The sequence below is a fragment of the Phalacrocorax aristotelis genome, chromosome 6 (assembly GCF_949628215.1).
Source record: "Phalacrocorax aristotelis chromosome 6, bGulAri2.1, whole genome shotgun sequence".
NCBI classification, from domain to species: domain Eukaryota; kingdom Metazoa; phylum Chordata; class Aves; order Suliformes; family Phalacrocoracidae; genus Phalacrocorax; species Phalacrocorax aristotelis.
The window spans coordinates 45,405,258-45,657,264 of record NC_134281.1 but is presented as its reverse complement, the minus strand read 5'-3'; the positions used below and the strand labels follow the sequence as shown (position 1 = coordinate 45,657,264).

Below are 252,007 nucleotides of genomic sequence, written 5' to 3'. Positions count from 1 at the left end.
ATATTCCCTTCTGAAATAATTTAGAAATGGGGACCTTTTGTGCTGATCACTAGGACACTTTTTATTGAGGATGCTGAATGGGGGGACATTTTGTACTGCGGAGTAGGCTGAAAATGGATTTTACGCTGATGAACTTGATTTCATGTAGGTGGTGCTGGGTCACATCCCAGGTGTAGGCTGTTAGTGCAGGGCTGATGAAGCTCACTCTGCTTACTTTACAGTTACAGCAAGGTTAAATTTGGCAATATTTACTATTATGAACTGAGTAGAAATAGCGGAACTGCTTCCAGATCTAACCTCTTCTTGGAAATAACATGCCCTTTGGTATGGTATTGTGTAAATAATCAAATAAACCTTTTGATCTCAGATAACTCTGGGTGGAGGAAAGCCCTAGGTGTCCACATCTGGACCTAATTCATATGTAAACTGATTAAACCCTCCTCGGATTGGTCAGATTCGGCTTCAGTTTGTTTTTCAGGAGCCCTGTATGTTTTGTGATCTAGCTTCCTCTTCTGACTCTGTAGGAGCTCTAAGCCTTCACTAGTACAGGCAAAGCCAAAAAATGTTGGGATTAGTGGTTGATTTTTTTTAACAGAAATTATTGCAGTGAGAGGCAATACAGTAATTTTCTAGAAAACTATGAATGTTTAATTCTAGGCACTGATAAATTAGGGTTAAATAGCTACTTTGGATATATTTTAGGACTCATTGGATTAAAATAATGAGGCAAAGAAATTGCATCTTTGTCTCATTTAACTTAAATTACTCTTTGCTTGGACCTAAAGGCACTATTCACTGGACACACACAAAATAAAGAACAGTTTATTATAGACTCACCAAGAGTGAGAGAAGAAAATAAAAAGATAGGTAGAGGGAGGTGAAATATTTAAGGCTCACTCTTGAACAGATAATGGACTCCTAATGTCATTCACTGTGTGGTAATAGGTCAAGCCCCTTCTCCTCTGCCTAAGTTAGACAGCTTTTCTTATGTTCTTTTCCCAAGGGAATTGGAGGATATTGAGGAACACAGATTAATAGTCTGGAAAAATCTAGTTTTGAATAAAGATTAAAAACTAAATATGTACAACTCAGCTAAATGATGAAGTAGAGCACTTTTTCTTAAGTCTAATATGGCAGTACTCATTGCATTTGTGTTGTGGTTTGATTGTTCTGTATGATGTGGCATGTGACGTGCTGTGTTGTACTGTGTTTGCTCGGAGTAAATTTAATCCTTACCTGTAGTTAGAAGTTAATAGAATGACATCTTCAGAGTTCTGCCAGATGTCCTTACAAAAGTGAAGACATCTTTTGCAGTTAGAGTTTTTTCTATTAGAAAATCAGAATTATGGTTCATTTTGAAGGAAACTCCACAGAAGCACCTCAGAAGGTGTTAATGAAACAAGGCAGAAGTTTGACGAACTGAAATAACGTTAGGTTAAAGATGTTCACTAAAGAAACTGTAAAGGGTTTTTTTTTTTTTGAAGTATCACTATATGAAGAGAGGTTTAAGAATGTAAATTTTAAAATAAATGTTAAATCACTTTTATTCCTGCATTTACATTATGGTTAGGAATACTGGAAATATTAAATCTGTGCAGGCTTGACTGGAAGATATATTTGACTTCAGAACATACATGAGTGTTTTCTGTTCACAGCTGAGATGGTAGGAGGCAATGTCAGAACGGTAATGGAAAGCTGGCCTGCATGAGGAAGTTAGCATATGTGCTTTGCCAGGATTTATGTCTACTTTACTTCAGTTTAGCTTCTCATGGTTAAGTGACTGGCACATGTGAAAGATATTCACATACTACGCTCATGCCTGTTTAACGAAGACTGATGTTACACTAATCCCATTGAATGACTTTCTGTAAGCCTCAGACTCCTCTGGTTTGCAGCTTCCTACCATTCAGTCTCTTTGGATGCCATATTCCTGCTCCACTAGAGCGGTCATGGTAAGAAAGACCTTGGTTTCTGTGAATTAAGAAAAGTTAGTGGCTAGCCTGTTCTGCATAATAGTCCTAAGTGTATGCATAAGAAGAGGCTTAGTGTTTTGCAGGAAATGTCAGGAGTCCTTTTCTCCTGTTAAAAGTAAAATTGGAGTTGCAGTCTCTCACAGCATTTAAGGATGAAACACTTACATGTCTTTTTATTCCATTCCTTCTTCATGAATTCTTCCATACAAAAAAGATCTGGTGTGGTAATACTGCCTTATTCTGTTACTGTCTGTCCACTTCTAGCACTTAGAGGAGCTGACATGGTTCATTGCTGTTCTGTCTATCCAGTAAGACGTGCTTTCAATGCCACTCCATGTACGGTGTGAATCTTTGTTTAAATAGTATTGTCCTTTTCTAGGAATGTTATCTTGAAACCGATCAGTTAATACAGTTCTAATTCTTTAAAACTAGCAAAGCACCAGCTGATGTAAACAGATGGGAGCTACCACTCGGAAGCCTTGCAAGACCTGGGCATCTGACGAGAAAGTTTTTCTAGGGTGAGTTTCTCTAAATGACTGGGACAAAATCATGCCTGTCCTGCTGGGCTTAGCAGCTTGGGCTGTTGAATCAAAGGTCCCCATATCTTTCCCATCACAATAAACCTACCTGTCTATCATCCTGTCACTATGGCACCTTTCTGGTAAAATGTCTGAGTTTTTCTCCAGTCCTCTCACAATTTAACTGGCTATAGATAGTATCCCAAGTGTATTAATTCAAAAAAAGTGTGTTATTTTGGAACCTCAAAGGGCTGTTCATAATTAAAATAGGTGGTTAAAAATTACTGATTTCTTGGCCATAGTTTCCTGGGTTTAGACAGACTTTTGGCAGTAGCTATATAAATGTGAAAAAGGATTCATTATTTTTCATATCTTTGGGTTTGAATAGTCACAGTTGCATTCTGCATTCTTTATGAATTTCCTTTCTATAAAATATCTAAAAGTTGACCCTTCAGTAGAAGAGTCCTGCTGATACAGAATAGCTAACCAATTGCTTTTTTAACATTTACAGGTAGTGCTAAGAAATTAAAACATTAGCCTGAAAAACCATAACATTCGTATTTATACCAGGTGGAAGGATTTTTGGCAGAACTGTTACCCTGCTTATTATACGAACACGATTGTCCAATCTGAAGGTAATACCAAGCATAAACTTTTTATGTTCCCCTTAAGTACTGTCTGGTTTCACTTCAGGTTCAGAGTTTGTTTTGTGGGGAACAACTCTACTGTAATTGTCTAAATTGTTTTATAAGCCTTTGCAGGAATATCAGTGCTTAATGCATTGTTGTTTAAATTACAGTGTTGGAAGGAAGAGCAAACTGGAATATGAGTTATCCTGAGAACCTGCATTTAAATTCATCTGGGAGGTGTCAGCTCTCTTTGAGCTCTGTACACTAATTCTAATAAATTTTACGATGAATGCATATTATGGGTGAGTTTAAAATGTTTTTTTTAGCTCTGTGTGTACTAGTTTTTGTTTCTTCTTAAAATAAATGCCATGTTCGATGGCATTACAATAGATAGCATATTGCTACCACAGTGTTGTTTGGGTTATCTTGACACATTTATAATCAAAAGGCATGCTACGCTTGAATGCATTGGCTTAAGGTTGTATTTGTGAGACAGAAATGTGTGGATTGTAGTTCTTTTCATTCTGCTTAAAAGCATATACAAATAGTAATTGTTCTGCCTCTGAAGAAATTATCTCTATAAATTCACATTTTTAGCATTATTATATTAGTGTAATAGAAGGATTTTAATATAACAATCTGTACATCGTATCTTGATACTGATACTGGTTTATAAGGTTTTTGTGGTTTTATTTGTTGTTGTTTTAAGATGAGCAAGATTTACATGATTTTAACTTCTGACCTATTGGGAGCAGGTATCTATGGGACTTGGTGAAATGGGAGAAATCAGATAAACATGCTCTGAATATTTCTATTTGTTTGGGTTTTTTCTCATGTCGGTAAAAGCTTGCAGAAAGCTCTAATAAGTCAACCTACTTTGGATCCTTAATTTAACTTAGTTTTAAGGTTGCAAGATTTATAAATTGTTTGTATTTTTTCTAAAAAACCTGCTTATGCCATTGAAATAGTTGTATTTCTGCTATTTTTTTCTCTTCACTTGGAATGTTGAACACTTTGGAGAATGGGGCGACAGAATTTTTTTCATAGATTCCAAATATGTCAGGCTCTTTTCTGATATTTTCCATGTCTGTAAGTTGTCAAACTGTGTTCTAAACATGCAGAATTTTATGCAATTGCTTTTCCTTGTATCTACAGAGGCTTTAATTCTTATTGATTCCCTTAGGAAAGAAACTATTTTTACTGACTAAATTAAGACAATATAACCTTTGGAAGTTAATATAGTCATAAAATGTTTCTTTAAAATGTATTTGATAGCATTTAATGTGTTCCATGGTGTGGATCCTGACTTTGCACGTAGATCCCTTTTATACCTCTGTTACTTCTTTAGTTGCTGGGAAGAGAATTATATTCTTGTTTTGAAGAATGTTCATTTCTATGCCTCTGCATTGTGTGAAAGGTAATTAGTATCACAATATAGCTGAGTTGGCAGTCTGTTGTGGCCGTTAGAGACAAACTCACTGTAGGTTTCTATGTTAATTCTAAGCTGTGCATCGTAATACGCTATTTAGAAAAGACATCCTGGTTTGTATCTTGAAATTGCAATATGGATAACTTTTATCTACTCGGTTAAAAATATAGCTCTGTAAGAAGTAACATCCTCTGTTTTGGTGCCAAGTAAAATGACCGTATTACTCTCTGAGGTAAGGTTTTTCCTGCTGTGCTCCACCACTGTTGCCAGCTATTGACTGAAGGACATTCTTTGCAAGCGCACATCCTTGCTTACAAGACAATATTCGCTGAAGATGACTAAGTTAACAAAAACACGGAGTGTTGGCATCCGTATTAGAAGAAAGAAATACTAAGCCTAGCATAGACTCAGATGTGTAAATGCGTGTCTGAAAATGGGAAAGATTAATGGGAATTAATAGAAAACAGGCCTGGAAGGGACTGTCATATTTGTCATGTTCGTCCCCCTGTCCTCAGACAAGGTCAGCCCTCCCTCCTATGAATATTTTTGTGAATTTTAATGAAGCTTTCTGATTTTGATCGACTGATTCTCTGGTTTTTCTGCAGATTGTTTTTGTGGCAAGTACAAGTTTATAATGTAATTTACTTTCTCATTTGAAAAGTGAGTTCTCATATGAATCTGTTTGGTTCTAACCTGTTTGGTCTGGCAATGCTAGAAGTTGGTGTGTAGTCTGGTGTATTAGAACTGCTGGCCTTCAAGAGTAACAGCAGTGTGTTACAGATGAATCCACCTTATTATAGTTTATTTCCACAAATAATTTAAGAAAATAAATATTCCTTATTCAAATTGGGGTCTTTTCATGGTAGAACCGCATCTTCAACTTATAGAAAATATTATTTGCTCTTATTTAAAAATAGATGTGTGTTAATTCTCACTTCAGAATCTTACAGAGATATTTATGAGGGCTGACATGGGGAAGCTTGTCTCCAGTGGTTTCTTCTGAGATGGAGCAAGAATCTGGCACATCTTGACTTTGTGCATTGTCCTCTAAGTGGTTCCCCCAAAATGTTGGTCTTACATAAGAAAGAGTTATCTTACGTCACTGCATGTTTCAAGCTCTTCATTTAGAAATTAGCCAAGTGCTGTATTCTATTCATGTATTTCTGTGGAAGCTGATTTTTTTTAAAACAAATCTGCCAAACGCCTTGAAGGTTCCCCAAGTGGCAGAGAGTAAAGGTATTTATTTAACTTATAGCCCATGACCTTCTTATAGGCGTGGGTTATGTCTACAGAAGAGCTGTATGTCAGTGGAAATGATCAAAGGTTTGTCGAACATTTTACCTCTTTAATTGGAATGGCCAGGTTCTGGTCCATGTCACCTGAAATGACATCTTAGTTGTGTTGAGCTGCTCAAGATGATACTTCAGACCTGGGCTACCAAGCAACCTTTGCTTACTTCCATGTGGCCTTCCTTTGTCTTCAATAAACATTGTGCTATTTTTTTTCTTTTATTTGAAGTGGTTTACCAAATCCAAGTTTTGATAATCTGACAGACCCTGTTGACACAGCAGAATTTCATAAACTTTACAGAGGTGAGAGACCTGGGGCAGTGCATATGTAACACAAACTTTTGAATTTTACCTTTAGAGACATGCCTATGCTGCTCTAAGTGGACCTCTCATTCTTTGTTATGATTTGACGAGAAGCTAAATTGAATTTTATTTCTTCCTAACATTTTAACCTGTTTCCGCATACTTTTAAATTGGTTTTGCATTTCATTTTTTCTCATGCTTGTCATGTCCTCTAGAGAACTCGTGTTCTTTCAACATCTTTGATTCTGATATTTAGTTCTTTGCTTTTCCCTTATTCTATAAAGAAGGAAACTAGCCTAGTAGATCAGGACATCCAAACATAGGCCTCATTAGCAAAAAGATGGAGACCTCTGGCATGTCCTGTCTCCTCACAGAAAATTGCCAGGCCTTACTAGTCCCCTGCATGCATCAGATTTTCCAACCTCTACAGCCATTTGAAAACTTATCTCAAGAAAAATACATTGCTTTCCTTTTCATAGAAAATTGGTACCTTCAAGCAGTCTTTGATCTCGTGGATACAAACATACCATCTACTTCCTGTGCAATCCTTATTTGTAAAACCTTTGTATAATTTTCACGGATCCCTAGCAAGAAGAAGGCAAACCCTCAACTATCAAGACAGCCCTTGCAGATAGACTTTTTGTGCAGGTGATGTGCTGAATTCATTCAGGGTTGCCATGGCAACCTTATTCTTCTTTATCCAGAAGACTGCTTTATCAGTAAACATACCCTTTCACAGTACCCTGTGACTTTTGTTCAGGTGTTTTATAGCTATTAGAAGCAATAGGTGGGTGGGTCCTGAAATTAGCAGTGTTGTGGGCCCTCTTGTGCATCTTTGCTCACTAATGCTCTTTATCCTTCATCTGTAAGTATGCCAGTATTTATTTTCTCCACTGTCTCTACAGTTTCTTTGGCAAAAGACTGTCCCTTCCATACTGCATGGGGGCATATAATTTCAGATTCTGGGTTTTGAGAACTATTATTTTATAGCTAGGAGATACAGTTCTCAGTCCTGCTGTTCCCCTTGTCCACTTTCTGATCTCAAAGAGTTCTTGGTCATCATCTCCAAGAGTCTATTTTGTTGTGCATAACTTCTCTCCTGCCCCTGTTTCATGTCACTGGCAATTTTTCGGTTATAAAAAAGAAAATAGGAGGATGGAAACATCAGAGTACTGAGGGAGCTGGCAGAGGAGCTCGCCAAGACACTCTCCATCATTTACCAGCAGTCCTGGTTAGCAGGGGAGGTCCCAGACGACTGGAAGCTTGCCGATGTGACGCACATCTGCAAGAAGGGCCAGAAGGAGGATCCAGGGAACTATAGGCCTGTCAGCCTGCCCACAGTACCAGGGAAGGTTATGGAGTGATACATCTTGAGTGAGCTCAAGATGTGCAGGACAACCAGGGGATCAGGCCCAGCCAGCATGGCTTCATGAAGGGCACGTCCTGCCTGACCAACCTGATCTCCTTCTATGACCAGGTGACCCACGTAGTGGACAAGGGAAAGGCTGTGGATGTTTCTACCTGGACTTTACCAAAGCCTTTGACACTGTCTTCCACAGCATCCTCCCAGAGAAGCTGGCGGCTCATGGCTTGGATGGGTGTACTCTTTGCTGGGTAAAAAACCGGCTGGATGGCCGAGCCCAGAGAGTTGTGGTGAACGGAGCTAAACCCAGCTGGTGGCCGGTCACGAGTGGGGTTCCCCAGGGCTCAGTGTTGGGGCCAGTCTTGTTTAATATCTTTATCAATGATCTGGATGAGGGGATCGAGTGCACCCTCCGTAAGTTTGCAGATGACACCGAGTTGGGTGTGAGTGGTGATCTGCTCGAGGGTAGGAAGGCTCTACAGAGGGACCTAGACAGGCTGGATTGATGGGCCGAGGTCAGTTCTATGACGTTTAACAAGGCCAAGTGCCGGGTCCTGCACTTGGGTCACAACAACCCCATGCAACGCCACAGGCTTGGGGAAGAGAGGCTGGAAAGCTGCCCAGTAGAAGAGGACCTGTGGGTGTTGGCTGACAGCTGCCTGAACATGAGCCAGCAGTGTGCCCAGGTGGCCAAGGAGGCCAACAGCAACCTGGCTTGTATCAGGAATAGTGTGGCCAGCAGGAGCAGGGCAGTGATGGTGCCCCTGTACTTGGCACTGGTGAAGCCACACCTTGAATATTGTGTTCAGTTTTGGGCACCTCACTACATGAAGGACATTGAGTTGCTGGAGCATGTCCAAAGAAGGGCAATGAAACTGGTGAAGGGTCTGGAGAGCAGGTCTTATGAGGAGAGGTTGAGGGAACTGGGGTTGTTTAGCCTGGAGAAGAGGAGGCTGAGGGGAGACCTTATTGCCCTCTACAACTACCTGAAAGGAGGCTGCAGCAAGGTGGGTGTTGGTCTCTTCTCCCAAGTCACTAGCGATAGAATGAGAGGAAACGGCTTCAAGCTGCATCAGGGGAGGTTTAGATTGGATATGAGGAAAAATGTCTTTACTGAGAGAGTGGTCAGACTTTGGAGCAGGCTGCCCAGAGAGGTGGTAGAGTCACCATCCCTGGAGGTATTTAGAAGATGCGTAGACGTGGCACTTCAGGGCATGGTTTAGGAGACATGGTAGTGTTGGGTTGACGGTTGGACTTGATGATCCGAGAGGTCTTTTCCAATCTTAATGATTCTATGATTCTGAACCCAAACCGAGATATAAATGATGATACTGACTGTAATAAACCAATCCCCTCCCAGAAGTAAGAGAGTTATTTCTCTGCATATAGATCTCATAATAAAGTGATTTTACTGTCTCAGAAAATTATTCTTGATTTCTAGCTGGTCAGGATTACTGTGACTGTAAGTCTATCCCCTTAAACCATGGGGAAGGTGCATAAGCTGTACCTTATTGACAGCGGTTTAACAGAGTGATGGATGGCAGCTTAATAAATTAATGTGTGTATTTTTATATATTTCCACATACGCAAATGCATATGCATATGTATTTTTCTACAGCAAATAAACCATCTTGCCCACAGATGGCTCTTGGGATTAAAAGGATTGGAAATAACAACACATCTCTATTTTCAGTGAATAAACCTATTTTGCAGTTATCCAAGTCAGCAACAACAATCTGTTGAATGTTACTTGGGCACTGCCCCACCAAGAGGAAAATTACAGGTAAAATGTAGTCTAGACTATCATTACATTAATTATGTAATTATCATTAATTTACATTATATTTTGATTTCATGCTGTTTATAAAACAGTTTGTGTAGTAAATCCAATAAACGATCAAGACCTCGTCTCGTGGTAATACCACAGAAGAAGATAATTTCAGGAAATATATATTGTGCTTCTGATTTTTTGAGAATAGTGTACAAAATGGTATCAGTATTAGGTATAATATCTCAATGTTGACATAATACATATAATATCCCATAAAGATATCTCATTTTTAATCATCTTCATTGTACAGGCCATGAATTGATACTTGTGTGTTGTAGGGTCTTGAGGAGATGAAGGGCAGGTTTGGATGGCCAGTCACATCCCAGCCTTCACTGCTTTTGGCCTCTGGGCCCCTAACCCAAATATCCGCTCCTATTTCAGCACCAGCCTTTGTGGCTTGCTAGCCTATGCAGTCTTTGACCCAACTTTGGGGGAGATGTTACAGATCTCTGATGGTACCTACAGAAGCTCCTGTGTTGAGGTTAGGAAAGGTGTGAACATTTTCTCCTCTACAACAACACAAAACTCTGATTTAGGAAGAACAAAAGAACTTAAATGCTTGTCCAATCACTTTGCATCCTGCAATGGAATAAGAAAGGTCAGACGATAACTTACGTTAAAAAAAAAAAGACTTCAGTAGAATGGATTTGGTTTATTTAATAGCAAAGGTCACATTTTTGTTCTTTTATTCTCATGTAAATTGATTTTGTAAAGTTGAAATTGTTTTATCACCATTTGTGTTTTATGGCTTTGTTATTTCAGTAATGGAGAAAGGTCCTCTTCTTAGTGGCTACCTGATATTCCATGGTTCATTAAAACTGCATTATTTTATTCTGTTGAAGCTGAAGTTCTTTTTATTTCTTGCATTTTTTTCCCCTTTTCTTTTTTTCCCCCTAATGTCACCTGTCCCAAGTCAACCCAGCTCCAGCTGAGTGCTTTTGTGTGCAGTCTGGTATATCAGAGGTGCCTGCATATGATTATATCTTTGTTTTATTTGGGTTATAGAAACATGAATGTCTTGTCTGTGCTAGCCTGATATGCCATTTAGATTCACATAGATTTTTTCCATGTTTTGTTCACTGTGCAAGAGCTCAAAGAGATTCCCACTCTAGTATCTTTCCTTAGGGGAGCGAATTGCATTATCTGTCTCAAAATAGCCAGTAGAAGACAGTGACTGGGTATTTGCATTCTTATTGTTTCATTGACATCTAACTTCTCAACATGAAGCTGCTCCAAGAACTGAAAGCCTTTGTAACAACTCAGTCTATTTCCTCTTTTTTCCTTTTTTTTTTCAAACTAACAAACACACACAGACACAGACACACACACCCCACCACCCCCGATTTCTAGTGGAGATCTAGCTAAGAAAATATGAGGGCATCTCAGGAGTGAGTGAAAGCATCTGGGAAGAAAGAACCAGTTTGGGACTTGCAAGACTGGTAGTAGTTAAACAAAACCAAACCAAAAAAGTCGGAAACCCCAACCCAAAACCTTGCGACCCTTCTGTCTTCTCTAGCCTTCATATTTTCTCTGTATACTCAGAAAATACTGCCTGGAATCACAGAGACACAACACAAAATAAAACTATATTACCATTATTAGTATAATGATATTCTGTAGGATGACACTTCAGTCCTTATTGAGAAGCTTTTTGATGTAGCATTTATATACTGTAAGAGGATTTTTTTTGTTATTGTTGAGAGGCCTTTTTATTACTTTTGACATAGAGGTGTAATACTAGCATCTATAAAGATAATGGAAACAGATAAAGACATTATGCCAGTCTTGAGCAATTTACAACTGAATAAGCATTAAATATTTTTTCACCAGAAGGGTGGCTTTTTCTCTTCTTAATGCAAAGTGTCTACAATTCCAAGTTCTCTTTAGTTCTAAATGTAGTTCAAAGTATGCAGGTTGGTGAAAAAACCAGGACAGTCTAGAGGAAAAGTATTTGCATACTGGAATTCAAGCTGACAGTTTCTCCCTCTCCCCTTTCATTTCCTTTTCCATTTCTTTTCTTCTTTCTTTCTCATTTCTCCCTCTGTCTCTCTCCCCCACCCCCGTGCTTATGTACCTTTCCACCTGATTTCTTCACAGGTCTGCAGGGAGGTAGGAATATCTCTCTGTAATGTGCCTTGTGGACTAAGACAGAAAATTAAGTCTTTAATAAAGTAATACCAAAGAAAATGTCCAGTGCAGGTTAAAATAAGACTTCATTTCTTTAATTTAATTTTCTTTGTGTCTCAGTAGTTATCTTTTGAGTAGGTAGGATATGGCATATTTTTGCAGGAGAAAGGAAATGCATACTAGGTGTTGGTTTTTGGTGCAGCTGGCTCAGTATGAAGGTGACTTATAACCCTTATGGTAATCAGAATAATCTGCTAGAACAGAAACCTATCAAAGCCTCTGCTGGAATATGCCATCAACTGTGGGCAGCACATCCAACAAACAGAGAGATCTGTAGTGTGTAGCCATGGGAGAAACTGATACAGCTCAGCAGCAAAGTGTGTGCGTATCACATAGTCTTCTGCTTGTAACTCTATGAATCTGTTACATCCCCCCCATGTAGCATGCCCACTAACCTTTGATCAAGACTGTCTGCTGTAAAAAATTGGATAGTATTGCTATTGTAAGGTCACTGAAGAGCTTCATGAAAGGGAGAATAATTTATTTGATGTATCTTTAAAAGCCTGTATTTCACCAGGCCTTAACAATACAGCTTTTGAATTTTTAATAGAAATGCTTGATTTTAATACTCTGGGGCATTTCACAATTTTTTAACCATCATGAATGATTCCTTAAAGTGATAAAATGCATTTGTACCTATTTTGACTTTATCACAGCTGCTTCCATTTCAGATGAAGTTATGAATTTTCCAAATGTCTTCTCTGCAGCTCCCTCTAACACTTTTTTTTTAGCATTGTTAGTATACAGCAAACATTTTACTGAAACTTAATGTAGTCCTTGAAAATGAATTCTCTGTTCAAGGTAGGCGTTATCCTTGTATACTCTCGAGAATGCTGCCAGTAATCATACACTGATACCTTTTTAAAATTTTTCTCTGGCATACAAAATTTCTAAGTCTTGTGCCAGAAAAAACTATCAGACATCCTTGTGTATCCTCTGAATGAAAAAAGTAATACCTAACTAGGTGTTTCAAGGTCTTAGCCCGAACAACTTCTTGTTCTTAGAACTATTGACCCAAATGTTTTTTTATTTTCTATGCTGATTCCCACTATAGTGTGGTGCCTCTAGACACTTTTGTAAGCATCCTTTCTCTGAATCTGGCAGAACCAGCATATGGAGCTGATATTGCTAAACTGGAGAATGAACTGGTGGCTGGAGATCATGGTTTGGTCATTAGAGTAAAAGAAATAAATCATAAGCTACCTGTAAGTACTAATAGCACATCATCCTTAACAGAGCTCAAAAAGTCATCTGTTGAACATTATTTTCTACATTAGCCAGAAACATGAAATGCTTAGGTTTACATTGCAACTCATAATTCATGATTTTGCATGGTTTTGAAGACTACAGAGGGGTAATAGTTTTGCATATAATAAAGAAAAAATTATGTGTATTTTTTGCTGAGTACCTTAAAACTGAAAAGTTAGTGAGGGGAAGACTTACAGTTTTGGGTGGATACTTTGCGACATGAATTACAAAAAGAATGAGTGTGGAGTAAAGAAAGCTAAATACAAAGCAATTGGTCTTTGACTAAGGCAATATTTTTTACACAGAGTAAGAAAGAAAATAAAATGTTTAAAAATAATTGAGGTCTGATGTGAAATTTATAATGTGACTCTTCTACAAAGGAAATAGCATTTTCTTGACAGCCAGCTTATCACTGACTATTTGTTTGACTTCAGTTTTACTCAAGTGGTCTTTGAGATGGTTAAAGAGGAACTAAAAAAGACTTACTTCAATATGCTCATCAAATCAGAGGTGTTAGCCAAATGAGTGTCAGTGGGGAAAGGCTTAATTTTAGGGTAGTGGCAGAAAAGAAAGCGATCATCTTTGTTCTTCCTGGGTTGTCATAGTAGCATAAAGTAGTGGCTTGAGAAGTTGCCTGTCTTTTTATCAGAAATCACCATGCAGGTCTTTGCATACTCTTGTTGAATATAGTGAATGCCAGCACAATAATTATATGTGAGCACAATTTTCAAACTGCCAAATGTTTTTGCTTTATACTAAGTACTAGTACTAATGATCAGGTGCCAAAGGCTGACATGAATTCACATATGAAAAGTTATCCTGTGTATTTTTCTCTTATAGTTTCATTTCTTCTGTGAGCAGCACCTGTTTGTAGGTACTTGGAAGTTAAAATTCCTCCTACAGAAGATGATCCAATAATCTGAATAAGTGTTAGCTGGGGTCATTCCCCCTCCCAGAGTTCCAGCCCAGCTGCCCTTTGCTTCTTTCTAATTGCCATTGGTTTCAGATCACTCACATTTCATGCTCTTTCCTTACAGTCCCCCTCATCTTCTGTGGAAGCAAACTTTGTTTATACTTTGATTAGAATTTAGACTGTTTTCATTTATTTTCTTTCTTTTTAAAAAAATTTTGTTAGAGAAGAGGAGATACTTGAGGCTTGCTGCTGCAGGGGTAGGGGTAAGTAGACAAAACTGAGATGGTATAAGAGCAGTATCAGCCAACAAAATTTCTGCTTGATTCAGAAAGGATAGCTTGCTGGGGTCAGAGCTTCCCTGTAGCCCAAAACAGCAAGAGATACCTAGAATCTTCTTCAACAGACTGAGGGAAACCACATTGCTGAGTCTTTCGAGTAAAGACTTGGATGAAGGTAGAGTGCGCTTTAAAAGGGAGATATTAAACCAAAGATCAGTGTATTCTGTAGCCTTCATAGCACTAATAACTATTGATGCTACAAATTACCTTGCCTTCATTAGGATTTTGTCTTGAATCAATTCACTGAAATTAAAAGGTTTCTGTATACTTGCAGATTAGAAGGTGCTGCTCTGGTATTTAGGATTAAATTGAGCCTTTTGTAGCCTGCTGTATAGGTAGCACAGACAGTGCAGAGGTCCCTCAGGAAGGAGGGATATAACTGTGCATCAGATAACTATATAAATATATATCTGTGCTTTGGCTAAGATGTGAGTGGGTGTTTGATACTTTGCTGTCTGTGCTCCCTTCAGAAAGCTCCAGTTCACTCCTCTGGCCCATCCCTGCCCCGTTCGCTTCTGGGTGGTGGATTTGCCAAACACGCATCTGCTCTGAAAGGTGAAAACTCTTAATATAACACCAACTCTGAGGCGACAGCCTATTATCAGGTAAGGTACTAGATTTGCACGTAGTCATTCATACCTGTAGGAGTTTGCTATGGAGTCACAATTTAAAGCACAATCAATGCAGAACAAGCCTGCGCGGTCACTGTGCGGGGAAAGTGAACTGGGTGATAGTGGTTTTGTAAGCAGTTTCTGTGTGCTTACTAAAAGCTTTAATGAAATTGCAGCTTGCAGTATGTGGTGCATTATTTTGGATATGTATTTATTGCTTTTCCGTACGGCAGCCACTGCAGTCTTGGTTTTGTTACCTTACCTTTCTTGCCAGTTGATGCTTCTTTTCCCCTTCAGTTAATTCAAGTCTTCCCACCTGTGCAGTGGATCCCAAATGAAACCATTTGCTTCCTGCCTTGAAAGCACAATGGGAAAACAGAAATTGTCAGCTAGTTGTTTTGAATGATAACTTGCTGAGCATTTAAAGCTGAAGTCTGTCCAGGCTGGGTTGGTTTGTTTGTTTGTTTGAGGCTGGGCTGAAGAGTTTAAGAGAAAGTGTTCTTATGGGATTGCTTGTGGTAAGCTTTGACTGTTCCTAGCAAATCTTAAAATGCTTATTAGTGTGTATAGGCTGCATTTATATTCTGTGCAATGCTTGGTACTTGGAAAAATAATGGTTGATATTAAGATAGGTCATAACTGATGGCACCTACCATTGTTACAGACTACTAGCGCTTTTATGGTGTAAGTACCTGGGACTGTCCTGGTATGGTTCTTCAAACAATGCATTGTTTCACTTAAGAATTAATAAATATTTATATTATAAAATATAGGTGTTTGTGAAGGCTAATCTCTTCTCTTATCCTGTTGCAGAGACATAGATTTACTTGTGTTCATATCTTCCTAAATCAGTGAGGACGGGGGAATCTGGGGAGAAGTTCAGTCCGTTCTTCCTTGATTTGACAAGGCTTGTCTGCAGGGTCTGAATCAGCGTGGGTATGGTAAAATACCTGCTGCTGTGAACAGGAGTACGTTTTGACTAAATTCTAGTGGTATTTCAGATGCACATGGAGGATCCTTGTTTCAGTATCCTGCAAACCAAGGAAACACTTGGATAAACTCGCTTTAGGGAGGTATAGCTCCCATTAAGCTGTTTTTCCTGAACAATTAGTCCCATATACCTTGTTGCTATGGGAAACCGTAACTGTAGCTAGTTCCTGGAATAGTGTAGCTCAGAGTCCAGAGTAATGTACTACAAACAAATGCAGCATCATCACTAGATGCTGGTGTCACAGCTTCTCAATTTATCTTGGTCTACAGATGGGCCCATGTCTTACCTTAGGTTGCCTATAAATCGGGCTTGGGGTGCACCCCTATCCGTGCGTATTTGTATCACTTAGAGTCTGAATCTAGGCCAGTGATCATACTTTGAATATCATACCTTTTCTAATTTGATAGTTTTGGTGCCTTATATGTTGAAGCTATAAGAGCTTCTGTAAACTTGGTAACATGACTGAAGAACTCCCGCAAATGTTGTGTATTTGGTGGTTGTCCATGTGAGTTGTAACACTTAAGACGTCATTGTTCGTTTGTAGTTATCTCCTGGTCAAAGAGTGATAGCTAAGGCAAAGGAGTAACCTTAACTGTCATCTGGGGTTGTGTGCCAAAGTCCTACGTTTTTGTCCTAGTCTGCAAGAAACAAAGTAGGTAATCATGATCAGAGTCTGTATTGATAGTTCTTAAATAGCCAAAATGGGGAGGAAAAAAAAAAGTAAGAAACAAAGGGAGATGTAGTTTGGAGAGTTCGTGCCTCACTACACTGGGATGGAGCTCACATCTACTTAACCCCAAAAGGGTGATGGGATTTGAAATTTGGCCTTTCCTGCAAAAAGACCAGTGCTCATAAATGATGGTCTCTCAAGGCATCGTACATGCTGAGAGAACAAACTTACTCAGCTAGCTGAACTATTTAAAATGTCTTGTTTTTACAATGCTTGTATCTATGGTACAGTGATGCAGATCTTGGAAGCTTGTGTTTATCCGTTAGTTTTGGAAACGAAAATAATTTTACACAGTTGTTTAAAATCTCTGCTGTGTACCCTCAACCATGTTTTTTAATGTTGAGATTGCTCACACTGTGTCATTTTTAAAATTCCTTTTAGTAAATAGATGCTTTTTTTTTCTCAAGTCCATTGCCCTTAAATTTTTGCTGTTCCCCTTTGCTCTGTAAAGATTCTAATATTGATAATCAAAAGCCCTGCGTGAACAACAAAACCTCCTAAAATACCTATTTTGAAATCATTAACATTGATTAAAAAAAAAAAAAGTAAAAATTTGTTCGTTAAGCACCATAAGTTTTAGTGCCTGAGCAACTCTGCATGCATCTCTTTGGGGGATGATGCATCTGTTTTGAAGGCTGGTACTATTTCAGAAATGGGTTTGCAGTTTCACAGGGCTGTCTTAAAGGAAGAGCGGAAGTTATTGTGTCTTTTGGTAGAGTTACTGTATGCACTGTACTAGAGTTTCTAATTTGGCTCATAGGGGTATGATTAACAATATTATGTGATCAAAGTGACTCTATTGAGTATTGCCTTTTAAATAAGGGCTATTGGGTATTTTCTGGAGAAGGGTGCTCCAAAAGAACCACAGGAGGCAATTGAGAGGAGCAGGAAGGCAGGCACCGGTGTAGAAGTGCTACTGTGACCTTAAAGGCAGCCTAGAGAGAAAGGATTTGGTCAGGTGTTGCCTGAAAGAGGTAAACTGTGAAGGTTTTCCTTCTTCTGTAGATATGAAGGAATAAAGGAAGGAAAAGTGTGTAATTGTCTGGTGTGGCTAAGCACGGAACCAGAGCTGCCCTTGCGGTCCATGAACTACTTTGTTCATACGGACAATAAGTCTGTTAAGCTTCAGTTATTGTATTTACTAAAAGAATTTCCATGTTCTACAGTAAATAAGGCAATGATTAAAAAAGAAGGAAAAGCAAATATGAGAAATTACTCATCTGATCATCGTGACTGTCATATTGGATTAGACTAATTCCATTTACCCCACCTCCTGTGTCACAGTAGCCAATAATGGCTACTTAGAGAAATAATTATGCCCTGGTGCTTTCTCTGCACTGTTAATGATTTTATATATAGGTGTTGTACATCCTCTCAGTTGAGTCTTTCTGAGTCGAAACTTTGCAAAATGTAATATATTCCACCATTATCCTTGTTGACCTTCTCAGTGTCTTTTCTAGCTGCGTTCAGCCTTTTTAAGGCGGGAAGATCAAGGTTGTATGCAAAATTAAAAATACATATTCACCATGAGTTTCCTCTACTGCAACAGATTCTGTTAACCTCACCTGCTCTTTTGCAGGCTTCCAGTCTCTGATGTGTTTAAAAAAAGTTATTAACTTCCTCACGACCTTTATTGCTGCTGATGACTTTAGCATCGAAGTAATATGAAGTCATTTTATGAGGTCAGGCTTTTAAATATGGCACACATTTCCAATATGGCTAATAACAATTTAATGTAGATTTCCAATAATTTTGTGTCAGTTTTTATTGGTACAAGAAGTCTAAATGTCAACTTAGCCTTTGTAAGAAAATTCCTGTCATCAAACCTTAGACCTAAACATTACTTTCCAAGTATTGTTTATCTTCTAAGCTTTACTGCAAGGGGTTCTCTTTGCTTAGATCGTATTAAGGTCTATGCCTTATTAGCCAAATGTGTAGATTCAGGGCTTTTTCTTGTACATTTGGTCATAAGTCTTTCCATTATCCTATACGTATAACGGCTTGAATTAAATGAACTAAATCCCAGTGGGGGAATATATCCATGAAAATAAATTACTATAGTTGGAAGTAATTAATTCCTTAATTGGCAGACTCAGCAGATAAAATCCTGGATAGGGTAATGTGAACATCTTTGTTATTTGGCCTTAGTTGTACCTGGCCAAGAACTGTAGTTACAACCTCTACTCATCCACCTGTGTATCCTGTAGGCAAGGAGTGAAGAACTGAGCTGATGTGAAGACAAGAAAAAAAGTGTCAGTTCAGCCTCCTCTTTGCTGTAATCCTGTGCCAGCCATCCGTGTAACCAGGCTAGCACCTACCAAAGCATCAGGGAGATTTGCTTGTTACGCTACCATAACTTTTAGCTCCCTGCTGAGATGGCTGCCCCATCACGACTGACGAGATTACAGTGGTGTCCTTAATAGTGTGGAGCATTTAGCAGGAAGCTGCAGCTAATCCGTTAAGAAAATGTTCTCCCACTGAGGTACATAGTGAAATTTGAATGCTGCAAATAATTTGAAAAAAGATTATTTTTTTTTTTAGAGCATGTTAATTCTCATTTTGCTTGTTGATCCCTAGGTACAGCTACAAGTTAGCATTACCTGCGGTCCATAAGAGCCAAGAGCATAGCCTTAACTATGCTTGTTGGTTTGTTCTGGTAGGTGCTACCACTGTTGGAATGAGAAATCTCTGAGGCAGATGGCCTCACTTCTGGGGACACTGTTGTGAGGTCATCTTCTGCGACCTTAATATTTTGTGTTACTGTGTCTGCTGCTGTGATATCAAAAGCCACAAGTTAATATTTAGCTGTGTAAAATTTGATCCTGTGAGACTTGTGTCTTGGCTGGCGAGTCTGCGCTTGTAGCCATACAGGTAAGATGAGGTGTGCTAACTCAGGTGGTTTTCTGCTGATCAAGGTGCAACAAGCTCGGTAAACTGCTTGCCAGGTGTGTGTAATCCTGCTGAGAATAGCCAGTTCAGTCTCTGGCACGACCCTGAAAGAAGCCAACCGCCCCTCCCCCATTTTTCTCTTACAGGGCCATCACATTGTTTACTTAAATGTGTGGCTCTGCGTATTTTCATCCTGTGCCAAGGATGACAGTGTATGCCTTGCCTCTAGCCCACTGTAGCAGATTAGGGGGCAGTCCTACGCTTCATGTGCAAAAGCTCAGCCAAGCCTGTCCCTGGCACAGCCTTTGAGCACTCCTGTTCATCCCAGATTTACCACATTTCACCTCATCATGAAGTGACAGTCATGGCTAGGACATGCTTGCTGCTGCGCTGTGGGAATGATTGTTTGCAACTTGTTGCAAAAACACACAGCTGCAAAGCTGCAGCCTCTATGGGGTTTTGTTTTTGGTGGTTTTTTTTGGTCATCACGACAAGCCACAACAACCCTCAAACAATGACTGAAACCAACTCTGTCAAGCCATCACCTGGGCCTGTACCGATACCGGCATCAGCCAGCGTGCTGTTTGTGGGGCAGCCTCGGTCAGTGCAGACCGCGCCCAGCCCAGCAGCGCTCCTGTTACAGCTGTTAGAGGGCACGGGACCCACAAAGTGACCGTGGGTGCTCTGAGCTGGCACTGAGCACCCAGCGTGTTAATGTGTGCATGGGCTGCAGCTGGAGTCTGAGAGGGGTTATGTAGCCCACAGCTGGCATTACTGTCTCTGTTGCTGTCCTTCTCCCTTTGAGTCCTTCCAACGCTGAGGCTGTGCATTTAGGTGTGAAGGCGGCACTGGACTCCGGCACTGAAGCAGTGAAAAAGCTGACAATAGACCATGGCTAAAGCTCCCTTTTTGAAGGCAAGGGTGTAAATTAGAAAGACAGATTTAAAACCGTTTCACCAAGTTAAAGGACTGATTTGCAAGAGAACAAGCCCAGTGTGAGGCACCGAAGCATACGTACTCCTGCAGCAGGCAGAAAGGTAACCGAGTTACAGGCATTACCTACGCTACAAGGATTTATATGTGTGCATGTGGTCATGCAGCATCTTGTGGGATGTAGGCAGCACAGTCTTGCGATGGGTTAGCTCATACTGTACCGTTACTATGTGTACAAAGCAAAACAAAAAAATAATAGAATTTTATTGCTAATACAGCATGGAGTCAAAAAAAGTGTTGTTTTTTTTTTTTTTTAAAAAAGGATTGTTTTTGCAGGCACACCTCGTCCCTCAGTGCCCCAGATAGGTTTGGGACTCTCGTATGAGGCTCTTCTTTTCATTTGTATGTCCCTCTGTTTAGATCTGGAGAGTTTTTGTTTTGTTTTGTTTTGTTGTCAGCTTTCCTATTTGCTACCATATTACTCTGCTAAAATATTTAACTGAAATGGAGAAATATTTTAAAGGAAGACAAACCTATTCAGTTAAATAGAAACTTGACCCTTGTATTTGCCAATATGTATGTCCATATTAGTTTGGTAATAACTACTTGTGTCTGAAAGGAATGCTGCGAAGCAGCCGACACTTTTAAGAGGAAAAAAATTGACCGAACATTACTTTCATAAAGCCTTTTAAGTGGTGTCTCTGCTAACAACTCAACAGGTTCTAGTATCTTCAGTGCACTGGGTTCTAATGCTTCTTTGAGTATATTCTGCAAATTACCTGGGGTAGGGAGATGACCAGCCATTTGGTGCCGTTTGTTTGTCTTTATTCCCCTGGCTGATGACTTGAATTTTAAGTGACGTTACACAGTAGATTTCCCACACAGACAGACCAAAGGGAACATCCAGCACTACCTAAAGTGTGAGGAGTCTTTTAAGCATTTGAGCACCTGCTCAGGCCTCTCTCTGCACAGGGAAGTGTCGTATGTAGGTTTGCATGGGGCCCAAACTGCCCATCCGGTTCAGAAAAATGCCTCCAGTTGTCCCTCCTTGTTTGCAACATCCTTGTTTCTTATCTAGGATTTCATTTTCAGCAGTCTGGGAAGAGAGAGCAAGCTAACTGCACGTTTAGTTCTGACGCACTTGTCTCCACCTAAAGCCATTGTTGAACTTCTAGTACAGCAGATTTAATTTCAGCTTTATTTCCATAGAAGAGATTGTATGGTTTTTTGGGGGGTGGGGAGCGAAGGCTGCCTGTTGTGATTCCAAGACTGGCAGTATTTCTGGCTTTTTTTTTTTTTTTTTTTTTCCAGGATGGCAAAAGTACATATTTGGCTGTAACAAGTTTTTCAGCTTCTGTAGATCTGCTTTGCTAAAAGCCATACGAAGAAATGGAGTAGTTTGCAACTTGCCCTTGAATAGTCTAACACGTAACAGTTTGGGTTACACACCAGTAACCCACCAGTTACTGTACACACCAGTGAGTACACCCACTTTTGACACAACGTTCTCTCACACTGGGTAAGGACTAGTGTACTTGTACCACTGCAAGTTTTACTCACTTATTTTGGTCACAGCACCCATCTAATTTTTCAGCTCAAGGACATTATGAACCCGGTCCTGTTTTCCATGTGATTTGAAGATGACCAAAACCAAAGTGGCAGAGAAAGATAATTCATAACAAAAGGGTCTGTTCATTTGCACGTAGCACGTGAACTGATTTCAGTGTTGCTATTGTGGAGCTGCAGCTACTGCAGCTACAGAGCGGAACTGTACAGAGCAGAGCTGAACTGCACAATAGGGTTCCCAACTCCCACTTTCGGTTTGGACAATTAAGAGTTAAGGAAAACTCAGACCAAAATATGAACCAGCCCCAGGTCTAGGACAGCATTTTAAGCACTACAACGTAATTAGCTCAGTACTCCCAGGTAAAAAAATTTAATCTTTCTATAGAAACAGTGCACTGTTTTACAAATGCGTTCATTTGGTTTTCAGTAATCCGCGTGGATGTACGTACAGCAAGTGCTACGCAGAGCAGATCCTGCCCCTCCCTGGTCCTTTTGTCCGTAACGTAAAAACTGAAACACAAAAGGCACCAAGCAAGAACGTACTCTAACAGAACTTCAGTATGATGAGACAGAGATCAGAAATGAATACAATGGTAAATATCATCCTAACAATCTGAGCCATTATTTAAAATAATTAATTTCTTAAAAAACAAATTTGGTGTTTGACTTTTCAGTAGTTACAAATCTGTAAAGGTTGAAATCAACACTGCACATTGAGTTCATTTACAGTGGTTTGAAAAAAACTGCAGCCTTCTATACATGGTTTATACAGGTTTGTGTGTACGTGTGCTTAAAAAAGTATCAAAACTGTAGAGCTTTCAAATATATTTACATTCGTCTGTTAGTTACAGTGTTATCACATACAGCCTTGTCTCAGTTTTTTTTCTTTGTGTACATAGTGCATGGATTTGTAGAAACAGCTTCATACCTTAAAACAACAATTGGATACCTCAATTGTTTTTTCACTGCCTTAAAATCTATAATTTGAATGGAAGGATGCTTCATTGTTTATGTATTGTCTATGCATGAAGTACTTTGAGAGCGTGTATTACGTTTGTAATGCGTGCTAGGTCTGTAGACACTTTCTTCCTTTCCTTAGTCAAGAATCAACTTCCAGCTCACATTAGACTGTGAATTTATTCTAAAAGACCATCCCCCCCAAAAGAAGGAAAAAAGGAAAAAAACCCCTGAGTTTCTTCTACTCATTTGAATACTGGAAAAAAGCTTGAACTGACGTAAGTATGGCAGGAAGATTTCTCTAGGTTCAGGGAGGTATTAGTCCATTATGCCGTGGTCGCTGAGTGTGTTTGCTTCCCGTAGAATTCCCTGGGAATCTTATAGGATGAGATGAGAAAAAACGTTTTTTCTGCAAGGTGCGGGATGACCCAGCACAGACACTGACGTGAGGCTGTGACCTCTTACCCTCCTTCAGCCTCCTCACCCAGCGCTCTGCGGTTTGTGAGATCTGCTGTGGCGCAGGTTGTTCCATGGGCAGTAGTTTGGAAGGCAAGTGCTGCGCCGCAGAGAATTCTACATATGGTGAATTATGACACGGCCCCATAGCATCTCCTGAATTTGGACTCTTAATGAGTATGAGCAGGGGAAAAGGGCAAGGAGGGAAGGAATTAACTTTTCTTATTGTGGGTTTTTTTCCCTGATGAGTTGGTGAAGAGTGCTGCTCACTTCAGGTGCATGGAAGTATGTGGCTAAATCTTTGTTTCTGCTAATTCTAAGCTGACTTGAGAGATGCAAGATTCCCAGTAGGGAAAAGCATTTAGATTTACATTTAGAAACAAACAAAGCAAGCTACATCAAATCTGTACCAAGCTGTAAAGAGCAGCACTACAACACAAAAAAAACCTGGGTGCCATAGGAGTTTCTCCTGACAGAAATGCTGTAAGCAGTAGCTCGTCAGTTAGAAGCGCTGGAGCTGAGTCTGTCTGGATAGACTGGGAACGAAAAAGCAACCCTGGCGAGCCCGCCTGGGCAACAGGAGCTCTGTGTTATGGGAGTGCTTCATGGGTCCGCTGGCTGACAGGACAGCTCGCTCTTACTTCGTGTCTTTAGATTTCAAAGCAAACTTCTCAAACATCCTGTAAAAATTCAATTATCCCTAATTTTCATAAACATAGGCTAGTAGTTTTAAAATAGATGTATATATTTTTATATATATGTATATATTTATATGCCTATATATCTATCTAGCCTAGATAGATATATACACAGATAATCTATGCACAGCAAGCCAAACATACAAAAAATAAATACTCTCACCCCTCTACTATATTTACAGAACAGATTTTATAATCCAGATTTTGTTAATAAATATTTCTAAACTGCCTGTACAGAATTTGTTTTACTTATGTTGATGGATAGCCACAAAGCATATTCAACATATTTACAAAATAGCTATAAATATAGTCTTAAAATAAAGCAATAGCTACTGAACCTTCAGCCTGGCTGGTTATGTACACCGAGTTAGTAGCTCAGCTGTTGCTTATTCACTATCACAAATGGGTAGTGCAACAAGTTAAAATGTGTATAAAAGATTATACATACAAAACTCTCACATCCTTTGGATGTTTGCAGTTCATTATAACTTTGTGGTTACCCTTCTGCAACATAAATAACGATTAAAATTAAGAAGCAGGTTCTGTGATCCAAAGCAAATTTGTTGAGTGTGGTGTTTGGAGCAGCAGCTTCATCCTCATGGCAACCCGTCATCTTCTAAGCTTAGTGCTACACGCTGTGAAGGAAGGAAAACACCCTTGAGGAGGAGGTTTGAGACTCGTGAATTTTGATGCAGAAGCACATTCTGATACTGTTGCTAGCGTGTATTTCCTGTTAACAATCTCATTGTTGTCCCCAGTGTAATGGTGACGGAAGTCTATTTTTGATTGGATTCTTTTCCCCAAATGGGGTTGCTCACTCAAGTGTTTCTAAAGAGGTGTTGGAAAGTTTAACTGACTTCTGAATTACATGGATAAAGTTCCTTGTAAGGGATAACACCTTCTTCTAGTGTGATCTTTAGATAACATAGGGCATTACCTATATGCCTGCCTGCCTGCCTACAGAAGCTATATTGCCTTCACTCATTACTTATGGATCTTTACACTTTCTTCTAAAAAGACAATGCAGTTATAACTGCCCACGCTTTATCTCACCAGGGCGGCTGCTTTGGAGGAGGCTCCTTTACAGGAAAACAGGTTCTCTTTCTTCTGCATACATAGGACTTGCTGTCAGAATGAGTGTTTGCTTTTGGAAAGCTTAATCTTGCCAAGGCAAATTTCCTTAACTTCTAACAGAACCTCATTCCTCATTCAGAGGAATCTGGCTCCTCTTTATACTGCTACATTATACAGAAAATGCTCTCCCTGGTTTGTAGAGAAACTCAAGTTATCCTTAAGATAGTTCAGACACTTGGTAGCAGTCTAAGCACAGACACAATGGAATCCAGTAGAGGATAAGTAATCAGCTGTTGAGCTCTTGAGATAGCTAGCTTTACACTAGCTAGCTTATTACATTTATCGATTAGGACAATTATTCTCCATTTGAACAGAGTATCTTATTATGTAGACCACTGTATTCTAAGACAACTGCATGAGCTGCCCAGAAGTTTAGGCTTCTGCCTATTCAGGTCATTATATGCCAAAAACCAACACCGTAATCGGCTGGAGATAATTCTGTATCTAAACTCTCAATAAAATTAATCTTCTCCATCAGCAGTTTCTGCAGGTACTTACTGCTGGGTAGACATGTCCAATTTGGGCCGTCCGCCCAATGTGGATTTCGTCTTCATCTTCCTCTTCTGTTGTCTTCCTATACACTGGATTATCAAAATTCATGCTTTTAGTATTCTTCCGTTTCCAGTTTCTCCAGATGAGGTATCCCCCCATGCACAGCAAGCCAATGACCACTGAGGAAAGGGGAAAGAGAGGGCTGTTAGCCAGGCATGAAGCTGCTGGGGTGTTCCCATGTAGATATCCATCCTTGAACAATGTTCTTGAAGCCAGGCTGCTTCTCCCCATTTCAGCAGTTCCTGTATTCTTTCCCACCCCAACCTTGAGAGTCAGAAGAGCGTATTTACACTAGCATTTTGGTATGCTCTCCTTCAGAGGTTAAATGAAATGAGCTTACCAACAGGAATGACAATTCCAATAACAGCTGCTGTCACCGTTGAATCAAAGCCTTGGTCGTTATTTGCATCTGTAATTACAGAAGTAGTTCTGATCATTTAACTCATTTGCTGGTTCTAAAGCCATGACTAAAGAATGTTTTATGTTAGTAACCATGTTGTTCTGCCCATCAGAAAGCTTTTGTAATCCAAGAGTTTATGAAAAGTTCTGCAATTAAGTTGTTATGAAGAAGATAAAAAGCATATAAACACAGGTCTGGGATAAGCTGAGCTGTTTTTCCTTAGGGACAATAAACAGCCTGGCCATAAAGTGCTACAGCCCTCACAGGACTGCAAACTACATGCCAGGAGAGCGTGGCCCGTTAAGGGAAGCACTCAGTACAGTGTTAGCACATAGAGAATCTCTAACCAGAAATGAGTAAGTGACTGTACTTGTGCTTCTAAGTTTTCAAGCACAAAAAAGGAGGTCGGTTTTAAAAAATGTGACATTTAATGGAAATCCCATGCATGGATCAGGGGATGCTGAACAGTGCTCTTAAAAATCCAAAGTAGAACACTTCCTAGTACAACACAATTAATGATTTATTGAGCTGTCAGAAGAAGAACGGAGTTCAAAGCCATCTGCACAACTTGTCTTTTTAAGTTTTTTTTCTTTATTTACAACTAAGGAGTTAGTCAACACATATACCACTCATTGCTGCACCCTGCCTCAGCTTTTCTGCTTTGCCTTGGCAGCACGATCCAGAAGGGTTACCTGTTAGCACAGAGACGGGAGGTTGGTGTTTCACTACATACTCATTTCGTAGGGTGAACTTTAAGAGAGCCTATTAGTGCTCTCCATTGGGGTACTTTTCTAATATTGTAATGAAAAACTTCAAATGTCTGTCCTGGGTCAGGCCACGTTATCATGCAAAGCACAGCCATGCAAAACAGATGCGGCTTGTCTTGGGCTGTAGTAATTCCAAACATCCTGCAGGGCTGAAGCTGGATGGGGCATTTTTCACTCACAACTTGTACTGGATCACATTAATAATTAAATAATTAAAATAATCGAAGTGCCTGTAGAATCATCCATATTACAGTATGCAGCACGACAGCAGCACAGAAGCTGGGATGACCTAGCATTAGGCATGAGGCAAGGACCAGTCTCGGGGCCTCATCTCTAGAGTCAGCTTTACATGCGCTGGATGAAAACCTGACATAAGTTCCTGAACATCCCGAGTGACTAGAATCACGTCAGCCATCATAACAGAGGCACCTGCAGAAAGAATACCTGATTTCTCCCGCTATGCCTCAGGATGTGCCTGCATCTGACTTGTTTATTACGCACACGTTAGGTCAGGTCTCCCACCAGCGCATGGGGTTTTGTGATACAGTATATATAGAAAAAGAAAAGAGGAATCTCATTCTCTTACAGTGCTGTGATAAATTGCTGTTTCCAGTGGTCATCTCAGGATCTAGAAGGATGGATGTGGTCGAAGGTAAATGAAAACTTGGGGTGGTAATCGTAGCTTCTGATACAGCTTTGGGGACGACTTCAGGGGTGTTATTGGCAGTGCCAATAACAGTTGCGATGGTCGTGGTACTGGCAGTATGGGATGCTGTGGTTGTAGAAGCCAGTACAGTCGTCGAAGTAGTTGGAAGATCTGAAAAGTGAGCAAACGGGAAATTTGCTGAAAGTAAGTACACAAAGCAAATCACAAATGGTGATAGAAATCTGGGGAGGATTGTTATGTTTACTGATTAGAAGCAGAAACCAATTTCCAATTCAATTTACCAGGTAAGTGGTCTATTGATAGTTCTCCGCCTAAAGACACAGAAATGATTTCCTGAAGTCAGGCTTTATTTATTCACAGTAATAAAGCATTCTGGATGGGTGGCAGTTAGAAGTTCAAAAACTTAGGGTTTTTTCAGTACCTCAGAAGATACTGAATTTGTACCAGGAACTACTTGCATGTTAGGGAAAACTACATTGAAACCACCTGTCTCTTCAAGATATTATCAGCAATGACTGTGGCCTCTCCAGATCCAGAAACTATGGGGTAATACTGTGGCAAATTTTTATGATATGGCCCATTCACACTTGTAGTGCTGGGCTTTATCACTTTTTCCTCTTCCTGCTGTATCTTCTTCTGGTTATGCTTTAAAAAATAAGAAAGTTTTCAGTAAAGGACACCACATTGCTATGTTCAGAAGGCAGCAAGTATGTGGAATACAAAAGCTAATGTTTGTGTTCCACAATCAGGAAATATATTCATTCCAAGTATGATTTGGTTGGAATAGCAAAACAATGACGTGATTGTCTTTACCTTTGTAGCATTTTTTCATGTCGGGACCCAGCCACATGTTATCAGGACAGGCACATGTATACTTGGGAGAATGGGGAGAGATCTGAGGTGCGGGAAGACATAAATACTCGCAGCCTCCATTTGGCTGGGGGCTGAGCTCACAGGAATCTGGAGCTGTTCAAGGACGGAAGAAAAGACACGTTATTTTTCTGATTATTTCTTGTTCTTGGCAAAGAAATAGCAGGTCCTCTAAGAAGACTCTCTTTCACTCCCTACCTCAATTAACCAGGCTGCTTAATTGTCTTTACAGTTTGGAGTAGAATGAAACCTTAGGCTACTATAAAAACTGCCCAAATATATAATGAATGGCAAGCATCACAGTGATGAGAGCAGCTCACTGTTTGATAAGATGCTAATTATACAGCTATTAACAAATTGCAAACTTTTCAATAAATGCTGCTGCTGAATTAATTATGCAGGAACTTCAAACATTAGGCATTGATTTCACATTATTACCTGTACTTTCCCTCTCATCAAGACCATCAGGAAGCATTTCATTTACTAACTAAACAAACCTCATTTAGGGCCCTGATACCCTGAGGACATGTCTTACCTTTGGGCTGCTTTAGTTCATGAAACACCACGATGTCATGAGGATTGTTGAGATTTTCTGCCAAAACAGAGATGTCCAAGCCATTCAGCCTGTTTGCGCTGAAGATTGCTTCATTCTCCAGGTCAGTCCAGAACACTCTGTCCTGCAGGAAATACATAGGATTTCTGACCTGGCCCTGCTCAAATCCAGCTCAAGTTGTATTAAACTCCAGTAGTCATAAAGTCAGCATACTGTGTTCCTACCTTGGGGCACCTTCAGTTCATGCTACTTCTATCTGCAGCTTTCTCTTTTTTTGGACACTGTCATTTCTAACGTTTAAAAGCACAGCAGTCCTACTTGTTTATAAAGTGCTTAGTGATTCTGAGTAGCTATGAGACTGAGACAAGAGAGCAGAAATTTGGTTAAGTACAGAAGCGTTGCAGCCATTCTGTTTCTGAACCATTTTTGTTTTTTAAAGACAGGGTGGATCATGAGCAGAACCAAAGGGCCATACCAGAAGCTTTTGTTTTCTCCTTTCCAAAGATAAGAGAGGCCAGTGCCCACAACGCACCTGGAAGATGAGTACCTATTACTCTTTTTCTTAATAATAGCTTTTGCATGGCATGCTATGATTGAAGAAACAAAATAACTGGTCAAGGAGGTACACAGGAATTACAGTTATCAAACAGTATTTGTTTGCTTGGTCAGCTATGTATGCTGCTACCTGCTAAAAACTACATATATTTCAGTAAGGAAAGCCATAATGCTGGAGAACAAGGGCAAATTACCAAAAGCAAAAGGGTTGTGTGTTATTCTAACCAGCCATTCAGCTGAGGAAGGGTATACAGAGGTTAAATAACCCAAAAGATCCTTCTGAACATTGCTGATGGGGATAAAACTGAAAAGCAACAGTGTCTTGGGGAAACCTGTGCCCAAAGTTAGATGCCTGGATAGCACACATATTGCATGGGAGGAATAAGGATTTTAAGGAAGAGGGGTTTGTTGAGTCAAAAGCCAACCTAGTTAAATGAAACAAAAAGAAAGGAGGCTGTGACACACACCTTGACAGGGAGCCAACCAGACACCCTTCTCTGCTAGAGCTTACCTAGAGTGAGGTGCTAAAGATGAAGCTTTTGTTCCCATAATAATTTAAACAATCACGGAAAGGAGCTTAGCTACAAGAGAGAAGACTTCACTGCCCTGGGCTAGTGATACTTGGCAATCCTCTACCAAGGGAGGAAGAGTTGGATTGTCTCTCTGCTTCCACCCAGGCAAAGCAGGGATTTGAATTATGTCTTCCATACCCCTGGAGTACTCCCGATATAGGATGGGGAATGAAGAGTTTCAAATGCATGCTTAGCATGAGATACAAACTGCAGGAAAGCCATTAGCCCTGGGCCCTGCCACTGGGTAGCTGTGTAAACTAATGGCAGAAAGGTGGATGCCCATTTACATAGTAATTTCTGCAGATCTCAGCAGGTCTTAGTTCTTCCAGGATGACATTTGTGGATCTGAACTATACTATTTATTTAGTTACTGCACTGCTCTTAGTAAGGCTACACTGTGACACTGAATGGTATAAGAGTACTGAATTTACAAGACTAATAGCGTTTTCCATGGAACATACTCAAGTAGGAGTTGGAAGCCTAATGCCTTTGTGAAAATAGGCTTATCTCTTTGTAGGATCACAGCTGTATTTTTTTTAGCCAGGGAAGTTTCTCTGATGTGTGGCAGGGTTTATGTGTCATAAGTGGAGCAGTTCAGCCTGAAAGAGAATTAACTGACCCTTTCAGAAGTAGGTGAACAAGCACCTTTTTAATGCCAAGTCCCCAACCTCAGCAATGCACTGGTGCACAGTGACTGCAGGGGGAGCCCTGCGAGTGCCTTGGTGGCACAGATATCCCAGGTGAAGCCCTGAGACAGGTGAAAGTGTTCTGAGGATACTTCTGCAGATGCTGGGTTGGACAACAGCAACAACTAGCCAATGCAGCAAAATTTAAGGGGCTGGCCTCCCCTGAGGGTTCTGTTGGCATAAGAAAATGCAACACAGGTATGCAAAGATGGTGTGAAACAAAGCTGCTGAGAGCAACAGAGTGCTCCACTGCAGGCTGAGAGGTTGCTCTGAGCCCGTGCAGCTCCCCTCAAAGGCTGACTTTCAAAAACGAGACATGTTGCAGTGGCACTCAGTGAATGGTTGTCCCACCTGCTGATCACAGGAAGTGGTTTCTCCCTACCCTTGTTAATAGTTCTGGCCTTTGTATGAGCAGTTGGCTCAATTCAAATGAAGGGAAACCCATTACCCATGTACCAGTTCTGTGGGAGGTGTTACCCTGGGCACCACCTGCCCCTCACGGATGCACTAGCACTACATTAAGTAAAAGCATGAAACAACACATTGCTCCTGATTAAGGGCTTTAGAAAACAATTTTTCCTGCTGAACCCACACCAGGTTAATCGGTTTCTATAGCAGCAAACGCCCTCGCTGAGCTTTCTGTGCTATGCAAAAGGCAGAGCTTTTAATCAAGAAGAGCTCTGAGACCTCTTGCAGTCTCCAGTCTGTTCTGCATCCGTTTTTGACTCTTACCTCAAACACTGCTAAGCCGAAAGGATGGCTCAGATCGTCAACAGAAGAGATCAGAACTTTTCTGTTGCTGCCATTGAAATCAATGCAGGACAGTGAATGCAATTTGGAGTCTACCCAGTAGAGACGCTGATTCAGCAAATCTGAGAAGTGAAACACAATGAAGCAAAATTACACACAGCCCCTGCAACTCTCTTTCTCTTGCCCAGCATGTTTTTCCTGCTGCCAGCATGACTAATCTCTTTATTATTGGGCCTTTTTGTTGTGGTGGTTTTTTTTTTTTTTAAACACTAGTTCTGATTTTGAATCAGTGCCTAGATATGCTGGGATAAGACCCTATTAGAAAGATTAAAAAGGAGGAACATTCTGGTGTTGTGTGGGGGGGGAATGCCTGACTGACAGCTTTGTACAATGAGGTTTCTTTATTACCAGGTGATGCAGGGCAGCAGCAGTTTGGGCTTCCCAGAGTCACTCCATCAGTGCCTGAGCAAGATGCTTCATCCCTCTCAAGGCTATTTAGTCCTTGTCCTCTTGCTGGAGAACAACAACTGTGGTTCAAATGAAACACCCCTCTGAAGGAGCTGTGCAATTTACACATTTTCAGTGAAGAAGAATCCTGGGTCCAGAAACCCTTCTGGTGCTGCAGGATCGGGGAATGCTGGTGGTGGGGACACTCCTACCACAACTGGCCAGGTTTTGGGCAGGGTGCAGGGAAGAGTGGAAGGGAAGGATCCAATGTTATTTAGAATCCTAAGCACTGAATTTCTCTTCCTGGAGCAAATTCACTATTCTTGGATGAGATTCACTAAACAGAATGCAAGTGGATGAGCGCCAACACAAAACAAGTTCTTTAATTAAACAAGTCATTAATTAATTTCTTAATTACTAAAGGATAACATTATTTGTTCACAGCAGTAGCACTTCACCACTATGCAGTGGTAGTAGCATTTTCTCCTACATCCTTGTCATGGCCAGAGTTTTCCAATATAAAACCAGAGAACCTCACCTCTGCATGGTGTTAAACACATACGGCTGTAACTCCAGAGGAGGGTGTCCCCTGCTGCCCTATGAGGGCAGGAAGCCTCCTTTCCACTTCTGCAACTTGGTGTGGCAGCAAGAATGACCACAGCCCTCTGTGAGCCACCAGGATATGAGCCAAGGTCGCTTGCATCTCTCTACCCTCACCCAGAGCAGCTAGGCAGGCATGCCGACAGGGAATGGGTTCTGCAGACTCTGTCTCTTGCCATGATGTACCATGCATTCATCAGTCCAATGAAGTATCTTGACAATGCTTCTCAGACATGTCCAAGGACTCTCTGATGCTTCCTGGACTTCCAAAGTGTTGTTGCAGCTCTGCATCCTCCCCTACGATTTCCCTTTGCCTTAAGACACACCTAAAAGCAACTCAAGTCTCCTGCAGTATGAAGTTCTGACTGTGGCAAGACTTACTGCCTATGCTTGCTACTGAAATAAAATAACTCGTGTTGGTAAGCAGTAAGTGACAGGGTATTTCCAGGATTTTTGTGTGCAAGTGCCTTTGCATATTTATAATTTTGTTTTCCTATCTAACAATAAAAATAATTTTACGTTAGGCATAGTGGATGCTGTAGCTCTAACCTGGGCACTTACCCAGGGTGATGCCATTTGGCCACTCGATGTTGTCAGTCACCAGCACTTGCCGACCCATGCCATTCAGGCCAGCTTTCTCAATCTTGGCTTTGTCTCCCCAGTCAGACCAGTACATGAATCTGAAAGAGACAGATGCAAGAAAACAGTAAATTGGACTCCAGTGTAAGAAATCTGTACTACTAATCGGAGTAGGAGGTGCCCTGTTCTCTCCCTATTATAGCAAAGCCCCTCAGCCACTTCAGTTAATTCTGGTATGCACCTTGTGGGGCTGCATACTGTCCCACAGGGTGCTCTGCCACAAAACTTGCACCAGAATGCAAAATCTCACCTTAGTAACACCATGCAAACTATCTCCTGGTCTGTCTGCTAGGCATGTGGACTTCACTTATCCAAGCAGCCCATACACACCTCAGACAGACTGCACTGTTTCCCAGCACAACCTGTGTGCCCAGACCAGCTCAGGCCCATTGAACACCTGAACTGACCATTATTTTCAGACCTTTCTTTAACAGCAGTGGCCTTGCAAAGAGTTAGTTGAACCATCTCAGCAGTCGCATTTAATTTCAATGGGTATATCTGTCTTAAAGGGCATCTGAAGTCTTGATGAGATGACAACCGCCCACCAGTTTGTGAGAGAGACAGAAGGAAGACTGGAACATCTCTGTTGGTGAAGGGAGTGTTTGCGGTCTTTACACCTACCTCCGTGTGGGATCAACAGCGATGGCTCTTGGCTCACTGAGATCACTGTTGAAAAGTGTCCTCCTCCTGCTTCCATCTGCAGTGGCCACTGAGATGGTCTTGTTTCCAGAATCTGTCCAGTAGATATTCTTATGAACCCAGTCTATTGCCAGTCCTTCAGGAGAGTTCAGCTGGCTGTCTATCAAAATCACCTGCTCGGCTGTGTCACTTGCTTTGTCTATGTAGGCACTGCAAAGACAGAACTTGTCACTGGACTGATGCATGGTGCAGAGAGGGCTGTGCACATGTGCATGGAGTTGGACCTCAGACAGCTTAGTGCCAGGTAGCACTACTGCAACCCCAAGGAAAGAAACTGCACGTGTGGCAGCATCATTGACATAGAAACCCTTACAGGTGCATGCTGCAACCTTCTGCTTTCTCCTGCAACTTGTTCTTATTTCCCTGCATCTGGACAGCAGGCATTCCCAGAATAGCAAACTGTCCTTTTATTTTTCTACCTGCTTCCTGCTATAACTGCACAATTCAGCAAAACATTTGACTTCAGGCGTGTTAACTTCAGAAGCATTGATTCATGGGATTCATGGACATTAGAAATATAATCTCCCGTGCTCTGCTGTACAGAGTTGAACTTAGCATGCAAATAAATGTGCTTAAATGTATTGCAGAATTAGGACCTGTGTAACTAATTATGATTCATCAAAGGAATTAATGGAGCTGGGCTAATTTGGCAAGTGATCTCATTAGATACAAAGAAAATGCTCACTAAATATCAGTGGCAGCTTCAAAATCTTCCAAAACACTAATGAAAGGCAGCAAACTCCACATGGATGTTTCATAACTAACTCAGTATTGCTCCTACAAGCACACAGGCCGATTCTGCTCTGTTATCCCTACACCAATATCAATTGCACTGAGTGAACTGAAATGGAGTTATTCTGAGTTTGCATCGGTGTTTCTAAAAGCTTATTCTGGCTCTTGGAATAACTTGGTACATCTTTAAAAAGTTACAGAAGAGCAGAAAGCTTCTGCCTCTCCCCGAACATTTGAAACTGCAAGATGGTTTATATCTCCTGTTCACTGCCCATCCTGCCTTTGGTCATGGAATGAGAAGGTAAGTCATATGGGAGCTAAGGTCTCAAGTCTCAGGTTAGAGATTTGGAAACGTGTCTAAATGCAGGAATTCTTGATACTCTTTTATGGTCTGCGGCCCAGGCTGGAACGGCTTTGCAGAGTCAGCGGGGATTAACAGCGTACTACTGCATCTTCACTGGAAGGAACTGTATTGGTTTCTCTCTGACCCAGCACCAAATGAATGGGATCATCGGGGTTTTGCAGAGCATCTGATGATGTTCCCAAGACACTGTTGTTTTAGTCTGATGAGGACCACATGTTCTAACTATACAACTCCCGGTCAGTTAATTCCTCCCCAGTGAAACAGTCATGTTCAATACTTCCTGGCAGCACTGCAGTGAGCTGCTGTGCTGTACCCTCAATGTGACTTGCTGCACTGGTGGGGAAGCAGAGAGAAGCTCCTGCGGCTTTCAGAATGGGAGGGCTGAAATACAGGTGACATGTCAATTCTCCCAGTAACTAAATATTGTAAAACATCTTCTGACACCCCAAAGGGAACATCACCTCAATAGGAGAGGATCTGGAAAGGCATGTGAGGTGAGAGCATTAATAAAGATGGGATCTCTTTCCAGCAATTACCACCTGTACCGTCATTTTCACCTTCACCTCTCAACTATAGACCGCTTTCCCCCAGAGGACTCTGGCAGGTGGAGTCCTGTTCTCAGCTGGAAGGGCAGTGTTTAGAAGTGTTTGATATTAGTGCTAGTAGCAGTATCTTAAATAGGAACATTAAATGTAAGTTATAATTGCACAGCTTGCTCTGCAGAAAAGCTGGGACTTGCAACGAAGCTAGTGCAAACGGGGGTAAGAAAGAGAAAAATTCTGCTGTTTGGAAAAAAAGAAAAAAGACTTGGTATAGCCATGTTCAGGGTATGAACACTGTTCAGTGGCCCCCAGCACCCCAGGGCATCCACTGTCAGAGCACTGCAGAAGGAGCACTGTGTCTTGAATAATTCCCTGTGTATGAATATAAAGCCCTTACCCACCCATGCCTGTGCCTACAGAATCAGACACGGTGAAAGCAGCCAGCTTTCTTCTGAGCCATCGCCCCATTTTCAGAGCCCCACAGGCCAGCTCAGGGTACCTGCCTAGCTTCATACTCAGCACAGCCTCGGCGTATTTCCCTGCCAATGGCATGGGAGCTACCACAGCCTGCAGAAACCCTGGCTTGGCTCCCCCACACTGAAACCAATCAACCTTTGCCTGATCATTAGCTAAAATCCAGAACAAATCACTGTAGAAGCTGCAATAGGGTGCAATAGCTATGCAAATCAGAATATACATGGGGGATTTTCAGTGCATAAATTAAATGCATTTTTGACTAGGCACACTCACAAGCCCCAGTACATAATACTGTGATGGATGCCATAAAAACAGCTGAAGGAGGAGGGAGAATGACAATTACAGAATGTGTTCTGTGGTCAAATGCTGTGAATTTAAATCCAGTCTACCAGAGGCTACAGTGGGCAGCTAGTATCTGTGTTGCTACTTCCTTGCTCCTACCATTTGCCTCCTTTGTGCTTTCAGATGCTAAGTCCTTTATGGTTTCACATACAGCAAGCACACAGCACAGCAGCAGTCTTATGCAGCATCACTTAACAATATTATGATTCAGTAAACAAGAGTCTATGTGTAATTGCACAAATGCAGCCTATTATTGACAGAAAGCTTTCCTGTATTATCAAACTAAGTAACTGCACAAGCCTCTGTTTTTTTATCAATTCCTAAAAAAACTTACAAAGTCTGGGCCACAACAGGTAATCCAGTAAGGGAAGAAAAGCCCTCAGGTTCACTTGACCCTGCAGAGTTGTCCGCAGATTATCCTTAAGGGGTACAGCTTGAACCACAGCTTTGGAAAGGTACCAAAACACACATCCTCTCTTGCCCCTTACCTGTAGATTTTTCGGTAGAACAAATCACACCAATATATTCTGTTTGTTGACACCTCCACGTCCAGCGCCACGACATTCTTCAGCATGGGAATGATGCGAGAGTAGTCCCTTTTCACCAGGTCTATCTTCCGGACCTCATGGCGATTGGTGAAGATCAGGTATGGACTCTTGCCTACCACAGAAAATAAGCACATTTGCCATTTTAGCAGCTGACCCAAGGGTTGGATTCAGCTTTCATTTCTCTGACAACAACAAAACTATCAGTCACTGATAGTTCTGCTTTGTAATGAAGCTTTATACCACACCAGAAGCAAGTGTAAATGGCTTCTAGAGGCAGAGCTATCACACGCAGACATAGAGGACCGCAGCACCTCTGTGATCACCAGAGGCACACTGGCTCTTGGTCTGCCCATTCTCTTAAGCCATAAGCAAAACCCTGGGGAATAGCCTCACCTTCAATTACACATTTTAGATACAAAATACTTGGGCCAGATTTTGGTGACTCATGGCCGGGACAAGGAAGAGACAGCCCTCTGGGCCGGCTGGAGGGAAGGGAGGCAGCCAGACTTGAGGCATGATAGAGCCACATTGAATCCAGTGTTGCCAAGGAGGAATTTTGGACTGTCACGTACATGCAGAACTCACAGTCCACCTCAGCGCTTGCGCTCAGGCAGTTCACATCTCTTTGTGGGGCCAGAGCCTGCAGCCTGGGTGCTGGTGATACTGCTGCTGCAGTCATGATCTCAGGCCAGCCCAGGCCAGAGCCTCTCAAAAAGCATAAAATTGACCTGAATTTTCCAAAAGACAGGAGGAGGACACCTAGAAACCCAATAGTTATTTTTCTTAGAAGACCAGAGCCAGCACCTTAGCCTCCACAGTTATTCACAGTGGGCCCCATGGCAGCCAGTTTCCTACTGTAGGAGGCAGACACCTATGTCTCCAGGCTCAGACCAAGAGGTGCACATCCTTGCCCTCTACAAGTATCAGAGTGTGGGATTCTCTGTGTTCTTAAGTGTCACTAAAATAAGCTGCAAGTCAAACAGCTAAAGCTTTAGTTTGCTCTTTGTGCACCTCCCTGTTTGAGGTAGGGACAAGATGGGAGGCTCAAGCACAAGCTTTAGTGGGCTAGACTGGTTTGTCTCCCACAGTGGCCAGTAGAAGATCCTAGTGAAGAGCGTCTTTCCACTGGGAAGCACAAAAGGGGATTGAGGAACACGATACTGAAAGGGAAGAGCAGGGACAAGGTTTTAGCTCTGGAATACATCATGCTGCAGGGCTCCCAGCACAGAATCTCAGGCACAACAGAAAAAATTCTGTTGTTGGTTAGAAAACTAACCAACAAGCAGATCAGTCCCATGATTTGGGTCAGTCCTAACTCACTGCAGATGTGAGACTAACAGACTTTATGACGACAGCAGGACACTGTGCATACCATATAGAACATGGGAAAGAAGAGGCTACATGGATGTACACGATAACACTACAGAAGCAATTTTGTATTGTAGGTAACCCACCCTTCCTGTAGAGAACCACTACTTCCATTAAACAAACTGCCAGCATGGCTATTGCGTAGCCTTGCACAATTCAACTTTCCTTCCCTCTGACATTCATATTCATTTTTGCAATAAGGGCAAGCAAACTGCTGGTGTCCATATTGGTATTTGTGTAAGCTGGCACGGTGGAGAGGTGGCTAACCTACTGTGCTTTAATTGGGATGTTTTCTTCCTTCTAATACTACTACCACTAAATGTTTTTGCTGTGCTGTTTTTAACAAAACCTGTCAAGAGAGTTTCTTTTCTGGTTTCAGCTTCAAACAGCCAACTAGTGACTGTAATCTTCCTCTGTACACTGTTAAAATATTCTGATCTGCATGATCAGTAGTTCTTGCCTAGAGATGCATCTGCTATCACTGCAGCAGTTCTATGCTGCTCAAAATGAAATGTCTTTGCTTGCCTGCTTTGCTAGTTTCCTTTTGTTTCTGTTCCCCCTAGCCTCAGCCCTACAAGCGTGTTTTCTTATCAGAGTTGTGATGTTGAGCAAGCAGACTTTAAGTGCCTCTGGCGTTGTCTTACCTACGGCTTTGCAATTCTTGGACAGGGTGTCCATCTCGTATCCCTCGTAGCACTCGCATTTGTAGTCCCCCTTGTAATTAATGCAGATCTGGCTACAAGCGTCTGGATTCTCACATTCATCTATGTCTGAAAGGAGTGTTTGAAACCCATCAATAACTTGAAATCAAACCATCTGTGATGGAGCAATGCTGAAGTGAATATAATCACGTCTCTGTATGGTGAAACACAAGGGACTGCTGTTTGCATGTAAATTACCTCCACACGTTTTTTTATCCAGAAGCTTGTATCCAAGCGGGCATTCACATTCATAACCAATCTTCAAGTCTTTGCATATGTGCGAGCAACCACCATTGTTCATAGAGCATTCATTAATACCTGGAAGGGATATACAGATTATCTATAACAAAGGAGGGTTTTTAGTTGTAAGATTGAATAAAATTAAGAGAAGTTCTCAGAAATTTTCCCATATCTATCAGCTTTTGGCAGCCAGGGTCTGGCCCCATAGAGCATATGAGTGACTCCACAGATAGGAAGCCACCACCATACTACTTTCTTGCTCCAAACCAACACTGTAGGATCATTTGAACTGAAAGCTAGTGGCTAAATGAACAGGGAGCCCTGGGGATAGAGTGTATACGAATCTCTACACCTCATCCCATCCAAGAGCTGCTGCTTTGAGCACGTTCTGCCACATGTGAGAAACTTTGAAGGGACCTAAGGGCTCTCTCCAGGAGACTCCTTCTTCCCCATGCGCTGGTTCCTGTTGACTTTTCTGAACAGTCTCTCTAAGCTTTAATAATTCATGCTGGGGGAGTCTCATCTCCCAGGGGCCAGCTAATTTGAAATACTGTACTATTTTCCCATCTAGCTCCAAGGAATGATCTATATGAAAATTCCAGAAAACACCAAAGTACAGTCTGTCAGAGATACTCCATTAGCACTGAGATACAGTCCTCCCACAAACACCTCCCACATGACAGTCTCTGCTGGCAGCCTGCATCAGCCCAAGTGTGCAATTTATGAAGTAACAGCTCCCATCCTCTCCTGGGTCCCTGTCTAATCCAAGGCCACCTCTCTAATCCTGATTTCAAGTGCTGAAATGGACAAGGATCCTTGGAACTAGAACTGAATGAGAGGTTGAGGAAAGCTGGTTTCCTGTCAGAAACATTTCTTGTTGTTGTAGTTAACCTACATAAGGTAAAGAAAAAGTCTTCTCCCTAAGTAAGACTGCTGAACAGAAGCTGTGGGATTTCAGGGATAGTGGGCTCACTAGAACAAGCAAAACTGATTTGCTTCAATCTATAATGTGATTTAAAGGCAAATTTTTTACTTATCTTTTACTTTTTCCTTTCTTGCACACTGCAGGGGAGCAGTACAACACAGCCATTAAACCAGTGCTCTTGGAAGAAAATTAAAACAACCATATGCCAATTAAGTCAGTAAGACTAGGAAAATACCATGCCAGAAGGAACCCCATCTCAGCTTTGGGATGCCTTCACCTTCCTATCAAAGACACATACCTATAGATACCAACACATTAATAGAGCAAGTTCACCAGGCTCCAAGGTGTCCATACTGTCCCATCATGTGTTGTCACTGTTCGATGATGTTTACTAATGGATATCACCTATTCCTGCACTTGAATAGGCCTCTAGCAAATTGGGTCACAAACATGCACAATTGCTCTCTGCAAAATACTACAAAGGCTGTTTTAACTAACAAGCAAGCCCTCACTCAGATGATTCCTATGGTTTCAAAAGTGCATTGTGGAATGGATTTAGAGACTGTAAATAAAGTGCTGGTTCACTTGCTGCACTTCTCAGTAGGAGCTGAGGAGGAGCCAGGCAGAGGCGTTAGCTGGTTCTCTTTCTGCTGGGCAGCTGCTGCCCATTACCCAAACTTCAGCAGATATTCACTGCCTGCCTAAAGTAAGAAAACTGGTGTTCTGTCTTCTGCCATGCTTTTTTGGGGAATCTTGGAGGGCACTGCAGTGCCTAACACACAGCTAGACAGGCACACCAAGGTGAGGAGCACATCCTTCACCTCCTGCCTGCTGAGTCAATTACTTGTGTGTGGGCATTACATTCACAGCAATCCACATCATTCTGCGCTCTTAAAGAAACGTGTTTCCTTTGGGGGCTATTCTCTGCTCAGCTTTCTAACTCAAATGACACCTCACTGTGAGCCTGGGACTGCACCAAGTCAGCCATGGAACCGGTGTAAGATTGAGCACCAAGCTCAGCTGTGCTGTGCCACTGTCCAGTCTCCTAAGACAAACTGGGCTGCCAGCTTTGCTGGTGTCGTGGTTTAGCCCCAGCCAGCAACCGAGCACCACGCAGCTGCTCGCTCACTCCACCCGGTGGGATGGGGGAGAGAATCAGAAAAGTAAAAGTGAGGCAACTCATGGTTTGAGATAAAGACAGTTTAACAAGTAAAGCAAAAGCTGTGCACACAAGCAAAACAAAATGAGGAACTAATTCACTACTTCCCACGGGCAGGCAGATGTTCAGCCATCTCCAGGAAAGCAGGGCTCCATCATGCGTAATGGTTACTTGGGAAGACAAACGCCATCGCTCTGAATGTCCCCCCCTTCCTTCTTCTTCCCCCACCTTTATATGCTGAGCATGACGTCATATGGTGTGGGATATCCCTTTGGTCAGTTCGGGTCAGCTGTCCCAGCTGTGTCCCCTCCCAGCTTCTTGTGCACCCCCAGCCCACTCGCTGGTGGGGTGGGGTGAAAAGCAGAAAAGGCCTTGACTCTGTGTAAACACTGCTCAGCAGTAACCAAAACATCCTTGTATTATCAACACTGTTTTCAGCACAAATCCAAGACACAGCCCAATACTAGCTACTATAAAGAAAATTAACTCTATCCTAGCCAAAACCAGCAGAGCTGGGAGACCTCCACTGACAGTTGCTACACCCACTCAGAAAGACAGGGAGATGTGGATTAGTGTGGGAGAAAGCAAGGGCATACTGAAAGCGTGCCAAGGTAAGAGCATCCTCACTAGGCACACACACAGAGTTGTTGCCTGATACAGAGGAGAGACTGACTGTTCTTCCTGAACATGAGTTACTTAAGCTGCAGGCACTGAGCTCCATGCTGCTGGTGATCCATGTTAGCATGGAAAGGGATGCCTGTCTGAGACTTTTCTGCACTGGGATAAAAAACAAATGAATTTGAGTAATATCCCAGATTGGGGCTGGTGCCCACAATGCCTGGTGGGAAAGGTGAGAGAGGGGCTGTCCTGGGGAGAGCGGCACAGCTCTCTGGCCAGGGCTTTCTGTTCTGCTGACAGCCCTGATGCAGACCTGGCTTTTGTGGCTTGCACATTCTCACTAGCCCAGTGCTGGCGGGACACTGCAGAGAGCAACTTGCCACCATTTCTAAGGGAAGCAGCAAAAACATGTAAAATCCAGAAACAGCTGAAGTCATCCCTCAGTGGTTGCTGCCTCTCTATGTGTTTTCACCTTCAAAGCATGTTCACAGTGCTAAATTTTTATGATGTTATCATCATCCTACAATTCAAAGATAATTTAGCCAATAAGGCTAAATAAACTGGTCAGTGCTGTGGAGGACACTGGTATCTGGGGAGAGGGGGAATTCCTGGTTCCTAGTCCCATGCTCAGTTCATACAACCCTCCAAGAATAAAAGCTGAGCTGAGAAGGGCACAGTTCAAACTTACAGATGATCAGACTAGGCTACTAATTATATTCATAGGAAGGGTGATGAGAGAATAAAGGCAAGGAAAGAGGAGCAGAGTGAGAAATAGCATTAGCAGCTACATGTGGTTACACTCAAAGCTGTGAGCACCAGATGGAGGAGAGGGGAAGCAGTTACAACAGGAGCAACACGTAGAAGACAAGTACTGTACCACATTCTTTCAGAGGCTCGTCAGACCAGTCCCTGCAGTCTCTATGTGAATCGCACACTTTGCCTCCGTCAATGCACTCTCCACTCTTACACTGAAACTTGCTGGGACTTTCACATGCTGACTCTGTCATGTCGGGCAAGAGAGGAAAGCAACTAAGTTAGACGAGGCTCATGACAACAAAAGCCTGATATAAAGCTTCAAGAGGGTGTCATTAGCAGAAACGGGATGGGAGTAAGCAAATGAACATTAAGCCAGAGTATCATGCAAGGAACTTTTCAAATCATGCAGTCTGCCTGGTCAGCACAATCATCTCTCCCAAGCAACCCCACTGCCAGAATGGCTTAAAACTCTCTACAGGAAGCAGCCTGCCATAGACCTGAGGAGCAGCACAGGCCTCTTCTCTTTCCAGTGGCCACACAGCCCTCACAGGCTTACACCACGGAGCACGAGGAGTGTGGAGCCGTCTGTACCTACCTTGGACACAGCCTGCCTCATCGCTGTTGTCAGGACAGTCATGCACCTTGTCACACTGCTTTGCTCCGTGGATACAGGTCCCATCGCCACACTGGAATTCATCTGGCCGGCAGGTCACCAGAGCTTTAAGACAACACATTCAAGCATTAGCCACACAGGACCTGAATCTTTTGTGTCGTACTTTTTAGTCACGTACCTCTGACGCTGCTGAAGTTCTGCACCATCAGCAAATGTCACAGAGCATCATCGGCTGCTTCCACCAAAGCAACAGAGGCAGCAGCTGCCTCAGGCACTGTCCTCCTGTGCCCCTCTGCCACCCCAGATCACCCTCTACATCCTTGGGAAAAGAGCCCCAAAGCCCATATGAGCAGTTCTAATCAAAACAGAATCAGTGCAGCCAATGAAGCTTCTTGGGTGAGACACAAGAAAACAAACAGGAAGCAGAACTATCAGCAGACCTCTAAGGTCTTTGGTCTATGTGAGAGGCCAGGCTGCTTTCCAACTAGGAGCGCAGAGTGGCACTGCGGTAGGCAAAGGCAACTGCTCCTCAGCTCTCCTACCTTCAGGAAAATTTATATTTAAGAAATATGTCAAAACATGTTCAGATTAAATGCACAGGCAAGAGACATGTCTCTGCCAAAGCCAACATGGTCACACTAGGGACAAAGCCAGAAACACAGACATGATCATTCTGGTTACTAAATGCCCGTGGGCTAACAGACCACTGGAAGGCAGAAGAGCTCCACTGCACTGCGGCTTGGTGTTTCTTGGGGTTACAAGCCAAAAATAGCTTCACAGTGTCAGACCATGTTTCAAGTCTGAAGCTCATTTGCCCAGTTTAGATTATTACAGACTCAAAACAGATCTGATGAACAGCAAAGTTGGGGAAAAAAATTAAACAGACAGCTGCACTGACCATACTAAAAGCAGTTTCCCTCCCCAAGGTTACACTAAGTGAGAGACCTCCCTAGCTGGGACCAGACTTGAGCTGACAAAAGGTACAGGCACTCACTACCCAGCAAAGGACTGTGGCCTGTAGTTCACTGACAAAACAGGCTCCTCATTCCTGGGAGACGTTACGCAGCTTACTTCTGAGGAGACCATCTTACAGATGTTTTCTTAAAATCCTATTAAGGCAGTGCACCCTGGAGAGCTCTTGATTCTACCCTTTCCATCTTGCTGATTGCATCCTGGTATCACATGACAGAAAATCACTGCCTCTGAATAACTAGAGGAGGTCAGCACTGATGTTACACATGGGAGGTGAGAGCTACGTGGCAGACCTTCCTTGACAATTTGACAAACTGGTTCTAATACAAAAATTACTACTTTCAGATAACCCAGGAAGAGCCATAGACATGAAGTGAGCTAGCATCGATACCATAAAGCATTAGTTGTACAAAGGCTCAGCATTATTGGTGATTGCATCCCACAGCATGCAGGATCCAGATTCATGGCTGCTTCACTGGACTTAGCTCTAGTGCATCTTCAGCAGGCGAAGGGCACAAGAGACAGAGAAAGCCACAACTGCAGGGCTGGTGGGGGAAGGGAGAAATCCTGCCTTTAGAAATACACAGTATTCACATGAGGAAAGTTTGGAAATAGCACTGCTCCTTGGAGAGGAAGGCTATATGTACTATATTCATAAAAAGCTGCAAAGCAAGAAAAAAATCCCAAGCAATAAGCATAGTTATGGGACCAGCTGTGTCACCACATTTCGGCTTATAAGCCCAGGCACAGAAATGGGAAACCCCAGTGGGACATCTGGGACAGCAGCTCCAAACTAGGCATGTGGGAATGCTGCTCTAAATGGAGAAAAATGAAGAAGAAGCAAAGCTGTGGTCTGGGAAACCACAGATCTGGAAGTGGCACTGAGAGCTCCTGCAGGGATGCAGAGGCACTTGAACCGTTCTTGCCGTGTGCAATGACCTGCCTGGAGAAGCCCTGATGATTGAGAGACCACCTTCCCCCTAGGCAATCTTGAGCTCTTCCAAGCTAAACCCTGACCATTGCAAACCTTTTCCTAGTGTCTAGCTGAAAATGCCCTTGCCACAATTATTTCTTGTCTTCACCCCCAACATGAAAAACAGTTTACTTCATCTTTTCTGTAGCAACTTCTATGTGCAGAGACAGGAAAGAATGGTCCTCCATTTCTGACTATAAGTAGTAGCCCCCCACAAGAGCACAACGTGCAATTAAAGCCAATGGGGTTTTTTTCTTTCCAGGAGCAAGAACAGGTCTCCAGTTTATCAAGTATATCTGCATGACAACAGCTACAGATTTGGAAGGCAGCTGTTATAAAAACTACTAATTGTCCTCAATTAGATTCTTCAAAGCTCTTCTAAAAGCAGTTACAGCTAGATGATAGGAATAGAAAGGTTTCTAATCCTAAAACAAATTAAAATGTAGGCAAATTTTGCAGGAACTGCAAAGACAATGCTGCACAAGTACCACAAGACTGAGAGAAAAATGACAGCACAGCTCTTAGCTTGGTTGCTATACAGGGACTGCAGAACACAAATGTAGGATTGTACAACATCATTGCACAAAGTTTTTGCTTCAAGAAGAAGAGACAGAAGTTCGGAGACCAGGCTTGGTTTCCTGGCTCACTTCTCACTCCAGCAGAGCTGTGGAAGCTCAGACCTTTGAGAAATGGCTCCTGAGCCTCTTAACAGACACTTAAAAAGAGCAGATACAGTAACAACTCTTACTGATCACAACAATATTAAAATGCATATACAGCATTTCTATTTTTTTGGTGTATTTTTCAGTAGGAGGAGAGAGAATGCCATGTTTATGCCTGGCCTGGAGAGCATAAGTTTGAGAGGAGAGGGCCAGGAACTTTGTTATCCTGAAACTGGGACACAAACCCATCCCAGCACCACTGGCAGAGTTGACCAGCAAGTTGCCATCAGGGCCCTTCCCAAAGCAGAGCAATATTCCAAGAAGAGGGAAGAGCTGTGCTCCTTATTTGCTGGGCTATTTTGGAGGGTTTAAATCAGTGAAATCTCAGCAGTTTTATAGCCATCTCCTCTGCTCTGCAAATCAAATATGAAACAATTTACCAAAACCCCCTAAATTAACAGGCACACTCAAACAGACACACTTCCCATTTGCAAATATTGGGCACAAAGCTGTATTGCTCACATCCAGCAGATATATTCCAGATTCCAAGTCTGAAACTGTGTTTCTTCCATCTTCTGGGGTGTCCGTGTCATCCCCCTGCCCCCGAAAAAATGAACCTAATCTCAAGAAGACCCCAATATTTGCAAAATACATCAATCCCATTTTGCAGATGGGAAATCAGAGGCACAAAAGTATGAGGTCAAGTCTCAAGGATCTATTTCCAACTTTCAGTTGTAAGAGTTATTTATTCTTCCTCCTGGATGCCCTAATGTGAGTTGCACAGGACATTTTAAAATATAACCATTCTAGATTTGAAGACAAATCTAACCTAATGTTCATTTTATAAATATATATACATATTTGAATATACATGCTAGGGGTAAAAACCCAGCCAGTCACTGTTCTCACACAGCTTTCCTGAAATGACTCATTCCTTCCTATTCATTTGCTGTCTCGCTGCCAAAACCTGTTCACCAGTTGTCACCCTTCATTTCTGCTCTACTCGTTTATCACCCCAAAATGATTATAACAAATGACTGGTGATGGCCTCATGACATTTTTTTAAAGCATTAGCTCCCATCCCTCTATTTTATACAATGCAAACCCTGTATCATTCCCAATTGCAAGAGAAGATGTAGTGCTGGTATCTGCGGTTTTAATCAATTCAAACCTAGTGGTACTTCTGCCATCACTGTAGCTAAGGGGATGGAGCAGCATCACACACCTGTAACTCCCTGCGTGCCACGTGATACTGATCTCAAAAAGAGAATTTCTGGAGAGGAAAAAAATATAATAAAGGTCAATCCCTCAACTCTTCAGTCCAACAGATGAACAGGGATGCTGAGTTTCCAGAGCTCTCAAATGTCGCTTTCTTACTGCAGGCATGTGCAGCAAAGCAACAGCTGCATTTAGGATGGGGAAGCAACATTAGTTTTGACTCTGACCCAGTCAACCCATCAGCTACACAAGTACTCAGTGCTGCAAGTCCTCTCCTGACTACTACCTTAGAGATGTCCCTCCCCACAGTGTAAACAGCAGCAGGCTTACACACTTCTATGGCACTGGGGTGACTCCTAGTTTGCACGGGTGTAAAGGGCAGAACCAGGCACTCCATACAGAGGAGCACTGCAATAGCTAAAACATGGGGCTTTGAATCCCAGTGTTTCCTGGCCCACAGGACTGAAAGCACCAGAAGCAGCTCACATACTCATTTCTCCTGGGTAGATAAGCTGCACATTGTGCTGCACTAAGACTTACTGGAAAAAAACACTCCAGTGCTAAATCTCAGCTAGTTAGAGTTGTAATTGTCTCAAGTCACTTCTGCCACATTTCCTCCTTCCTCCACTGGTTGTCAGCACTGTGCTGCGCTGCAACCGTGTCCAGCTGGATCCTCTGCCCTAGGGAGGCTGCCCTTGGCATATCTGGAGGTGCTACTTGGTGAAACTGCTCTGTAGCTGACGGATGCTGTCAGAGCTGTGCTCCTTTTGGGCCTCACATCTCGGCAGTTTGAGCTCAGCTGGATATTGCTGGTGCCTGTAGGGTCAAGGAAAGAAGCTGGGGAACAGAGTGCTCCCTCTGCCTCAGCAAGGTACATGGGCCCAGTCCCACTCCTCTCAGCCAGTGGAGTGTCAAATCAAATGGGGCCTGTAAAAGGCTTAAAAATATTTCTTTCAAGCTGAACAACAGGGACTGAAATTTCAGAGACATTTCATCAGAAGTGCCATCTGTAAGCTGCTCCTCTGCCTCACCACTTGGAAAGAGAAAGAAGCTCACCTTTCACTCTCCTGAGCTGTCTAAACTCAGCCATCCTGCCAGGTTGCTGTCACTGCAGGGAATGCAACCTGTGGGACAGAGATCCGTTCTCCTGGGAGTCCCCTGTGCCAGACACCATTTCTTCACCTGTGTTTGTAATGTGGGCCTAGCCACTGCCTCCTGATTCAGAGGGGATACAAGTACAGGATTGTCTGCAGGAGATCTCAGAATGAAAACAGGCACCAAACACAGGCTGCCCCAGCTAGCAGTACACATCTCCACCAGACATGCTGCTGCCTGGCTTTCTTGCAGTCACTTTGTACTGAAATGAATTCCAGGAACCAGCTTTGTCTCCTGATTCCACTGTCCCTCTGACATTTCAGACCCTGTAAGTACTGCCTGTGAACCTGCTGCCCTAGGGTTCTGTCAGCTCCTGTATCCCCTTCTTGGATATGGAGGAAAAGACATCTTACCTAATCCATTCCTATTTGCAAGGGGGGTTGATGGTGATGATATCCTTATACCCAGCAGTCAAAGCTGCTCTCTTCCTAACAAAACATATTTGGCTTCTCCTACTCTGCTCTCTCCTCTCTTAAAAGAGTCCTTGGCTCTTTTAAAGCCACAGCACCTCCAGAGTTACCTGTGGCTCATCCCCCTGCGCCCCTGCAGTGTGAACAGTGGTGTCTAGGACTTACTACATCCTCCTGCTCTTGGTGAAGAAGTCACTGAAGTTACTGCTGCCTCTCTCTGCCTGGGAGAGTCTGATCCCCCGCTCCTTGAAGGGCTTTCCCACAGGGTTGCTCTGAGCTTACCAGCCTAGACTCAGTGTTGTCCAAAGTACGAAAAGATGGTGCTGGCAAAAGCGGTAAATTTTCTTAGGTACCTTTGCAAAAATGTCTGTTTTTTGCAGCTGGTTGCTGCCTTCCTCCCCCAAAGGTGGCCCAATGTCAGAGCTGCTAAATATATACAGCTATGTAAATATTTTATTTCAATCTTGTGATTATGAATATTTTAGCAAAACATTTTGCTCTTATTTTCTTGTCTGTCTCCCTCTTCTGCCTCAGGTAAGTGACCAGCTTGACAATTTAGTGGCTAAAAATGGATGAAACATTAAAAATATCACGCACACCAACAACACCATGTTAAATGTATAAAGCCAGCTGAAAAGAAATCCATTATTTATTAGCTCTGTGCCTTTATCTAGCCAAGCTCAAAGTGCATTTCAAACTGGATTCTTCAGAGGTGCTGCTCTTGACTGCCTTGCTCAGTATACTCTAACTTCAGAGGCAGAAAATTATTTTTTTCTGCTGATCATATATTCCCTTTAGTGTTGCGGCTTCTAACCTCCAGGCTGTGACCCCACCAAGCAGCCTGAGGGCTTTGAACATTTTTTCCATTTTCTATTCCCTGTCTTTCTAGTGAAACAGATCCCTTCTGAGGCATGGTACCATCCAACAGTTCTTGCACCTCCTCTCTGAATCCTCAAGGAAAAAGCATAAAAGGAGTCTAGAATATACCTGACCCTGCTGGGCTGGGCACCCAGCCACGGCATTTGGGACACAAACGCTCCTTGTCAGGCACACAGTTGCTGCATAAACATCAAAGACTTGTCTTAAAACACAGCCCACAGCAGACTTCTGGCCCCTCTCCCCCACAAAGAACACCCAGCCCTGCCCTACCCCTGCAGACACTCACGGCAATCCTGCTCATCAGACTTGTCCTTGCAGTCTTCGTCCCCGTCGCACTTCCAGTTCAGGTGGATGCATTCACCATTGCCACACTGGAACTCATGAGCTGCGCAGGTGTTGAGGGCCTTGGCATTGTAGCCACACTTCTCTACGGACTCGTCTGACTGATCCTCACAGTCTGGCTGATTATCACAGACCCACAGCTCTGGGATGCACACACTATTGTTGCACTGGAACTCATTGGGGTTGCAGGTGAGAGGGGAGCATTTTCTTTCATCACTGCCATCCCCGCAGTCATTGTCACCGTCACACACAAAGATGATGGAGATGCACGACTTGTTACTGCACTGGAACTCATTGGGAGAACAGGCTTGGGAATAAAAACAAACACGTGAGCTGTGAGGTCTCCAGCCTACCCCTCACCACTGTGCCAGCTTTACCACATTAGGAATATCTGAGAGAGGGAGAGGGCACAAAAGCACTACCTTGGCTGTCCCAAAACATTTTTCCCAATGGTAACCTACATGGCAAGGAGCAGGTGAAGACACAGTGGTCATTTCCCCAGCTGTGCCACAGGATGTATCCTCTACAGGCCAAGGGCAGCCCTGAAGAAGTGGCAGCAGGGCTGCGAGAACTGCAGGTAGGAAAAGTGAGGGCCCGGCTGCAGTGCTGCCCTGGTGTTGAGGCAAGAGCAGCCAGGCAAGCCCTGGTGTATGGGGTGACAGCACAGAAAGAGCAGGGAGATTGCAGGGCAGGCTGCAGGTGTGCTGGCACGCACTGGTGGACTTGCACAGCGCTTTGCTTTGCTCTGCGCTGACATTACCAGCTTCCTGACTTTCACAAGCACAGAATCAGGTTTCAGGATTTCACAGTGTGCCTGGTTTTGGACATATTAAGTGGGATGTGTAGGGTAAATATTTAGTGAGCTGAGCATCAATTTAGCTGCAATCTGCCAGTAAGGCCCTTTACAACACACTGAATGCCTTCTCTGGAAATCACAGCTCAACATTAACATACAAATGAGGTGTTTGTCAGATAGGAAGCTGAGTGAAGTACTCTCCTCTGCAAGCCTAATGGACAGCTGAACCAGAGAAGCTTGCTCAAATTAAACTTTCAGGTACTCCAAAAATATGCAGTTCACAGTCACTTTATTTCATCAAGGTGTGGGGGAACCAAAACCCTGGAAGAAATTCTCCATAAGTACTTTTAGATAGTTACTTAAAACAGAATTCTGCTGCTTCAGTTTCATCCCTGAAGAAGAAGGGGCAGCAGCGCTGCGAGAACTGCAGGTAGGAAAAGTGAGGGCCCAGCTGCAGTGCTGCCCTGGTGTTGAGGCAAGAGCAGCCAGGCAAGCCCTGGTGTACGGGGTGATAGCACAGAAAGAACAGGGAGATTGCAGGGCAGGCTGCAGGTGTGCTGGCACGCACTGGTAGACTTGCACAGCACTTCGCTTTGCTCTGCGCTGACGCTACCAGCTTCCTGACACAGAATCAGGTTTCAGGATTTCACAAGAAAGTTGTGGCTTTGACAAATCACAAATACAAGAAATACATACAAATAAATTACAACAGTTTTTTTTTCACGTTGCACTTGGGAATCTTTTTGTCTTCAGAACCAGAACTATTTGCTGTTGTAACTGCAGAGCCCCTATGATGAACCGCACAGTTCAGATGGTACTGATTGCTGCAATGAAATGCATCTGGAAAGCGGCAGAATCTCTGTAACGGAATTGTCATATCCCAGCTTTCAGCCAATGACAGGAACCCAGTGGTATTCTACTGAAATATTACATCTATTTTATACTTGGAAGAGAAACTCTCTTTATCTAGCAATTAAGAACCTGTACACTTGTACATGGATACTTATTTACATCATAGCTTGCAAGCTTGCTGGGCTCTGTCTGTTAACCTAAGCAGCCTGTAGTTTTACATCAGTGTGTGTCAATATATATATTTCTCCCCTCCTCCCTGTGCTCTGTCCCATTTAGTCCCAGGTTTTCCAGGTGTTACTGTGTCTATCAGAGCAGCAATCTGCCTGATTAGAAGACAGAGGTTTGCCTTCTTTGGTGCAATACCACTGTCCACTGGCTACGACCCAAGCTCCCTCCAATGGAGATAAACGTTAAAAAGAATCTCAGCTGCACACTGCTGTGTGCCCAACCTGACATCAATAATTAAATGCATCAGAGTGTGGTCACCAAAGGACCACTGTTACACACTGAAATATTATCTGGTCAGTTGCTCAGGCTCCTTCTGTACTTGGTAGAGTATTTTGAATATAGAGAGATGCCCTCAACAGGCAACTCCTGGCACCTAGCTTGGGATAAAAACTGTCCCTTGGAGGGGCTAATTTTTATCCTCTCCAAACAGGGGGAACTGAGATTAGACAACTAATATTAGGAGATGAATCCCTCTCATAAGGACCTGAAATATGAGCTCAGTCTGGTGGAGAAGCATCTGAAAAAAAAAAATAAAATCCCAAAACTCTTTTGTATGGCAGAGTCGAGACCATTAAAATGCTCCAGTTTTCACCCAAATTCTGCTCTTTTTCTTCAGCGAGCATACTTTTCTATAGAAATAAAATAATCTATTAACCCTGTACACAGATGTATAACCTAACACTCTCTTCAGATGATGCATAATATGGAACTGCCAAGTAGAAATTTAAGGTAACAGTTATGATCTTACCAATCTATTTAAAAAAGGAAGTGAGAAACAGGAATATTTCTAGGACTATGTACAGTTTCTGTAACAGATCAAGGCTGAGAAGAAATTGCTTTTCTGGCATTATTTTGATGAATCTCAGAAACAGATCAGTGAGCAAAATTTTGCATACTCCTTTAATCCCTAATTTTTGGGCAAGGTTGTAATGATTTGCACACCCCTAATGTGCATTAATTTCCTTTCCCACAATTGTAATGAGCCCATCTTTTTTCCCCCTCGTTGTTTTCCTGGTCTCACCTCCACCCCTCCTTCTGTCTGTACATGTTTCCCTTCAGAAATCTGCTGCATTGGCAAATTAGCAACTGATAAACATGAGTGGGATACAGACAATGGAAGTTTGCACAAAAGTTCCTCCTCTACACCTACAAATCCCAGTACAGATATAAAATTACTGATAATCGCAGCCAGAAAATAGAAGCAATTCAGCTTTTGTAACCTCTCATGAGAACTTACTCAGTGAAGCTTTTGAATTAGTAGCTAGAAAAATTGCATGGTCATGATTAGTTTATTTCTTTTTAAAAATTAAATTTAGTGTGATGACAGCGCTAGAGACTACAAGTTTGTCCCCCACTGAACAAGTGCAGCAGTCTGGCGGTTGCTGCTCCCCCTTCCCACCACCGCAGTCCTTAGGTGGGGATCAATTCTGCAACTCCTTCGCACAGCTAAAGCTGGGGGCAGCAGCATCAGCACTGACAGGGCATCACCTGCACTAGGACAAGGCCTAAGAGGTAGAAGAGCAGCCCTTTGTGCTCAGCTTTTCCTGCCTGCAATTACAGCAGCCACATGCTACTGGGACAGCCAGTAAGACTGATGGGCTGCTACCACTGTGCCATGAAAAAGAGGCCACTGGACAGCCACCAGAGCTGTCACAGGGGCCACTGCAGTGGTGCACTAGCAGCCAGTGGCAGTGCCAAATGGGAGCACAAGGTCCCTCACTACAGAAGGCTGCTCTAGGCACTTTCTAGTGAACTCAAGAAATAAAAATGCCCTTTCCTTCATTCACAGACCTAATGACCCATCTTTAGGCCTGCTCAAATGGGACAGTTCCTTCTGGGTCACACATGCCTCCAGCAGAGACCTCCATCTCCATGTGCAGCTGGCTCTCCTGCTGGCCACGGGAAGGCAGGTAACAGCCCAATTCCTCTCACCCTTCTGTTATCCTTTCTGACAGCTCAAATCCGCAGGGCATGCCAGGATAAAGCAAAGTCTGCAGCTTCCAGCCACTTGGGGACTTACTCTGGCACAAACAGGCAACACAGGAGAAAAGCTGCTTATAATCCCTCTGTACCTAGGCAAGCGCCAGCATGCTCATGCTCTTCAGGGTCCCTGCTGCATGGTTTGGCGCTGGTTTGAAGAACCTAATAAAAAGCAGCACTACAAATTATCTTACATAGCACCTGGAGAGAGGAGGATGGGGAAGTAAAGTCCCAGGGACAGTTTACTTCACACCTCCGATCACAAATCTGTCAGGGTACCTAGGTAGTCCCATCACTACAGCATTTCAATAGAAAATGTGTGAGTAGCAATTAAATGATCACTGGGGTATTTTTTATTTGACTTGAACAATTTGTTTGCATTCTCTGATTTTACCACCTGTCCTATTGTATGCTTATTTGTTCAAAACAAAGGAAATAAATATTAGCTTGCTTTCCTTAGTGCCGTAGAAATTAATAAATGTTGTACTCTAAGGTGCAAAACCTACTTCAAATATGAAGTGATCCCAGTACAAATTTTGGAAATGTTGTCAAGAAGTGTTTAACCAACAGGACTCAAAGCAATAAACAAGCATGATCACAAAAGCAGTTTTGTAGAGTACTGTAATCCATTAAGGTTCTTCAGTTTTAGGAAGCAAAATATCACATCTAAATGATAGCATGCATGTGCTTTGGCCTATAGACAATATATACCACAGATGTTCTGCATTAATTTCTGCCTTGTACTATATGCCAACACATAGAGCACAACTGTCACATTTTTTGCTTCACAGCCTCCAGCTCCAGTCTTGTCACGTCTTGAGGAGAGTGGAACAGAAGCAGTCTTTGGATAGAAGTGTTTTTAAAAATACAGAGTGTGTGTGTGTGTGTGTGAGAGAGAGAGAGAGAGAGAGAGAGAGAGAGAGAGAGAGAGAGTGTGCGCAATTGTGGAGTTCGTGTTTCAGTACTGGCTAGTTCTCTTCTGCCCAGAGCCAGGATTTAACCAGAGGCTTTAGTGAGCAGTCTGGTGCAGCAGGGTCAATCTTACCTCAGATGTGGCACAAAAAAATTAAGAAAATTCTACCACATGCTTCCTAAGTGCTTATAGAGAAAAATAGAATGCTCTAAAGATACAGGGCACTCTGAGAACTATAATTAAAAAAAAAAAAAAAAAAGATTTGTACACAACAACATTTCTACAATGGACGTCTCTACCAAGCACGGATCCTCAAATCTGGATAAAACTCAAAATATGAAATAAAGAGGATATCCATCATTAATAGGAGCTGGGAATTATGTACAATGGACTATAACCGATGCCACTACTAATCTTTAATTAAAGATTTTTCTAGCTTTTCAGTAAGTCAGTTATTTAATTAATCTCTCTCCTCCAAAAAAGTCAGTTCCACTTGAAATTATATGAATGGCTTAAAGAAAGATAATTATTTGGTAAAAATTGTGGTAAAGTGGATAACAGCAATTACTGATGCTGATGACAAGAAAATAAGATGAATTATTACATTGCATTTTTCTAGCACTCTCCCCAAAGCAACTTAAAAAAAACACGTCTCAAAATTTCTTGGTTTGGTTAAATCTGATAATAGATCTTCTAAAGGTGGCAAAGGATGATTTGTTCATACTAACATTTACACTAGGGAGGGAGAGATCTGCTGCTGATTTATCACTGCTTCAACACTGGCAGGAAAGGCTGGTGGACTTCAGAAACTCTCCTAAGCTGTGAGGTTTAGGATCTGAGCTCCACATGGCTGCAAGAGTGGAATGCTTGAGCTCCGTCTGCCCAGGTATTCTATGTGAAGTGAAAATCCAGCTACCACAGCCCATATAAATTAACCTCCAAGCTGGACCACGGATAAGGAGATCAGAGAGTCCAGACAGGCTAAATTAAGTTGAAACTCCCAAGCCAGTTACCAGTGCTGTCATCATGTTAGTTTTATTTAACTAGTATTTATTCTCAGGCTTAATTGTAGCTAAATTATTTGTCTGCAGACAATTGTTGTTCTTGCCAAATATCTGAATATTTCATACAGATCTTCAGTCAAATGCAAGTCAGATTCATGCCTAGAAGGACAAGTTTCCCACGGAAAGCTGCGCTCCAGGAAGGACAGCAAAAGAGATGGAGGTAAATGAAGATGACCTTGAAGCGCATTGCTCAGAAAAAAAACAGGCCTCCCATGGAGGGAATAATGCAGCAATTCATGCAGTCTCACTACTAACAGTGGTTGTTGCTATGGTGATTGATACCGAAAAGCCTATATAGATGAAGACTGCAGAAGGAATAGTAATTCCTGATATTGTTCAAATCACTAATGTAGCTAAGGAGCCATCTCACGCACTCTTGCAAATTAATATTTGCATGTGCTTACTGCCTTTGCCACACTGCTCTCCTCAAACACAAATGAATTATTTTTCTATTCTCTGCCGCTGTATTTGCATAGTATTAGTTAATTATAATCGAGCGACCAGATGCCAAAGCCCCTGCTGATAAATAATAGTTGGTTCAAAAATGTATTTAATGATTTCAAATAAATTTCCTGAGAATCATATATTCATTCAAAGTGGTTTAATCTTCTGAAAGTAGAATTAATTATTACCCTACAATCTATGGAGAGAAGCAGCTGACGTACAAAATGTATGCACGCTGTGAATTTCTTCCCTGTCTTTAATCTTTCTTATGTGCAATATGGTTGCTAACTCATACCTGCAATCTCCTCAATTTTGCTTCACACCAGGAAAGTGTTAGAAAGTTTATCACAGGTTCTTCTCGTTAAATGACTGAAAACGACCTCCAAATAAGAACAAGTGAGTCCAGTGTAGGGGGTGTAGGGGTAAAATGAAGCATCTTGGGAGAAAAAAAAGGATGGTCAGAATGCCTAAGGTTGCTACTGTGCTGCTTTTTGCTAAAATCTAAGACACCCTATGGGGATCTTGTGGGGATAAAGACATTATTATTACTCTTTTATATTCTGATTGGAACATAATCAGCTGAATCAGATTGGAGATGTTTGGTACTAGCCAAAATTTAAATAGAAAAAAAAAATGCTGCGATGTGTTTAGTGGGTTTGTTTTCTGACTTTGAAAATTGGAACCTATATGGGCCAAGCTCACTCCTATTCCCTCAGACATGACTTGCTTATTAAAATGACAATTTTACAAATTACACTAATTTGGCAAATCCCTCAGAAACATCTGATAACATCCATGAAACTAACAGCTGCTCTATTATTATCACACAAAATTCTGTATTTCTGAGGAATATATAAATGTTCTTCCAGCAAACAGAACAGAGCATTACGGAGCAGGGTCTTGATCCTGTGACAGTACCGACAAAAACCACACCACTGCATGCACAGAGCTCTTGGATTCAGCAGGACTCCCTGTTGTTATGAGGATTGCCTGCACAGAACTTCCTGCACAACCAAGAGTTAATTTTGCCATTGAAGAGTTTAAATCACAAACACTTTGCTAGGAAAAGCCTATTCCATGGATCTCACCTTCCATCCATTGGGCAGACTTCCACTCTGAGTTCATCTGCTAATACAAAGTCACAAACTGTTATTACACCTGCCTGGTATAATGGCAGTTCCAGCTAAACGGAGAAATGTAATTTTCTCCATTGCTTTCTGGTTTCTTATGTCCAGCTCAGAAGAGACACTTCATCAGAATCTTTAAAGCTACCCTTTAGTCACATTAGCAAATGACAGTACAATTTGTTTTTATTCTCAGAAAATTTGAAAGCTCTGTTTTTTATTCTGACTGGGAAAGGCAAGGAATTCAAACCCCTGCCTGCTGGTCCAATCTCAATTCTTAGGCAGAATTCTTCACTGATGGAATCGATTGCTGTACAGGTCTATCCGTAAAAAAATAGAGCAAAGAAAAGCCATGTTGGCCACCCACAGGATACATTTCTGAACCAATGGGCTAAACAGGTAAGGCAGAGAGAAAAGCCTGGCTTCAGCCTGATAATCTAGTAGCTACAGCAATGGAGGATACACAGCTTTTAATTCAGCTGAGTAATGAGGGACAAAGCACCGCTTACACGGTAAGCAATGAGGTCACCGCCCTATAAAATTTCTACTTCCACTACTTTGCTTGATGGGAATTCTCTGTAAGAGGAGATATTTCTTCTTACTGCAGTTTGCTTCACTCAGACTTAAATATTCATTGCATTTAGAACATGGCACTACTAACTCTTCTGGAGCACAGACTAAACAAGGAAATGCTGAGGGTTGTCACATCTCACCCCCCACATTTACCCAACACGCTCTCACATTTCTCTAGGAACAGTGATCCAAAGTGAGTTTGAATATATGTTCAACGACAATTAAAAAGATGATCTGAAACACAACAGTTTGTAAGGCAACTCATCTGAAGGGAAGAGTACCTTAAAACCGAAGCATTAAGGAAACGACAGACAATTGGCAGAATTCAGTGTAGCCAGATTCAAGGTTATGAATATAAGCACGTACTATATTGACCAAGTCTATAAACACAAGACCACTGCAGCAGTTTTGGGAGAGTGAGGGATTGACAGATTTTTCAGGAAACAACCAGCCCCTAATTATTTTCACTTATGTGATATTGTATTAGGGGGCACAGCTATTATAGGATGTAAAAAATGTACCCACATAATGTACCCACAATTCCACAAAAGAACAGCAATCGTTTTTAGAAAAAATGTCTTAGATTTTCTACTCAAATGAAAAATTTAAGCACTGAGTGATACTCACTGCAATTAAAAGTGTAAGGGTCATGTGCTAACTGCACTCACTTTAATAGCAGTGAGATTTCTATGGCATTAGGATTTGCCCTTCAGTTTCTACGCCTTTGAAATAGAAGGCAGCGCTTAGCTGGATTTCGGTTGAGATGAAGCATCAGTTGTACAACATGAGCAATTATTTTAAACTTGTTTAAAAAAAGAAGTGTACTGAAGTGTATTTTATTGTGAGCTAAACCTTTCCAGTTATATTTTATCCAATAAACAAATTTCTTTGCAAAACACAAGCAAAGTTAATCTAACCATTTTATCTTCCTCTGTATGGAAACAGTATATTTCAGCCACTAAGATAACTTTCAGATACTGTTTTATCCATTAATATGACTCATAAACCAGCTTTTTTGTGTGTTTGGCATCAAACATTACTTAGTCTCCTCCTGTGTAGGACTGTACTGAGTTCAAGCTAACTCATTCTGATTCAGTCTTCAGATCATATGCTCAGGAAGTGTAACTGTTAAGCACTCATTAATTAGCGTAACATATACGTACCCGTGGCTTCCGAAGGATGGAACTCCTACCCACGTATCTGCCATCGTAACAGGATCGTTGGCACTGACAGCTACAGGAGATTTCCCTTAATAGAACTAAACAGATTCTTGCTTTTTGGATGAATAGGCTCAGAATTATAGCTCCATTCTTATGAAGAAACACTTCAGGGACATGAAATACAATCATATCTGGCAATAAGAGTTACAATTTCTTGGCTATTTCAACTCCAAGAGCTCTAACTGTTGAAAGATAGACTGCCCAGAATATAAACATAACTACAGGCCAATTTTTGTTCCTCTGACGGTACAACACAAGAAATTGGAAAGAAGAATCAGAGACAACTTCTCCAGCTCAAGTACAGAAAAAGCAGCAGGACAAAGCTTTTGTGTGTGTGCACACAGGTAACATGCAGTCCAGTGGTATTAGGCTTTAGTTTTAATTATCCACAAGTCTTTGTATAAAACCAGTTCTTTCATACCATTCTTCCACAAATCTGAAAAATTATCATGTGGGCTGGGGTGGGAAAGAAAAAGAGAGAGAACACGAGCGTGAGCTTGTGAATGTGTTCTTTGCATCTACGCTTCTACTCTTTTTTCCTTGTGTACCTTCAGGGAAATGTTGTAAAAGTACCACATTCTAAATTGTCTTGTTTTCATATTGTGTTTTTGTCTATTATGCTTTAAAGAACAAATTATTCATGGAACATACTGATATGGACAATTTACCTGTAACTGAGCGATCAGCACAAAGCAAATGTGCAGAAGTCACCACCAAAGCTTGCTGTGGTGAACGAGGCACCACTCAGTACTGGGAAACTCCATTTGTAGAATGTTACACACGTCTGTTCTTTTTTTAAACCGAAGCTGAAGAGACAGCAGTAGGGAAAACAAAGCCATTTTGCCGTAATCATTGGCAGGTAGAGCCCTGGCACAGCTTAGGTCATGGCTTTAGGGTTTAATTCTTGACTTATGCAATGACTATCTTACCTCTAACCTAAGTTCTTGCAGTATTTTACATTTAATTACATCAAGCATCCAATATATTAAAAATGCAACTACCTTCATTTTTCCTGTAAGAGTGCAATTAAAGGTAACTACTAATCTCATTTTTCTTCCTGTTTTGTTTTGAAGGAACTCAGGACAAATATGATTATGGGCTGAGATTCTTCCTAAATAACAATGGGGATTTTTTTTGCAATTACTACTGCTTTCGATGGAGCTCTAATACTTTAAGCAGTGATAAAGTGGCAGCTGTACATGTTTAATTTCTGAGAGCCAGGGCACAATGCACAAGCATTAATCCCTCCAGCTGTCCCGTAATTAAACATCATGTAAAGCCCAGAGGATATCACTGCTGTGCTACCTTATCTTATTTGTAAAAGACTTCCATTTGTTAAATCTATAATAATTTTCTTTCCATTCTTGGAAATAATTGCACATTCCTCCACCATGGCAAGCGTACTCAAGGTAAAGCTACCTTCTATAAAATGACAGGAATTTCAGGCTAGCCATGTCTCTCTTCATCACTTGCTGAAATAATCATTAAGAGTGATAGTAGATAAATATTTCCTCTACAGGCATGAACGAAATACTGTGGGCTTCAATCCCATTAAAACTGGTGGATTTCTCAGGGAGAATATATGGCAAATCTGATCCTTTGGGTTTGATGTCCCTCTGAGCTGACTGAGAAATAATACATCACTGTGCACCTAGCCTGTTAATGAAGGTAACGAACAGAATTCACAACTTTTATGAAAGCATGTATTAATCAGGCTGCAAAGGAAGATAAAATTAGTGCTACATTATCACCGAGTAAAAAGCTCTCAGTAGGATCTGTGGAGTTTTGGAATGAACAGAATCAGTATGGTCATATCCCCATAGGCAGCACTGGGAGTGTGACTCAGTTGCAAAGCACAGGTACCTTTTACTGCATCAAGCAGAAAATGATGCTGAGATGGTATGATGCTCCCTATTGCTACAGGACAATGATAAAAGATGATGAAACAATTTAACTGTCAACAGAACGGTGAGCGCCAGTGCGGCAGCAGTGTGGAGGAAGGTGGCTTTAAGTCAGCTTTGTAATTTCCCCACTTCAGCTGGTTCATCACTAGGTGGATCTGCTGGAGGGATCAGACCAGCTTTAGCCTGCTTTAAATTCTGCCTTCTGCCAATGGTTCTCAGGTGATGTGAGGGCTATTGAGCAGGGTATTTGCAAGATTTTACTCAAAGCTTTCTGCACTTGGACCTTCCAAGAAAAGGACCCCTTCACTTGTAGGCACTGCTGCTTTTTATGGAGAATCACATGCTTGCCTGGAGCTTTGCCAGAAAACAGTAACTGAAAAGTTCCGACCCCAAGGATCCTGTAAGTGATCCTGGAAGTTAAATATTTCCTGTGAGTGTAATACTTCCACATACTATGGAAATGTGAAGGCTGTGAGCTACCAGGGCAAGGACCTGTGGCTTATAGCTAAGCATGACTGTACCTACTGTTGTTTCCCATATTAATTTAAAAAACTTTACCCAGTTTGTTCACTTTTAGTTTAGCATATCATACTATAGGGCTGAAAATCTAGAACTAATTCTGAGATATATGGTCAGCAATGAAAAGCTGGAAGACCAGCATCCAAAAGATACTCTCAATAATGAGGCTGTCACTGTCATGAGACTCCTGCAGGAATTCCTGGCTCTCACCCTTCAACAACTTTATGACATCAGTATAAGTATGTCCATTACCTGCACAAGTTCCCACGGACCCGCTGCCTCTGTACTAGTTAAGCAGAATAAATCATGGAATGGGAAAACAACTTACTATGCTATCAATATGCCAATGAATATATCATTTTACTGTGTCTGACTATTGTAAAGGGGAAAATTGTACACTTCCAACTCCTCATCTGCAAGACACAGTTTCCATACTGGGTGTGAGAAGTTGCCCAGATAAGAACCAGTAACACAGTCAGAAGAGATGGGGCCAGAGCCTTGCTCTCTCTGTTGAGCATCCCAGAGTGCTGTCAGGAGGAACAAGCAATATGTGCATTAAAGGGGCTCAATGCCCGTTTCAGCTGTTACAGGATGGTAACTCTTCTGTTCTAAAGCCACGCTGAAGTGCTCTCTGCATTCCTGAGCAGCTGACAAAACACTGCTTATTATGTCTCTTAGCAGAGACGTAACAAGCTCTGCAGTATTTTGCAAAGTCCAGACTGACCCTGAGCTATGATGCTTTAATTACAGTCTCTCATATTTAATTTCTCTTTTTAGTCTCAGTGAATGCATTCCTAAGCTTGTCCAATCAATTGTGACAAAGGTTAGGTATCCCGGGAGCAGAAAACCTCAACCAGGGAAAGAAGAAAGAGGATGCCCAAACTGCCAAGACAGTGATTTTTTTCTTTTTATATACTCTCTTAAGGCAGGTATTTAAATTTTCAAAAATTGTTTGTACACTGGAAATTAGCAGTGGACTTAAAGCATACCTGCTGGAAGTAAATTATTTAGGCAGACAGGCACTTAGCTACCTCCATACAAGGATTAATACCCGCAATTAATCCCTGGAGCAATTACAGCCTGTGCAGACACAAATCTGGATCCCTAATCACTGATGCTTTATCCACTGCAGGCTCAATAATTCACAGCTTCCACTGGTTCCTTGGGAAGTTCTTCCACAGGGTGAAAATTGCAACATTTTTCCTCCTTGTTCATGGGTGAACAACAACAACAAAGTGCCTTGTCATCCATTGACAATGGCTTCCAAGCAGTATGATGGGGTCAGTGCCTGGACTGCTTATGAAAATAACTGCTTTCCTAATACTGGTACCACACCAGGCCTAACAGGACAGCAAAGGCTGTTTTACACATATCTCTGGAAGTTTTTGTTTTAATAGATTTTGTCTATCAAATTGTTGTTCCTCACTCCAGACACGGCAAATAGGACCCTTATTTCAGATGAATACAATCTGCTTTGCTTACTTCTAAGGTTCGCTTTTTATAGGGCTGGATTGTACAGGGGGAGATGAGGAACTCAGAGGAAATATTTGACTTATCCACTGTCTGAGATGATGCAGTTTTTTCAGGATACCTGCACTCAGGTGGGTCCAGAGCTTGCTAACTGCAGTTGAACCCTCTGTCTAAAAGGGGTTATACAAGGACTGCACACAAGACTGCAAATTCTCTCATTCCTTGAAGGAAAGATATTCTGAGCACTGCTGTGACAAACCTTTTTCAGATCACACAGGATGCCAAACAAAACAGAAGTATTCAACAGTGACCAAAAGCAAAGGAGAGGGATGTAGAGCGCCAGTTAGTTTCCATTCATGCAAGATGATGCACCAAGGATGTGGCTGATAGAAAGCACCAAGGAGAACCCAACCCAAACAGAAGATTCTTATTCATATTCTACACTTTTGTCCCTGAATTTCTGAACAGCAGCTCTCTCCCTCCAGCTGGCCATGCCAGTCCCTACACTGAGTACATGGGATAAATTTCACGTTGACTCAAAACGCAATTACTTAATTTGGAGAAGAAAAATCCATCAAGAATTATCAAATCCTAACAGTATCTGAAAAGCAAGTTGTTGGAGGCCAGAAGCAGACGTAGGAGGAAGAACCACAATACACGTGCACTCTTCTTACAGTTTTGGATGATCCTACCACCATAATGATTGTTTTCTCCTGCAGTAGATCATCCCTTAACTTGAATCATGATCATTTTGACGTAGGGACAGGCACTTGCACAGCCTCAGCACAACCAAGCCCTGCTCCTGTATCTGGGTACCAGCACAATACTGTTAGTGGTACAAATTACCAATGCAGAAATGCAGGCTCCACTAATGTTAATGAACTCTAATATTAAGTTCTTTTGAAGAATTATAATACTAAGAGTCAATTATTCCTATCAAGAAATACGAGTATCCAGAGTTAAAATATGTTTAATGTGTCACATTAGCTTGAAGTAATAGCTTTATTAACCTGGATTTAGAAAGAGCTTAAGAGTTTTTCCTCTGGATGCCTTCACTTACAGTGCCTTCAAGTCATCTTCCACTTGTTTATTGCACATGCAGGCTTTCACCATAGAAATTATCTTGAGCACAAATAAACTCCCTTCCTAACATTTATCCAGAAAAATGTGCTATTTATAGACAAGTTGATCAGCTCCATGAGAGGTGCAGGCTTAGCTATGACAGGGTGCTCTGCTCCAAGGGGCTGCAGGTGACAATAAGTGCTGAAGCTTCTTTTAAAAGGAGAACAAAAACGTGGGTGCAGAGGTTAAAAAACCCCAAGAACTAAAAACCAAACCAAAACAAAAAAGATCTAAATGTAGGAACAGATTTTTTTTTTTTTGGGTCAGGATCCTTTGTGCTTCTGAGAGAGAAAATGGATAAAGAAGGGTTCTAAACAGAGCAGAAATAGGAATATTAACAGAGTAGCAGTGGATGGACTTAGTGAGGTTTATCAGATTTGGATAAAGGAGAGGATAGCTATCAATCCTCCACAAGCTCTCAGAGTTTAAACGGCTAACATGTGTGTTCTCATCCATGATGAAAACACCTTGGCAAGCAACCTCACTGAAAATACTCCCACTACAGCCATTCAGCAATGCCTCCTGTTTCCTTCTCAAAGTGAGTTTAATACCTCCGAAGGTGCTGAGCTGACAGATATTAGGACCAAATGCTTCTGACATTTGCCCACTCGGGAAGCTCCAAGTTTGCCTGCCAGTGCCTTTCTGCCTGGTCCCGCAGCCAGAGAACAGCCCATCCCACATTCATACTCAGCAGTGACCCCTCGGCAGGGATTGCCAGTGTGCACCCACAGATGCAGCAGCCTACGTGAGGACAACACTCAGTCATAAGGAACTGGATGAAAGTCACAAATTCATTTCACGTGAGTTACCCAACAACCATCAGAAGATGGGAATTTGCCCTTGAATTAAATTTCCATTTTAAGAGCCTGCATGTGCACTAAAAATGTGAAAGACAAGCAAGAGTAGAGATGCTGAAACATCCAGCAGAGAAACACTCAGCCATTTCTAAATCCATTAATAACATCATTATGCTGAAATTATGTGGCATTCAGAAGATATTTACATTAATTTTGGGGGCTACCTAGAGCTTGAAAAAAAAAAAGCAGTTCAAAGCAATTTCAAGTAGATTTTTTATTATAAATAAAAGACTCCATGGACAACTCCTACTGGCAGAGGCAGCAGCAGCACTAAATTAGTGGTGGCAGCTGCCAGTGTAAAAATTGTTTTAATACCACTAACTCATGTTGGGAAAAGAATATTTTTTTCAGTAGCAGTTACAATTATCTTCTGAACTTGTCTCTAATGCAAGCCTCCCATTCAAAGAAAAAAAATGCATATACTACAGAGACAACACTAAGAGTTTCATACAGAAAACAAATAAGAGACTTTTGAAAACTGTCAAAACATCATTAGCTTAAAGGACACAGGACCAGGGGGCTAAGCACATTGCCAACTTAACACATGATAATAATTTATTACTTAGGAATTGTCCATGCACACGCACTTAATTCCACATGAAAGAGGAGGCAATGTAAGGCAACCTATGCCTTTTCCTTGCAAGTCAACCCAGCTGCAACTATGCCGCAGAGGCTCAGCACAAGTGCAGTAACCTGTTCCGTTATCCCTGGACTTCTGAGTCACATGCAGTACGGAATGGAGATGCTTTCAAAAACTTTGTGTTGAATCTGTAGTTCATTGGATAAGTAAGTCTCATTGAACCTTATACTGAGCTTCATACATAACAAACTGCATACTGGGTTTCATTAGCAAGACTGAGGCCAGCAGGTTGAGGGAAGTGTTTATCCTCCTCTAGCTGGTACTTGTTAGGTCATATCTGAAATACTGTGTCCAGTTTTGTGCCACCCTGACAGTACAGGAAAGGCATTCGCAACATGGAGAGGGTCCAGTGGAAGTCCAGCAAGATGGCTAAGGTGCTGGAGTACATGATGTACAAGGAGGGGATGAGGAAAATGGGTTTGGTTAACCTGGAGAAGGTAAGAGGGAGATCTTACTGCAATTTTCCAATATCTAAAGGCGTGATACAATGAAGTTGGAGGCCAACTCTTCTCAGAAGTTTACAGCAAAAGGAGAAGAGGCAATGGGCACAAGCTGTGACAAAGCAAAGTGTAAAAGAGGACAAAGAAAAAAATATCTTTACAATGAGAAGCTAAACACTGGAAGAGGTTGCTCAGACAGTAAAATCTCTGGTAAGATTTTGTTTCACAAAGCTGATTGCAAAGAAATACATGTATCCACATTTTACTCAGAACCACAAGACGTTCACATAAAATTCATTTCATTACACAACTTCAGTGAAAAGATAACGTGGGTTATGGACTGGCTAGGTATTAAAGCCCAAAATTCAGTTTTCAAATGAAGAAACATCAGTGTGTGCTTGCATGTAATCATTCAACCCTTTCACCAGTAATCTGGAAGGAAAAATAACGTTGCTGATATATACAACATGAGAAATAGTGATGGATAGGTGAATAACTACACAGAGCAAGAAATAGCTTCTTAATAGTCTGGGATCGTTTGCACAAAACGAATTTAATAATGACAAACAGAGTTATGTAAGAACATATTAGAAAGGTGATTCTACTTCTGCATAGACTCGTAAGACTGATATTCCCTAAGTTCTGGTGGTCTGTACAAAAAGAAAATGAGAAAATCAGCTGGGATACCAAAGGGAGCCACAAAAAAAGAGTCAAACATTCATTCAAAAGAAAAAATTTGACAACAAGAAACAAAGAACTAAATATGTTTAGCCTATCAAAGACAGTTTGAGAAACGGCTTGATGACAATGTAGGAGTTTTCATGGAGGGAAAACACTGTTAAAGAGCTCTTTCATTCAGCAGAGAAAGGCCTAGTAAAAGGCATTGGCCATTTAGAGACTGAATTTAACACAGTTTTAGTAAATAGTATATAATTTTCTCTCTGTCCAGTGAAACCAACAAGCTATTAATAAAGAAATGCCCAGGCCTATCTATTATATCCCAGCAGAAGCTAGCCTTAGTCTATAGGGCTACACTCCACAGGAGGAAGGACATGGTGGTAAGCTGCTGAGCTACCACAGAGGAAGGTCTGAACATTGTTATTTAAGTCCTTACCATTTCATCTGGGTATTAACCCTGACAATCATGTTCCAAACTGACTAACTATAGTAAAAGAATACTTAATTCTCCATAGAGTTCCAGCCAGCTCCAACTGGAGAATCCTTCTTTCCCCTCTTTTTCTAAAATTTACTGCTTAGCACTGCAAACATAGAGTGAATGAATTTGTTGGCAGGAAAAGTCATCCCTTTACATGCTATTTGTAATAGTCACTCTAAGACTTTTATATTCCTAAAGATGTTGCATATGTATTAAAGTATTACTCTAACTCACCAGGAGTGCAACCAGCCTCATCAATACCACTTTCACAATCCTTCTGCCCATCACATCTCCAGGATGACGGTATACACTTGTTGCTTAAGTCTCCACAGCTGATTTTTTCAGCTGGACATACTTGCTTGGCTGGAAGAATAAAATAAAGAAAAAAAAACCAAGTTAAACATAACTCTACATATTGCTAACATTGTTTACACTTTTAAAGTTACTTTTATTTTGTGAGGCTCAATCCTGAGACATCCCAAGTCAACATTGATTTTTGAGATATGGGTGCTTACATGTCTTGTATGTGTTCCCCAAAAGAGATCACAACACTTTTATGTTGGGAGGGAGGGAAGAAAAAAAAACTTAAACTTTAAAATTAACTCTAAACTTAAAGGAATTAGGGGAGAGGAAGAGAAACCTGATTTGTATGTGATTTCTACCTAGCATTTCCTTGCAGCAGGCTGCTGCTGCTGGCCATCCAAGTGATGCTGAGTTGCAACAAACTGTGCATAGGCCCTGGGGGTCTTTTTGCACTCCTGGGGCCTGGTGGCCCTTTCCCACCTTCTCCTTGCTATCTCAATCTGTGCATTGGCTAGAAATGCCCAGCTTTGTGCTGTGACTTTCCTTTCTGCAACATGCTGCTGCCTCTTGAATCAGGTCTCCTTGCGGAGGCTATCCCAGAAACAAGACCTTCCTGTCCTTCCAGCCTGTCCCTGACCCAGCCAATCCCTTTCAGGAATGTAACCATAGAGAAACGTGAAAATAAAACAAATACCACCCCTCATTCTTATTTTCAAGCTCAACTCAACCAAAATGAACTGACAGAGTTGCTTCAATAGATCAACAGGGATTTTAACTAAGAACCTAGGGCTGGTTGACAGACTGGCAGGACTGGAATACTCAGTGTGAATAATGTTCAATACAGCAACAGCACTGCCCGTTCCTGACTGCCTCAAACCCCCAATACACTGTGCTTTTGCTATTAAAACACTAGCACCCTGGACACAGCAGCAGTAGTACTGGACAAACTACTCTGAAAATACTACCTCAAATTAAGTCAGGAAAAAACCAATTGCCTAGTTTCAGTATAAGGGTTTACTTATATGTTTGGTATCGCAAGGCAATTTCTAAATTTAATGATAGAGGCAGATTATGATCCGTAAACCTGGGGAAAAAGTAGCAAGCACAAGCATGAACTCACATGTATTAAACAAACTGAACTGTAACTACCTAAATTAAAGGCAACTGTGATCTAAGACACAGAGACACAGGAATACCCACAGAAGCAAAACCCCCAGTACATACAAGATTACAACTATGAAAAAAATTCTGCCAAATTTATCTGGAACCAAGTAAGCTGTGAAGCTTGTTCTCTTATAACTGTTTTGCATTGCCAAATTTTTTTTTTTTAATATATACTAGTGTTAAGAGCAACAAATCTACATTTATTGTGACAAGGCTGCTTGAATGCATAATGTTCCACAGTTTAAACAATTGTTTAGTATTCTGGAATCATCATCCAGTTTGGCAGGATTTGCATATTAAACGGACCAATTTATCTCTTTAAAAAAATTATATGTTTTCAGATAGTTCTTCCATTGGTATTAATGATGATAACGCTATGTATGGCTACAGGTCTACCGGAAAGGAAAGAACCTAATTTCTGAATTAAAACTTTCACATTACTCTGCCCTGCTAAAGGTATTTATGAAATGTCAATCAGCTTCCCAAGTGCTGAACAAAGGAGGATGAAAATTACACCTCTCCCTTTCCACCTGCACAAGAAGGCTGTAGAGGGGTATCTTACAGCCCCAAAGCATCAATCAACCACTTAGAAAGCAGTGCCATTTAATTTCAGGATTCTTCTCTCTTAGCACCTCGAAGTGCTGTAAGAAGCAGTTTCTAGAAGCTGTGGGCAACCAATATATCAAGAAAAATTAGGTCCTGCCACAGACAGACAGTTAATAACAGATATAATGAGGTTTTATAACCCTGAGGCAAGACAGCATTTTTGTTGAAATTTGCTCACTGCATACCTAAATAACATTTATGAATGTTGCATGATCTACAGAGTGGGGAAAAAAAGGGATCCTTACTTAGGCTTTTTGATTATTTTACCAGCAGGTCACTAATAAAAGTCATCTGACAATGGAGAGGCTCCACAACACCACCCCATCAGGATCAACGTGTCTGCCAGCTCAGATTACTGCCCTGCCACAGGCCAGGACTCTTGTCCCGCATTTTCCCCACAACCGTGGTCCCTCTAAGCTGCAGGTTTATAACGCATGACTGCAGGGTTGCTCAGTGGCACTGAGCACTCATGTCCTTCCCCAGAAGTCAGATAGCACATCTGAAAACCAGGTCACTTGCCAACTGTGCAAAATGGTGTAAAATGAGGTGCTTGCCCTCACTCTCGAGGAAGCTGGCATGCCTCACTGCAGCTGAGCTGTCTGGACACCATCCCCTGAGCTGTATGCTGGGGTGCACCACCTTAAACACAGCCAAGTAATTAATGGGTACAGAAGGAAAAACAAATTTTGTGGCAGCTGACTGGAAACCAGCAGCCCCCTCAAACACGAAAAAAAAAAGGGGGGGGGAACTAAAACAGTCCATTTGGCCTAGAAGTACCACAGCCCCTCAGCACAGAGGGCTTGCGCCCCAAAAATACCACTTCTGCCAGCCTTACCCAGCCCTCACAGGTGTAAGTGTGAGTCTGGGGAATGCAACACAGAGAAATAAAAATGTGCAGCCAAGTCACTATACATTTTTTTAACACCTCTGCACAGAGCCACGCAAGGATTACAGACTGCAGTCTGGCAGGAGGAACCAGTAGAGGCGAGGGAGGGAAGGTGCAGAGGCCATCACTGCCATCAGCCCCTCTGAGAAGAAAGGCAGCAAATCTGAGGACAAGACAGCAACTTCTCAGAAAGGGACAGGGATGGCCACAGGCCATGCATACAAGGCAGCACAGGAGGCCTGGGGACATGAGAGAGGGGCACAATGCCTGGTTGCAAGGAAGGGACCCCAACCCCAACAACATGGCTGCCTTGTCTTCTAGGGACCTGCCAAGCAGCGTTGGTGAACACAGGGCTTTTTGACAGAAATACTGTACAGGGATGATGTGACTGGGGTCTCCAGCAGCTACCTGGGCTTTGCATTCCTCCATCAAGACCTCCAAAGCCTCTCAGCTCTGAGGTTCACAGCTCCATGGCCATTGAAACCCAGCTGTCCCCTCCCAAACGCTGCAGGTGGGAGTCTGCTGCTGGGGCAAGGTCACAGCTCCCCTATCCTGCACGCGGCTGCATATGACAGAGCACTCACACGCTACTGAGCTCCTCTTCTCCCCCCATTCAATTCAAGGTTGGGCCCTGTGATGAGGTTTGCTTCTACACCATGCTCCAAAACAAGTTTTACCATAAGCAAACACATGCTTACAATATGTGAGATAAAAATAACTTGCCTCACTAGATTTATTACTCCAAATGGACTTCCATGCTTTTACACTTCGGAAGTTTGTCTCCTGCCTGCATTTGTGCAGTGCATTCAAGAACAAGGTTTGCATTGAACTGGCATTCTGGGAAAACTGGGAGACCAAAGAAAGGCACGAAGACATTTGTTAATCAGGTTATTGGTCCACATTCCAAAAAACTGTTATAGTTCTTCTTGCTATGGTGACGGAAAGGAAAATTTACTGTGATGCTTAAGTAGGACCAGCTTCTTAATCCTTTTAGTAAATCTCCATTGAGAACTAAGTGGGTCAAGATGCATAGGAATGCTTTCCAACACACCTGATTTTGAAGAAGGTGAAATATAATTATAAAAATGGTATTATAACATACTGGGATCATTAACCAGCAAAAAGGTTATTTATTAGTCACAGTTTAAGTATAGGCATTACTTTTGCTTGGCTGCTGTGGGCAGATGCTTAATAGCTTTGGGAAGCCGGAAGGTTTGGAAAGGTATGGACAGAAGACTCCTATTTATGGAAAGCAATCTCTGTGTTAATCATCTTGCTGACAGAGTAATTACAGATATTTAGAAAATGTAAATCAAAGTTTGAACTTGTAGGGATGCAGCAACAGAAACTACTGTTGGTCACAGTTCATCAAATCTCTGCGTTCCAGTGGTTTCTGCACCCAAGCAATCGTTGCATGGAAGCCAGCAACTTGTAAGCACCGGCAGATAACAGATATGAAGGATCTCCCTAAAACTCAAAGCAAAATTTTAATGAAGATACCTCTGCATTTTTTTCAGCAAGTCGGGTCTGTTGCATGTGTCCCCCCCCACTTCCCCGGAGATGCTGCAGCAGTGCAAGTGGACTGAATGCTGTTGTCCACGCTATGAAGCAGGCGTTTAGCTACTGCAATCCAGACTCGACGTTTCTGTTTCTGCACACTGCTTACACAAACGCAGGCCTTTTGGTCTTACGTGACCAAAATGTTTGCTTCCTACTTTCCTCTTCATCACCCAGAAAGAAAAGGGTTAGCACTGTCCGTGATGGTGAGTGCTCTTACCCTGGATATATTCTGTACCAACACAAGTTATAGCAAGATCTGCCTTTTCAGAAAAGCACCATTAAACAACTTGGTTGAAATGTCAGACACATCAAGACCAATTTATCACAATGAACTGCAAATGCCAAGGATGGACAACAATGGTTTGTTTATAAGGAGACAAGAGCAAAGAAGACAAGAAGGTTCCATTTACTCACTACCGCCAATGGCACATTCTTCTTTTTCTTTACAGGAGGCTACAAAGTCTTTCAGAGAACCATAGAGCCAAACTGGCGCCCCACTGTTTGCTTCCTCTTGTGCCACAAGCTGTGCTTTTCAGGCTCCGGACATCATGTATATTCAAGAAAGCCCAAGAAAACAGAATTGATTTACTTTCAGAAGACCACTTGTCAGGTTCTCACCAAACAGGTACTCTAAGAGCATACACAAAATGTAATTAAGCAGCTTCCACTGGTGGGAAACCCACAAGACTTTTCATCAGCAGACTGAAAAGAACACTCTTTGTGGAAATACATCATCTTACAGGTCTGAACAGTTTCTCTATATCTGCTGAAATAACTCCTCACCCTCTGCAGACTGCCCCCTGTGCTTTTCCTGGGTTCTTCAGAAGAAAAAACTTCATTCTGCAACTGAGAAAATCCCATACTAAAATGGTTTAGTTCATTTCTGACATGACAATAAATTGTTTCTGCAAGACTTCCACTACTACCTTTACTATAGAACATAAAATTTGTACCTCCTTCTTTCCTCCAGCAATGGTTTAGTTGTTGGCTTTTTTTTTTTTTTAAAGGAATGGTTTTTAAGTACCTCCCCTCTTCAAATATTGTCCTTAAATCATCTTTTGCCTAGGTGGCAGTCCTATCTCAGAGATGTACCAAGAACAAAACAAATGTTCATACCCACCCATGTACAGGACTAGTATCTCTATGTTTCCAGCCAAAACAAGCACAATTGTTAAATGAGCAACTGTTCAGAAGAAAGGGAGCTGACAGGGAGAGATTGCTCACAGAAGTTCAGTACTCAGAGTTCCCCATTCCTGGAGATTTGTGATACAGAAAAACATCTCAGTCACAAGTTTGCATATATAGTTGGTTTTATATATATAAAAGTGTGTGTGCATATATATATTTATATGAAAATATATATGTATGAATGTATATCCCAGCCTACACTCACTATTGACTTACATCTGATACTTTCCCACTGAAGTATTTAGGGTGCATAAGAACCACAGTTCAAAATCCATCTTGTGACTTAAGTTACTGTCATAGCTGAAGGTGTGTCTGCACTGGTATTTTCCTTCCCTTGCCTCTTCTCCCACTTCAGCATGGGTGGTCAAAACACTGGCTTCTACCCTATTCACCCACTAATTCACTCCATAGCTCAGGACAGGTTGCTGTTGCCTTAATTTACTTCACTTAACCCTGCAAGACCCATCAGATTTTCTGCTAAAGAGTGTTATATAATCATATTTGTTGTATTTAGTTAATCTCCCTTATCTCCTCCTTATGCCAAGCCAAGCCCAAACCAAACAAAATCAAACAAGAGCCTCATTTACAGCAAGAAGTGTTTGTGTGGGGACAGCAACATCCACGATGGATATGTCTCAGGAATTTCTTTGGCATTGGTGTACAGAGTGCACACACTGTGACTACACAGGAACTCCCCTGAACCTACAGCTTCACGGGGTGCCTGTGTTTGTGTATTGCTAGCACATATATCCAAAACAGAACATGTCACGGGGAACGTTCGTCACAGAATTATTTCCACAAACGTTAGGATTCTGCAGTGAACTTCCCCTTCTGTGATGTAAAGCATCACTCTACGAGCATCAGCCCGCTGGGGTGGCAAGCTTTATGTGAACTTGCAACTTCTGAAGCTGGTGCAACTGCATCCAGTAGCAGTATTTGGTTTGCTTGCTGTATCTGTATTATGCATACACTTGAGGTCACTAAGAAAATAAAAGCACCTTTAAATTTCCAGTTGAAACCAGCCCAGGCCAAAATGAACGTCATGATCAGTGGTTTAAGTGAATTAAGATTACAGCACTCGGAGACTTTGAATGAGACCAAACCACCACCACAATTCATGCGTTTGTTGATGGAGGAGGCCGACCCATCCATCTGCTAGCACAGGATGGTATGTTCAGGTCAGAATTGGGGCAGGACCCAGGAACTTGGACCGCTGCTACCTTAGATTTTTGAATACGTAAGAACACATTTATGTGCAATAACTGTTGTGGGCAGGGAACTAGTGAAAACATATGCTTTCTACACAAAAAGATAATTAACTTATGGCCCTTACCTCTGAACTTTGAACATAAATTACTGTAAATGACTCAATAGACAGACTAGGAAAGGCTATTAAGAAACTATGCTATAAAGGTCAAGAAATCATATCATAAACAGCATTAACAGTTGATACATCCAATAAAAACTTTGATTCTGTGGTGTGATTTGTTTGATGGTGACTTATGTTCAGAAGTTCCCAGGGGAATGGAAAAGGATTTACACAGATTTAACTCCATTGCACTGCATAGTACAGCCCTTAAGTCCATTCTCGTGTGCCTGTAAGAAAGGCTTCTTTACTAGAGCATGGGTTAGGAGTCTTCGATGAGTCTCCAACTCCTTCTCTACCTAGAAAATGGAGGGATAAAATAAGCTTAGCATACAAAGGGTTCAGCACATCTAAAATAGATAGCATGCGCCTTGCTTTTGTGCAGATTATCACATTGGTGATTATCACCTCTGAGATCAGAGTGAAATAATCAGGAACTCAAAACCCCAGGATTAATCCTAATTACTGAAATGTAGACTCACTGGCAGAATAAAAGTGAGGTAGCTTTTATAGGAAAAGCATGTTTCAAACACAGACGCTACAAACAACCTCAGTGAAGAAAATGATTCTCAGGGGTAGTGCCAATAGTTTTAATAGGTAATACAAACTGTATTCAAGCACAGTGTAAAGAGACAAGAAATTTCTATAGTAGACTGAAAAGACAGATGGCATCAGGTTTTATAGTAATGAATAACTACGCTTTGTGCCCCACAACTTGAGTCACCTGCCCAGGTCAGGAAGAGATTCTTTACCCAAGTTCAGAGCTATCCTGGCATGCTTATGGTTTGTTTTTAAACCTTTCCCAGAATACTCAATATTGGCACACCTCAAGATAGCATGCTGGACAGAAAGGACCAACTCTTGGGCTTTCAGCACATCATTTTTCTTAAGATTCCTGATTGCTATGTCTTACCCATTTTAGAAGTCAAAACTACGATCAAACTTGGGTGAGAAAAGCATTCCCTTCCCTCAGTCAGACTGGCAGGACTTCAGCTGGTTTTGTCTTTCTGTAAACATAGTGAATGCTCACTTACTGCAATCATCTGAGCATGTCTCACCTAATTAATTTCATAGCTCTGCAAGCTATTGTTTTGATGGCACTTCTGTTTACCTGATATCCTGAGAACTGAAGTCCTTTAACTCAAGTCACTTGGCTCATTTTGAGTAAATCCAAGTTAACGTTAATCACCCATGGTAATGAGGAGGTAAAACTAGATGATTTCATGATTCTCCTTGCCCTCAAACTATAGGAAACTTGCAATACTTCCAGTAGGAGCCAGGCAGCTTTTTAATTGATTGTTTTTAACCTATCCTCATGGTCACACTTTCTAAAGTTTCTGAATTTACAGACTAAGATCAGATGTTTAACAACTGTTAGGTTGTTGAGCCTCCTTAAATTCCCCCCTTTTTTTTTTTTTTAACTATCTAGCACTTGTAAAATGACAGTGTTAGTGGTGTCTGTACAATATACAGTGACCTTCCCCCGCTGTCAAATCTGTTTGAGCACAGATTTTTAAGTATGAGAAAGATACAATACAGTAAGGATTTTCAACTCCCAAATAAACCACATTTCATATCTGCCATTACACACATGAGAATTTAAGAACCTATGGTAAAGGCTCATTCCCCACAGCACCTTTTATGCCCAAGCAACTTTTTACAAAAAAGTTCCCTTCCCAGGGGACACTAAACACCTCCAAAAGAGGCTTTGCAATTCCTCAGCGAGGTCAGTGCTTGGACTGCCTTGGCCTTTGTACTCCACCTAGCTCATTCAGCCCAGCTTCTTATGATCAATACTAGTACTTAGATGTCTTAGAAGTTAGTTAAATGTCTCTAAGCATTGATTTGGTCAGAGATGCATGAATCCTTTAATAAACTTGAATGAGATGTAACATAACCCAGGGATTGCAATGCTTGCTGCCATTTTATATAGATTCTGGACAACAGTAATATACAAAACAATACAAAAACTACGACCACCACCTACTTGTGATGTGACGGCACTAGGTGTTAATCCTGTAGCAGAGCTGAGTATGAAGGGTAAGACTCCATGTGGCAAGGCAGAACAGGTGTACAACAGAAACAAGGTTGGTGTAGTCCAACTCCATCCGAGTAAAACATTGTCATAGTGTGTGTACCCACATGAGATACCATGAGCCTCTTGCCACCTCTAAATGCTACAGAATTTTCTGTCTTTCCTGACATCACAGCCATATGGTCACGAGAAATGTTTATTCAGATTAATCCAGAGAATAAATTAATACAGCCCTGTAATGACAGGCAAGTGCCTAGCTTGATCACTATGAAGCACTGCCCTCACTGTTTAGGGGAGCACAAAGGGAATTTTGACAAACTGAAGCCTGAGGCCATCTGCCAACTTTCTGCCCTATTTCCACCAACTTTGGCCCTTTGCAGGTCTTACCTGTGGATGAGACAAATCCATTTTTTACCCTAGACTTAAAATGGAGAAATGTTGAAGCACACATAGAAAAATCCTGGCCTAAGAAATTTGTTGCTGATTTCAACTGAATCAGGAATCAAGTCACAGATCATGTTGAGAATTTGCTAAAATGGGTCCAGCAACTGCTCCATCCCAGCTAGTATCTCAAAGCCAAAATTAAATATGGAAACCAATCAAAATATATCCTTACCAATTGTGCCATTTACTTCCTTATATTAAGTCACAAAATTGTATTACTGCTACAATGATTTTTAAGAGGAGAATAGCTGTACAGAACATTTAGTTTTGTACTTTTATTAGCAGCAGTCATAAGGCAGACTAGCCCTTTTAAACTTAAGTGGGATAAAACCTTAACTTCCATCTGCTTACATGAAGAGTTAAAGGTACTAATTTAAATCAGCACAAAAGTAGCCTCTGTTGGTATTCATGGATAAAAAAGGGCAATGTCAGAGACCTCAAACAGATTGGTGCTACAAGTGCCACTGAAGCCCATCACATAGCCAAGCAGGACAAATGGGCACTGAGTCAGAAGTGGCTGCATGCTTCTCCCTGCCTTGCTGAAACCTTAACATGGTCTCTCCCTGTGAAATCACCAGACCTTCATGCCCTTCTTTCTGCTACACCTCTAAGCCAGGGCAGAACTTGTCTTCAAAAGCAGTTGTGACACACTAAGACATTTTCTGGCTACTGAAAACCTGAGTTTCCATATTAGAGCTCTTCGGATCATTTTACACTACTTAAAATTTTATTTTCCCTTCACTGTTGGGCATCTTAATAGGATTTAGGACCCAAAGGAATGGCGGAAAGATGTGCTGGGGAGGTTTAGGTTGGATATTAGGAAAAGCTTCTTTACCCACAGGGTGGTGGAACACTGGAACAGGCTCCCCAGGGAGGCAGTCACAGCACCAAGCCTGACACTCTTCAAGAAGCACTTGGATGACACCCTCAGAGACATGATGTGAATTTTGGGCTTGTCCTGTGCAGGGACAGGAGTTAGACTCGATGATCCTTGTGGGACCCTTCTAACTCAAGGCATTCTATGATCTCTGATCTCAGGTGTCAGCTGGCCATGCTCTTAGCTTGGAAAGGAGAGAAGATATTAGTAATAAACATGGAAAAAAACTTAGTCAAAGTAAAAAATGAGAATAGCTGAGGAACCACCTGTTCTTGGTGTACCTAAAGGAGCAATGTGCACTGCTGATTTCAGAAAGTTTAATAATTTAATAAACTGACAGTTGACTTAGTAAATATATAGGCCTGTTAGCAAAGCCCAGGACTCATACATTTTCTTTAAAGATAATTTTCTAATAGAAAACCTATTAAACATTCCCTTTTGTGACAGACATTTTTTCATGCTCAACCAAAAGTGAAGATTAAAAAAATCCAACAAAGAAATGGCTTTAAGAAGGTCAGTTAAAATATTGCCCTTTTTTCTCTCCCGAACATAACATGTTTTTTAAACTCTATTGTTTTTAGAGCTAGTTTGAGAGAGAGTGATGTACAACATTGTCCTGTCAAACCTCCCATCCCACCACTGTCTACATCAATAATTACCCTGTCAGTCTGTGCACACATTGCAGTTGTAATGCAGTTCAGCCTCCCCTCCTTTTTGCATTAACAGTAATGGCTAAGGTCAGGAAAAACACAAAAAGGAAGAAAAGGAAAAAAAATAAAATTGCCTTTCCTATAGCCCAGAAATCAAATTGAACTCCAGTCCTTGGCATGGATGACAGCAGAGCTCTGTTTCTCAACACAGATCATCTAACTCTACTTCTATCCAGGCTTGCCTACTGTGAAAAGCTAAGCCTGGCTGCAGACAGCCTTTAAAATCTATCATGATCCACTGTGTATCCCCCATGATAAGCAATGCCTGATGCTTTGAAGGCAATTCTGATTCAGGCAAGCCTTAGGAGAACAAAACACTCAAAGGTAACAGCTGACCCAGCACAGACTGGTAGCAATGTAGCTGGGAACCAGCAAAGTTCAAACACAGACATGTTACGGGAAGAAAGAACAACGTCAGAGAAGAAATGAGGGTCAGGAGGTTAAGGTGGCACAAGCTAGGCATGAATGGAAGTCAGCTAATTAACCCTGAGAAATGCAACTTTTGAAAGGAAAACTTGTTCACTGCCCTAGATCAGTGATTTCAAAGCCTTGTGGGCAAATATAGTTTTGAACAATTTTGAAACTTTCTCACGCAGCCACACAGCTGACAAATTGATGCATTTAGCTGCTGAACACAGCATTCGGGGCCTACAATGGCCTTGCTCAGCAAAGGTGCACAGCTGGAGAACGACTGCCTTACCCTTCCTCCACCGAAGTGTGACTTATTACCAGTCTTTTGTCATCTATTCAGCTATCAGCCTGGCTGTGTCAGCCATGTGCCTAAGTAGCACAGCCTAAATCCCATTACCTGGGTGTCCCATGGGCATATCAGACCCAACTCTGTAGCCCGGACTTATGAAGCCTATCCTTCATGGCCTGACTTAGCAGACACTGCCAAAAGTGCTATTCTGTAGAGAAACACAGGTAATAACTATATTTTCCTGATCTGTAGTAATACAGTAGTGCTTCTTCCTCTATTCCTAGGCTTTTGGTCTAAATACATTGCAGCTTTATGAACATCAACCTTCTTCACTAAAGATTCAGTGATAAAATACTCCAGATTGCAGCATACAATAAATCAATCATACCTCCCCGTGTGATTTGTAACTCAGCAGTTTGAAAGCATCTTGGAACAATTTCTACACAGATACTTTTAGACAAGAGACACACTTTTTATTGAATCAAATGTTATTTGACTGTGTTTGGTTTACAGATATGAAGGACAGAGTTTTCTAGACTCTTTTCAAATGTGTGGCACTGTGACCCTGAAACTGTTAGAAGTGAGTTTCTAAAAAGAATTAATTCTTTTCACTAGCAGTAATCTCGCTTAGTACAAAGACTACCAGCCACAATCACCTTGGTCAAATGTCAAATTCTTATACAAGCAGCTGAGCACAGCACCAGGACTGATTTATTTTTCTTCCCATATATTAATTTCTAGAATTCCCCATAATATGCATACCAGAGCGCTCCATTCCTATTACAGCAAATCCAGAAAAATTCCAGAAGGCGGCCTATTTCATACACATTCTGGCACATTTAAGCTCTCTACTTCTTTTGGAGCAAATTAATGCTCAACTCAAAATTAGATGTTTAAGCACAATTCAAAAACCAGTTCACCAGCCTGTATCACACAATTAACAAAAATCAGTTACGAGATGTCAGTATGACCTTGAAGACACAAAAAAGATCATATTTTCTAAGTTACCAAAAAATAACTTAAGTTAGAGAAATGCCTCTGCAAAGGTGTCTCTGTTTTATGGGGCAAGTACCCAGACTGGAGTTGAGAGTACTAAACAGACCAAAGCAAACATCCAGAACAATACTGGGATGAACCCACTGGCCAGCTACCATGGTAAAAGGGGTGTTGTGAAAACAAAAGATATGAAAAAACCTGTAATGATCTTCATGGTAAGTGGCTATACACTGTGACCATTTAGCAACCACATAAGCCAAGAAGTATATGGGGCCAACTTCCATCTCCAGTTCTTCCCAGAAAACCCCACTTCCATCAAGGCAACAGGAGAGTACTTAACCTGTAAACTGAGATATAGAATAATATATTTACATCCCGGCAGATAACAGATATGTAAACTGCATTATATAAATTTTCCTGTGGCAGTTACTGTCTCTCGTTCTTATCACTTAAGGAATAACTAGGAAATTTATCAGATTTCCTGAAGTCAGTACTATTCTGAAGATAAGCGTAGTTTGATATCTGATGAACTCCTAATGAAGATACTGTTAATTGTATAACCTTCCTTCAGTACAGTAACTTTTCTGTTCATCAAGGGCATGGAATAAACAGCTTCTCTGCTTTAGTGCATCCTTGTAATTAATAGTATATTCTTCTCACTTCTAAATATAACCTATAATGAGATGCTTTAAAGAATCCAAGCTGCACCTTTCACCGAGCACTTTTGATCAGAAGAAAACGAGCCAGAGTTTGTTCAGACAATGGAGCCTGCTTTAACTGTGACTGTCAGCTTCCCAGCAGGCCCAATATGAAAGGCAGCAAGCCTACTTCGAGCAGGTCATGGCAGCAAAACCTGCCGACAGCAGAAAACACCTTCCTCTTTCTAAAACACAGTATCTCTTTATCTCTGGGGATATTCTGCGCAGATCAGAGATGAAAAGAAGTATATATAGATACATTAGATATAGATAGTATATATAAAGATAGTATACATGGAAATCTATTAGATAACTTCTGCTTGGTGAATAATAATTAACTCCAATGAAAACTCTGCCATCAATCCGCTTTATCAGGCAGCAAGCTAATACATTGTGCAAAATCTCACCAATTACATTTTCGATCCATATTATGTGCCCCCTCTCAGAGGTTTCTCCTGGTTTCCCTTTGTTGATGAAAGGCGTATCTCCAAGGATCACAGAACAGAAAAAAGGGTTTCTTGATACCTCTGACTGTCTTTGGAGATCTACAAATGATGATCTACGGTTGGGGAGGAGGAAGGAGAGTGGCTCTCCCCAGCCAATGAACAAACTATTCCCTTTCAAGACAGGTATCTACTTTGATTTAAAGATTTCAGTTGGTAAAGATTTTTGGACAAGTCAGTCCACTTGTTTATTTACCACTACTGTTAAGAGCTGTACCTTATCTCTAGTTCTAGTGCTTATCTCTAGTTCTCTTATCTAGTTTCAGCTTCTGTACACTGGATCAAACAATGCTGTTTCTTGCTAAGCTAAAGGAACAACTGTGTGATGACACCTCTCCTCTGAGGAGACAGGTGTAAATCGATATAGGCAATTCTCAACCCTTTCTTTGACAAATCAGATAACCTTCTAATAAAGCATAATTTCTAATTCTATAGTCACGTGAGCCTTGCAAGAGTGTTCACAACCCCTTGTCTTTATTAGACAATTTTTTTTCCACTTTATATTTTTGTAGCAGCTACCCATGTATTTTACCACCTCTAAGTCACCTGTTCTTCAATTTGTTTAACATGGTCTCTAATTATTTTGTAAACTACTTTTTTAACCTTCATGCTTATGTCAAATCACATATCATGAAATATACATAGTAACTTATTAACATGCACAGTATCTTAAACAAGGTCATGATTCCATCAAGAAAAAGGGAAAAGTGAGACAACTCCTGTTTTCCCTAACATGTTGACATAAATTTTTTTTTTTTTTTTAAATCTTGCTGAATCATTGCATTATCAGCCTTTCTATAGTTTTGTCCAAAACTAACAGCAGCACGATCAGCACATACAGCTCTTGGAGCTGAATTACGCATTGCTGTAGCAGTCAGGAGCTTAACTCTTGGACTGCAGACCTTCTACAGTAAGTTCTGTACCATGCTCTGTTTAACCTTTTAAACTACCATGAAAATACCAGCTTCTACTAACTTACTGAAACTTCTGCCAATGGTCCAACAACTGTTAAAAAAAAAAAAAGTTTAAAAAAACCCAACAAACAGATCAGAAAACTCACTGGCTGTGTCTTTCAGTGAGAGTTTTCCAGTACTTCTGTTTTTAAAAAAAACACACCAAACAAAACTTCAATAGCTGCTGTTCAGTAGCAGGCATATTGTCAACGTGCAAATGTATTTTCTTCCTCCTCTTTCTGAACAGAACTTAGAAATACTCTTAGTGTTTACTCATTTTCTGCCACTGCAGCTTACTGTTTCACTCTCATTGACCAGTATCACATTATACAGATTTGCTTTTCATACAGCTAAGCAATTCCTTAATATACCTGGCCATAAACTGTTCATGCATACTACTTTTCGTACATTTCATTTTGTTCAATGTTTTTATTATGTCGCTACCCTTTATACCTAGACTGTAATTGTTTCAACTCTCAATATTATTAGGTCCTTATGCTGATTTCCTATGGAAACAGTTTCCATAGATGATTCAAAAATCATGAGAATCTATTTCTTTGCTCTCATAAATTCTAAATGCAGTGGCCAAACCCACACCGCCCCAAACCATCCCCCAAACCCCAACAAAAAAACAAAACCCCAAAAGATACGAGGTCTCAAGGGAAATTCCTATAAGGTTAGTGAAAATACATGACTGGGCAGGATTCTCTGACAGAACAAAAGGCTGTCATGTAAGCTCAACCTATATTGGAAGACAAAGAATCCACGCAGGAGGAAACTGCGGAAACCTTTTAACTGGAATTCTTACCCTCTTATGCACCAAAAAGGCAATCAAGCCCAGGACATAAAGCTACAGGGAGGGGGATAGGAAAAAAAAAAAAAAAAAAAAAAAATCAAACTTCCCTAGTTCTGGTGCTCTTGAAACTATTTGCTAACCCAGTGATTGAATTCTCTTTATTTGTAAGAATCCAACCCACAAAGCAAGTGGAGAAAAAGCTCACAGAAATATAATATAATATATAACATAACATAATATAACAATATAATGCACTGGTTCTTAAGGGCTGGTACATAGCTTTAACTTTTTCAGCAGGAAGACATTCTTTCTGCCCTATGGTAACTAAGAGGTAGAATAGATCTGAGACAAAGTTCTGTTGCCTGTCTAGTAGGGTAAGATTGCATTTGGTCTAGATAAAGTAATTTTTATGACTTTCAAGTTGAAAGGACACCTCATTTCTATGCAGGTCAGTTCTTAATTTCCTATGCAGCCACCTAAGACTTGAAGGAGCCTGATGTCAGAACTTTAAATAACTTGCTGCTCTCGCAGCGCCTGACCTTTCCAAAACCTTCTCTGACAACAATATAGAGTTGTCTTTAGGTAGGTTTTTTCCACCTACTGACTGCAGAACACACCTCAAGGGAAGAGGGTCTAGCAGACTGTAAGAGCTTTGCTGTAAGGCTCAAAGCACCTGTCCAGCCCTGCTTCACACTGAAGACGAGAGTAGCAAGAAGCCACCATCACCGTTTGCTAACATCAGGAACACGGGATGACTGGCAAGCACATACACACCTTCCATTAATCATCCTACGCCTTGCAGAAAGATCAGCTATACAGCTGTGAGTCAGCTCCTCTGCATTACGGGCATCTGTGCCATCTTCCCTGAAAAAAAACCCCAGATGCCAGTCTGCTAAACTGCATTTAGCAGAGGGAAAGGATAGCCTGGCAGAGATTTTGATCTGTGTCACAATTAGAGTTTAGTCCTGCAGCACCACACACTTCTACTGATCCCAGGCTGCAGTTAACAACAAAGGCTGAGCTGCACCAGTATAACCTTCAAAATGTAAAAGCAATAGTCTCTCACACTTCCCCTAAAAAGCAACTGGAAGTATGAAAGCTCTCTGAATACTTAAAGAATACTTCATTCTGTTTTGTTTAAAAGAAAAAATAACCCAACCAAAAACCAAACCCACACAAGAAACAAGAGGAGCCATGTGAAATCATAAAAAAGCAAGTGTCCATTTCTTACTGTTTCAAATAACCCCAATATCATGATTGACTATGACTGGAGAAGTGTGCTCATAACAATGCTCAAATGTATTAATTCATGACATCTGCCTTTTGAGTAAAGGTAACACTGTGAGGACACACAACAGAATAAAAGCAGCCTACAAGTCGCCCCAGCATCCAGACTCCAGCACTATTTTGAAATAGTCCTAAGCCTCAACAAACCAAAATTAAATGCAAATTCTGTAAGCATATTCAAGAGGAGGATATAACGTGCTCTTACTGAAAACCTGACTTGCTCTGTCCAGTTTCTCTGCTGTGTCTGTCTAGTTCATAATATGGTTTTAGCTGACAACACCTACACACTACATGGTGTGCAGGAGCTCCAGGCATAGCAAATATATTTTAAAAGTCAGATTTGTGCATCAACGTATTGCATGTATTTGCATGTGTCATCCATGGCTGCCATAAGTGTGCATTGAATCATCACACTGAAGGACCCCACGTTACTATTTCTCCTTCTCCTCTCAAACCTCTCCATTCTCTCCATTCATTCAGTTTTGATCTCTAAAGGTCTCTGGGGTTTGGGAAAGTGGGTAAGTAATTATAGAACAGAGGAAGTAAGTCGGCACATGTGCGGGCTTGAACTACCAAAATTTTGTCTTTGGCTCAGAAGGAGAGAAAAATGTGTCTTGAAAGTCAGAAACATCAGCCCTAGTTCTCATAATATTTGATGAGCAGATAGGGATGTATTCCCTCCTTCTGGGACATATGTTACACAACAGCTTCCAGTGGCAGATGCTTTACACTCTGAAAAAAACCCACTTCTTCCAAGCCAGGACCATAGGAGATGAATGAAAAAATATCCAAGTAAAGGAGAAGACTAGGAAAAAATGTTGTTCAGCTATGAAAAAGTAAGAACTGACCTCACAGTTGTGAAGTTCCTGATTTTGCATAACCATTGAACAAACTTTTTTCAGGTACCTGAATCACAGGCTTTTTCTTTTTTTTTTTTTTTTTTAAATTCTTTTGCACAATTTTAGACATCTCTCCTCGATTTATTAGGTATAACAGGGATTACTTTTTTATTTAGTTTAAATTGGCCTTTTCTAAACATCATTCTAGAGCTTCAAGCTATTTCCCTTTGAAATGTTTTCACAGTGGCATCTCCCTGGTATTTAGAAATCACCATGATTAATTCCTCATAGCTTCTTAAATATATGCAAAAAGAAAAGGACTTTGATTTATGTTACTAAAGGCAGTCACATCACAGACTGTCTCCTGAAGCTAACCTTTAAAAACAGTAATAAATATTTTATACCATATGATGAAAATATCATGGGTTCCCGTCTCATAAAGGAAACAGTTACATACGTGGAAACTCCTTGCTCACTAGTCTGTGGAAAGAAACTGTAATGCAGAACTTAGACACGTGCGTATACAAGTTGGTATGCATAAGCACAATGCAACGGCCACTATTAGATAAACAGAAAATCTTGCACATTATGATGCAAACTGTGCTCAGAATTTAGGCCACCAGTGATCTGAGGCCACCAACAGTTAAGATTTATTACTTTTTCTGTTTTTAATTGCAAATATCATTTAAAAGGATAATTCTGCATTTCAAATAGAACAAGGTATAACATTTACACCAGCAGTCTGGCAGTGAAAGGAAGGAAAAAGAACAATCAAAATTCTGCTTTTTCTCCATAATCCTGGCATACAGTATGCTTAAACATTTCTCCTTAAACCTTCACAGCCACGATCACTGGCTCATGAAAAGTAACAAGGAATAGTTCAAAACATACTAAACAATGGATTATGACTGGTACTGAGACAATGTCATACTGCCACTCTGCAATGATATGCTGATTTCTAAACAACCCAAAAATCCATGCAGCCAGTCCAACAGCTGGAAGTAGCAACAGCAACCTTTAAATTTCAGGACAATGAAGTCCAGCTATAGCATGCACTAGAACAGCAAGATGCAAAATCTGAGAGCACATATGGAAGGGATGATCTGTGCCTGAAGGCTACACAGATTCAAAACTTCCACTTTAAAAACAAAACAAACAAAACCCAAAAACCCTACAACAACAACAAAAACCAACTTTCACATGGATGGTTTTAAAGAAGTTGCCTAAGCTCAGTTTTTGTCAGAGCCTGTGCATCTCACTGTCCTCGCTAAACTATTGATGCATGTACACATTATATTAAAGCATGGACATGGCCAAATGCTCTCCTTCCCACTAGGACTACAGAAGTAAAGCCTGCAAAAGAAATTGCTTCCTAGAAGCCATTAATGTAGGGCGTTCAGCTTAGAAGAAACCGCCTACACTGAAGCATCCAAAAAAGGTGCATTTGAAGTTGGTAATCTTTTTCAAAGGTCTCAGCTCAGAGCCTACAGATATTTCCTTGTGCACTTCTGAAAGTGTAGGCTTTACTCCCAGACTTCACTTCTTGGAAAATAAATTAAGAAAATACCTTACTAAAGAGGTTTTAAAAAAATGTGAGTGATTGTGAAAGAGCAATGTTTAACTTAAAACATCCCCATGTTCTGAACTTTGACTCAGTTAAAAAAAGTGGCAAGAAATTAGACCAAGAAGAGTACTGAGGTTAAGAGCTATCGTAAAATCAAACCACAATTCATAGTCCTATTATTAACTGGTGCCTATCAAAGGGCCATATAGTCAACAGACTTACTCCAGCCACCTAGCAAGATACAGTGGCACCACTGTGAGCTGCTTTGACAAAATTACATTGCTCGGTTTTTGCAGCTGGTGACACTTCAAACCATTTCACTCACTTATCGTCCCACTGCCAAGGCAGCAGCAGAGCCAAACCTCAAAACCAGCTTTGTTGACCGTCAGACCTGCATCTCAACAACTTTCCTGAGCAATGTAATACAAGTCCCCTCAGAAACGTGTACTGCTACCTTAATTTCCTACCGCTGCCTCAATAGGGAAAGCAGAAGCAGCTGTGCTCCACCCCAGCACCAGACTCCTTTCTCCCACACCTTCCTTTTGCTCTCCTACCTTAACTGCTGCTCACCCTGCCCTCTGCACAGAGCATCCTCTCAAACTTCTTGTGCATGCTTTCTCTTTCTCAGTAATATTGTTAATCAAATTATATATCTATGTATCTATTATATACCTATATATGTAAGGGTAATAGTCAAGCCATACTTGGCCTTAGATGAGGGACTCTTATTACTCTAATCTTTGTTTCACTCCTGCTGCTGTACTCCTCTGTTTCATTAGTCATCTTGCTTTACCTGAGTCTGTTCTCATACAAAACCCACTCTGCAAGCCCCCTGTGTGAGTAACTCACCACAGCTGTAAGCTCTGTGCTAGAAGTCAGCTGCACAGGCCTGGGCAGAACTCCACTGGCTTCAGCAATACTCTGTTGCAAACACAATTACTTAATTATAAAGGAAATGATGAATGCTATTACAGGACCCATATTTGACCTGCTTTTCTGAAGGACCTGCACACACCTCTTGGTACTGAAATAACCAGAGTTTAATCACAGTTTGTAAAGTACTTGGTGGTTATCGAATAGAGGTACAATACAGAAGGGTTTGTAGTAAAGTCCAAAAAGGATTTTAAAATGTGGTTTTGAAGTTGACATTTTTTCTTCAGTCTCTTTAAAGCAGTTTATTTTGCTGTCCGGCTTGAATATAATGGATCAGGAACTGTTTGAGTTTCACATCAGATAAGCAGCTAGGTAATTATGGAAACAGAATGGAACTTCAATTATAAAAAACCCCATAGATTGTTCTATTGTGATCTTCCACTGCATTGCTGTTTCCTATAAATGAACATATTCTGCAAGCTGGGAAGAAACCATCAATTAAAATAATCAAAAGCCCTCCTAGAAACTTAGACATGTTTCCCCATTGTGGAAAAAAAACCCCAGAACATTGTATCTGAAGGGTTGGGAGATTTGAATTACCTCTTCCAAAGCTCACTTTAAGTTTTCCTCTCAGATTATTTTAATTAAATCTATTCTTATAGGGTGGTTTGGCTTTTTTTATTTTTACATAAACTATATGAAAGCTTGATGTACTCTGATAAATCTAGAAGATTAGAGAATTTTACCAATAGCTTTTGTCCTGATTTCCTACCAGTCATTTTCAGCTGAAGCAACTTGTTTGACTAACATGCTGTCTCCAACCATGCCAGCATTCAAATACTTCTAGAAGTGAAACATCAGTAGTTGCATTTACAGGTATCTAATAAGAAAGGCAACTTTTCAGATCCTGTTCTGAAAAGATGCAATATAATTGAACACATGGTCAATCATAAGGACAAATCCATAACTGGAGTTACCTACAGTGTCAGTCTATTAACTGAACAGTTGCCACCTTTTCCCCAAATACCCATGTTTTGTCAGCAGAGCGGGTGCTCTACAGTCAATGCCACCCCAGTACAGCCACATATGTACCAATATTTCAAAGGAGATCAGGTCCAACAGAGGCAACACCACTTCTGCAGATGCTCAAGATTATAAATGAGACTGAGGGGTTCATATACAAGAGCACTTGCACATGCTGGCTCCTTCCTTTTCTTTCTCTAGCTAATCAAGAAGCAATTCTGTACCCTGGGCACTGGGAAGAAGGAACGCTCACACACTGCACACTAGGCTCCACTGAGAACCTGCTGGTTACGAACAGTGATGAAAACACAGCCTCTTGAGAAGTCTTTCAACTGTGGGTATGAGCTCAGCACACACTCAGGGGCTCTCGGAGCCTCTGTATCAGCAGCTGCTCTTTCATTTTCCCTCTTCCCAGGCTCATTTTCTTTCTCTTGTTCAGAGATTACTCCGATTCTAATCAAAACAGGGAAGAAAAAGCCCCACAGAATGCTAGGGTGACAAAATTATACAAAGGATAAAGGAGTTGAGTAGTATTGAGACCATACCCATTCGTAAAAGAGATTATGGTTGCACTTGCTTCTTAACAATAGAGAAAATAAAGCCACAAAAGGTCCCTAGATGAGCAAACATAATGAAACCTGCCAAGATGAGTGATAAAAATTATAGAAGAATCATACAGGTCTCCAGGAAACTGCCAGAATTAACTATAAAACACTTTTTCCTGCTACCTGAAGTCTGCAGCTTTTTAAAATCCGAATGAAAAACTTGCGTAAGTATGCCGCAACGTTGGTATTTCACCTCGTATCTGCCCTTATGGTATCTCTTCTCTGCTCTATCTGAGGATTGAGTATACCAAACAGCATCCAGGACTTTTTAGAAATTCATACGGTAGAGGACAAATTAAGTGCAGCGTCACACTCCACGTTATGCCATCTCCAGCACCCACAGCAGCTGGAAGGAAGCCATCCTGCACTATTGCTGGCAACACCTGCATGGCCACAAAAAGGCAATTGCTTCATCAAGATCTGAGCTCACAGCAAGTGAAGATGCTGCTTTTTCACACTAAGGTGACAACTGTTCTGAGATGTTAAAGGTATTAACAAATGAACTCCTGCTCAAAGGGACCAACAAAACATGAAGAATGCAGGGCAAAAAAAGGATTCAGTAGATGAACATAACCTTAATTTCTAATGTGTCCTCACTCTTATATGTGCAAAAGAAAGTAAGTCTGAAAAGGCTCTGCTGCTATTAAATAATTGTGTTTCTTATCTCAGAGTGAACATTTTATCTTTTCTATACATACAAAGAAACCCCACCTGTTTTCTTTTTTAAAGCATGGAACAGGCAGCTTAGATGGCAATTTTAATTGAATGTGTTCAGGCTGTTGCACGAGAATAGTAGTGTGTAGACTTGTGGCTGAGAAGAAAAGGCTTTCCCCTACCACCTACACCTCTACTTCATTACAAATATCCCTGCTGGTTCACATAACTCAGCTCAAAGTTTGATACTTGTAAAATGTCTAGAGGCAGGAATTGAAACAGAAACATATAAACTCTAGCAGAATTCAGTAGTTAATAACTATTTCTCATTCACATTCCATTCAGGGCCAATATACCTGCTGAAATGCTTGAACGGCATACCATTATTTTTTTGGTGTCTGTGCATATGTGCACATGTACTATTTTACCCATATAAATGCACACACAAGGACTAGAAATGAAATTGCTGACTGTAAAACACGCTAGACATGCTTCTCCCTGTACAAATAAAAGGGAGAAGCACGATTATATTTGCGCTAAAATAACTAGCATTTGCAACCTCTATGCCAAAACAGAGAATTTAGTCTTCATACAACAACCTGAGTCTTGTACAACAGTACGCTTAGAGAACTCAAATGACATGGTAAGATGACTACCCTAGGAGTACAAGCCAGAAAAACGGTGCAATTACTGGCATGAGTCCATTCATATGGGAACGCGTAAGCATGGGCTGTCTAACAGAGGACTTAGCTCAGTAGCTTTGTATTTTAATGCAAAGGATTCTTAACATGTCTTAATATGTTATAATACATAACAGAAAGGGTGAGCTGAAATCTGTCACTCTGAATATGAATCACTGAATACAGCGTCCCTAGAAAGGAGGCTATTATTAAAGCAAAGCCGTGATTGAGGCTCTCAGCACCTATGGAAGCTCATTACATCCCACAAATGCACAGGGTGAAGATCCACACTACCTTCACATGTGCAGACAGCACCGTCAGTGACCATGCCTCACCCCAGAGCACAATCTGACTAAAAGCGTTTCAAAGAATTAAAAATCTCCAGTGCAAGGTTTAAATTACATAAATTATCTACCAAAGCATGCAGAGACTGCATACTAAACCAGTCTTAATCATGATCCTAATCCTCAAGGAAGCAGGATGGAGTATCACAAGACCCTTATTAAAACTGCAAATTATTTCAGTGGGAGTTTGTCCTGAATGAAAACATGCTCCTACAACTGTAGAAATAGAGAAAGAGAGGAAAAATAGCTATCAAGGAAAGGGGGGTGGAACTAGGAATCACAGCTTCAACTTACAATTAATTATGATACTAAAACACAGATGCTATTTAAATGTGAAAAATGCTAAAGTAATGTAATTTGGTATTCACTTACTTTTCATCTCAGTATAATTCAGGAGAAAAGGTTTGCCTTCCGTGTTCTTGTAGTGGAACACTGCTTCATTCAGTTAGCAAAACATTTCAATTTTCAAATTATGTTCTGCCTTTGATTCCCAGAAATTATTTCCTTTCCACATCACCCATAGCAAGTAAACCAACCGTGATCCTCCCCCCAATAAACAAACACAAGTATAAATACAAAAATCAGGTCACCTGAATTTCAGAAAGCAAACAGCAAGAGAACAGAAAAAACAAAAGCACTAGGCAATGAAATCTGCTTGAGTATTTCTGAAAACCTCTTCTTACTAGTTCAATATTTATGGCCTGTTAAATAATTACACATACAAGAGCTTCACATGCTCAACTTTCATTTTCCTGCGATTCTCTCCCATTGAAATAACTGCAAGATTAATTATAGCCATAAAAAGGCAGCAAACCCTTTTATGACTATTCCTGTTTATGAACTGCATGAACACATTAGACCAATAGGAAAAATACTTAAATGCCAGTGTTTAAATCTTTGTAGCAGTCAACTAGTAAAAGCTCAGAGTCGATCTGAGGTACGGGAACACTGCAAATGTCAAAGCTTTTAATGCTACACGAAAAAGTGACTTTCTCACAAGGTAACACTGCTCAAGAAAAGAACAATAAAAACATCAGAAAAGACCCAACTGGTATCTTCTATTGGTTTTCCTATTGGACTTGGCCCTCTGAAAAGGTCATTTCTGAGATACAAGCTCTAAACACCTTCCCTTAAAGGAAGAACACATTTTGTTTTGAACAGGTATTACTTAAAACTTTTTAGCACTGGTAGAATTTGAGCACAATCATTATATACCCTAAATTCATTTACATCTCTAGATAAGTAAAATGCTGAGACCACCACAGCCATATAGTAATCAAAAACGAGATGTAATTCACTGCCCATGAGCCACAGATAAAGTTATCCCACTACTAGGGATAAACAGCTAGGCTTTGAGTGCGCTGAATTTCCTTTGGTGTAAAAGGATAATTTCACGCTTCAAGAAAAGGAACAGGATGCAGGAAAAACTGGATTTGGTTCTTTACACTGTCAAAAACTTCTTGTGTTAGTCCCTACGGTTTTGTGTCCTTTGGGATACTGAGGTCAGTTTGTGGTTGCTCAACAAGGACACACCCAGAGGCATTCAAAGCAGTTACAGTGGTTAAGGAACCAGTGATACCATGTCACCAGGGGCACTTTGGAAGCAGGCATACGCTGGCTGAGATAGGATGATTAAATCATAAGTAAAGGTACAATTGTGAGAATTTAAAGCGTTATATACACTTAGGATAAAATGGACTTTTAAAAATCTGCACTGGACCATAAGCCACAATCTGTAGGAAACTACTAGTCTGCTAATAGGCCTCAAAAAGTCTTGTCCATCTCTAGTGTACTGTTAAACACTTCCACGGAAAGGAGTTTTCAAGAGCCTCGAACCCTCTGCTAGGTAGACCTGGAAGCCAGGTAGCATATTAAACACATAATTAATTTTTAAGTTATATTTTGGATGTGGTAAAGCTTTGACAGAGGTGTGTGAACTATGCAAAAACTGTATTTTGGTTGTAGAATTGTGTTATTTCCAATTATCTGTCAAAATAATCTGAAACGAGAGACAAGGAGGGGTTGAGGGAACAGCATTTGCTCAGCCATCAGAAGAGAAGGCTAAAGGAAGATTTTATTGCTACTTTCAACTACAAAATGGGAGGGACTAGAGAAGATGGAGCCAGACTGTTCTCAGAGGTGCATAGTGACAGAACGGAAGGTGACAGATGCAGACTGCAAAACAGGAAATTCCTGTGAGATATAGGAATCTTTTTTTTCATTAATAAGTGTGGTCAAATATGTGGACAGAGTGCACTTTGAGCAGGGGATTGGACCAGATGACCACCAGAAGTCCCTTCTATCTTAAATTATTCCATGACTTCATGGAGAGATTATCATGGGGTGTTTTCATTTTATTCTGTCTCAATAAATTTGATCACTTTGATAAATCAAAGCTTTCATCATTAGCCCTACAAACCAGTCTGGGCATGCGGAAAATGAGATTGCCTCATTTGTGCCTGGTCACCGGGAAGATCCTGTAGCTCTAGAAGTGTCCTCACGTCCTGTACCTTGTCCTGTATTTGTTTTACAGATGAGGTGGAAACTGAGAATGTGGTCCTCAGCTGCTGTAACCCAGCAGTGCTCCCAACAGCCCACCAGGGACAGTGATGGGGGGACAATGACAAGATGCTGTATTTTATGCTGGCAATAGCCAGTTAGTGTAATGGGACTGTTGTTAAAATGCACACCTGTACACCTGACTTTAACATCACCTTATTCAATTCCCTGAATGATCTGTAACAAATTAATCCAACAGAATGGTCTTTAATTTACATGTTCCACTGCATTTACAATCCCCCACCATTTTATCACATATATACCAACATATCTGCTCTTAATGTTGGGGGGGTGGGAGGGGGAAGAGTAAAAGGGGAGGAATCCTGTTACTGCCCCAGGTCCTAAAACCTGGCATCTGGCTGTGCCTGGCTGATTTGGCCTATTTTTTTTCCTTCTGCTATTTGAAGTTCAATGGCCCAGTGTATGTGATGCCCTGAATGAGACAGTCCACCCTTCTCCAGGGCAAATTCTCCAAGGGCAAGGAACAGTTTATTAAGTCACTTTCCACAAAAGTGCAGTAATGTCATCAAACACACTCAGTCATGCAGGATATCTGGATCAAAGAAGAATAATAGAGACTTAATATCCTTTGGGGTGAATGGGAAGCTAGAACAGGGCTGTGCATTGTGGAGTGAGCAATACCATCAGCACTACCAACGATTACAGAATTTTGCATTCGGGCAACTTAATAGAAAATGAGAACAGAACTGGTCACCACTGCGAGAGATCAGCATATGCAGCAGCAGCACAGAGTACCTGGGACCATGGAAAATACCCATTAAAAATATTAACTGTTAAGTTTGGATACATCTCCCTGAAAGACTCATGACATGTACCTCAAAATAAAAAGGACTGCATGAACTGGTACTGTATTTCAAACCAACATTTGGGGTTTGATTTTATATTCCATTTCCTTCTGAAGAAAAAAAAAAAAAAAAAAAAAAAATCTATTTCCAGGACTGCTGCTTATTAAACCTGCCCTATTAAATCATTCCCCTATTAAATGCAATATGATTTCAGGTCCTTCCTTCTCTTTTTCTTCCTCATAACACCCTACTATACCTTTCTGTATAACAATTTCTGCTCTTAACTAGACGAATGTCACATATCTGATGAAGAAATAAGCGGTGAGTTTATGCTGCCTGCACTCCTCGATCTCATTATATATACAATGTCCTAAGGCAAGAGTTTGCCAGCTTATATTTTCACTTGCTCTATCCCTTTAATTTGTATTCCCATCAGTGCTGTTGCTGTTTGTTAGCATCGGGTTTTATTTTTCTCTAGAGGTTTTTTGTTTAAGTCACTGGTTAAATAATCAAAATACATCAGAGGGAAATTTAAAATTTCTTTCTTGTAAAAAAGCAGAATGATTCAATACCTGTGCTAGAACAGCATTAGGTGGATAGCATTCATTTTGCTGGAGGTCTCTGTTAGCTCAGTAATAAAAATGACATCTCTTCCCCCTCTCTCAGCTTCAAGAAACTGGATAGGAAATAGTGAGGGATCTTTTCATATGCATAAGCAATGCGTATATCAGCAGCAGCTGCACTGCAGCTCTAGGGTGATCACCAAGTCACACACAGATGCTTTTAGTAAGAGTAATGAAATATAGGTCCAGGGATCTGGCTGTGGTGGGCTCTCCAATGGGAGCACATGTAAGCTATGAAAGATCTCCCCGCAGTCGGGAGAGGCATGCTGCTGTATAACCTTGCAGCAATTATAAGATTCTCAGCATTCGAGCCTACTCTGAGGTCAAAAATGTTGTCTGTATCTGAAAACAGCTGCTGGTGAGGTACATGGGAGTCACAGGCATTGGGCTGACAGAGGCACTAACTCTACTCCCACTACTTCAAGATACTCCGCTATCCTTTTCAATGATTTTAATGATTTTAATGATAGTATGCTCCCTGCATACTAACAAGTGGGCATGACAAAGACGAAATCTATTATCATTTTAGAGAACCTTCCATTAATGGCAGTTTTGCGCCCACTCCTCCATGGCAGGCAAGGAAAGGCAGCAACGGCTGATGTCAAACTGCTCCTCCCCAGGCTATTTTCTTGGCATGTATCCTGCAAGGCCAAAGTGGTTCATTTGCTTTACGTACAAGCAGCCAACCTTTCCTGAACGGAGGCCTAGTTCAGGGTATCACTGGATCTAAAGAGGCTTTGTCAAGGAAGACGAGGCTGGAAGTTGGCATGCCCAAGTACTAACTCTTCCCTTTCCCCACCAGAAGGACCACTGCAGCACAGCTAAATGGTGTTTCTTTGTTCCCTCTCACCCACCATACCATTTCTTTTCATTTATTAATTATGTTTCTCAAAATAACTTTCTTGCCTTCAATATCAAATTCCTTCTCCCTTACCCAGCTTCAGTCAACACGACTTCTTAAACTGTGAATTCAGTCCCTTCTGCCCCTTGTGAACAACACTAATTTCTGAGTTTATATGGTTTTGCTTCTCTTGATTTATGGGCTCATTCTGCTTCCACACAGAAACAGAAAGTATAATAAAACACACTTTCCCCAAAACTGACAGTATTTCTGATGATGACTTCAGAGAGAACAGAGCCAGCCCACAACATGCCCCTGAGTAGATCAGCTCACAGAAAAGGGGGACACATTTCTTTGAAACCTTTATATAAATCAAATGAGATAAAATAAATTCAGGAGCCAGCTAATAGTACTGAAGAACTGACAGATGGCAGAACACAGAGGTTTAGTGGTGACATTCACATGTTACATGAATAATCCACTTGGACAAACCTATGGATGTGAGAGCATGTTTAGGTTAAGGATGTGGCTCAAAGAAAAATGAAGAAATAAGCAGTTTCTTATTTGTAATGATCCATTTCAAGCCAAAAGCCTGGATAGCCATCTTCTCCTAAATCAGCCCATGCTAGAAGTTAATCAGCCTTCAACGATCACCAAAACCCACAACAGGGAGAAGTCCTGTAGATCTCATCAGTTGAGAATTCAGTGGGACTCAAAACATACCCTTACAGCTACTGCTCCTAGCCACATCCAGTGGCTTGAAGAAAACGCAGTCTTAAAAAAAATAATTGCATAAATAGCAGAAAAGGCCCCACACATCACAGGTCCAACAGAAATCAGGCCAGCTGTGATGCCATCTTACCTATCTGACAGGAGTCAGGTCATGCTGTCCTGAACACCTGGTGATACTGTTATGTACAAAGCTGAGCAACTTCAGTAATCTGGGAAACTGAAAAAGCAAAGTACTGTTCTGGTTTTGCAGTGGGGTTATCAGAGAGAGAGAGAGACCACAAACTTTTACATTTAACCGACCATTAGAGATGGGTACACAACATCCTTAACTATCAACAAGAGAGCACAAAATGTTTTTTAAAACACACCACAAAGCATTCAGAAAATAAAAAGCCATTTAGCAGGTAGCTAGATGCTGAGAGGAACTGCCTTGTTTTCATCACATTCTAAGCTGGAAATACTCCTAAAATGCCAACAGCCAGCAATATCAACACTCTGAACCTCCCTAGCTCGAATGGACAAGTGTATGGACAATGTCCCAGTGTTGCATTAATTGAGGAGTAACCCTAGATCCTGGCAGAGGTGCTGGTAATTATGTGGCCTGTCTGAAAAAACAATTGATTTTATAAAGTAGTTTGATCTTGCCAAAGGTGAGACATCTCCATTTCCTAACCCCACTTCCCTAGGGAAACTCCCCAGTGTCTTTGGTTCCTCCAAAGGGCTGTGCTGCATTCCTAAACATGAAAATGAGACAGTCATAGGGACCTGCAGTCATTCCTCAGCTACAGGGAGAAAGTGCAGCCTTGCTTTCATCAGGAAGAAAGAAAATGGAACTAGAAGAAGGGACCATACAGAATTCTCCAACTATACATTTTGCCTCTTACTACGTTTTCTGTCATTACAGCCTCTTCTTTGCCCTTAAATAACATTTACATGCACAAACAGCCAGACCTTTTATGCTAAGGGTACAAATTAAAAGCAAAGCCTAACGCTCCAGTTTCTTGTTTAGAAGTCCACCATGTTTATAATTTGCTGCTGCCTTGGCCGGTGGTGGTAGGAAGACCTGCAAACATATGTGAATTAACCTCACAACCAGCACTGTGCTTACACATTACCAGGTTGATTCTGTTTCCTCACAGAGCAGATCAGATCAGCCTTTGAGATGACACATACTTTTAACAAGGATACAAACCATCTGGAAAGAATGTCCTTACCATGCAAATTAAAGCCTATAGCTACCAACAGTCATAAGATTAGAACTACTTGATCTTTACCCGATTAAAGTGTGAACTTCAAATCTGAATAATCCTATAAAACAAGTAGAGTTCCAAAATTCTAGTTTCAGCCATTTTTAAGATTCAAAAGCAAGCTTTTAATTGGTACAGACAGAAACACTGACTTCTCTTGTGAGCTTGCTGCAAGTCAGACAGAGGCTTGTATCAAGTACCCTGTGAAAGTTGAGACTCAAGTTCATGCATTCACTACCCAAAAATTGATCTATTTTGGCCAAAATTCGTAACAAAACCTGAATAACTTATGCTGAGGCAAAGCATGGTCAATCTGCTCAAGACAGCTATAAACAAATAAAATATGGTACAGTCTGAGCTGGTTTCAAAGCCTTTATATTTAAAAAAAAGCACCCCACAAACAAACAAAAAACCCAACAAATTAAGAATTGGTCGATGCAGGTACTACTGCTTTCACTAGGAATTCCTGATTCATCTGTTAGGCATATGCTGTAGAATGGGAACAAAATTCTTCCTGTGCTGAGGTGACACTAGTCTACTCCCATCAGCAACAGGGAGATATTTCAAGGGCCATCTATTTTGCTGAAACAGAACCACCACCACAGACGTCAGTCTCTTAGAAGGTTTCAAGCAGGAAATATAAAAAATAAAATCCCACCACACAAACCTGAACAAATTACTTTCCTCTCAGGATGGCAGTCCCATACTGTAACAATCAGAGGCTCAGGTCAAGTCTCTTGTGCAATACTTAAGCTTTAAGGCTGATTTCCCCAGAGGATGAAATAAGTGGGGGGAAAAATGGAAGGTGGAATGGAAGATGATTAAGAGAAATCGTCAGGGATCGTAGCGCTGCATGGCCTATACACAGTCCTTGCTATGGCCTCTGACAAGAGATTTACAGACAGACACTGCAGGGAATGGAGCTGCTTCGTTATTCAGCCCCCCTCCAGGCAATCAAGTAGTGGATGTAGCATTAATAAGATAGCTTTTGACTAAGGAGGATGCAGGGTGAAAGACCAATACATACAGTTCATAAATATGTTAATGTAGTTACTGAAGTTAATTTTTTCTGTAGCCTGTATATGGCTACAAAAATTATTTTATTCATTTTATGCAAAAGAAGTGCATTCATCTTTCTTAATTAGAGAGAAAGTAGGACTGGTACTAGGCTTAAAAATCAAAGTATGGTTAATTGGTTAATTTTGAAGTCCTCTATGTGTCCCATTCTAGTGAAATCTGGTAAAATACTTCCTCCAACACTGCTTCTGACTCACAGGAATATATTTGTGAAGTACATGGCTGGAAATTCAACAGAAGGGCTTGTACTAGTTTCTTGGTCTGTCCAAGAACAAAAATGCAGACATAAGTAAGCACACAAATAAAAGTCTACATATTAATTAGTGTTTTCATTAAAATATACCTGGGATTTCCTTCAACTTAACATCAGACAACCCTTCACAGTTCTAGAACAATGGAGCATGAATGGACCTCCTCAGAGTCAAAAGAGCAAGATAAATGTGCTACATGAAAATCAAGCATGTCCATTTACTTGCTGAAATCAATGGGTTTTTAAAAGGTGTTATCTGCAGTTAACATCTGTCATACTTACTCTCAGCTTTAGGTATTTTACATTGCTTCTCTTTCATCTGCTACCTTTTTCTTCATTTGTTCTCAAAGGCAAAAAAAAAAAAATTAAGCAATACTCTAACATTGCAAAGTTCCTTGGCAATGACAGAAGCACTGTCTGCAGTGATGATAAATCCCAATATGCTACCATGCAAAATGCTGCAAATCTGAGTTTCCAAAAGGCCTGATCCCAAGTGAGTGTGAATCTTTGTGCACTGCTGCTGCTCATGAGCTCTACAACCAGATAAACTGTAACAGAGCTAGAGATGTTTTAAGATCCGTTACAGACAGAAATATACACCAGACAGTGCTGCCTGTGTCACATCCTGGAAAACTGGTACATTCAGAAGTTTGGAAACCAACTGATTTGAATGACCTGGATCTTTTGTGTCTTTATTTTCTGCTCTAACAGATGCAAAAGCTGACAGAACATCCTGCGAATGCTGGGAATAACACCTCAAATTTCTCCACACTTTGGTAAGACAACAAGTCTGAGAAACACTGCTTTTTTGTGCTACTCACTGCATGCTGCTTCTGATTCATCTGACCCATCAGGACATTCTTCTTCACCATCACATTTCCACCTGGCTGGGATGCAGTGGCCATTGTCACAAGTGAAATCTGACTCAGCACAAGTTTTCTTTGCTGCAAGAAAAAAAAAAGTACTTGGCATGAAAATGAGCAGTGCAGAAGACCTCCATTGCATCTTATCCCACTAGGGATGATACTGATTGTCCTGTACTGAGAAGTTTCAATATTGCTTCTTCATGACACAGTCAAACAGGTAAAGACGGGTGTTTCTTCTTACTAGAAGTCTTATCCCTCCATTATTTAACATGCATTCACCCTTTTATGTCTTTTTACAGACATTCAAAAACCAGGAATGTTCTTTTTCAAAATAATTTTCTAAGGCTTTTACTGCAAAAAGCTGCTGCATACATGGAACAGAAAGCGTGTTGCATGATTTACAGACAGGTAAGACAAACAAGTCTCACCTTTAGAGTACTATAATCTAAGTAATGATGTTTTTATCTATGTAATCTGTTCATGGCTTTTTAATACATTTGTCACCATAGTAGATGATCATAAATCACTCCTCCAAACACTAAAAATAATTTCATTAAATGTCAACCACTCCGTGCTCTTTGCTTTGCTTGCATTAATCTAGGGCTTGAAAAAGATGCAAGAAAAACTCAAGCAATTAATTGGTCTATTCCTCTGTGCCTGTGGTGCAGCACAACCAGTGCCCTGTAATACAAACCAGCACCCTCCCATGGCAGCAGAAAGTAATCCATAGATTTCTTCAGTCCTTGGCCTCAGTGTCAATGTGACTATCAGTCACTCATTGCTTTTGCAATGGTGATTTTAGTGGCTTTTCTGCTAGGAATTAGACTGAACAGCCATGCCGTGGGAGTCATGAGCAGTGGCTCAGGCTCAGTGTTACCACCCTTGAAGTGCAAGACTATGGCTAACTGGTGTCTATCTTTGTTACTGATCAATTTACATAGGAAGTGGTGGCAGGGAGATTTGTTTCTTCCCTCTGCAAAGCTGCTCACAACCTAATAGGATCACAGTAAAATTCAGGTAGTAAAGGACCTCAGGAGGTCATCAAGTCCAACCTCCTGCTCAAGACAGGGTCAGCTCTGAGGTCAGATCAGGTTACCCTGGGTTCAGTCTGGTCTTAAAAACCCTCAAGATGGAGACAACACAACCTCCCTGGGCAATCTGTTCCACTGCTTCGCTGCCGTCACAGTGAGGTTTGAGCTTGATAGCTATTCCCTGATATATGTCATGTGCACACATCATTGCTACATCAATATTTCTTTCAGCAAACATTTTCAAACCATTAATCGCAACAAATAAGCCTCCAGGGTTTGATTTTTTTTTTCTTACATGAGCTGCTGTCAGGGAGAAAACCATGTTAAATATAGGTCCTGCCCACACAGGAAACAAGGAACATGAACTGTGTGAGATGCTGGAGAGGTCTACATGGCCGAAATCAAGTACTCATGTTCTAATGCACAAAACATGCAGCTTCCCTGAATAGGCATCCAGCAGGAAAACACTGCAAAGCATCAGTAGGCAGCTGTACAATCTCTCAGGATGTATTTTATAAAGGGAACATACATTTACTCTCCTTCTGTTGCTAAGTGAGCCAGATTCTGAAAAAAGGGACAATTTTCAGTCATTCAGAAACAGATATTTTGAACTAATATAAGCAAAAAACCCAACCCCATATAGAACGAGATTTTTGCAGGAGACCAGTCATACTAAGAATCCAGCCTGATCTTCCAAAGATGTTGCACATCCATTATCAGAGGGCACAAACCTTCCCCTGAACATCTCCAGTTCGAAAACCAAAACTTGTGAAACTGGCTATCGAGCGTCACTTCTGACTTATTTAATATGTTTGATTTAATTAATCTGATGTATTTAATGGTCAGAAGCTCTGACCAGATACAGATGGCATATGCACGCATAAGCAAAGACGGAGCACTCCCCTACTTATTGTGAACCTGACTCGGTAAAATGTTGGTACTTGCGGTTAGGGGAAGGTTATAGCATCAACAAATAAAACAATCACATCTCCATCGAGAAAGCAGACTAGTATAATACTGGAGATATAAAAAATTTAGTTTCTAAAGTATATTTAGTTTTATACTAGCTCTCTCAATGTCCTAATGGCTTGCTTTTCATAGGAAAACTGTCCTTTGACTCATTTTCTAGAGATCCAGACAGCAACGCAACTATTTTTCCACCTCAAAACAAACCTTCCCTTTTTCCATCCACCTAACGCTCTGATCACTTATTTCTGGGACATGCAGACGCAAGCGTGAGCGAGGGGGTCAGCCACAGAAAGGAGTGTAACAGGCATTCCCTTCAACATGGCCAACCTGCTCACAGCAGATGGTGGCACTGATTGCTTTGTTCCCCTGACGCTGCTCTTAGGCAGCACAATTAATAGATTGCCAGGATTCACAAAAGGGGGAGAAAAGCATTACTGATAGTTGCAGGGTGTCATTTGGAAGCACAGCTCCTCTTTGCAAAATGAAGTTGGGCACAACTGCTCATCAGCGGAGGCCCAACCGAAAAGCATCATCCCTGTCCGCATGCCCACCCAAAGGTCCGACAATCCCATGCCAGATAAATCAGCAGGGTACAAATGCATTTGGTCCTTTGTCTGAACCTAAACTGCCTAATCTCTTAAAGGAGTGTGATGATTAAGGCAGGAGGGCTCAAACCTTTCTATGATTATTATATTTACTTCTACTATGTCTTTTTTTTTTTTTTACTGTTTCTGCTTTTTGTTATTTATATTTAATTTGGGATTTTTTGTTTAGTGTTTTGTTTTTTTTTTTTATTACTATTACTTTCCAACACACTGGGTCATGGCTGTGTGGACTGTTTTAATTCCAATAAACTCTGCTTTGTGCTGCAAACAGCAACCCAGATCACAGGTTGCAAGAATACAGGAGCACTGTCTCATTTCTCACCTCTAATGCAAGACTGGAATCACTTTATTTCCAACCAGATTCACCTTCTGGCACTCAATTGTCATGTCTCTGGGATCACAACGCAGGCAGGGAGCAGTTAATTAAAATATCAGCTCCCTGTCTTTTTCTTCCTTTTTCAAGTCCAATAACCCTTTCTATTAATCTCCCATGTAATACACCTTCCATCAATTCTCTATTAAAAAATTTATTGAGTCTCACACCATAAATTGTCAGTGGTACATTAAAATGTAAAATAAATAAATACATCCCTTTTAGACAATGGTGAGGACACAGGTTCATTTAATGGTTTCACCTGGCTCAGAAACAGTCAAGCAAAATTAATTGTTCCCCTGAGATCCATTTCCTTTGCCATAAGCAGCCCAGACAACTCCACTCACACGTCTCTTCAAAACTAATATAAACAAACAAGGGTAAGTAGTCACAGCATCCCTATGCCTCTGCTCCTTGGGGGCCAAACTGATACCTGGAACAAGAAAAGAGAAGGCTACTGAAGCACACATAGAGCCTTTCATCTTCTCCCCGCTCAGATGCAGAATGACACCAAAGAGACCTCCTTTCTTTTGACTTGTGCTTGATTTGCCTTTGGTACTTGCTTTTCCTTCCTCACATCTGCAGCTGGACAGATCTGTCAGAAACTCCAGGGTGGAAGTCGGTGCCTGTATGACCACGGGGCTCAACTTCCACAGGGGATGAGCCCTGGCTTGGGCAACTTTCGAAAGGAAAGCTTGGTCAAAGGAAGTCATTGCTGCTTCTTTGCTCCCAGGAAGAATGGTAAGGGGGGAAATGAAGGCTTCAAATTTATCCAGTCATGACAGAAAAATATGCTAATACACTAAATTTTAAACTAAAATGCATCAAACCAACATGGCCCCTCATTTTGCAAGACATCCCTTTTTCTTCCCATTACTCACATCTCTTATCCTGAACTGCAAGTAAGGATTCAGGGTTCATCCCTACAGCAAATTAAAAGCAGAGAACCCAGGGAGACTGGTTTAGAATATGACCATTTATAGAGGGAATTCATTTTAAAAAAAAGCAATTGCTGGGGATATGTATAATTAGGTTGGAAGAAATAAATATATACTGAAAGAAAGAAATCTTTTACTGGCTAGGAGCAGGGACTAGATGATCTAAATGTGATTTCTAACTTCCAGAAATACTTCTCTTCAAAAGGCCAAATCCCTGACCCTAAAACCAACAGGTATCTGAATCTAACTGAGAAGTCCAGGATTTATTCTTTCCTCCTCTTTCTAATAAAACCCAGCACCCCACCCTTCCACCGCCCCCACAAGACCTTAGTCACTTCATTTAACCTGACTTAACTTTTGTTTCAGTTTTAGAGGCTCTATAAGGCAGGAACAGCTTTACAGTTACTCTTTAGAAGATATCAGGCCCTCTGTGATTCCATTTCCAATTCGTGCCTCTTGCTTAATCCTATTCTGCACATCTGTAATACTAAGCAATATACCACACTACAACAGCTTCATTTTTTGCTACTCCTAATTTTCCCAAACCAACACAGCTGAAAAGCAGAGTGAATATATTTCCTCTCTTACCATCAACAGTTCTGTGAGCAAAGCTGTAGCTGTTCAACAGCAGCAGTAATGTAGAAGCACATGTAAAAGCAGATTTTCTGATTACAACTTGCCTATAAAGGACAGTTAATACAAAGATTTCCTCCCCCCCAAGAGAATGAACCCCTGTGTAGTAATAAAAGACTCTAAACACATGGTTTTTAGATTAGGGGTTTTGTCCAATCTCTGGCTTGTGTTTCTAAACAGAAGACCAGGCTGATGAGACCATCCTCGAGCACTAACCCACAAAGACTCCACAGACTGCACTCTCTCCCTGTTTTCCCGTCAGTAACTGTTGGCCTGTTTCCACCAATTCTGAAAGGGGAGAAAGATGTGAAAAATAAATCTACTCCTACAAGTTTCATAAAATTGGTAGCTGAATAGAGAACAATCAAAACAACAGCTCCACAGAAGGAGATGAGGACAGAAAGTGGCCATTGGGACTGGTGTGCCACGTGTGCTGCCAGCCAGCTGGATCTGTGCAGCTTCTGCATCTCATAGCCAAGGTAGCTTTAATGCAGAGGGAAGAAGGCAATTAGGGATTAAAACACAAATGACCAAACTCCCAGACACTAAAACCACTGAAAACTTTGGTTTCATTTGTTACACCATCCTCATTCTTTTACACAGATCCTGCTCCTATTTTAGCTCCTGAATCCACACCAGACTTCTTGTCAAACCTTGTTTCTGTTGTCATTTGCAGCCAGTATTCAAGCCTTCTTGTGGAAACTACTTTCACCTAAGCTGCTGTAAAATAAAATAAAATGCCATACAATGGAAATTTTGCTGTGATCCTTCTGCAGCAGTAGAATAGCACAACCCTGTAGGATGTGAGAATGGGAAGATGATGGTAGGTCATAAAGAAAAATTGAAATTCATAAAACAGGGTTTCATTTCATGCTGGGAAACTTCAATGGCAACTTTGATCAGTGGCTTATCAGAGCCACTGACAAGACTCCATACGAGAAGAAGAAAAAGTAGCATCACATGAGTTCAGGAGCTTAACACAGACTGTCGCCATCACTCAGCCCCGAGAGGTGCCAATGGCAGCTTGAAGTGTAACATTGGCCACGAGCTAGCGTTTCCCAGAACAAAATACATCATTATTATGGCTCACTCTGCACTTCTTAAGGACCTCAGTTAATCCAGTCTCACAGTAAGCAAAATTCACCCCGGCTGAACCATTTGCTTGGTCCAACGATGTTTGCTGCTAACCAAGAGAAAGGTAGGGTCTGGGCTCATCATTCAGCTCTCAGAGATTCTGGGCTATGCAAAACATCAAGCAAACAGACATCTTTGGTTTATATCCTCAGTCAACTCCTGATTGCAAACACAGCCACCATGACATTGCAGATGCCCCTCCCAAACAAGAACTCCCAGCAATACAAGGTGGCAAATTGGGTTTTTTTGGTTGTTGCTTTTTTGTTGTTGTTGTTTCTTTGGGGGTTTTTTTTTGGTTTGTTTTTTAATTTGAAGCTGTGTTCAACACAAACTTGATATACTCTCCCAAACACAGAAAACTCTTGGAGGACGAGACTAAGCCCTAACCATGCACTTCATCAGCATCCCTGCCCTTCAAAAAAAGTCTGTGGTATTGATCCCAGATCCTTTGGCCAGGTTATACACCCAAAGGACATCTTAGTCCTTTTAAGGAGATTTGAAAATCCTAATCTACATCTGACAATACTGCAGCCTGAGGACTCCTGATTCATGCTGTTGTCTCACGTGGTATTGATTTCGCAAATGAGGAAGTGTAACAGGGAGTGCAGGACCATCCACCGCAGTGTGATTTCCTGGTCACAGCAGGTGCTCCATTCCTGGCTGTGCCCAGCTGCCCCCACTTCAGGCACCAAAACACTGCATGTTCGGAGCCCAATCCCACCAGCAGCACCTCTGCCAGGGCTATGTGGTCAGCTGCAGGCGGCCCCTCTCTGCCAAATCCTCATCATAGGAAATCCCAGGAACATGTTGTTTTGCAGCTACAAAGAGCAACAGATAAGATCGAAGAGTGGAAATGTCAGGAAATCCTAGTGGATGTGGACAGCTGAGTACTTATAATTTTCAGACAACTAAGGACAACTTGAGGTAATGAAAGGGAGCATTTAACCACTCTCTGAATCTGGCTACTTTTTTTGATGCTGCCATCTCAGCAGGCAATTACGTTTCTAAAGCAAGATTAATCAGATCACCTCAAACAGCTGGTGCTTAGACACAGACCACAGTCCCTTTGATACTCCACCACAAATACATTTTAAAGAAACTTCTCTACAAGACCCCCTAAACAGGCCCCAGAAAACAATGCCTGATTGACAGAAGCCTAGTCAGAAGGTTTAGGGACAGCTTGAAGCTGCTATTACTGTAACCAAAACATGCGGCTGCTGAGTCTAAACTGGCCTCTCTGATCAACCAAATCATATCAATCGTATTAAAAGGAGAAAAAGAGATGCCACCTATGATTTTCCATTAGTATCAAAAGGTATCCTCCTTTGTGCATTTCAAATGGTAACACGAGTAAGCCTCCTATTTAGAATTATTTAAATACATTTTCATGTTTAATGCCAAGTTTAACATGAGGAAAATGGCAGCACCTAATTGCAAGCTATGGAAAGCTATAGAAAAAACACAAAATGCTGAAAACTGCATTTTGTTCTCATATATGAAATTAAAGTGACTTCAACTAACAAATACATGCCTTCACTGATAAATTTACTCTGTAATCAAGGCAAAACTGAACAAAATTTTTCTTTAACCTGTCCTCAGGTTAGTGATGGCATTTCAGACTTCAAGACGGGGCTATATGCTCAAAAGTTGCTCTGTTTTTTACCAAACATACATTTTGGTCTAATGAATGCAGCATTCATCCCTACAAACCACGCTTCACCAGTAGGAGAAGCAGGAATCCCTGAAGAGAATTCAAGCACAAAACGACCACTTGGACTGGTGTGCTCCTTCAAGGGCATCAGAGGTCTCTAAAACATACTACTTGGGTATTCAAGCCAAGTTCTCCATCGGAGTTTGAAAGCTTCGGCAGGGCTCTGGGGCTTTGTCTTGCTCAGGGAGCTTCACAGCTGGGAACAGCCTTGGCAGAGAGCTCAAGTGCTGCTTCGCTTCAGAGGAAGATGCTCCACATTCCTTCAGGCAAGGCTCCCTCCAACATCTGCTCCCTCCATTTTTCCTTCAGGTTTCTCTTCTGGTGGTGTGGTTTTTGGTTTTTGTTTTGTTTTTTTTTTTAAGATCCACTCGTAAAGCATCAGTGATCTTTTAAGCTGACAAAACCAGGTTTTGTGACAACTGTCTCATTGCTATTCTCCAGGAACCCACATCACTTCATCACCTCAGTATTCAAGTCCCTGGAGTTTAGAAAACAAAAACAAAACAAAAACAGAGCCCCCCCCCCCCCCCCCCCAACAAAAACCCAAAAATCCAAACCAAACAAACAACCCACAAGAAAACCAGTGAACACCCCCCCATTCTACAATCATGTCCTTCTGCAGAGGAAGGGAGAGGAAGGGACAGATTTTCCTAACAGCATCTTAAACACATCTCCAGCTTTGCTCAGAAATAGGTCAACAACACTGCCCAGCCTGCAGCCACCTCTGCGTGCTACCGATCAGCCTCACTGCAATGTGGCAAGCCGGCAGGTGCAAAAAAGCGCCTGCCATTCAGTGTTGAAACATGCCCACCAACAAAATCTCACTGATGCTCGTCCTCATACAGCAGCTACACTGACAAGGAGGCTGGCAAGGGTACAGACAGGGTCAGGTTTCAGATGTAATTTTTATTACAACAAAGATTATGCAAGGTAGCACTGTACTAAAGGGCTATGAGAAAGCTGGTTCCTCTTAATTAAGAGATCTGAGAACCTGAAAGGCACAAGTCATGCACATCCTCGGTTACAGGTACATGGACACAAAGACATTAAATGACATGCCAAAAGTCATGCATCAAATCTGTGGCACAGCCAAGGATATGACCCACATCTTTCATCCACATCTGCTAGTGCAGTATCTTAAGCTCAAGTCAAGATTTCCTCTTTATGGAAAAGAGCAGCCATCACTCTGTCAGGGAAGTTGAATGTGTTTCCAGAACTCCATATTGCTGCAGTCATGACCTCTTCAAAGAATTTGGTATGCTATGAGTTTCCAGTTTGTTTCTAAACACTTCTTTGATTAAAGCTCATCCGCACTGACTTCTGCTGACAGAATTGCCAGCTTTGTCTGTCCGCTCTGGGTTTTGTTTTGCTTTCTTTTAACAAGCAGCAAGATATTGTTGCAAGACACAAGCTCTTGGGTGGCACCTACATGTATGCTATTTCACAATAAAGGGCATCTGCAAATTCCTCAAGAGGCACTTGACATTATTCTGTCTTTTTATTTCTGGGAATTAATCACTAGTCTACCCTGATGAAACATCAACAAGGTCCATGAATAATTATTGGCCTCAGTTGTCTCTGTGCAAAATTGGACGCAGACCTTTTTATGACACCCTATGATGTCTGTTTTCAATATAGGTTTAATAACCAACCCTCGCCCAAGTCAGAGTTAAATGCCTCAAAGAGGCACTTGTAGATACTGCTGTTCAACAGGATGGTCACAGAGATATGAAAATATTCCTGGTCAGGAACGTGAAAATAATGAAAAACTACACAGACTCTGAAACCTGGGAGTGATGACAAGGGTTGCACTCTTCAGCCAGGCTGATTCTGTGCTGCAGTCCCTGGAGCTTGAAAACTCCTGATATCCCCAAGTTATTGATGGCTTTCCCTCTCCACAGAGATGTTAAACAATCAACCCCCTGATGAAAAAGTCCTCAGGAAGCCTAGCTAAGACATACTGAAGGCCCTTTCTGCTAGCAAATATATTAAAGCAGAAATTGTTAACAAAGCAATTCATTAATAAAATAAGTTGTTCATGGAGCAGTTTTGGTTCCCACCTACAAATATGCCTAAAGCTCATCAGACAGGCACTAGGGAAGCAGAACAGCCATGCTTTAAGGCTGAATTTGCCTTCAGTTATTCAGAAAAGGAGAAGACTAAGGGCATGTAAATGCAGATCCTTTCACTAAGTGATCCTGAGAAGGGATATTAGGAAAAGGAGGGCCTTCTTATATAGTTTTCTGCTCTATTTGAGGTTTTTAAGGATTATTCCTTTTTCATAGGTGGTGGTGACAAAACCTTCAAAACTAGTGGAGAGGATGGCAAAGAACATTCCCAAAGCCTGAAGGGCTACTCTTTCTTGCCTGGATTATGCTGTTGCATTGAGAAATTTACAATACTGGAGTTTATAGGGGAGGCACCATGTTGCTGAAGCTGCCTTTCACAGCTTGGACACTAAGTTCTCATTGCCTGAATTTAGTATACGTTCTGAGGTTAAAGCACACCAAAACAAAACATTGCATCTTCAGCAGAATTTCATGCCAAGTTTACTAAAAATCAAGTTTGCACGCAGGAGGTGAATCCAGGAGTCCCCAAATCTCCACAGACCCAGTTACAACAAACCCCATGTCATGCTCTCACCAGAGTTGCATGATATACACTGACTTTAGGGTTAAAATCAACATGAGGTGTTTCTGGCAATCCTTAACCCCTGGCTGCATGATTGGTACTTCACTGCTAGAGTCTGCCCTTGCACAACTGCATATGCGTTTTGCATCCCAGGTCACTCAGTCAACACGGGCTACAGCAGGATAAAACACATCTGCCGGGAAGCAGCAGCAATTCCCCGGTCACCTTTGCCACCAGAAGCAGAGCAGTGTGATTACACAACAGGAGTCACAAAAATTGCAGGCAAAAATCACTTCCTTTACAACAGCCTTAAGATAGCCAGAAGAGAAACATGTATCATCTAAGCCCAGTTTTGCAGAACTTGGTGTGGGTCCAGGCTGCATACTGTTCCTACAACTGCATGGAAAAACAGTAACCTGATATTTACACCTGCAAACTCTGTATTTGTAAGCATGGTAAACCACACACACACGACATTCCTATGAACAAACGTTACACGTTCCCAAAAACGTGTTAGTTGCCAACAGCCCGGGTATCTCTGACCTGTAATATAAATTACCCAAATCTAATGACACACTGGAAGCCCAGCAGAACTCAATGCAAAACTCACAATTTCTAACAACCCAAAGAAAAGAGGAATATAACAAAGAAAAAAAGCAAAGGTTCTTTAAGAGTCATGATCAATAACATAAATCACATACTTGAAGACTGAACCCTCTCAGTAGCAAAAGAATGCCTTCTGTTGGTAGGAAAGAGGGAGAGGGCACCAGAGAGGTGTAACAGATCTGGGATGACTGCGGAAGTATTGCCAGTTCTGTGCACAAATCCATGTGGTTGGCCAGTATGGAAAGGAGACATGGGTCTATGCTCCCAATCAGGGAATTACATGCGTAGTAACACACCTGAGCAGTCTGTTTTGCAGCTAACAGCAGGAGAAATGAAGCTGTTACTCTGCTTGGTTCTGCCACTTTTTTTTTTTTTAATATTAGAAGCAACAGCACTTTCATGTCACTTCTATACACAGTCCAGTTGCTTCCTGTTGGATCAATGTTTGCTCTTTTTCTCCTGTTCCTAATTTAACCAATAAGTTGCAGGGCAAAAAAATACAAGAAATACTCTATACGGTTGAAAAACCCCACACGCCATGTTTTACTTTTCTGGGAGGCTAAAATACTAGAGTTAAAATGCCCATTGGACAGCCTTGGAAAAATGAAAAGTCAATAGCAATGAAAGGAGTGCGGATTTTTCTAAAGATGTGATCGAGTGTTTTCAGCTTTATCCTCTTTTTCATTTTGCTTTGCTTTTAGCAAAATTATGCCACTTTTTGAAGTAAAAATTGTTTTCTAGGATTATTTTAAAAATGTTCCCCTTTTTGACCATTCATTCCTTGTCCGGAATTCTTTAACTGCTTCAGACACCAAAAATACAAATGGCAAATGGAAAGTAATAACTGGTATGCCGCTTAAGAAAACCCCTGTGCTATAACATACGCTACTGAAAAGCATTACTATGTCATACCAATATGTATGGTATAGGAACCTGCACTGAATTAACTGGGTAGCAACACACCAGGAACATCCAAGATGATAAAAAAAAAATTTAGACCCTGGTTCTTAATGAGCTTTAGACAGACCAGTGCCACAGATGTCCATACATATGTACCTGTTAAGATATCTTTTCTACAGCTCCATTAGCTGCTCTGTAAAGAAGACATGAATTGCAACCAATGACTAATTTGCCAGGAATCTTGCTTTTTAAGACCACTGAATCAGAGCTCTGGGAATTGTAAGGGATCACACACAAAAGCATTTTCAAAAACGTCTCAAAGCCAGCATCATTTCAGGCTGAACAGCAGGTTCATCCTCTGATCCAAGTCTGTTACAGCGGAACAGTGCCAAACAAATGTCTATTAATATTCTGCCAGGAAGCATGAGTGGATGGGCTCTTGCATTACATTAAGTGAAGTGGTCAGGTTATAAGAGTTAGGCATCAGTCATGCAGTTCCTCCAAGTCAAGCACAAACCTCTTCACTCATCATCATGTGTTGTCAAATGCTTTTTTGCATCGCAATATTAAATACTAGTACCCTGGGGATAGGAAATGAATAGGCACAACATAGAAATTATGATGCATGCAATAATACCCTTTAACCCATTAACAAGTATGACCAAGCTTACTTATTCTGAGCTCTCTAATCATCAAGGCAAGAAGACATCACCAGCTACTGTATCACACTGACAGGACCTTCAACGGCAAGTGCGGTTCAAAGGTCCATAGGCAACACGAAAAGGCTTTGCCTTTTTATGTAAAAAACAAAGCTACCATGTGGCACAGCATCACACATACAATTAGTCAGGAAAGTTAATACAGTAGAAGCAGATGGTGGAACCATGTCAACATTTTCAGTGGGCACATCTCCCCTTACTCTCGAGTTGTTGTGAACTGAGGTCATGGGGGAGCAGCAGCAGATTGTCAATAAGCCAGACCACACCAGGGATCAACATTACCCTTTTACCTACCCATGTGAGGTACCAGTGTGCTCCCACCTCTATTGCCATAGCTCCCATCCTCTCTACCACATCCCCATGCCACAGGGTAGCACCATTAACCTCACTGCACACAGAGAGAAACTGAGGCAAAGAGACAGTCTCTGTCTTACCCTGGTTGTGCTGGGAGATGCTGACAAGGAAAGACAATAAAAACACACCTTCTGTGGCCCTTACACTGCTCATTTTGCTGAGATTTCTGCAGCCAAATAAATTACCAAATGCCATACAAATCACTTGTACAGCGCAAGTACACTTGTACAATGTACAATCACTTGTACATCACTCCAAAGTACTTTATAGATTCGCAAAGAGCAACTGCTCCTCTGATGCTTCTCACCTGCCAGCCCTAAAGCTCACCTAACACAGGACAGGAACAAAAGGCTTTTGTTCACCACCAATTGCACTGGATGCACAGAAAATGTAAAACCTGAACCACAAAGATCGCACAAAGAAATACAATACAGGAAACACTGATTCGATGACTTTGAAGTAACAGCCCTGCACACAGCCCTCAGAAAAAGTCTCCTCTGCTGTTGTTGTCAACGAGTTCTGCACAATTCTCTAGCTCCGTACTGCATGGATTTCAATGGTACCCAGGTGAGGATGGCAGGAGCTTTCAGCTTTGCAAGTAATTTAATTAAAATAAAATGAACAACCAGCAGTCACTCAAACTGCACGTATGCTCCAGTCACTACAGCTGCTGAATTCTGCAGCCCTCAGTCCAACCTGATTTCCTTTAAAGCTCCTGGAAACCCATTAATTAAAACACATTATTTACACCTTCCAGGGGCTTGAAACCATGGGATCCACTTGATGGAATTTATGCAATTACGTACAGTCAGTCCTAGCGATAGGCTCCATTCTTGCTCTTGCTCTCCTCTGCTCCCACACTCGGCCATTTCCTTCCCCCCAGCTTGTCCATGCAGTGCTGTTCGGCCTGGGCTTGCCACAGTGCTATCAGCTGCCATGGAAATGAGCAGGAGGCAACAAAGGAACTGCAAGTCTCTTGCTGGAGATGGAGGAGTTGCAAGGCGATAGCGCAGGAAGGCCAAGACAAAGAGAAACCAATTTGCCTGCTGCCTGTAAATGCAAACAACCCTCCCTCTTTGTGCAAGATGCTGATGAATAGACTTCTCCCCTGATTTAGAAATCCAAGCCCTTCCAGCCAAATGCAACCAGGCTAGGTGGATGGAGCATCCTGCCTTCAGTCCTTTGCAGCAGCCCATCCATTAGTGCTTGGTGGCACATCATTGTAATGAGGTGAGCCAAAAGCAAACCTGGAGGATGTGTAGTTTAACTTACTTAATAAGCAATACCCATGTCACTCGTACAGCAGCATCAGCTGCAGACAGATCTCTACTTTCAGGAGCTTTTCTTTTTTCACTCCATTAAGTAGTCATGCTCATCAGCGATTCCCTTGACTTTGTAAGAAAAAGGCATTTTAAAACATACATTAGAAAGTATGACTGACAAGCATAACAAAGTCTGCTGTGTCTTTGAACTGATTTCCAAAAAGGTGTTTTACAAGAATAAAGGAAAGATAAAGTTATATGGAACCATGAACTTTTTACTGCTTAAGGAGTCCTACATGAACACTACTGAAAGATCAAGTACCATAAGCCCAAGACATCCACATATATAATCCTCCCAATGATTATTACCTTTTTTTTTCCTTCTATGTGTTTCTCAGTTTTTTTCATGAGGCCAGTGACTTAGCTATGTAAAACCTATGGAAACCCTCTTTATTGAGCCATAAAAAGGAGAAAACTGTGAAAATAAGCCTCTATCAAAGCCTAATAGCTTTCTTCCAGCAATACAAAAGTGGATTTTGGCCTTATTCTCTTGTGGTTCATTCACAATAGGAAAGAAAGCAAAAAGCAGAGAAAGCATTTCTTGCACGATGCAGAAGCAGCTCTGCAGATTTCAGTCTGTAATTCCAAATACCCAGCCTGCCCACACCATGTCCTCAGCTGCTGTGAGAAATTACTTATCTGCTCTGAAGTCACTGTAGCTACTCCAATTCAGATTACATCTCAAAGCCTCTTTCACTGAGATGTATTGCAACAGCGCATTGGCATTATTTAAGTCCAGATATAAATGTACTGCAGAAGAGGTATTTTCACCACAAGCCCAGAAACACAGGACTTTGTATCAATATTTGGCTCCTGATTAAGTCTTTTGTCACTGTGATTTTTATAAGAACAGCTACAAACAGATTTGTAGGAGAGCAGTGACCATGAAAATGTCTCTGAGATTACTGTTTTATTATGCTTTCTCTCTTTTCCAGCATTGCCCATTCTGTACTGGGTCCTTACAGGTGATAAAGTACCAATACTTTCCACCTGGGACAGCCAGAATGAAATGCCAGACACTTTAACAAGAAAGTCAGCAATATAATTTTAGGCTGTTCAGAAGTAGAATTTGTAAAAGCCTAGCAATTTGAGTATGGAATCCTAAACTTGCAATACTTCAGTAATTTTCTGGGTCCCCTGCATCAACATACACTAAAACCATTAATCTATGTGTACAATTTTAATTCAACGGGATTTTAAGTTATCTTTTAAGTCTATTATAACACATATACTGTCGATATTGTGTGGCTACCACTGCAATACAGTGAATGATCTGTGGCCCCCAGCTAATCAGTACCCTCTAGAAATGAAAAAGTAGCATCAGAACCAAAAGGTGAGATTCAGAGGTGGAAATTCTGCCTCCAGCAGAAGGGACAGCATCCCCCAATTCAGCATGACAGAAATTAAGGAACAAGCAGAGGAATAATTTTCATATGCTCCTCCAAACTCTTCTCTAAATAGCAGCACAGGTAAGACCCTGTATGAAGACTGTGGCTACAACGTAAAGTTAAAATGTTTCATAACTACTAAATACCATCCAGCCCATCACCACCAGAATTGGGACTGGTGAGCAATATCAGAATTAAACATCCCCTCTACAAATGGTTTCCAGTCACCTAAGTGTTACCAAGACAACTCCAGCGACCAGAATACAAATTACCTTTGGGGTACCACGGTAAATTCCAGCACTTACCAACCCTGCATGCAAATTTAAATCACAACAATTTAAGTGACAACTGTGTACACAGCAGAAACTATTAAACTATCACAGGAGTCAATGGTACTATAGTCAGGAAAAATGTTACTGGAGGCAACAACAAAACAGAGCAAAAGGAGGAGGAGACACACACATAAAGAAGTTCAGCCTAGTAATTCGTGAGTGCCAGACGAGGGCTTCTCATTCCCTAGGAAACATCACTTTTTCTTTGAGTCCTCCTTGTCCCGGATATCAATTATAAGTAAGTCCCTATGTTGGGGCAAAACTTTACACATAAAGCCAGGCAGCTTAGGGTGCTGGGAGAAGCCTGGTTATAAATGACCGCGGAGATGTGCATTTCAATTGTTTTATTTCTGACAACTGCAAAAAAAGGAAGAAGAAAAGAAATATACCTTCTTTCACCTTTGGCACTGATGTGCCAGGCAATCTTAAAACTCAAGTGTGTGAAAGAAATGCTCTGGATGCACAAACTGTTCTGCAAAAATGCTGATAAACCAAGCACAGAGGTAGTTACATTACCAGCCTGAAAAATTAAGATAGTAAATAGCTTCCGCAAGTGTAACTATAAGGACTCAGGCAACATAACTAAGAATTTTAAGATGCATGACAAGCTCAGAGACTGAAATCTGAGAATGAGGGAGCAGTGGGAAACACTGAAAGCTGCGCTCCCTATTAAAGCTCATTAACACAGAAATTTTTTTATTCTGTGAGAATATTTTTCACTGCGAAGTCCCAAACACTTGACAACCAGAACAGTTAGAGCCAGATTTTCAGGGGTAAACTGGTGGTGCCCTCAATTTTAGGCTTCCGTCAGGAGGTAAGTTCATCTGAAGCTTCTCATGACCAGCAAGAGCCAAGACAGCCAAACTCCTTTCCTACCCTGCTGTGCCATCTTCACGCAGACTGTAATAAAAAACAAAAACCCAACCAAATAAGAAAAAAAAACCAACAAAACCCCCACAACACACACACCCTCAACAAAAACCCAAAGTCCTGTATTTTGGTGGGGGCATGCTAAACTGGATCCTTCAAGAGCAAACAGTGGGGCAAAAAGAATGAGAAAGATAGACAGACAAGTGAAATAAGCCACTCGGCTACCAGAGCACCAACAGCCATTTAAGTTATTTGTTTTGTTGGATATATGGAATAAATAAGATTTATTATTAGGCTCCATATTCCTCCAGCAAGACTCTTGAAATATTCCTGACAGGAAGTCGGGACCCTCTGGCAGCTTTGCAGATCCCCCACACAAATGAAAGCCAGCTCAGAAGTCCTGCTGTCTACAGCTCACACGGCTGCTTGGGAGTTCCTGAAATGTTCACACACCTTTATTTTTCCTCTTACAGTGACAGTTTATCAAGTGCTTGGCTACAAGAGGATTTACTGATTAAAGTATCAAGTGCAAGCAGCTCAACTGCAGAGCCAAAAGCAAGGCAATGTGAGCCTGACCTCTCTCTTCCACCTTTCCTTTTGCAAAGGTGAAGTCTTTTCTACCAGGTGAGTAAAGTGCATCTTTTAAGTAAAAAAATTCTCATTCTCCTGCCAGCTTAAATTGCTGTTGAATAGTCCATATGACCAGGCAGGAGCCTCTGTTAGTGTACGACAATTTGCCTGCTGGGACTCTCTGCAGCTACAGTCAGTTGAAATATTGATAATTCCACAGAAGACGACATGGGATACGACCTCCTGTTATTAGGCCCTTCCTTGCCCAGCTGGGAGCAATGGATTAAATTCCAGAAAAGTTTATTTCAAAAATCAAGACAAGTCTCTTCATGTCTGTACATTTAAAAACCCTCACAATTTATAGTATATGAATGTTCACAAAAATATTTTGTAAGGCCTATCACGTATGGTATTGGCTGGCCCAAGGATGTTGAAGTATGCTAATCAGAGGACTCCAATGGGTCATGGCACACAGTCATCCAAAAAAGTCTCTGTTATTTTGGGTCAAAGAGATGTCACAGAGACTAAAAAAAAAAAAAAAAAAAAAAGCTGTTTTCAATTCAAATCAAACTCATTTGTCGCTCCACTTGACAGTAAAAGAAGCAAACTGTATTTCCCCAAATTCTGTACACTCTGGAGCCTCTGCTGCTTGTGCAAGGAGCCAGGAAGAGCAGTTGTGCCAGCACACAGTGGTCATCATGACAGTAAGGGTGGATCTGACGGAAATTTAGGTTTTTAGTGACAACTCAAGAGAAGATAAAAATGGGATCTAACTGCCATGCTGGGCTACGTGAGCCCAATATTACTTGGACATTAAGCACAAGTAGGGAAGAGAAGAACAACAGAGTATGATAGTCATAAATTCTAGTGACGATATGCTGAACTAGCTGTGCTGTGCAGGCCTTCCCCTGCAAATCCCGCAGTTACTGCAGTCCGTGGTTTATCTCGCGTGGTCACCAGTACTAGGAAAGATGAATAGTAATTTCAGACCAAATTTGCTGAGCAATCACCCACCCCTTGATGGCAACATTATAATTAAAAATAATAAAAAACCTGGAGATACAGAACTCCAGTTTCCTGAAAGATCACTCCCAACTATTCATCATTGTCAGAAGCTGCCCACTGAGTGGACAAGCCCTACCAGACCCAGGTACAGGGCTTTCAAGGGGCTCAATATCTAGACCAGTGGGATCTTCAAAACCAGCCAATATCTTTCACGATCTTTTCATCTCTGAATCAATCCAGCAGCTGACTGAGGTTATAAACCTCAAAACTCCCTCAGTCTTTCCATCTCATAAACCATTTCTCTGCTCCTTCTCCCTCCCTTCCCATTTCAAATCAAGTTGTAAGTTTTAGCCCAAGCAATATAGTCTGGTCATGTCTCACACTTGCACTGATCATCTCACTTATGCCTGGTTTCATGAGACACTACACTTTACAGCAGGACTGAGTATAAATGGAAAGCTCATAACTCCCGATCAGATGCAGCTGAGTGGCCTGATGTGCTCTGCTGCAGTTCCTGGCCAGCCAAGTGAAACAAGACTCCCTGAAACCTTCTGACCATGTAGAATATGGGAGAAGCAGCTTGAAACAGCTCCAAGGATCAAACTGCATTCAGAAATGCTTTACTGCTGGAGTAGCCACTATGAGCAGGCAAGAGCAGGGGAGATCAATAGCACTGACCAGGGATGAACTCAGAAGCAAAATCGCAGTTTGACAAAAAGCAATTCCCACCAGACTCCCTAAGCTTGATGCACATCCACTGTAACTCCAACTCCAGCAAAACCACAGCAGGACTTAAATTTAGCCCTTTCTATGCTACCCCTTCAACAATCATACAGAATGTATACAGAATTTCTTTTTAGCAGAAACAACTGCTAAAAGACTGGCAGTTTACTACTGAATTCACAACCCATGGTTTCTTTAGAGTTTTTCTTAGCTCCTCCACTCTGAATTACATGCATTTACAGTCTGAGGTTCTGCATGCTTTCCCACTTACCTGTTCAACAGCCTCAGACCAAAAAATCTGAAGCCTCTGCAGTTCTGAAAACATGCTGCCCTTCAATAATTAGCTAGAGTTCTTCATAACGTTACTGAAGCACTCAAGCCAAAATAAAAAATAATTATTTCAGCATTGTCTTGAATGCAAGAATAAAATAAAATCTGCTTTCAGAGTACTCATCATATTCCAGGTGGCCAAGTGTGCACTGGCAGCTGGCACTGCAGTCACAGCAACACAGTAATTGAACACTCAGTGGTGTGCAATACAGGGATGTGGAAGAAGTCTAACCAGAAGAATCACCTCTTCTCCCTATGGTGGCAAGTCCTTCATTCTCAGACCAGAGCCACAATGGAGGCAGGAGGAGCTTCTGCTGCACATTCCCTCTGCAAGTCAGTACATGAAAACAATACAGAGTCCCTCACTTCTCTGTCAGGCCTTACAAACCAAAATAATAAAAGCCAAGTAGGAAGATGAAAGCGCACTATGCTCAGCCTTAACTTCCCTGCTCACCAGCCATTGCCCGAAGGCCACAGCACCCTCTGACTGTTTTGAGACAGGAGAGGTAAGGATTTTTCCTGGAGATCCTATTTCACACCATGGGAAGATGCTGTTCCTTCATACACGCAAACCAAAGACACTTCTAACTCACTGAGAGTTGAACAGGGCTGTAACATGGTGTAATAAATTAACCTGGCCCTGCTTGTAATCCAGCGCCAAGAATGTGACTAATTTTAGTACCAATTGGAGCTGATGTACAAAAGCACCAAGTGCTCCCTGCAAACTGAAAAATAAAGGCGAGACTTAACAGAATCAATTAAAATCTTAATTCTGAAAAGAAAAATAAAAAGGGCAGACAGAGATCTTCACGATCCCCTACTATGCGACAGCTACAAGGAACAGCTGTTAAGGAAAAGCTATGTGATGTGCCTCATCTCATCTCTAAATTACCAAGTGCTTGTTTTCCCAGAAGCAGAAGATGGGAATAAAGAAAAACAAATCCCTCAGAAAGCCTAAGAAAGTCAACAACTGCAAGTTACTATTGTTAAAAATAATTTTGTTCTAATGACTCTGTCCTACAGTACTTGGCATTGGTAAATTCAATCCCAATATCATTAATAAGTTGGTGACTTCTCCATTTTCAGTATATGTGCACATTTCTCCATTAGTTGTCTCTGGCAAAGGAAAGGGAACTGGAAAGGACAGAAAGGGAAGGGTCCATCTGCATGGGGGAAAAAAATAACTGCACACTGGCTTTGATGCTTTTTACTTCTCACACATTTCTTTGGCTGTTATGGGAAGAAAAATAAGCAAAATAATGAATATGTAGCTGAACCCATTGCCAAGACAATAGCAGCTCAATCCCAGGTCAGATAATCACCTAACAGGTACCCTGGACATGCATAGGGCAAATTATCATGGAATGAATTATTAGTGAGGACAGACATCTGAAAACAACCACACACACCTCCCCTCAAAAAAAGCTAACAAAAAACCCAAACCCCAACTGACATAAAATATGGAGCAAATGCAACTGGAACATTTAGAAAGCAGAAGTTTCTCAAAATGGCCATATGTTTAACAGTCCTGTTCCTTGAAACTATGACCACCGGCCAGCAGGCGCTTCCCTTCTGATAGACAGAGCCATTCACGTGTCCCGCAGAAGCAGGTAACAAAGACTGACCCATCCTCCTTCCTCCACCTTCAGCTCTTTTATTTTCTTCGGTTTTCTTTTTCACAGATCTGGCTCCATTCTTTTCCTTTTTTTTCCTCTCAGCTCTCGGTTTGTAGCATTATTATGTTTCACTTTGTTCCTGGGTCAGCTAGGTCCTGTCATACAATTCAGTTGGCAGGTGAATTTTAAATGGGTCAGAACTGGTAGTAAGCTGTTAAAATGAAAATAAGCTGATTATCCCTGGGAATAGAAAAGAACAGAGGGGACTTTCAGAGTATCTGTGTCTTCAGGTAACCTTTGTTATGTAATGGAGCTGCCTTACACTGATATTCCCCCCTCCCTCCCCGCCCTTTTTCCATGGAAGCAACTAAATCAAGATTTGCTAACAGTGGAATAGCTGTTTATCAAGGGATAACTTGGTAAATGCATATAATGCCTGGAAACACCATAGGACTCTCAGGCTGTGAGAATCATAACCTCTGGGTCCTGCACCCACAGGGGTTGTGCTCATTGCATATGCAGGACAGGGGCCCCTCACAGTCCCTATAAGGCTGCTGCATAGTGAGCAAGGACCAGACACAGGTCTAAGGCCACGACACACAGAAGTGCCCAGATCCAAATTAAGGTCTAACTGTGACCTGTCCTGCACAGCAAAGACCTACTGGTTTGCTGTCAGTCTCCTGAAGACTATATTTGACTCTCCCCTAAAGCCAGATGCACTATGTACAAGGGCACAGAGTTATTTTGGAGACAGATGAGTTTATAAATAGTTGCTTAGAAGTCTTCAGGCTCATGCCAGTTCTCTGTGAAAATCAAACACAGGCTCAAGATTTAGATCAAACCCTCATAGTCCTTCTCCACAGGTCATCCAAGGCCAAGTGGACACCAGTCACTAATATTTAAAACATAACTGATGATGGCTGCTTATGGGACACTTCAAAATTATATCCTCTCAAGAAATCCTCACTGATCAAAATCCAAATCAGAAGACAAACCCCTCGCTCAGATGGAGAGCAAAATCTGGCCTTCTGTGTTTCAGATGCAGTAAAACAAGAAAAGTGGAAAGCAGTAGACACCTGCTGTTGCCCTTGCAGTCACAGTCCAGTTTTCTCTGCACCAGCTTTTCTGCTTTGAGATCAGAATGGTTGACAAGTTTTTAAATAGCAGAGCAATAGAAAATCTGCAATTACTTCAGCTTCAGGCCTGTCCTTAGAGATTCAGTGTTATCTAAAAACTAATAAAAACATTCAGAACATACACAACAAAATTACAATTTGAAATATTTTTTCATAGTCAGCAATAAGAGACTACTTAAATTTGATTTACGTAAACATAAAACAGTGGAAAATATACAGCCTGCAGTGATATTTCCATCTCCTTCCCAATCACCACCTTGAAAAGTATGTATTGTTTTCTGCTTTATTTTAATTAATTCTTAAAACTGGATATTTGTCAGGTTTTATTGGTTGTTTTCACTGGTTTCCATGCAGAAAAGAGGCTACCAAGGTGAAGCTTAGTTTGTAGCTTAGTCCTTTTATTATTAGTATACATTTTTTGTGATTTTCTTTTATAAATCAATAAAATATTTTATAACAATAAAAGTGAAAAAGAAACAAAAAAATAAAACTTCCCTCTAACCTGCAAAGGCACAGCAGAGTCCTAAATCAGTGACACCTGAGGTGCATTACATTTGGCTGAACCCCCTTTCTGTGGCTGCAATGCCCATGGCTTGTTTCCTTCTCTGGACCCCAAGTATCCCCAGGAAGAAATCCCAACGCAAGGTGAAACAAGTATGTGAGCACACACACACCAGCCCACAACCTCTACTCTTCTAGTGCAATGTGTTGCCAACTCCAAAATAAGCTAGAAGGGGGGGGAGGAGGGGAAAAACAAAACAAAAAAAAAAAAGGGACTCAAGCCAGTCTCTACATCCACACACACACCCCCTTTCCTTGCCAGGATTCATATGTAACCTGTCAGTTGTAAAATCTGCTTTCTGCAGGGACAAACCTCTGGAGCAGCTACATCCCAGATGTCTCCAAGCTGACCACTCTGACAACAGCCACAGCCACACTCATCAGCTCTCATGTCCCAACCCAATGCTGTATAGTGCTGGACAGAAGCACAGTAAGATGACATTCCCACACTGTAGCGTTTTGCAATCTGTGTTATGAGAAGATAATAAATCAAGAGCATCATAACATCACATTCAAACAGTGACAATGCTACCTACCTTCCCCCTAGTGTACCTATAAATCACACCCCCCCTTCCTGGGGTAAGGGTAAGAGACATTACCAGGAAGCTCCCTAGGCTAGTAAAAGGATCCGATTATTATCCACGATTATCCACTAGTGGTTGTTCAGGTTGGCAGTGATGAGGTAGCTGAGAGAGGCGCAAAGACAATCAAAAAGGACTTTAGAGAATTGGGGCAATTGCTTGAAGGATCAGGAGCACAGGTAGCATTTTCCTCCATCTCATCGGTAGCCAGGAAACATACGGAAAGGAACAGAAAGTCCCATCTCATTAACATGTGGCTCAGAGGCTGGTGCCAGTGGTGGAATTTGGGGTTTTTTTGATCATGGGGCAGTTAACATGGCCCCAGGCCTGCTGGAGACAGATGGTGTTCACCTGTTGCAAAGGGGGAAAAGGATTCTGGCTCAGGCGTTAGCAGGCCTCGTTGAGAGGGCTTTAAACTAGATGCAAAGGGGGAAGGGGATAAAAACAGGCTTGCTAGGAATGAGCCTAGGGGTGGCATACCTGTGTTGGAAAAGAGATCAATAGATCAACTGAATTGCATTTATACCAATGCATGCAGCATGGGCAATAAACAGGAGGAGCTGGAAGCCATCGTGCGCCAGGGAAACTGTGATGTGGTCGCCATCACGGAAACATGGTGGGATGACTCGCACAACTGAAGCACTGCAATGGATGGCTACAAGCTCTTTAGAAGGGACAGGCAAGGAAGGAGAGGTGGAGGGGTAGCCTTGTATGTTAGAGAGTGTTTTGACTGTCTAGAACTCAATAACAGTAATGATAAGGTTGAGTGCTTATGGGTAAGGGTCGGGGGAAGGCCAATAAGGGAGGCATCCTGGTGGGAGTCTGTTATAGACCACCCAACCAGAATGAGGAGACAGATGAAGTACTCTAACAAGCAGTTGGCTGAAGTCTCACAATCTCTAGCCCTAGTTCTTGTGGGAGGCTGCAACTTACCAGATATCTGCTGGAAATTAAACACAGCAGAGAGAAAGCAGTCTCGGAGGTTCCTGGAGTGTGTGGGAGATAACTTCCTGATGCAGCTGGTAAGCGAGTCAACCAGGGGAGGTGCCCCACTGGACCTGCTGTTGACAAACAGAGAAGGCCTGGTGGGTGATGTGGTGGTCAGAGGCTGTCTTGGGCTCAGCAACCACGACATGAGAGAGTTCTCGATTCTTGGAGAAGTAAGGAAGAGGGTCAGCAAAACCGCTACCCTGAACTTCAGAAGGGCAGACTTTAGATTGTTAAGGAGTCTGGTTAACAGAGTCCCTTGGGGAGGCAGTCCTGAAGGGCAAAGGAGTCCAGGAAGGCTGGATGTTATTAAAGAAGGAGGTCTCAAAGGCACAGGTGCAGGCCGTCCCTGTGTGCCCTAAGTCAAGCAGGTGGGGGAGAAGACCGGCTTGGCTGAATAGGGAGCTTTGGCTGGAACTCAAGGAAAAAAAGGAGAGTTTACTGCCTTTGGAAGAAGGGGCAGGTGACTCAGGAGGACTACAAGGATGTTGTGAGGTTATGCAGGGAAAAGATTAGGAAGGCGAAGGCCCAGCTGGAACTTAAACTGGCCGCCACCATTAAAGATAACAAAAAAATGTTTTTATAAATACATCAGTGACAAAAGGAGGGCCAGGGAGAATCTCCCTCCTTTGTATGATGCGGAAGGTAACCTTGCCATAAAAGATGAGGAGAAGGCTGAGGTACTTAATGCTTTCTTTGCTTCAGTCCCACAGCATTCTCCTGGAGAAGCTGGCTTCTCACGGCTTGGACAAGTGCACTCTGCGCTGGTTTAAAAACTGGCTAGATGGCCGAGCCCAGAGAGTAGTAGTGAATGGAGTCAAATCCAGTTGGCACCCAGTCATGAGTGGTGTTCCCCAGGGCTCAGTGTTGGGGCCGGTCCTGGCCAATATCTTCACTGATGATCTGGATGAGGCGATTGAGTGCACCCTCAGTAAGGCTGCAGATGACACCGAGTTGGGTGGAAGTGTCGATCTGCTTGAGGGCAGGAAGGCCCTACAGAGGGACCTGGACAGGCTGGATTGTTGAGCTGCAGCCAATGGTATGAGATTCAACAAGGCTAAGTCCCGAGTCCTGCACTTGGGTCACAACAACCCCATGCAATGCTACAGGCTTGGGGAAGAGCGGCTGGAGAGCTGCCCAGTGGAAAAAGATCCAGGGGTGTTGGTTGACAGCCAGCTGAACATGAGCCAGCAGTGTGCTCAGGTGGCCAAGAAGGCCAACAGCAACCTGATTTGTGTCAGGAATAGTGTGGCCAGCAGGAGCTGGGAGGTGATAGTGCCCCTGTACTCAGCACTGGTGAGGCCGCAGCTTGAGTACTGTGTGTGGTTTTGGACCCCTCACTACAAGAAAGACATTGAGGTGCTGGAGCATGTCCAGAGAAGGGCAACAAAGTTGGTGAAGGGTCTAGAGAACAAGTCTTATGAGGAGCAGCTGAGGAAACTGGGGTTGTTTAGACTGGAGAAGAGGAGGCTGAGGGGAAACCTTATCACTCTCTACAACTACCTTAAAGGAGGTTGTAGCGAGGTGGGGGTCGGTCTCTTCTCCCAAGTAAGAAGCGATAGGGCAAGAGGAAATAGCCTCAAGCTGCGCCAGGGGAGGTTTAGGTTGGATATTACAAAAAACTTCTTCACCGAAAGGGTTGTCAGGCATTGGAACAGGCTGCCCAGGGAGGTGGTGGAGTCTCCATCCCTGGAGGTATTTAAAAGAAGGGTAAATGTGGTGCTTGAGGATATGGTTTAGTGGTGGACTTGGCAGTGATAGGTTAGCGGTTGGACTCAATCTTAATGGTCTTTTCCAACCTTAAACAATTCCATGATTCTATGATTCCAGAATATGTGCATATCTAATTTGATAGATTCAAAAGGTCAAAACTTTACCTGCATTTACTTTAATGATATTCATATATTAATAAAACCTTCTAGGAATCACCCACTTGCTCCAGGTCCTGCCACAGGGATGGGCAGCCAGGGCAAGCCAGCTAGGAAATTATTATGTATTCCATGTCAAGGACAACAATTCAAAGTCATACACAGAAAAAAAAGATGCTAAATAAGGTAATGTCTTAATAGTTCTAATTTAGCTTTAAAATAACCATTTTTATTTCAATTTATGTGCATTATACAACATTAGAATCTCCCGTTTGAAGACATACAGCCCTTTATTCAAAAGTATTAAGATGCTCTAGAAATCTTCCCAAATAGATTGTAAGGTGCAAGCAAGAAATCAATCTACCTGCACAGAAAATTCAGCTGCTTCTAATCCATTTAAGAGGCCAAAGCACCAAACAGCCTGTGGAATTGGAATAATATACCATTCATCTGAAACTCTGAGAAAATATCGATCCCAAAGAGTCAGTTCTCTTTCCTCCTCCAGCTGCATGTATTGGAGAGCCAACACCTGCCACAGTTTTACGCTCTTTTGCCAGTATGAAGGAATATTGATGTTTGCCCAGGGGAATGGATTAAAAAAACAGAGACACACAAACAATGTTTAACTTTAACGGCATTTTCTAAAATTACCTTTTTTTTAAGACTCCCTTAGAAAATAAGTAACTAGTTCATCCCTGATTAGTTTGAAAGATTTAATGCAAAACGTGGCAGAAGGCAGCATGACAAATCAGATATTAAGTATAAACAAAAGCAAGCAGCCAACTTTTCGGGCAATGTCTTATCCAAACAGCATTATACAGCTGCTAACAGTTGCAAAATGCTTTAAACTTTAGCATCGAGGATGGTCACCACTTTGTGTGACAGCACTGCCTATACCCTAAAAGGGAAACAACTCATTAGCAGAAAACATAATACTTGAAAAGTTTTAACCTGCTTGCTGGAAATCAATATTCTAGCATGTGTATGCTTGCACATGCACACATATCCACACACATACATAGTCGTTAGGACCTTAACGATCCATCCTCAGTTATTTGGAAAGTATGCAACTCTTCAACTGCTACAACCATCTATATAGCAGAAATATACCTTTCCAACCATCCTCAAGCTCAGGAATATTACTCATGTGGTTACATATCTCTGCTTTCCAGAAGATATGATTTACTTACGAGCCAATAAACACATACAGGGGCACTGCTTATAATGCTCAAGTGCCTGTTATTGCTTACTTATTCTAAGATTGAGTGGACAACCTCACGACCAAAGGATGTACATATGATATGCGGAGAACCTCCCAGTTACCCTGCGGCTCCCACAACTTGGAATACCCCCCTAGCCACTTTTGCAGTGTCATTCTCTGAAGAATGGAAACCTGTCCTCCGCTCAGTTTTCAAAACTCACTCAAACAGCTGTACAAAAAACAAGACAGGACTGAGCACGTAGGAATATTCAGTCTTTGTGACACCCCGTCAGAAACTTTACTGGGGTCCTACGAGCCATGCTAGCAGGCTATCCTTCTGCAGCACCGAAGGCAGTGAACAGTCTGATTTTTAACAATACAAATGAGTCGAATTGATACATTACATTTTCAAAGCTTGTTTTTTTAAAAGAGCTGCCAGAAGCCTTAGCCTACTACTAATGGCAGCAAGTAGAGCTGCCAAAGAACACCAAAGAAATCAGATTTCACTGGAAATCTGGGAAAGTCAGGGAGACCTGAAGTTAGTGCTTCCTCCTCCCTTGCTTCCATCAATGGATGTACGCTAGTACAGCACCGATGGCAAGGATTGCCAAGCCCAGCTGTAGCTGTAGGCAGCACTTTATGAAGACAAGTAATACCTGAAGCTGGTTTCAGACTATGTGCTCCATTTTGACCACCCTCTCATCCATTTGAAATTGCAGATGGGAATCCTGCTCCTTAGTAAGAAAAATCTTTCTGACAGCAATATTGAACTAGGAAGCATCTGGTCTGCCTTCCCCTACCCTAATCTCATGGGAACAGTAGCTACCACTCAGTAATCTGACCTTTTGACTGGGTTGTGCTTGAATTATTCTGGTAGGCTCACCCTTTCAACCCATCTCCTGCTTTCAGTTCACCTTAATTTATTGCCTATTTCCATAATATGCTCCTTTGGTGACCTGTGTATAAACTTATCGCTTGTCACTTATACAATTCAACATTTTTTTTTCCAGTATGAAATACTTTCATATTTACTTAGCATCTGCATAGTATTTTGGACTAAAAAGCTCTCACTTCAGATATCCCAGGTCTTATCCTAATGTTATGTTTCCTTCTCATTTGCCTTGTAACGTTTGCAAGAATGAATCATGAAATTAATAAAACTCAAGTTACAATATTGCTTTTGTTACTGTGCTTGGAATAGACAGACCTTATCATCACAATGTGCTGAGCCACCCTAATAGCTGTCAGGACATCATAAACTCACCATGCTCAATATCACACACCCATTCTTAAGTAAGGCTGAGGTTTCTCCAAAGCATCACTTGAGATGGCATTGTCCTAGAAACACTTCCTATGAAGAGTCAATACCAATGTCAAAGCCAAACAGGTTTAATTCCACTCCTAAGAATGTTCTCCACTTTCAAGACACTCATTGGAAACATTTACTGAACTGTTCCCTCTAACTCACAGGACATTCTGAGCGAGTGTGATAGACACATTGCCAGCAATGGCTGCTGCTAGCAGAAATGAGTGATGTTTAGACTTTCATGTCCCACTAAAAACTAATATAAATTATGAGTTTGTGTACACCTACAGTGTATCACATTCACTGGTCTGTACTTCTGAATCTGTAAATTGATCGTTAATGTAGCACCAAGGCCACATTCGTATCTTTACTGTAGACTTGGATGGCACAGCATCTCATATCAGAGCAGTAAAAATCATTCCTCAAAGCAATCAAGCAAATAAACATGTTTCACAGAAGAGATCAGACCCCACCATGATCCAGCCTTATTGATGCATATTAGCTCAAATTTGGAGCCACTCACCTCTCTCTCCTACCCCCTTGCCACACAGCATGCATAGCACACACTTGTGCATAGGCACTGAGAGCTTTATGATACTGTACATGGCAATGACCAGCTAAGTTTAAAATACAGCCACAAGAATCTATAGCAAATAAACCACAATGAAATTCTGGGCCTGTCAGGGTGAGTGTTTAGATTGTCTCAGGCGTAGCATGAAGCACACAGGAAGCTTCTGTGTTTTACCTTCTTTCTAAGGGGTAGAAAGCTTCATTTTATTACCTGCCCTTGAATAATTATAACTATTTGCTCAATGGTCCAGCACCTCAGCACATGAGTAAGACTAAAACTTTTTCCTAGTGACTCTCCACTGACTTCACTAAGTTTTATTACATCTAGATCTCAGACTGGCAGAAGTGTGAACAAACACGAGTCTCATGTTCTAGGTCCAGGCAGCCCAGAGACTCCACTTTAAGCTGGCTCTGATCCCAACAACATCAACTAAATCACTTAACCTCTCTTCGTTTCCTATCTTTCATCTGAAACATTAACACATACTTCACAGCCCTGATTAAAAAAATAAAAATCTATTATTTAAAGTTTGCACAGTGCTTTGAAGATGAAAAGGCCTATGTTTTGTCACTAGGACGGCGGCTTCAACAGAGAAATGTGGTTTATTTTCCTCAGGAAATTTCTGCCATTGAGTTCTGTTTGAAGAATGTATTTATCTAGAGAAAAATCTACTTTATATGAATAAAAGTATTGTATTTAACAACATGGCGGGGGGGTGGGGGGGAGGGAAGGAGCCACGGCACAACAGGAAAAGATCGTGGACATTAAACATTGGCAGGATCAGAAAACTGCATTGTCTCTCTAAAGCACCCTGGAGATTTAGAGGATTCCTGGAGTGTTCCTACGTGTCCATGGCAGAAGCCAGAGCAGGAAGCTGTCAAAACTCTGAGGGTCCTAAGCTTCAAGAAGAGCTTGCCTTTTCCTTAGTTCCCCTCACTTGATACTTGCATTAATAACATAGCAGACCTTCACTGTGAAGTCAGAACCTTACTTCCTGGTGTCAATAGAGACTTTCTGTTTGGATGAACAGTTCTTGCTCCCTAAGAGGGTTTCAGTTCATCAAAGCTGCATCAGTATGTATTGCCATAATAAAGTGCATGTTGCAGAACATGACCAAAAGGAACATCTTATATACTTTCTTGAATTCTTGCTGGTCAGAGGCTTATGACAGCTGGGGCCTGAAGCAAGGCAGCTACATGGATCTAGATTTGTCTGTTGTTTCCACACACTGACCCAGTCCTACCACACAAACTGCCAAGTTTATGCTACTTTCACAAAATATGACATGTGATTTTTTTTTTTCCTTTTTCCCTTTATTTCTTTCAAAGAGTGGGGTTGTTTTAATTTTGTTTAATTTGTTGTGGCTGCTGGCATGTGTGAGGAGAGCAGCATCCCAGTCACAATAGTTTTGGAAGCTGGATTCATTGTATTGTGATGGTTGCTCAGGGCTCTCTCTACATTTTTTCATTTCTTTGGCAGAGCTGCAAGCAGTACAATGTCAGAAGACAAATTACAGAGGCATTTACCCAGTTCTGGGGCTTGTCGTTTGCTATTCAGCCTTGACTGAACTGGCACGATGTACTGAGTTTGCTCCACTGCTTGTGGGACAATTTTCTTGGCACTACAAAGAGACTCATCATCATATTTTTGGACAAATGCACTGTGCTCAACATACCAAACTATTTTAGGCCACCACCCTAGTCAACATAAACCAGCATAGCTTTATGGAAATGAACACTGCTGCTTACATTCACTGCTGCTAAGGATTCAGCCCTCTAACGTTGTATCACTTTGAGAACATGGCTTTTAAAAAATACAGTGTGTACAGTGTGTTTACTCCTGTACAAGCTTTAAAATAGTCATCATAAAAGCTTTCAATACAATAATAAACCAACACCATTCACACAAAAGCAGTATGTGAACTCTGTCAGCTTATAAATAATGAGCACATACAATACATATGCTGCTACCAGGTATATTTGTAAAATCACCCACAGCTCAGCAATGGCAGAAGTCACTCTGGGGCAAGTCTACCAGAGCAGCCCTCTTCATACCCAGTAACCTGACTTAATCTCACATCTCACAAGGTGTTAGTTCTCCTTCAGTAGTCTTCTTGCCCCTAATTCTCTTTCCTTTTCCCCCAAAGCATTTTTCCTCTATCACAACAGCCATTTCAGCATCTGACTTCAACTGTTACTGTGAGAAATTCTTTTACTGCACCATTTCCTGACTATGTAAGATACAGGCAGGTACCTATTTCACACATAACCAGCCTGGTCACCTCTCCCTGTCAGTTCTTGGGTTTCATGCTCCACACCTTGAGTTTGAGAGAGATTCACTGAAATATTAGCCAAACTGCTTGAGCTTGTTCACGGACTCACAGCTTCACAGGAAGACCTTTAAAGCAAAAAGGAACCTATTTTTTATGTTTAAATGAAATATGTGAGAAATGAGACAGTAGAAACAAAGGCTCACATTCTTCCTCCTTCCACATATCTCCTCCCATTTGACCTTTCCTGCACAATCAAAGCAGTGCTGCAACTAAGGCTGTGACAAGATACCAAGCATCAGAACAAGGATTTAACTCACTCTCAAAGTGCAATGGAGCTGTGGAAAATCTCTAGGCAGATGCTGTTATTTTAGGATCCAGCTCTTTTATCCCTAAAACCATTCAGAAGCAAGGAGAACATATGTCACAGCACTTCTCTCAGGGAAGACGGGATTCCTCCTCTCCTACCGCTGTGGAGTCTCCCCTAACCCATGAAGTGCTGTTTGGGCTGATTGAGAAAGGAAAATTCCAAGCAAAATCCCTCCTCCTTTAGAACAGAAGAGGAAACAAATATAACAGAACTTTCAGTCTAGATGCCAGGGTTCCTACCAGCACTAAAAAAATGCTTTTGAGAACTAGCCATACTCCTAGTCCAATGACAAGATACTCAGTAAAGCCCTGAATGCCCTCACAGGAAAGGTTTGGGTGGGAAATGAAATTAAAAACATCTGTGGAGATATAATGGATCAAATCAACTGTGGCAAATGCAGTTCTGCAAATCTAAGGTGAGCTACACTCCCTTATAGTAGTCCTGTGTTCATACCCATGTCAAGAAATCCCATCAGGCGTGCAGTCCTAATGCAAGAAAACACATTTTCTCAAAGATGCAGCACTATAATTCACTTCAACGCCTTTCCTAATATGCTATAAGGTTCTGGAAATTATTCCTTGAACAGGTTAATTCATTAAGTGGTTGGAATACTTTCCATTCTTTGCTTACACAATTAGTTTGTCCTGTGGTTTTGCTTTAATGATTATTTGTATAAGGTATTAAGTTGACTAGTAACAGACAATTTAAAGAAAAAATAAATTGGCTAAATCTAGTCAAGTTAAACTAGGTTTCTGCACCAAACATGGAAACATAATGCAATTCTGCTTCCTTTCACCACCTTTTTGATGGATGGTGGTATTATGTAATAGGGATATTATGGAGGAGGATAAACCTTGCATTAGCACAATACGACAGTGCATGACGGCTTCAATAAAACGGCTGCATTGCTCACTCTGGAAGTAAAGAGGAAGACCTGATCTTAGAAGGAAAAAATCATTACAGGTTTTAAGAAGGAACAATCTAGCTGGGGATTCAAAGCAAGGATAACGGCCACTGGCTTCATCTCCCTTTACATGGAAAGGCTCAAAATTAGCCATGTCTGCATTATCTTTCAAGCTCTCTGTAATACTAATACAAAAACACAGGGATTAGCAGAGAACTTGGTTTTAATGTCAACCTCTCATTCTCTGTTCTCTTCTGTTCCACCCTCCCAACACCCCCATTTGCCCAAGTCGTTCAGTCCCTGTATGCTGTCCCAGCCCAGCATGGTAACAGCTCTTGGCAAAGATTACCCTTACCCCACGCCTGCTGCATGACCTCCTGAACTACAAGGTCCTAACTCTTCATGACAGTTGCCTTGGGGGATGCCTCCATAAAAATTAACAGTTCTTAATCACCAACAAATCTGTTAGGTTCCTAGATCCCACGTGTATGGGTGTGCGCGCACATGTATGTACATCAGAAAGAAAGAATCTAAGAACAACATTTCCTGATTTTGTTCTTTACTGAGACATAGCCACTGGAGACATTTCTGTTTGTCTGGGCAGCACTAAGACAAAACATCAAGTAATGCAAACATGCCAGCTCTTCTTAGTTTTAATCCTTTTCCCAATTCTTTTTTCTAATCTGTAGCATCATTTTGCACCTAAGTGAACTCTAGCAACACCACGGAGTCTTTCTTGCACAAAATATTAAAATAAAGGCTAAATCATAGAATTTAGGAAGGAAGTGCTGAAGATCAAAAGATAGAGAACTGCACTACTGACTCAGAGGCCAGAAAATGGTCCTGAGACTTCAGCAAGCCTGAGGGGACCTCAACAGAGTAACGCTAACAAGGATGTTTTCTGAATTACCTGAAGGAAAACAAAGTTCGGAGGCACTGGGTCTTTAGCTGAACAAGTCTAAGACCCAGGATATCTCCTCATCCCATGCAGGAAGGGGAGGGTGGGGGGCACACACAGAATATCCTACTTTCTAGGAAATGACAGCTGCAAACTGTAATGGGAATTATGCTGTTTGCGGTCTCCAACGTTTCATCTTCACAAAGAAGAGCTTGCTGCTACACAAACTCTTTCCTATGCCAGGGATCTCCCAGTCTTTCAGAGACCATCTACATTGTCACTGCCATGAGACAGCGACCATCACTTCTGTGTCATGCACATCCACAGTGAATAACAACTACAGCAAGCCAGTCTCTCCCCATCAGACTGTGTGCACATATCCCAGGTTGAAAGTCTCATTTTCTTATCAGAGTCTATTTTCCTTCAGGCTAAATCCTTCACCATCTTTTCTCTGACTCCTGCCATATGCAAATGTCAAAGGGTCATATACAAAACAGTGAGATGGAAAGGAATGAGGACGGAAGCATCTACTACCAGAGTAGCGCTGCCTGCAGACTCTCAGTCCTGGACAATAGGGGTTTTCATCCTTGCTGTCTTTCAGCATAAAGCACTATGCAAATATACAATGATAGGAGATCCCAAGATGTAGATTTTAATGACTGGCTTTCACTGGGATCCTGATTATGCTTTGCTTGCAGTGCTCGTCTTGTTTGGAATAATGTCACACCATTTTCCTGATAAAGAAAAGGAAGACTGCTGATCATCTGGATTCACTGAATCTCAGAAAATACAGATTTTTCTCTTCCAATTCAAAGATGTATCAGTGACAAACTTTCTAGCAGCTACTCAGGGACTTAAAAGAGCAGTTAAACTTCCACGCTTAACTATATCGTTTTCCTAAAAAGATTTTGTGGGCCCCCGTACCATTTGTGTATTTGGAATGGATTTCCACACTTTTGAACTGAAACAGATGGATATTAAGTGACAAAAATTTTCATTTAGCAATCACAGATTCCAGAGTTTTGAGGACTAATTCAAAAAGTACCAAAGAAGCCATGACAAGGCCAACACTCTTGCTGTTTGTGCTGGGTCATGTCAGGAGCTCGCTCCCAAAAGTCGGCCATCCTCCATGAGACTGAACTTCCCAATTTCAAAACTCAGGATTGTTTTTCCTCCTGGACTTCCCCCCTTCCTCTTTGCTCCAAACACATACATGTTTACACATCAGACATAAGCAAATGGGAGATTGTCATGCCTTCTAGAGGTTTGAAAGGACAGAAATAAAGAAAAATAATATTTGCAACTGCTCAGACACTGTGGTCTCACAGGCTGAGGCACAGGCTCTTTTCATTGCATTTTATGCCAGAATATTTCTCTGCCTAGCTGGACAGGCTGAATTAGCACAGAGATGCCATGTCTGCTCATCAGATGAGCAACAGCCTGTTTAGCCAGCGTAATTTTACCTTGTTTCACTGTGATCCTAAAAGGCCTTCATCCTTCCTACATAATCTCCACGAACACCACTTCTGGAGACCCAGTTGCCTTCTAGTTTCCTATTTCAGTGCCTTTTCTGCCAACCTTCACACCTGGGATGGGCAGGCTTTACACCAGCAATATGCCCTCACTGTTGCCCCCTTTCTTCAGGGCCAGCACCAGGGCAAGAGTTTCCCATGAGTGCTGGCTACCATCACCCTAGAAGGGATCATCCTCCTCTTTGAAATAAAGCTTAATGAGGAAACAGCTTCAGTAAAGGCTGATTGGGGCTACATAAAAGGCCTTTGAAAAACATTCAAAGATCCTTGTGAAAATTACATATCTCCAGCTAACAGATACAGCAGCTGTCCTAATGCACTTAAATTCACCGTGGGTAGTTAGGGCTCCTTCACTGACACTTAAGCCAATGTTTTATTTCACATTTGTTGCACAGTACGTATGCACACACTAGGAATCATCCCACAGCACTGACACACAGATGTGCAATACCAGTGACACACTTGTGTCCTTGGATCCTCAAAGTCTCCAAAGGAAGAGACAAACACCACCAGGCTCTAGTACTTGCTTCCTTATGGAGTAATATAGAAACCTGTAGATCCCCAGACTCTCATGGGAATGCCAGGTGTGGAAAAATCAGCAGCACTCCCAAGTGGAGGGACATGGAGGTGACTGCCTCTCACAGCTGCCCAGGATGACTTTACCCCCCAGGCCACTGGCTTTGAATAATGTGACTGGGTCTTTGAAAAAGTCTCCACAAGTTTAAGAGCAAGTCAGACTGAGAGCAGCTGTAGAGAAGAACAGAAAAAGGTCTATTTCTCAGGAAGATCAGCCTCTTGTACAGGAAGGACAGGGTGTCCAGTGTGCCAGAGACATGTTCTTTGCCAAAATGCCAAAAAGAAGCCATAGAAAGTTGTAAATCAGTCTGCCAGTTTCACAAGCATAAAGTGACTCCAAAGCTAACCCTAGATTACAAAGAATTACTTTTCTGTTTGTGTTAAGCAACCCGTCTCCAACAACACTGAAAAAAGCTCACTATTTAAGCAGCAAGTGTTGGGACCACCTGACAGTTATCAGCAGAGACAACAACAGTTAAAATAAAAACCAAGTATAATTAAGATGAGGCAAGCACTTTGGTTACAAGTTCTGCATTCTCCCCCCACCCCAGAAATAGTATGTTTTCTACACAGATAAACAAGTATTCTGGTTATGGCATGCATTAAGGAACTGGGGGGGTAATCAGACCATGGAAATCATAAAGCAAGTTAAAAGCAAAAAGTTTTCAACATCCTGACACAAGAGGAAATATATAGAAGTCTAATTAGCACTGACCACTGCACGTTAGGCTTGCTATTTCCCAAGGGGCTTGACATTTTGGATGCTGTGAGAACACTGAGAATTATCAGCTCTTGCAGAAAGAACTGTTGTTAAAATCTAAAACCCACTTTGAAATAAAGGCTATTTGCACAGCATTAAAATAATATCTGGAACTGTCAATCTGGGCTCAGTGGGAGCAGAACTACTTGGCACATGAACCTGCCAAGTGATGTACTGTGGAGATTTTTGAAAAATGTTGCCTCGCATCCTTCCACCCATAGCTGAGACTACCAACACAAGCAGAATTGCATCTACTCCAGGGCAGCCACTACTATCTGACCTGTGTCTCTCCACCTGCCTTCAGAAAGTTACCTTTGCAATACATTTGGCCACTCCTGACCAACAAAAAAATTCCTACAAACCCCAAGCACAACTTACTTTTTCAAGTTGTTTTCCATTAATGTCTCCTACAGGGAGACATCTACCTCTACAGGATAAACAAACCACCCTGCAAGCTGCAGCACAGCCACAGCTAGTCTACAGGCAGGCAAGGCACACAAAACTGCTTCTTCCAATTATGAAGAGGAAATTTCCAAAGGATTTCCTCTGGATGGCAGCTGAAACTGCCATTATCCTGTGGGCAATATCAAACCTCCTGGTTCCTTGGGAGGGTTTTCTCTAGAGCAAATGCACTAGATCATGTTGTATTTCATCCCAATGATGTACAGCATCCTTCTCTCTGCCCTGCCTGATGCTGTCATCACCTCTGATCCACACTGAATGTGGGCATCAACGCCTTCACACAAGTCTTGCTGACCATGTCATCCTTTCACTGCGTTTTTGCACCAAACAAAAGTTTCCTCTCCTCCTTTTAATGCTTGGCTATCAGACTGCTTACCGGAGTCTCCTCATCTCTCTTGTCTACTCCAATCTGCCAACAAGTCTAAGGATCTTCAATACCATTTTCTGTGTTTCCTCATTCCCAGAAAGCCTCCATTGAATGGCTGCCCACTATAGAACTTCCATTCAGATCTCTCAGAAAGCCCCACAGCACTGAAGAGAAACCTTGTTTGGGAGTTTGGCCACTTCAAACAGGAGTTGTCATCATGATCAGCAAACTACTGACGCTGAAGCCAAACTTGGCAACAGAGATTTCCTTGAGGCACTCATGACAAGAAGTCATATCACCTTCTGAAATAAATATGGTATCAGTCATGACAAATGCTCTGTGACTGGTCTTTATTTTCATCTAACTAAGAAGGGGGATTGATCTGCTTAAGGTCAGTTCCCATCACATCAGTTTATATTTGTGTCATTTTTATTTTCTTATTCATTATTTCATTTGTTTTGCATTCCTAGAATCCAAGATCTTCACAATAAAGACCTCAATGTCTTTTTTTTTTTTGCTACAGAAACAAAAAACAGCACCCAATTCTGCTGATGCGAGCACAAAGTCAGAGGCACATCCATTCAGGATAATTTTTCAATGCCACACAGCTCTCCACTGTCACAGGGGGTCTGGATGCAGTCATTACTCCTGTTGATCTTTAGGATCCAGAGATCAAGAACCAGCTTTATCATTCCGCTCTTTGATGAGCTGAGGTATCGTGGCCCCTGGAAGTAATGATGACCATATGTGTTTGCCTAAAGTTATTAGAGTTACACTGTGTGAACCAGAGATTACTGGAAAGGTTCACTGACTTCAGAGCCTGTGTCAACATACACCAGGTGAGAATTTGACTCATTCTTTGCCTAATGGAGAGACAAAAGCACGGAGCTTCTGCTCCTGAGCCCATGAGAGAGAGATTTGTGCACCTTGGCCGAATGAGCTGAATTTGTGCTTAAAAACAACCAACTCTCCCTCCCCGCCCCTAACCAGTATTTGTCACTTTTCTAATGGAGAAAAGGGACAAGTTAAACACATATACTTCTGTCCAGACAGCACCAGAGACAGCTGTAGAACCACATGCATTTAATTAACTCAATATGTAAGTTGCAGGCAAATATTGTACAAAATTCAGACCTGGGACAAATAGAGACCAAAAATAGGTGAACAAAATCTGCATGGAAGTGATACTCCTTTGAAACTAATTTAAATGTTTTCTGAAAGCAATATATGTCAGTACAAATCCACCCTGCATGTTAGCAATCAGACAGAGTCCTCTCAAACTTTGAGAAGTGAAGGGCAGTGTTTGTTTATACTGCAGCATCCCAGAGATTTCCAGATTTCTCACAGAGCACTGAAATCACCAGGAACTATCACCATGCAGTCCCTCCATCTTAATCATGCATTACTTAAAAGGGACAGAAGAAACAAGCTTGCCATAAGCAACAGCAAGTATTTAAAGACAGGCCCATTTGGATGTGCAAAAGCACTTTAAATGGCTGGTTAGAAAGCTCAGTGGTTCTTAGCCCATCTGACTGCCAGCAAGTCTTCATAAATTAAGACATTTTGAAACCAAAGGAAGCTCTTCTCTCAGTTTCATCAATATCATAAAAATCTTAAGAATGGTTTCAGCTGGAAAGGACCTTTAAAGGTCATCTAGTACAGCAGTCCCTCGTGCAGGAAAAGGGTGTGCTGCCCGCGTGGGTCTCACCTGCCTCCAGAAGAGCCTGCATGGCCTTCCCAGCTTCCCAGCTCTGGGATAGGCTCTGTCACTGAAAGCTTTCAGGGTGATATTGGAGCTCCTGACCCCAGCCCCTTCCCCAGCTGCTAGCCCTCCAGTTTGATCCCAAATGAGTCTTTTTGGTACAAAAAAATTTTGTGTGTGGTTCCAATTGAACTCTCCCCCCACCCCTCTATCTTTAAGATCAAATCAAGTTTACCTGCTACAAAGAAGTCTAGCAGAATCAAATCTATTTCAGCTTTTAAATCACTTGGACCCAAACTAAACTGCATGGTGCATTCATCAAAGGGTTAAAACACGTGTCTAGTCTTGTGGGTGTAAACTTACAGTGCCGTATTTCTGATGATTTTTGGAATGCAGTTTTTGTAATTTATAAAAACAACTTAAGCCAAAAGTTATTGATTTACAGCTTTTTTTTATTACTCACACTGTAATGAAAATATAAAAGCACCTTTTTTTACCATCTCAGCATATTGATGCCTTATAATGATCCAGTACATTACATTAAGACCAAGAGAATTAAAAGGCAATAACACACTTGTGTCAAAAGCTAATATAGACATCTGCACATACTAAGTGCTGTTTTATTTAAGTGGTCTTCACAAGAACAGCCAAATCTTCTTTACACACAGTACAACCTTTGTTTACATGCCTGCTCAGAGCAGCGTGATTAACTTGACCAGGCCTGGTAACAGAGTAGCCCTCTTTAGACAGAAGAGTGAGATACAATATAATTACTCTCTCAGGAGAAGGCTAAAGGCAAGCCTCGGAGCTGACTTTCTCAGACACTCACGTACAATTGTGTCTCAGCATTTAATTAGTCTGATCTGACCTGAAAACGTTTGCTATCAAATCAGCTCTGTGAAGGAATGCACAGTGCAAAGACAAAGTGGGACTGACTCAAAACAAATCCAACCTACCACTGTAAAATAGAATTAAAAATAAAAGATATAATCGGTGTTTCAATGGCTTTTAAAATCACTACGCATTGTCAAATATTCATCTCTGACAAGGATCTGCAGCACTCAGAAGAAGATACGGAATTACCTCTGGGTCCCACCAACTGTAGAAGAGCTCATTAGAATTGCATCCGAGAAACAATTTTCTCATGCTGCAAGTCGAGTTTTATTTAAACAAAGTAAAAGCCAGACAACTAAAATTACAGGAAACCAGGCACCACATGCATCTCAGAATCTCTAAGGCCCTGTACTGGAGAGCAATCACTCAGCCCTGAATGCCTGGGCTGGACTCTCCATGAGAATACAAAGAGCTTTCCACTTCCCCCACCAATCCTTAATTCCTCAATCAGATAATGCTGTTGGGAGCTTAAATGATTGGCATTGGAAGCCAAATGCAAGTTGTTAAACACAAAGAAAACAAAGGTTTATAATACTTTGTTTTCTGTCTTAGTTCATACTTTGCTTGCGCAGCGTTGCAGTTTAACCCCAGCCGGCAACTTAAACCCAGAGAGCCGCTCCCTCCCTCCCGGTGGGATGGGGGAGAGAATTGGAAGAGAAAAAGGGAGAAAACTTGTAGGTTGAGATAAAAACAGTTTAACAGGTAAAGCAAACACCATGCACACAAGCAAAGCAAAACAAGGTGTTCATTCACTACCTCCCATGGGCAGGCAGGTGTTCAGCCGTCTCCAGGAAAGCAGGGCTCCATCACGAGTAACGGTTACTTGGAAAGACAAACGCCATCGCTCTGAATGTCCCCCCCTTCCTTCTTCTTCCCCAGCTTTATATGCTGGGCTTGATGTCATATGGTGTGGGATATCCCTTGGGTCAGTTGGGATCATCTGTATTGGATGTGTCCCCTCCCAGCTTCTTGTGCACCCCCAGCCCACTTACTGGTGGGATGGGGTGAGAAGCAGAAAAGGCCTTGACTCTGTGTAAGCCCTGCTGAGCAGTAACTAAACATCCTTGTATTATCAACACTGTTTCCAGCACAAATCCAAAACACAGCCCTATACCAGCTACTATAAAAGAAATTAACTCTATCCCTGCAAAAACCAGCACACACAGCTATCCAGCAGATATGAGTACCTTGTACTCAGAGTCCAATACTGGATGGCATGAACCTATAGTGCCACATTTCACCCAGGATGTATTATTTCTTGAAGTTCTCCAGCTCCTCAGATTTTCCTCTATCTGCTGACCGTAGTCACCTCCTAAGATGTGGCCCTTCGAGTACTCATCCTCAATGCTCAACAACCCTGGTCTTGTTCTGTCAATCCCTAGGTTTATTCCTCGCCATAGGAGCTTTGTGCAGTTTATTTTGGAGGTAATTAGGCAGCTATATTACAGTCCTTCTCACACAGCCTGAGTGTTAGACTCAGTGCTGACCAGTGAGCGAATAGGGTGGGAAATGGAGCAAAGGAGGAGCATGTGTGGGGATAAAGGAACCACAAAGCTTCCTACAGTAAAGAATCAGCTTGCTTCTTGATTGCTCCTTGCAGATGTTTGGGTTTTCACCACAGAATCCGTACGTCTAAAACAAAACTCTGATCTTTACTCTAAACTCCCCACAGCCTCATTTCTCAGTCAGTCAGCAACTACCCTCACATTATACTACTTGCCTGTAGCCCGTGCCTCATTTTTCAACTGATGCCTTTTTATATTTTTTCCCCACTCCAAACAGCACCTCACAGTCCCTGGGCCTCTCTCTGCTTACAGGTACAGGTCTTGTCCAGAATCTCATCAGTCCCAGTAACTGCAGGATCCTTTTCTCTGTCCTTGAATAGATGCATGGCTATCTACCTCCAGCCAAGGACTAGTACAAACAGTAAGAAAAACTGACCAGCACTTTGGTACATCAACCCTCTCTATGCATCCCTCCACCAATGAACTCATGCTTCCCTCATACTGCAGCAAGGGACAAACTTTCATCTTTTCTCCAACCTATTTTCAAAGCAGTCCCGTCGTCGTCCCCAGTCACTAATGTCCTCATGCTTCCCCATGTGATGACTTCAGAAATGGTCTTTTTGTTCCACAGTAACATAACAGCAAATACAACACAGTCCCAAACACACTAGAACTCAAATGACAAATTATGTTACTATAGTCAAGCTAGTCCTTATGCCTCTCATCCAACTTGCTGGCCCATTTCTAATACTACTCCAAAAATTGCAAGTAGTATCTTTTTAACTAACTAAAATAAATACGGTCATCAGCCCTACTATCTCTGTATTCTCCCTAAGTTTAAAGAACTTCCAGAAGCAACAGAAAAAGCCAGGACTGACTGATGTCTAGGTGACCTCTAAAAGGGCCTTTCCAACCCAAACCATTGTATGATTCTGTAAGTCCCATACAGCTGGGCATGAAACCCCAGGTTAAGTTTCACCCTGCTTTTACTTTTGCAACCTCATTTTGGTAGGACAGTCCCCAGGGATACCTATTCATATGCAACGTGAGGTCTCCATTTCCTTCCCCATGCCAAAAATAATGCATTACCATCTGTTCACAGCTAACAGACATGCAGTGCTTCCACAATGATCCTGTGTAAGAGCTGGAAAACTCACACTGATCTCTGCCCAACACACACACACAGAGACAAAACCGATGAAAACATGCCATCCCCTCAGCCATGCACGTCCATCCTCCCTCTCGTGTCACCAGCAGAAAGATGAGAATTAGTAAGAATGCTGCTTCCCAAGAGCTTTGCTGAACAAGGAATACATCTGTCTCATTCTGTTTTATTATTTATAACACCCAAATCTCTCTCCTAACCAGCCAGTGTAAAGGCAGCAACGAGAAGTGAATGTGAATGGAAAGGTTCATACACATACAAAAAATAATGCCAAAATAACAAGAAATTTCTTGTGCAGTGAGAACTGAGAATTTCAAAATGAAGTCAACCAAAAAGCAACCTGTCAGGGCAGTAACAAAAGGAAGTAGGTGCCTCCTGCATGGGAATTGCTCCATCTGCAAATTCTGCTGAAGAACAGATGTCTATAAAAAGAAAAACATCCAGCAATGAAGGCAACTCCCCACTAGTCAAATGAAGGAAATACATCCTTCCAAAGAAAATATAATCAAATAAGGGGAGAAAGCTACGGGGACAGAACAAAAGAGGCATCCTAAAACACTTGTTAGAGTCCACTTTGTGGTTTTATGTGCATAACAGAGAGCTACCAGAACTGCAGAGTCAATATTACTGCATGGTCATTATTAGCTCAAAATGTTTTTTGAAGTTACGTGGCTCAGAGGGGAAAAAAGATGATCAAGGACACACATAATCGTGCTGCCAGCAACAAAATGCTGAAATAGAAGTAATTTATAATGAGAATTTCTCTTGGCATACTCACCATTGCCACATGTAAAAATGGAAATAAAAAGAATTCTGCCTAGAGTTTGTATTACCTATTGATTTTAAGGCCAATACCAACTAATAGCAATTATTTTTAATTGACTTGTGCAGAACCATATGCTCCAGCATAGGCCTAAACCTATATTAATATATGACAAAAAATAGCTTCTTTTCTGTGATCTAAAAGCATACTACAATTCCCATACACAATCATAGGACTATCCACTAAGATTTCTGGTTCAGAGTACTGATTATCTATACCACCCTCCCAATTAAAAAAAGATGGAGCTAAAATGATTTGATATTATCCCAGAAACAGGAGGATGCTTATAATACTTGTAAGGCTGCCATCTGGCCTCTGCAGTTCTCCACTACAGACAGCCTGAAAGTTCAAGGAGTTATCTGACATTCACTTGTAGAAAAAAAAGTATAAGAAGAGATATAGTGGTTTCAGTTGCCAACCTTACAGGCATTTCTTACCACTCACACACTGGCTGACCAAGCAGGCACTCTGGTCTGTTTTCAGTGATTAAGTCGGCGCTCCTATGCCAGACTGAACTTCCAGGCACACCCTCAAAATGGAAGCGAAAGAGCATCACCTCTTCAGCTCTCACTGGTACCTCTGGGCCACAGGGAAGACAGGTTGGCAGAAGAGGCAGACAAGGCAAGGGCTCTCGAAGAATGACTGTGATTTTCTGCATTGCTGCTCATTACACTTACCTCAATGTAATGACTCTTACACAGGGATCTGAGTTACTTTGGATACTGGGATTTGAAGATTTTCTTTATTGTTTCCTATCCTGGAGGATCACTAGGGAACACCAACCAGTTGACGGACAAGAGATACATGACAGCGCCTGCTCTGTTTTTAAACCACCTAACAGAGAATTCTTAAGATCAGCTAGCTCCCAGGGAAAACAAACTGTGTGTTTCTCAACTGCCATTACGCCTAAATGAAACAAGGCTGTTTTGCAGATTAAACTGATAAATTCATATCCCTGATGATGCAAGTCAAATAATTTCTGTTTATTTCAGCCCTCTCAAGGTTTTACCTTAATATATTCACACCTCCATTTTATCTTAACAAGTATGTCTTCAATTAGGAAGCTCACATCTTTATGGGAAGGCAATCGAGGGAAGATTTCCACTTAATCCTGCATATATTGAGGCAGAAATTAGTTCTTTTGCTCCATTAAAATGAAGCCTCAAAATACTAAAATTGGTTTTTCTTTTCTTAATTATTCCTGCTGTTGCAAAACTACAAGCGCATATGTCACTGGAATAGAAAAATTAGTCTCATAGGTAGTAAGTTTCATTGAGTTCTCGGAACCATATCATCCGTCCACCAGACTTTTTAATTTGCCACATGAATGGTTCAGTGTAACACCAGCTCTTGGAGTATTTGGGTAGGACAGAGTTCATGCTGAGTCCTTGCCTGAGCCAAACAAAAGTATTCCTCAATGTGTACACAGATTAGAGAATATTTTTTTTTTCCCCACAGCAGTATTTAGATCACTTTTTATCACTTTCGGAGCAGATGGCTAATTTATATATGGTTATTTTCATGCAAACTTTACCCGCATCTTGTATGACCACACTGAAAGCAAAAGAAAAATCTGCAGAGTTGGCGTTCCATAGCGGGGGCGTGGGGATGGGACGGGGGCGGAATTCTTCCACATTGGTAACTGAGACCAGTTACTGGGGAGTTCGCATCAGCCTCGTAAAAACAACACTCCACTTGAATGGAGACTACTCAGGGCTGAGGTACAAATCTTGTACTTAGTGAACTCAAAAAGTAACCTATTAAGGAGTTAAACTCAAAATGAATTGAGAATTAATTCCAGAACCCCACAGATTTTGACTGACATGAGCCCTTGCAAAAGTCTTCAGCATTTTCCTTTTTACCTGCTTGTATGAATCAGTATCGCATAATCAGGACAAGTTCCTGCATAGCACTCCATGTGTCTCTCAGGGCCAGAAGAGGTCCTGGGGTGAGACAGTACAGCAGGCCATGGTACAAGAGGACAATAATTACTGGCAGTTCTGACAAGCTGTGATACCTCTGGAAGCAATAAATCCTAGGACTTACATATGTGTCTCCTATTATTAAGAAAAGCCAAGCATTCTCAGACTCAAGCAACTTCTGAAAACCATATCTGGTTTCAATGGCCATTGCTTAGCTTTACTTTCTTACCAACCCATTCCTCCCAAAATTTAACCTAAAATATATTCCTCCTAAAATATAACTGAACACCAAGTTTGGGGAAGGAGAAGTACATAGTCAACGTGCCTTCCATCTTCAGTAAAGTCAGTCCACTCGAAATACCCAAAGTATTCAAACAGTACCTGGTATTCAAAAACACCGCCTCCCCCATCACCACCATCTTCAGTTTCACCAAAGGTTCTCACTCTTTCACTGCCTTAACACATTTTAAAAGTTTAAATGAATATAGTACCAATATCTCAGTATAAAGGGGGGTGGGGGAGGAAGGAAGCCACTCGACTAGACGTTCGTAATCTTGATTTTGTAGTATTTTAATTACGTTCAGTGAGGAAATTATTTAAACTCTATCAATTTAAGCCACATTTAACTCAAATTAAGGATGCACACACAAAATTCTATAACAATTGCCTAGAAGAATTTAACTGAAATTGATGCAACTTCTGCCTATGCATAAGCCCAGGTTAGGTAGAATATGTGTCTATTTTTGGTGAAATTTTTATCTGGAAATGGATTAATTTAGTAGTATTAATCCTAAATAGTGAGAGAATTGTAATTGGCTTTGTGGAGAAAAGAAAAAGGCAATTAATTTCAACTTACATTGAACAAGATATATCAGGGTATAATATTGACAAAGCAGATGATACTATTCCCCTATGCAGAATGCCAACTGGCACCCAGTTTCAAAATGCTAGTTTAAAAAAAAACCAAAATAAGACTAAAGAAATCAACCATTTGAAAGACTACATTGCACATAACTAGATCACAAACAAATTACTTTCCTCTGCAGGAATATGAGAAGAGAAACAACTCTACTGTAGTTAAGGGAAGCAACCACATACTTTTTCAAAACATGTGTATAAACATGGAAGTATCTACATGTGTATGTACTTCCCCTTCATTGCCAAGACCTATATGACCTCAGGGACAGAGCACAAAAGTCAGAAATCTGGACAATTCACTAATCCTATGTCCAAAAGACACAAGAGCACAATACTTGGTGGTGCTATACTTTTTTCGTATTCTATATTATTCTTTGATAACAGAACTCTGCATTATTAACGATTTGAAGGGTATCATCTTTCACTACCCTTATAGCTAACAGGTGAAGGAAACTCATAAAGGGAGGACAGGGTCACCTTTAAAACAACCCACACAGTTTGCAACTGTCACAGACACAGCCCAACATACCTGTCACTGCAGAGCCTTGGGGAATAAGGCTGTCTAGAGACGCTCCTACTGGGGAGCTGGAGCCAACCACCATGTGTACAGATCCTCTGGGTTCTGCCCAGCCACACCTTGCCAAAGCTGCAACATTAAGAGCGCCTTAAACTGCTGCCTTCATGCGGGTAGGGACGATCCAGGCCTCCATCTTTATCCGCACAAAGATTTTAAACATCCCCTGGATGGAGCAGCAGTAGAAGCAGCAGTCGTTGGATTACGCTCACCACCTGATTGCTGCCACCACCAAAGGTCTACAGAGCAAGACCCTTTTATATCCACTTTCCACTCCCAATACTGCCTACAAAACACAGGCTTGCAAGAACAATGACCTGCCTAAATAAATACGGTGCTGAGATTTCTCTGCTCAGCAGGAACCACGTATGATCAAGGAGGACACAACGGTTCCTCTCCCAACAGCCAGACCCCTACATACATCAGTGTTGGCGTTGGTCATACTGGCCTCCAGCACAACTCAGACTTCTCTACTATAATGCAAGATCAGCATCTTGTGAGATCAGTCCTCGCATTAGCTGAGTTTATCTCATAACTCTGCTTGCAGGCTCCCCCTGAAGCAACTATATTATACATTTCTTTAGAAAACACACAGTAGTTTAGAAACTACTGTTCTAAAAGAGCATTAAGTTTATAAAAATCACACATTCAAAGCAAACTGTCAGGCAAGAGTTCCTGAACAACCTTAATTGAGCTCCCTTGTGTATTCACATTATAATACAGACTTACATATTCCTGGGCTATTTTCTTTCCCTAGCAGCTGTACCTCATTTACAGAGCAGGGAGTTACTGAAAATTTCTCTTCGCCATTTGAATAACCAGGTACAGAAATAAATCTTCAGTAAACATTAGCCAGCCTCTCCACTGAATGCAAAGCTGGCAATTCCCTTGTGACATTTAATAGTGCTCTCCCAACAGCCTCTAACTCAAAATATATATGTAATACATAAATAACAAAATGCTTGAAAAACATATCAGCTCCACACAGAAAAGGTCAGACTAAAAGGTCACAGTTTGGCAAATATTAAAGTACAGGAAAGCTTGTCATATATATTGGAAGTGTCAGATAAATCCTTGCTATGAAACTACTACCAACTATGTGTAATTTTAAAAAATTATGACCTGTGAGACTTGAGCTATTAATCATTCAAGGCAAAGACAGTTTCAGCTTTTACTGCAGATGGGCACCCATCGCCTGGCTGAGACAGCTATGCCCCCCTGCCCACTGGAGATGCTAAGGGACTCTCACTCTTCCCTCAAACCTGAGGGGCTCTCAGTGTCACACAACAGCAAAATCCCAAAATGCACCAAACCACATGTTGTTTCCAGGCAATAATATCAGCAGTTCCCACAATCACTTGGATTTGTTCTTCTTTTACCACCTGGGTTGCAAAAAAATTTCTTTCTGATTTTTTTTTTCTGAAGTCAGCAGTATGGTAATCCTTGGAGAATTACCAAGCTGCGCATTAGGCAAGTAGTTAAAAAACCCTAGTGTTTGGCAAACAATATTCTTGCTATAGGTCTTTTTAAAAAAGAAAGAAAAAACCCCCACGAACACAAAACCCCCCCAACCAAAAAACACCCCACCCAAAACCAAATAAAATCAAACAAAACCAAAACCACCACAAAACAGAAAGCAAATTTCTGTAATAAATTTTGAAGCAAAGCTATACTGCTTTGAAAATATGATCGCATTACTGTGTGTAAATTTGCAACTATTTCATGCATTCTACTTTAAGATGAGCTGTAAAAGGAAGAAAATTTATTATTGCACCCTTTTCTCCCCTCTTCTTGGTTTTATGAGCCACAAAGGAAGTTCTCACACAAAAAACACTTTTCTCTGCTTTTCTTTTTAAAAAGAAACATTCAGGTCTTGTCTCCCTCTGAATATGTCAGAACTAGCAAGTTTATATTATCACGGGTAGCGAATAAAATCTGATTAACTAAAATGGAGGGGATTTCTTTTTAATAGTATTTAAGCCTATTAGACAGCAACAGAAAACTTCTGTTTCATTAAAAACACTTGAGAGAAAAAGCTTGTTGCTAAGTATTCAGTGACGTTGCTCCACCAGTAATGCACTGAAAGCTCTTAATCCACAACCCATGGATCACACAAAGAAACCTTCCCAAGAAGAAAAGATGAACCAGCAACAGTCCTACTGGTTCAGGTGACGTGGCAGGGAAAGCCACACACAGTCAGACAGTGAAAATAAAACACATTAAATATCCAAAAGGTTGGTGATATCCTCTCCCCCCCCCCCCCCCCCCCCCAAAAAAAAAAATCACAAGCAGAGCTAAACTGATTTCTACTCTATAATGTGTTTTCCTTTACAAAATGTGTTCCAACTTTATCTGTTTTCAACAGAAGTGCTAACAGGCTGTGTAGAGTGGAAGCACACATATAACTTAGATATAATTTAGCAGCTAAATTATCTTTGTGGTAAAGGTCTGTTACTAAATCACTTCACTAGAAAATTAATAATAATGAAATAGTTATTAGCATCCCTTGGACATATGTGCCATCCTCAGCATGTTTTTGATAATAAAGTGGTCCTTAGCCCTGTGCCAGCTAAGTCAGTAAACACATAGCACTTTGCTTGAAAACTACTTAGAAACCAAAGCTGAACTGATATCTTTGCTTCACACTTAAAGGCTAGAACATTTTCATCTCATGTTCGTTTCATAGTCAATAAAAATGCAGACTACGTTTTTAAAGAAAAACCCCAACCTACACAGAGGAGAGGAAAACCAAAAAGCAAATTGATAACAATAAATACAGGGCAAGAACTCTTGGAAAGCAGCGTTCAAACAAGATGATACAAGAAAAAAAAAAATCTCCAGGCAGCAAAATTAAAAACGAAAGACTTTTTAAAATATGCTAAAAGCAAGAGTAATCATGTAGGAAGTGCTCAACAATAGTTTCCATTCCACAACAGAAGATAACAAAATACTTCTATTTTAACAAGTAACACAAGGCTGTTAAACAGCAGTTATTAAATTCAGACTTTTTAAGGCAAGTAAGCTGCACTCAAGAGTTTAGAAGAGCTGGCTATGGGGAGGCAACAAAAAATACTGTTTATTTTCATTAAACCTTAGAATACTCATGTCATTCCAGGAGACTCAAAGAAAGCTAATGTTATGTCAGAATTTAAATACAATGAATGAGTGTTTATCGACCTGTCACCTAATATCAGTTCTAGCTAATCTAAGGAAGTGAATTACCTTCATCTTTAATTTTAAGACAATCAACAGAAGTTTATAAAAACGCAATCCTGTCAAATTAACCAGTTGTTTTCCTTGGCAGGCTTACAGAAATACCAGGTTTTTCAGCTTATCAAAGTAGATGTGACAAGCAATTCAATTACTGACTGGGAGCACCTACCTGGCAAATAAAAATGGGGTATTAGAAGGTTCATTTAGCCTAGCAGGCAAGTCTACCGTGCTCCAGTGACTTTAGGTTGAAGGTAAGTTCAGACTGGAAGTGTAACAACATTTCTAGGAGCTAATAAATCTCAAAACAGTGTTGCAGAGTCCACTGCTGGTTCTGCAGCAATAAGCTGTTAAATGAAATTCTAATTTTTGAAGGGATGAAAGGAAGAAGAAAAGGGGAATTACCTGTCCATGAAGCAAAGCGCAAATCCTGGACAATCACACAGATGACAGCTCTGCTCTCACTTGTGCGCAAACTCATTACAAAATATAAGAATAAATGTTCAAGAAAGATTTGTACATGTGCTTCCTCCGTAGGCTGCTCATGCCCTGACACAAGAAAACAGAAGGACATGCGCCTCAATGAGAAACAGTTGCTAATGCACCACTACTGCTGCCAGACTACCAGTATTAACCTTCTAGAACAATTATGAAAGCAATAAAGTGAAAATGAATAGTTATCTGGCTACTGCCAATTGTTATTATGAAAGATGAGTACTGAAGTTATTACAAATTTCACGTGCTTCATAAAGCATTAAATACCGAGATGTGACAAGGTAGTCACCAAAGGAGTCAGGAAATGATCACTGGAAAATAAACTAACCAACTGTTCAGCCCAGGCCCTGATTACACAAAGCAGTGACCGGCTAGCCTCATCAAGCAAAAGTCTATTGCAACAAAATGCCCAGGAAACATGAGCTGGAAATAAAGAGATGAAAATGCACCTCCATGGGCATTGCACACCACAGTTACAACTGCAGTACTTTCCATCAAACATTATCAAGTAGAGCAGTACTGCTTGATAATGTAACACTGTGATGTTTAGAAAGGCAGAAGTGACAGAGCTGGAGTTATGCTAGGCTGGGCAGAAGACAGAAAGACCCCGCAGCAGACCATAAACCGTAAAACCAACTGAGTGAATCAGGCTCAAAAAGCATTGCATCCTGAGTGAAATGAAATCTCTTAAGATACTTGCAGGCTAATGCAAAGAGCAACACAGCAAGAGTGACACACTGAGAGGGGGCTGAGACCATTTTGGGAAAACAAACGAAAGAAGCTGTTAATAAAAATGTATAAGTGTTAACATCTGACAGTAGTTCGAGATGATGCAGTTAGCTTCATTACACTTTGCGGATTACCCTGAAAGAATACAAGTTTCCAAAGAACTGGCCCAGTTTTGCTTCCACTGAGTATTTGCCACTGACTTCAGCCGGGAAAGGCCTGCAATCACTATCAGCAAGCATTACATGACTTATGCCTACTTACAAAGACAACAGTGAACATGTCTTTGGGTTGGACACAGCAAAAGGTATCATCTCTATACCACCTCTCAGCTGCTCCACTGCCCCTCTCCAGCGCCAAACTGCTTGAATCCCTCCAGAGTATTTATTTGCCTATGCATTAGGTATGCTGCAAAATGTCCTCAGTCACTAATCCCAGCAGAATTCTGGGTTTGGGGTTTTTTTGGCAGAACCAGGCCACACGGCTCCAGAGCCAAGACCAGACAGTCTTTGTAAACTACTAACCAAGTAATGTTGAAGAATTTCTGGGGAAAGATGAAATAGACCTACCTATAAGTATCAACAGTGACCAGATAAACAAACACAGCCAAAGGCGTGTTTGAAGCTTTGCTAGCTTTGGGTTACATTTTGCCTCATCTTTCAATGTGTTTGGAACATTAAGGCAGTTTCTCTGTAACATATATAAAAACTTGCGAACACAAGTGGGTATCTTACAGTATAGTTATTTTTATTTGAGGTTGTTTGAAATGACCTACATAACTTATGGCTAATGTATCAACTATTGCAGCTTTCCCAAAGGCATGTTGATAAAACCTTGCTGCTTCATCATGTGCAACATATGTATTGTGGTCTGGACTTGCCATCATTTACAACTTTGCCAAACAAATAATTTCAACTGAAGTGTCCTACATATAGTCTATAGCACAGGCTACACATTTTATTCCCCCACCTTGAAGTCAGACACCACAAATCTGAGCTATACCAGCCTGTGAAGTCAGAGGAAGAGTGGTTCTGAAATTTTAAAAAAGTACTTAAACAACTGTTTTCTGTAGTTTTACAACTACTTATGAGCCAACTAAGGAGGAAAATCAGGTTTTCTTGCTTCTACTCCTCTACTTGCAATAGTGAGGAACTGATTCAGGAGATGTTACAATATACACAGTTGTGTCACAAATACTTGCATAATCTGAAAGAGCAGAGTTCAGTGTGCAATAGTCACTCATGTTCCATTATTCATAAATGCTCTCATAGCATTTCCACAAATGCCCAGCAGTTAATGAATCCTGAAAGCTTTTGGTTCAAACAATTATTCCTCATGAAAATGTGTATCAAAACATATTATTTGTTACTCTATTTGCTTCTCCCCTTTTAAATTTGAATTGCTGAGCAGGAAGCAGAAACAAAACCTTCACTGTTGGGCACAGCCACAGTAGAACAAATTATGAAGGTGAAGGAGCTGTTGAGCATATACTAAATAAAAACAAGTCCTTCAAAGTGCAGCATTGTGCACACCACACATTTATATAAAATAAGGGTCAGCTTATGAGTTATTTACAAGCAAAAGGGGGATATGACTGATGAATATTATTCATTATTTTCAGTTCAAAATAGCTGCAATTAACCATGCCTTTGCTATTACCTGAACAGTTAATCTACAATGTAGTGGCACTAGGGAACAGCACAGCAATGCCCAGTTTCAGCTGATAACCATGGGAATTGCATTACAAGAGTCACTTCAACACCTTCTCTAACCCTGCCTACTGCATGAAAGGGATATTCTTCTGGGAATGCTGCAGCTCAGGGCTAACAGCAGCCATGTAACCTCAGCCCTCTATGCTGCACTGGTCAGCAGCAAAGAAAGATGTACAGGAACACTGAGGGTGGATTCTCTACATCCTCCCATCAGCTCACAGGGGGAGAAAGTCATGGCTTGATAAGAAACACATTTTATGCACAGAACTTGGACTGAAAGAAGAGTGGAGAGGGGCAACTCAGTCCAACTGGCTTTGAAGTCCAACCTGCCTGATCAAGCAGTTTCTGCCACACCAAATAACGGTCTGCGCTCCCCCAGGAGATAGGGCAATCTTCACGCATCACAAGGGAGAAAAATCTGGTCGTCATGCTTGCAATCCTCTCCTTGCCACGGGTGAAAGGTGCATTGGGAGATGTTACAATCTGTTTCCATCTGAATTACTTGAACTGATAAGCATTTTCAAGTGCCCGAGTTTCGCCTCCCAGCGAGACTGGATCTGGGAGCTGCCCCATTATATCTGCATGCTCTCTCACACACATACATCCTCGCTCTATGGAGCGAGTGTTTGTTGTAAACATATGGAGAGGCCCTGCTGGAGGCCAGCATTTAATGCTCTAGTTAATAACATTTTTGAATTAAAAAAAAAAGGGGGGGGGAGGGAGAAAAAGGGGAAAATAAAATCAGTAGTATGAGAACACAGATGACAAGCACAAAGGCTCTCAGGTGTAACAGGATTTGCCAAGGTTTGAGAAGCAAGCTTAAAGACAGCCTGGGGCTCTAAGGAACATGGCCCCCATACAATACATGAAGGAACTGGTGCCTATAGATATATATATAAAAACACATACATGCACAGAGGAAAGGGGGATTCAGCGTGTTTGTGGTCATTTTGAGGTGTGCTGATGGCATTTGCATTGGGCTGGGGTTTCTTCACAACATTCTCAAATACAATATAACAGTTATTTTTAAATGTCAGACAACATTTAGCTGTCTGTCCTGCATGGTCCTCCTCCTCCTCGTACATGGAATAGCAGTCGTCTGGCTGATGCTTGGGGTTGTTTTCCTCCTGGCTGGATTTCTCAATTCAGCTGCCAGCATTTTTGTTCTTTGATGACTGGGTTTTTAAGCTGGTACCCACTGCCAGTGATAATGGCTAGTCAGGTCTATTACATCACAGTGTAATACTGACAGCCTACATCCCAGAATGGGGGAAAAAAAAAAAGGTTGGATGACAGAGAGGCAGAATGTGTGGGTATGGATTTCGCTCCAGGATCAGCTGTGCCTTCCTTGACTAATTAATCTGTGAGATCTGAACAGTCAGTAGAATGGAAAAAAAAAAATGGGTCAAATTGGCAGCATGGGACTTAAATAGATAAAAATGAGGCATTAGCTTAGACTGTGTGCTTTGTCCAGGTTTGAAAACAGCACAATATAAAATACAGTCTTAGAAAATGAGATGTACTGATGACAAATTAGATGAGGTCACACTCTACAAGGCAACTTGTTCTACACACAGGAAAGACAGCATCAGTACCTTTACAAAAGGCTAGACTATGACACTGTTAGGATGCAGAGATGGACAATGCATGCTTAATGTACCAAAATTAGACAGGCTTCTTACAGGGAAGGGTAACACCTAAAAGATAAAGGCAGATCTAATCCACACAGCTACAGTTTTACAATATCAATGTTGATCTGAAGTATGTGCATTTCTTTTCCACAGTCTGGGAAGCTCAAATAGGCAATCTCAAGAAGGAAGCCCAGCATCCCATCCTGTGTGTTACTAACCGTTTTGCTCATTCAGTTTGCAATTTGTGGAAGCAGAGCTGAAAGACTGACCACCATATTTACCCTGTCATCCCTTACTGCAAAGTGGGCTCGTGTTTGACTGGGGTAAAGCTGACTGGTCACCACCGGGACATGGAACAAGAGCTTTGGTTTCTGTCAGGGAAATAATATTCATTTCCTGCACTACTTCTACACCAAGTCCATTGAAAACTAAGCTTCAAGATGTTCAAGAGATGAACGAAGGGGGTTTTTTTGAGGCCAGAACAGGACTCCTCTCTGCAGCTTCTGTGATGTCTTATACAGGTGCACAAGACCCTTTCTCCCTAAAAATGCAAGAAACTCAGAGGCAGGAGACCTACTTCCTTACAGCTTTGAGACTTCTGTCCCTCATTCAAATTACTTTAAAAATCACTCCATAACTAAATGAAGCCACCTATATACCAAGAGTGAGTGTATGCAAGTCTTGTTTTTACAGGAAAATGAGGCTAGGCAGCTGAAGACACCTTGTGACAAACTGGACCTAATTCTAAGCACATTCATAGTTGACAGACCACTTCTGCCAAGAAGGAAAGCTGTAGTGTATATTGAGCCAGAGGATACCAGACATATTCATGTCCAGGCACTAAGTTCTTCTACCCCTCTCAAACACAGCACTGATTTAATCTAAGAAGGTTTACAGAAAATAACTTGTTCTTGCCTTTCTTCACAGAGTGCCTCTTTTCCCACTCGCCTCTGCCCACTCCCTTCCTACCCTTAGAGCACGAGTAGACTTAATTTGATCTGTTACCAGCTCTCATTTGGGAGAAATCTTGCCTTGTACGAGGTACCAAAGAATAAGGCTGGGGACTCAAGAATGTTTTAAAAGGATCACTGAGCAGGACAACATTGCAACATAAATTCTCCCTCCCAGTCATGCACACAGACAACTGAGCCACCTGCCAACATTTAAGACAAATGAATAGAAGAGATTTCTTTGCGAATTTACTGACAAACTTCCCTCCTCCTCCACAAAGAGAAAGCCGTGCTCCTCCCCTGCTCTCGTTGGTAAGCTCACTCCCATCCTCTGCCCAGGATTTTATTTTAGTCTGGTAATTGTCTGCTACAGAAGTTACTTAAAGCTACATAAGACAAACAGCAGGCAAAAGCAGCTAAGAACCACTGAATTTGTCCAAAAGCATTACATGGTATATATTTCATTCTGTAACTTAACTAGGCAGCCACAATAAAAGCCCCAGACTTCCCTCCTTGTCCAGAAGCTATTCAGGCCCTGGAGAACGATCATGAGTAGCAGCTAATGTGAGTGATGCCATTTCTAATGCAACAAGGTCAAAATATATAATTACGGTTTTTTCTCTCAGGGTTTCTTTCTCTTGCTGTAGTTTTTTTGCCATAGTTTTTGCTCAGCTTGCTTTCCTGGGCTGGGGGCCATTCTCACTTGCCAGAGGGTAAATCAAGAACCAGCTCCAGTGAAGACAATACTGATACCTAATAAAAGAGAAATCCAGCTCTCAGTTTCTAAGGATACTCAGCATTCACTAGTGCCAACTCAAATGTTACAAAGAAAATTCATCCATTCAAGAGGTTAGTCTTCCATTCATATCGGATATTATCAGGTCAAAATTTACAGCAAGAAAACCACACAACCTTGATCCACATTAAAGCAAAAGCTAAGAGCAAAGCATGTGAACTGGGTAAATGGGACCTCATATGAGTCATTAGCATACCAGGAACACAGCAATAAACTTTCATTTACCAAGAGCACAGCAATAAACTTTCACTGGGATCTTTGCACTTTTAGTGGAGTCTTAAAGACATTAAAAGGGTAAAGAGTTGCCATGACAGTGAAAAAGAAAGATAGATCTATGAGGCGGGGCTTTACCAGCTTGGGTGGAGGACACTTGCTACTGGTTCTATGGGAATCATAGAATGTCCTGAGTCGGAAGGAATCCGCAAGGATCATTGAGTCTTACTCCTGTCCCTGCATAAGACAACCCCAAAATTGACACCATGTGTCTGAGGGTGCTGTCCAAATGTTTCTTGGATATTGTCAGGCTTCATGCTGTCAGTCAATTGCTCACCCAATGACTGTATTCACCTTCCTGGTTAAAACCACTGCTCTCCTTTCTGCACACAGCATTAGTAATAGCTAGTCATTCATATATTTGTGGATATCACCAAAGGACAGATTCCAAACGGAGGGCACTGGAGAGGCAACCAACACGTTATGGTATGGTCTAGATCTGTCCTTTATAGCGATGCCTATCATCATCTTTAGTAGACTCACATCCTCCTTTCCAGGCGTGTATGTTGCAGTGCTGCACTTCTATCTCACTTGCCTGCAGATCTGTTGCATCCCTTGCAGTGGGGTCAGCCCGCTGGGTGCATTTTGCTGTCACTTCCTTGGCAGGAAGGGGGCAGGTGGGAGGAGGAAGGGGTCACTCCCCATGGCACAAGAGCCTGTAATGCATTAACACATCTTCCATAGTGTTGCCTGAAGCAAAGAGCACATCTTCATTTCTGTCTCACAGTAACCACCACAACCTGCGATGCCTCCCTGATTCATGTATGTCTCTCCCTCTTTCCCTCCCTGGCAGTTTTCTGCTCTTTTCCTCTACCTGAAACTTACAGCACACTTGAAATCTGTCAAATGGTTTCCATTTGTATCCAGGAATCTCAGTATTAATAATACATTTTTACCTTATTATTTCTACTTTCAGTGAAACTTCATAACAAGCTGACAATTTCTACCTTATAAACACTCCCATGACATGCTTCCATGAAGCCTGGATGGCACCTAAAGCAGCAACAGGAACTGCCATTCAGCCACATGAGGGATGCTCACATCCTTCATCGTGGTACCTGCGGTTTGTTGTCATCAGGTCACTTACAGTGCAAAAGGTGCACATTTCAAAGCGCAGCTACTAGGGAAAAGCAAGTCCAGCTGTCCTCTGCTCTGAGAGGCAAGGAAAGGAAAGTGGAAGTTACCTGCTTTATTTTCCATATAACAAAAAAGGCAATGAAACAGGATAATACTGTCTCAAGAGCCAACCAAGAAAATCCCTCTTCCCTTTCCTTCCAGCCCCCCAAAAGAAAATGCAAAAGCAGCAAAAGCAAGAACCAGCAGACAAACCTGCAGGACAGCATAAGGGAGATGTAACATGACAGGAGACCCTCCAAAGTGCATGGCTAGTGAGGTGACTGATTAGGCACTACAGCCCAAGTAATGCTGGGACTGTGCAGTGGGCACAGGGTCCAGCTTTCCACGACACAACAAAAAACCTGGTGGTTTCTCTGAGGAAGAGAGGATTGATTATATTCAGTCAAAAGCCAAGGGATCATAAAATGTGAGCCTCAAAGTCTGCAAGCCTGGTTTCAGATCAAGTTCAATGTTCAAAAGATTACCATTCCTTTTAAAGCTTTTTTTTTCCTTCCTGCTCTTTCACAAAGCCCCTTGATCTCCACAACATACTCCTCTGCCTTCCTGCAAATCACAGTGATCCAATTTCATCCCACGTCCCCAACTTTCTTATTGCTCCACACCAGCTCTCAAGCCCTCTACAGTCCTGCTTGATGGGAACATGCGAAAGTCTCAACCCCTTCTCTTCTCCTCACCTTCCAGAGCATTGTCTTTGATAATACAAAATTTGGGTTATACAGGCTGTATTCACTCTGTTCCTGGTAACATTTCCTTGGCTGGTCCTGCACTGACAGGGTTGCTCACTTCCACTTGCACAAACTGCATTCTCCTCTCCTTGAATTCACCCAAGTCCTTCCCGTACCACACGCTATCAGAGGCTCAAATGCACACCAGCCCCACAAACCTGTGATCTGTGACTCAGAATTCAAGTCAGCACTTAAGCTGCTTTCCCAAACCCAAATCATCTGACCAAGCATGCCACAGAGTACAAACACAACCCACCTTAAAAATCAAGTTCTATGACCAGGTGTCGTTTGCTGAAGGAAATGTCTCCCTTGCTACTTCAGAACACAGCAGAATTTCTAGACAATTTAAGGGCTACGAAAATGCCTATGTAGTCCAAGTCCATCCTACTGCTTGAAGCTCTCCTGCCGTGAAAATGATTCTTTTAGCAATATTTATTACTTCTAGTATCACATGTGAAAATATAGTGTGGAACAAAATAATAATGGAAGATATACAAATTAACTTGTTACTAACACTAGAACTAAAAAAGACAAAGCCAATTGTTACTGACAGCCAGATTTGACATTTAAGCATGCATTGTGCACAGCTAGAGTCTCTCTTTTAATACAAGTGCAGATAAGAAATCCTCATCATGACAGACATGTTCAGCAGCTCCTAGGGCAGATGCAGCTGTGAAATGAATTTTGGTACAGTCCAGACCCCCAGCACAGCAACAACAGGAGATGTACACAAACACATGCTAAAGCAATGGGAATTCCTAAACAATTGGAATATGGATAACTGGGGATACCAGCAGAGCTAAAAAGCTGTATTCTGGAATCATTATTTCATCAGTAAACACAGGGGGTCTAATTTTGTTCTCAACTATAGCGATATAAAAAGTTACAGTGGAATTAGAGTAATAACACTGCAAGAAAAAAGTGTTAGTAACAGAATCAGGTTTGTACTACTTGTGGATCAATGGACAACAACATCTACTGTGCTGCTCTATCTTATTTTGCTTCAAAATTTGTGGCAGTCCCTACACTTACAATGGGAGGTACAGCAAAAATCGCTTCTGTTGGTAGTAAATCATACCCTCTAGAAGGTGCTGCAGAAAGTCTTACAAATAGCTCAGTGCTTCTCAAAAAGAAAAATGATATTGTAGAAAAAAAAGCAGCCAAATAACACAATAGCCTTATTTAGACATATCCTTCATGAAAAACTACCAGTCAAAATTATATGAAGGTGATATTCAATGGGTTCCATACTTGAGGTTTTAAATAACATCATCCATTATTAAAAAAACAAAGATGTTTACTGAATTGCTAAAGTTTCTTTACGATTTGGACCCGCTCAAGATTTTGGACTCTGAGCTCATCTCATAACCAGGCCAGAAGCATGAGCTGCTTGCTTGTTCCCAACATGTGCTACCACAAGCTAGGGATATGTTTCCTTTTACAGTGCAGGTTTTTTAAGTCACAAAAATGTCACAAAAAATTTCTAACTATCCAACAGTCTATTTTTCCCCCTAAATATATTCTATTCCAACAAATGATCTACTCCAGCAAAGTATAATTCCTTTTAAGGAGCCAGAAACTGTGGAACTCTGTCTCGAGGTTCAGATCACATATAAGATATTTAACATGCAGATAAAGAGTTAGATTAAAATAGTGTTAGCAGTTGCAAAAAACAGCTCCTATTGTCAATTCTGACAATATCTAATTTTTAAGTGCTTGGCTATGCCTTCAATGTTCTTTTAATAGAAATCTTTGAAGATTATTCTCAGGTTTTGGAAAGAAAAAAATCAGACAGAAAAATTACAATTGCAGGATGGAAGTTAAACATGCATCTACAGAGGTTTGCACAAAGGTTCATGCCCAGCTGAATTTTAATGGGGCTATTAAAAGCACATCCTCAACACAAAGGCAGAGCCATGACAGATTTCAAGCCCCTAATGACAAGTTCTTCAGTGAAGACCAAACACACACAAGTGAGACTATTTTCCTCAAGTCTCTCTGATAAATAGCTCATCTTTTGCTTTATCAACAAAACCTGTCTGAAGCAGATGCACAGTATATTTGGGTCTAGATAGCTAAACTAGGACAACTGAAAGCGGGGTTTTAAAAACAGAAGTTTTGAACAGTGTTCATCACAACCAGCGCTTCAACCAGATCCATTTTACTCCAATACAGTTCCTGTGACAGCGATGCACAGTCTCCAAGCCAAACCCTACAAAAGGGAAGGAGACAGTATGTGTCTTCGTTAAACCATCTATGAGAAAAGCAAGAATAAATTGAAAGGTAAGCAGTTCCTATACCTTCTGTGAATGAAGCTGCAAAATGCTATGAATAAGAATAGAGTATCCAGCTACCTTCATTACACACTCATTCTCACAATTCCCTTCCTGTGAGGGCATGCAAGGAAAGCTGTATGCACACTGCATATAAAACCTTGAACTTACAGAGGCAGCTGTGCATTTCATGAACTTCTGTATATCCAACAGGATAACCAGGTAGGCAATACCTATATGTATAGCATGCACCACCTAGGAAAAGTCACTATCCCTGGGAAGAAAGAAATGTATCAATACAGCAAATTCTTGTACTCCTTTTATTCTCAGACTGCAAAATGTGACTCCTAAATACTACCCCTTCACTTACCTTAACCTACTAAATCATTATGTTTTTTGCAGTATTGGTTGATCACCTCATTTACACAACATACAATCCACCAAATGCTGTTATCAGAGATCTCACGTAAACTCATGCAGCGAAGGCTATGGTCATACATTATTACATTTTCTCCAGTGTTGTTTCTTTTAAAAAAAAAAAAAAACAACAAAAAAAACCACCACACTACCCAACCCAAACACCCACAAAACCCCAAAACACATAGTCATCATGATGATCCAGGTATAATGATGCCCCAGAGTAACTCCAGCAGCCCAGGGGAGGGTGCTGTGGACCAAAGTGTGGGGTTAGCACAGTGGGTGGGAAACCTGGGAAGACAGGAACTTCTGAAAGTAATCTTTTCCACCTGTGAAAATGTAACATTTAATTTGCCCATACATTGGCTAGCCTCCAGTGTATTTCACTCATGGAGAATATCTATGACCTGAAGTCCTAAATAACATCTCCCATATTAGGGGAAATGAACCCCCATAACCACATCTAAACTAATAAAATCTAAAATCATTAGAGCCATGTCTTTCCACCCTCCCCCTTCCAATATAGTTAGTGTCAAAAGAATCAGAAGTAATCAGAAGAATTCCTGTTAGGCTTATCTCTCAGTCCAGTGGGATCTCTAAATCCTTTATCAGCATTCACAATGAAAAGTAAGATAAGACCCACACTTTTTCGGCCCAGATTATGACATACTGTGATATGCATTCACTAACTGACTGAAATTTACATCTTGCAGGAATCCAGTTTCTCAGGAATCTTCCTGCACTATGCTGAATTTTGTGTGTAAGCATCCGAAGGAGCAACAGCATCTCACAGTTTCCAGCTACCTTCAGTGACCCTTTTATAATCCGCATTTCAACCACTGGTGTATGACACACACACCCCCCACACACTTCAAGATAAGTTATAGACCAATAACAAATTTAAGAACACAACATGCCAGGGCCATGGGGGCCTTATAATAATATTTGTATTCTGGAAAAACCCTTGTGCCACTTAAATTCCCATAAGACTGTAGCTTTTGCGGGTGTCACTGATTTCTCTTGCAAAGAAATCAGGAACTGTTGCAGAATCAAAACTCCTTTGCTGACAACAGCTGCATCTGTACCAAAGGTTGCCTGAGCTCAGCTGATGAATCATTCTGACTCTGCAGAGCCTTGGTCTGAGGCTCCCAGATGGCCACAGATTAAAATTTGTTATACAAACTGGTGTTCACACGCTCAGTGACCTCTATAAATGAAATTTTGAGACCTCTTGACTCTCAGTGAGCGAGTTTACCATCATCACTAACACCAACATAGCTGAATGAGCAAGCCTTCCATACGGCATGAGACAGCCTTGGAGAAAAATCAAAATTCAGTGGGCTGGGATCCTCCAACATGGCAATAGCTGCTTCGCATCTCTCTTCCTGTACAACAGGAAGGCAGGATAGTCACAATGCTAAAGGAACAGCATTGTCCCCATCACACACTGTCTACATGGTGGAGCATCCCCTGCAAGGATATTGCCACCAATGCTTTGCTCTCCTCATCGTTTTCACACCCACCTGCTCAAACAGAGAGACCACACAGCATATCACACATCCCACGTGAATCAAAATACAATTTTAGTTTACCATTTTATGTATCTCTAGATCAGAACTGTATAATTAGCTGGAAGCAGTCAATGCCTAATTAAACAGAAAGTGAAATAAAAAAAAAACCTCAACAACTAACAGCCTAAACCAACCTGAAGTTATTAACAAAAATTGCAAGACTGATTTGCACGAGAAATAGTCACAAGAAAATGTGAAGAGTAACAGGAGCATAAATACTCTCGAAGCTTGCCACTTGGTCACCTATCAAATGAATTTCCACTAGGCACAAGAAAGCACCGAAAGATCTGGAGAAACCACCAACTTCAGGAAATTCTGCAGAGACCATGTCTCCTGTTAAAGCCAGGGGTTAAAATAAAAGACCTCATTCATCTTACAGACTCTTCCTAGAAAACATAAAAAATAAAGTCCCTGGGTTAACCTGAACCACAGCAGAGTGAAAGGGTTCATGAAGGAGGAATTACTCTTCTAGACACAAACTGGTTCCAACAAAGCAAGAGAGAAAATTTTTCTCTAACAGCCTGTGCACATTACTGAGGGCAAAAAGTATGTTACACACTAATATATCCAGCACTGGCTACTGCTAGAGGCAGGATGTCAGCCACAAAGGGCCAACAGACTGATCCTATATGACAATCCTATATTTCTGTGTATTTAACCATACGATTAAAACCTGCTGCTGCTACACATACTAATTAGATGGACAGCATTTATTTCAGCAGTCAGCACCCCCTATACTGACAGCATGGCAGCACCAGGTGACTAGGGCTGCTAGGCAAATGCTTATCTGTTTGGAGACGTCAGCACTGGCTCATCAAAGGACGCCCTGGTAAAGCTGGATGGAGAGTTAACATGCATCTCCACTGGACTGAATAAGGATCCTTACAAATCACCAAAGACTGAATTGTTCCAAGTGGAAGAGACACTGCCTGCAAGCATCTTGTAAAGAACCAGTGACAAAGCCAGATCCCAGGGAATATTCACTGGAGCCTCAGCGGAGGATGCTCAACAGTAGGCCTGAGAAGCTATAACTCAGGACTTTAGTTAGCTAAAGCTTCATGTACCTATTTCCAGTGCAGTGTCCAGTTCTGATCATGTCTATAGATGGTGCCATTTGCAGTTTGGCAATACATCCTGAAGCAGATTAATCAATGCATAGGAGAATCCGCACTGAGGAAAAAACATAACTTAAACTGATATGATTTACCTACCCTTCCAACAGCCCAGGTGCATGTCTGCAACCAAATGCAGAAAAAAATTCAATCTTGCCTCCAGGCGATTCTTATAAAGCATGGCCCCCCTCCCACCCGCTGCACAACCCCAGCACCAAGTGCAAGGCTCTCCTGCAGACCTTCAGGAATCTAATGGCCACTAATGTCTCTAATTAACCCTCCTAGCTCCCAGGAAAAGACAACAGACACTTCCACATAAGAAACAGTAGCCATAAACCATATAAGAGCAGCATTCTCTGGGTTGCAGAACAACACAAGCATCAAAGGCTCAGGGAAAACTTCACCACCGTTGCACACAGAAGCTCACAAGGCTTGAACAGTTACAATGACCGCACACATTAATTGACACACCATACAGTGCTGTTAACCTAACTGCTTTCTCAATATATTAACTATTTTCCCTCTGAATTTATCTCAGCCCTCAACTGATCACAGCAACACACTGGCCACCAAAAACGCTGTGGACTCAGGCCAAACCCAGTCTGACTGCTCAGGAGGTTGGTCAGCTCCACGCTGCAGTCCAAACTTTGGTCATTAGATGTAGTACAGTTGCATCACTCTTGTTAATCCCTGCTACTCAGCTGCCTTCAGGAAATGGATGGCTATAATCATCACACTGCCTTTTAACTGGAAAGACAGCATTAGATTTCATCAGCCATTTCACTGTCATGCTGCGTTGTCCACAAAGGATAATGAGCCCAAAGGCTCTGCCACTCCAACCGCTTTAGTTTGATAGCAAACATATTACTTCACGGCACACAATGACAGGAGACTGTGGTGCAGCATGCGGAGAGCCTGCAGACACTTGCAGAGACAAGACACCTTTGAATGCTCATGTATTTTTTTCTTGTAGACTCATATTTAGGCTTGGGCTTGAGTTTTCCCAGTTGACACAGCAGAAACTTAAGGCACTCATGGAAACAAAGACATCACACTGCTTTAAGGGTTTCTCTGGCTAAATAAATTAATAAAAATAATAATAAAAGAGTATTCCCTGAGGAAAAAACATTTTGTTGTATTTAGTAAGAACTTCTGGGTATCTGCAAGGCAAGTAATTTCGGATTGTAGCTTACCTGATCACTTTTTTTTTGTGCTTCTTTTTGGTTCATGCTCGATATTACAAAAATATGTTGTCTATATTCTACACGTATTTTCACATTCCTAAGACATGCTAAAAGCTGGGCTATAAACACAACAGTGAAGTGTTAAGTGAACTTTTCCAGCATCTCTCTTCACCTTTCTATTTTCCACTAACAAATCTTTTCCAGCTGAGTTCAGCAAACATGCATTTCTGAGCAAAGGCAGCAAGACCCCACACTGAGTCACAGTGAGTTTAGGTACAAACAGTTCCAAAGCAGAATTAAAACAAACAAAGCCAACAACAAGATCTCAGATGCTTATTTAAAGCTCCAAAGTGTTGATCTAAAAAGTTGGTGCTGACTAGGGGGAAAATGGAGTCGAAATATTTTTTAAATTTGTGAAATATTAGCAAAATTTACTGTTCAGGAATACCATACTAAGCTACGCACAATCACAAGGCACTAATAACCACCAGTACAACGTCCTAGGCTTGGAGCTCAGTGACACTGGGATAAATTCAGTCTCAATTTACAGTGGCATCACTAGGAAAGCTCTGTCCTCCCAAATCTAACCAACACACAGCAGGAAAGATTTTAGTTGCAGAGAACACGAATCAAGGAGGACCTTGTACTACTCCTCCCTGTTCTGCCTGGATGCAGTTTAACTGGATAGCATTACTCACACACAGCAAGCGCCCCCCCCTTTTTGCACTGCAACATAATATTAAAATAATTTAATCTTACATTATGTAATCTTGAGCTCCCTGCCTACACATGACTTCTAGAAAGCAACTTACATGTAAACCATACAGCAACCCTTAGTCCATACATTATACAAGTAATAAATCTGGAGAGAGGGGTAAAAACCCACCACCAAAACGAACAAAAATCCAAAACCAACAAACAAACAAAAAAAAAACAAACCAAACAAACAAAAACAGACCACAAAACCAAAATGAACAAATCCATACATTAGTAGGATAGCTAAGTCCTCCATTTCCAAATAAATGAATGTCAATCTACTGGTTACCTGAATGGTGCAGGGATTAGAGATTTCACCCATTCTGACAGAGGGTATTCTACAGTTTTGATCCATGACGCATTTTAAAGGAATGTATTCGTGAAGCAAGACACATGAGGAAGAATAAAGAACTTGAAACAGGAAAAAATGGACTGTAATAAGATTCAAGAATGCAAGGTTTCACTCTACTGTCATGCCAGGATTGATCCCATTAACTTCCACGGGGACAGGCCCTATTTACTCAATTGTAAACAATCAAAATGACGCCTGTGGATCGAGTCCAACAGAGCACTTCATTTTAAGCACAGCAGGCTCCACGGGCTCCATAAGGGCCATACCCCCACTTACGGGTAGGCACACGCCGCAGAGATTTGCTAGAGTGCACCATGGTGTGCTCAGAGAGGCTGTCAACACCATGGCGGACCTCCTGTATCGACCAGGCTAATCCTGCTTTCACTTCATCCAGTTCCTTATCAGAAGTATTACAGGATGAATAAGGTAACTTTACTTATGATGTGGGAGCAATTAACCAGCACTGGGTCCAAAGTGTCCATCTCACTGGTTAAACAAATATAAAGCCCATGAGGATCAGCATAAATATGACACTGTATCTTGCTCTTCCCTAGGCAGTTAAATACCATCCTGAGAGTTGTTTCTATCCAGAGGCAAGTGTGCAAGGGCAGACAGAAAACACACCATCATTAAGGACAAGGTAAAACGCATGAATTAAGGATGTGATGTTCAGTAGCACGCTTACGTGACAAGGAAAGTTTCCAAGGTTCCTGTTTGAAATCTGAACAAAGAACACCCTTATTTGCACTTCATTTCACTGTCTCTCCTTCCTCTATATTCTCAACGACTGTACAAAAGCCGCTGGCTAGAAATTCTGCTCTCATACCCACATTTCACTTACTGGATTTCACAACCGTTTAAAATTTTGCCAATTTTATTAGTTTTATATAAGCCACAGTAATCAATCATGAAGTAAAAGGATATGAAGTAAAAACGCAATAAACATTATTGCTTGACATCTGCTTGGTGACCAGTGAGACTAGCTGATGGCATTACTCCAGGATCTAATAGAGGAGTACATACCTTCAGATTAACATTAATTGGCATCATGAGCAAAAAGGCCAAGGACCAAATAGGCCACAGAAATTCAGCAAACCACTTTTCCCTCAGCCAAGTGGGAGGCACACAGGCAGCCTGCAACAGGGAAACAACTTTGTTATTCCCAGGCAGAAGCAGCTCACAGACACTGCCCCGACAGGTCTCCGCAGAGGGTGACAGATGATTTCATAGATGATAAAGTTTTAAGGAAAGTAAACAACAACAATATAAAAGACAGAGCAGATTACCTCTGATGTGACCAGAGGCATACTTTGAGGATGCTAATGGAGTAGAGAATTTATTTTAAAGCTTGTCTTTTTGTACCACACCCAGTAAGAACAAGTGCTTGAATCAAATGTGAGCATGCATAAAGATCCCTTTGCATGGAAGACAGTTTTAGACTCTGCATTTTTGGCAATAAGTTGTGCAAAACACTAAAATATTTATCAAGCAACTGTGGGCCAAAGACTCAGACACAGGCTCTGCATTATTTTGACAGAGTCTCTTGTGGCAGGTCAGAGAGCTCTTGGTACATCTGAAAAGATCAACTCCTCATAGACTGGGCTCTTTTTGTTACTCCAAAACTAGAGATTTTATGTCCTTGCTGACAGGATTCATTGTAAATGCAACTGTTGGGAAACTAACAATATCAGTGACTTCTCCTTCCCTGTTTATTTGGATTTACAATGCAGTTTTTGTTTCGTTTCTTCTCAGAAAACTCTGGCAACTTCCTCCTCTGGACAGGAGGCAGCACAGTAGTACATGGTCTTGTGCATCAACACCCAGGCATTACATAGGCTGTCTCAGAAAGTCAGACCTTCTCATGCAAAAACCTACCACACACACACCACACACAACCCCACAAAATAGACTTGTTATTAATACATCAACTTGTTAACAAAAGTTTCAGACCTCCTTAAGCTCTCAGGATCCAGGCCACAGGAAAACTGTCTATCACATGATTTGCCAGTTCCTGACATGTCAGTGTTTAAATGGTCACAGCAGGAGCCTGTTTACACCTGCTGCTTTCCCCTCTCTACTTCACCCCCCTGCCATCCCAGAGGCAGCACTGGATTCAGCACTGTGACACAAACAAAAACATCTTTTACTTGGTGATAGTGCCATGCCACTGCTGGGGATGAATGGGAAAAGCTGTTAGCAATACATTCACTAATCAGTTTTGCATTTCACAAATTAAGTTGGAACTATGAATTCAGACATGTGACTCACTGTATTTTAGACTGGCCATTTTTACATAATGCATGTTCCCTGCAAAGCCACAGAGCACAGGCAGAGGCAGCATGGCAGGCACCTGCTCCCCTCTATACCTTCCTGCGATCAGCTCACTACTGACAAGAGACAACCCGCAAAGGAAAAGGGCAGCACAAAAACAGTGTGTTGAACCCAGAGCTAGTTTATCACAAAGCTTGCCACTGATTCACAAGACATTCAGATGGCCCCATGATGTTTTCAGTCTGGTAATGGAGGATGGCATATCTTAAAGAGAGTTTTGGGCTAGTGAAGGTGAGATGCCATCAACCAACTACTTCTAAGTGTAATAAATGGTCTGGGGGAAAGGCCTCAGCAACCCTCTCAAGCTGCACAAACACCACCATCTCAACCAACACCTTGCTGTGCCCTGGTCTCGCTAGTAACAAAACCCCACTATGTGGGTATAAAGCTGCAACACAGGCAGCTAAAAGAGCACACAACATGGAGGTAACTTATGACCAATATAAGTGTTCCTCATTAGCTAAGAAGCCAGGCTATGCATATCAATTAAATCAAAAAAAGGAAAAAATGGATGTTGGCCAAGAATCATTCTCTAAGAACTAGTTTGCATGGAAGTGTGTTATCAGGATCAAATTAATTTAGGAGATGAAGTACACCTTGCAAAGAAACCAGTCCCATCGGTAATGATGCTTGTACCAAGACATCAGCGGGGGATGTGGGGGAAGCAAAGGGGTTAGGGAGAGTTGCCAGGCTGCAGTTCAAGGAAGAAGCTTTGATCTAAGACCAAAAAAAAAAATTAAGACTCCTTTAGACTGTATCAGCATGATTTATTTATCAAGCTAGAACCTATTATGACTGTACTGATTGCTTTGAAGTTCCCGGGCCTATGTCAATTGTTTATTTATGATTCCATAATTGAGTTATGTCAGAAGTGCCAGACTGGGAATTAGTGTGCTTCCTAAGGGACAACGAACATGAGTACGTTTTATCTCCACAGTGCTTCAATGCGTGCTGTCAGGATGCACAGGTTTCTGTTCCAAACTGGGCTCCTCTTCCCTAAGGGCTGAACGATGTTGAGTGCTTCATGACAACAACACTAGTAACTTGATCGAGAGAGGAAAATACTGCTATCGCAAAAAACAGCATCTGTCAGACTGTGCAAAATGCAGAATGCCCATTTCACCCATGATATCAGGGACATATGGAGGCTGATGCGCTGGTCAACAGTGGGAACTGAGCTCCACCAGAGTCATGATACGAAGCAGTGGCAGTCAGAAGTGAAATATTATGTAATTTAAAAGTCGCCTGGATTTTCTCCTCCTTCCATTCTCCAGCCAGAGGGAAAAAACCACCAAGTAAATAAAACCGCAACCCACAATACAGGAACACCATCACACTCAACCCACAGGAAAACTCATCTAAACTGGGACCACAGAAAGATTTGTTTCTACAGGTGATCTATTTTAACCAGTGCTAGGCAGGCTCCCTACAAGACATCCTAGGACTTATTAAAAATATTCAACCAGAAGCTGGAGTGTAAAGTATGCTATTCTTACATATTTTATTTCCCAACTTCTGCTCTTTTTCTTCTTGGCAATATATTTATCAAATATAACCTAGTCATTAACAAGCTAATGCTCTTTCCCACTTATGGGGTGGTCTTTCACAGCACTATACCCGCTCCTTCCCTCCTCCTCACAACATTCGTTAATGCAGGCATTTTCTATTCCTCCTAACCACCCTCTTCCTTCCCCCAGCTTTCATACTGCAATCTGCCTCCATTGCTTCCCTTTCTTCCATTCTGTACTTTCACCAAAAATCCAAGTACAGGAAACAAATACTCCACTGTGCAAAGCCATCATTACCCCCTTCTTTCTCTCTTCATCATACTTTGGAGGTGCTGAATGTTAACCAATAGGCCCCCTTTTTTTTTTTTTTTTTAAATTCTGCTCTCACACTACCCTATCCAATAAATTTTACAGTTCTCAAAGTATAGTATTTTTTTCTGTTTTAAGCATGAAACAACTTCACACTGAGTTTTAGAAGCCTAGTTATTTCTACTAGAGGTCATTATTAACAATGTATGAGCAATTTGTAGACACTAGTGACTGTGTCCCAAAATGCTCCTGTGACATAGAGGTAATGCATTCAGTTTTTAAATGAGGACCTGGGGCTCAAGGAACAAGGTGCCTGATCGGTGTCTCACAGACATGAAGGAACTCAGGTCTGTAGTCTGAAAAGAATGTTTAAAACAAACAACACACCCTCCACCCCCAACAAAAACCCACCCAGCCAAAACTGCACACGATCATTTTCTCTAAAGCACTTTGTGTTCACTGAGGCATCAGTTAAAATGCCTGAATTCTAACTAAATCCACAACATTCACTAATTTTTACTAGTTTCCTCCTTCAGTGAAAAGATGGTTTCTGCTCCACCTGAGTCTTATTTCCAAGGCCCAACATGATCACGGCATTCAGAGTCACTGGGTATCACACAGTGAGGGAAGCTGAACATATTAAATGCAGCTCTTTTAATTGTGTCTCATTCAGTCTTCAAAGTCCACATCAGCTGCCAAATGCAATTTCTTCTGGGCTTTGAAGTAACTATATCTTAACTTCAAAAATATCTCTGCCACAATCCCTCATTGTCAAATCAGGCTCACCAGCAACAAATGTCATTAACCTGGCCCTCCTCCTCTTCTCCTTCAGATGGCATGGCTTGACACCATGCTTGGCTTTAACTATGCCCACTAAAGTCTTATATTGTAGATTTTAAAGGATTTCAAATTCTTAGAAGTAATTTTTTTTCATATACCTTCTATTACCATACAACATTTCAGTACGCTGACACTTTTCTAATTCATCCTTCATCAAAAAATAACTCCATCTTTGGTCTATCTTTCTGTACAGGAGGAAGCTGCCAGAATTTAAAAGCTCTCTCTCCTCTCAGCCAATTTAAGAGTATATTTGATGAACACTGGCATGCCCAAACCCAGCATAATGCTTTCAGCTTCAGACATTGTACATTTTCTAGAATGCAACCCTGAGTCCCACAACCCTGGGCACCCTAAACCTCATGTTTGCTGTGCTAACAGCTGGGTCTCCAGTATTTGTCACCTCCTTTCTTCATTTATCTTTGGCACTAGAAACATGTCTGAGGAAAGTGCCTTTTTCTTAACCATCTGGATGGCACCCCATTGTTTATTTCCACAAGTAATCAAGGGAAGTCCCACCCAACTGTCTCTCCCTTTCCCAGACTCATGACTCTCTCCATGCCACATCTGAACTCTGAGAGCATGACTGGTTCTTCTGTTTGTGATATAGAACACTCAAATGCCTCTGCTCTCTGGGGCAGCCTTGCAGAATAGAAGTGGTGATGAACCAGAATTCAATTATGTAATGAGAAACTGCTTTAATTAGCCAGTTAATTGACTCTTCAGTTGCAATAAGTAAAATTACTCATTTTTAGAGGGCACAATATTTTTTTCTTAAGGGCTCCCAGGAATCAGCTGGAATTCCCTCCCCATCCCCCCAACTAAAACAGATCCAAGAGTACTGGCATGCTACTGGCATGCTACTGGAGGATCACACATTCGATCACTGTTTCAGAGCAGCCCAGAAAAAAAAATACGCAAGAGGCAGGCATAGGTGCAGAGAATTGCACTAGGGTAATGAACCACTCTTCCTCTGACAGAAAGAAGCCTGAACTTGAGGCAGGATGAAATGCAAATTAGTTGAGGTACCTTAATGCTGCCATCTTTTTACTTTTGTCCAAAGTGTCCCAGCTCAAAAGGGCATGGACTTCTCAGCACAAATGACATACAAGATTCATACACATGATCAAGAGATCCGCTCAAATGTCAAAGAAGGGGTACAGAGTGCCTTGGCAGATCTCCCAAAAACACAGTTCAGGGCCAGTTAAGCAATGATGTAGTTCCAGATCTCAAAGATGAGCAGGAGAGGCAATCCAGGCCACTTCTGCAGCACACTGAACCAAGTGCCTAGTCTAGGATTAGGATACTGCAAGTCAAGACCCAAGATCAATGGCAAAATTAGCCAAAGAAAGCCAGCTTCAGTTTACTGCAAGTTTGGATTTGGCAACCCATTTAACAGGGATGTAAAAATTTGACCTGAAACAGAGAAAGAGAACATGACTCATGAGTCAAGCAGTATATTAGCACAAAGGTATTCCCTGATCTGAAACAGGAGGTATTGCAAGTGCAATTAGCGAACAGACTTCACACAGCAATGACAACAAAGACGACATAAGGGGTCAGACTGGAATGAACCATCAACCTCTGTCCCAGGACCCTGCACTCTGGTTACACCCTGGAGAGCTACAAGAGCTTAAGAAGAATACGTTTTGCAGCACAGAATCATCACCACACTGGTAGTCCCCGAAATCTTCCACCTTCTTTCTCCTCCTATCCTGTGCAATAAAGCTTCTGTGACAAGGTTCCCTGGTGTCCCACAACATATGCCTCTGCCTGGATGTCTTACCCATGGTCAATCTTCACTGGACAAGCCTCTGTCCTTAGGGTCAGTCTGCCTTGAGGGACAATCTTCCCCTTCACTGAGAGGACTGCAGGCAGGCCTTCACGCTAGCAGGGTTCTCCAGCAGCTCCCACGAGTAAGACACACTCAGTGCTTTTGCTGTGCTAGTGACCTTCTACTTGGAAGATGACTTGAGATCTCATGCAATTTACCTGCTTCCTCCTCTCCAGTCTTGCAGCAGGTCATCATCAGGAGGCAAATAAATAATCATAAATTAACTGTGCAAAAGGCAGGCTGGCGAGTTCTGTGACATTTTAAACATCTGTTTAATAGCACAGGATAGAAACCCGGATGAATGATGAATGCAAAGCAGCAGGGCACGCTGCCTGGATGGAGGACTGAGTCTGACAGCACTTTTACAGAAAAAAAACAAAAACAACAACAAACACCACACCAGAAAACACCTTACCTTGGTGAAAGGGGAGGTAAAAAGAATCATTGGTGTGGTATCTTCATTGGAGTTCACACAGGACTTGAACAGGAATTGCAAATATTATTTATAAACTCCTCTGTAGGAAACCTTAGATATAATCGACAGAGAGCATCTGTATGTTTGATTAGGGTTGACATTTTAAACTAAAGCCAAACACACTGCAGTAACACTATAAGCAGCAGCAGCACAGCAAATAAGTCCCTGCTTTTGATGCAGATATTCCAGGAATGATTTTGGCCCAGCATTCTGCACCTAAAGCAAGAATAAGTATCACCAAAAGAATGCCTTTCAGGATTTGAGGAGCAGCAGCAGCAGCTCCTGCTGTAGCCCATAGAACGCAATACATTTATGAGTGTCTAGGCAAATAGCTCCCCAAACAGGGGCAAGAATCCCAGGTGGGATCAGAAGTTGGATTAAATTCAACTGCAGTAGAACAGTTCACAAGAGAAAATGGGGACACAAGCAGAGAAGTTTGAGAGCCACTTTTGTACAACCTTCCACTGAAAAAACTAACATCATTACCCAATTAAAAAAGCAAAAGCTGTCAGCTTTTGAAAGATAATTCACTGCAAAAAGCCTAGAGCACTAGCTTCCCAACATAAGCATCGGATTTTAAACGAACCAGCCATCTTACGGAAGCACATGTTGAAATGGATGACATGCCAAACCACATACTTACAGGGCCAGCACAGACAGAGGAAATGGATCCTAGATACAGAAGTGTCCAGAACCTGCCTGATTCCCTCCTACACAGCTGTCTGGGGGTTCCTAACACATCTGGCTGGCACCAAAAAAACCCAAGAACCTCCTTCCTAGGAGATCAAATGCCAAAAATACATTATATAGCACTAAACTGAGTAAAACAGGCTTAATTACAATTTACTATTTACGTATGTAGCCAATCTTAGATATGTTCTCCTCTTTGAATTTCCATGACAGAATTACAGTGATGACAGTTTTCTTTCAAGTGAGAATATACTATTGGGACCAATTCTGTACTAAGTCAGGCCTTTAACCTTTATAGCACTCAAGGACGGACTGCGGCAGCCTTCAAAAACAGTATAGACATTACCATAGAAGAGTTAGAGACCAGAATAAATGTCGTGTCTGAGGTAATTGCATAGAAATTTAAAATAGGCAAAATTAAATCACTTATGAGAAATCCAGTCTGAAACTCTAACCTGAATTTGGTCAGAAAGTTGGCTTTGTCTAACTTACTCAAAGCAGGAGCTAGGCATTCAGTGCAAGACTGAAAGGTATGAAGGTTACGATGATACAAACAACAAAGCATGTAGGGCAATGTACAGAAAGTACTGTGCCAAAATGCAGAAGGTGCTATCTGCATATGCTAAAATCTAGCAGAGGATCTCTGCAAGAGAAGAGTGTTTCTAGGATCCCCTGCAATAATCTGTGAGACAAAAGCATCCAAAACAATTGAGATTCACTGGGTGACAAGCAAGGGATTATTAAAGCCATTGTAATTTAACAGAAGAATGAAAAAATAATATCTAGAATCTCAAACATGGTCAGATTTCTTCAGTAATAAGCATATGCATGTATCAAACCAAGCTACAATTTACAACAAAACAGCACTGGCACTTTTGTGAAAGAAAAGTTATTAGATGATATGAGCCTGACTTAATTAATGGCTCTGTGGTATGGCCAGCATGTGAGGCTGACCAATCCTCATCACACTACTTAGGAAAGTAGAGCTCCATCAGTTATGGGACAAGCCACAGTGTTTGAATATGCATGGCCTCTGTCCTCCCTTGGTGTAACCCTACATGCCATTTTGTATACAGCACACAATCTCTTCTCACATGTACGCTTCTCTGTACGTGTGTTTATAGGCAGCCACCACACACCGGGGTGGCTCCTCCTGGCTGATGCCCAAGGGCTCAGTCATCCGTCCTGCCCCTGGCACTAGGGCACACATAGGCAGCAGTAGAGGAACGGAGCGTTGAGGAAGAAGAATGGCTATGTGTCCAAGTTTCCAGCGAGCATTTCTAAAAGAGCAAAGATGCTGGGTGCACAGACGGTGCTTTACACTTCACAGCAAAGCCCTCATCTGGGAAAGGAGAGCTGACAGACGGCATTGTATGTACTGCAGGGGCCACATTCATGGAAACAAGGAAAGCGAAGCATGCGACCCCTCCGGAGCCAGCAGAGCCGTCTGTTCATTTCTCTGTTTGTTTGCTCTTTCAGACTTAAACGCTTGAGCAGATTTACACAAGTAAGAGCACTCAAGAAGTGGGCAAACTGAATATGAACACTAGGCCAACTGGCTGCAATGTCCAAGGAACAGAAAGTGGTATTAATCCTCTGAATTGGATACCAAAGCACCGCCTGTGCCCCATGGAGCTTCCCAGTGGAGTCCCCTCCCCGCCCTTCTGCAGAGCTGCGCAGCAGGGAGGCTGCAGGGCACAGCAGCCTGGTGGGCTGGCTGCAATACCTACCAGATCTGTGCACTGTCCATCCCCCAACCCACAACTGCTCTTCCATATGCAGGGGGTGAGCAATTTTTAGCAGGAGCCTACAGCAATTAGCGGAGAAGGTAAATAAGATACTCGGAAGTGATCTGCATTTAGAAGTTTACCAAAACAGCTCTCCCAGAATACTTTTTGCATCAGAATTACTGCAATAGATTTTAAAAAAAAAAAACCAAAAAACAAACATACCACAAAAACCACAAACAAACCCACAACCTGCCCCTTAGCTGGGCAAACTCTGGGTTATGTTGAAAACTTGCCTCTTCGAGAGCCAGCAGTCAACAGATATCCCTCTGGGCATATTGTTGCTTAGGGTACCCCCTATGCCACTGCATTTTAAACAATATCAGATTTGTTAACAGCACAATTTTAGACTTCTAAAGCATCAAAGTTGGAAACTAGTTTGTGATGGCAACACTGTCTTCATGAGTATTCATGCATGTGCACACAAAAGATGACTGAGAGTCCAGAAATGAAAACGAGATTTCAAAAATGCTGAAATCCTGCAGCTTGCACGTTCTCCCCTGTCTGTCAAACCCAGTTTCTTAGGAATATATTTACAATGCCTAGACAACTTCTCATCAAACCCAGCGCATGTTTTTGCAATTTTTGACAGTTAGAATAGCATATATTTGTTCAAGTTTATTTTTATAGTGTTCAACACTATATACCAAAGACTCAGTAGTATGGAAACCAACAGCGTTTTCTGCTACCCAGCTGTAACTTTTACCCTGCCTCAAGTCTGCACAGGAGGATGGAGAAAAAGATGGTGTGAAAACTGACATGAAGAAAAGAGTTTTCTCCAACAGAGAGAACAGAACTTCTCCTGTCCAACCAGAGAATACTAGTGAAAGACAAGTTGTTCTCCAAAAATGAACCATCTACAGCTTTCTCTTAGACATATAAAGTTACATGATAGTTCCTCATCATTGACAGAAGCAGTTACTTTATGTTAATTATTAATTCATGTAAAACTGAATTGAACTAGAAGATAAAGGGATATCAGGGTCCACCCCTATCTTGTCCCTATCATTTTCTGTTCTCTGTGCCAGCAATAAAACTTCAAGTGTAATAGATATGACTGTACCTTGTACCTCTGCATACTAGAATCTGCAAATTCTTAACTCTTTCTGCTCTCATTGCACCAGGCATAATCCTGAAATATTTGTGTTGCCATAAATAGTACACACTGCATTATCTAGATAATATATTTTTAAAAAATTAGTTATGTTGAAGCATCAAGCACACAAGAGTTGTGCTTGTACATCTTTGTTCTGCCTTCTTATGTGTCCAACACATTCACCAGTGAATGCAGGAATTTTATTGGGCAGATCAAGGTGCATCATATAATTGAAGAACATAATCCCAGAATAGGAGAACATGTAATTGTAAGCAGCATTCACAAGCACACATTCGCGCATATGTTTTTGTTCCTTTGGCAGTAACATAGGCCAGCATTTTAGAAACATCCTGCTAGTCTTATAAAACAACCTGACAAAAGGAAAATGTAATTTTTAATCTCAACAAAACCTGAAAATAATTTTATAGTTGGACTTTCTTGGTCTGCAGGCTTTCTTTCTGTTAGATTTCAAATGCCTGCCACAAACAGAGGAAGAGGAAAAGGTCATTAGCACCCTTCCCACAAACCACAGGAATCCTTTAAGCCAAGTTAAAAAGCATTAGGCATTCAGAACAGAGGAACTACTGCTGGGTTTCCCTACAGCAGACTTGCAGTGTTCTGCAGGCTTTTTTTTTTTTCCCGCCAGCTGCCACGATAGTTTCTCATTCTCTGCTCTTACAGTTCAGTACCAGACAGCTCTCTGTAGGCCACAGCTTGAGACATGTTACACCAGGCAATCCAAAATCATCAGGTGTTTCACACTGTCAGTGCTACTGCCCTCATCTGTCTGGATTTTCCTGGAATAAACTCCTTCCAGTAAATTCTAAGGCTGGACTGCAACCCGACAACAAAAAACTCAGGCGCAGAAACGTAACAGCGAGCAGGTCCCCTTTTCCAAAGATTTTTTCAAGTTTTGGTCAAGAGTTGTACCAAATGCACAGTATCACAAGTGCACTTTTTCTCAAGGAACTTCATAAGAAGATGGAACATCAAGATGAATAACTAAAGCTGCAGATACCATAGTGCTCTACCCATTCCCTCCTCTCCAACATTAAACACCCTCTGTCCTTTCCCCAGCTCCTGTCTTGCTGTGTCTGCCTGCTCAGGTTTTTTTCTGGTTGACAAAACAGTCTCCTGATACAGCCAACTTCCATTCAACTCCATCTGTCACCAATCCAATGTAACTGACTCCATGAACTAAAACCAGTGCAGCTTGGTGGAAAGTTAAGAGGATGCCTTATGTCCTCTCATGCTGCTCTTCCAAAATCATCATTATCCCATTCCAGTCAACTAGGCTCAGCCAAAACAGTCAAACCCCAGGTTGCATCCTAGGGATGCCCAGAAAGCTGCTGCTATGTCCAGAAGCAGGAGCTGGTGAACAAGGACACAAAACTCCCTCAGTATTTCTCGTGGCTCTGATTTATCGTGACAGATGTATGTTTACCCTCCCTGAATGGTCAACAGAGTAAGACAGCCAAGGGAAAGGATACCTAACGGAGACCAGCAATCCTGCAAACAGACTATAAATATAGTCTGCAACACAGACTATAAAACTCTGCCCATTCTAAAGCAACATTTCAGTTGTTATGCCAACTTATCCCAGCACAGGCTGAAGATAGAGGATTCTTTTACAGCCTGAGAGTTTGTAACTTGCACGCCCATGTTTCTGTGCAGCTACAAACACACAGCTGCTTGCACAGGAGTAAGGCTTTCATGCCCTTCAGTCAAGTACATTTCAATCAGCACGCTTTGGAACTCCATGGCTTATTTCACAGAATCCCAGATTGGAAGGGACCTCAGGGATCATCTAGTCCAACCTTTCTAGGAAGAGCACAGGCTAGACAAGATGGCCCAGCACCCTGTCCAGACGACTCTTAAAGGTGTCCCATGTGGCGGAGTCAACTACTTCTCTGGGGAGATTATTCCAATGGTTGATTGTCCTCAGTGTGAAAAATTTCCCTCTCATGTCCAGTCGGAGTATCCCCAAGAGCAACTTGCATCCATTCCCCCTTGTCCTCTCCATGGGACTTTTAAAAAGGGAGTCTCCATCTTTGTAGCTACCCCTCAAGTACTGGTACATGGTGATGAGATCCCCTCTAAGCCTCCTTTTCTTAAGGCTGAATAAACCCAGTTCTCCCAGCCTATCCTTGTACAGCAGGCTTCTGAGTCCTTTGATGATCTTGGTGGCCCTTCTCTGGACCCCTTCCAGCCTGCCCACATCTTTTTTGTATAGCGGGGACCAGAACTGTACACAGTAGTCCAGGTGTGGCCTGACAAGCACTGAGTAGAGCGGGATAATGACTTCTTTCTCTCTGCTGGTGATGCCCTTTTTGATGCAACCCAGCAACCTATTGGCCTTTTTGGCTGCAGCATCACACTGTTCACTCATGTTGAGCTTCCAGTCCACCAGGAGCCCCAGGGTCCCTTTCCCACAGAGCTGCTCTCCAGCCAGGTAGATCCCAGTCCATGCTGCACTCCTGGATTATGTTTTCCCAGGTGCAAGACCTTACACTTGTCCTTGCTGAACTTCATAAGGTTCTTGCTAGTCCACTCTTCCAGCCTATCCAAATCTTCCTGCAGAGCAGCTCTCCCTTCTGGAGTTCCTACTTCCCTGCTCAATTTGGTGTCAAAATAACATGAAAGGGTTCTTCAGGTACGTCAGCAACAAGCAGAAAAAGAAGGAAAACATAGGCCCACTGTTAAACAGAAAGGAGAGTCGGTCATCAATGATGCTGAAGAGGTAGAGGTCCTCAACACTTTCTTCACAAACACTGTTGGGTCCCAGGCTTTGGGGATGAAATTCCCAGTTGATCCAAACACCGACCCACCATCAGTGAAGGAAGAGTTAGTACGTGAATTATTACAGGAGCTTGAACCCTGCAAATCGATAGGCCCTGACGCCATCCACCCGAGGATGTCGAGAGAGCTGGCTGACATCACTGCGAGGGCACTCTCCATAATCTTCAAGAAGTCGTGGAGAACAGGGGATGTCCCAGAGGACTAGAGGAAGGCAAATATTACCCCTGTTTACAAGAAGGGCTTGAGGGCGGATCTGGGTAACTATAGGCCCATCAGCCTTACTTCAATCCCTGGGAAAGTTATGGAATGAATCCTCCTGGGGGCCATCACAAGTCAAATGAAACACATGACTGGGAAAAGCCAACATGGCTTCACTAAGGGCAGATCGTGCTTGACAAACCTGGTGGCCTTCTACAACAAATTGACTTGCCTGGCTGACATGGGGCAGGCAATGGACATTGTCTACCTGGACTTCTCCAAGGCTTTTGATATGGTTCCCCACAGCCTCCTCCTGCAGAAATTAATGCACTATGACCTACACAAGTGGTCTGTGCAGTGGGTGGGGAATTGGCTGACAGGCCTCTTGGCACTACATATCAAAAATGATTCAAGTGAATTAAATGTATTTCAAAGGAACACAGCATATATAACATAGACATGAAGACCTGGCTAAAGCAGGTATGATGTGAAAAGGGAATAAAGTAAAAATAAATAAAATATAAAATTGGGCACCTTTTAATAATTCTTTTGAAGCCAAAAATCAGTAGCTACTGGCATGTTTTCAAGCACTCACTTATGAAAGGCAATGAGATCCCAAAGCAATGGACACTGCTTCCAAGATCTACACAGCCTCTAAATTAATACAGTAAAATGAGCCAAAATTTGTCTAAGACTGGGCAGAAAAGCCTGAAACTTAAGTCATTCTTCTGAATAGGCAGAAATATTTGAGAAGTGGTATAAAATCTAGTAGGATTCCAGGCTGTTGCTAAAAGCTATTCATTTTTCCTAGTGGTTTCCCATATTAAAAGCTTTTTTAGAACAGGAGCATGTTTTCAGTGTCCACAGAGAGCAATGTATCATACAATATGTTCCTGGAACTTAAGCAAAGGCTTTTCTGCCTAATGGACAGCTAGGAAACAATCTAGTTGCTAAAAGTTATCCTTTTGTTAACAGAAATAAGCAGCACACAGAAAAGACAGACCATAAGATACACTATGTACTGAGGTCCAAGAAAGGACTCTCTCTTCCTAGGATCTCGGTCAGTGGAGATTTCATAGGAGTTATTTTTCCAGCTCTGCCTAGTTGCTTACCAGGTACAGACTGGGAGGCACCTTTATCTTCTCATGATTCAGGGTGGGCTTTCCTAAAAGCATTGATAATTTACTTCACAGAAAAGAAAACTAAGAACTGTTTTGTGATCTCAAGATTCAGTGGGGGTCCCTGCAGTGCCCCACTCACATGGCATTTCTCTGGTAAGCTATTAACTCAGTCTGCTGTGTTAATGAGTAGCATCATTATACACCTGTGTTGTATGATTCAAGTATTTTCACAAACAAAACTGAAAAACCAACCAACAGAAAAAGCAACAGAAACCAACTTTAACGTACTGAGCCTACAGGCAGCAGTATGGACTCCTGATAAAAGAACCCTAGATGCAGTGTCTAACCTGAAAAGCTGTTAAAAACAAAGAAAGAATGAATGAACGAACAACAAACTAAGACCATCTAAGATGAATAGACTAGTGTCTTTTAAACATCATGACCCATCAGAAAAAGCTCATGCGTGTTCATGCCCCATTCTCTTGCAACAAAGATGTACACCCGCAAGCTCCTTCTCCTTTCCAGGAATTACCAAAATTATGGGTTTGCCTTTTAAAGATTTGGTTCAATTTGTATCAATTGTAAAATCTCAGTTCCACCTTCAAGTAAGAAGTCAATCACAGTTTGATCCCAGGAAGGCACAGAGCATCAGGGGGCTATACAATTTAGAGCCATCTGTTCCCACTCCCTCATCCTTTTGCTTATAACCAGGGAGAAGACACACCCCCCCCCCCCCCCCCCATCTTATTTCCATTTGACTTTTCCAACCTTCTCCAGCTTACCCAGCTTCATAGCTTCTCAGGCTCCATCATGAGCTTCCTATGCCTGTGGCCTTTTTCCCCTCTCTCTCCACCCCTCCCACTGATCTATTTTATTAAACACACCTGTCTGCTCCTTCATCCAACTGTTATTTCCATTTGTACTCATACAAATACCCAGGCACACATGCTGCTAGTTAATACTAACTATATTATACCACTACTGGTAGAGGCACCTGTCAGAAACTGATGAGCAAGAAAGAAAATAACATTGTCTAGCTAGGATAAGACTTGCTAAGCAAGGACTTTGAAAGCAGTGCATCAACACTGCATTCACAAGACACCCCTGGGAATCTGGGTCACTCCATCACCACATGGTGAAAGCAGAACCTCAAATGAGACAGGAGCAGCAAAATGGGATTCAGCTCCTCACCACCACCAGAGCCAAAGGCAGTTTGAAATGAAGCAAGAAAGAGACATAAATTATAAAGGCAACTGCATAGTGATGCATCCACAGAAGTTCTTCTTTCCTAGATGTTTTCAAATAAGAATACGTTCTCTCTGCATGATTCATTGACAGCATATGCCCTTAGGTAAAGAAATCTGAGCATGACACAGAACCTGACGAGACACTTGTTCAGAGATTTTGCAGACCCTCCAATCTTCTCTTTACTGCAAAGTGTAATATAATCCTATCTAAAGAGCAGATTTCTCTCCAACATATATTTGCCTTTGCTTCCCATTACTTTAAAACGTGCTTCCCTTCATGGTCTTAACTAAAACTGGGAAAACTGTGCAAGGTTTTCTTTGTTGTCAACAACTGTTCAACATTCCACGTTAGTAATACTGAGAGCCTTAGCGTACCAGCTCCCTCTTAATAATTTTAAGCATCAAGCAATAAGATTAAGTAGTATAATACAAACAATAGGTACATCAAAATTCTGAGTTTCAGGTGAAACTGATGATCAGCTGAACTGGTCTTTAAAACTTGGAAAAGTCTGAAAAACACAGTTAACAAACATTCATTTGTTCCTCTTTCTTTTCACAGTTCTTTTTAAAATTAATTCAATGACCAGTGTGCTGTTGCCATTCTCTTTATAACCACTCTCAGGAACATCAAAACAATGAAAATCACAGTAAAGGTTAATATCCAGAAGAAAAAAAAAACTAAATGAAAGCAAAACAAGGAAAAGCAGATGTTCAAAATCACTCTGAACACAGACTGATTAGGTAATTAGTATATGTATATGTGCTTATTTGTGTATATATTTATATATGGATAGTCTTCTCCCTTATAAAGGGAGAATGGACAGAGAAAAATACAAAATATCAGTATTTGAAGTACGCGATACAACCTCTTAATTTTAGCAAAACAGTGGAACACAGCAAATTAAGATTAAATGGGAATTTAAGCCACACCATAAATACAATTAAAAAAAAAATCTGAAGTAAAGGTGAAATGGTTGGAATAGTTTTTCCTTGCAAGGCAAAATGGTTAATAGATTACACATTTCATAGTAAAATTTAGAAGGGCTTGGTTTTCCCCGTGAGCTAGATTGAGTGTATACATAAGGTTGCCTCCCTATGAAAATAAAATAAAATTTAAAAAGCAACAAAACAAAAACAAGCAAACAAAAAAAACCACAAACCCAAAGCATTACCAAAAAACCCCAAACAAACCCCACACTCTTCTGCAGCTGGGATGCAGCCACTGAGTAAAAGAGAGTACAAAGTTGTAATCTTCTTCAAAGGAAACTCAGGGAGGCCTGCTTGGGCAGACTGGTTATAAGAAGTGAGCTAATAGAAAGCATGCTTTAGTTCATTTAACAAAGCAGCAGCAGCATACTGCTTAAAAATAGTGAACGCTAGAAGTGTGTAAAACTCTGGATATACTACATCTATTAAATGTGTGTAAAGACCGAAAATTACATTATACATAAGGTCTTAGTATAGCAGTGTTCAGTTCCCTCAAATTTGCATTTTGTTATATGGAAAGTTTAAGATTTATTTTGTTAAATACAATCTTTTTTTAAACTTCTTTAAATTAATTATTTACTTTAACATATTTTCCTGAAACTACTGCAGTACATTTACAACAAAAGCATCAACTTTATACAATTTTTCCAAGGATGTTTCTAACATTTTTCATATTTATTTGATGCTTAGTGATCAAATATGTGTTGCTGATTTGAAGGATTAAAAGAGTTTATTCCCATTACATTTTTTAATGGTTTCATCCACTGCAGAATCCATGAAGGATTCGAAAACTGCACTTTGAAGAATGTGAAGTCTCTAGTAGTTCTGAAGTGGTGCTAAGCACTGCCATTGCGTGAGGCCTTGGAGACATCAAGCGATTACCAGCCATCCTCAGTGCGTAGAATAGCTTGTTACTCTGAACCCAAGTCCCCCCTGATAGCTTTTATTGTAGCAGGCCACCTGCAGAAGCACAGCAATAGATACCTGCGCACCCTGATGGGAATCATCTGCCTGTAAATGGTGAACCACACAACTTCACAGGGGTGGAGAGGTAAACTTTAAAAGGGGTATCTATAAAATGCCTCAACACCCTTGGCTAAATCACATTAACTGCCTATAACTAACATTACCATACTACATAACAACATACTGCACATAACTAGCACTACCAGGTAACCACCCTAGCTCTGTTTTGCCTGCATTCAAATTACTTACCTTTCATCTAGTATTTAATCCTCGTTAAACTTACATAACAAAAGAGGTTTCCAAAACTTTCAATTTATTGTCAGCAGGCTATAAATTTGATATATTTCTTATACTAAAAATGCCATCATACCTGGAATTTATGCTATATCTTTTGGCATATTTTGTTAATTTCTTTTTGTTACCAGTGGTAAAGACATTTGCACATTTTCGAATGTACAAGAGATCTTGTCTGTATGCATCTCTTTTGCCCGCAAACTCCCATGTTGTAAGTGTGAATGCAGCTGAGGGACACTTGCCAGTCAAAACAGATGCTCAATTCCTAAACCACAGAATGGAGCACAAATAGAAGATCTGCTTTAATGTATTCACAGCACATCCAGCCCCAACTACTTCCGAGACTTTTCAGTATAAATTGCAGCAGAAACTGGCTTAGGAATCAAGTTTCCATTTGGAAGCTAGCGTAAAGCAATGTACTTTGGAGGCAAAAATCTGTCCACTTAAACACAAACCATGTTCTGCACCAAAAGAAATATCTAGGTAGGTAAACAGTTTTTTCACAGTGACAGCTTTCTCCACCAAACTCTAGAGATTAAACTAGAATGAGTCACAGAAAACAAGTATTACATCTTGAAACTGGTTGTGTCCGAGTACAACTCAATAATTTTGGGGCTGATACATACTATGGCAATGGCTGTAGAGCCCCCTCAGGAGCAGGGGATCAGCTGGGGAAGGAAAACAGAAGATTAAGTACACCATGGATGTGCAAGGATGGTATCAAATAGCACTACAGTGATTTCTGGCCAGCAGACTGACTCTTCTAGATGGCACTGAGAAAAGCAGCCTTCACCTGAAGGTATGCCAGGAAGCAGTCAGGCTCTGGTGCCACTTGAGGATCAGTGTAGTGTAAAGGCTAAACCCTCTTCATCGCAGACCCTGAACGAAAGCGCTATAGTCAAATCTAACCTCTGCACCCTACGCTGGAGGCACTCAGTGAAATACACTGAGAGGTCAGAATTCAAAAACAAATCCCACGATAATTTCCAATAAGTATCTTTTTCTCATCAACAAGCTATGTCAGCCCTAGCCCAACTATTTTAAAACCGCATTTCTAGAATAAAGGACCGCTATACTTTCCAGACAAGATTATTTTCCTCAGAATTATGGCACATTCCCTAGATTATAAATAAGGTTAACAATTGTTAAGTTTATCATTCTATGCTTTGTCCTCAAACTGGTGAATATGCTACAAAATCTTGTACTATACTAATACTACTATTCCTGGGGAAGAAAGTGGAAGGGTTGTCCTTTTGGACAGCACTTAACACCAACTAGGATTACCCCTTTTCCAGCCATGTTCACAGCTCCAGGATGTGAACCTTTTCTTTGTCTGCAAGCACAACTTTACAACAAGCTTATCTTACAAAGCACAGCAGCCAGTGCCTAGCTGGTGCTTTAGGTAAAACCACTATCATTAACATTTGAGAGCTGTACTAACAATGTGAGTTAAGTCATAAGGAAAAAAAGAAAATCTTTTGATTCCAGCAAAAACCTTGCAATGGAAAAACAAATACTTGATTCAGAAGTGCTATAGTTGGAGGAGATAGAGTCAAGAATCTACAATAATCTACAATAGTAATTGGATTGAAAGATTCTGAGTTGGTGGAATTTAGTGGTTGTATTAAAAAGCCATCTCCTCTTCAAGGCAAGGAGCCAACATAATGAAGAAAAGACAGGAAACAAGTTAGGGAGTGCCATCCAAGGTTAAAAGAAGACCCTGTTATCTTTAAAATGGAAGGGCAGCCCATTTCCATGAAACTGAGTTTCTCTGTCTTCTGCAGTCTAAGGCTGTTTTTTATTTCCAAAATCAGCAACTGGAAAATACATTTACTAGAGCATTATTCCCACCATTATAATAATAAAAGGGTCAATTAAAACTCAGTTAAGTGGTAAATCTGTTGTGGAGTGGGCTGACTTTAAAAGAGAATTTCAGTTACTTCAATAAAAACTAAATAATACTGGGCATAGCACTCGTTACATTTCCAAATTTTGAATCTCTACTGCTTAAGAAAGTCAAACCCTTCTTTATATCCTTGTACTTCCCCCCAGAATAACCAAGCAATTCTGAACTATTTCTCAGTTCAACAGTGGTATAAGTTTCCAGAAAGAACTTGTTTTCCAAAATAATTAAATAGAACTTAAAAATGCAATTTCATGTTTACAGCAGGAAATAACTGAACTTGTCTCTGGTTACCAAAAATGAAGAAATAATACAGATTTAATGAATTGGTGTTCATATTACATCTATTAAATGGGAATCAACAGTTCTAAGAATCTATTGCATAGCACAAATAGCATGAGGTCCCAATTTTTGCACAAATAGATTACGTTATAATATGCTAGTCATTGCTGCAATGTGCAAACAAGTCCTGAATTTACACTACATCTGAGCTATATTTGGAGCTCAGCTTTGTACACCAACGAGCTTTGTTCACCCAGTTGTCTAAATGATATCAAAGGGAAATTTTGTGCGTTACTTATGAGGACTCGTCCCTTTAGCTGCTCCAACACAACGTGACTCATAGTCAGGGTCTACGTACATATTTTTCAGTATATTTTTATTTTCCTTTTCTTTTAAAAAAGGATGAGAGAATAAGCTTTGCAGGGTTAGAGAAGGCTAGATCACATCTTAGCGCCGTACAAGACAGGATAATGACACAGCAAGTATTAAGAACAGTGACAGAAATAACCTCTTGATCACTTAGACTAAAAGGTTAATAATAATGTATTTCACATCTTACCAACAAACAGCTGCTTTAAAATTCTTACCAGGAAGAGTCTGCAATACCATTTACACTCTAGACTTCCCTAGTAGGAAGTAAAATTTCCTTCAAGTTTTATTTCACCACTTCTCTTTCTTCTCTCTTTCAATACTAGAACTGCTCATTGGCCAAAAACCAAGAGCTCAACATCGCCAGTTTCAGGAGGAGTTAAAATACACACACAAAACACCCTCTCAACCCAGGCCTGCATTCTGCAATGTGGGTCCACTTTTAATTAAATGCAGAAACTCAGATTATCCCACCCAACCATTAAGCAGTGTAACAAGTTTTCTTAGTGCCACTTTAATAGCCTGCTTTTTTAAGAAGCTTTTAATTCTGCATTCAGCTTCAAGACACCAAATGCTGCCAGCACTGTCTAATCTCAGCATGACTGGGAAAAGTACCACTAGGTCTCTGCTCCAGCATTTCTAACAAACGTGGCTGAAGAAAACTATTTGCCTGGATTATGAGGCTAACAAGTACTCCCCAAATGATGAACAGCATTCATTTTATTTTTCACTCTTACTGGTAAGAAGCCACCAAAGCTTTCTTCTAAAAACTCTTCTTCAACCACAGCAGGGATAACTAATTATAAGCACCCTGTCTGGGGTAAAAAAGAAAAAGAAAGATATAGTTTGTCTAGGCTTATGGAAATGTAACTGTGTGCTTCAGTTTCTGCCTTTTCTTCTTGTCAAGCAAACAAAGTGGAAGGGTGGGAGGGGGAATGGCAGCACAAGCAATGAAACAGCCTTAGAAATTCAAAGCTGAAAAGATGTTCCAACTGACGAAAGGCAACGAGAGGAGGCTGCTCAGTTCTTACTCTGCTGTACCAGATAAGAGAACTTAGGACAGGCAAAATCTGTTCTCTAAGCATGGTTCATCAGGGCATATCAAGGCTTCAGAAACATGATTGCATTTTTAATAATTCAGGAATCTGCCTGCGTCCCTCTTGATTATGTAGCAATTGTCCAAGCTTCACTGAGGTTGTAATTTTGCTGTCTGGAAATATCTGTAATTGGTTATACCAGCTGAAGTGGTTATTTGAGCTTTTCAGTGTCTTTTAAATTTGGTTTCTTAATGAAGGGGCAAAATTTTTGACAGCCAAACTGCCAAAAATGTGCCTGGAAAAAAAAAATCAGGAGAGGAGAAAGAACAAGGAGAAAACAGAAAAATTAATCTGCAACAGAGAAATGCACGTTGTAGAGAAGCCTTGAGAGCATATACTTGCTTCTTCAGACTGTAATCACCTGCTTGCAAGACTGTATCCATATGCATGTGCAGCTTCCACTAAAACCATAAGGGAAAGAACATCCTAGACCCAGGACTCATTCTAGATATTTTTAATAGCTGCAAACAAGTGGTAAAAATTTTTATATACCAAAATTAGCAGGGGAAGGAAACCCATTCATTTTTCTAATAAAATCCGCTGGTCTAAGGCACACACACATTACAGTCTTCAGATCTGCTTCAGAAGTTTATGCATCTAGATACGCCAGGACACTTTTTGCCGCATCATAGTTCACTGCTGAACTATTCAGCTTTGAACCAAATTCTTCTGCTAACACTCTCTAGAGGAAGATCCCTCTCTTTAAATAGGCCTTATATTCATTTAGAGTAGGTGATCAAGTTCTTTGGTTCACTGCATCAAAATTGTTTGGTTTATGCTTAAATGAGACTATAGAGCAACTTCCTTCCTCTAAATAGTATATTTTCTTAAGACTGACAGGTGATCAGCACTTTTTTCCATGGCACCCCAACCAAAGCCAAGACTGGGAGCCATGAAGACATCAGACATGCCGAGATGGTTGGTAAGACAGCCTCCAGACCAGGAAGAAGGACAGACACCATCTATCTTCAGCAGTCTGGAAAAAAAAAATTCTTTTGTACTGGCTATAGCAGTCTAATCTACCCTGCACCATGAGGGATGTGACACAGTCCCTGCATTCTTACCGAGAGGCCTTGGAGGTCTTGGTGTCTCCCAGGAAAAGAGGATTCACGTTCAGCTAAAAACTGCACAATGAGAACAATAGGAGCAAGACATGTGGTAAACAAGTTCCCCATGATACTAGTCCTTCGCATTCTCCTGAATCCTTGTGATTACTAAGGGGGAGACCATGACAACGGCAGAAAAGCCATTCACTGCTGACATTGGAGACACAATGGCCAACTAGTACTTTGGGTGAAATATATCACCCACTAGCTGTTTTATTAATGACCCAGCCAGAAAGCTCATACTTCATTGCAGAAGATGAAAGAGACAAGTAAACCAAGCTGCTACTCAAAAGGAATACATTAATATTCATTTGGTTTCTTATATGCTGCGGGTCAGAGCAGAAGAGCTGGGCATTGCTGCTATGTCAGCACTTAGCAGGTTTTAGGTCTCGATTATATATTGAATTCCCATTTAAATTCAAGATAAACAGTGAAGCCAGAAAGACTTGACACTGAAAACCACATACACACCAGATTGACAGCTGTCTGCTAATTAACATAAGAATAAGAGTCAACACAGAGGCATCCTGAAACTCTGCCCTTGAGCTTAAGCAGTAATGGGAAGCTGATACTTCTAAAAGGAAGCTCTACCCTCAGTGAGTATGTATATACACTTCAATGAGCTTTTCTCTAGGAGGCAAACTTTCCAAGGTAGTCCGGTCCACATCCTCACATGTATTTGTACACACACATGAAGGCTTGCCCTCCTTGAGAACTTATTTCTGCAGCTGTTCACCCATAACCAAATTCTCATTTCACTTCTCCGCAGTATGACTAAAAAACAAAGGACAGGGAAGAAAAATAGAGCAAAAACGTCACCAGACACTATGGCTCCATTAGATTTTTTCCCTTTCATGCTTTCCTAGCAATGCTTTCACGGGTACTCTACAAACACTCTTCAGTCCACATACATTACTCTTCTCCACCAAGGTACAAGTCAAAGTCAGCATCGGAAATTCACCGGGGCAAAATTAAAGCATTATCACAACAACTTAGGACAGTATCAAACCTATCATGTGACCCACCTATAACTCCAGGACTCAAAATATCAATGGCTCAGACATCACCAAGTCTGTCAATGATGAAAAATTGATATTGCAGTAACACAACTTAATTACCTGTCATACAAAGGCACACACACACCTAGCACTGTTTTTACTTTTGAGTGTGTGTACACTTAAAGAATACCTATCACCTTTGATTTCAAGCTCTTCAGGACAGAAGCTTCCTAGAAAGTCAGTAAGCTTTGCACTGGACAAGGTTACGCATGTAGATTTGCAAGTCATGATTACAATGCAGCACCACTGGGGTATAGGTTTATTCCACTTCTATGAGGAGGCTGTTCCTGGTTTGTTGTTTGAGGTGGTTTTTTGTTTGCCCTTTTTTTATTGTTTGGTTGGTTTTTGTTGTTGTTGTTGCTGTTGTGGGTTTTTTTGTTTTGTTTTTTAAAGAAATAAGATACTGAGACCCACATGAGATTTTTCTGAGAAATAACATACAAGAATCAGTATGTTCCAAAAATTGTGTGTAAAGAGGTGAAATCTTTCCTTTACATCTACACACCCTTATTTAAGAGAATACGTTGCTCATGAAACATATCAGAACAAAGGCTTTGAAAATTTAAGTTCACAGGCTAAGTACACTACAGACAACAGCGATTCATATATCTTCCCATTTCCTCCAGTGAGCCTGAACTGTTTAATGTAGAGAGGAGAGAAGAAGATAAAGCATTGGAAAGTATTATAATAAAGTAAATGGCACAGAAAAAAAACCCAGGAAATTATGAACTCTGCAGGCTCTTACAATGGATGGAGCATGGCAGACTAAGAAGCTGAAGAGCCACAAATAAATCAGTGAAAGATTTTAAACATCATACCGATTTCCAGTAGAAATCATGACCACATATCCCCATGATTTAGGGTGAAAGGAAGGAGGAGGTTTCTGCAGAAAGGGAGAAAAGCAATTAGATTATTATTTTGACCATAAGTACTTTCATAGTTTCTTTTTTAATGGGAATTCTAGGTTTAATGGGATATAATGTCTTCAATTTCAGAGCCTAAGATAATCACTGAAGGAGATTAGGTAGCAACTTTCACTGATGGTTTTCTATCTGGCTTCTGGCACCATCCCTTTAACGCCACCATACTGGGTTCTTCACAGGACAGAATAATGATGACTGTGTCCTGCGGCAGACTCGCTGTGACAGATCCTGCATGCCCTGCACCACTCCTAGAATGACCCACTGATGACTAATTTCTGTGAGCACAACTTTTCCACCAGTAGGAAAAAATAATAACAGTAATTAGAAAACAAGACAAACAAGGATACATTAAATTTGAAATATTGATATGTTTTGTCTTCAGTTTAAAAATCATTTCTAGGCATTGTAAAGTAAAAAAGATTGCTGTGCAAGAGGCCTGTTTGATTTGTCTTCCATGCAGTTCTCACCACTCTATTTAAAACCATTCATCCAAACACAAGGTACTCTCAGAGGCACTATTGATAAAAGACTGCACAGAAGCCAAGCGCCACAAGCAGCTATTTTTAATTATCCAGACTGTGCACTGAAAACATGCACAGCTTTACAAGCAAACTTATGGATGCAGAGGGAAGCAGGGGTTAAAAAAAAATATCACAGCAACAAGATACATGCTAAGAAAAATCTCCCTATGGAACCTCCCTGTCTGGCCTACGACTGTGTATCAGTCCAGGTGAAACATTTTGGGCTATTGTAAATGAAGATAAAACATGTTGGCATCCATGTGACAGACATGGCCACAAATAAATCAAGCAATAAACGGCACAGCATGCTACTTCTGGCTTTGTGCCTCCTTTTTGTCCCATTAGGGTAAAAAGTTGCAAAGACCACAACTGTCTCTGGAACAAGAAGTCTCCCAACACCCCCTACCATCTAGGCAGAAAAGCAGACAAATTCAAGTGTCTGAAGGGATTATGGGATAACAGGGAAGCCTGCTAACAAAAGCAGACAGCCGTTGTGGCTTAAGGAATCAAAATGAACACCCCAACATCTTCCTCCTAGCTTAATGCAAGGGTTTTGCGACGACAGGGCTTGGCCTAAGATGACACTGCTGGCTGCTGATTCTTTCTTGCCCCAACCCTTTCATCTTGGTTTTCTCTGAGTCCTAGGCAAACCTCAACAAGCTTTTGAGAGACAATCTCAGTTAGTCGTTGCCAATCACAGCTTGAGTCACACCACATTTGCCACACAAAGTTTTTCCAGCAGTGAGAAAACATGGTTCTACCAGTACATCCAAGAGGCTTGAAGAAGAAATAGCAAAGGTTCATGCAGACAAGGAGATGTACTGAGACACAAAGACATTTGTTCTGCCCTTATTGTACACTACTCCTACAAGACATTGTATCTTTGTGCTTCTTCTCACTTCTCAGCTGTCAGCATCTAGCAGAGAATTAAAAACCTCAGAGCTAGGTCTTTGCAAAGCATTTGTAAAGTGCCCAACACCGTGGTGCCCTGGTCCCATGCAGAACTGCGAAGTGGTACCATACGAGCCATATTTCTCGGATGTGTTGCCTCAGCTCATGCTCACTACTCTTCCCCACTGGCTCCCTATTTCATTGGGCTGTTTTGGCTGCATTTTTCCCATGTAACTGTGCCCCAGAACAATGATGCAAGATTTTCAAGTCACTCTGAAATAGTGACTGTCTGATATGGGAAGATGCATCTGAACAGCACAGCAAACAACCATTTCTGTACAAATTCTGTAGACATGAAAAACCTGGCAGTAAAACCTACCACTTCCAAGAACTGTCCAAGGGCTGAACACGACATCAGGGATGGAAGCAATGCAGCTGTAAGCAGGAGGACTGGGCGATGATTCCACAACAGCAAAGCAAGAGGACAGAGTTACACACCAGAAAATCAGCGTATGGGCAAGTCTGCTGGCCAGGGTTCAGTGCGGACTGCTAATTCTAAGCGCACATGTACATAAAGAAAGACATCATCTTCAGCAGAATCCAAGATTACTCCCTCCCCCCCCAAATCTTAAGGAGCTAAATCGAAACACTGTCTTAAATTTGCATGTTGGAGGTGGGAGGAAAAAACACCTTATCACAGAGAAATGCTAGCACATCATCTGATCTTCTGTACCTGTCCACATGTATGCTGCTCCTCCTCCTATAAGGAGTAATCTGAATTACCTTCCCTTTAAAACATTTTTCCTCCTTTGCAACAATTTGACAATGTTCATATTAAGGCTCTTTTACTCAGTAAAGACACCTAAAAATTACTTAGATATTATGTTTATTGTAATTCTAAATATTGTAATTATAATACAAATACACAGGAGAAATAGGAGGCTAAAGACAAAGATCCAAGGAATTAAACAAATAAAGCAGAAGGTGGGTTATTTGGAAGTACGACAATGTGTTTTTCTCTTCCTCTGCCTACCCAGGTTTGCTCATGACAGCTATGGTTGTCAGTGTCTATGCTGCCATCTTCCTAAACAATTTTCGAAAGCATGGAGCTCAGACAGTCCATTAGAGAAAGTGAAGTTCTGCACTACATCAAACTTCAAACACTAAATAAACCCTATTTAAAATATGTTTCTAAACAAAATCGAGAATTTAAAGGCAAACTTAGTTTTGGGGCTACCTTGACTCAGGCAAACACAGTAGGTCCCCTCACACTTTTGGCAGTTGTGACAGTTCAAGGTAACCCAGCTGCTTTGCAAGAAAACAAGATAAAATACTTTGTAAATGATGCTTATACTTTATACAGCAATTTTTATCCATTAATCCAGTGATAGCTCACAAAGGTTGGCAAGAATATTGACATTTCCATTTTAAGCAATGATGCCCAGAGAGGTTAAGCGATTTGTCCAATGTCGCATAGAAATGTAGCTGAAACCAAGGACAGACCAATTTCTGAAAAGCAGCAAAGCACACACACCTTGTCTGAATTCACTGAAAGCTCTGCCATCACAGCCATTCCCACTCAGCTGGAGTCCCACTTCTTCCAAAAGCTAGTAGATACAGGCATTGCAAATGATTTACACCTCTGTCTTGCTGTACACACTACTACTTATTACCTTTCCCTGGTATGCAGACCTGTAACAGGACAGTGACGGTTATACAACCATCAAGCCTACCCACTTGTGTACACACGCTGAATCCTGTGATTTTTCTCATTGGTTACATGGATATATCACAATTTCGTGAATACAGCCCAGTTTAGCAGAGCTTCAACTGCTTGATAGCTCAGACCAAGCCATGGGCTACTATAGGTTGCATATCCTAAATCCCATTGTAGGATTTACCTGGAGCATCCATATCCAGCACAAAGGTACAGTGCCACACTGACCACCTAAATCCTACTGGAATTTATGAGGGATGTTGCACTTTGGGTGATTTTGTGAACTAATTGAAGCTTCGGGCTAAGAGAACATGTAAAAGACTGGACAGAGTCACATACTGGATTGGCTCACCAGAAGCTCATGAACAGATTTGTTTCCTTTAAGGCCACAGACTGGCTGCAAACTACTCAGAAGCCAGTTTTCTTCAACTATTTTTAGGGCTGGGTGTCCAGATTTTCTTTAGGAAATTCCTGCCAATCTTCAGCTAAAAGTCAATAAAAGAACTAATCTTTGCAGAGTAACCAGGCTGTGACAACCCTACATGTGGACGTCTGACACCAGCACCATCTCCTTTAACGAACACATTTCAGCACTGACAGACACCAGAAAATCCCAGCATGGAGTAACAGCCCCCTTAGATGGAGCCTAGCAGCAGGCAGGCACAGCCTTGGACCCAAGCTACTGAACACCACTACCAATCTGGTCTTTTATCAAAACTAAATTAGGGCCTACAGCCTTTAATTGCCAGGGTCTCTGTCTCAGATTCAAATACAACTGGATTTTCTGTTCAATGAGCAGACTGGATTTTCACATTCTTACTGCTTTTTGTCCTTCAGCAGTGAAATCAGAGTCCCATGCACGCTTATTTTCTGAGACTACTGCAATTTTACTGTCCTTGCATTTTTCTCCCCTTTGCCTTGCTGAGTAGGTATTCCTAACACACCCATATCACAGAATCCAAGTGTCAAAACACCCCACACCCCTAAATTACATTTACTGCAGGAGACAGACTCATTCTGCAGATTCCTGGAGAAGAGAAAGGTCCAGGGAGACCTTATTGCAGCCTTTCAATATATAAAGGGACTTATAAAAAGTCTCTCTCCATCTTTCTTTTCAGGGCCTGTTCTGATAGGACAAGAGGTAAAAAAAGGGGGTAGATTTAGATTAGATTAAAGGAAGAAATTATTGACTCTGAGGGGTGGTGAGACACTGGAACAGGTTGCCCAGAGAAGTTATAGATGCCTCATCCCTGGAAACATTCAGGTTGGATGGGGCTTTGAGCAACCTGATCTAGTCAAAGATGTCCCTCCCCACAGCAAAGCGGTTGGACTAGGTGATATTTAAAGGTTCCTTCCGAGCCAAACCATTCTGATTCTATGATTATGTTCTCACAGCTGAAATCTCTGAAGCTTGGAAAGAGAAAAATATCCCATATTTATTGTACTATTTCTTTTAACTGAAATACAGCCACAATAAATGTCAGTTGAAAACAATATGTATTTTATGAATATCTAAGATATGGTGTGGTTTTCTGTGTGTGGATCTGATAATTGCAAAACTCATTAAAACAGATAGAGCAACTGCAGCATGTGAGGAAGAGTTGCACTTACCGTAAGTAAGCATGCTTACTAGGCAGCTGTTGCAGAATAACCTGCAATCTCCAAAGAATAACAACTCTTAATATTTTAGGAGGCCATCTCCTTCCCACACTGAGATGACCAGATTTGTGACTGCTTTTTTTTATATAAACAATTGCTCAACCAAGAGCAAAACAATTCATCCCCTCTGAATTTGGGCACAAAGAGGAAGATGCAGGAAAATTAGGCAGCCACAGCTTCCTTCCCAGCAAAGGGAAATACATGAAGGCAGAAGGGATCTTGAAATGTCCTCCACCTCAAACTCTTGTCCCAAGGTAGGATCAAACGCCCTGAGCCACTCCTGACAGAAGCTTCTTTGTTCTTAAAAAGTTCCAGTGATGGACATACCCTAAATAGTTCACACCACAGCTTCAATGTTGTCACCCTTTAGATGTCTAGTCTAAATCTCCTTTACCAAAAATTGAGTTTTCAGTACTAGTCTCCAAGAACTTTACTTCCTTGGAAAGTAGCTCCACTAGTGGAAAGGCTACCGTGCATGCCTCTCCTTTGACACCATTATTCACACACCAAAGTGCATTTTTCATCACTCTGACCACACTACAGCCTTCTATAATTTTCATCAGTAATTGTCGACTACCTTATCTACTTACATTAAAATTTTTAAAAAAGGAAAGCATAGAAATAAACACTTCTTGCCTTTTTTGAAAACAAAGTATAGATCTCAAAGATTATCATCTTTATAGGAACTTTATTAAGAATCAGAAAATGACAGCCTGTGTGAGAGAGCACTGAATTAGCATCCTCACTGAAGGAAAGCAAATCTCAGCCTGTGCACACATCCTGTTTGGTGGCAGTCAGCAATGCACTGACAACCCAAGCAGAGTATCCAGAGCTTCACACAGAGTACCTGGCTTTTTCTGCTCTCTTGAGAGGTTACAGAAATCAGGCTGATTGCTGGGGACTAGGAGGCTGAAAATGGAGGTAAGACACATAGGACAAAAGCAGGTGGCTCAGATTTTGTTAAGCTGAGTGCTTTGGAAGCTCTTGTTCTGTATCTCTAACTGCAATTTTCTTTAATAAATGCCTCCTCATTAAGAAAAACTCACTGATCTTGACAATTATGAGAACAGAATATATGACCAAACAAACCAAGCAAAAATAGGGACAGTTTTAAAAACTGAATATGGAAGATTCAGGACTGAACTTCAAACCTACCATGAGAGCAGAAACTCAAGCAGACAATTTCTTTTTTAATTTCATGAAATGGAAAAGACTCACTCTATGTTGGTGTGTGACAAAGACTTTATGCTTCCAGCCAGGGCCAGGGTACTTGGAGACCAAAAGGCGAGCTGCCAGCTGTCTGTGGCCAAACTTTGAAACATTAAATTTTAAAACAATAAAAATATAAAAAGGAATAAAAAACACACAGTAGCCTGAAAATTGCTTTTTTTCAATGATTTGAATTTGCTTGTAAGAATGCTTTTAAAAACACTCATTAGCCATGATTAGTGGCATTAGTGTCATGGATTGGTTGTGCTTTCAGGTATTCATCTCAGAAAAATACTGAACAGGAGGTAATCAGGTGAGGCACCAGACCAAAGGTTTGTATAATTCATTGCAAAAGACAAAAGTCAAATGGAAGAGGAAGCCATTAGAAATCCTAAAAACAACCTTGCTGTGAGTGATACGACTTGGACTGGAAAGATGGGGGTCCTATCGAAGACTTAAGAATTAACACCTGAAAGGGACAGCTGGTTCAGTACCTGCCTGTGAAATATTCTGCACCTAAAACCCTGCTTCATCTTAAGTCAGCAGAAGCAGTGACCGAAAAATATTCTTCCTACCTGGGAAGGAAGTGGTCACAGCCTGAACTCACCCAACAGCTGTTTATTTCATAAGTTCTGCCACCATGCTTGCACCCTTTCTGCAGGAAGATTTTAAAGGTAAAGAAAACTAACCACATTTTTAACTCTGGGTTTGCTGCTGCCAAAACAAGTCTGTAGAGAAGATTTTGTCACCACTCTGTTTGCAGTTGTAAAGGCAAAGATAACACAAAGGCCAGACAATCCTAAACACGAGAATTAAGCAGGGAATACGAACACAGCTGTCCTTTGGGCCACACGTTATCTATTCTGGTCTGTCTACATGTGGGACTACGAGCACAAATCACACTGGGCCACTTGACCTCAATTCCTGGCAGGTGTGTAAGCCTGCTAGGTTGCTGACTCACCACTAGACCAGAGGGTGAGAGGCAAGTCCTCCTTCTGTCATTTTTACAAAATATGAAAAGCATTTTAAGAAATCAGATCAGACGTTCAACAAAACCACCAAGTACCACCCACCATGATGAAATGGAGAAACTAAATTTAAAATGTCCCATGAGTATAGGAAAGTCATGAGCAATGACTTGATAGGAATGCAGTACCATGCCAAAAACCTTGGGGAGCAAGAGAAGAGCACAAGTATTTGCCACGTGTTAATGGAAAAACGAATGTCCTCACAGCTCCTTCATAAACCCAACAGGAGTAGCAGTGCTGACTTCAAAATGTGAAAGTCACATAAGTTCAAATTCTCACTGAGGATTAAATTGGACTTCTTATACTGACCAATAACACATCAACACAACCACAGACACTATAGAGGGCTCAGAGGTTAAATCAAGGTCTTGTCTACTCTGAAGATTAACTATCTTGTATCTAGAAATATCCCAATGCCTTCAAAATCACTGTGTTAGCCTCGGACACCTTTGGCTGCATCAAATTTAAAGTTCAGCTCTCAGTGCTGATGATCAGCAGCTGAGTTTCCAAATTGTAAGTGCCTTACAGCTTGGTGAGACTTTTCTTCCTCAGAGATAAAAAGAAAATAAACTGTCCCAGCAGGTACTAAAATATTACAGTGCCCCTTACAAGATCTTCCTGCTGTTGCTAGCAGAAGGGAACAGTGCAATGCTCCCTCTCCACCTTGCAGCAGCTGCCGTTGCATACAGGTAGCACAGAAGCACTTTGGTTTTTGACAGTTCACCCAGCATCCTTGGAGAACAGCCCTGACAAGATATTAGAACATTTTGGAGGGATTCTTTGGAAAGATTCAACAGAAAATTGAAACAGACTTTGAACTTTGCCAGCAACAGAAATTGTACATGCATAGCGACCCTCTGCCATATTTATTGCTTCCCCTCCCTCTCACAGCAGCTGATAGATCACTGCATAAACTACTGGAAGTAATTGAGAGGAAGGAATTGAACCTCCCTGTGCATCAGGCACGAGGAGGATTCATCCTGTATTGAGGATGAGAGGATGACTCAGTTGTCAGGATGCCTTCCTAATTATTGTGGTATTTAAAGAGGAGAAACATGCAGCTCTCAAATGTAATTATGCCAAAAGTGATATGAAAATTAAAATCCTGAGAACCGAAGTGCCATGACAATGTGACCTCTGGGAGGAAAAGACAAGAAAAAAAAAAAAAAAAAAGAACAACCAACCTTGACCAGGATTTCACAGGGACTTCGATTTCAGGGGACTCTTAAAATTGTGACTGCTGTTACAATATCAGCATTAATTGTGAAAATTAACTAGCTCTTCTGTGATTTTATTCTATACGTGCCAAGAAAAGGACAAAATATTGATTGAGTGAGCTGCAAGTTTTATTTACATAAGGATCTGATTGCCAGGTTCATTCTTATGCAACACAGAGAGAAAAAGCTCTTTCAGCAGGCATTAAAAAAAAACAACAGATCTAAAAATAACATTATGCTTTGGCTTTACTTGTAAAATGCCTGAGAGTGCATGCCCGCGTGTGTTTCTTCCATAGTCACTGTGAAACCCAAGAACTAGATCAAGGAATCCCTGCAATTTCCATTGATTTCAAACTGGAGATGAGTTTACTCAGAAGTGCAACATAACTGACCCCAACTCAGTAGCAATATGATGGAAACAAGAAACTAGTGTCCATTTCTGATTCTCACATGAAAGCATACCCCCCAAAATATCTCCCACTGTATTGCTTTGAATTGGTAGCATTTTTGTTCCCATACACGCACTCCTGTGAAGCTTTGAAAGCTTTTATTTTTTTACTGCTGTGTCTCCAGGTCCTTCCTTGAAGCTATTGTTGTTTCTCATACCACATCTTTTTGAAGTTGTAAACACAAACGTGTGTGCTGTATTGGACTAATGCCAGAAGGAATGACCTAGCAAAGTCATTTTTGAGAGAGACCTGTCCCCTCTGGAGTGGAAGCAAATTGGTGGTCTTTGAAAGGCAGAAGATCAGCTGCCTAAGACCTTGCCTATGAAAAACATGCATACCTGACAAAATGAGGGAAGGCATATCTGCATACAATATTATCACTTCAGTAAAAAGTCAGATGTAACGTTTTGATAAAAAAAGGCTACCTCCATTTAGTAGCTTTTTGCATTTAATGCTTTTCAAAAGCAAAACACTGCCTTTTTCTTAACAGCTACACTGGGAGAAGCATGCAACCTTGCGTGATATGATAAAACTGAGCAAACCCGCCTCTCCAGACCAAAAAGTGCCATGAAGAACATCTGTATTTCATAAAGCTAGTCCTAGGCCACTCTTAGCATACATTCATATTCACAGTTCATATCCTTGTTCCTATCTGGCTATTTACAAAATCCCATTTTTTCCCTCCCACAGGCAGTAAGTACAGCACAACGTACTATACAACAGAATGCAGTTCTGGGATAACGGTATAATTCTGCTTTTCCTGGGGGCTTCCCCTCACCCCCAACCGTTATGCCTCAGGAGAAAGCAGTGAAAAAATCTCACCATCATTACCTCTTTGCAAACACTTCTGCTCATTTTGAAAAAGGCACAACATGTTTCAGTGCAGAGTCAAAACTCAATACTTAGCAGCTGAACTAAACTGTTGGGAGCAAACCCGTTCCTTTCTAAAGCTCTTAGTGAAACCTTTACTGACTATATCTGGTATGAGATCTTGAAGTCCTTACTAGATACAGAAGGCTGTTTGGGAATTTGCCGTTCTCCTACATTAAAAGAAAACAAGTGCACCCAGGAGTAAATCTTTGTAGCCAGAAACAGCAAGGCATACTGCAGTGCAGGCTTCCAGAACATCTGCTCTACAAACCTAATTATCCCTCATTGCACAGATGCAAAAGCCATCTGAAATGTTAGCACCTGAGATATGGAGATGATTTTATGTCCCTTTAAAATGGACTTTAAAAAAAAGTAAAGCCATGCAGAAATATTTCTGTAGGCTAATGCACATTCTGTAAGTCAACAAAAACTGATCCCAGTTCATTCTAATATCAGATAAGTCACATTCCCAGAGCTGTCCCATAATGGGCGTTTACTCTTACTACTCTTTAGACTCTGTTCTCAGTGGGATGATATGAAACTGTGGTACTACAATCTAGTACTACAATGCAGCCAGTTTTTCAGGGATTTGGCCACTCCTTCTGAGTCCAGAGTACAACTTCATTTAGTCTGAACCTGCAGTATAAATACACAGGTCCTAAAATCTAGATAAGGACATCATCTCCAGAAGGAAATTGAAATTAAGCTCACCTTCTAATAGCTGTAAGAGCACCGGTCCACCTATTGGTGGCCCTTTCATTTGCAGATGCCCTCCTGAGAACAAATTACATGTGAAATTTGAAAGAAGTTTTAAATAGGTTTATTTATGCAAATGTATATAAATAAGGCTGAGATATTTGGCTGTACAAGAGCAGACAGCGTAAATCATTTCAGAAACAGTATCCACAAATCTCTTTTCTCAAGTGAAGACATCTTTCTCTTTGTCTACCAGGAACTCTATTTCATCTCATTGCTCTTGAATTTTCACTAACAGTCAAGTGGCAAGCTGCCAAATAACTCACAGTTGGCTAGAAGCATGGTAACCTACACGCTAATTGATGCCACAAAACTTCCCTCCAGGATGCCATCTGGGTTGCATTCAATATTCTTACTGGATTCAGAAGTCCGTCCCTCTAAACTTGAAAGCTGCTTCTCTTGACCAAATGCCAATTTGCTGATTTTGTTTGCAAGCACACACATTGCACTAAATAGCAATACCAAGCTCCTATTCCACTCTTTTGACCATGTATCGATTGCACTATTTCACAAAAATAAAGACGAACCATTTCCCCATCTCACAAGTAGGTAAACTGGGGAAATGAGACGTGAAGGGCCTTGTCAGTGCAAACTTAGAAAGGCACCAATATAAAATAAACAGGTATTTTATACCAAGTCCCTGTCCCTGCCTGAATAAGTAGCCCACATTTTAATAGAGCTAAGTACCCTGTACCTCTTGATGGCTAAAATGAGACTTGTTTTAATTTTAAAAAATAGGGCATTTACTGAATAACCTAAGCATCACTTTTCCAGCCTATCTGTCCTACTAATAGTCAAATGTAGGCATTTTTATTTTCCTATTGCTACTTACTGCAGCAGAAAAACACCTTACTGACATGCAGCTGCACCCTTCCAGTTCTCTGCCTTGACAGCAATAATCTTCTGTATGCAAAGCCAGTTCCACAGGAAACAGCAACAATAAATCAATGCAAAGGTCTCCCGCTTTCCTGTTATGCATCTGCTGCTTGGCAGGTTTCAGTAACTGTGCTGTCACCCTATCAGACTCAGTCATGAGTGAGGTGAAAGCCGCTCACCTTTACAGCATGACAGCTGGGATCAAACTAGCATCATCTGATGCTAGAAGGAAGTCATCCACTCCCAAAGGACTGGTGAGATCACATGAACAGACCATCACAATTATTGTCAGTAATCTGAGGCTAAGGAACGAACAGGCCTGAGCACAAACAGCTCTTCATTTCGAGATGAGGACTTCCTCTGATGACATTTGAGGTTAAGTTTACACAGTTTCTTTGGTGAGGAGGGGAGGCCTGCCACAGAGCCTGCTGAAACAGCAACATGTTTTGTCAAGCTTTCAGCCTGCCTTTCCCATCACATCCTTTTTCTGCCTGTTATGGATTCTCCATATTGGGCATATTTTCTCAACAGGCATCACACAAGCTCCATTTATTGAAACCACAAAGTTCAGGCATGGCTGTTTTCCAGCTGGCTCACCAGACCTTGCACAAGGATTGCATTCTCAGCCCTGGTGACATTTTATTTCTCTTTAGGCTTCCCTTGTCTTCCAGTGTCTGAGCCCAATCAGGCAAGCTTACACTACAAGCTCTTTGCGCAGAGAGGCACCTTTCCAGTAGAGAACTGCAGGCATAACTGTCCAAAGCACCCAAATCACCCTTCAGCAGGCCTGCCTCTCACCTGCATGTTCCCCGACAACACAGCCCCCGAACATCGTCCCCAAAGGGTCTGCATGTGAAGCCTCTGTGAGCAAGGGTCCTTGCAAGAGCAGTACAATTTTGCTCTATAGCCACCTTCCTAGAAAAACTTCTAATACAGCAGACTCGGCAGCACTGAACCACAATTACCTGCTCTTCATCTGGACAAGAAACAGCATGCTGGAAAACGCAAAGGCAGTTTTGACTCACTTATTCAGACATAATGCTGTTTGAACAGAAGTCCAACCTGGCAAAAACTCATCAAAAGAAATCTCCATCAAGTTCATGCACTTATAAACAAGAGCACATCAGGGATAGAAATGTAGAGTGCCTACTCACATTTGGCAATTCTTCCTGGCCATTTTCTGCAGTCAAACTAAAAATCTAATACTCTGGAAGTGTTTTAATATCTATGTACTACAGGAAAATCCTTGTAATATTAGCTGAGGAATGGGTACTGAAAAAGCAGGATATAAGTTACAATACTGACAACAGAATTAGAGAGGTTTACAGTGACTCACTAAATACTCACACACAACAATAAACTCACTTTGAACTCAGTAAGAGTTCTGCTGTGCAATCTGATAGCCTTCAGCTTAGCAGGAGAAACTGCCTCTCCAAATAGTTCAGGGCTGGGGTTTTGTTTTGTCAGTTGAATATATTGCACAATATCTAAAACAGAACATGAACTTAAAAGTTTTTTCATAAGCAAGTGGATTAAAGCAACAATATTGAGGCTTTCCAAGCCATACTCAGGCCAGGATACAAGACTGTCAGGCAGGACAAGGAGCTTCAACTGGGGATGCTCAACCCAAGTGGTGGTAGGAACATAGCCTGCACACCACTTTGTGGGACTGAGGAACGCTGCTCATTTCCCTCGGGTTCATCCCTGCTGTGACAGATAAGGCTGCAAACTGTGGGCCAAGCCTGGAGAAACCTTAGCTGCTGCAATGTTCATTGTCTATGGCAGGGTGAACACCAGAGGCACTAGCACGCCAAAGCAACTGCGAAGATTTTACTACCATAAGCGGGCTCTCAATACAATTTAAATATGATGCCAACCCTTGTGGTTTCCTGCTCTTTTAGCCTTCCTGTGTTAAAGTTCAGACCTACGTACTACACCTATACCACACTGAGAAGTCTGAGTCTTTCTGCTCCAAAAAGCAGAGACACCTGAAGTTTAGCACTTGAAGAACCTGCTTTAGCTGTAGAAATAACACACCATCTGTTGGAGTGAGCTTGGCCCCTTCTGCAAAAGAGCAGCGCTGTAAATGCAGACTAAGCAGCTTACTAGCAGGTGAGGGGGCAATTTTACCATCCCCAAATTGAAAGCAAGATCATTCTTCAACTAGGGATATCACAAACTAAAACATGCCTGTGACAGATCTTCTCTTCAGCAGGACACTGGAGAACACAGGCAAAAGTAGTACTGGATACAGACTGAAGAGTCAATAAAATATGGATGGTTTCTATTTTCATGGCTTGCCTATGGCAAGTCCTCACACAACAATGTACCCGGGGTATGCATGAGATCTGGAATGGAATGAAACTGTACTTGCTTTTCCAAGACAGAATTACAGAGAAGTTAATCCTCACTTGAAACAAAACAGTAGTCCAAGCCCAGAAATTGCTGCTTGCCTCATTGAGTCTACTCTGCACGTAATTAGGTGGGAACTGACGACTGATCAAGGAGCAGTCATCAAACACTGTATCTCCCCAGCAAGCCTGCTGTTCTTCCTGCACATCATTATTCCTGTCTGCAGTACTGCAGAAACCACTTCCGTCTGTACCAATACAAAGCACGCATCACGGACCAAAATTGGGCCTTTATTTTTTGTAGGTCCATGATAGCGCTCCATGCACTCTGGAGGCTAAAACAAAACAGGATAATGCCCTAGTGAAAACTGCTGCAGATAACATTTTTGTGAACGAAACAGAATTGAAACTATTTATTTTTGAGTCTGGAAAGGTTCCTCATTGTCAGCTGTGACTGTTTAACTGCAGAGGACAAAAGATCCCTTGAAACATCACTTTAAAATGTGATGTTTATCCAGCATATTCCCCTGACAGTATTGCTCCCCTCACCACTATTTCACAAGGCTCACCTCAGGAGAGAAAACATACGCACAGTGAAACTCTGCCTGGACAGGAGACAGTGGCCCTGTGTACACGGGAGGAGCCCCTGCAGCATGGCCACGTGGGCACAGCCCCACAGGCGCTGTGAGGCCGACCAGGGCTCTTCTCTCGGCAGCACCTCACGGACCACACAAACCCAAGTCCTTTCAGCTTTTCTGGGCCCACAGCAGAAGTTTCCAGCTAAGAGATGGTGATCGCAAGAGCTACACCAGCCCGGAGAAGGCCAGGCCTGTGCTATAAAGCTACAGGGCCACGTTGTTAGTCAGCAATCTGAAACAGCAGATCAGCATTTCCTCAGAGACTTCTGCAGCAGCAGGATCAGGCTGAGCCATCACACAGACAAGATGTTTTCTGTCTTCAAATTTCAACACCAGGGAATGGTGCTCTCCGTAGATTAAAGTAATAAGGAAACCCCACCAAACGCCACAATTAATTAGAGCAGAATGCACAGCAAGTATCTTCCCCAAATCCCAAGATACTCATTGTTTCATATTCTGACTTCTAACACTTCAGAATGGAATAAGATCCTTGATCTTCCAAGTCATATTCAATGAGAAATGTAATTCTCTCTCTCACATATATACACAGTGCTAACAGGTATGAATCTTCTCCTTCCTATCTGTTGATGAGATTTTATCCAATGTCAGACAGTGAAACCTGCATCATTCTTGTGTCAAACTGCTGTAAAAAAATCTTTGCTATTATAAATCAGACAAAAAACCCAGCACAGTAACAGATAATCCCAACCGATTACTGTAGAAAAATGACATTTACACATGCCCTTTTTCTATGTTAAAGGTCAAGCTGATGCACCAAAAAGCTTTGTCTACCGGAAATTCACTCCTAACCAGCTCAAGGAGAGATGACACCAGCTTTCAGATGTACCACAGTCGCAAAAAAAGGCCATAATTTTTAAACAAAAGCTTTAAGGAAAAGCTAGGTTTGTTGTTCTAGTCCCATCAGGCTTGCTCTTTCCCTCAAGAAACTAATCCCACAAGACTTCAGTAAAAACAAGTAGCAGGGAGAAAACCCCATTCAAAAACGATACAGCAAGATTCTGCCCTAAAACAGTCATTGAATATGTTTCTAATGCCACATTCAAACTCACACTCCCCCACAGAAAGAAAAAAATTCTTGTGGGAAGAGGGCAAATTAGGTCCTGTACTTGGCTGCCTTCCTCCCCCTCAGTGGTTTTCACTGCCAGAGAAGCATCTTTTTTGCACTCTAAAATTAACCCTGTGATATGATAATGAAGCCTGCACAACATGGTACAGAAAAGGAATCAGTTAGTAACAAAGATCACTGCTCAACCCTTACTATCATGGACAACCCACTGACAGCTATCCAACTTGCACGGAGAAGGAAAGGAAACAGCCTCCTAAAAGGATATTTTTGGTTTCAAGTTTTCTTGAAACACTCCTTCAGTGTGCTGAGCAGGCAGAGATGAAGCTGCCAGGGCAACAGCCCTGTAAGCCAAGGACCCTGTAAACCCCAGCACACACCTGAATCTTGCTGCAAAAATGCAACATCTCCCATGGTGCTGAGCATCTCAGTTCTGACCTTGAAAGCTGGAGGATCAGAACTGTTCAGTGACAGGTGATGGCTTTTGTTCTGTGAACACACATCATCTGGGTTATCGTTTGCCAATACACTTCACAGTATGCCCAACAATTTTGTGCACAGCTGCCCTGCACTGAACTGGAGTCAACAGTAGGCAGGTGTGAAGCTTCACATCAGCTCTGGTCTCCAGCGCTGCCACCCTAGCAGCCTCAACCTGGATTTCAGTCTCAAAGTTTAAAAATATTGTAAATGAACTAAACAGATCTGGGCAGGATGAACTTAGGAGCTTTTAGCCAGCTGAAGTACAGCGTTTGCACAGGAGTTATTAATCCTTTCTACAAGCTTTTGCACAAAATAAGGCTGGCAGCATTCACCTGATTGTGTACATGATCAAATGTGAAGAAATGCCTGCTGCTCTCAGCTAAGCTTTGCAGAGTCTCCTTCAATGCCTGATCGAGGGAAGGTGTTAACAAAGGCTTTGTGCATTGCTGTTGAGGACAGGCACTCTGCAAAACAGGGCCATGAGAATTAATGGCTAAACTCACGCGGAAGGACTTCAAGGAAAAGAACTCTAGCAAGGGAATGAGATGCTGCGTGCAAGCCTGGGAAAGGCTCCACGTTGCTTAGGCACACGTTCATCCACAACCATGAATAAAAATTAACTATTTATCATTTCCCTCTAGAAGAGGGTGCCTGGATTTATACCGCAGGCCCCAGGATTTCTCCCCTGCTCCATGCTCACACACTTTGAAGTGCCATGCCAAGATCACAGTCCCTCTGGTCAAGAACTGGACAGATGCAATTCTTTTCAGCACCTGTCAGCGCACCTCCTTAATCCTTATTTAACTTCAGGGATTAACATGCACTGGCACCTTGGGCAAACATGCATACATGTTATTTTATTAAAAAAAAGAGGACAAAATCCTGTGTTAAAGAGCTCTTGTGTAAAGGGGAACACAAATCACCAAGCAAAGAGCAATTCCTTGAAGTGTGCAATTTCAATACACCAATGTGATTGTGGCAGAGATTGTTCCAGAGCTTCCCTTTGAAACTCATTATTTATCATCCACCAAAGAACTGTGTCAACATAGGTTACCCCTTCTCAATTGTATAACAAGCCCAATGGGATCACCCAGTAGCACCCAGCTCATTTAAACACTACCTGTAATTGCCACCAAGGTAAGGATGCAGCCCCACTTATCAAGCTAGTGGAATTTAATATTGTTGTGCAAACTTAAGTGTTGTACAAGCTAAATAGTATCTTCATTGTTTTATGCAAGAAAGGAAGAAGGAAAAGAGATGCAGCAATAAAATATATAATAGCAAATTAAATTTGCCTACTCATCTCAATTCTTGCCAGTCAAGGATATGTTACAGACAATTTATTGAAGCAAGGGTGCACTAGTGATACATTACAAACAGTGCTCAGATAACAGCAAGGTGTGGGCATGGAGGTAAAGGAGGTCTGGAGAGACAATATCCCCACATGAAAATGAAAGAGCCTCTTTAGCAGTGAAAAAATCTGTCACTTGCAGTCTCAAAACAGGGACTTTTGGCCAGCTGAAGAGGTGGCTGCAGTGATGACTCCCCATATGCAGGCTGCACTCTATTATTCTTAAGCGTATGAATGTACAAAATATAAGTCCATTTTGAAAAGCAAAACAAATACCATGTTCCCCCTCAAATGCCTTATTTTGTGTGTCTGATACTAAATACAAAGAGTGATCCACTTGAACTATTTCTTGCACTTGACCCAACACAAATCTTGAAACAGTGAGTTCTCAACACTCAGATTCTTCTGAATATTTTACAAACTGTATATAACAAAGGCAAAGGCTAAGCCCTTGAGCAGTCATTTAACCCAGGGAACACAATTATCTGTGTAAAACAATGTGATAACAGACCAGAAAACAAGAAGTTGGGAACATTCTTCAAGAGTCATTAACGTTCACAGTGAGTTGCTGAATCACTCTACAGCCTTGGAAAAAGGGTAACTTCTCTAAGCATCAGTTTGCATATCCATAAGATAATATTTAGTCCACTTGTATGACAAAGATTTATAGAAAGCTAAACTGCTAACCGGCTACTGGATGATAAATGTGTAATCAGTGTAACACAGCTACACTAACAAGAATAGAACCACTCAGTTACAGAGACAGGAGGTGTATTTCTCGGCCTATATCAGTCGACACTGACATTTGTTATCAAAGAAACTGGGGCATCTCTCTGTTTGTAAGTAGCTGCATAGATGCAATTGTGATTCAGGATGAGAAGGCTACGGGAACAGTTGTAAGTTTACATCTGAAATTCTTATTCTCAGTGCAAGTATATTCACTACTCCTGCTATTGCAAATTTTTATGCTCTAACTACTCCCTGGATCAGAGTAGCATCATATCTGGCCAGAACAGGTCCAGCAAATCCAGCAAGATTTACTGATAGCCAATCACTGCTAAATTAGCAAGCCAAGCAGCTGGTATCGTAGGAGACACATGCAACACATCTGGAACGATACCTACAAACTTACTCATCTAGATCAACAATAATAGAAAAAGCCTGAAAAGTTGTCAAAGAAATTAATCGCACTAACTTTACACATGGAAAGCAAAGACGGACAGAAAACCTCTACCAGGTAATGCACAGCTGAAAAAAGACTTGAGATCAAAAGAAAATTTTAATTCACCCCTTGAAATGAAGGAAAATGTCACCTCAATGTACGTCATACTGCACATTACATCTCTAAGAAGGAAATATTTAAAAAGTACAAAACAAGGCCAGTTAAAATACAAAACAAAGTTAAAACCTGGAATTGAAGCAGTTGCCTAAATGAGGAAGAAAGTACAGTTAAGATTTTACTGTCAGTTGTACACACTAGTTTCTTTACAGTTATTTTTTTTCAGTTGATAAAACTATACTATAGGCTACTTGGAAAGGGAGAGAAGTCTACAACAACATAACATTTCAAATTTAACCAAAATCAAGAGGAAATTTCCATCTGTTTCAATGGATTTTAAACGCACTCTTTTTCCCCCTCTTTCAGTGTTTTGCAAGTAAAAGAAATCACACCCACAGAAGCTACAAAAACCAAGCTAGAACTCCAGAAAAGATAAAGAAACTTACAGCAGGCAAAATTCTCACCCAGGATGGACAAGATTCTGCAGCACTAATGAATTAGATTTTAAATTACATATCTATCTTTAAAAAGAAAATGTAATCACAGCACAGAGAGCAGCTGCCAAAAAGAGCCCTTCTAGTTCTGCAAGTACAGGACTGTGCTCCTGCTGCCATGGAAACTGAGTCCCTGACTGCTCTGGGCCTGGTACAGTGCCACACATGCTCTCAAGCATTTAATAAATATTAATAATGCAAAAATAATATTGATGTATCAGAAACAGAACATCAAAAAAAATTGGCAATAAAGCTCATTTTACATGGCTGCAGCCCAAAGGCTACTAGCCTTACTCTAAGCCAACTATAAATCCTGTTCTGTCCTAGTTTCTAACACTTGTTGTTGGCATTAACTGTATGGTTAAACTGATTGCCAGGCCTTAGCTTAGACTGAAAAAAGCCAGGAAACCTGGAGAGAAAACTGAAACACACCTACTAGTCCGACAGGTACCTCCTGCAGTAAGCAATATGGTTGCATGTATTGAGCACTGGACCGGTAGGTAGGAGACCTCATTTCTGTTCTTGGCTCTGCTGCTGACTGCTTGTACAGCTGTGAGTCACTCGGGGCCAGGTCCCACATGCAGAAGAGCTGTAACACCATTTATTCACCTCTTCGTGAGGAGCAATGCATAGGGCTGCTGGATCAACCTCAGCTCCGGGAATAAAGTCACGGTCCTTACCAGGAAACAGAACCACCAACTAGCAGGGCATCATTATTAGGGCAAGAAACAGTATCTCTCACCCTGAGAGACCATCAGAGATCCCCACTTTAAAAATCTTCAGGCTTATCTTAGGTTAAAATCTGACTTTTGAAAATATTTCACTTTGGATGGGTTTAGTTTTATTTTCAACTAGCTTACAGCATTATAACAACTTTTAAAGTCTAATCAGTTTGTTATCTCTTGTATTTCTGCCAGAATTTTTCACAGAGCAGGAAATCTGCATTAATTTTATCACAGGGCCTTTTACCCCTTCCCTTGTGGCTATCTAAATATTAATAATTTTAACAGGAAATAGAAAGTTAGAAAAACTACACTCGGCATTTTCAACACTTCCCCCACACGCACTGTAAAATACTGTAGGCTTCCCTTTGGCTAGAACCAGCTGCCTGCTCTGGAAGCAGAGCGCTCTGGAGCAGGCAGTCTGCTTTTCCACCAAGGACATGCCACTGCATAAGAAAACATGCAGCAACACAAACATTCATTCCCATGACTCAAACTCAGCTTACCGATTTGTTTTCTTGGGCATGGCAAAGAGAGAGATATTGACATCTTATGGGATTTTATAAGGCATTTAATGACACAGAAAATCAGAGCTGAGCAGTAACATGCTTTGGGAATGTCTTTGGAATTACAAGGGGAAAGCTGCAGGTAAATGGGAAATTCGTAGAGAGGAAAAGGTCATCAGAGAAGCAACAACAGTACAGGGACCAGGAGAACTTCACACCGCATCAAATCTACCACAAACACATCTCTAACACAACATCACAGTCCCTGAGGCACACCAACAACATGGTAAATTTGCCAGTGAATTAAAAATGCTGGTGTGGTTAAAAAAGATATCAGAAACAAAAGCTGGATGTCTGTCTATTAGAAACAGCTAAGAGAATCAATAATTGTCAGACACTTTCAGGCCTTAGAGAGTGTTTAATGGCCCTTTAGGTGGACAATGCAGTCAAGAAAATTCATTATTTCTAGGTCTTTCTTACTCTAGGTGTGTCAAATAAATGCATTCACCAACACATTACACTTGGTTCCTCCAGTCTCATAATTGTGATTTGTTCATTTGAATTCATCTCTAAACGTTTTCTGATTAATATTAAATTATCCTAAGTGTCTTCCACTCTGACATCAACCAGTAAGAAATCACACCTCAAACCTGTGCTAATCCTGGGTCTATAACACTGCAGACAAAAAAGAGAACTGGTCTACGCTGACTTTTCTTTTATCTTTTTATACATTAAAATGTTCTGGATTAAGCTTGGCTATCTTGGCTCAAAATGTAGAATACTTTTATATCCTCTGAAATGAGAGCTCTGAGCTCTTTGATAAACAAACCAAGTCACTGTCAGTTTTGACTGCACTTTCATCATTTCTTTCTTGAACTTAATCATTATTTTCCATCTTCCCATTCTCCCTGACCTCAGGAAAGCTTTTCAGATCACAGCTTGTTCCTGTAACTGTATGTAGAGCAATCCATGTGCTTTCTTGCTATAGCACAGCAGCAGTCCATAAAATCAAGTTCTTTTCCCTCTATAGCCACAATGTCCCCAGCAGCTATCAATGCACCTGAGTTCCCTCTTCCACCTTTTGAGCGGTCTTATTCCAGTTCTCTCTTTCTTTCCCAGACCATGAGCAAGAGTGATAGAAAAACACCATCTCCTGGAAAGCAGTTTTATATGTAGAGATAATAAAACTCCTCAAGCTAATGTGCCAGGAAATAGGGAAATGGAGAAGGGCATGTCTCCCACTTGTACTTAATGCTTGATGTTCTACATAAAGGATGCAACATAGGGAAGATAACCAAAACCCCAGAAGTATGCAAGTTAGTTTTCTCAGAACAGGCAACAAGAATATAATGAAAAAGGAAGATAAGCAAATAACAACATTCACTGTGGAACACAAGAAATCAGTAAACTGGTTTTGAACCTAGTTTGCACATTAACACAGTACAGACCAGGACAGGCAGGCAACAGACATGCACACAGGCAAGCAAACGAGCCCTGCTCCTCTGTACCACTCTTCCCAGTGCTTCTAGTTTTGGGATGAGCATGCAAGCTGCCCATGCAACTCAGTTAAACTATCCCTGACATAATCAAGAACATATGACCATGCATATGTCAAGGAAACCTAAAACTCTCCACATGGTGCTGTGCATATATTGAAGACACACAGGTGTCTCCAGGGTAACATACAGCTATCGCTCAGCACAGAGAATACTGCCTCAACATTGAACATGATGAAAAACGGGAGCAACAGACAACAGAGGAGAAAAAAGTCGTAGAATATACATGGCAATTGTGACTGCCTGCTGTCTCACTTTGTCATGTCCCAAAACCTGCAAGCATGGCACACCATTATGCCCCTGCATTTCAAAGCCACTCGGCCATATCTCGGTCTTCACAGGATCAGATTTTACTTCTCAGATAGGCTTCTGATATATTTTTATTCCCAAATTCCAGCTCTGGTGAAATTTGAATTGAAAAGCAAGGAGACTATCAGGCTGCTTCCTGGGCTTTCACATAGGCAGCAGGAGTCAAACTCTCTGCAGATTCTCTATGCAAAAACCCTGCAGATAGCAAGGGAAACACCTCAGCTATACTGTCACATACTGTGGCCCCAAGGCAGGGCAATGGCTAAGGTAGGTGGAAGTTTGCTGATACTACATGTTTACCCTGAATTCTGGATGTGTAGGAACAGTCTTTGGAACTGTGATCCCCTTCAGACCACATCTCATACCTCAGGCAGCCTCAGTCCTGTCCAGTATAAAATATCCCTATGAATTGTACTCACCAGAAAGCAGCACCACAGAAAGGATCCCAATACAAAGTGGAAAATGGAGCTCTAAACAAGAAATAGTAATTCTGCGTTTGGCTGTGTCCCCCCTGCAGGCAGGTTACAAAGACGAAGTGGCCTTGCAGCTTCTGTTTCATTTTAAGAAACTGGTTAAGCTACTGCTCACTTTTTGAAACTATACTCTTTGCCACATTTAAGGATCAATCAACAGTGAAACATTTATGCAGAGTTATTCCAGTCTCTTTTACCCACTCTTGGTTATGATAATGTGAACCCTACTTACAGCAGAAAAATAAAATCCTATCACACACAATCAAACTAAGAGCTCTTATTTTGTGCCAAATATATTGTGTCTAGCTGCAATTTGCAAGGTCTTCCTTGTTTTCTACTGGCTGCAGTGGCAAGCAAGAAGTAACTTGCAAAACTGGGCAAAAAGTCTCCAAGAGCCACTCCCCTGTCAAAACAGCTCTCTAGGATTTTCCATTCTGGGGGACGTGTCACACAGCAGCAGGCACCCAGGGCACACAGCTTGCGGGCCCCGAGGCTGACCTGGCCCTGCAGCGTCCACCCATCCTGAGGGACACAATAAAAAACCCAGTACCCGACATTCTGAGTATCTCAGCAAGGAGTGATCCTTTGCCAAAACACTGTGCCTCAGAAAATGGACATTTTACCCACTATAAAAATAGCTTTGGTGTTTTACAATGTTGCTGCTATACCATTATGGAAAAAGTCTTGATGAGTGTATATCTGCATACATTCCCTGAAATAGGTTATAAAATTCAGTCTTGACTTTCCAGAGTTTCTTGAGAGGAAAAAGCAGCACTTGCTTGTGCAGGGAAGGAGTAAAATACAACTGAAAAATCATGTTCAAAAATGCCTGGAGCCCTGTCCTCATTGTGTGGATCATACAGTTGTTTTGTGTTCATTGTGTGCGCATATAGTGCAGATCATGACAGTGCAAGCTGTAAACTGTGACCGGGTTTTTGTTTGTCAGGCCTATGCAGACTGGATTGAGCTCAAGCAAATAATTTTGTATAGAGTCAATAGTCTTATACAGATTTAAACTCTGTAATAGCTACACAAGATTTCTAATTCCAGAGCTTAAAACTTGATTTCCCCAGCAGTCCGAACACCGTAACTTTCACTATTTTTCTATTTTTTTAGCAGATACACAGGAGCATTTTAAGGAACTTCTCTACTTCCTATTTCTTTCCTTTCCCCTAAAACGCTATAAATTTCTCAAACATGCCGGGAAAAAGGCATCTTTATATTTAAGCAATGTGTATACAGCTTTATATATTTCTACTACACACACAACTTAGTATCTCCTCCTCTCCTGTTAACACTTCACAAGCCATATACCTACAGACAAATGAGCACTGACTCCTTTCTTCCCGCTAGCTTCCTTTGCTACAGTTCTTTTGCTACCAGGATTTGTCTCATTTTAATTCTTGAAAGGCAGTAACTATATTCATTACTTACTTGCTACCTACATCTATTTGGTTCTTTTTTTTAACCTTTCCCAACAGACAAGGCCCTTTCTGCAATCCCAATCTTCCTGCTCTTCCCTAAATCCTCATCATTTTGTCCTCATACCGCAAGAGACGTCTATTTTTTTCTGGTGGTCCTTTGACTGTTTTAAATCATCAACATTACTGAAAGCATTTTATAACATTGAAATATGCACCACATGCAGAACTGATACTTGCTTGAATGGGAAAGACCAGAGAGGCATGAAGTTTCAACTCTGCAGATGCTTCCTGGAGTATGCTGAAGTTGTAAAGGTAATTTAAATTGAACCAAAGTGATATGCACAGTCTAGTCTGAACTGAGGTAGGTATCTTACAAAAACAACCAGTGCATGATAATCCAAATAGTGTGAGCAACAAATCCCATTTCTCTAATACGCACCTAGTCTCTACTGCCTGCTATCACAAGTGAACCGTGGGGCCAGAGAGCTCATAAATTCTGCCTTCATCAACAGCATCAGTTAAAGTTAAGAAAATGTGTTAAACAGCTTTTCTTCCCCTTTTTTTTCTTAAAGAAGAAAATTAAACTGGATTCTTTTCATTTCATTCATTTCCCACAAGTAAAACCTCTAAAGTCAACTGCCACATACCAAGAAAGAATATGACCCTATGATATATACAAAGAAGGTTATTGAGCAACCTAGGATAAACTTAACACACCTTACAAACCAGTACTGAGTAATCTGATTTGTGTAAGAGATGAGATCATTACTTTTTCATGCTTCAGTTCCTACGTTTACCATATTAACTCACACATCAATCCTATGGCAGATAACTTGAACTACCAACCACAGCAGAAAAGAATGACTGAACAGAAAGCAAATTCCAAGGAGATGATACAGGATGATTACTGAGACATTCTCCTTAGAGCCTAAACCTCCTTTAAAAGCCAATGTCACACCAGCAAAGCTCTAGAAGAGGGGTAAAAAAAAAAATCCACAAAAAACCTAAAAACCCCAACAATGTCAGTCTTGGGCAAATACAGCTTCTGGTAGGAAGCACCTGGATTACTGCCTGAAAAATTATCTCCTTCCAGAATTATTTAAGATACTCTTGGTTACAGAATCTTCCAATGTATATAGACCGTCTACCACAAGGACAAGCTTGTTTCATAAACCAATTCTTAACACAGATGAAGACCATCCTGTCTGTTCAACAAGAAGGGATACCTACAAGCAGCAATGAGATATTAGAAATATGTTACCAACTCTGGAGAAAAAGCATCAGATGTAATTACAGGGGTTATCAGGGTCCATACAGTACTCATTATCAGCAAGCTACCTGCATATTCTTTTCGCTCTTCATCACCACTCCAGCATGCTGGGTTTTCCAGAACAGTTTCTTCCATCGCATATGTTCATAAAATAGTTTTAAAATAAATATATGTTTATTACAGCAGTGATAACAGAGGTGATATCTAGAAGCAAAACCACATGCAATATATTCTCTCACCCAGTCAATATAACTATAAACAGTACATATGCTGAAAAGCGGTATGCACTTTTGAAAGAAAGCAGTGTTCAGAAAAATATAAGAAAAATGTGTGTGAAAAAAAAGCAATTTAAATGTCTTTCAGACTGCTTGGAGAGCAACTGCAAACTCAATATATATATTATATATATGTATATATGAACTAAATCAACAGTCCATGAGTAATTTCTGTGGTATGCAAGTTCAGATTGAAGTGGAAAGCCCTTCCTGATGTCTCCACATCCAAAAATTCTTTTTCCTAACATCTCAGAAGTCACCATTCTACCACAATATAGCCATCACATTTTTACCACCCCCAAACCCAACACCTGTAAAACCCCCTGAAATAAAACTAAATCAGGTGCAATTATCTATCTAACTGTTCTAACACAGCACAGCTCACACACAGCTCATATTCAGCAGGATGTTCTTTTACACCCTCTTTTTTGACACAATGCTTAGAGGGCAGATCACAAGGGAAAGAGAAAAAAGCAGCCCAGATACCAACCCACTCACTTGTGCTCAGCAAGATGCTCAGGCTACAAACCTACTCTTCAATCTGGAGTGCCAGGTGCAGAATCTGTTCCTCAAGATACTCCTCCACCCACGACCCCAGCCTCTGAAACAGCAGTTCCCAAAGCGCAGCCTGTACATCACCTGCAGCTCACCAAGCCTTTGTACAACGCACAGAGGGACTTTTAAATAGAAGGCTTCAAGAGTACCAGTACCAGCCTGCTCAGAGATTGCCAGCACTTCCACAGATGAGGGTCTCCCTCTGGAATCTCACATGCTTCTGAGACAACTTGCCCAGTTATGACTACACACAAGTCCAAGCTGGTTGTCAGTCAGCGATGGCTTCCCAGAGTCTTTTGTAACTTGAAACATTCCAGGTCTACGTTGCCTCTAACTAGTGCCAATATGCTAACTCCCCAGATCATAAACTTAGGCATAAAGCCTATCATGTCCTCTGAGTAGGAAAGCACCAGAAATAAATGTTACGGTTTATGTTACAACATCAAGACATTTCCCATGAACAAGAGTTTGGGAATCCCTGCTCTACTTAAACTAGTCTATCTAGACTTCACTCTGAACATCACCTGACATAGATTTATTGGTGAAGCTGTTAACAAGATAGTCACATACTGAAAAAAATATAACCAGTGACTCTTTTTTTTTTCTTGATACATCCCCGGAGTCTATGAACTTTCAAGAGTTCATTCAGTGAATTATAACCTGATGCACATTCAATGTCTACTGTCCTACAGAGACAATTCAAGAGACGTAGTACTTGCTACCATTTTAGCAACTTCAAACTCCAAATTAAAGATACTTCACTTTAAGACTTAGGCTCCATAACTTCTTTTACAGATGCTTCTTACACTCCATGGTTGAGACCAATTCTCCTAGGCTGTCAGAAGCTGTAAGCAAAATAACAGAGAGGTAATAACAGCACAACCCTACAAAATACCCAAAGTGTACCGGGCACCACTCACATGCACCAGGGCCACACCACAGGAGAAGGCAAGACTGCCATCTTCTTCGGATTGAAAGCACAGATCTTGCTCTTTCTTCCCTTGCACTGCCAGGGAACCAGTGTTACTACTCATTCATCTCCCTTCTCTTCAGCATGACTGCAAGCGTATATTGAAACACAAAACTCACACCAACCCCAAATCTTGTAGGACAAGTAAGCGGCGTTTCGCGTGGGCACCTGGCCCTGGCCCTGAGCACGGACTGCCCCAGAGTTAAGCATCTCTCCCAAGTCCCCTGAGAAGAAAACCGCGCCGTGCCTTCAGACGCTCTGACCAGCAACGTTGCCGGGGGCGAGGGCGGAACCTCAGCGGGCAGGGAGCGGGCAGGGAGCTGCCGGGGGGGCCCTTCCGCCGGCCCCGCGCTGCCGCATCACCCCGCGGGTGCCCCGGCCGAGCCCGCCGGGCCGCGGGCGGCAGCGAGAGGCCGCTACCCCGCGGTGCGGCGCGGCGGGCCCGGCCGCCGCGTCACCAATCGGCTGCTCCCGACAGCCAATCGGCGCCGGAGCCGGGGACGGCGCGACTTCATTCATTCATTCATAAAAAAGAGGCGCAGCGCAGCTGGGAAGCGCGCTCTTCCGGCCCCGGCGCTGGGAGGGCCGCCGGCCCCGGCCCCCCGCCCCAGCCTCCCCGGGGACGGACACTCACGGCAATCCGCCTCGTCGCTGTTATCCGAGCAGTCGTCGTCCTCGTCGCATTTCCAGATGGCGGGGATGCACCGCTCGTTTCGGCACTGGAACTGGTCCTCCTCGCACTCCTTGACGGCGCCTGCGAGAGACGGGGCCGCGCCCGGGTCAGCGGGGCGCGCTCCTCCGGCGGGGGCACCCCGGGGCCGCCTCCCCGCCCGGCCCCGGCCCCGCGGGCGGCGGGCAGGGCGCCGGGAGCCGCCAGCCACGGGTGGGGGCTGGGCTGGCAGGGGCAGCAGGGCTCGGCGCGGGCTCGGGGAGATGCGCCTCCGCGGGAGGACGGCCGTGATCCCCGAGCTGCTTTGTGCAGGGATAAAAGGGACCGCTCCCCTGCTTCCCCGCATTGTTTCAAAGGCGGGGGGGAAAGGAGACTGGGAACAGCGGATGGTTAAACCCGAAATGCAAAAGACAAAGAAAAATTATAAAGCGCACCGATGCCGGGACCTCCTGCGCGTCCGTTACCGGGGCAAAACGCAGAGATACCCGTGGACGCGGGGGGTAACGGGTACCGGCGCCGTCCCGGGAAGAGGAAGCTGACCCAACTAAAGTTGAGGGCGGGGGGGGGAACACGGAGCAAATCTGTCTGCTTTGCAGACACGGTGCAGCCGCGGCTCTGATGAGGCACAAATCGCCTCAGAAAAGGATTAAAGGTGGCAGCTCCTGTCACCAGCGCTCGGGCTGCATTCGCCTGCTAAAGAGCGTGCCCGACTCCCGCACATCGCAACCCCCGAGCGTGCCCGGCCCTGGCGCGGGGCATCGCGACGAGTGGGTGCCCGCGGCCACCCACCGCCGGGTGCCCGGGCAGGCAGGACGCTCGCCCCGTCCCCGGGAGCGCCGAGGACAGGCGGGCACTTGCCCGCCCCGGCGCTGTGGGAGAGCCGCCGGACCCACCTTTGCCGAGGTGCAGCTTGAGCAGCAGCAGCTGGAGGAGCAGCAGCCGGGCGAGCGCTGGCCGGCACATGGTGCTCGCTCGCTCGCTCCCTCTGTGGCAGCGCGCCGTGTGCGGGGTGCGCGCAGCCGGCGCGCCGCTCGCCGCCCCGTGCCGACTGCGGCCGGCGCCGCCCCCGCCCCGCCGCGCGCCGCCGCCGTGCCGTGACGCGCCCCGCTGGGCGGGCCCCGCGCGCCGCCGCTCGTCGCGGGATCGCCCGAGCGGGATCGGGCTGGGCCCCGGAGGGACACCTGCGGGGCGCCCTCCTCCGCGCGCCCGAGCGGCAGCCGCCGCCGAAGGCCCTGCAGGTGGCACGCGCCGCGCCCGGGCACGCGTTTCCGCGGAGGCCGGTGGCCTTGGCCGCCCCCGGGCTGGCGGCGGCCGGGCTCACCTGCTGCCGCTTCGCGAGGGGCGAAGTCCCGCCGCCGCTGCCGGAGGTGCCGGCGGCGCTGGGCCGCCAGGCCCGGGGGGAGCCCCGGAAGAGCGGGGCAGGCCCGGGCCCCGCTCCGGTAGCGCTGGAGCTCTTGCTGGGGCTGGCCCGCGCCGCTCCGAACTGCCCGCACAGGGTCGGGCCCACGGCTCACAATGACAGCCTCATTTATGATCTGACTTTTATTAAATCAATTAAACACGTGGGCTCTCTGAAATGGCCTTGGGTCACGCATTGCATGCTCTCCTCACTGCCTCAGGTCTGCCACCGAGGATTCCGTCCTGGCCGCGCTGATGTGGCCGCCTGCACTTCACCGTCCTCGCACGAGTGACCCAGGTACGGAGTGTGCTGAAGGTGGCGACCTCCCTTCGCAGGAACGCCTCGATCTTGCTGCCGCTTAAGCGCATCGGTTTGATTAGTAGCTACAAAGGAAATGTTTTACAAGCTCTCAGGGGCCGTGCTGATCACTCTGTTTGCACAATGCTGATGAGAAAGTGGTTCGCTGTCTTTAACACTGCAGCGTTGTTCATACAGTCAGGATTAAGAGTATTTCAGGAATCTTACGATGAAAAGATATTTTTCAGGAGTAACTTGAATCTAACATCACAACAGCATGAGCATGATTATATGTGGAGTGTTATTTAAAAAAAAATCAAGCACTAATTTTACATAAAGCTATGTAAAAAAACTTTTCAGTTCCAAACCCTGAAATGCCACTGACTTCAGGACTGGTCTGCCATTTAAAAATGCACCTGTGCCTTTAACAAAAATTTTGCGAGTCATTAGTCAGTGTCACTAATGCCTCTGAATCATGTGAAGAGAAGAGCTCATCATTGAGCTATTTCACTAGGGGCTTAGAGAGTATTAACAATTTATTCAAGCCTTTTTGAACAATTTTTTAGCATGCAAAATGTTGCACATGTTTGTGGTGGATGGATCAATGTGATAGATTACAAAAATTGCTTAAAGCAACTGAGTATTTATAATATATTAGGTCAAATATTTTAAATGTGCCAAAACACAGATTGATACAACTAGTATAATTTCTGGCCTCATTCTACTCTTTCCCAAATTAGTTTAAACTGGAAGTGCCTCCAAAGGCAATAAAGAAGTTATCCGGCATGAAACAGGTGCGAGTGCAAAGCATCGGTGACAGCAATGATTTGCTACAATTCCTATTAGAATTTTGTTTTATTGAAAAAACCCCAAACAGGTATTTTGGCCTGAATGCCTCTCACAGAAAACAACAATAATAAGCTTTTTTGAGTAAATTGCTCTGCTGACACCTGACCAATAGCAATTTTAACAGCCTTCACTGACCAGCTGTTGTAGGGGCTACTTGTAGCCTAGTACCATCTTGTGGACATATGTGTCTCCAAGGAATTGCAGAGGCAAGAAGGAAACTAGAGGTACTAAAGGGGAAGTAAACTGGGCAAGGGAAACCATTGGGTATCTAAGATAAAGCTAGTTTTATCCATTATGTTCCAATAGTTAATTAAGACTGTTAATTTACCTCCCAAGGTGCCTCTCTTCCAGGAGCTCACCTTTGGAGTCAGAAACTGAAACAGGAACTCACACTTTTTTTATCCAGACTGTATGGAGATCTGTAAAGCAACAGCACAGGCGTATCTGGCCAAACAGTAAGTCTCAAACAGCTAATACACAACATTTAGTAACCATCATACACAAAACACATTCTAATATACTGCATTTGCCAGTTGGCAACTGAGTTTGCTTATGGATTTGACACACATAAACCAGTCTCTTCTAATCTCAAGACCTGTTACAATAGGTAACAGAGAGACCAAGGGTCTCTCTAGCTCATTCTGACGCACACTGCAGCTGAGAGCAGCTGCCTGCACACAGCAGAGCCAGCACACAGCAATGCTTGCCCAGAATAGGTTCCTATCTTCCAGCCGTTAGTGGCTTGAGGACTTCCTGAGACAATGGTAGTGTGTTTGTATTCAAATAGTCCTGAATAATTTTTCATGAATATCAGTTCCTTTTCAAATATAAGTAAAAGCTTTAGCAGGGGTCACATCCTGAAGCAAGGAGTTCCACAGATCTGCTTGTTGTACCTCTGCTTCACATTGCGCCTGCTCGGTCCTTACTGGCTCCAGGTGTATAGCTCAGAATGTGTGCTCTTGGCTTGCAATATTTCAGCTTACGTACGAACACAGTGCCATCCTAATGATTTTTAGAAGACCAGCACAGAGTTGAACTACATGTTCCTTATTTTTGATTGATCTGTAGCATAAGGGTGACCCAGCTTTATTCAATGCTCTCAAGCTAGTACAGGGCTCCTGCTGTAGCAGATTATTTCTCTGCTGGCTGTTATGTATAGGTTTTACTAGGAATTAGGCTCAGGCTCCTATGTCAACTCTTTTTTTCTCTCCATCTGAGTGACTGGTATGTTCTACCTCTATCTACTAACTAAACATTCAAAGTCATCCTAAAAGTTCAGGCAGACCAACAAGCAATGGGGCAGCCTCAGCCCGAGGACACAAAGATGATGAGAGCAGTAGGCTCTCAGACCGTGTCAAAGTGCTGTGAAGGAAGGGACAGTTCAATAATCTTCTGTATGTGCAGTCTGCTAATTTGCCTCTACCTCTGGTCACATATTGTTGCACATTAAACACAAACTCATACAAACCAGCCTGCCACTAACAGAGGAAGGAGGTACATCGAAACAATGAAATGCTATTTCTATAGAGCTCCACCCAGATGGAGCTTCCCCATCAGCTAGCTCTGTCTTTTGTCATCCACACCATTTCTTTGGTCTATTTCACAAACTGATTTTTATAGCTAGATTACTTTTTTTTTCTAACACAGAAGCCAGATGTTTTTTCCATACGTTTTACACCAATTAGCCACTTAGATCCGTAGGTATCTCATGATAGCTACAACTTACACATCAGAGAAGTCTCTTCTGTGTCACGATGAATAACTGGTATTCGGCACACTGGGTTTTCTGCAGGCTTATATTAGTATACCACGTTCTTGTATTCTTTAGCCACACAGGTGTGCATATACACACCCTCCCAACCACAGATTTTATTTGAATTGGAAAAGCCATTCAGAAGCACGTAAAGAACAATGCACCAAATGTATTTTAATGCAAGTTCATCTGGTGTTTCCAGCTTTTTTCCACTGTACGTACACTTCCCCTTCTTTTGCAGAAGAACACTACACAGGTTCAGAACAAAAGTCCATCCTGAGCAATATGCTACAAGCGCTTCCACCTGATGTACAGGAGCATTTTAGCATTCACCACACTGCAGCTGAAGAGGCCACATGCTAGCTGTGCTTGGTGATGTGACCAACACCATCCACACTGGCTTAGAAATGGGCAACAGATTCCATCTAGTTTAATGCTGATAACCTGGGCATGATGGTGCCAAGTTAGAGCAGTATCGGACTTACCCTGGCTTATTTACTGCCACTCACAATCAAGTACATCAACAAGCCATGGACTTCCCCTGCCCTGTGACCACTGTCAGACAGACAGCCAAAGAGAGCTCTCTCAAGTATGGAAGAATGGAAGGTGCTTCTTTTTTTTTCCCCGATAAAATCTTTGCTAAATGTTAAAAAAAAAGACACACTGTCAGGGGAGAGAAAGAACAGGACTAGTGTAGATATACTTCCACTGGGAAGTCTCCAGTCTATCTGCTGAAACTCTTCAAGCTGTGGAAAAAAGTGTCTTAATATCCCCCCACCTCATTTTCCCCAGAAAATCTTAATGTCCTTCTACAGTCTTTTTTTATTCTTTCTAATGGACTTTTAAAAATCTGCCCTCCTCTATATGTATAATAACCTTTGAAAATATCCCCTGTCCATTAGGCTGACTTTTTCAGGCTTGTCTTTCAACTAGACATATCTAATTCCTTCAATCCCCTCATGGCTTTTAGATATGCTAATGTAATATGTTTTGCAAACAGATATTTAAATTAAACCTTTTAATTAAAGTTAGTTGAGCCAATGCACTAGCAGCCACATCCCTGAAACTGCCAAATGTCAATACCTGCAATATTATTAACATTTTAATATAAAATCCTCTTGTCAAAATGACTGTGAGCTTTCAGCTATATGTAGTGTTGTATATTCCATTTAAAACTAAAATTCATTTCTGCTTCTTCTCATAAGTGAGGCATAAAATAAGCCACAAACCCAGTGGAGTACAAATACAGGTTGACTTCTGATCAGGACTTGTCCCTAAGACTCTTACAAGTTACATGCTCCTGGTTTTTACCTATTGTGCTCAAAATGACTAATACTTTTCACAGGTTTCCTTCCTACTTTTGGGATTACCAAACCTACTCTTTTTTGCACCTTATTTAATACTCTGTTTTAAAATGTTCTGCTTATTGTTTTTATCTGTTAATATACTTAAGTATTTCTCTTTTGATGAATTTGTTCAAAAACTGCCCATTTGAAACTGCACAGGAAAGTTTCTTCTACTTCCTCTCTTTTCATAGTTTTTCCTAGACTGATTTCCAGGAGAGCTCTTGGAAAGAGAGCTCCCCTACTAACTTCCTTAAGTACTTCCACTCTTGTCCATATGGCTATAGGAATTCCCCCTAATTCATGCATCTGACTACTGTTACTGTAGCATCGGTGTCCGTTGTCATTTTACCCTCCAGCACCATTACATCAATGTGGCCATCCCCGCCTCTCTTTGTAAGGGCACTATTATGACAGGTGATATTACTTTTCATTTGCACAAATCCTCTTTTGCGTGTGTGAAAGCAAGTTAGTACTCAAATTCTTTAGGGTTTTTTTTCCAATTCATCTTTTTATTTGTAGCTGACTAAATGGTGCCCATGCATTGATCTCCCTTTTCTATGCTCTTATTTTTGCAACTTTGATTGTTTTAAAATGCTTTGTTTGATACCTTCTATAATCTCCTTTGTTTCTTAGCTTGATTTTATTCTCTTTCAACTTCAACTTCTTTCCAGAGGACTCCAATCCCCTAAGTCAGCCATTTGCTGTTTTGCTTTTCATATTTATTATTTAAATCCATGCTCTGTACTACTTTGTCTATTGGATCCATCTTCTCCTTTCACATTCCAGGGACCTTTCACACCCACTGGGACTTTCCTTTTGCTTGTTTCACATCTAAACAGCCAGTTTAACCCCCTTAGCACACTCCAAGTCTTCTAATGACAACCTTATTTTTAGCTAGCTCATGGCCTAGTAAAGAAAAGAGAACATCACACAATCAGATTTAAATCAAACTACAAACCCCATCATCTAAGAATTGTCTCTCCTACAAGCCACAATCTCTCACTTCCATAGCCATAATTCTTCTTTGTCCTAAAACTGTCACTCAGTTCTCCTTTATTCAAGCATAAGAAGCAGTATGATATAACACTACCACACCGCTGGCCTAATAAAATCTGTGGTACTTATTGTCCAGGTATGAGACTGCAACATTTAGTGACCAAAGCTTCCACTTATATGTGAAACACACTGCATCACACATTCACTAACTGCATATACACATGCATAGATATCAGTCCATATCTCACACTCATGGATTCTTGTCTTCAGAGCAATTCTGACAACCACTCTCTTAAACTTTTTTCTATATATATAACTGCAAACCCAAGTTAGTCCACTTGGACTACCACCTCCTGGTTTTCCTTAGCAGATCAACTGAAATGTTACCCCGCTCCATTCAGCAGTACTCTGGCTATGTAAGGTTCCTAAATGAGCTGGGAAGAGCAGCTCCCTGGGAACATGGCTTCCTCGAGAGTTACTCGCAATACTTTTCCAGGATGGCTTCAAATCCAACTTCTTCCACTTCATGCTCTCACTCCTGCCTCTCTATCGCAGCTCTGTCAAGGGAATAGGGGGAAGATAAGAGCACTTTGCAGTCCATTGGTGAAGTTTTTTATTCAGCTAGGGAGAAGTTAACACAGAAGGCTTCTGCCCTTCCTTCCCATCCCAAGGCTGATACTGCCATCGCAGTATCCCTAGACAATAGATCTTTGAATGCAACCAAACTTTCAGTCACAATAGGGACCTTTCCCATTAATTTTAATGAGCGTAAGAATGAAGGGACCAAGAAGAAAAAAAGTGAGGATTAGGTGTCTGGCAAGATCTTCTGCATGCCAGAGGAGCGCTACTACAGACTGATCTGCACTTTGCTGTCATAGAGTGACTAATCACCGTGAAAGCTAACAGAAATGCAGACTTGAGGCCATAGTTAGTAGCAAGTACAGTGGGATTTTTTCAAGATGTTTCACTTCAAACTATTTATCCTATTACAACTAACAAAGGAATCATGAATTGGAGCAAAACTGAAGTTGACAGTGTCTCGTGTAACTCTACAATGACCATATACCAATGCTGTAAGGCAGCAGATTAGTACCACAGGCTGCTGTTTGCTCTGTGGCTCCCAAAGGGCTTAGGGACAAACAGTGAAACCTAGGAGCAGCACCAAGCTTGGTCTGGTTTGGTTTTTTTTTTCATTTTAAAAATTCTGTAAGCTAGATGCTCCATTTTTCTCCCACACCTTATTTGTTTAGGTCCCAATGCTGCAAAGAAGTGGTGTATTGTGCGTGGATGGCAGAAGCAGAGGCAAGGTCTGGTTCTGTGAGGTGCAAAATTCCCTCAGGTTCTCGCAGCCCTCTGGAAAGCTCTAAGCATCTTGAAGGCTCACAGACAAATTATTTTAGCATTAATTACAACATCAATGAGAAAATAATACCCAAATGGGAATTTAGGATGATGTCTGCATGGAATGTTTCTCATTATATTTGTATGGATTTTGTATGACAGCAGAACACTTTAAACCCATCTTGCTTTCAAGCTAGTGCTGAATCTATGCCTTCATGCTAAGCAGCGGGCAGAGTCTAAGTCATATAATTTGTAAGTTCTTATAGCTGCTAGACAAGGCTGTCTTTCTTTATGAAGGGATATGAACTCAACATTTGCTTTCCTTTTTAAAGTGAGAGCCCATTAAAAGCAAAATTCTCAAGGCTGGATTCTGAATGTTTTTTCTTGCTTTCTCTTTTTATTTACTAGCTTGTCTTTAATAATTTTTTTCAAAGCTATTCATTAGATATTGCCATCTCATCACTTTCAATTTCTAAATAACAAGAGAATGAATGGAGTCTTGTGCATAACCAAAACATTTGAGTTTAGTCAGAGTGGATTTGTTTTTCAAAGTGTATAAAAATCAAAGTAGTTTTTTAAATCCCCCCAAAAGAGGAATGGGAGAGTAGAAAAAAGGGAAACACTGGGACATCTTTTTTTCGGGGGAGAAAAAGAATCCAATTACTGTCTTGCAAATGTAGGCTTGATGTTCAAATATGTCTTCACTTAGCACAGCATTTTGCTTAGTCAATGATAAAATTCTTCTGGGTGTCTATGCACAGCTTCATTAGAGATACAGGAGAGTCACACAAATGCAGCCTTGTTTACATTTGTCCATACATTTGAGAAGAGTTATCAATGTCATTGAGTTGTGAAAAACTTGTTTCTTTGAAGTTGAGAAACCTTTTCTCACAAATGTTAGGACAGAACTGATGCCATGTGTAGAATCCACACTTGCATGGGTGATAGACGTGTGTATGTGCACTTCCAGAGCTACAGTTCTTTCAAACAGTTTCAGAAAACATGTCCTTTCAGATTTTGTGCCTATTATACCATGTTTCAACAACAGCAGTTGATGGATCAATCCCTGTGGCATTTTGTCATATCACATAAAGCATCAAGTGATAGATGGACTTCAGAATAACAAGTCCTAGAGGCATAGTTACTAGAAGCACAAAACAGCTCTCCTCCTACTGTTACTAATACACCCTTCAAAATATTCCTGCATCTGCAATTCTTTCTTCTAAAGCAAAAGTGTCTCTCAGTCCCACAGATGTTAAGGTCTAACCACGATGGATCAAGCCTGAAAGAATACAAGCAGGTAGATACTTGTAGTCTAAACCAACATGAAGGAACTCCTATGAATTCAGCTGGTCCTTGATTTGCTGCACCTCTTGTGCTTCAGCCCTGGGTTCTCCTATGGCTCTGATAAAGCACAGTATTTATGCAATTGTATGTCTTCACAGACCTTCTCAGTTTCCTACAGTCTGAACTTCCACAAAGCTTCCCACAGCACTTGGTTAAAGACACTCCTGCTGTTGTCTCAAAAAAGGCCCTGTCTCCCTTTCATTCACTCTTTAGAAAGCTTAAACATGTCCCAGCTAATCTCAGAGCTACTATTTTTTAAAATAACTTTTCTATTTCAGTATAACCTGTACCACTCAATAGGATTGCCTGATATTCGTTGTCCACTAGTCATCAAAGGCTGGTCTTGGTACTTGCAAAGGAGGCCCATGATCCCTAGGAGGACAGAAGAGCAACACCAGGCCAACACAAAGCACTGGAGTAGAGCACTGAAGGGCTGCAGCCAACCTCACAGCCCTGCACAGCTGTTCCCTTTCCCCTGGAAAATGATACATCCTGCATCCAGATCAGGTTAAAGCAGCTCATGTTCTTCAGCTGGTGTAGAGGGCTAGGACTCAAACCATGGGCACACTCACCTCCTAGAGGGCACAGGACTCAAGGACTAACGTGGGCTCCCAAAGATCATGACAAGTGCTTGTAGTTCACCTGAAACTTCATTTGGGTAGTGGATTGTTTCTCTTACCATTACAAAGCAGACATTGGAGAAATTCAGAAATTCAGATATTGCCACCCAAATGTTTAGGGTCTGTTTTGATTTAATCCTAGCCAACTCTGTGGGTCCCAAAGATATGGCGTAGTGTTTTCAGCTCATAATTCAATGTAAAGTAACACCTGCTTTCAGTCCGAAAGTGAAACTTCAATTCAGGAAATCACCCGGCCATTCACAAAGGCACAGAGGGAAGTAAAGGCCACCTCCCTTTGTATAGGTTCGCAATCTTACCTTTGCCTTGCCAAAACAAAATCAATAGAACAAAACACCAAGGTTTGGGCCTTTTGTTAGTCATTTGACAACCAAAGTCTATAAATTCATTTCCCCATTTCATTCCTTTATTTGTCCTGCTGCTCTGCAAGTCCTGAAAGGACAATGAAAACTGGCCTGACTCTGGCTGTCTCAGTCAAATCGAGCTGGCATGGAGATGGAGTTACACTTAGCCACCCACCCACACAATTTTAGCTTCCCAGCCATCAAAGCACAATCAAAACTGCATTTGCCTGGCTGTCAGTTTCTCTACACATTTTTTAGAGAGCAGATGTAATAGGTTTTACAGGGAGTCCCTTTGATTTGTGCCAGCCCTGCACATTCTCATTCTGCCCCTAATCTCTCCTTTGTGGCACGCGGACTCAGAGCGGTGGGCATGGATCCCAGCGGACACTGATTACCATCCAAATTCCCTTTTGGAATTGATCCCATCTGGCAACGGCAGAACCCAAAGCTTTGACCCTCGGCCATTGTTCTTCTCCAAAATGAGCAGATTCAACTTTATTACAGATTAAACATTTGCTGTATTTTATGTTTAAAGCTAATTTCAAGTGCTATGTCAAAACACAGAGCTTTCTTTGCTGACCCTCCTGTAGAGTTTTTATATTAAGGATGAATAAAATTAAGCAGTCCAAGCCTTTTTTTTTTTTTTTTTTTTTTTAACAAAGAATTGCTCCCCGAGCTTAAATTTTGCACATCAAGTTTCATCTGGGAACAGATTCGTTTTTACAGCTCTGTTATCAGCTGTGCAAACAGGCTATTATTCATGTTCATCTAGGGTCTAACAGCATTATTGGCCTCTCAAAAATTTGCCAGGCCAGGAAAATTTATGCACGACCCATTTTGGAGAGGGAAGGAAAATAAGACAGGGCTGAACAGACCCAAGAAAGGCAATGAACAGCCTTGTACAAGTAGGCAGTTGGACTAGGTGATCATTGTAGGTCCCTTCCAACCAAAATGATTCTATTCTATTCTATTCTATTCTATTCTTACCCACAGAGCTGAGAGCAATGTAGTTACCTCCTGTTGCACACTCCCCACAGTGAGGCTCGTATCAAATCCATGTGCAGCACTGCATTGTGACCTCTCTCCCCCCGTCTGTGGTCACATATGCAGGATACAGATGGTCAGACTGCTCTGGGATCCGCTGTAGAAAAGACATAGTTGGTATATAGGCCATGGCATTGCTTTGCAACCAGGGAGTGTACCAGGTAGTAGGGTGCTGAATGCACTGAAATCCTATCAAAAGCCCTATTTCTAATCAGTTGAGCTCCTCTTCTTATCATTCAGCCCACCTAGCATATCTGAGGCATGGATGATGATAGGTGTCAATTCATGACTCAACTCCCCCCAGAATAGCCGAAGTGCCCAAACCCAACCTTGAACAAAAGTGTCCAGTCATGCTTCTTGGAGTGGTGTTCATAGTATAAATGTTTCATAGATAAACATTGCTCTTCTTATGCAAGGATAATCTGCAAGGCTAGATTGTGCAAATTAAAAAGAAATATTACTGTGCCTTATATGCTTGTTATGATCTAGTGATCATAACATATATCATACACTTGGAAATGAAATTTGTACCAATGGCAGCAGTAATTTTTTCTTGTACATCATATTTTTAAGAGTCACTAACTGAAAAAAATATCAATATCGCAATATCAAAATGTTTCCCAGATTCATTTTAAGAATCTAAAACATTGGATAATGTATCTGCAAATCAAAAGTAATCTTTTTACTTTTATGCAGCAACACTAGTGAATGTTTCATGACAGTCTTTTAGGACAGACTGTCCTGGTATCTTTACCATTAGCATTTGAATTGGTTACAGTCCTGCTGTGAAAGTTTTTCTCTCTAGGTAGTTTAAATGACTCTTTTGTCAGTCTCTTTATTAAAAATACAGAATCATTCCTTATCAAAAATTAAACCAGAATGGTTGGCACCCTTATAAAATTTTTAAATTGTCATTGTTCTCGTGACAAGTTAAAGCCCCCTCGTTTGCTTTAGATACTTCTGGGAATTCATCCATCTTCAAAGGAAACTCAAGGGGCAAGACAGTGTTCCTGTGATTAAATGCAAGAGTAAACAGTGAACATAGTGCAACATGGTGGTTTGTTGTTTTGGTGGTTTTTTTTTTCAACCAAATGCACAAGGATTCAGATGTAAAAGACACCAGTACTTAAGAGAACTTATCTTGAAATAAGCCAGTGTCTGAGTCCTGCACAGCAGAATGGGAATTTGTTGGTGGACAAAAACTGAACAGTTGAATGATAGTCTTAATTGTTGTGAGCAGAGGAGCTTATTACTTAGTGACCCCGAGGCAGTTCATGGCTTTCAGCAGATCCCAAATTCTGTCTTCTGCCATATGGTAAGTCAGACTGACCACCATCTTTTCTGACACCTTCCTGTGTCCTCAGTACCAATATTTATCTAGACAGCAGTGAACTTGATATAAATCCATCCTCATAACAACCTTGTGAGCAACCTGAACACCTCACATGATTCACTTCCATGTAACTCAGATGTCTATATACTGCATTGCTGTCTTCCACGGAGAGTAACCTCGAAATCCTATCAGTGTTAACCAGTATTTGTTTACAAAAAACATTTATGAAACCAGGCAATTCAACCTCACCACCTAGAGGCTGACCAAACTGCCCCTCTATCCTTGAAGGTGGAAAATTACACGTTTTTCTTTCTGTGAGTCGCAGCAGCATAGGACAGAAATTTATACAAGACTGGTGACTCCACCAAGGAAAAGCCTAGTCTGTCATCTCCAGTCACTACTGTTGTGAGGTGCATGAACCACCACCATGTTCCTAAATAACAGTGGTACAACAGGAAACATCGAAATCACCAATGGACATCTTAGACCCTGCCCAGTATTTTCCATGATCGAATTCTGTTTTCACTTACAGTATTAACCAAATCCATTATGTGAGATACCTGCACCAAGCTGTCTCTTTATTTTCCTTCTTAGTTTCAGACAAAATAGTTAACATATTTCAGAGAACTAAAGTGGGGAGAATATATTGTTCCCCCACATGAAAGAATGGAATAACCCTAGTACCATTTAATTTAAAAGACTTGAGAGCGTTCAGATCTTGAAGTAGGGACTTCAAATGAGTCAAAAACCATGTAACTTATTTATTGCACACAAAAACTATGCTATGCTTACATTATAAATGCTGCTAATCAAGCACATAAAATGGTGTGGTTGCCTGTGAAACAGTAATTCATGTGCTTCGTGCACAGGCACCATGATAACACTGTAGATGACACCATCACATATACTCTTTTCCATGACACCCTTACCTCATTCAGTGCGCAGAATGAACAATGTTCAATGCTCAACAAAAGTGTAGCTTTCAATAGTGTATTTTCCCTTCATTATTCACTCTCACCAGGCATTATTTATTGCACGCTATTCAGATTCTGCTTTGAAAACAGAATTATTCATTTCTTCATAGGCTTTTCTGTGGTGCTTATCAGAATAGTATAAATGCTTCAGACATCAGTGCATCTGAATGCAAATATATAAATAATTTTTATAAACTTTCTGGGATGTTAAGTTTATAATTTTTTGCCATTTTTACAGAACATGAACTGAGTAAAAAGTACCAACTAAACTTCTGTATCTAACATAAGCTGTTTAAAACTTGTGTTTTCAGACTATTATACAGTACTTCATATATTCAAGATTAGGATTCCAGTGGCATCAGCTGGAACTGTGATTGCTCAACAGTTATCCAGTTTACAACCTTGGGATCTTAGCTGTGTACCACAAAAAAAGACAAACTCACAAGTAGAAAACAGCCTTGAAAAGTTTCATTTGATGCAAGAAGGATGCTCAGAATTAGGTAAGAGTTCTCTGGCACATGTGGAGATAAAATCCATTTATCTGCTGTTCACTTGCCGCTAGACAAAGCCATCACAAACACATCATTTTTCCTTCTGCAGATCCTTGCATCACTGGCTATGTGCTCTCCCCTTTCTGCAACAAGAAAGGCTTTGGTGCTCATTCACTACAGGCTATTGATTTATCTCCAGAGCACCCTTCATTATGTCAATTTTTAAACGAAGCAAAGGTCCCAAGCAAAAAAAATACAGTGCGGAATCCCATAATTACAGATTAACAAAATTGAAGTGTGTAAAATAGGTGAATTAAGGTTGCATAGGAAACATAGGAAAGCTCAACTTCTGTGAACTTAACTCTGTCATTTTAACACTCCTTGTCACAGGTTTTCTAAACATATGTATGTAAAGTCTGTGTTCTTTTTTAGCACAAACCATAGGCCCAGCTGTTATCTCCTCAGACTGCTAGTCAGACAGCTTGCTTTTGCAGTTGTTGGGCTGTAAGAAGAAGAGGGAGGATGAGTGCCCATCCTGACTTAAACTATCCCATGATTGCAGTTAAACCCTACTCAGCTAGAGCAGACCACCCTTACTGCACACAGAGTTGTAGGAGGTTTCAACAGTGATGCTCTCGCAAGCCTTATTGGACCCAATCCACCCAATCAGCATGCAGATTACTATCCACAGGAAGATTCAAACACATAAAAGACTCTTCAGCCAGACTTTAAATGATGACAGAAGTATGCTGGTCCCTCACTGCCTTTACAGCTTACAGCTATCTCTGGATCCTACTGTCCTCTCTGTTCCTGGGCTGAAAGCAGCAACAGAGTAGATGAATAAAAACGAGGGTTTGAGAGACTAAAATGTTGAGTTCTAGGACTGATTGTTTTGCATGTTGGTAAATCAAGTCAGTCTTCAGCGTAAGTGGGTTTCCTCATCATACAGTCCATCTTAATATCCAGCCACAGGGAAGTTTGGACTTTATAAATAGCAGATGTGTCTTGGTTGTGTTGGCTGAGAGCTCATTTTAATGAGGAGGAGATGAGACTGAGGCAACAAAGATGAAGATAAATCCTCATTGTCGGAGACTGTCTGGGGAGCTGAATAACTATTACACAAAAGGTTCAGCTGGGTGCATAGACAACTTATATCTGCTCTTGTAAGCATTTGCAATTGTCTAACTCCATGAGTCAGAAACATGTGTCTTGATAAGAACCCTAGGCTTCTGGAAAGCAGAGATTCCAACTAAGCCTGTACACGCACCACCATCCTCTCAAACACCTTCAGTGTAAAGTAGCGCTTGGGCAACCAAAATAACAGCTCAGAAATGCCATATAATTTCCTCTTTGCACATATATTGGAGGGCTCCTGTTGGGAAAAAACAACAGCAGCTTTGAGCTTGCTCCAAACAGCACTTGTTGGGAGACACCAAATTTCAAAACAGAACAGGGGGTTGAAGAAACCCAAACCCATCAATACCGCTTCCCTATATGGCAAATGAGGCGTTTAAATTAATCACACAAGCAAAGCTTAGACTTCAAAGGCTGGAGGATTCCCATCACTTCACTAGTTACTCTTTCAGAAATACCTTTCATATTACATGAGAAAGAAAATGCATTCTGTATGCATTCTTCTGCACAGCACAGATACAGGCTGTTGTGCATATGAGCACAAGATAAAGGTATATAGAGCACCAGGAAATAGGACTTGTATTAATGGAAATATTACTGTGCAGTGATGTGATATTCCTGGCTGGTAGCTGGCATGAAGCACAAAGAGGGAACACACAGCAGGGCACCTTATTAGGCAGGTTGGTGTTGTTGCTTAAGATCAGAGGAGTGGGTGTTCAGAGAACAGCATGAGAGCCAGAAAGCCTGCTCACAGCACTCTGCCTGGAGAGTGAGGGCAAACAGGACCAGTGACCGCACAGCACAGAGCCCGTGTGGCCAAGAGAAACCTTTGTCACATCTTCAGATGAGATAATTCGAAGTACTGCAGCACAAAAAGCAATGTCTGGGTCTGGGCATCCTTAAACTGCTGCTCATGCTTCTCCTAGGGTGTGTGCAATGTGCTTGTGATTTTGTTCTGACTGAGGTACAAAATTGTAATGACTTCAGTGGAGGTGCATGATCAGACTCCTTATTCAAAACACTGTGGAGACTTAACATACCTGCCCAGAGTGATACTACAGTAAATGCTTCCCTGGGACAATATTTGGTTGCACAGATGTTGACCTCCTTGTTCAAATAAGAACTGATGGGAAAATCCAATTATTTTTTTCACACAAGGATTAATTTCTCTAGGTGTAGAATTAGTTAAAAATCAATTACATGCTGTGAAAGACAGAGATCCTCAATGATGCTTACTTATTTCCTAACTGAATGGATTCAGCCATCTATATATTTTCTCTGTTTTCACAAAGGAGAGCAAAAGCTTCTCTGTGTTATTGTATTTCTTATTAGTGGGTCTGAGAAATCACTTTTTTTTTCCTGAATATTGGTGCTTTCTTGCTGACAAATAATCGATTTTTCCATGCTTCCTCCACTCTGCATGGGTATTTCCTTTTGCTACTCTTTTTACTGTTTTGACCTAACTGAATATAGTCATCATTAATACAACCAGACAACTGTGTGTTACAGCCATGGAACAAGGAACATTTAAGAACTACATTGCCGGCTCAAATTACTTTAGATCACTTGAAACAAGAAGTTACTCAGCAGGCGGCTGATTTGAGGACAACACTTCTGCACTGGGCCAGGCAAGAATCCACATAGCACAGTATCGTCCTTCCAGCAGTGGCCAGCAGCAGATGCTTGGGAAAAGACTATATCCTGTGCGATCCTTTTCCGATATAGGCTTCTGAGAAACAGTACTTAAGGGAATTCCTGGTCTGCAGGTTTTCTCTGGACCATTACAATTACTACCAACAGTGGATTTACTTTTAAGGAGAACTGTTAATTTATGGAGTGTTAAATAATAACAAGGCCTTGTGTGGTGGCATTGGATGTTCGCACTGATACTAGAAAAGTACCTGAACTATAGAAACTATAGTTGGTATTAACATTATTTTTGGAAGACTCTGGACCACTGTTCAAGAGGTCGAGAAGAATATCCATCATCACTGTCCACACTATCTTTGTTTGATAAGGAAAGGATGTTCAGTTTCCAGGACTACCCAGTACCATTCATGAATAGAACACATGCTTACAGAGAGATTTATCAAATCAAAGATTACTGTTTTGTTGTCACAAAAGTCCCCAGAAGTCACAGTGAAGGATGGAGTTAGATGAATGCAGGAGGCTTATAGCAATAACTGAAACTGATGATGTTGCTATGGACTACATAACCCATTTGATATGCTGTGCAGAAAGCATTGTGGCTGCTATGCAAATCTTAGAGCTCAAGAGCAGGAAAATAAGGACACAACTAAAGTAGGATAGATTATTTAGGCAGCAGGAGAAAAGGAAAACATAACATCTTGAATATTACTTTAGAACCATTTCCTTTCAGACTGCAATGTTGACATCCCAGAAATTCGGTGTAAATCCATGCCACTGAAGCTTATCTGACTTCAAAATAACCTGCTGTTACAGACCTACTAAGAAACAGCAGTACACAATTTATTGACATTATTTCAGTTGAAGGCAACAAGGCTATGCATTGCACACATCAAGATTTATCTCAGTTTGAATGATTCAACAGTTAGCAGGTACTCTTGCTGATGACAACGTCCGCTATCTGCCACACTGGGTTTCCAATACCATGGCAGAGAAATCACCTTTCTCTACTTTCAGGTCCATTACTTCCATATGTTCCAGTAACGCAAAGTAAATGAATATGACCAAATCCATATGCCAGCACCACTCTCAGGAACAGAGCAGCACAGGATCTGCAGTGAAAACGCAAGGGATTGTTTTGCTTCAGATACTCCACATACCAGGCAGGGTCTGGGCACCCTCTCTAGCTGGGGTTTGGCAAGCAAGGCTTGCTGCAGCTCTGAAAAACATCTCCTACTCTGCAAGCTACGCTGTATTACCAACCCAATGGTTTCAGGTTAAAAAATATGGTGGATTTGTTTATTTGTTTGAATCATAGTAGAGCACTGACTTGTAACCAAACTCCAAATGACAAATTAATCCCTTTAAAACAATTATTTATGAAACTAAAAGTACAGTTGTTCAGAAACACAGATGATCCCTATCAGTACATCTCTGATAAAGTTCCAGCAAGCTGTTTTAGATTAGCCTTTCTTTCCCTGCTTCTTCATTCTTTCTATTTAATAATGGCCTAGATCTCATTTATATGGGATGAGCATGTCTAGAGACTTTGCTGAAATAAATTAGAAACTGTATTTCCATACTATCTGTGACATTCAGAGGCACCTCTACTGATATTTTTTCCTTGGTTAATTAAGCACTGACTTGAGTATTAGCTCACATCCTGGCCTTCCTCTCAGAGGTGATAGTAAGCTCTACATTCTCTCCAGGACCTAATATACATCAGCTGCGATAATAAGTGTGGAAATTCTCTTTGCTATACCTTTTGGAGAGTCTATCTTCTGTCCTGTATTCCCATGGCTATATTTAATATTTCCTTATTTCCAGAACATTACATAATCTGCACCAAATTTTTGTTCTTTGAGGAAACACATAATAGTTGAGGTGGGAAGGAACCTCTGGAGATCATCTACTCCAACTCACTGCTCAAAGCAGAGTCAGCTAAAGCAGGCTGCCCTGGGCTGTGTCCAGTCAGGTTCCAAGTACCTCAAAGGATGGAGACTTCAAAGCCTCTCCAGGTAACCTGTTCCAGTCTTCAACCAACTCATCATAAATAAAGTTCTGACATTCAAATGGAATTTCCTGCATTTCAGTTCATGCTCGTTATCTCTTTCCCTGTCACGGAGGACCAATGAGAAGAGTCTGCTCCTGTCAGACACCCTTACATACCAAGCCACTTTATTTAAAAAAAAAAAAAGTGGAACAGAATCAAGAAACAAATGATCAAACAAAACAAATGCCAAAAGCAGATTAAAACCCAGAATTTGCACTCTGTCCTAAAAAGCATTTTTGATGATGTGACTAGCTCGTGGCTACCTCGGCATCTAACTTTAAACCTCTGAGTATCGTATACATTTGTGTGCTTTAAAACAAAAAGCCTGGTTGGGTGTCAGGAGTCCAGGTAAAGTTTAGTATGTCAGTACCTGTGGTTCTGACATTTCCTAATGTTATACTATGGAGGAGAATTGGAGGTGTCTTTGGTGTGCTTTATAGTTTCATTAGTAAAATGACATGACACTGTTAATCTCCAGAAAGTATATTCCATAGAACTAGCAACACATTCAAGTGCCTTTTAAGAGCACATCACTGTCACCAAGGAATATTGCGAAAAGAGCCACTGCACATAAAATAATATGCTATTTTCCTGAAGAGTTGAAGAAACTGATACTGATCACCATTTCCCTAGGCGCCAGCTGGCATCAGATGTTAACTAAAGCCGTAGGTAGCAATACCAGCTATAACAACTCCTGAGGGGGCGCAAGCACGGAGCTGCCCCTCACACTTGTAGTTAAGATACCTGTCATTAGACTCAGCTTGCCTGTTACAGTGCTTTAGAGGGAACTAAAACAATTATGGAAATGGAGGAGGACCTTATCTATGAAAACTTGGATGAGTTACCTTTCCTATGGTGAGATTTAGGTGTGTGTGAATCACAAGACAATACTGTTCAGCTATGGATGTCTTTAACAGTTACATTTAAAGGACTAAAGCTGAAGTTCTTAATATTGTTTTGGACAGATGTGAATGCTCAATGTGTATACGAAGAGAGTTGCGGGGTAAGGCGGTGTCAGTGCTGCTGCACTGGCTCAGGTCACCTGGAGGTGGTCTGCAGTAATAGGAGAGCGGAAGTTAAGAGTCCCTGTCTTTTCATGCTAAAGCTCATTGACTAAAGAAAGCATGACTGACCCACCTGCCATTTAGTATCTGAAATTGTTCATCAGAATTCCTATAAACAGGCATAAAGTATTATTAATAATGCTTTCCTAACACAATAATGACCAAAATCCAAATGCATTATAACATTAATGCTTTATGATTTGCCTGGCACTTAATGAGGTTATTACTGTACTGATAAACTGATCTCTGTTGGACCCCTAAGGGGTTTGTATCAAGATGTCAGCAGTGAAATGACCATGCAAGTGGCCTTGCTGTACAAGTTTTATTTTTTTCACACAAGTCAGTGAAGCATAGAGTGACTGTCACAGCCCTTTGTTTGAAAACAGCAGCAATAGGGCAGACTATGCAGCTTCACAAAGCATTAATCAATTGCTTGCACCATTTAATTACTACCTATTATTTTACGGTTTTGATAAAGTATTCAATGGAATTAAATCCTGAGCATCACTTTCAGCCATTGCTATCCAATTCGGCTTTAGCAGAATTGCATAAACAAGTACACAATCTCAACATATTTCAGCACAATTTATGTCTCCAGGGATGTAAGTTCCAGGAACAATTTAATAGAAAATAAACATGATTATTAATAGAAGTCATAAAGGAGTGGGATGATAAAGCAATATGACTATCAGACAAATTACCTAACGGAATAATAAAGTATCCACTCTTTTCAGCCAGCTACTTAGATTTAAAATCTCTTTTTGTCCTCTGTACTAATAACCACTACAGTTTACCTGCATGTCCCCCTGAAGAGGAGAGAATGGGGCTTTCATTGCTCATGTTTTTCCCAGACGTACAAAAGAGGAGGTTAGAGAACATAAATTTACAGTGATGCCATAAGCAAAGGAATGGAGGAGATAGAAAGATGAAACTCCTGTATAACACATTAAGGAGCAATAATGTAAAAGCAAACAGTCCAGAATAGACCATCCATTGCTTCTACTGTCAGAGCTATTGATAAACTGAAAAATGAAATTGTTCTGAAGGAAGAAAAGCATGAGACTGTATGGCTGGCAAGTTCTTAACAGGGATTATAAATATACAGCTTGCTCTGATGAGATATTCAGCAGTGAATGTGCTTGAAGTTATGACTTTAATGGGATGGAACTGGAAACAAAATATATTAATAATGCTAATGAAACAAAGGATAATTCAAGACAATTTTTACCTGTCCTATGAAAAGCGATGTGGAAAAACTGCTCAGGACATAAGGTTGTAGAGTTTAAGACTGGATGAAGTATGCACCATTACCAATCATGAAAAAAATTGCTGCAGTCTATTTCCTATGAATTTATAGAAAGACATCTCAGAAAAGCTGACAAACTACAAAGAAATGACTGCATCTGCAAGTCCAGTAAATTGGAAATTTATCCCTCCTCCTCCCTCTCCTCCCCACCACTTCCCCAAGTAGAGGGGAGAACTCATTTTTCCATTCAGAACTACTAGCTTCCTTGCCCTGGCCATCTGCCACTGTGCTACAGGAGCCAAGAGCAGCCTAAAGTTTTCAAGTGGCATATACAGGAAAGTAGCTATAGAATTGTTCTCTGCCATGGCCCAATCAATAAAATCTGAGGGAATCATCAGTGAGCAACCAGAGGTGGCTTCAACATGGGAGGCACAGAAGGCTGCAGAAGTAGCATCACAGGAAACAGCAGATTTAAGGCTGCCCTTGATTAATTTGAAATACTTCAAAATTTTTGGAAGAAAGATCCTTTGAACATGAAAGGCATTGTCATTAGAACAGAGCAGTGCTAGCAGTTCATTACATTTAGCCACCTATAGTTTTAACAAAATGGTATCTTTACATCTCAGTACACCCTTCTGTGCATATAAACTATGATCCAAGACCGGGTGCCCCTGCCAGAGTACAGAAACCAAGCAGAGCAAAGCAGTTCATTCAACATTCCCTCATCCTGTTCCTTACACAGTCATAACTGGTAACCTCATTGTGGTACACAATAGAATGTCACCCTCCCCTCTGCTGTCTTACTTTAAAAAAGGCTGAGGTTGTCTGGGATTTCCTGGGGCTTTAGGTGTTTGTCCCACATTAGTACTGGTCAGTGCCCACCCTCACCTACCACAGTTGCAATTGCTCATTGCCACCATGAGTTGGATGAGGACTGCATATGCCCTGGAGATCACACAATTTCCTTCACGTTTGTCTTCAGGACCATGACTAAACTCCTTTTCTTGTTCTTTGTCTTCTTCTTCTTCTACTTTTCCCTTTTGTTTCTCTTTCTAGTATGGCATGTGCGTTTTCTAGTTTTATTTGAATATTCTTAAAAGACCAGCTGTTCTTTTAAATACAATAATTTTAATTACAACTGTGTACTTTTGTTTAAAAGTCATCCAGATGTACAATAATCACAGCAGTCATTTTTAAGAAATTTAAATCAGAAATAAATTAGTTACATTTTTCTGGCTTTAACTGTTACTCTTTTGCTATTACTATCCATAATTATATACACTACACAAATTTTGTCTTAGTATTGCATCCTTCCACACCAACCTGCTGACCTCTTCATACATGTAAGTAGAGCAGGTATGATTTTCAGTTGGTCCACCTCTGAAGATGTGCACCACCTATGGGTTTCAACACACAGCTCCTTTCTGTTTGCCAGGCAACAGCTACTGCATATTCTTGAAAGGTTTTCAGGATTCAAACAGAAGCACTTATTATCCCGGCCCAATCTGAAACAGCATATGAATTGATGCTTCAACAGGGCATCAGGCCAGGGAATTCAAGATGCTTATCCTGTTACACTAGTCTAGAAAATTAAGATTTCCTCAGTTCAAGCCATAAGACAGCCCTAACAGAAGGTGGGAGACAATACCAGGATCCTTTATGTCAATCATCTGTTTGGAATCTGTTCAGAGACAGAAACATTTTTTTTTCCTTTTATCTTTTCCTTTAAAGGCCTTTATTTTCCATCCTTTCATCTGCGTCCTTTTTCTTTGGTTCCCAGTACTTTGGGCTAATACAGCAGAACATTATTCTCTCACAGAAAATGCTGCTAATTAGTTTCTTTCTGTATTCATTGCCTGATCAGCCTTGTAGGGTACAACCCAGCCATGAGGCTATTTAGAAGAAATTGTGCTCACCTCAGTTTCTGCAACATGTTTTTACCAATCTGTCTTGTGTTTTCGTCAGGATTTATAAAAACAAAGTATTAAGACAGACTTTTCTCCTCCTGTGGTTTATCTAAAGACCAGATTTTGCTGTCCTTACTCATACTGAATGGTCACTTATGACATATATTCTTTAATTGATTTCAGTGGGACTTCTTATGTAGTGCACATGGTAAAATCTGGCTTCATAAGCACAAACAAATACTCTTCTCCCCCAAGCAAGGAAGGGCTTCAAAAGAAAGATTCTTTATGCTCAGAAGATGACCCCTATATTCATTCCAGATAATTAATATAGCAGCACTAGCAAGACCCCAGCTTCTAACACACTGAACAAGGAGGTCGGTTATATTTTTCAGTGTAAGAACTGAAAGGGTTTAATGCTCTATTTCATCCAGTGCAAGAGCCTGACACCCTCACCCTGCTCAATTCACCTTTATGTTATTATCCAGCTTGTTTAAATGGTTCTGCCACTCCCTTCTATCTCCATTAAAAGTTTAAATCCCTCTTCAATCCCATGGGCATCCAAGCCTTTTGAAAGTTAAAGATTGCTTTAAAGTGTCATTGATGCTTAACCTACCCACCAACTATCAGTAAATATGGTAGGAGCACAGTATAGCCCCGTTGCCAGTTGATAGCTTTTGTGATACAATAACAACACAGGTCACTGTTTGCTACACTGATTCCTAAAAAATAAATCGTTTAAAATAGAATTCAGGCCCCAAGAACCACACGAAACTATTATCTGAACCTCAAAGAACAAACAAACAAAAAAATCTCTGATGGGTTTTGACTTCTGTCTCTCAACTAGAAGCAGTCTGGGTCATTGGAGCAGCTGACCCTGTGGCCACCTTTTGCAGATTTAACATTCTAGCCCTCGTTAGACTGAAGCTCAGACTAGAATTTATTGCCACTGTGGCTTTTGCCAAATAAAAGCTCTTCAGACCAGCAAGGGCTGCAGTTCTTACACCTCAACTAAACAGGAAAAGGCTTTCCTACTATAACAACCCAGTTATTTTCATGAATTTCCAATTCTGTTTATCAGTTATACAGAAGATGTACATCAGATTGAGATGGGGCTGGATAGACAAGGAAAATGCTAATGGCTGAACCAGCAGGGTGAAATTCTCATCTCCCTGCTTTTGCATGCTCCAGCATCCTCATCTTTGAGAAATAGGAATGAAGATGCCCCGTTCACAGGCCACATGGGAGTGCAGCTTAGAGGTCAAACTGCTGCTGCTGTTTTCTTGGAAAGCACTTTTAGTCAGCTAATATATTAGAGTCAATAGATAGGCACTGCTGCAGTCAGTGTGCCTCTCAAGCACAAGGCTACTGATAAGCACATTTGTATTGATTGCAAAACAGTATATACCAAGATTTCAGTTCTGAAGGCGTTTTCTCCCCAGGAAAAGTAAAATACAGAAAATTCCTTCAGTCCAAAGGAGGGACAAGGGAGCTGGAAATGACTGCTGGGTTGCACACAGGATTGGCTAGATCATGCCCACACTACATGTAGTGCTGCATGGGTTAAGTGAAGGTTTGCTTTGCCACACTTCCCTCAGTTCAGCACCAAATGCTGCTGCAGAGGAGCCAGAGCACTCCTGCTGGACCCAGCCACAGAAGCAGCTGCACAAATGCCTGGTAGGCAAGAGACAGACAGGGAAGGCTACCTCTGACCCCTCTGCCTGCTGAGCAGCTCCCAGGAGCTCCACGGCACAGGACTCACCTGTGAAATGGGACAGGAGGGGGAGCAGCCACTGCATGGTTCAATCTTCATGGGACTCAGGAATCAGGGGGTTGGATGCATGGAAGTGTCAGGAAAACCAGCTGCAGGTACACTGGTACTGATCTATTCTGTGTCCTCCTAAGCAAAGTGCTCCCTGGAGGCAACATTAGCCTAAATGCCAGTCTGGCTTATCCTCTGCTGTTGGATTCCCAAGAAAGGATACAGAAAAAACACTGAGCTTGTTGTGGAATATCTGGATTCAGGTTCCTGCTAAATTACAAACATCTTGTGTAAACCCACATAAGAGGCAGGGCAAGAACAATTCATTGCCAATTAAGTTTCTATATGTCTACCTGTAAAGTGCTACAAGAGAAGGCACAAGGAAGACAACATCAATAAAAAGATAAATGATCTTATTCTAAGAGGTCAGTACAACTTGTCTGTGCACTATCACCCATGCAGTGACAGAGGCAGAGAGAGAGTGCTGGCACACAGACACTTCTGAGACAATTTACAGCATATTGAGGCTTCCCAACGATGTAGAAATACTCTGTAAGTTGTTTCCAATCATTCTGCCTTCCCATTCTCAACTGAAATAGAGGAGATGGCTCCAAAAATGTAAGTTACATGGAAGTGCTGACATAAATACCAGGGTAACAAGCTCAGTATTGTTAAAACCTGTGAAGTAGATGAGGAGCATTCATGTAAACACTGTAAAAGATTTAAAGAATTATTAAAGAATTAGAAATTAATTAGGTCAAAGTAATGTCAGTCAAGATTTTCCAGAATTTAGCAATAATATTAGAATAGTTATAGCCATAATGTTAGAATAAAACTACAAAAAAAAAAAAACCACCACCGAAAAGCCAAAACAAACAGGAGACTCATTTATGACACCTTAAAAAACTTTTAAAGGGTGGCCACTCAGTGCTTTGCTAAATCATATGACTTTTGCATTTAATGCACCCAGCTTAATCTCACAAAGCATTTAGAAGACATTTGGAGAGATTTTTGGAACATTCTGAACGAGCAGGGAGCGGCCGAATTTAACCGAAGTGGGAAAAAATGAGTAGAGCCACCTTTCAATAGCGTTATCAAGGTTATCTCTTTTCTTCTTCCCATAACTCAAGGTAACATTTTGTGTCTCTTCCTGTCATATTATATACCAAAAGGAGAAGTGCCAATATGCACCTATGAAAAAAATCAGGAAAAAACAATATTAAAATTTTCCCAAGCAGCTTATTCCTTGGGAGACTCCTGGACCAATTCTTCAAAGCCCAAAAAGCCTCCATGGTTATCTCCGAACTCATAAAGGCTTCCACAAAACTAATACTATGTCACTTTACAAATATGCATCATGAAAATGCTTTAAACTTATTATTATTTTCTATTATTGATTTCTTCACCACCAACAACATACATAATTCATTTCACTCATAGAACAATGAAGAAGGTAACATGGACTCTTGCTACTTGCTGGCGGTAATAGGAGATTTTTGTCTCTCTAGACTAATTTTTATTTCATGCTTCTGAGTTTCGAGCCTTACCATGACATTTGAGCTTCAAAGCAGCACAGCAAGGAACAGGACATGTTTGCCACACATTTTAGCACCAAAGGCAGCTGCTTCTATTGTCTACTGGCTAGATCCCGTTATACAACACATGGCGCAAAGAGCAAAATAGATTAAAACATTTCATATGGAAGACAGCATTGAGGACCTATATAGTGATGGATGACAAAATATTAATTAGATATGGCAAGTTATCCAGAGAAATGAAAGACAAAAAACAGGTAAAACCTGGTCGTCCTTACTGGCTTTGAACTAATGACACATAAAGCAGGAGCTTACTGCATTCAGAACCAGAGTCACGAATAATTTGACACTTCTCAGATGACTGTTGATTTTGTCAGACTTTGAAGGGCAGTAAAAGTTTCCCTAACGACAGAAGAGGCATAACTGCCACTGATACTATAATTCAGGTTTTAAGACCTGTAATCAAATGATTTGAAAGTCTTTTCAATTACAGCTTTTTTCCTGCCTAAGCCATTATTGAAAACCTCTACCACTATATTTCTTTTCTATTTTATAAATATTTTATATTTATATTTCTGTTGTGTATTTCTTTCCTGCCAACTCCTCCTTTGCAGAAAGTGGCAAAAGATGAGCCTTTCATGACAAAAGCATGCTAGTTGCTAAGATTAGTATCATTATTTGTTGATCTTTTTTCTCAGCAAATTTGCAGACTAGCACTGTAAATATAACAAATATAAGCAAGCAAGAGAGGTGCATTAAAGAACTAAATAATTTTAATCAGTGTGACTAGATTAAACAGCTTCTTAAATATTTCAATGTGGCAGTCCTTTAGGAAGTGTTTATGACAAGCTTATAACAGTGCCAGGCAAAAGACAAAGTGGAATCTATCCAGGCTCATTCATATTTAAATGTGTGTGCTCAGTGCAAACGTGGCTTAGGGAAAAGTGATGACATCTCCAAACTTACGATAGGTGGCAGGCAAGAATGCTGGCAGAAGCAACCAGGAGAAATAGAGGAGATAAATAGGGAAGCTTACAGCAAGAAACCATCTGAAAGTGTAAATGGGGTCAGGAGAGAAAAACACAAAGACAATGCAAGTCCCACAGTCAGGATGGGCTATAGGTCACCAGACTATACCAATCTTCTTGCAAAATTTTTACTTGCCTTTTGAATATTGTGAATGAGAAGCTAAGTGAAGAAAAATCACTAGCTATAAAACAGTTTGGTTGTCAAAATTGCAAACAAACTATGCAAGGAAAAAGAAGGGAAAAAAACATCTGAGATGCAAGAAGATGCCCAAATATTTCAGAAACATGAAGAGCGTCAAGCTGCCAGGAATGAGAGGAAGACTGTGGGCATGGGTCAAGCCCTCAAAAACAGCAGTCCAAGTGAAAACATTTCTAACATTTTTTCTTTCTGAACTGTTCCTGGTGCCATGACTACAGCCTGTCTTTATGAGGTGGAAACCTCTTCATCTGCTGCAGACATCTAACAAAGGGGAAGTTCAGCACGCCTGGAAGCGTGGCACATACAACTTTAAGAGTCATTGAGGGGAAGTAGATGTCCCCAAATTGCTGGAGGTGCAGGCTCGCAGTATACACATGCCAGTACTTCCACCTTTCATTTCAGGCCAGTAAATAGTTACAGAAACAAAGTACAGCTCATATCTTTTGCCAACTCAATTTATTCTCTCCTTCTGGAACACAGTCCAGCATTACAAGATAAGATTAGCCTTTTCCAAGATACCCATCTGCAGAACACAACCTATCAAAAGGTGAAGTTCCATTCTGTCTCCAGTTCCTTCCACACTGAGAAAACCTCAAATTTTCCACTGTATTCTCTTGAAATTGGCCAGTAGAAGATAATTTTTTTTTCCTCTTCCTCCACCAATAAGACGACTACTTACTTTCAGTCTCACAGGGTCCCTTTGGGATATCAGCAGATATCAGATGTCTGGAGGTAGATGGAGCAACATATAGACAACTGAGTATGTCTGAATCTGGAGCTGGCAGACTTTATTTGGGGTAGTGAATCACCACATAGACAGATGAGACCAGGACACAGTTGTCATCACACAGATATTCTACTGAGGAATGGAATTTGCTTAAAATGGCCATTTAGTAGAGGGCTGAACGTCTCAGCACATGTCAGTGGTAACAATGGCAGCACTAAGGAGGGGAACCACAAGAGCACTGACTGCACATGCCAGCAACTGACCTATATACAGGAGACTGAAAATACTATCATGATCAATCATGTGTTTTTGATCAATGCCCAGGGAAAAGAAAGCAGCTACTGCACAAGTAAAGAAAATCCCTCTCTCCCCAAGTCACCGTGTTCACTCTGTAAGATACACCTCTATAACTGATATGCAACATGGAGCTTTGTAACACGAGCAACAACATATGAGATGAAAATGTGCCTCAAGGAAAAAAGGAAGAGACCAAGCAAATAGAGCAGGAAAAGAGGCAAAAAGGAAGGGAGACTACCAAATCTGCCTATATGTCTGCTCCTCCGTATTTCCTTACTGCCAATATTTTGCAAAACTCTTCTGCAGAGCTTTTGCTCCTCTGCTTTATCAGTTATAACATAAAGTCAAAGAGCTCAACAACTCAGAAAAAAAACTACAAAGATATCAACAGTGGCATTTTCCATTTAAATCTACATAAACTTTTATGGAGAAAAAAAAAAAACTTCTGAATATGCCTGACCTCTAGTTTTTGGGTTTCTTATTTTTATTAACACCAATTAAGGTTTTAGGTCAGAAATCTCTGAATGCTCAATATTTAATTAGCATTAGGCACATGACCAGACACTGTTGTATCTAACTTGTGGTTTGGGATTTATAATTGTAGGCTTTCCACTGATAGCACTTGTGGACAGCCACCCTCGAAAATTACATTTTCTTTTGTACAAAAACCCTCTCTGTAAATTGCTGTGTAATCCCAATTTTGTTTTTAAACCACTGATTTCAAGAAGAGCTATTCCTCACAGTACTGCTACCTTAAAAACAAATTAGTTTTAATATATGTAGACACTGATGCTTTCTTTTGCAACACCGTATGCATGAAAAACTTGTTTTGTTCATGCCACTATCCCAATTTGCATGCTTTCTGTCACATCAAATGAAACTGCTCATTGGAAATTGGGACATAAGCTACCACTTGCATTCATGAATATGTGCTGCCTGCTTTCATTTAGCACTTGACATTCTAATGTGCTCTTGAGCAGCTCTGCAGGTGAAAAGGCCAGTCATGATCAGCAGCCTTGGGAGATAAGAAATATATGGGGGAAACTTATCTGAATCTGAAGATTTTCAGCTTTAGCAAGTTTTTCATATGATTCAATCCTTAAAAATAAACCTGGAAGATGCTTTTCTCCCTCTCTGCTGCTCGAGATGGATCTCTGCATATTCACAGCAACCTCAACAAAGGATTTCTGTGCTGCACTTCCACTTTTCCCTGCATTGTGCTTTACACAGTAAGAAGCAAGACGGTGATTTTCCCATAGCAGCTACAAGCGGCTTCAATTTGTTAAAAGGTGTGTCAGTGCAATGAGACTCAGAAGACCATGCACTGGTGTCTCTTCACAGCCACTCCACATCAGCATTAAACACATTGAACTGTCAGTGTAACAATAAAAATAAAGCTATTCCCCTTAAAGTGACCCACTGAAATAATTTTTGCAGTCTAACATCATAATTTATTAATTTGTAATTTCTCTCCAAATACACACTGAACATAGCTACAAAAGGATATAAAGCACTCTTCCCTTCCTGATTAAAATGTATATCCTCTCATAGCTGTGAGTTTCAAAGAAACAGCCTCATTATAATTCCAGCGAAATGGAGAAGGTTCACCAGAAGATCGGTCACATCAGTTTTGGTCACATGATGAACATAGATCTAGGGCGTCTAATCCACTACACTGGCTGTCACATGTATTTGATCAGCTGAGTGGTCTGCAAGTTCATATTGTATTTAGCTTAATCAATGGGCTCAACCAACTCAAAGGACTCTCTCTGTTTCTGCTGAGAAATTACCCAGTAAGAAATATGTGCCTATTTTCGCATGGGATCCTGCTCCCATGCAAGACAAGCAAAATTCCTGCTGGCTTCAGAGAGCTCAAAGTCAACCTAGCACCAGTTTAGCAAAAGAGATTTTAATCTTATTTTTAAATCCAGGAAATTAAATTTTACACCCAGTTTTTTAAGTTTTAACTTTCTTTTCTTCAGTGCTTTATCCTTTTAATTTTCATTGCAGTTCCTTGCCCTGGCATTGGTTTTCCAAGGAAAGCCATTCATCTCGATATTTGTGGGACTGACAGAGCTCATCGCCAACTTGCAGAAATGATGGAGATAAACAACATGCAATCTTTCCAGATTAATGGGTGCGATGACAATGAGCTCATGACAGGAGCAAACAAAAGGTCTTTACAAGCTAATGATGACTATTGCTGTGGTGAAGTATTTTTACAGACTGGAAATTGGCAATAAAAAGATTCACTGTCTGCTAAAGGGATCTATTAATAACAAGCCTTCCTAAAGAAAACAGGGCATTTTGAAGACAAATGGTCAGCCACAACTCCTTTATCTATGGTGCTCAAGGAAGTGGTTCTGCCAACAGAGTAACTCAGTCTGCAGCAGAGGACAGCTTTCAAATAAAAGAATGGTGCCTGAGAAGTAAGACTCAGCCTGCAGCTTGCCAAAAAAACTTACTCTGTTAGTGCACATGCTAATAAGCATTGTTAAGAAAAAAACAAGTAAGGCAAGTTATTTTAATGATGACTGCCTGGTTAGGTAGAAGTTAAGTAACACACAAAATGCCACCAATAACAAATATGGTGCTCGGAACTCAGATGATCTTCAGGAAAGCCAAGTATAAAACAGTTCTGGAAATGCAACTCATGGTCAAAGTCCTCCATAGCTAGAAAAAGCCCATGTACAAGACATGACAGAATTTATCAGCTCTGGTAAAAGCCTGTTCAAACACATTTGAAATCAGCTTCTGAGATGTGAGGAAGAAATATATTCTGCAGGGAGCCATACAGGATTTTGTCCTTTTGTGGATCAAATTCAGTGGAGTTGCCAGTGGATCACTGGATCACTGGATCTGAACTTACATCTGCTTATACTGGTCCAAATTGGCTTCAGCAAATGAAACCACAACAAGATGGCTCACTGTTTTGAATGCACTTTCTTTTATGAAAGACACTTCAGCAAACCTGAAGCATAAACAATGGCAATTCTTTAATAAAATACTCTTAGTAGTTTTCATTGTTAATCATATACCTATCTCCTCCTACTAATCTCACAGTCCAAAGCATATGTACGAGTGTCCTCACATGTGCTTGCTGTAGTTCTCCAGCCCAGGCCAAAATACAAGCTGAAGCATAGCACGCAGAACTTATAGGAGGAATCTGGGAATGCAGGACCAAACTCTGGTGCTTTAATTAATGACACTAGTTTCACCTGTTCATAAAAGTGAAAAAAGAATTGAACAATTTGGGATCAAGTATTTGAATGCAAAATGGCAATGCTAAATATTTCAAGATTTCATATTCTGATGGAGAGAATTTTATTTACAATCTGATGGCACTTCAGGTTTGCTGGGAATAAAACCAAACATGTCTAAAATCAACAACTGAGAAGTGGTGATTTTGTGTGGCCACAGCTCTATAGTGCATTTATGCATATATGCATTTATGGTGGTTACTTTAACGGCTGACTTCAACTGGATTGCTTTGGATTTGTAAAACACTGCTATATTCTATTCTCATTTGAACTGGTATAATTCTGGAGTACCTTCATTAACAATAGTGGGATTACTCCAGATTTGCTCTGAAGGCAGGTTTGCTTTGAACTACATCATCCGAGCGGTATAAACTAGGACACTGGCTACTTAAACGCATGGCACTCATCTAGAAGCCTTTTTATAGTGTTCGGGTATGGCAACGAAAGAAACCAACACGAATAAAGATAAGACTAGGTTATTTACAGGAACTTTCCACATTCACAAGGATTAGAAATATGCCTATGAAAACTATACTTTTTCTTATTTTTTCTGAAATGATTAATCATGGTGCTGAATATGAAAACAATCATTTAGATGCAGCTGGAAAAATAACTTATCCACAGCTGAACTGGAACTGACTCCTCAGTAATCAGTAAATGAGCAAATTTTTAATCATTACTAAGTGCAAAATTATGCAGAAGTGCTCAGGGTTCCAGGCTGCACTCTCTCCAGCTGTCTTTAGCACACTGGCTAGGAAAAAGGAGGAATGTCTTTTCACTGCAGCTATTGCTGTCTGTGCATCTATCTCTTATCCAGTAGATCATGACCTTTACAGAATATGGAAGGATACTCCAATGCATCCTTTTCAACCATACAGATGTAGAAGCAGACCATGTGCTCACATTGAGGTGCTTTTCCCTATTATTCTCAAAAAATCTTCTGTTTATAATCTGAAGTTAGGACAGATCCTTAGGGCAGAGTCAGTAGTGGTTAGCTACCAATACGTATTTTCTTGAAGAGTTCCTTTTTAAGTAGATAAACCTAGAACTAATCCTCAACTTTTTCTAAGACTCAGAAATCCCTTTTGTTATGCATAGGGAGCAATCTGGGTTATGATGGGAATCCTCATTAAAATGAGCACAGAGTGTACCACATAAAATTCGAGAATTAACAGTGAATTTGTGCCCAAAAAATAAATACAATTCAGCCCAACCTTCCCTGAATCCCACACTATCTGAGTTCAATAGTTATATGGTTGCTAAGCTGATATATCATGGTTAATGACGGCAGCACCTACAACACACTAGATAATGCTACAGCAGTGATGGGAAAAACAGCATTTCTTGAGATTACGGTTCTTTTTAGACCACATGCAAGAATACACTGGGCTTCACTAGTAAGATCTTTGAAAAATTGAATGTGTAGTATAGCATGCCAAATGACAATAGTCTAAAAAAGGAGGGGTTTTCCAAGTTACCTGTGCATAACTCTCATTCTCCTAGTCTCAGTAAATCTGAGCACATATATTAGCACTTGAATAAATTTACAGTGGC

At 41.4% G+C, this 252,007-nt stretch overlaps 1 protein-coding gene across 4 annotated transcripts; it reads right to left on the bottom strand.

The window, feature by feature from the left end:
- Positions 1 to 24,030: 24,030 nt before the first annotated feature.
- Positions 24,031 to 219,481, bottom strand: LRP8 (LDL receptor related protein 8). 4 transcript variants are annotated; one of them, XM_075097591.1, is made up of 19 exons: positions 219,339 to 219,481; positions 218,410 to 218,529; positions 99,652 to 99,774; positions 67,276 to 67,404; positions 49,684 to 50,046; positions 43,111 to 43,233; positions 42,637 to 42,759; positions 39,016 to 39,135; positions 38,761 to 38,886; positions 36,689 to 36,860; positions 33,666 to 33,893; positions 32,967 to 33,085; positions 31,341 to 31,480; positions 28,778 to 28,919; positions 28,186 to 28,338; positions 27,292 to 27,522; positions 25,879 to 25,947; positions 25,485 to 25,657; positions 24,031 to 24,487 (listed from the first exon to the last, which is right to left on the bottom strand). In XM_075097591.1, exons 1-19 carry the CDS (start codon positions 219,406 to 219,408, stop codon positions 24,449 to 24,451), a joined length of 2,763 nt encoding a protein of 920 aa, XP_074953692.1. In that variant the 5' UTR covers positions 219,409 to 219,481; the 3' UTR covers positions 24,031 to 24,448. The 4 variants fall into 4 exon arrangements, with proteins under 4 accessions (XP_074953692.1, XP_074953693.1, XP_074953694.1 ...); XM_075097592.1 differs by lacking the exon at positions 42,637 to 42,759; XM_075097593.1 differs by lacking the exon at positions 49,684 to 50,046.
- Between the last annotated feature and the right edge of the window lie 32,526 nt (positions 219,482 to 252,007).

Coding starts and splice junctions, on each gene's coding strand:
- LRP8 (XM_075097591.1), bottom strand. CDS start 219,408: ATGTGCCGGCCAGCGCTCGCCCGGCTGCTGCTCCTCCAGCTGCTGCTG. Junction 99,775..218,409: donor CAGCGACGAGGCGGATTGCC/GTGAGTGTCCGT, acceptor TTTTTCTTGCAG/CAAAGAAAACTTGTGCTGAG. Junction 38,887..39,015: donor GGATAAAAAAACGTGTGGAG/GTAATTTACATG, acceptor CACTCCTTTCAG/ACATAGATGAATGTGAGAAT.